Source organism: Carcharodon carcharias, chromosome 17 (genome assembly GCF_017639515.1).
Source record: "Carcharodon carcharias isolate sCarCar2 chromosome 17, sCarCar2.pri, whole genome shotgun sequence".
In the NCBI taxonomy this organism is placed as follows: domain Eukaryota; kingdom Metazoa; phylum Chordata; class Chondrichthyes; order Lamniformes; family Lamnidae; genus Carcharodon; species Carcharodon carcharias.
In genome coordinates, this window is record NC_054483.1 from 104930871 (window position 1) to 105219228 (window position 288358).

Below are 288358 nucleotides of genomic sequence, written 5' to 3' on the forward strand. Positions count from 1 at the left end.
TTTCTCCAGCTCCGACTGTGTGCTTAAATCGTGGGTGTGGCAGGATCACTTGGAAACCAGTTTCTGAGAAATTACAGTAAACGGACTCGCGTGAACTGGCGACTTTTGACTGATGGCACCGAAGCAGGGACGGACACAATTGTAAATGATTTACTGAATGGAAATCGGGCTAAGGGGCAGCACATTCCGATTACAAACTCAGGCTGCTTCAGGTCCAAGCCAGGGGCGTGACAAACAATACAACCAAAATAATGGACATAGATCCATTACCAGTCGGAGACAACTCGCGCATTGCTTCAGAACTGGCTAACAAGCAGTCTTTAAATTATTGATGAGATACTAAAACAAATATAATCAGGACAGCTGGAGCGCTGTGTCTAGCATGGAAAGGAGATCAAAGGGTGGTGAACTTGGAATTCACTACCTCAGAGTGCAGTGGATGCCGGGACGCTGAATAAATTTGAGGAGGAGATAGACAGGTTTTTAATTAGTAACGGGTTTAAGAGTTATGGGGAGATGGTGAGAAATTGGAGTTGAGGCCGAAATGCGATCAGCTATGATCGTAATGAATGGCGGGGCAGGCTCCAGGGGCTGAATTGCCTGCTCCTAGTTCTTATGAGATCGATCATCTGTGACAGCAAAGGAAAATCAGAAAAGCTTGGGGTTCTTCGCTAAAAGGCGCAGTTTGAAAACAGAAGTACATCTATGTATCTGCTGGTCTAAGTAGAAAAGGCAAGCCTCTCCAACCTGTAGAAATCTATTCAGCAACAAGCTGTCACTAGTACGGTCTCCAGTCTTTCTGACATTCTGTATGCCTGACGACATAAACAACTGACTGCAGTTCAAAGCGCAAGTATGCGATGCAGTGTTCTCTGAATGTAAGTCTTTTAGAATGGATATTTTAATTGGGGCGGGAGGTGACATTAATGTGATTATGGAGGTGAAAGATCTGTCGGCTCACTTGATATTTTCTGGACTGACAGTTCACCAAGAGGTGCGTTACGAAGTCACTTTATTTCGCCACAGTCAGAAATCCCTCAGAGTTCTGTAATACCTCTGGCCACATTTCTTCGGCCGGCGCCAACAAATTCTGTGGCTTAGCAGATCCACCCTCAATAGATACGGTATAAGGACGGTTCATGTCTCTCTGTCCCTGGAAAATAGTCTGGGCCTGTTTGCTGGGGTGGGGGGGCTAAACTCTGAATGTCCACGTCCTGCACAAAATAATCAGCTGTCACTTAGCAACCAGCTGCCTCACGTGAAGTTTCAACTTTTAAGTTATTTTGGGAGATAGGCGGTTCTGGTGAAACCCTACTTGTCCTGAGTGTGTTGAGAGCAAACTACGCAGTCCGGGACTAGAGACACATGGAGAGGCCTGACAGGGTAAGGACTGCAGGCTCCTTACCTGGAAGAATATTAGGAACATTTTAGGCGCCAGTAGTATAGTGATTATGTTACTGTACTATTAATCCAGAGGTTTGGAGAGATTACTTCAAGTCCCACCACAGTAGCTGGGAAATTTAAATTCAATGTTTTTAAATCTGGAAATAAATTGCTAGTCTCATTAATAATGATCACAAAACTACTGATTGCCATAAAACCCCAACTGATTCACTAACATCCTTTAGGGAAAGAAATCTGCCATCCTTACCTGGTCTGGTCAACATGTAACTCCAGAGCCACAGCAATGTGGTTGGCTCAAACTGTTCTCTGAAATGACCTAGCAAGCCACTCAGTTGTATAAAATCCCTCCAGAAACATCATGGGTGTATGTACACCACATGGACTGCAGCAGTTCAAGAAGGCCGCTCACCAGTACCTTCTCAAGGGCAATTAGGATTGGGCAATAAATGCTGACCTTGCCTGCGATGCTCACATCTCAAGAATGAATAAAAACATAGGAACAGGAGGAGGCCATACAATCCCTCAAGCTTGAACTGCCTTCCAAGGAGATCAAAGCTGATCTATATCCTAACTCGATCTACCTACCTTTGCTCTATACCTCTCGATACCCTTGTCTAATAAAAAGTTATCAATCTTAGGTTTCAAATTATTAATTCCTTTCCAGTATCTACTGTTTTTTGCGGGGGAGTGTACCACACTTCTACCAACCTTTGCCTTAAGAAATGTTTCCTAATTTTCTCCTGAATGACCTGGCTTTACTTTTAAGATTTTTCTTCTTTATATTTGTTCTTGGGACGTGGGTGTCGCTGGCAAGGCCAGCATTTGCTGTCCATTCTGAATTGCCCTTGAACTGAGTGGCTTGCTAGGCCATTCCAGAGGGCAGTTAAGAGTCAAACACATTGCTGTGGGTCTGGAGTCACATATAGGGCTTGTCACATATAGGATCTGTTGAAGGGTCATGAGGACTCGAAACATCAACTCTTTTCTTCTCCGCCGATGCTGCCAGACCTGCTGAGTTTTTCCAGGTAATTCTATTTTTGTTTTGGATTTCCAGCATCCGCAGTTTTTTTTTATCTCTATTATTATTATTATAGGGCTTGTCCCCTTGTCCTAGACTCCCCAAGCAATGGTCTCTATCTACCCTATCAATTCCTTTTAAAACCTCAATCAAATCATCCCTTAACCTTCTATAGTGCAGGGAATACAGGCCTTGTTTATGTAATCTCTCCTCATAGTGAATCAGATGAGTATTTCCAAACATATGACAACTTTGCTGGTGCCGACCAACAAATTATAGATTTATTAAATGCAATTTTATAACTTTTATTGGCGAAGCTCAGAAACAATAAGCAATTAGAAAGGCAAATCGGATCTTAGCCTTTATTTAAACAGAATGGGAGTATAAGAATAAAGAAGTCTTACTTCTTGATTTGGGCCTTAGACCAAACCTGGAGTAGTGTGTATAGTTTTAGTGTCCTTACCTAAGGAACAATATATATTTGCAATGAAGGTCCACTAGACTGGTTCCTGAGATGAAAGGATTGTCCTCTGAGGAGAGAATTAGGTTAAATCTAATCTAAATTTGGGGAAGGTGGGACCAATACAAACAGGATGGGTTGCATCTGGGCAGGATCGGGACCAATGTCCTAGGGGGGAGGTGTATGCTGGTAAGGTTGGGGAGGGTTTAAACTAGAATGGAAGGGGGATGAGAACCTGAGCAGGGAAACAGAGGAGGGGGAAACAAGGATAGAAATAAAGGACAGACAAGTAAGAAGCAAAAGTGGAAGGCAGAAGAAACAAGGGCAAAAAACAAATGGGGTCATAGTGCAAAATAAAGCTAAGATGACTAACAAGGTTAAAAAGACAAGTCTAAAGGCATTGTATCTTAATGCGTGGAGCATTTGCAATAAGGTAGATGAATTAACAGCGCAAATAGATATAAACAGTTATGATATAGTTGCAATTATGGAGACATGGCTGCAGGGTGACCAAGGATGGGACCTGAACATCCAGGGGTATTCAATATTTAGGAAGGACAGACAATAGGAAAAGGAGGTGGGGTAGCACTGTTAGTAGGGGTAGCACTGTTAGTAAAGGAGGAAATCAATGCAATAGTGAGGAAGGATATTGGCTCGTAAGATCATGATGTGGAATCTGTTTGGGTGGAGGTAAGAAACACCAAAGGGCAGATAATGTTGGTGGGGGTTGTCTATAGGCCCCCAAACAGTAAATGAGATGTAAGGGAAGGCATTATGCAGGAAATTAGAGATGCATGCAATAAGGGTACAACTGTAATCATGGGTGGCTTTAATCTCTATATAGATTGGACAAACCAAACTAGCAATAATACTGTGGATGAGGATTTCCTAGAATGTGTACATGATGGGTTTTTAGACCAATATGTTGAGGAACCAACTAGCAAGCAGGCTATCCTAGTCTGGGTATTGTGCAATGAAAAAGGATTAATTAACAATCTCTTCCCCCTAGGGGAAGAGCAATCATAAAATGATAGAATTGTTCATTAGGATGGAGAGTGAAGAAGTTAAATCTGAAACTAGGGTCCTGAATCTAAATAAAGGGAACTATGTGGGTATGAGGCGCGACTTGGCAATGTTTGACTGGGGAGCCTTACTAAAAGGGTTAATAGTGAATTGGAAATGGCTAATATTTAAGGAACGTATGCATGATTTACAACAATTATTCATTCCTGTCTGGCACAAAAATAAAACAGGAAAGGCGGTTCAACCTTGGCTTACAAAATAAACTAGGGATAGTATTAGATCCAAAGAGGAGACATATAAAATTGCCAGAAAAAGCAGCAAGTCTGAGGATTAGGAGCAGTTTAGAATTCAGCAAAAGTGGACAAAAAGGTTGATCAAGAAGGGAAAAATGGAGTATGAGAGTAAACTTTCAAGGAACATAAAAACTGACTGTAAAAACTTCTATAAATATGTGAAGAGAGAAAGATTGGCGATGACAAATGTAGGTCCCTTAAAGTCAGAAACAGGGGAATGGGGAACAAAGAAATGGCAGAAGAATTGAATACATATTTTGGTTCTGTCTTCACAAAAGAGGACACAAATAATTTCCAAGAAATGTTAGGGCACCAAGGATCTAGTGAGAGGGAGGAATTGAAGAAAATCGGTATTAGTAAAAAAAAATGATGCTAGATAAATTAATGGGGTTAAAGGCTGAAAAATCCCCAGGGCCTGATAATCTACATCCCAGAGTACTAAAGGAAGTGGCCCTGGAAATATTGGATGCATTGGTGGTCATCTTCCAAAATTCTATAGACTCTGGACCAGTTCCTACAGATTGGAGGGTGACAAATGTAACTCCAGTATTTAAAAAGGAGGGAGAGAAAAAACAGAGAATTGCAGTCCAGTTAGCCTAACATCAGTAGTGGAGAAAATGCTAGAGTCTATTATAAAAGACATGGTAACTTGGAAAGCATTACGGAATTAGACAAAGTCAGCATGGGTTTATGAAAGGGAAATCATACTTAACTAATCTATTGGAGTTTTCTGAGGATGTAATTAGTAGAATAGATAAGGGAGAACCAGTAGAAGTGTATTTGGCGGCTTTTGATAAGGTTCCACATAAGAGGTTGGTGGGCAAAATTAAAGCACATGGGATTGGGGGTAATATACTGGCATAGATTGAGGATTGGTTGACAGACCAGAAACAGAGAGTGGGAATAAGTGGGACTTTTTCTGGGTAGCAGGCAGTGACCAGTGGTGTACTGCCTGGGCCCCAGCTATTCACAATATATATAAATGACTTGGATGAGAGAATCAAATGCAATATTTCCAAGTTTGCTGACAACACAAAACTGGCCGTGTTTGTGAGTAGGATGCAAGGAGGCTTCAGGGCGATTTAGACAAGTTGTGCTTGTGGGCAAACACATGGCAAATGCAGTATAACGTGGATAAATGTGAAGTTATACACTGTGGTATGAAAAGCAGAAAGGCAGAGTATTATTTAAATGGTGACATATTGGGAAATGTGGATGTACAAAGGGATCTGGGTGTCCTTGTTCACCCAGTCAATGAAAATAAATAGGTAGGTGCAGCAAGCAATTAGAAAGGCAAATGGTATGTTGGCCTCCATTGCAAGAGAATTTGAGTTCAGAAGTAGGGATGTCTTACTGCAGTTATACAAGGCCTTGGTGAGACCACACCTGGAGTATTACACGCAGTTTTGGTCTCCCTACCTAAGAAAAGATACGCTTTCCATAGAGGGAGTGCAGCAAAGGTTCACTAGGCTGATACCAAGGATGGAAGGACTGTCGTATGAGGAGAGATTGGTTCGACAGGGCCTGTATTCACTAGAGTTTAGAAGGATAAGGGGGATCTGATTGAAACATGTAAAATTCTAACAGGGCTAAACAGACTGGATGCAGGGAGGATGTTTCCCCTGGTTGGGGAGTCTAGAACCAGGGGCCACAGTCTCAGGATATTGGGCAGGCCATTTAGGACTGAGATGAGGAAACATTTCTTCACTCAGAGGGTGGTCAACCTATGGAATTCTCTACCACAGAAGGCTGTGGAGGAGGGGTCACTGAGTATATTCAAGAAATTGATAAATTTTTGGATATTAGGGTCATCAAAGGGTATGGAGTGAAAGCAGGAATATGGCGTTGAGATAGAGGATCAGTCATAATCATATTGAATGGCAGAGCAGGTGCGAAGGGCCGATTGCCTACTCCTGCTCCTAGTTTCTAAGTTTCTACATTCCCTAGAGATTGAAACATATAAAAGGTGATTAACAGAGTGGATGCTGTGGAGAATGTCTAAAACTCGGGGTTGTAATCTCAGGATAAGGGTTCATTTGGGATTAAGAGGATGAGAAATTTCTTTCCTCAAAGGATTGCAAATCTTTGGAAATCTCAATCCCAAAGAACCACAGATGCTCAGTTGTTAAGTATATTTAGGAGCAATACATTTTTAGATAGCAGGGGGATTAAGAGATATGGGGTCAGTGCTGGAAGGTGGAGATGAGGTTGAAGTTCAACCATTTTCTTACTGAATGGCAGAGCAGACATGAAGGGTTGAATGGTCTACTCCAGCTCTTATGTTTTATGCTCTCTAGGTTAGTCTGGATCACACTGTAGCCTAGTCAGGTGAGCTAGCTGGAAATGAGGTGTTAATGGTAAGCAACAGCTGATGTACCAATAGAAAAGGTACAGAGCTGCCAGCAGAGGTTAATATTTCTAATTTCCTGTCAGAAGTCCCCTGTTATGTGTCCAGCTCTGTCATGAATCTGAAGGGTGTGAGTTGAATATAATCCCATAATCCCCATTGATTTCCTTCTCATCAATCCCCATCCACTTGGGCTATTTTGACTGACCTCCTCTGCAAACCCAGCAAGCTGATTTTGAATTAATGGGGTTGCAAAGACTCCTGTGTATTTTACACCTTGCTCAGTGATAAACCGCTACTAATCTCTGAGACTTGGCTCACACTCTATATAACTTAGAACATCTCAAAAATATACCTATTATTGCATCACCTGGGTATGGCATGTGCCACTATGATAATCAGTGATTATAACAGTTTGGCAACAGGTGCCAAAACCAAAAACAATAATCCACAATGACAACCAATACTCACTTCATATGTGGCAGAACCTACTCCTCAGAAATTGGTCTCTTCAGCCGTCAGCAAAAATGCACCATATGAAACTATTTCATCCCCAACAGATTTGCTGCATATCCATTATCCTATGTAGATGAATGGATACTGATGTGATATCTATTATACTCTATCATACATATTGGGTGTAAAATTCTTTGGAACACCTTAAGCTGATAAAAGGTGCACATAAGAAGTAGTTCACTGAATCATAGCAACTTACAATGCAGGCAGATGCCAATCAGCCCATTGTGCCTTTGCTGGATATTTGAAAGAAGTCATGCTGGTTCCACACCCCTGCTGTTTGTTTGTAACTCTGTAAAGTCCTCATCATCAAGTACTGTCCAACTCCGTAATATTCATAATATCTGCTTTCACCACCAGTTCAGATAACAAGTTCCAGAATAATTCTGAATGGAAAAATGTCTCATCTCACGTCTAGGAAATGAAAACATCACCTCAGTTTGTCTAATAAAGAAAGTTCTTTTCTTTCTTTGCAAAGGCTGGCCTACTTGGGAAGGAGTTCAGGATAGGCTAGTGAAGGGAGAAAACAAATGGGATCATTTAACAGGCAAAGTGGATACAGTGAGGCGAGGGACTTTACGGTCTTCCTGGGTGGAATCCCAATTATGTGATACAATCAGAGGTTCCCAGACTTGGGAGAGGAGGTTAGCAGGATGAGGTTAGGAGTGCACAAAGGACAGGCTGGTTCACAGAGAAAGTGTGCTGGGGTCACAGTGGCGGATACGGGGGCCTATGTTCTTATCGTAGAGGAAAATACTGAAGAAACAGCAGAAATGTAAGTGGAGAATGCAGCAGCGATGATCAGAGTACAAAGAATGTCGGACTATGTTTAAAGGGCCTGGGCTGCAAGGTTTGTTCGATCGATGAGTGCTCATCGCTCATGCCCACACCCAATATCACTGGAGGTAATTCCACCCTGAAGGCCGAAAACACCCAATGACAGACTCTGAAAATTATCTCTCCATGCAATACTTTATCATTCATTATCTCCTGTAAACCAAAGAATGCAAATGTTTGTTTTTCTCTTAGGAAGCGCTCAAAGAGTACCAATAATACTGTACTTTTACACTTGACACCATAGGCTGCAATGTTAATGTCCTTTGTGAATGATTATCAATGAGCGAGGTCTGCTCCTTGTGTTGACGTTCCCGAATCAGCAGTATCAAGACTAATTGGATTCTCGCTGTAAGAAAAACAAAGAATTCTGGAAACAATCAGCAAGGCTGGCAGCATCTATGGAGAGGGATATAAGAACTCTGATCACCAGGAGGTGTCGGATAGAATTCTGAAGTCTTTATTCACTGATTAGCTTCTATTTACAGAGATATACATTGCATTCCATACACCTCCAACGGCCCTGCCATCTTTCAGTTCACTCCCAAGCCACAGGTCAGTCCCTAATACACCCACCTCAACACAATTAAACACCCAATTAATATGCAGAGTTAACTTTTGATGTCACCCATGTCCCACCCTGTCCATTGGACTTGAGAAGGACCAACATTCCTGAAACCAAGAGGATACGGTTAGAGGAAACAATAGACAATTTTCATTTATGATGATACCATGTATGTGGGATCTTGATGTGCGCAATCTGGCTGTTGTGTTTCCTACGGTACAAGAATGACTACACTTTAAAAGTGCTTGATTTTCTGTTAAGTGCTTTGGGCCATCCTGAGGTTGTGAAAGACGCTATATAAATGGAAGTCTTTCCTTTTATATGTTGGATAAGATGATCACTGCTCGAATTTTGGCTGCTGCAATTTCCCTCCCCGCCCCTTCCCCTTCCCACCAGACCTGCTGGGCTAGAGAGGGGAAGATACAGCAGCCAGGGTTTAATCAGTGACACCCCCACCCCTGCTACAAATGGTCATGAGTGCGCATCAGGTGAGGGAAGGACTGAACCTAATCATGACTCCCTGTGCTCCTTCCACCCCCCATGGAGGAACAGCCTCTGGCAGCACTCACTCTCACAGCCTCAAACAAACTAATGGCCAGTTGGATAGATTCTTAATGGGAGCTGGTCCTAACTGGTCCATGGCCAGCATGATCCAGAAGGAGGGCAGAGAATTAGAGGCAGGAATTGGTTTCCTTCACCAACAGAGAGAAAAAAAAACATTTGTTCAAGTTCTTCACTCTTTCTAAATATATCCTCTAGTTTTCAGCCTCCATTGACAGGATGAGGATGGCTCAGTCTACCATCTGCTTCAGAAACAGGTAAAGACAATTCCATTCCACAAAGAACACAAGCAGCTCCTTGCATACCTTAGAAAATAAGAAACTGAATGGGGTAGAATAGCAAAGGGATCTTGAGAGACAGGTGAACTAATCATTAAAGACAGCATCATTGATCAACAAAGCAGATCAAATGCTAACAACTCTCTGGAATTTATTTCCAGGAGTATAGAATTCAAAAGTAGTGAAGCTAAACTTGTATAGGACTCTGATTAGACCACAATTACAGTACAGATTCTGTGTACACCCCCATAATATAAAAAGAAATACAGGACTTAGGAGCAGGAGTAGGCCATTCAGCCCTTCGAGCCTGCTCTGCCATTTGATAGGAACATGGCTGATCTGATTGTGGTCCCAACTCCACTTTCCTGCCTGCGCCCCCATAACCCTCGATTCCCTTGTCATCAAAAATCTGTCTAACTCTACCTTGAATAAATTCAATGACCCAGCCTCCACTGCTCTCTGGGGAAGAGAATTCAACATATTAGCAACCCTCAGAGAGAAAACAAATCTCTCCATCTCCATCTTAAATGGGACACCATTTATTCTTAAACTGTGTCCCCTAATTCTAGTCTCCCCACAATTGAAAACATCCTCCCAATAACTGTCAAGTTCCCTCAGGATCTTATGTTTCAATAAGATCACTTCTCATTCTTCTAAACTCCAATGGATACAGACCAAACCTGTCCAACCTTTCTTCATAAGATAACCCCCCTCATCCCAGGAATGAGTCGAGTGAACCTCCTCTGACACAATTATATCCTTTTTTTCAAATAAGGAGACCAAAACCGTACACAGTACTCCGGTTGTGGTTGTGATCTGACCAAGGCCCTGTACAGTTGCAGTAAAAGGACAGAAGATGCAAAAAGTGCAATGATAGTACCAGAACTGAGAGACTTTTACTATTTAAGAGTCTTCTATAGACGTATAAATAGTAAAAGGGTATTAAGAGGAGGGGTGAGATCAATTAGAGGCCTAAAAGGGAATTTATGCATGAAGGCAGAGGGCATGACCTAGCTAAATTAATTCTTTGCATCTGTCTTTACTGTGGAAGAAGATGCTGCCAAAGTTATGGTGAAAGAGGAGGAGCTAGGATAAAAAAGATAATGAAGAGAAGGAACTAGGAAGGCTGGCTGTACTCAAAGTTGATAAGTCATCAGGATCAGATGAGATGTATCTGAGGATACTGAAGGAAATCAGGGTGGAAGTTACAGAGGCGTGGCCACAGTCTTCCAATCCTCAATCGATATGGAAGTGTTACCAGAGCACCAGAGAATTGAAAATTTTTAACCCTTGTTCAAAAAAGGCTGTATAAGTAAACCAGCAACTACAGGCAAATCAGCTAACCTTGCTGATAGGGAAGCTTTTAGAAATGATAATCTGAAACAAAATTAAGTCACCTGGACAAGTGTGGATTAATTAAGGAAAACCAGCTTGGATTTATTAAAGGAAATCACCGTTTCCCTAACCTTATTGAATTTTTTGATGAGGTAACAGAGGGTTGATGAGGATAATGTGGTTGACATGGACTTCCAAAAGGCATTTAAAAAGTGCCACACAATAGGCTTTCCAGCAAAGTTGAAGCCCATGAAATAAAAAGGACATTGACAACATGGATATGAAATTGGCTGAGTGACAGGAAACAGGGAGTAGTAGTGAATGTTTGTTTCTCAGGCTGGAGGGAGGTAGGTATACAGTGAGGTTCCCCAGGAATAAATACTAGGACCAGTGCTTTTCTTGATATATATTAATGTACTAGACTCGGGGGTTTAGGGCATAATTTTAAACTTTTCAAATGTGTGTTATTTGGCATCACAGATCATGTGTTGGTAAACTGGGTGGGAAATATTGTACAGATCCATCAGTATTTTGTAGTTCTTATTTTTCAGTAGGTTTGATTCTATTTGTTGCCTTTCTGGGTGGGTCCTGGGTCGCACCGAGCCTCTCCATCATGCCTGCTTCATTCTAACTCTTTTCTCCACAGCAGGCAGCAGTCTCTGTTCACGTCACTGATGCTTCTGTCGCTCTGTTACCTGGTGCTGCTCTACCCATCCTACCACAAACAGCAGGACATCTGGAGATATTACAGCATGTCACAGGATTGCATTGTGGTATGCTTCAGACTCAGACTAGCCCAATGAGGGCCAGGACGAGGGTGAGGGAAGGGGAAATGATGTGGGTTAGGATGAAGCGAGGACGTTTGAAGGTGAAAGGGGAAGATCGGGGAGGTGAGGGTGCAAGCAAGGGTGAATATGTTTATAGTGAAGGTATTGGGGGATGAGGGAGTGAGTGAGGGTGGAAAAGATGGGGCAGCATACAGGACAACGCTGATGGGCATGCACACTGAGATGCTGGGTATATTGGCTGGCCTGTCAGGCAGCCTCCTGTCACTGTCAAGGAGCATGGAGGAGTCTGGCTCCAACATGGCAGAGGGCATTGTGCAGAGCTTCCCCACTCCACACCTCAGCTCCATCTCCCCATCGTCCTGCAGACTCCGAGACACCACAGCTGCAGCCACCATACCTGTCGAGCCTTTGCTGTGGGCAGGTTGCCAAGTCCTCTGCCCTCCCTATGAGGATGCAGCAACACTCCCTGCCAAATGCACTCACCTCAGCACCTCCAGAAACACTCCTGAGTTCTTTCAGAAACTTTCCAATAGCAGGATGCCCACAAGTACCCTTCTCAAGCTGGTGTGGCACGTGGACCATGCTGGAGCTGGGTAGTGGTGCAACACATACCCTCAGAGGGATGATAGGCTTCCAATGGCATTACCAATCTGAATTCTGTGCCTTCCTCTGTTCAGTCTAATCATAAACTAGACTAGTGGATCCTGGGGAGGAAATCTCCAAATTTAGGACTGATGTCACCATCGTGGTCTGAAACAGTGTTCCCTTTAACTATTCTTTGCTGTGTGGCTTGTTTGTTGCACCCTATGGAACATTCTGGATTTTGCAGCTGCGTACCTATGCAGCTTAGAGGTAACATCAATCTAAGCCCATCTTTTTGTATGAGATATGGGAAGGGGCAGCAAAGTGAATTTGAGGTAGATGATCAGCCATGATTTTATTAAATGACAGGACAGGTTCGAGGGGCCGAATGGCCTACTCCAACTCCTATTTCTAATATTGGGAACTTGAGAAAGACAACATTGTGACTGAGCTAAAATGTCCTCTATCTTTCTTTAGCGACTCCACAATCAAAGCGAGAAGATAGTTTCTAGTCCTTGCAAAGCAAACTCCAGCCAATCCAAATTCTCTGTGCTGTATCCTGGGAAACAGCTCCATGGGATTCCTGTGTTTGTGCAGAAAGGGAAGATCCCACATCTGGGCACCGCACTTTATAAACCACCTTTGGGGTTCAGAGGTTGTGAGAAGCAGCTTCAGGAAGTCATGGAGATGTTGCCACAAGCAGGGCTTCCAGACGAGGTGGCATCGGCCAGTTGCACGAGGTGTATTGTGGTGGGGAATGGTGGCATTCTGCGAGGCAGCAGACTTGGGGCCTTCATTGACCAACATAACATCATTATCAGGTGACCAAAATTTCAGTTTGTTAAGGTTCCGTCCAAACATAGAAGTGGAGCCCAAATATCACTTAATACAATAATCTTGCCATTACAGTTTAGAACCATAGAATCATACATTGACATTACAATTTCCAATGCAATCCACTTTACCACCTTCTAGACTCAACATTGAGTTCAATAATTTCTAAGCTTAATCATTTCTAAGTACAATAACCACTGCTCCTATGTATTGGATTTGTCTGTTTCTTTACTTGTCCTATTCCGTTTTGTTCTTTCCTCCTTCTCCTCACTTCCCCTCTCTCCATACTTAAAACCTGTTCCATCTCAAACGTTTTCCCTTTCTGACAAGAGGTCACAGATCTGAAATATTAAAAAGAGGGAGCAGTTGGCCATTCAGCCCCTCGAGCCTGCTTTGCCATTCAATAAAATCATGATGGATCTTCTACTTCAACTCTGCTTTCCCGCCCTATTCCCCATATCCCATTAACTCTGTTTCTCTCTCCACAGATGCTGCCAGAGCTGTTGAGTATTCCCAGCATTTTCTGTTTTTATTTCAGATTCCCAACATCCTCAGCATTTTGCCTTTTGTATCATTTCAACAAACTGATTTCCTTTCTCATTCCAAAAATGTTTCTATTTCAGTAACTCTTAGCCCCAGAAAGCTTGAATCTCTCCATAGCTTGAATACTGTTACCACATCTGGGGACGTTCAGACTTTCACTCCTGAACATCATACATCATTTGTTGTCTGACAGACGATCTTCACACTTCCATCATCTCTCTGGTTTTATCAATGCAACAATGGCCAGAGCTTTCCTGAACTTGCCTCTCCTCTCCCTCCTGAACTGCCCCTGCTCCACCCTACATTGCCTTCCTCCCCACTGCTTTAGTCAAGAGTGTCAGCCATGACTCAGTTGGTAGCACTCTTCCCTCTGAGTCACAAGGTTCTGGGTTCAAACCTCACTCCAGGGCTTGAGCATAAAAATCAAGGCTGACACTCCACTGCAGTTCTGAGGGAGGGCTGCACTGTCAGAGGCACTGTACTTTGGATGAGGTGTCTGCCTGTTCAGGTGGATATAAAATATCCTATGCATTCTCCCTGGTACCCTGGCCAATAGTTATCCCTCAATCAACATTGCTAAAACAGGTTATCTAGTCATTATTATATTGCTTTTATGGGAGCTTGCTGTGCACAAATTGGCTGCCACATTTCCTACATCACAACAGTGACTACATTTCAAAAAGTACCACATTGGTTGTAAAGTGTTTTGAAATGTCAGTTGGTCATTCAAATTGCTATATAAATGCAAGTTTTCTTTCTAAGATTCATTTTTCTTAAAGTACCAGGACCGGATGAGATGATCCAAGGGTACTGAAGGAAGTGAGAGTGGGAATTGCAGAGGCATTAGTGATAATCTTCCAGTCTTCCTTAGACATAGGGGAGGTGCCAGAGGATTGGAGAACTACGAATGTTACACAGAGATAAAAACAAAAAAACTGCGGCTGCTGGAAATCCAAAACAAAAACAGAATTACCTGGAAAAACTCAGCAGGTCTGGCAGCATCGGCGGAGAAGAAGAGTTGACGTTTCGAGTCCTCATGACCCTTCGACAGAACTTGAGTGAATCCAAGAAAGGGGTGAAATATAAGCAGGTTTAAGGTGTGTGGGGGGGTTGGTTTGGGTGGGGGGAGAGAAGTGGAGGGGGTTGGTGTGGTTGTAGGGACAAACAAGCAGTGATAGAAGCAGATCATCAAAAGATGTCACAGACAACAGAACAAAAGAACACATAGGTGTTAAAGTTGGTGATATTATCTAAACGAATGTGCTAATTAAGAATGGATAATAGGGCACTCAAGGGGTAGGGCACCCAAACCACCCCACCCCCCCCCACCCCCCCCAACCAACACACACACACACACACACACACACACACCTTAAACCAGCTTATATTTCACCCTTTTCTTGGATTCACGAATGTTACACCCTTGTTCAAAAAGGGGTGCAAGGATAAAGCTGGCAACTACAGACCAGGCAGTATGACCTTAGTGGTAAGCTTCTGGAATCTATAATACGGGGTAAAATCAATAATCACTTAGACAAGTGCAGGATAATTAAGGAAAGCCAGCATAAATTCATTAAGGGAAAATGATGTTTAACTAACTTGCTGGAGTTTTTTGAGGAGATAACAGAGAAGGTTGATAAGGGCAATACTGTTGATGTGGTGTATATGGATTTTCAAAAGGCTTTTGATACAGTGCCACACAACAGACTGGTGAGCAAAATTCTAACTCATGGAATAAGAGGGAAAGTAGGCACTTGGATAAGAAATTGTCAGAGTGACAGTAAACAGAGAGTAGTGATAAATGATTGTTTTTCAGATTGGAGGAAAGTTGTAGCAGAGTTCCTCAGGGGTCAGTGTTGGGGCCCTTGCTCTTCTTGATATACATTAATGAGCTAGGCTGTGGTGTTCAGGGCATGATTTCAAAATTTGTAGATGATACAAAGATTGGAAATGGTGTCAACTGTGATGGGAATAGTTTTGAACTTCAAAAGGACATAGATATGTTGGTTGACTGGGCAGACAAGTGGCAGATGAAGTTCAATGCAGAGAAGTGTGAGGTGATTCGTTTTTAGCAGGAAAGACATGGTGAGACAGTATTAAATAAAGGGGGAGCCTCTAAAGGAGGTGCAGGAACAGAGGGACCTCGCTGTATACATACATAAGTCATTAAAGATGGCAGGGCATGTTGAGAGATCAATTAATAAAGCATACAGTATCTTTATTAATAGGGGCATTGAGTACAAGAGTAAGGAGGTCATGTTGAACTTGTATAACACACTTTTTAGGCCTCATCTGGAGTACTGCCTCCAGTTCTGGGTGCCATACTTGAGGAAGGAGGTGAAGACATTGTAGAGAGTACAGAGAAGATTCACAACAATGATTCTGGGATGAAGAACTGTAGCTATGAGGCTAGATTAGAGAGATTGGGACTCTTTTCCTTGGAGAAAAGAAGGCTGTGAGGAGACTTAATAAAGGTATTCAAGATCCTGAGGGGTATGGATAGGGTAAATAGGGAGAAACTGCTCCCATTAAAGAGAAGATCAAGAACTAGAGGGCACAGATTCAAAATAATTGGCAAAAGTACTAAATGTGATGTGAGGAAAATTTTTTTCACCCAGAAGGTGGTTGGAGTCTAGAACAAACTTCCCAAAAGGATGGTGGAGGCAGGTTCGATCAAGGTATTCAAAAGGAATTGGATTGCTACCTGAAAAGAGAGAATGTACAAGGTTACGGGGATAAGGCAGGGGAGTGGGACGAGGTGGAAAGCCCTTTCAGAGAGCTAGTGCAGACTCAAAGGGCTGAATGGCCTCCTTATGCACTGTAAAGATACTGTGAAATTCAGGGGTGTGTGGGGTTGGTGGGTGCAGACGTTGGGTGAGACCCCATGTTGTAATGGAGACACTGGAGGTGCCCCCATTATGGTGCTTCAGGCCTGATTAACATCTGACCGGAAACTGTAGAGAGTGACAGGCAGCTCACTGACAAAGCAAGATTAAGAATCAGATTGCTGCAAAACACCAGCAGCAACCCTCATGTAAGTGAGGAGGGGAGGCTGGGTTTGGGAGGCAGTGATTGGGTCAGGAAGTAGTGGAGGGGGAGCGGCAATGATCAGGGGGAGTGTGCACTTTAAATGTGAGGTCAGGCGGGTCACTGCTGCTCCTCCCCACTCTATGTTCAGTTAAGTACATTTTAATAACTCACCTCGTTGGTTGTAATCCCTAGAAGAACCGCTCCTAATGGGCATGTGGTTACTACTTGCGATATTGTTGGTTCAGGAAGCTGCATTGAGTCTGCGGGTGACTGAATTTCTAAGCCAATGCAACCATCTTCTGCTCTAAATCATTCTTTTCCAGCTGCTGCCCTGGTACATGAATCAGGTACAACAAGTGATTAGGAAGGCAAATGGAATGTTGGTTTATTGCAAGGGGAATGGAATATAAAAGTAGGGATTTTTTCTGCAGTTGTACAGGTTGTTGGTGAGACCACATCTAGAGTACTGTGTATTGTTTTGGTCTCCTTATTTAAGAAAGGATATAAATGCAATATAGAATCATTTTAGAGTTCAGAGAAGGTTCACTCGACTGATACTTAGGACTTGCGGGGGGTTATCTTACAAGCTGGGCCTGTACCCATTGGAGTTTTGAAGATTGAGAGGTGATCTTATTGAAACATATCCAATCCTGAGGAGACTTGACAGGGTAGGTGCAGAAAGGATGTTTTTTGTGGGAGAGACTAGAACTAGGGGGTACATTTTAAAAATGAGAGGTCTCCCATTTTCCCATTTAAGACTGAAATGAGAAGTTTTTTCCTCAAAGGCCATGAATAATTGAAACTCTCTTCCCCAGAGAGTGGTTGAAGTAGGGTCAGTGAATGTTTTTAAGGCAGAGGTAGATAGATTCTTGACTAACAAGGGAGTCAAAGGTTTTCAAGGGTAGATGGAATGTGGAGTTGAAGCCGTAATCAGATCAGCCATGATCTTATTAAATAGCAGGCAGGCTCAAGGGACCGAATGGCCTATTCCTACTCCTAATTTGCATGTTCGTATGCTTCAAAACTCTGAATTTCATTCCTTCTTTCTGACTTCCCTCCCTCCTAAAATCTCTAGTTCAGTTGAGCTGCTAATGTGGGCTGCACTGCTCTGACAATCTCATGGAAATTTGTCTAAATTTGTCTTGGGGGCTTGTTTGAGGCTAATTATTGTTGTTGACAGATGTTTCTCTAGATTAGCAGCTGCTCCCCCCAAGACAGGCCAACTTATCTTAAGGTCAGAAATATCTCTGCATAATTCCTATTTAATTTATTCAGTTGTGAATAAAACAACTCACATAAAACTTTTAATCAAGTTATTGAAATATTTTTTATATTGTTTCAAATCTCAAATTGGACTTTAGAAATATCAATTACTGAGAAATAATGGACAGAACTTTTTCAAAAAGCATTTTCAGTTGACTTGTTTAATCAACAAACCATGACTACAGAAGTCATGTACATTATTATGTTCATTGTTTGTATATTATTTCCCCATTAGAAAATGTTTACATAAGGTCTTTCCACTGTGATATTTTAATATAAAAGTTTTCCATTTTAAGTGCAAAACACAGAGTAAAATTAGTGCATGCAGAAAGTTTGCTGACAGGAAAGATTTTTCGCCATGTTTAGATGTGTTTAATATATACACATATATATAAAATATACATTCCAAGCAGGATACTGTTTCTTTGAAATGATTTCTTTCTACCACATCAGGATGAATAGTGGGCCTGTGGTAGGTCACGAAATCGATGTTGGATGGAAGACCACGCTGAGGATTACATACCCAGAAGGTGCTCCTCAGTCTCCTTGGGACTATGATCCGAGCTCATTGTTTGTTTTGGTAACATACAAAAGCACGGACCTTGCTTGGCTAAACGCAATGGTCAGAAAGAAGCCAATGGTGAATAATGATTTCCTTTCCCATTCCAAAATGTATCTTTTTAACAAAATCTTGCATTACCACTGCCATTTCTGAAGAGCTCTGTTGCAGCCTCTGACAGAAGGAAATTAAGAGTCTGTTGAATGATCTCTTTTCTCACTTCCAATCCTTTTTGTCTTCCTTTAGCTGAAAGATAGTATGGGTCATTGCTCCTCTGAATCTTCCTCTTTTGTTTCACCCCACAAATACACCATCCTCACTTTGCCTCTCCTCACACATCTTTATCAAGAACTATAACCAAGTCACCCCTTCTAACTCAATCGTTTTGCAGGAACTCAAACTTGTACAAGTTCTACAGTCCAGAATCATCCTACAATCTGAAGGGATTTACAACTCAAGCTTGGCAATGCCTGGCCACTGCATCGCATTTCACTTGATCTTCTCTCTCACATTTTTCAACGCAGGCTGGATGGACCAGGGGGTCCATGCTGTCTGTCTTTGAAGTTTTGTTAAGCCTTTGTTGTTGTTTTGAACCCTCAGCTTTAACTAGGATCCTAGCCAACTTTTGTTCCATCACCTTAGCCAAACTTGAGCAGTACTACTGAGTTGAAAGAGCACAGATAAGTTCATATTGCAGTTCACACTGATAATTATTTACTACACCCCACAGAGCTGCTAGGCAATTGGTGTGCCCCATTAGCTACATTGAGATGCATCACTCCTTTGGTAAATGCAGGAACTGCCAAGGGACATTTTAAACATTTCTGGCATTTTCTATGGGATAGTTTTCAGTCCTAATTCTTGTGTGAATTATAGTTATTATGAAATAAGTTCTGCATTTCAGCACCAGTAGCCAGTTTATAGCATGCAGGAGTTGTCACGAGGCAAACATAAGTACACTACCAGTTGTGGTTAAATCATATACAGCAGTGTTCTTCACTGCAAGGCCCTCGAGCGATTGGCGGCTCCCATTGATGCTAAGTGCGGCTCCCCGACTCCATCCATCCATTTTCAGTAACCACTTTATCCTCAGAGGGTCACAGCAAGCCAGAGCCCAACCCAGCATTATGTTTCTATTTTTATCAGTAAAAAATGTGTACTGAGCTGTCAGGAAGATATAATAATTTTCATAATGTTATTTGGAATATATTGTCGAATAATATTGGGGTCTGTGTCTATGTATGTGCGTGTGTCTGTGTGTGTAGGACTTAATTGCATTAGAGACAGCTGGTCTGAAGGCTTTGATGTAAGAAGAGAAGCTACGTTTGAAATGTGAATAGATAAACATGGGTGAAGTTTTAGAATGTGAGGTGTAAAGGGAACATTTGCATTTTTAAATAAACCAGACTAGCTTGAATTCAAAAGAGAGAGGTGGGAGGGGTGACACATTTTACCCAGCCAGGAGAAGTTAAGAAAGAGTTAGTTTATTTTTCCCAAAGATGACTGGTAAAATTGGCTCTATGATAGATTTTTATTATTAGAGAGGTAAAATCCAAAGACATAGTGAAACAATGGGAATTTGCATTCAAATGGGGATATATATATATAAGGAGAGAAGGCTGTGTGCAAGGGAAGGCATTTTTAGGATCTAACACAAGTGTGAAAAGCCTCAAGTTGCTGTCAACAAGGAACTGGAGCTGAGTAAAAACTCACTTTGAATTCGACTGTCCAGGTTGTGAGCTTTGCCTGGGTCTGTTTAAATCAATGTGTTTTACTGTTGCCTTAACAGAGGTGTAACTGGGAGTTAGTTTAATTAGGGGACTTAGACGTTATTATAGCAGTAATTTGTAGACATTTACATGGGCTTACAATCTTTTCTTTTATTAACAAATGTTTAATTTAGTTTTGTGAAAAACCTTTAAGCCTCAGTGGCTTTCTTTCTATTGAATACAAAACCCGCACTCAAAATAAATACAAATTGCAAATAGTCGTGGCAGTTGCTTCAAGTTTCCCTCTAGGATTTGAGCATCTTGGCATTTACCATTCCCCTGCCATAACATGAGCTTATCAAAAGTCAGCCTTCTTTACATGTCACATTGACCACATGGTACAGTGTGCACAATAAGTATATCTAAGTATGTGTGTTGTATAGAAACAGTTATAATACCATAGCAACTGCAATAGAACCAGCAGGGTATTCAACCATTGGAGTTGTGCATTTTTTTGGCCCAAGTGAGTTACTGGAGTAGTAAGCAATGATAATTTAGTAGTTGATGTGGCTCTCACACTGCAGCTTTTTTGCTAAAGTTGCCCCTGCTTGAAAAATTGTGAAGACAACTGATATACAGAGTTGTCACACTGAAATACACAGCAGGTAGCAAGAAATTCTCATTTGTCTGGCGCAAGCTGCATGTCTATAGGAGACCAACCAGGGTTTCAGTAGCAAATGGGCCAAGGCGCTGTTCACTGGAGTGAACAGAGATACACTCCCGCCATACTGTATCAGAGAGGAGCAAATTGTTCATGTTAACCTTGCTAACAGCTGATTTGTAGGAAAACTTCACAATCTTCAGAATTTAATTTCATTTTCTTTCCTTTATAGAATCTTTGGCAAAAGATGTGGTTTTGGCAATCCGTGGTTGAGTCCATCCCCATAGAACCAAAAAACTATCGAATATTAAACTTAGATATAGTCAGAGAAACAGCGTTGAACTTCCTGGGCTTCTCTGAGCCACACGACAATCATTGGAGGTGGAAGCAGGTATGACCTTTAAACCCCACATACTTGCTACTGAAGTTCCACATATCCAAACAGTGAAACTACTATACAATCAAAGACCCATACAGCATAGACAGCCATTCAACCCATCATACCTGTGCTGGCTTTTTGGAAAACTATCCAATAAAATCTACTCCCCTGATCTTTTCCCATAGCCTATTAAATCTTTCCATTTCAAGTATTTATCCAGTACCCTTTGAAAGTTCTCACTGAATCAGCTTCCACCACCCTTTCAAGCATCACATTCCAGATCCTAACAACTCGCTGTGTAAAAAAAATTCTCCTAATCTCTAGCTGATTCTTTAACTTTAACCTTAAGTCTGTGTCCTCTGATTTACCGATCCTCGTGCCAGTGGCAGCCATTTCTCCTTATTCGTTCTCATCAAAACACCTTGTGTTCATTAAGCTAGGGAATAAAAACAGAAAGTACTGCAAATATACTTAGTTAAGCCAGTGTTTGTAAATACAAGAGACAACTTACAGGGTTTTGGGAGTGTACACTTCATCAGACCTACTGTTTAAAAACAAACATGTTCAACAGACAGGGGATCATGGCAGCAGCTGGGCTTCTGATCAAGAATAGAGGAGATAGCCTGCATATAATTCTGGTGAAGGATGGAGGTGTAGATGAACATGACATCCTGGATGAATGGATGATAGAGATAATTAGAGAATCTGCATTGTTAAAGCAGCAGAAAGCATTGAAAAAGTCACAAATATGGATGGGTAGGGATGGGCTTTTATGACAGCACCTGTATTATTGTCCCCATTATTTTCATTCAATCAGGAACCTGGGTGAAGGCACAAAGGGCATTAATTTCATCTTAGATTCCAGAGCAATAGGAGCAAGAGCCAGTTGACAGCCCTGTTTATACTCCACCTGATGTTCTTTCTCATTGCCATAAATGGAAGGTGAATTTCACCCCAATGGCGCATGGCATCAGCAAGGTTGAAAGGAATATGAGAAATGACAAGCTATTCCAATAACCTGCTCACTGCTGCTCAGTTTGGGTTCCACCAGGATCACTTGACTCCAGACTGCAATACAACCTACATCCAAACATGGACGAAAGTTCTGAGGTGAGGTTACATCTTGACATCAAGGCATCCAATTGTGGCATCAAGAAGGTCTAGTAAAATTGAAGTCAAAGGGAACCAGAGGGAAAACTCTCAGCTGGTTGGAGTCATACCTAGCACAAAGGAAGATGGTTGCAGTCGTTGGAAGTCAGTCATCTCAGTCCCAGGGCATCACTGCAGGAGTTCCTCAGGGTCATGTCCTAGACCCAACCATCTTCAGCTGCTTCATCAATGACCTTCTGTCCAACTTAAGATCAGAATTGGGGGGTGTTCACAGATGACTACACAATGTTCAGCACCATTCACGACTCAGATACCGAACCAGCCCATGTCCATGTGCAGCAAGATTTCAACAATATTCAAGCTTGGGCTAATTGGCAAATAACATTCATGCCACACAAGTGCCAGACAATGACCATCTCCAACAAGAGAGAGTTTAACCATTTCCCCTTGACATTCAATGGCATTACTATTGCGGAATACCCCACTAACAACATCCTGGAGATTACCATGGACCAGAAACTGAACTGGGTCAGCTATGTAAATACTGTGGCTACAAGAGCTGGTCAGATTGCACAGTGTTCAGTTCCATTTGCAACAACTCAGATAATGAAGCAGTTCTGCATATGCATGCAGCAAGACCTGGACTGGGCAACACTTACCTTTGCCCTTCACCCAGTTTCTTGATTAAATGGAGACAAAATACAGATGCTGCCATAAAAGCTCATCCTTACCCATCCTTTTTTTCTGACTCTTGATGCTGTCTGTTTCTTTATTAATGTGGATTCTCCAACTCCAATCATTGATTCACCCTGGATGAGTGCAACTGCATCAATAATCAAAAAGCTCAACACCAGTTGGCACCACATCAACCACTTTTAACATTCACTCCTTCCACCACCAATGCATAGTGGCAGCAGTGTGTAGCATCTACAAGACGCATTGCATCAACTCCCCAGGGCTCCTGCGACAGTACCTTCCAAACTGCCACTTGCCACCTTTGCCACCTAGAAGGACAAGAGCAACAGGTGCATGGAAACACCACCACCTGCAAGTTCCCCCCAAGTCGCTCACCATCCTGACTTGGAAATATATCGCCGTTCCTTCATTGTTGCAGTGTCAAAATCCAGGAACTCCCTCCCTAACGGCACCTACTCCACATGTCTGTAGCAACAAGTTCGCTCACCCCTACCTTCTCAAGGGGAGTTAGGGGTGAGCAATACTTCTTTCACCCCATAACCCTAACCCTAGCATAAACACACAATAATTGATCTATGAAATAGAACCCATAAACAAAAGGAGTCAATTAATCATTCTGAAAGAAGCTGGATAATTATGGTGTTGGAAGAATATAGAAATATTGGAATGTAGAAATTTAGACCTCTTGGCAGATGGGAACCTTGCCCACCATCAGCTGCAAGTTCCCCCCAAGTCGCTCACCATCCTGACTTGGAAATATCTGAGTGTGAGGGATTTAGAGTTGGGCAGAAGACCCAGGCTGCATAGTGGCAAAGTTAAAGAATACTCTGCACTTTTGCTTCACTGCAATTGCAGATCGTGGAATATTTGCACAGAGTTAAGGAGATTAAGTTCAGCAAAATCAATGATAAGTTAGATGAGCCACGGTCTGTGGACTAGGTGAGCTTCTCCAAACGGCTAAATGAATATCTTACATTCCACTTTTTCATAGAATTGTACAGCACAGGAGGCCACCATTCAGTTCATTGTTCCTGTGCCAGCTCTTTGAAAGAGCTACCTGATTTAGTCTCACTCCACCCCTTGCTCTCTCCCCATGTCCTTGACGTTTTTTTTCTCTTTTTCATGTATTTATCCAATTGCCTTTTGAAAGTTACTATTGAATCTGCTTCCACCGCTCTTTCAGGCAGCGCATTCCACATCATAACTCACTGTGCAGTTGTTTTTCCCCCTCGTCACCCCTTTTATGGTTTTTTTTCAGGTGCTTCCAACCCTGGGAGTGATTTCCATCATCACTGCCTTGCACTTGTGTGATGAGGTCAATCTGGCTGGTTTTGGCTATGATATGACTCGCCCTGACCTGCCTTTACACTACTATGAAACCATCCGGATGAATGCGATGAATGCTCAGGCTGTGCACAATGTGAATAGAGAAAAGCTCTTCCTGGCTTCCTTGGTGAAAGCAAAAGTTGTCAATGACCTTACAGGTGGGGTCAGCTGGTAGAAGGACATTGAAGATGTGCAGCCTTCAGCTGAAATCACTTTCTTTATTAACATTTAAAACAAAAGAATTGAACATTTCATCAGCATCTCCCTGTTGTGTCAAACACGTTCAAGCAAAGAAAAAAAAATTCCTGGCAAACTATACATTTAACAAATATGTTCTTCCCAAATGAAAGTAGATTTAAGCAGAAGATGGGTGCACAGTCATCATGGGTGGGTGAGTTAACCAGAGTTAGTACATTGCAGACAGTTAATTAGTCCAACTAACTTTTGTGGACATTACAGACAGGAGACAGTTTGAAAATGGAAGTTAAAATGAGTAAGAAAACAGAAACTAAACCACGTTCGCCAGTTAATAGTTAGCCACAAATCCAACTGAAATCATGAGTGAATAATAGGTCAGAGGATATGACCTATGGTTTTGATACACAGGAAATAACCTAGGATGAGCTAGTTTTTGAGATAATGGGGAAGCTCAGAAGGATTGCGTCCTGCTGGACAGTGTAAAGAACCTGTCCTTGAGTAACACAGATAAGAATGGGGCCCAAGGGCAGCTTTAGTTTTGCACTGAAAGTTATGAAAGCAGGAACCTGTCAGTTGACAGAGATTGTTTCTTGGAGGGTTTAAAAGTTGAAGCATCTGAGTGGCCTGCAGGCAGCTTGGACTGGAGACCCAATGTAAAACTCCAGGCATCTTAGATTTATTCAAAGGACTGTCTGCCTGTAAGGATATGGACATAAACCAGTTGCTTGTTTACTATGATTATGGGTTGAATAGCCCCTTTCGGTGCTATAATTTCTACAAATTATTAATAAATTATTAAAGTTGCTGAGTGTAGACCCTCAAACCGATTAATTATAAGATTTTGACAGAGACCAAATCTTTTATTTTCCAGAGATCTCGCGCCCAATGCTGCAAGGTGTGATATAGTATTACACGTCCATTCTAGGTGTGATTTCTAATAAGTCTACTAAATAATTTACAGCCAGTATTTAGGAAGGTTTAGATCTAGAGCATGACAGCATAACTGCAGAAGACTGTGCAAATGAACAGCACATAAACATTTAAGCAGTCTTAAGCAAAGACATGTAATTAGGTTTTAGTTCAAGGCTACCCCTTTCAACAGCAAACATGTGATTGACCTACATGTTGCATTTATTGAATCTTAGAATCCAGCCACACAGAAGGCCTTTCAGCCCAGTATGCCTGTGCCAGCTCTTTAAGAACAACTGTCCAATTAAGTCTCATTCCCCATAACCCTGCAAATTAGTTTCTCTTCCAGTTGCCCTTTGAAAGTTCAAATGGGATCTGATTCCAGCCACTTTCAGGTAGTGCACTCCAGATCTAAACAACCTACCGTGAGGAACCGTCTTTGGAAAATTTGAAGGACTTTGAATTTTGGACATTCTTCCTCCTGAGTTATTTTTAAAGGTTTGCAATATTAATTCGAGGCTGTGACTATGCCATTCAAGAAACCACGGGTCAAGATAAATGCCCAGCAAGGAATACCTGGAGAGGGAAGAGATATTTTGTATATCTAAGTTAACAAAGAACTTGCTGATTGGTCAAAATCACTGGGCCAAAGAGAAATATTCTTTGAACATCTTAGTCTTTAAAACTCTCAGTGTGTGTGGGCATGTCTTAGAAACAGGCTGCAAGAAAAGACTCTCTCTTTCCCTCTCTCTCTGCCCCACCTTTGTGTTACATGAAGCCTAGAGTGAGTCAAACTTTCCTCAGAAATGTCTCATCAGGATATCTCGCCCATTTTATTTTGAAAGTCTGCAAAGTTATGATAAGTCAGTCATCGAGGACAGTTTCACCAACAGATCCATCTGAAAGAACTTCCAGACCTATTCTGACCAGAATTCTGTCAGATCAACTGCATCAAGATCTCTTTAAATTTTATCCTTTTAAAAGAAACTTTCCCATACTCCAGCCTCTGCAGAGAACTCTGCTTGTTTTGTCCTGTTTTGTGTGTGTGTGAGTGTATGAGAGTTCAAATATCTGCATTTTTAAAAGGGAAAAATCATAACACTTATAAACTGCAACTTGTATGTTAACCAATTTATTAACTTGTTTTCAAAAAGTAGTTTGTTTTATAATAAATCAATTATTTCTTTGTGTTTACTAAAAGAAGCCTGGTTAGAGTCTTTTTATGCTGAGAATAACGGTATCAAAAAGGTAAACAATGGGCCAGTTTTGTGGTGAATTAAACATTTAAACTATTGTCACAACTTGTGGAGAAGTGGGGTTAGAATTAACTGCGCGGTCCTCCCAACTTAGTCCATAACATAAGATCGGGATTTAAAGTGCGGACAACGAACGATTGGATTCAGATCAATAATAATTGTTAAAGGATAAAAAGACAGATACCAAGTTTCCGATTCATTGGTAACTGACATGGCTTTGGAAGTTGCTATGACTTTTTTAAAGATGGAAGATTTATCCCTGACTGGTTTACAAAATGTAACCAAGGCTAAGCTAAGAGAATTGGCAGACAAATTGAAGTTAGAATTAATCAAAGAGGCAAGGAAAGCAGATATAGTTGAGGAAATAGCGCAGCATTTGAATTTGGAAGTAATACAGGAGAAACCACATTCTCCAGGGGATGAATCGATTGAGTTAGCTAGGATTCAGTTGCAAGTGAAGCAGCTTGAACACAAAAAAGAAATGGAGAAATTTAAACCTGAACAGGAAAGAGCAGAAAGAGAAAGAGCATTTAAGCAGCTACAACTGGAAAAGGAACAAGAGAAAGCTGAAATTTAAAACAGAGGCACTAAATGTTGGGAAACGTTTTGCGGATGGAAGAACTTATCCCAACTCGGAGTCCAGTGGGGAGATGCTTAAATATGTCCATGGCCTTCCAAAGTTTGAGGAAAGGGATGTAGAGGCATTCTTCATTTTGCTTGAAAGGGTAGCTAAGCAAATGAAGTGGCCAAAAGGAAACTGGACATTGCTCCTGCAAAGTAGGTTGGCGGACAGAGCTCATGAAATTTATGCATCACATTCAGAAGAGATGTCTATGGATTATGATATAGGAGACTATTCTGAGTGCTTATGAGTTGGTCCCTGAGGCGTACAGGCAAAAGTTTCAAAACATAAGGAAACAACAAACCTACATTGAACTTGAGACGGTAAAGCAAACTAACTTTGATCGCTGGATAGGGCACTAAAGGTAGAGGCCACGTATTAGACTCTTAAGGAAATAATTCTCCTGGAGGAATTTAAAAATACACTCCCTCCGGCAGTAAGAACTCATGTAGTGAACCAGAAGGTTTCAACAGCTAGACAGGCAATGGCGATAGCTGATGATTATGAACTTGTCCATAGATCCAATCCCTTCCCATCATCCCCACAAACCCGAGAAGGGGAGGAGGTGGCATGGTGGTATTGTCATTGGACTAGTAATTTAATGACGCAGGATAATGCTCTGAGTTTGAATTCCACCATAGCAGATGGTGAAATTTGAATTTAAAAGAAATATGGAATTAAAAAAAAGTCCAATGATGACCATGAAACCATTGTCAATTGTTGTAAAAACCTTCTGGTTCACTAATGTCCATTAGGGAAGTGAACCTGCCATCCTTACCTGGTCTGGCCTACATGTGACTCCAGATCCCCAGCAACATGGTTGACTCTTAAATGCCTTCTGAAATGGCCTAGCAAGCCACTCACCACCACCTTCTCAAGGGCAATAAATGCTGGCCTTGCCAGCGATGCCCGCATCCCATGAATGAATGAAAAAAAGACACTAAGTGAGAGGGTGAAAGAAAGGCAAATAGCCAGGGAAGGGACAACTGGGAATGTGCTGAAATCTCCTCAGAACAGAAAGGAAAGTTCTGAGGGTGGGAGTGACATCCGAAGGTCTAAGCGTTTCCATTGTAACAAGATGGGACACATTCGGGAAAATTGTTGTAAGTTGCGTGGGAAATCACAAGTGATGATTAATATTTCCTGACGATATTTGGGACGCTACCTGATGAACCACCGTCCATTCCTTGTCCACAAGTCTGTGAGAAGGTCTCCACTTCCTCATTAGAATCCCACCTTTAACATTGTAGCATTCTGGAACTCCTGCTTCGGTTTGAGCCAATTGTGCCACTTTGCTTAACCCATGTATTGGTGTACATAAAGAAAAAGAGCCCCAGCTGAAAATACAACTGATCAAGTTATAATGCTAACTGTAACTGAGAGTCCAAGTGTGAACACTGCTGAGTGTACTGTGGGAAGGTGGGTGGGTGGTGGAAGTGAACAAGATACATGAAAGCTACAAAGAATTCTTGTCAAAAGGAAAAGTAACTCCCTATTCCTCAAATGAAGCAGGTAAACCTATTGTTATACTTAGGGATACAGGGGCTATGCAAACTCTTTTGCTGGGGAAAGGTCTGACTTTTCCACCAGAAAGTTCACTAAATGCCAAGGTTTCAGTGAACGGTATCAGTGGGAAGCATATACCCATACCTTTGGATCAGGTGCACCTGGAGCATGACCTAATGTCTGGAATGGTAATGGCAGGAGTTGTTCATAGTTTGCCTGCAGGCTGAGTTGACTTACTCCTTGGAAATAATTTGGCCAGAGTGAAAGTAGTACCTTCTCCAGTAGTTCAAAGACCAAGTGAAGGCAAGGAAACAGAGCAGCTGCGGGCAAAGTTTCCAGGAATTTTTCCTTCTTGTGTAGTAATCTGAGCAATGGTTAAACAAGCTCCATCGTTAGAGGTAAAATTGACAACACAAACAGATATTTGTCTATCTGAATATTTCTTCGTGGATTTGGACAATCCAAAGGAAATATTCAGTAATTCATCTCTAATTGAGGCACAGCAAGCTGGTCCAGAGTTAAGCAAAGTGGCACAATCAGCTCAAACCAGAGCAGAAGGGGTTCCAGAATTCTACAATCTTAAAAAAAGGATTCTGATGAATTGGAGACCTCCTCACAGACTTGTGGACAGGACAGTGGTTCATCAGGTACCGGTACCGTCCAAATATCATCAGGAAATATTAAGGATAACTCATGAGATTCCAATGGCAGGACATTTAGGGATCCAAAAGACCCAAGCACATATAAATCAACATTTTACTGGCCAGATCTTCACAAAGGCTTAAAAACAAAAAACTGCGGATGCTGGAAATCCAAAACAAAAACAGAATTACCTGGAAAAACTCAGCAGGTCTGGCAGCATCGGCGGAGAAGAAAAGAGTTGATGTTTCGAGTCCTCATGACCCTTCAACAGAACTGATCTTTCTTTACAAGGAGAGGGAAATATAAGCTGGTTTAAGGTGTTTGCTTGGGGTGGGTGGGGGAAAGAAGTGGAGGGGGGGTGGTGTGGTTGTAGGGACAAACAAGCAGTGATAGAAGCAGATCATCAAAAGATGTCACAGACAAAAGAATAAAAGAACACAGAGGTGTTGAAGTTGGTGATATTATCCAAACGAATGTGCTAATTAAGAATGGATGGTAGGGCACTCAAAGTATAGCTCTAGTGGGAGTGGGGGAGCATAAAAGATTTAAAAATAATGGAAATAGGTGGGAAAAGAAAAATCTATATAAATTATTGGGAAAAAAAACAAAAGGAAGGGGGAAGAAACAGAAAGGGGGTGGGGATGGAGGAGGGAGCTCAAGACCTAAAGTTGTTGAATTCAATATTCAGTCCGGAAGGTTGTAAAGTGCCTAGTCGGAAGATGAGGTGCTGTTCCTGCAGTTTGCGTTGGGCTTCACTGGAACAATGCAGCAGGCCAAGGACAGACATGTGGGCAAGAGAGCAGGGTGGAGTGTTAAAATGGAAAGCGACAGGGAGGTTTGGGTCATTCTTGCGGACAGAGCGCAGGTGTTCTGCAAAGCGGTCGCCCAGTTTATGTTTGGTCTCTCCAATGTAGAGGAGACCGCATTGGGAGTAACGAATACAGTAGACTAAGTTGGGGGAAATGCAAGTGAAATGCTGCTTCATTTGAAAGGAGTGTTTGGGCCCTTGGACGGTGAGGAGAGAGGAAGTGAAGGGGCAGGTGTTACATCTTTTGCGTGGGCGTGGGGTGGTGCCATAGATGGGGGTTGAGGAGTAGGGGGTGATGGATGAGTGGACCAGAGTGTCCCGGAGGGAACAATTCCTACAGAATGCCGACGGGGGGGTGAAGGGAAGATGTGTTTGGTGGTGGCATCATGCTGGAGTTGGCGGAAATGGCGGAGGATGATCCTTTGAATGCAGAGGCTGGTGGGGTGATAAGTGAGGACAAGGGGGACCCTATCATGTTTCTGGGAGGGAGGAGAAGGCGTGAGGGCGGATGCGCGGGAGATGGGCCGGACACGGTTGAGGGCCCTGTCAACCACCGTGGGTGGAAAACCTCGGTTAAGGAAGAAGGAGGACATGTCAGAGGAACTGTTTTTGAAGGTAGCATCATCGGAACAGATGCGACGGAAGCGAAGGAACTGAGGGAATGGGATGGAATCCTTACAGGAAGTGGGGTGTGAGGAGCTGTAGTCGAGGTAGCTGTGGGAGTCGGTGGGCTTGTAATGGATATTGGTGGACAGTCTATCACCAGAGATTGAGACAGAGAGGTCAAGGAAGGGAAGGGAAGTGTCAGAGATGGACCACGTGAAAATGATGGAGAGGTGGAGATTGGAAGCAAAATTAATAAATTTTTCCAAGTCCCGACGAGAGCATGAAGCAGCACCGAAGTAATCATCGATGTACCAGAGAAAGAATTGTGGAAAGGGGCCGGAGTAGGACTGGAACAAGGAATGTTCCACATACCCCATAAAGAGACAGGCATAGCTGGGGCCCATGCGGGTACCCATAGCCACACCTTTTATTTGGAGGAAGTGAGAGGAGTTGAAGGAGAAATTGTTCAGTGTGAGAACAAGTTCAGCCAGATGGAGGAGAGTAGTGGTGGATGGGGATTGTTCGGGCCTCTGTTCGAGGAAGAAGCTAAGGGCCCTCAGACCATCCTGGTGGGGGATGGAGGTGTAGGGGGATTGGACATCCATGGTGAAGAGGAAGCGGTTGGGGCCAGGGAACTGGAAATTGTTGATGTGACGTAAGGTGTCAGAGGAATTACGGATGTAGGTGGGAAGGGACTGGACAAGGGGAGAGAGAAGGGAGTCAAGATAACGAGAAATGAGTTCCATGGGGCAGGAGCAAGCTGACATGATCGGTCTACCGGGACAGTTCTGTTTGTGGATTTTGGGTAGGAGGTAGAAGCGGGCCATCCGAGGTTGGGCGACTATCAGGTTGGAAGCTGTGGGAGGAAGATCCCCAGAGGAGATGAGGTCAGTGACAGTCCTGGAAACAATGGCTTGATGTTCAGTGGTGGGGTCATGGTCCAGGGAGAGGTAGGAGGAAGTGTCTGCGAGTTGACGCTCAGCCTCTGCGAGGTAGAGGTCAGTGCGCCAGACAACAACAGCACCACCCTTGTCAGCGGGTTTGATGACAACGTCAGGGTTGGACCTAAGAGAACGGAGTGCAGTAAGTTCAGAGAGAGAGATTAGAATGGGTGAGAGGAGCAGAGAAATTGAGACGACTAATGTCGCGCCAACAGTGAAGCAGCATTTCACTTGCATTTCCCCCAACTTAGTCTGCTGTATTCGTTGCTCCCAATGCGGTCTCCTCTACACTGGAGAGACCAAACATAAACTGGGTGACCACTTTGCAGAACATCTGCGGTCTGTCCGCAAGAATTACCCAAACCTCCCTGTCGCTTGACATTTCAACACTCCACCCTACTTTCTTGCCCACATGTCTGTCCTTGGCTTGCTGCATTGTTCCAGTGAAGCTCAACACAAACTGGAGGAACAGCACCTCATCTTCCGACTAGGCAGTTTACAGCCTTCCGGACTGAATATTGAATTCAACAACTTTAGGTCTTGAGCTCCCTCCTCCATCCCCACCCCCTTTCTGTTTCTTCCCCCTTCCTTTTGTTTTTTTTCCCAATAATTTATATAGATTTTTCTTTTCCCACCTATTTCCATTATTTTTAAATCTTTTATGCTCCCCCACCCCTACTAGAGCTATACCTTGAGTGCCCTACTATCCATTCTTAATTAGCACATTCGTTTAGATAATATCACCAACTTCAACACCTCTGTGTTCTTTTATTCTTTTGTCTGTGGCATCTTTTGATGATCTGCTCCTATCCTAACACCGCCCCCCCCCCAATTCTCTCTCTCTCTCTCTCTCCCCTCCGACCTTAAACCAGCTTATATTTCCCTCTCCTTGTAAAGAAAGATCAGTTCTGTTGAAGGGTCATGAGGACTCGAAACGTCAACTCTTTTCTTCTCCGCCGATGCTGCCAGACCTGCTGAGTTTTTCCAGGTAATTCTGTTTTTGCTTCACAAAGGCTTGGTGCAGTTTTGTAAAACATGCCATACATACCAGATGGTGGGAAAAAGATGCAATCAAACCAGCACCCTTAATTCCCATACCAGTTTTTGGAGAACCATTTAGTAGGGTATTAATAGACTGTGTGGGGCTGTTACTAAAAACAAAAGCGGGATACCAGTGTGTCCTTACTACTATGGATATGACAACTTGATTTCCAGAGGCCATCCATTTGAGAACGATTTTAGCTAAAGTCATGATAGAGAAGTTAACCCAACTTTTTATTAGCTATGGATTTCTGGATGTGGAGACAGAAGAGTGAGGCAGAAGGAGATTTAGACAGTTCACCAATTGAACCTCCTATTAGATTAGCTAGTTCTGAAATATTAGGACATTTAGACACCATGTTCTCATACTTAGAGGTAGGACAATGAGAAGATCTACTGAGGTTACTTACGAAATTCAAAGGACTCTGCAGGGATGAACCAGGGTGTACAACTTTAGCTACGCTTGATGTGGATATAGGGAGGTCTTCTCCTATAAAACACATCCTTATCGTTTAAGCCCAGAGAAGCAGGCTCAGGTGGAAGTAAAAATCCAACATGTTGACAAATCAATTAATTGAACCAGTGTTGGCGGCTCCTAACTTCACTGCCAAGATGGCAATTGATGCCAGTGACAGGGGGATAGACGCGGTCTTTATACAAGATGAGGAATCAGGCATAGAAAAGCCAGTGGGATACTTTTATCAAAAGTTAAATCAGCACCAAAGAAGATAGTCTACCAAGAAAAGGAAATCCTGGGATTATTACTAGCTCTAAATCATTTTGAGATATATGTCCTTCATGGCTGCAAAGAAACTCTAATATATCCTGGCCATAATCCCCGAGCCTTTATAGAAATGTTTAAGACTCAAAATGCTGGATTGTTTTGATGGAGTTTGTTGCTAAGGCCTTATTAGTTGTCCATTTTGCTGTAAAAGACAATGTAATTGGTGATGTATTATCCAGAATGTAGTTTTTGTTAGTATGATATAGAAATTTGTTACAATTACTAATTACTATTTGAAAAGGGAGGTAGAGAGAAAACAGGGAATTATAGATCAGTCAGCCTGACGTCGGTAGTGGGGAAAATTCTAGAGTCCATTATAAAAGATTTAAGAGCTGAGCACTTGGAAAACACTGGCAGAATCAGACAGAGTCAGCATGGATTTACGAAAGGGAAATCATGCTTGACAAATCTACTGGAATTTTTTGAGAATGTAACTAGTAGAGTTGATGAGAGGGAGCCAGTGGATGTGGTTTATTTGGACTTTCAGAAGGCTTTTGACAAAGTCCCACATAAGAGATTAGCGTGTAAAATTAAAGTGCATGAGATTGGGGGTAGTGTATTGAGGTGGACAGAAAACTGGTTGGTAGACAGGAAACAAAGAGTAGGAATAAACGGGTCTTTTTCCAAATGGCAGGCAGTGACTGGTGGGGTACCGCAGGGATCGGTGCTGGAGCCCCAGCTATTCACAATATATATTAATGATTTAGATGAGGGAGCTAAATGTAATATCTCCAAATTTGCAGGTGACACAAAGCTGGGTGGGAGGGTGAGCTGTGAGTAGGATGCAGAGATGCTTCAGTGTAATTTGGACAAGTTGAGTGAGTGGGCAAATACATGACAGTTGCAGTATAATGTGGATAAATGTGAGGTTATCAACTTTGGTAGCAAAAACAGGAAGGCAGATTATCTGAATGGCTATAAATTGAGAGAGGGGAATGTGCAACGAGACCTGGGTGTCCTCATACACCAGTCGCTGAAGGTAAGCATGCAGGTGCAGCAAGCGGTAAAGTAGGTAAATGGTTTGTTAGCCTTCATAGCGAGAGGATTCGAGTACAGGAACAGGGATGTCTTGCTGCAATTATACAGGGCCTTGGTGAGACCACACCTGGAATATTGTGTGCAGTGTTGGTCTCCTTATCTGAGGAAGGATGTTCTTGCTATAGAGGGAGTGCAGCAAAGGTTTACCAGACTGATTCCTGGGAAGGCAGGACTGACACACGAGGAGAGATTAAGTCAGTTAGGATTATATTCGCTGGAGTTAAGTAGAATGAGGGGGGATCTCATAGAACCTTATAAAATTCTAACAAGACTAAGCAGGGTAGATGCAGGAAGGATGTTCCCGATGGTGGGGGAGTCCAGAACCAGGGGTCATAGTCTGAGGATATGGGGTAGACCATTTAGGACTGAGATGAGGAGAAATTTCTTCCCCCAAAGAGTGGTGAGCTTGTGGAGTTCACTACCACAGAAAGTAACTCTTTCAAGTACAAACATGTTTCCATCTGTTTCAGATGAAGTTACATTGTTTCATAGTTTGCCATTGTGAGATTTGAACTCTTGATCTTGGGGTTACAAACCCAGTACCATAACCACTTGGCTATTTAGGTAGTAGTTGAGGCCGCAACATTGTATGTTTTCAGAGAAGGAGTTAGATATAGCACTTGGGGCGAAAGGGATCAAAGGATATGGGGAGAAAGCAGGACCAGGCTATTGAGTTGGATGATCAGCCATGATCATAATGAATGGCGGAGCAGGCTCAAAGGGCCGAATGGCCTACAGCTGCTCCTCGTTTCTATGTGTCTAAATCAAAAGATCAGAACCTATATAGACGTTCTGTATTAGGAGTGAGTGAGAATGTGAGTGCATATTTAAAATTTTTATATACATGTTGTATATGTTTTTTAAATATTTTGTAATGAAATGCATTTGAAAATGGTGTTTCATTCCTTATGGGTGGAGGCATGTGAGGAACCGTCTTTGTAAAATTTGAAGGACATTGAATTTTGGACATTCTTCCTCCTGAATTATTTTTAAAGGTTTTCAATATTAATTCGGGGCTATAACTATGCCATTCTTCAAGAAACCACATGTCAAGGAACACCTGGAGAGGGAAGAGATACTTTGTACATCTAGGTTAACAAAGAACTGCTGTTGCCAGGTTAAAGACTCTTGCTGATTGGTTAAAAACACCTGGCCCAAGAGAAGTATTCTTTGAACATCTTAGTCTTTAAAACTATGAGTCAGTGTGTGGGCATGCCTTAGAAGCAGGTTGAAAGAAAAAGCTTTCTTTCCCTTTCTCTCTGCCCCACCTTTGTGTTACATGCAGTCTAGAGTGAGTTCAACTTTCCTCAGAAGCATCTCATCAGGGTAACTCATCTGTTTTATTTTGAATTTCTGCAAAGTTGTGATAAGTAAGAGTCATCAAAGACAGTTTCACCAAAAATCCGTCTGAAAGAACTTCCAGACCCATTCTGACCAGAATTCTGTCAGGTCAACCACATCGAAATCTCTTCAAATTTTATCCTTTTAAAAGAAACTTTCCATTAATCCAGCATCTGCAGAGAACTATATTTGTTTTGTCCTGATTTTTGTTTGTGTGTAAGTGTATGGGAGTTCAAGTATCTTTATTTTTAAAAGGGGAATATTGTTACACTTATAAACTACAACTTGTATGTTAACCAGTTTATTAACTTGTTTTTAAAAAGTAGTTTGTTTTTCAATTATTTCTTTGTATTTACTAAAAGAAGCCTGGTTATAGTCTCTTTATGCTGGGAATAACAGTATCAAAGGTAAACAATTGGCCAGTTTTGTGGCTGAATTAAACATTTAAACTATTGTTATGACCTGTGGAGAAGTGGGGCTAGAATTAACTGAACTCCTCCCATCTTTGTCCATAACACTACTGTGTGAAGAAATTTCTCAAGTTCTTTCTTATTTTAAAATCGATCACCTCTGGTTGCCAACTAGAATGCTTATACTGTACAGGACTGAGATCACATTTTGGGGATATGGTAGCATAGTGTGTGCTTGCACATGAGCAGGAGAGAGACCTCATCCTGAATGAGACACAGCCAGAGTGACTGTGGGTATTGGCAATTTGGTGCACAGTCGGAATTCAGTGCAGAGAGGAAGAGGTGCTCTTTGCATTTTTTCTTTGCTATCCAACTTCTTAAATCTTCAGAAAGTGGTCTTGCCCTGCTGCAGCAGTAGAGGCTACAAGGGAGAGGAATGACAGGTAAGTAGTGAGTAAGGTTGGGTAAGTATTTATTACTTTTATCGCTTATAGTTTAAGGTCTTTTTGTGGTTTATAGTTTGTATATTCTGTAGTAACGAGGATCAGGAAAGAAGGGCCCCAGAGTAATTAATTTAAAAGGTTTAATTTAAAGGGATAAGTCATGGCAGGAGAGCTCAAAGCCATGGTGTGCTCCTCATGCTCCATGTGGGAAGCTGGGGACATTTCCAATGCCTGGGACCAGCATATGTGCAGGAAGTGTGTCCAGCTGCAGTTCCTGGAAGCTTGGGTTTCAGAGCTGGAACAGCGGCTGGAGACACTGTGGACCATCTGTGAGTCTGAGAGCATCGTGGATAGCACATGTAGAGAGGTGGTCAAACTACAGCTGAAGGGACTTGAGGAAGGAAGGAAATGGGTGACCACCAGGCAGTCCAAGAGAAACAGGAAGGCAGTTCAGGAGTTCGCTGGGGTCCCGCTCGCAAATTGGTATTCCATTTTGGAGGCTGATGAGGGCGCTGGTTCCTCCAAGGATTGTAGACAGAGCCAAGGTTCTAGCGCCACAAGCAGCCTGTCTGTACAGGAAGGGAAGAAGAGCAATAGTAATAGGGGATGCTATAGTCAGGGGAATAGATAGGTGCTACTGTGGCCATCAACGTGACTCCAGGATGGTGTGTTGCCTCCCTGGTGCCAGGCTCCAGAATGTCACTGAACGGCTGCAGGGCATCTTGAAGTGGGGGGGTGATAATGCAGAGGTCATGGCACATGCTGGTACCAATGACATAGGTAGAAAGAGGGATGAGGTCTTGCATCAAGAATTCAGGGAGTTAGGCAGTACACTAAAAAAGCAGGACCTCTCTGGTTGTAATCTCTGGATTACTCCCAGTGCCACGTGCTAGCGAGCACAGAAATAGGAGAATAGCGCAGATGAATATGTGGCTAAAGAGTTGGTGCAGGAGGGAGGGTTTTAGATTCCTGGATCACTGGGACCGTTTCTGGGGAAGGTGGGACCTGTGCAAGCGGGACGGTCTACATCTGAATCAGAGTGGGATTAACATCCTTGCGGGCGGGTTTGCTAGTGCTGTTGGGAGGAGTTTAAACTAATTCAGTAGGGGGAGGGGACGCACAATGTTAGCAGAATAGGGACACATCTTAATATAGCAAAACAATCAAGTTAGAGGGAGTACAACTGCAATAAACTTCAAGGGAGTAAGGCAAGGCTGGATGGCCTCTACTTTAATGCCAGGAATATTACAGGTAAAATGGATGAGTTAAGGGTGAGGATTGACATGTGGAATTGTGATATAGTAGTCATCACTGAGACGTGGTTGAGGGAGTGGCGGGATTGGCAGCTCAACATTCCGGGATATAGAATCTTCAGGCAAGACAGGAGAAGGGGTAAAAGAGGAGGAGGCATTGCATTATTAGTTAAGGAGTCAGTTACTGCAGTAAGGAGAGATGATATCTTGGAGGGGGCATCAAATGAAGCTTTGTGGGTAGGGTTTATGAATAAAAAAAGGAGCAGCCACATTGTTAAGTGTTTATTATAGACCCCCAGATAGTCAGCGGGAAATTGAGGAGCAAATGCGTGCACAATTCACAGAGGTGTGTAAAAACAATAACAGTAGGGTAATTATAAAAGGTGATTTCAACTTTCCCAACATTAGTTGGGATAGACATAGTGTTAAGGGCTTGGATGGAGTGGATTTCTTGAAATGTGTACAGGTGAACTTTTTAGGTCAATATGTAGAGGGTCCAATAGGGACAGCACAGTGCTGGACCTAATTCTGGGGTGGCTGAAGTGGTGGTGGGAGAGCATTTTAGTGATAGCAATCACAACATGGTACAATTTAAGAAATAAACAAGTTGCAAAAAAATGTTTTGGATTGGTGGGGGCGGGGAGTGTGGATTTTAGTAAAATAAGGCATGATCTGGCCAAGGTAGACTGGGAACAGCTACTTGTGGGGAAATCTACAGAAGAGCATGGGTGGGGGGGTGTTTAAAAAGGAAATGGGGAGAGTACAGGCTCAACATGTTCCCTCTAGGGTGATAGGAAGAAGTAACAAGCCCAGAGAACCATGGATATCCAACAGATGGCGCTGGTGAGAAGTGACTGAAGCATTCTGGGAGAAATCACCGCAGCCACCACGACTCAGGAGGGAATCGAGGAGGACCCACTGTCAAAGAACGGAATAGCCCCAAACATTACGTTGCTGTGGTGTTTCCATCCCTCCCTCCTCCTCAAACCTAAAAAAAGAGGAAGAGGCAGTGTCTTCAGGAGTGCACCAGACCTGTGAGGGACACTCTTCTGAAAGTGGATTTTAAAGAAAAAGCAACTGATTGGTGAGTAAATCCTGGGAGAAGACCCGGAGGGAGGAGCACCGGAGCGGTGAGTATAAATCTAGCTTACCTCAGGGATTCGCATCCTTGTCCGCAGGGAGCAGACTCGGAGGGAGGAGCACCAGAGCGAAGAGTATAAATCTAGCTTACCTCGGGGATTTGCGGCCTTGTCTCCAGGGAGCAGACTCGGAGGGAGGAACACTGGAGTGGTGACATCGGGGCAGAGTAACTGAAGCCAAAACTGAAAAAGTGACATCACAGGAAAGCTGTGACCTATTTGGTTGGTAGGAAATCTGCACCAAATTTGAAAAGAACACTGCAAAGCTAATTACTAAATTAATTAAGTCGAGATGGCTGGGCAAGTGATGTGCTGTAGCTGCATGATGTAGGAGCTGGCAAATCCCATTGCGATCCGCAGTGACCACATCTGCAGCAAGTGTTGGTTGCTGGAGGAACTCTGGCTCAGAATTGATGAGCTGGTGTCCAAGCTCTGGATGCTGCGGCACATCCAGGAGGGGGAGAGTTACGTGGACGCTTTGTTTCAGGAGGCGGTTGCACCCGGTAGATTAAGTACCTCAAGTTCGGTCAGTGGTCAGGGTCAGCAGTGTGTGACTACAAGTGAGGCAGGTAGAGGGATCCTGTGTTCAGGAACAGAGGAGCCTCAGCTCTTGTCCAACCGGTTCGAGGTATTTGCTCCCTGTGTGGATGAGGAACAGGGCTGTAGGGAGGATGAGTCAGCTGACTACGGAACCGTGGCACAGGAGGCCATTCAAGAGGGGAGAGCAAAAAGACGAGTGGTAGTTGTAGGGGATTCTATAATTAGGGGAATTGATAGCTTCCTTTGTAAGCAGGATCGAGAGTCCCGCATGGTATGTTGCCTGCCTGGTGCCAGGGTGAGTGACATCTCTGATCGGCTTGAAAGGATATTGGAGAGGGAGCGGGAGGGGGAAGATCCAGTTGTTGTGGTACACGTCAGGATAAATAACATAGGTAAGACTAGGAAAGAGGACCTGTTTGTGGATTCTCAGGAACTAGGAACTAAAGAACAGGTCCTCAAGGGTTATAATCTCCGGATTACTACCCAAGCCACGTGCAAATTGGCATAGGGATGCGAGAATAAGGGAAGTAAACACGTGGCTAAGGGAGCGGTGTGGGAAAGAGGGGTTCCATTTCGTGGGGCACTGGCATCAGTATTGGAACAGGAGGGATCTGTACCGTTGGGATGGTCTCCCCCTGAACCGATCTGGGACCAACGTTCGAGCCAAAAGGGTAAATAGGGTGGTCAACAAGACTTTAAACTTGAATTTGGTGGGGGGGGGGGGGGGGGTGCTGCGGGGGCTGCGGAAGGAAGGGTAAAACTCCAAGAAGTATGACTAATGGGAAACAAAGCAGCAGGTTAGCGTGTGGGGGGGTGGATTCAACTTCATGGAAAATTATGAAAAAACTGAAAAGAAAGGAGAGCCCAGGAGAGGCTATTAAAGGCTCCAGAACACAAAATAGGACAGAGTATTTGGAAAGGGCTAACTTCAAGCACATCAGATAAAGGGATGACAATGAGAAAGGGGACGGGAAATACAGGACTGAAGGTGTTGTAACTGAATGCACGCAGTATATGAAATAAGGGAAATGAGTTTGTGGCGCAGATTGAAATTGGCAGGTATGATGTGGTGGGCATCACGGAGACATGGCTGCAAGGGGATCAGGACTGGGAGCTAAATATCCAAGGATATACATCCTATCGAAAAGATAGGCAGGTTGGCAGAGGGGGTGGGGTTGCTTTGTTAGTAAGAAATGAAATTAAATCGATAGCAAGAAACGACATAGGGTCAGATGATGTAGAATCTGTCTGGGTAGAGTTGAGGAACCGCAAAGGTAAAAAAAAACAGAATAGGAGTTATGTACGGGCCTCGAACGATAGTCAGGATGTGGGGCACAAGATACACCAAGAGATGGAAAAGGCGTGTAAGAAAGGCAAGGTTACAGTGATCATGGGGGATTTCAATACTGCAGGTAGACTGGGAAAATCAGATTGGTAGTGGATCCCAAGAAAAGGAATTTGTGGAATGTCTAAGCGATGGCTTTTTGGAGCAGCTTGTGGTGGAGCCCACTAGGGAACAAGCAATTCTAGATTTAGTGATGTGTAATGAGGCAGATTTGATAAGGGAGCTTAAGGTGAAGGAACCCTTAGGAGGAAGTGACCATAATACGATAGAATTTACCCTGCAATTTGAGAGGAAAAAGCTGGAATCAGATGTAATGGTATTACAGTTGAATAGCAGGAGTTTCTGGGAGTAATTTGAGAGACACAGCAAAAATTCATCCCTAGGAAGAAGGGAGGACGAGGCAACCATGGCTGACAAGGGAAGTCAGGGAAAGCATAAAAGCTAAAGGGAAAGCATACAATGCGGCGAAGAGCAGTGGGAAGCCAAGGGATTGGAAAGCCTACAAAGACCAACAGAGGACAACTAAAAAAGAAATAAGGAGGGAGAAGATTAAATATGGGGGTAAACTAGCCAGTAATATAAAAGAAGATTCCAAGAGTTTTTTTTAGATATATAAAGGGTAAAAGAGAGGCAAAAGTGGACATTGGACCACTGGAAAATGACACTGGAGAAGTAGTAGTGGGGAACAAAGAAATGGCAGAGGAACTGAATAGGTACTTTGCATCAGTCTTCACAGTGGAAGACATGAGTAACATCCCCAAAGTTCAAGAGAGTCAGGGGGCAGAGGTGAGTATGGTGGCCATTACCAAGGAGAAGGTGCTAGGAAAACTGAAAGGTCTGAAGGTGGATAAATCACCTGGACCAGATGGATTACACCCCAGAGTTCTGAAGGAGATAGCTGAAGAGAAAGTGGAGGCGTTAGTGGTGATCTTTCAGGAATCACTCGAGTCAGGGAGGGTCCCAGAGGACTGGAAAATCGCTAATGTAACCCCCCATGTTTAAGAAGGGAATGAGGCAAAAGACAGGAAATTACAGGCCGATTAGCCTGACCTCGGTCGTTGGTAAGATTTTAGAGTCCATTATTAAGGATGAGATTTCAGAATACTTGGAAGTGCATGATAAAATAGGGCAAAGTCAGCATCGTTTCATCAAAGGGAGGTCATGCCTGACAAATCTGTTAGAATTCTTTGAGGAGTTAACAAGTAGGTTAGACAAAGGAGAGCCAATAGATGTTATCTACTTGGACTTCCAGAAGGCCTTTGACAAGGTGCCGCATAGGAGGCTGCTCAGTAAGATAAGAGCCCATGGTGTTAGAGGCAAGGTACTAGCATGGATAGATTGACTGTCTGGCAGGAAGCAGAAAGTAGGGATAAGGGGGTCCTTCTCAGGATGGCGGCCAGTGACTAGTGGAGTCCCGCAGGGGTCAGTGTTGGGACCACAACTTTTCACTTTATACATTAATGATCTAGATGAAGGAACTGAGGGCATCCTGGCTAAGTTTGCAGATGATACAAAGATAGGTGGAGGGACAGGTAGTATTGAGGAGGCGGGGAGGCTGCAGAAGGATTTGGACAGGTTAGGAGAATGGGCAAAGAAGTGCAGATGGAATACAATGTGGGGAAGTGTGAGGTCATGCACTTTGGTAGGAAGAATAGAGGCATAGACTATTTTCTAAATGGGGAAAGAATTCAGAAATCTGGAGTGCAAAGGGACTTGGGAGTCCTAGTCCAGGATTCTTTTAAGGTTAACTTGCAGGTTGAGTCGGTAGTTAGGAAGGCAAATGCAATGTTGGCATTTATTTCAAGAGGACTAGAATATAAAAGCAGGGATGTACTGCTGAGGCTTTATAAGGCTCTAGTCAGACCACATTTAGAATATTCTGAGCAATTTTGGGCCCCGTATCTCAGGAAGGATGTCCTGGCCCTGGAGGCGGTCCAGAGGAGGTTCACAAGAATGATTCCAGGAATGAAAGGCTTAACATATGAGAAACGTTTGAGGACTCTGGGTCTATACTCGATGGAGTTTAGAAGGATGAGGGGGAAATGTTTGAAACTAACAGAATACTGAAAGGCCTGGGGAAGATGTTTCCATTAGTAGGAGAGACTAGGACCCGAGGGCACAGCCTCAGAGTAAAGGGAAGACCTTTTAGAACAGAGTTGAGGAGAAACTTCTTTAGCCAGAGAGTGGTGAATCTATGGAATTCATTGCCACAGAAGGCTGTGGAGGCCAGGCCATTGAGTGTATTTAAGACCGAGATAGATAGGTTCTTGATTGGTAAGGGGATCAAAGGTCACGGGGAGAAGGTGGAAGAATGGGGTTGAGAAACTTATCAGCCATGATTGAATAGCAGAGCAGACTCAATGGGCCGAATGGCCTAATTTATGCTCCTATGTCTTATAACCAGAGATATTCAGGATACGATGAGAAGGAAAAGAAGGATTTTTAGCAGGTACAAGGGGAGCAAATCAGCAGAGGCATTAGTGGAGTACAGAAAGTGCAGGGTGGAGCTTAAGAAAACAATTCGGAGAGCAAAGAGGGGATTTGAGAAAGTTCTGGCTGGTAAAAGTAGGGAAGATCCCAAGATATTCTATAAGTATATCAATGGGAAGAGCATAACCAGGGCCCATTAGAGACCAAGGGGACAATCTATGGGTGGAGGCAGAGGACATCGGTAGAGTGTTGAACAAATAATTTCACAACTGTCTTCACCCAAGAGAATGAGGGTGAAGGTATCAAACTCGGGGAGAGAGACTGCGAGGCTCTTGAGCAAATTGATATAGGGAGTGACAAGGTATTGGAGGTGTTGGCAGGCGTGAAAGTGGACAAATCTCCAGGTCCAGACTGCTGAGGGAGGCAAGGGAGGAGATTGCAGGGGCTCTTGACCCAAATTATTATTCCTCTCTGGCCACGGGGGAGGCGCCAGAGGACTGGAGAACAGCTAACATGATTCCGCTATTTAAGAAGGGTTGTAGAGAAAAGCTGGGGAAATACAGACCAGTGAGTCTCACGTCAGTGATAGGAAAACTACTGGAGAAAATTCTGAAGGAGAGTATCTATCCCCACTTGGAGAGGCAAGGTTTGATCAGGGATAGTCAGCATGGCTTTGTCAGAAGGAGGTCATGCCTAACAAATTTGATTGAATTTTTTGAGGAGATGACCAGGTGTGTAGATGAGGGTAGTGCAGTTGATGTAGTTTATATGGATTTCGGCCATGCCTTTGACAAGGTCCCACATGGGAGACTTATAAAGAAGGCAAATGCACATGGGATACAGGGTAATTTAATAAGGTGGATTCAAAATTGGCTTAGTTGTAGGAGACAGAAGGTGATGACAGAAGGCTGCTTTAGTGACTGGAAGCCAGTGTCCAGTGGCGTATCACAGGGATCTGTGCTTGGTCCCCTATTATTCGTCAATTATATAAATGACATAGATGACTACGTGGGGGGTAGGATTAGCAAGTTTGCGGATGACACAAAGTTGTCAGGTGGCTAACAGTGAGGTTGAGTGTCTTGGGCTACAGGAAGATATAGACGGGATGGTCAAATGGGCAGATAAGTGGCGGATGGAATTTAACCCTGAAAAGTGAGAGGTGATACACTTTAGAAGGAGTAATCTGACAAGGAAGTATTCAATGAACGGCATGACACTAGGAAGTTCTGAGGAACAAAGGGACCTTGGCAATGTGTGTCCATAGATCTCTGAAGGTGGAGGGGCATGTTAGTGTGGTGGTGAAAAAGGCATATGGGACACTTGCCTTTATCAATCGAGGCATAGATTATAAAAGTAGGGAGGTCATGTTAGAGTTGTATAGCACCTTGGTGAGGCCATAGCTGGAGTACTGTGTGCATTTCTGGTCGCCACATTATTGGAAGGATATGATTGCACTAGAGAGTGTGCAGAGAAGATTCACCAGGATGTTGCCTGGGATGAAACATTTAAGTTATGAAGAGAGGTTGGATGGACTTGGGTTGTTTTTGTTGGAGCAGAAAGACTTAGGGGTGACCTGATCGAGGTGTACAAGATTATGAGGGGCATGGACAGGGTGGATAGGGACCAGCTGTTCCCCTTAGTTGAAGGGTCAGTCACGAGGGGACACAAGTTCAAGGTGAGGGCCAAGTGCTGGTAAATGGGATTAGGTATGTAGGTCAGGTGTTTCTCACGTGTCGGTGCAGACTCGATGGGCCTCTTCTGCACCAAGAGATTCTATGATTCTGAGTGGTAATGTCACTGAACTTGTAATCCACAGGACGTGGTTCAAATCCCACCATGGCAGCTGGTGGAATTTAAACAAAGGCTAAAATTGAAAGTAGTCCCAGCAATGGTGACCATGAAACTATCATTGATTGTTGCAAACCCACCTGGTTCGCTAATGCCATTTAAGGAAGGAAATCTGCCATCTTTACCTGGTCTGGCCTTCATGTGACTCCAGATGCATAGTAAAGTGGTTGACTCTTAACTGCCCTCTGAAATGGCCTAGCAAGCCACTCATTTCAAGGGTAATTAGGGATGGGCCAGCAATGCCCACATCCCATAAAAGATTTTTTAAAAATCTGAATTTCAAGGCAACTCATGACAAGTAAAATGAGAGGAAAAAATAACAGGGCAGTATAGCATCCCAATAAACTTTTGAATTACCTTCAGGCCAGTGATGACGAATATCAGCTTGACACATGAACATCACACATTCTCCACTCCTCCTCACAGACACTTCAATTTTTTCAAAGGCAGACCGAGCAATCAGATGGTCAGATGAGACCAGAAATGAGAATCATTACGCTGCTTTATTTTACAGCAAGTGAACATAACAGCAACAGTTATGACTGGATTCACTTTGTTCAATCAGTCCATCTCCCTGTATTCATAGTCAGAGGGGTAGGCTAGCCAGCTGAACAATTAGGACCAGAGTCTTACCAACGTGATGGGTGAGAGTTGTTTCCCACAGGGAAATTGGGTGTGCCGTCTACAGAGGTGCAGCAGGCACTAACACCTTGCCCAAATAAGTAAGGCCAAGGCTAAATATTTGGTGAACTTCAGGTCTTGTGATTGGTGCATGTTTTTTCTGTACTGAAAACAGGCAATAATTGATTAATGACTACACCTCACTAAATTAGTAACAAATCAATCAGCCAAACTATCAACAGAAAGCAGACGTGATTGGCTGGAAAACAGTGACTAGTGGTTTTCTGCAGAATGCCTCCATGTCCCCTGCTGTTCAAATTTCATAAACATTATGGAACAAAGTCCTTCTCCAACACTGAAAATTTGCTGAAGAAAGCATGCTGTACAGTCAATTAACCAATGCTCAGAGTCAAGATAAAACAGGTAGCCTTCAGCCAAGTTTAGTGATTTCCTTGAAAACTGTTAAAGTTTAATTTTGGCATACAGCCTGGCTTGAAAACCAAGGTCATAAAAAGCTGAACCATTTTTGCATGATTAGTTGTTGCTGCAGATTACTTTTTCAATTATATTTCTGCTTCTTTTTGATTTAATTTCATTTAATCATTCGATTGCCAACTTAAAAAAAGTGTTTTTTAAGACACTCACAATTGTCTGACAAATGTGATTCTTTGGAGGACAACCACAAACTAGCCACTAGACTTCTAATTATTTAATAGAGTTGGCATTTTTTTCCCCTCGTGTACTGGAGATGGACAAGGACACTGCATGATTAGTATCTTGCCCAGACACACTGCAGAGGTTCAGGGAGAAGGCCCATCAACAACACCTTCTCAGGGCAACAAGGAATGGGCAATAAATGCCAGCCTTGCCAGTGTCACCCATATAAAAAGTAAACAAAAAAAGCTAGCCTATGTACTGGAGTCGAGTTGTGATGCCCGCTATCTACTTGTACATGGGGTAGCTTAAGGGGCATAATGAAGTGTACCCACTGATGCAAAAACAGAATTACCTGGAAAAACTCAGAAGGTCTGGCAGCATCGGCGGAGAAGAAAAGAGTTGACGTTTCGAGTCCTCATGACCCTTCGACAGAACTTGAGTTCGAGTCCAAGAAAGAGTTGAAATATAAGCTTATATTTCAATTCTTTCTTGGACTCGAACTCAAGTTCTGTCGAAGGGTCATGAGGACTCGAAACGTCAACTCTTTTCTTCTCCGCCGATGCTGCCAGACCTTCTGAGTTTTTCCAGGTAATTCTGTTTTTGTTTTGGATTTCCAGCATCCGCAGTTTTTTTATTTTTATGTTTGTACCCACTGATGGATGAACATCACTCGTCCTCACAGACACTTTTTCAATCTGTTCAGATTGGAAAGATGGCCAATTCCAAGTGGAAGCAAAAGAGCCTATGAAGTTAATCAAACTAGGGGAGTTTTCCTGGCAGTTGCCAACATTTATCCCTCAATCACTATGTAACAGGTTATCTGGTTATCTCAGTACCTATGAAACAGTGACTACACTTTACAGCCACTGAACTGCATTTTGATTTCCTCATATAATATATAAACACAAGTTCACTCTTTCTGCAAAAAAAATCCAATGCACACAATGTGACAAAGAGAGAATTGATTTCAGAGATCAAGGTACTGAGTAATATACCATTGAAACAAGATTGAATTCCGTAAAGTTAAAATAGCTTAAATAACTTTGGTGTAAACTAAAATGATATGGATGTAGCACATCTGAAATGTTTTCATCCTATAGGCTGTAGGCTGGCAAATCCTTTTCTCAAAACACAACTTTTAACAGTAAGAAAGATCAAAAGAGATGGCAAAGATAAAATTTATTCAGCATGAAGACTAGAAGATAGGTAAAAATCATTGGTTACATCTGAAACAAAGTCCAACTTAGATTCCTCTGTTCAATTTTCAGAAGTTACTATGCACAAAAGGCACGAAAACAAAAAATGCTGGAAAAACTCAGCAGGTCTGACAGCATCTGTGGAGAGAGAGAGAGAGACAGATAATTTTTTGAGTCCGTATGACTCTTCTTCAGATCTGAAGAAGAGTCATATAGACTCGAAACGTTATCTCTGTCTCTCTCTCTACAGATGCTGTCAGACCTGCTGAGTTTTTCAACATATTTTGTTTTCAGATTTCCAGCATCTGCAGTATTTTGCCTTTACTTTATGCACAAAAGGCAGTTCTGTTGGGCCACTTTCAAGCCTGATTTGCAAGGAAGAAAATACAATTTAGTGTATTATTTACCAGACATAGAAGTAATATCTGAGCAGAAACTTCAGTTTTAATCAAACTTCACAAACAAAACGTTAAATCATCAGGTCTCCACATTTGTTACCTGACCTGCTGAATGCTTCCAGCATTTTTAGTTTTTTGTTTTAGAAATTTCTCATTTTATTTTATAGATTGGCTAATGCTTTCAGGTAAAAATTTATTTTCAAAGGATTAACATGTTAGTTGAAAGCATCACACAGAGGAATCTCTACTTGGTGACAAGTTAGTATGCAGAATTAACGGCACTGAAAGAGGCCTTTTGGTCCAATTGGTCCATGCTGGTGTGTATGCTTCACACGAGCCTCCTCCTACACTACTTCATCAAACCCTATCAGCCTATCCTTCTATTACTTTACCCTCAAGTTCTTTCCCCTCAAAAGTATCTATGCCATTCACTTCAATTACCCAACATGGTAGCAAGTTCCATATTGTAGTTAATCTGTAGTTAGAGGTGCCACCCTAATCTTCACCATCCTCTCCTTGTACCACCTCCAACCCCCTACCCTTCCTGACAGCACAGCATCTTGCTAGGATACAGTTCAAAGGGTGCCTGGTCCAAATGGCCAATATTCATAAATCAAGGTGGCTTTTGGACCATGAAGGCAGGAGGCATTTACACACAATCAAAATCCTGTTCCCCCAAAACATACACATGCTTCCCAAGTGTCATGTGATAGCAATCAGGTGACATAAGCTTGGCCAATTCCACTTTTCCAAGCCCAGGGCCCAATTCAACATCACTACTGCTGCTCCATTAAGGTGAGCTACTCAAGCAGAATCAAAAAAAGGATCCTGCTGATTGGATGTTTTAGTGTGAAGCAAGATGGCATCCCCACCTTGTAGGGCATATGGTTAATTAGAATGGCAACAATGTGTTGGGCACCTGAACGTAAGACCAAATAGTACTGGAAATATGTATTGGTAGCCATTCAGGCTACCATGAAACTGAGATTCTCGTAGCATTAAATTCAATCCCTCCCCCTTCTCACTAATACCATGCTTCTAAAGAAGCACTAGCCGCAGGGTAAAGATTTGAAACACTGTTGGCAGGTGGAGCTTGCAGCAATGAGGATGTCATAATACAGAGGAGCCAACTGAGATTCCAAAGCTTGAAGTTTACTCACCCAGGGCTACAGGGTCACGTAGATTTGGATTCTTGTCACAGTCCCTGACTCGCCCCCAGTTTGGTATAAAAATTGAACTATGAAGCCTTATGTCACATGAGTAGCCGTTTTTCCAAGGACTTGCCCTCTCCATTAATATCTGACCTCCCAAACAAAGAGCATCTCTTCCAAACATCCAGTGATCCTTCTCCTGTCATTTTAGAGGAGAGGGATACGTGAGGGTTCCCACAACTTGCGAACCAGATCACTGCATTGCTGAATGACAAACTCTGTAGGAACGACACCCAGGTGGATAGTTAGCAGCTCAAAGCACTTTATCACCTCCAAGCTGTGGTTCTTGGCATAATATCGCAGCAGCTTCCTGAGAAAGAGGCAAACCAGAAGTTGAATGACTCATGTTGTAAAATCTAAATTCAGTGTATATCACACCCCAACTCTTACTATCACCATTTCACATGAAAACTAAAGATTACACCAGCACACAAGCCAACATACATAAAGAGTATAGAAACAAGCTGAGTATTACTTACCAGGGTAATAATTTGTTACCAAACTTAGATTTGGGAAGGTGGTGGCATAGTGGTATTGTCACTGGACGAGTAATTTAGAGGCCCAGCATAATACTCTAGGGACCCAGGTTTGAATCCCACTGCAGCAGATGGGAAATTTGAATTTAATAAAAATCTGGAATTAATAATCTAATGATAACCACGAAACCCATCTGGTTCACTAATTAATGCCCTTTAAGGAGGAAATCTGCTGCCCTGGTCTGGCCTACATGTGACTCCAGACCCTTAAATGCCCTAGAAACAAGAAGCTGAGTATTACTAACCAGGGTAATAATTTGTTTCAATTATGGATGGCTAGACTCTGCAGAGATATAACCGCAGAAGTACAGGTAAAAAACCTGCAGAATGTTAATGTTCCAGCACATTGCAGCACTCCTACATATTACCAAATTCATTAAGGCATTTATAATATAAAAATTCTTCAAACTTCCCACAAACCTCCCCACCAATAGGCTCCCTCCATCACAGCCACAAACTATACCTCTTATCAAGGAGTTTATCAAGATTTTGCAAAAATGTTGTACCTGTAATAATCTCCAGTCAACATCCCAATAGGAGCAGAGTCATCAGATAGTACTGGCAGCTCTATAACTGGTAACTTGTATCCCTAGTGTGTAAGATTGAAAGAAAACTATAGTTAGGGCACTCACAAAAATGACCACACAATAGCACAAATTGGAGAAGGAATACACAAAATTTAATCCAAAGGTAAATAAGATCATTCTGGAGCCTTTTGCAATGAGACATTACTTAAGTGGTATATATGATCAGCCTATAGCATGCTTTTAAGATGTTTCTCTACCCCTCCTAAAGGTACCATTGCACAGATCTATGAAGGAGCTGTAAGCTCACACAAGCTCTCTGTGTATTATGACTGCATGGAGTACTCCACATTTTACTAAAACACTAATTAGAAAATATACTCACACTTTCATTCTCAAACCAAAGGAAATAGCAGCAGTAGTAGTCTCCATCACGGAATGTGAGTGTGGTGTAGCCCTTCTGCAAATAACGGCGTCCCATACCAACCAGAGACCACACCTAGAGAATAGGAAAACTTTAGTTGAAAACATTCCCATATAAACATATAATGCAATGAAATATTTAACAAACCACAACTACTATCATTGTTGCCCAGTGAGTGAACAGATCAGAGGGATGTGTCCATCCAGGCTATAGTAACATAAAGGACAGCCTGTTTATATATGACCACATTTGAGTAGCAATCTGAAAATGGGTTGAAAGTGCATAAGACTATTGCTCAGCAAGTCATTTCACAAACAAGGGGTGGCCGTTTCTACTGTTATTTATTAGAAGTCCCAAAATAATCCCACTGACAGTGATCACTGAAAGTTCCAAGGTGAACACTAAGGACAGAGTAAACAAGAAAGCCTCCAAGTAGGTAGCATAGGAGCGTGGAGTGGGAGGGGGGGAGCGGGGAGAAGGCGAGCACGCTGTCATCTTGCAGATACATCAGGTGGGTGATGAGCAGCAAGATTGCACCACACAACGATGCCCCTAGTGTTGTGCCCAATTATTGAGCTGCCAACGTTAAACACTTGCCAGTAGGCAGCATTTCAATCGGGGAAAAGGAAAATCCAAAAGCTCCTGTGGAGCCAAGCTGGTCAGGACAGTGGCCATATGGTGGGGTGGGTTGGGAAGGGTGGGGAGTGCGGTGTAGAAACAGCAGCAAAAAAATTAACTTGTCTTTAATGTTTTCAGAGGAATCTTTAGTGGTCCTGTTAAGGATCGCCAGCATGGCTGCTGTACATTCAGTTCCACTCAACAAGGTTTGCACAGAGCACACTGTGCCCAGTAGAAACTCAAAATTATTGCAGGATCCAGCATAAGATTTAAATATTTACCTGATTTCTCCCACATTCATAAAGACAATTAAATTATGGACCATTAATCTAACCCAAACTTGAGCAGTCACATTTCAGATAATAGCTCCCTATTCCCAGCAGCAGTGACCCCCTCCCCCCACCTCTCACCTTCTTTCAGGTGGTAAATGAATGGGAGAACACTTATACACATTGTTTAATGACAACCATCTTGGGGTACAATGGGTTAAGACACTGGCCTTTCAACTCTGAAGGCCTAGGGTGAAATTTAGCCCAGAAAAATGGGAAGAGTTTCCATTACCTTGTACCTTGAGATGGGCAAACTCAATTCAGTTCCCCATCAATAAAATAAAGTTACTACATTGTCCCTGGGAATGAGATCGTCAATGAGATAGCAGGCATGGAAAATAGAAAAATGATGTAGTTTTGGGTGTTCATCTCAGCTAAAGTACATTGTAGAGGAGAATTTACCCTTCATTTAATCATATGATTTGACACAGAAAATATTTCACTTCCCACCAATGACCCTCATGTTGCCCAATACAAAGGTACAGCAACTCCCTAAGCAATCTGCTCTCCTCAAAGACACGTACCTTGCTTTTGATAAATGAAGCCAATGGTCCTTTCCCCAGCTCTGTGGATTTTTCTGATACGTTTAAAGAAGGTGCAATCATTTGACCAACTGTCCTATCCACATAGATGAAATGAATGAGTCCAGGGAAATCTCGCAGATAGGTATAATCCCAAGTTAAGGGCAAAACAAAGGAATCATTGTACAGGGTTCACAACGGTAGTAGTAGTGACAGACTATCAGATTCAAACTTTACCAATAGTGCTAAGGATAATTAGACCTGGGTCAGCTTTAATTTTGTGAAGCTATGACTCAATTTAACATGGCTCAGTAAGAAGTATGAGAGAAAGAAATAATTGCATTCATATGGGGCTTTTCACAACCCAAGATGTTCCAAAGGGCCTTCAATCAATGAGGTGTTTTTGAAGTGTAGTTACTGTTGTAATGTAGAAAACAAGGCAGCCAGTTAACACATGGCAAGCTCCCACAAGCAACAATGAAGTAATGATTAGATAATCTGCTTTAGTGATGTTGGTTGAGGGATAGGTATTGGCTAGGACACTGGTGGAAACTCCGCTGCTCTTCATCCAATAGAACCTTGGAATGTTTTAACCTGACCCGAGAGACCAGATAGGGCCTCAGCCCAAACTGAGCATCTCAGAGTGCAGCACTCACACAGTTACTGCACTGAAGTGTCAGCCTGGATTATGAACTAAAGTGTCAGGAGTGGGTCTTCAACCTACAACCTTCTGTCTCACTAAGCACAGTTGACAACTGCTCCACTTGCACCTGGAGGCATTTCTTCAGGGTGAGAATAAGAATTAGTTTCTCTGCTTTGTGCTTCTATCCTGAAGACACTGAAATACAGTTCCACAGGTACAGGCCACCCTCCAATACCACACCTATGACCCAATTCTTCCCCTAAGACCACAGTGATAAACAGCCATCTGTAGGCATCACAATGGTGTCAGACTGTCCTCACCAAACAAATATTTCAGCACAAGTAAGCGGACAGCAAACAAGAACAAAAATGAAGCCAGTTTTATTCTGCTCCTATTCCATAGGTGATAGTGGCCCTGAGTTTCCAGTGTAGCTCAGCTAATTTATTTTGAACCCAGGATGTGTGGTTCAGGGAGAGGAAAAGAAAGAAATGAAGGTAAGGAGGTGAAAAAATAATTTTTAAAAAGAGCCAAGGGATTGCTGGAAGGACATTTCTAAAATATGATCACTGGGCAAATCACCCAAGATCAGACATTTTATAGCCAGCAATTCAAGAATGCCATTGGCAGAAGCTAAGGAACAGATTTTCCAATTGCAGCCAGACTGGAATATGGTAACTTTAGAAAGACAGAAATAAAAACATACAGAAATTAATAGAATCTGGATCGAGGACACATGAGGAAACTTAAGACAGGACTGATACATTAAAATCAGTGTCTTCTTGCTAAAGCACCTCAATAACAATCTTGAGGCTTTGAGAAGGCAGCTTTGTGATCAGATGGCTTCTAAAAGCAAGAAGAAATAAAATTGCAAAGTATAGAATCTAGGTTAATTTTTCACTATTGGTTATCTTCTCCCATTAATAGTCCTTTGTGGGTCATGTGGCTCCTATAGTGGAGAAACCAAGATGAGGAGGCAGTATAAAGCAATGCTTGAATAGATAAATTATGAACAGTGTTGGGAAAATGAAGGGGTACTGTCACTCCCTGGCACACATAAGCTTCCAAGCTGCAGTCATTGCTGTAACTATAAAGGATTATAAAGCACAAATTCATGTTGTATCCATTACTACAGTTGGGCTTAAATAGTGAACATCTACTTAACATTGGAGAAACATTCAAGATCGTAGGCTAAGATAACATAGTTAATAGATCTAGCCTTATCTTTGATGCCAAAAGAACGATCTGCTCACCTGACTATTTGCCATTTGCAGTTCTAGAGAATGAATAGCATAGGGGTAGTTGGCTATGTGCGGCATCACATTTTTGTCCATGCAGAATATTTTCAGCAAGGGATCCCCAGGTAGTCACTCAAGAGCAGGATCACTACCCACCCCACACCACTCCCAAACTTCATCCCCACACTATCACCCCCACCCCCCAGAATCACAGAGCCCATCGAGTCTGCACTGACACGTGAGAAACACCTGACCTACCTACCTAACCCCATTTACCAGCACTTGGCCCATAGCCTTGAATGTTATGACATGCCAAGCGCTCATCCAGGTACTTTTTAAAGGATGTGAGGCAACCCGCCTCCACCACCCTCTCAGGCAGTGCATTCCAGACTGTCACCACCCTCTGGGTAAAAAAAATTTTCCTCACATCCCCTCTAAACCTCCTGCCCCTCACCTTGAACTTGTGTCCCCTCGTGTCTGACCCTTCAACTAAGGGGAACAGCTGCTCCCTATCCACCCTGTTCATGCCCCTCATAATCTTGTACACCTCGATCAGGTCACCCCTCAGTCTTTCTGCTCCAACAAAAACAACCCAAGTCCATCCAACCTCTCTTCATAACTTAAATGTTTCATCCCAGGTAACATCCTGGTGAATCTCCTCTGCACCCCCTCCAGTGCAATCACATCCTTCCTATAATGCGGCGACCAGAACTGCACACAGTACTCCAGCTGTGGCCTCACCAAGGTTCTATACAACTCCAACATGACCTCCCTACTTTTGTAATCTATACCTCAATTGATAAAGGCAAGTGTCCCGTATGCCTTTTTCACCATCCCACTAACATGCCCCTCCACCTTAAGAGATCTATGGACACAAATGCCAAGGTCCCTTTGTTCCTCAGAACTTTCTAGTGTCATGCCGTTCATTGAATACCTCCTTGTCAAATTACCACCACCCCCCCCCACATCTATCAAACTTAGCTTTAGGGACACCAAGAAAAACTATAGAAGTTCAAATAGGTACCCAAATGGAAACCAGCTAAGCAGAGACCAGGAGCTAAATCTCGGTTATGGAAGAGGTTCTGCTTGTAATCAAATTGAAAACAGAGATAAGAGTTCATCTTTAACTGGTAACTGGTACTAAAAAAGGATATGAGATCATGGTGGTGTTCCTCTTGCTCTTTACCAAGAGAAAATCCTTCCAGTCCATCAGCTTCTCCCTGCAGTGGCAAAATAGATTTCACTGCAATGTGTAAACATAGGTGACTCAGAATATTGATCCATGCACAGTCTCATTTTACTGTATTGAACTACATCACGCCCATTAATTATGCTTTAGAAGGGTCTCTCCCAAAATGTAACCCTACTCATCTTCATCAGATGCCAATTTTATGCATTTCCAGCATTTTCTGGATTATTCTGTTAATCACAGCCATCTTTCAGTTAATAAATGCAATGATTATAATAATCTTTCATTGAACATCACAACCAACACTCATCATACACCCACTCATCTTAAAGTAAAATAAAACTATCCCATGAATATGACATACATAGCATATAAGAAAGCCACATGAAATTATTTGATCAACAGATGACTGTTCCAATTCTAGCCTCTGCCTTACAGTCTGAAATCATCTCTGTCTTCAGTGTTAAACATGCAAAATAAAGTCAATCTATTGTACACATCCTTCCACCTAGTCACAATAATACGTACTGAACAATTTTTAGTGTCTTGGTCTGTAGGTTCACTGATAAGTGCTGAGAATCCCCTGCAGGTTTCATCAGAAAATACTGCTGATACACTAAGCACAGCTGGCTCTTCACATTCCGACAGGCCTGTAAGAGTCTGCAATACAACAAATCCTCATCAAGATAAAACTAAATCACTTCAGATATACCAGTTGAAGGGTACTCTAGGACATGAAAAGAAAAATCCATACATTTGAGAACCAGTAACTGCTAGCTTTATTTGCAAAACAAAAGTTGAAACTGAACTGTACAGGTCACAAAATCTCAGTTTCAACACTCAGCCTGCTCAGTTGCATTTACAGAAACAGGCCACCCATGCCAGTATTGATTTGAGCTAGGGTATGCAATAAGGACACTATCATTATCCTCAGTAGACCACATTAGGGAGAGAAGTGTGTCAAAGCTGTCAATATTTGTCACTAGTTAGTGACCTTGGTAGAAAAAAGGGGACAGGATTGGGCTCGGCTTTATGCTTCTGTGGAAGGCCATATGACTGATGGCACCCAATATGACAGTACTGTTGGGTTTATTTTTACATTCAAAGTATTCAGCAATAGAATTTTCATCACCATTAGGGTTTGAATACACAGGGGATGAATTATGTTTAAAAAGACACAGAAAAGATAGTTTCCTTGCTTTCATACTCACTCTTGAGATTTTCCAATGTCAGGTTTGGAAAATGCTTTGTTCTTGAAGTCCACCCAGGCAGACTGCAACTAGTAAACATTGAAGAACACGGATCATCTTTCACAATTTATAGGTATATCAACAAATAGCACAAAACAGTTGAAAAGTTACCTACAGCATGAGCAGATTGAAGGAGGTCCAACACAATTTACAGTGCCATCAGTGAACACCAAAGTATTAATACAATATACAGTATTGAATGCCAGAGTATTAACACAACATACAATGCCGTCAGCAAGCTGAGTGGTAACACAACATACAGTGCCATCAGTGAACAGAATATTAACACAACATACAGTGCCATCAGCGAGTAGAGTATTAACACAATATGACTCAGTATTTTGAAGAAGCTCAAAATTGTAGAACTTCTTACCTCACTTTTGTCAACCTTTTCTGCTACATTTTACAAGTCACTAAAGTTCTAGTTTGGAGTTGCCCAGCTACTAATCCTTGCTTTGTTTGAATTGCTCTTTTACCCTTTCATAAAATAAACACAGAAAACACTGAAGATACTCAGCAGGTTTAAATGAAAGGTTATTGAACTGAAATGCTAACTTACTTTCTTTCTCCACTGATGCTGCCAGACGTGCTCAATATTTCTAGCATTTTCTGTGTTTATTTCAGATTTCCAGCATTTGCTGGAGCCTTCACAATGTCCTGCACTAGGGGTCATAATCCAACACCAACTCTCAATAACAAATCATTACTCCCCACCTTTACCTGTCGCTTCAGGACTCCGACAGCTTTTATGAATTTATCCATCCTCTGCCGTAGATCAGGCATGTTAGGGTAAATGCGAGAAGTGTGCCCAAGCTCCTGTCCATCACTTAGTTTGGCCTCTAGAACTGTGAATGCATCCAACAGCTGATACAAAGACACCGCAATGTGACTGGAGGGAACCTGCCAAAATGTGCATAGAAGCAATCAGGATAAATAATCCAACTATCATAGCAAGAGTTATGTAAGGGTCCAGCAGATTCTGCACAAATCAAATAGAAGCATTCTTTGCAGTTGTGTTTTCAGCTCTGTCATTTTTACCTTATCTCCTTTCCTAACAAATTCAAAACAAGGACCCATAAAATAAAAGGCACTGGGACCAAGGAGGATTGCTTTAATTTTGTAATAAAGACCATCATCTCCATACAACAGTCCAAAACATCGAAATATAATTTTGAAATTATTAATTAAATGAACTATGCGCCTCAATAATGAGAGTGAACAATGTGAATAATGAACAGTCATAATTAAAGCCTCTTAGAGCCCTGCTTCTCTCAACTGGAAGAAAAGGATTACAACAAAATATGAAACAATTTACACAACAATTAACTTGTATTCATTGTTCTCCACATAAAAGATTTACCCATTCTCATGCTTCGAGGGAGCCTCAATAACCAGAAAGATGAAGCACTTCCTCAGACTGGTAGAAAAGTTACTGCGCTCTGTGAGGCGAGTTCATGAATGGTAGTGTTTCTGGAACAGATCACCTAACCAGCCTAAGAGTCAAGAAAGGTTTGTGGTGCAAGGCAGAAGATAATTGTTTATTTTTTTAAAATGTGGAGAGATAAACGGAGTACCAGAAAAACTGAAAATGCTGGGAAACTCACAACAGGTCAATCGGTACCTGAAAACAAATGACGATTCCATTTTCAGGTACAGCCCTTCAGAGCCAATACTTTGCTTCAGGTCCTTCAGGAGTGGCGTTTTGTGTTTTTTTCCATAAAAACTGGTGATTCTTATTGGATATTGCATTAATGAAGTTGTAAGGACCAATGTGAAGATCTGCAGTTCCTGGAGCAGGAGCCTCATCTAGTGGCACAAATACGTGGCTACAGATCTGAACTACAGTACTGGGCTACAGGATGCTGTCTAGCATGAAGAAATACAAAGACCTATTTGAAAAATTAGGGCTGCTTAGGGTAGGTTAGAGAAGGTTATGGGGTGATTCATAGGCATTTTGGATGGGACATAGTAGATAAATACCATTCCCAGTAGTTAAGGAGACGACAATGAGGGGACACTGATGCAAGATCAAGCACAAGATATTTAGAACAGAGAGAAAGAGAAACGTTGTTTAAAAAGCACAAGGTTAGGAGCCTGGAATATATTACCAGAGTAAGTGATTGAAGCAGTGATAGAAATTAATAGCTGGAGTGATAGTTTCTTAGTAGCGATGTCCAAGTAAGGAGTGCACAACATACATAGTAAATTAATATATCCCAGATGTTATTCTCACCTTTGTAAGCAGAACCAGTGAGATCCCAGGCCAGAGTGACATGCAGTACATGTTGTGAGGCATCATGGGGCAGTAATTATCCTTTAAGTTGGCATCGAGGAAAACTCTTTTGGGGACAGAACTCCCTGAAGGAAACGATTCAAATGCCTGCAGGCTGTCTTCTGCAACCTGAACATCAGGAAACAGGACATTATCTTGTTAAGGCTGCATTCTACCCAACAAACAAATGATCACTCAAAGGAAAGAGAAAAAGAAACAGGATCTGGGGGACATAAGTTGCAACTTACAGATGTAGCAGCATCAGATAGTAATGGCCCCAGGCATTAAGGTATATCTGTTTTACACACCTTCTATTAGGAGTCACTGGATAACAATCAGCAGCAGGAACCTTGACTGTCTTTGTTTCCCTAGCCATAAGGCATAAGGCATAAGGGCAATTGCAAAAGCTCTTTTACTAACCTACCTAGTCAGACCAACAACCTTCTCCTCTGTGCTTAGAGCTACAACAGGGCAGCTGTGGAAGTTGAGATAGCTTTTAAACATGGGCTTATTGGAAGATGAAGGGAGGCTGCGTTATAGCTTTTGGCTTTACTGCAAGCTAGCTGAGTCGCTCTTTCAAAGAAGTGGCAAGAACACCACCATTTTATGATTTTTAAGCAATGCTGGTAACGTACTAACCCACATGCAAATTATTAGAAAAGAGTTTTAAGCTCTTTTATAACTCACCCATTTTCCCAAACTTGAAACATTTTTGTTGTCTCGCTGCATCGTTTCGAACCACCCTGATTAACTACCTTCAGTCCTGTAAAAAGCTATTCCCACAGTGTTGCTCAATTCAGCTAGTGTTAGAATCTAGCCCTGTGACCTTACCAGAGAAGCACTATGATGGGCTCAAAATTAGACTCAAAGTAAATTACTATCGCCTACCTGCACCACTGAGCCGGTGAATTGGGACCTGTACAAACTGCTCTCCACTGACTCTCCTGAAGCAGGGGGAAAGAAATCGCATCAATCTGAATAGTTATGTAATTGTAATCAGAACAAAACAGCTGAGGAGAAGGAAGAGAACATAAATATGAAAAAAAAACTGTAGATGAAGTATGACAAAATAAAAATCAATAGTATATAAACTTGGCATAGGCAATTTATCACAGAAAGCAGCATTTTCACTGCATGCAGCACTTGATACACAGAATTTCAAGACTCAGGCAGCAAATGGCACTGCACACAAGACTGGTAATTTACAGGATATTGCACCACATCGAATCACTTTCCCTGGATAAAAATGCACAGCTCACAAAAAAATGTCACATAGGTTGTCTTCCCAGGTCATCAGGATAATTATCAAAACCAAGGTGTACAGCTACATTGTCAGAGATATGACAGTATACAGCAGCCAACCCGCATTACTGGACACAATGTGCAATGCAGCAGAGAGGAGCAAAAACACACTTTGGCGCCACTTGTTATAGTTCCACAGTTAATAGCACTCACCAAAATGGCCATCTTTCAGGCAGGTCAGCTAACTCACCATCATAGGCATCACGACCAAATTCAATCTCATCTTCACCCTACATACACACTCTCCAATTCAGGAGCAAGAACCCAGGCAGATCTCATTCCTCACTAATTGGGGAATGCGCAGAACTACTGTAGCACCATGACCACTGTCATGTCTGTGATCAGCTAGTCCTCCACATACCCGCAATCCAACCTGGGATCAGCATGGTGGTTATGACTCAGTTATGATACACTTCGAGGAACATTTTGCATATGTTCTTTGTAGAAGCCTGATTTTTTAAAAAGCAGTGTTAGGGTTCCCTCTTGATAAGGTGTAAAACACAGAAGACAGAGAAAGGGCCCTGATGGGAAGATTTCCTTTTTGGGCTGGTCCATACATACCTCCTCCTTGTGCACCAGATGACAGCTCAGGGGCATAAACTTCTTCAGTTACTGGGGTATTCTCCAAATCCTATCAGCAAACAATGCATTAGACTAACGGATTAAATTATCATCATTTAGAGTGTAAGACTTCTTTAAAATAATTATTTTTGGATTATTGTACTCATAAAAGGTGGGGAAATTTTAGTTCTGGGAGACAGGACTCTTTCATTCCAGAATCTGGCATCAGCATTGAACACTGCCAGGCCCTCCCGAACCACAAGAGTTCTCCAGCTATCCCCCTCCACCAAAGCAGCATTTCCCACACCAATCATCCTGTGGTCTTTTGCAGAGATTACCAATTTATTACCAAGCCACAAGTGGGGTTGTGGGCCCATTCCCAGTAAAACTGGGCAGCGATATCAAAAATATTGGACGGCCTTTACTGCAACAGCCAGTGTGAACTTTCATCAGTCAGGACTAAATTTGAACTCCATGTCTCACAGGTGAAAGAGTTCGCACTCAACTCACCACATTACCCATTTCCACAAGGGTTAAAACCTTTGGGAATTAAATTCAAATGTTACATTCCATTAGCTTCTAGAATGTAAGCGTCATCCTGAAGTAAGCATTTACCGGGAACAAACAATGCAGATTCACAGGGCAGGCTGCAGAATAGTCTGTTTATTGAATTTTCTGCTTTTACCCTACTATCAAACTCAAAGAGACTTAGCCAACTACAGATTGAAGCCCTACCTTGACAATTAGTGCTTCCAAGTTGCTGTCACTTGGGTACATATCTTGAGCAATCAGAATGAGTGACAGCAAGTCTGAAGGTCTCAGGGAGCTGGCGTTACGACTGTGGGGTAAAAGGACAGAATTGACAGTAAGCAGACAATCAATTTGGTGATAAGATGTTAAGTATTTGGTTTGACTTTGACACATTAATTATCATTCACTGCCAGGTATTTTATATATACAAAACGCAACTAGCATGAAGCATTTAAGTTACATCTTCATGCAGGCTGTCATGAATCTCAAACTTGGAGATGCAATGTAGGCTGCATTGGTAAAGACAGAAGGGAAAGAAAAAACAGCTGGTGCTCATTATTCAGCAATGCATACTGGAATCTGCACACATGGACTCCTGATGAGGGCACAATTAGGCTATTGGATTGTGGGAGGGCATCACAGTGGCCTGGTTGAGGTATGCCAGATAAACTCTGGATGAAGGGTGACCACATGGGTGAGGTACCAAAGCTTGTGGAATCACCCCCAGAGTCAACATCTTCAAGCATGGGGCAATAAAAATCTCAAAGGGGTGGGCCAAAATATATTCAAATGTTGGTAATCTCAGAAGGTGAATCTAAAGATAATTTCAAAAGTCAACACTTTTACAGCACTTGCTTCTCCATTCAGTTATCATCACATTTAATACATGATACATGTTGTCAAACTGACTAATTTGCTTTATAATAAAGTGTAAGGCAACACCTTATGGGTTAGGCCTGAAGGTTGAAAGAGTAGAGAGAAAACAGGAACAAGTTGTCACTGACAAATCTTTCGAGAAACAAACTACTGGGTACAATCTCAAAAACCAACATGTTGTACTCAATGCAGATACTTCTGAAGTCATCAGCAGGTCCTCACAATACACTAATATCTCTTGATAATTTGATGCATATTTTCTTCTCTTTCTTTCCCCTTTCCGACCTCAGGACAATTGGAGTGAAGTTCAATAGATGACCATCAGGACCTCCTTAAGTGACTGCCTTTCATGAATTTTTTTTATTCGTTCATATGCGAGAGCCACGTGCAACACCAGCATTTATTGCCATATAAGCACATAAACTGAGAGTCTTCCAGCTATTTTCACTTTTGGAGAGCATCATAGAAGGGTCCAATCCTTTGTCTTGCCTGACAATTATATATTTTGAGCAGGAGCCACTGAGCGGCAATGAGCAAGAGAAACAGTTGCCCACTATCCCCTTCCTAATCCAGGCTCGATGAGCCCAATTGGTAATGCCTCTACCTGCACCATAGCTGAAATTAGTCAACTCAGAAAAGGGTAGAGACATAACTAAGGAGACTTCAGCTATGTATGGTTCAGCTACTCACTACAATAAACAGCTGAGCCATTGAGGGAACAAACATTCTTACTTTAAAACCAGAGAGAATATAAATTTGTCACAAAATATATCACCTTGAAAAAAACGCCAGGAGCTTGGTGTGTACTAGAATGAAGGTGTGTACCACTTCTTCGTTAGCCCGCTCCATGCTGCTGTTTACCTGCTGTACCACCTGTCGGTCCAGAAACTCAATGCACTGCTCGCACAACTGGGGATGGATCAGGCGTTCCACAGCCTAACAACAAAAATACTGAGTCAGTGTTGATGCACAGCTCCCCTTATTCTCCCACTCCTTTTCCTCCAATTATCATCCCTCACCGCTAAAGACTATCACTCAGTCTGTATACAGGTAGCTGCACTTTCAGCACTTTAACTAGAAGTCGATATTTCTTGTGTTTTCCTGGGTAGTAAGCTACTTGTCCACGTAGAGGTGACAGTAGGGAGAAGAATGGTAGAAAGATATAGTCAGATCAGATTATGATCTTGTACTAATGCGTAAACAACAGGGTTCCTGGATAGGAAATTGGAATGTGACGGGGATCACCATATAGTGCCCAGGAATGGGATAGTGAATAATTTCTCCCATCCCTGAGGGAGTGGTGCACTTTTGGAAATGCTGTTCTTCAGATGAGACATTAAACCTGCCCTCCCAGGTGTATGTAAAAGATTCAATGGCATGATCTCAAAGAAGAGCTGGGGGGTTCTCCCCAGTGTCCTGGTCAATATTTGTCTTTCAATCAACATCACTAAAAATAAAAATTATCTAATGATTATCATATTTCACTTTGTGTGGGATTGCTGAGCACAAGGCAGCTGCCGTGTGTCCTATGTTACAACAGTGACTACACTTCAGAAGTATTTCAAAGTGCTTTGGGAAATCCTGAGATGGTGACATGGGGTACTTTCTTTTCCAGCAAGCCAACAGGTCACCACAGTTAAGTCACCATTCAAGTCAAGAACTGCAATGGTACAAGGAAATCATCACTATTGCAGGGCAACCAGGGGATGGGCAGTAAATCAGCTTCACCCACATCCTAGTGGCCATTTCTCAATGGATTTCTGACACTTTTGAGTGTTAGCAGGCTATGCAACTGTTGATCACAGACAAGCTTCACCGTTTCCAACTTTGTTACGGGCACCATATTATGCCTCCCTATATCACAAATGGTCTGGTCAATGTCAGCTGATTCAGTCAAAGCTCTGGCCTTCTAGCTGTGTAGCCTTGCCTTCCTCAGTGCAATACACTTAACCACTAGGCCAGCAGGGGAGCTCCTTTGTAATAAGTCTTGTTCAAACTGCCCCAAATAACAGCAATGTTGCATCACCTCCACAAGGAAACTCTGGTCTTCCTCCCTCAGGTGGCTGTACGTGATTAGCATGTTTTGTAACATCTTCCAAACTTTGCACCGTTGTTCTGTATCTTGAGGCCGCAATCTGAGAAGCAGAAAAAGGCCTTAGTAAAGAGAGCACTTGTAGAAGTGCAGCAAACCCCTTTGAAGGAATTAAGCAAAAGTTTCAATGAGCAAGACTGAAAGGAAATCTACCTTCTTGGCAGGCTATGGCAGCTAATCACACAGAGCAGCGCTGGTAAGACAGAAGCAGCTAACTTCCACTCCCTGCCCCCAAAATAAAACTAAAAACTGGAGTAAAACAAAAACCCAATTCAGCAGGCACAATCCTCACCACACAGAGAACTCTGCACATTATACAACACATTCCTACTCTCCTGAGGGGGTGGGAGAGGAATTTTCCAGAGTATCTCTTTCCTTATTAGCCTTGAGGTTTTCCCTGTTTCTCTCTTAGGAGATCACACAGCTGTGAAGTATCTAGTCCATGCTCCAACCATGAGTGTGCAGGTCAAGCTTGATGAATCAGCTAATCTTTTCCTAGCCATATGTTCATACAGAGAACTACTTTCATTAGAGTAGTGAAGGTTAAGAGGAGATTTAATAGAGGTTTTTAAAGTTGAGGATTTTTGTGTGGAATGAATAGAGAAAGACTAATTCTGGCTGGAGAGTCACCGATGAAGGGGTCGGGGGGGCGGGGGTCACCAGTTTTGTCATAAGAGTTTTTCAGAAAGAGCTCACTGCACCTTCCAATGGAAAATTGGATAAACATTTGTAGCAGAGGAAGTTACAGGACTTTGGGGAGAGAAGAGGGTGGTAGGATTAGCTTTGGATTTTTCTAGTATAGAGCAGGGACAAGTTGAACAGGCTGATTAGACAGATTCCGTGCTGTAAGTGTTTGTTGTTCTAAGGATATTTATTTTTACGTACAACTAATACAAAAACCTAATTTGCTACATTCAGGTCACAAAAAAATAATGATTTTTTTTCTTGAGGCTATATCAGCATCATGGTTAGGGTACTGGGTAGGCAATACAAAGGTCAGGAGACATAACCCCATTTTGGCAAGTTGTGAAAGTGCATTGAATAAATGTGGTAATGTGTGGGTTGACACTGGGTGAGTCAGCATGAACTCTAGCAAACTGTAGTGAAAACCCAACTGATCCACTAATCCTTCAGGAACGGGAACCTGCTATCCATATCTGCTCTGGCCTCTAAGAATATCTTATATTTACAGGGCAACCAAGTATAGGGCAATAAATACCACCTCCTCAGTGTTGCCCACATCCCAAAAAAAGCTTAAAAAAATTGTAACTGTAAGCAATGTTTCCCTTTTTTAAAAAGCTATAGCTAACTAACACTTCTTCTTTTCAAAGTATATCCACTTCCTAATCTTTGATTTCCCATGTTATATATGCGAAAGAACTTGTTGCATGTATATAGCATCTTATGTCAAAATGTCTGCTATATATTTCACACAGTAATTTATTTTGCTGTGCAGAGGCTGTTAAATAGAGAAAAGCAACGGCTGGCTGACTTCCTGTGCCCTTCCATTCTGCAGTCAGTTGTTAAGAAATTCATAAGCTTCCTAGTTTCACTCTCTGTTTACTGGCAGCACCTGCCCTTCCCTTCAGCAGTAAAAGAGGGGTCAGGGACTAAACTCATAATTAAGGCATACCACGCAATCACCTACTGCCCCCCTCTTCTTCAGAAAGCACCAATTCTTTCTGGCATATGGCTCCACGTGCAGAAGTTCCCTCCTGTCATTCACCCAAGTGGCTTTTCTTACAGTCTGAGTTTATTTAATACTGGGAAACAAATTGCCAAGGTCAATTATGCGGCCCATTAGAAAAAATGGAACTGATCAAGGAGCAAGGGTCAATGCTAGCACATCAAACTTAGGGCATGAGCTTGGCAATTTTCTGCTTTTGCATCTGCTAATTCTAACTACCTTACTCACATTTAAAAATCTGATTATATATTTTAAATCATTTAACTGATGGCTTACGTTGAAAAGGTACACAGTCACATTGAGTGTTACAGCACAGAAACAGGTCTTTCAGCCTAACTGATCCACGCTGATGGTTATGCTCCAATCCTCCTCCCATCTTACTTCACATCACCCTATCAGTATATCCTTCTATTTCTTTCTCCATCATGTGTCTATTCAGCTTCCCCTTAAAAGTATCTATTCTATTCACTTCAACTACTCCATGTGGTAGATAGTTTCACAATCTCATCACTCTCCAAGTAAAAATGTTTCTCCTCAATTCCCTTTTGGATTTATTAGTGACTATCTGATAGTTATGACCTCTATTTTCCCCATAGTTCTCTACACAGCTGGTTAAGGCATAAGTTACTCAACCACGCAGACTAGGAAATTCCAAGCTCTCACACTAATCTATGCAAACTTAGCTGAATGCAGAGAGGAACTTACATGGGACCTGATCATCCACCATCCCACTGAATGATAGAACAGGCTCAAGGGGTTAGATGACCTACTCCTGTTCTTATGACTTCCCTGCACTTTGGGTAGAGGATAAACTAACTAAGTTTCCAATCCCAATGGCTATCTAGCAACCCTTGTTGGAAGTGCATACTTAATATGACAGGTTCAGTGGCCCCATGATTAAAGAGTCCACTGAAACTCTCCACCTGGCACCAGACCATTCCAGAGAAAATGCCTGCAAGAGGAAGAGAGAAAATTGTATCAAGAAGCCAGAAACAAATGAATTTTACATACTTTTTCTTTAGGATGTTGGTATCCAGCGTTACCAGGCCAAAACATACATCAATAATCTTCTTCAGCACAAAAATTTTCCGTCTCAGATCATCTTCGTTCTCTGAACCGTCTCCATTCACTGCGACATATGTGCACTCCCCAAACTGAAGAAATCACAAAACAACCAAAACTCAGATTAGTGAAGGTAGTTCACTCTCAGGTACCCTTTGAATCTGTGAAAATGAACAACAGTTCATCTTAGAGCAACACTCTGACTTAGTTGACAGCGGAATCACTAACATTGCAATTTTACCATCAGGAAGCTGCTAATTGCTGGACACGTTTTGAGCCCCTAAAGCATTGTACATCAGGAGTCATGGCCAAGTGCAGCCTTCCAGTCAAATAGGGTTAGAAGGTGAGGGGTAATTTGAACAGAGCCAAGGAATTGCGTGCATAGAGGGAGAGCAGTATGGTAACATGGGGTAGAGAAGCTGGTAAAGGAGAGTTACAAGGCGCAAGGGATAAAGTGAAGCACAATTGGAAACAAGAGGGAAAAAGTTTGGGGGGGTAAGGAGGAAGGCAGAGTACAGTTAGATACTGTGGGGAGTGAGAGCAGAGTTGGGGTGGGGAAAGGGGAGAGTTGGATCACAGTAATATACCTAGAGAGAGAGCGCGCCTGGGGTAGAGTGGGGTGGTGAAAGAGAAATGAAGTCTACTAGTGTAGGTGATTTAAAAGGAGTTTGCAGATAATAACAGAATAGGAGGCATAGTAAATAATTCCAAGGATTGAAAACCTCACTAAATCATCTTGGAATCTCCTCTCTTCTATATGAAATATTCCTAATTTTTCCATGTCTTTCCTCATATCAAGCGGCAATGTAGTGAAAACTAATGGATCATTGCTTCAGATTCCCATGACCCCCTTCCCCTTTAAGATGTTGAGTTCCTGAGCACAGCTGCATTCAGGCAGGAGAAGTGCTCAGCAATGGGAAGATATAGAAATAGTAGAGATAAGTCACTGATGAGCCCACTGTCAAACATTCTGAAGCAGAAAATTTAATGAGGTATTAATGAAGGGATTGAAACATCACCCACTTGCTCTCCTGTCAGAGTGCAAAGATGGTGGGGAAAATATGAAAAATTAAATTAAACAGCCTAGATGATTGTCAACACTGAACTGTCAACATCTATCAGGTATTTTCATGCAGGAAGTGTTTTAAAAACATATTAGACAAAAGAGCAGCCTTTTAAAAAGCCATCAGAGCTTGAATGTATGGCATACAAGCCAAGCAAAATAGATAGCTACCCACAGCTCTGAACTGCCTACCTGATGCACTATGAAGAGGTAGTTATTTTCACTGACAACAGAGGTGTACGTGTCCGAGATCTTCTCATTCAGAGTTATGCAGGAAATGAGAAATGGTGCAAATAAAGTGTTTATGCTGTCCTCAAAGGCTGGGGATCTCTGTGAACACAGGAAACAATTTATCCATATTATAAGAACAAAAGAAATATAAGCAATAGACTATTCACTCCTTCGACCCTGCTCCACCATTTAATTTTTTTATTCATTCATGGGATATGGATGTCGCTGGCTAGGCCAGCATTTATTACCCATCCCTAGTTGCCCTTGAGAAGGTGGTGGTGAGCTCTCTTCTTGAACTGCTGCAGTCCACGTGGTGTAAGTACATCCACAGTGCTGTTAGGGAGGGAGTTCCAGGATTTTGACCCAATGGCAGTGAAGGAACGGCAATATAGTTCCAAGTCAGGATGGTGAGTGGCTTATGGGGGTACTTCCAGGTGGTGGTGTTCCCATGCGTCAGCTGCCCTTGTCCTTCTAGGTGGTTGTGGGTTTGCTGTCTAAGGAGTCTTGGTGATAAGATCATGGCTGATCTTCTATCTCAAACCCACCTATTCCCATATCCCTTAATGTTCAAATTAGATAAGATGCAGCTTAATTTTCCTATTTCTCTCCAGCTGACGAGTCAGAAGACTGTGGGTTCAAAGCCACAAAACCAAGGCTGAAACTTCAGTACTGTGTAGAGGGAATGGTTAAACTGAAGCCTGTTCTATCTACCTGTTCAGATAGCTGAAAAACGCATATAGGATGAACAGGAAAGCATCCATCCAACTGTCCCAGACAACTGCAATTCCTGCTGCTCACCCTACTCAAAAGCAAAGTAATTGCCCTGAGAGGTGAAAAACCAGATTAAAAATCCAGGCCAATTGTGGGGAACATCTACGAAATTCCTTTCTTAGGCAATCAAAACTAGTGGAGAGCTCTCTGGCCCTGTTTAATATCATACTATAACTACTTTGTCTCCACCCCAGCCAGTAAAGGTCCAACTCTTGCTTGATATATGCACTTTGGCAGGAAGAATAGAGGAGCTGATTATTTAAATGTCGAAAGACTGCAGAAAGCTGCAGCACAGGGAGATTTGGGAGTCCTCGTGCATGAATCCCAAAAGGCTAACATACACGTTCAGCTGGTAATAAGGAAGGCAAATGGAATGTTGGCCTTTATTTCAAAGTGAAATGAGTATAAAACAGGGAATTCTTGCCAAAGATATACATGGCACTAGTTAGACCACACCTAGAATACTGTGAGCAGTTTTGGTCCCCTTATCTAAGGAAGATATACTGGCATTGGAGGCAGTCCAGAGAATGTTCACTAGGTTGATCCCAGGTATGGAAGGGTTTTATTATGAGGAAAGGTTGAGTAGGTTGGGCCTGTACTCACTGGAGTTTAGAAGATTGAGAGGCAACCTTATTGAAACATATAAGATTCTTAGGGGGGCTTGACGGGGTAGATACTGAAAGTTTGTTTCCCCATGTGGGAGAGTCTAGGGCCAGAGGCATAATCTCAGAGTGAGGGGTCACCCATTTAGGGCAGAGATGAACAGGAATTTCTTCTCTCAGAGGGTAGTTAATCTGTGGAATTCTTTACTGCAGAGGGCTGTAGAGGCTGGATCATTAAGTATGTTCAAGGTTGAGACAGCCAGATTTTTAATCAGTAAGGGAACAATTGGTTATGGGGAAAAGGCAGGAAAGTGGAATTGAGGATTTTCAAATCAGCCATGATCTCATTGAATGGCGAAGCTGACCCAAGGCTGAATAGCCTACTTCTGCTCCTACGTCTTATGGTCTTATCCCATTATCCTATACAAGGAGTTCTCCTGATTTTGATCTGGCGACAGTGAAGGAATGGTGATAAAGGCCAAAGTCAGGATGGTCTGTGGCTTGAAGGTAACAGTTTCCCTGATATCATGGTTAACATTTATCTTAGTTATCTTAGTTTACTCGGCTGTGCTCAAGTTGGTGAACTTAAGTTACCTTACCAAGTTTGATTCTCCAAGCTTCCACCGACAGCACCTTCTAAACCTCTACCACCTAAGAGAACAAGCAAACGCATGAGAACACCACCATCTGCAAGTTCCCCTTCGGGTCACACACCATCTTGACTTGGAACCACATCACCGTTCCTTCACTGTCACTGGGTCAAAATCATGGAATCCCCTCCCTAAAGCAATGTGGGTGTACCTAAATAGCCAAGTGGTTATGGTACTGGGCTTGTAACCCCAAGATCAAGAGTTCAAATCTCACAATGGCAAACTATGAAACAATGTAACTTCATCTGAACAAACAGATGGAAACGTGTTTGTACTCGAAAGAGTTACAGCACATGGACTGCAGCAGTTCAAGGCAGTGGCTCACCACCACCTTCTCAAGGAATAATTAGGGATGGGCAATAAACTCTGGCCTCGCCGGTGACGCTCACATTCCAGGACTGAATTAAAAAATGATTTTCCTATTAAACAGTAACTGCACTTGAAAAGTAGTTCATTGGTTCTGGCCAGAAAGCAGTATTATATTTAATTTGCTCCTTGCCACATACAATCCAACCAGATAAAGAAAGATCTTGCATTGATGTAGCGTCTTTCATGACCTCCAGATATCCCAAAGTGCTTTACAGCCAATGAAGTACTTATTAAAGTGTAGTTACTGTTGTAATATAGGAAACTTGGCAGCTAATTTGGACAGAGTAAGCTCCCACAAACAGCAGTGCGATAATGACCAGATTTCCAATTTTGTGAAGTTGATTGAGGGATAAATATTGGTTGGGACATCAGGGAGAACTCACCTGTTCATCTTCGATACATAGTGTTGTGGGAGCTTTAACATCCGTTTGTGAAGGCAGACTCAGCTTAATCTCAACCAAAAGACAGCACCTCCAACAGTGGAGGTATTGCACTAGGAACGTCAGCCTGCCTTATGGTCTTAAGTCTCTCGAAAACACAACCTTCTGACTCAGAGGTGAGAGTGCTCTAATCACTAATTCACAGCTGACGCCTAGGCACCATGTTCCTAAAGTCAACTTCTACAGGAGGTTCATAAACATGCCCTAGCCTACTTGCCCTCTAGCTTTCCCTACCCAGCCTTTCATGGACGGTCTTGTCTTCTTGGCAGTCTATCGGGATTGAGAATGACTTGTTTGTACTCCGGCTCGATGGGTTCTGAAATGGTTAATAAGTCCAATGTGTGATCTGCAGACTCTGCCCATGTGGGGAAGGTTGTGCTTGAAGGGTTGGGTAGATAGGTTGTTTGGAGAGTTGTGTCCTCTCGATGCCTCGACTTCACCTCTGCACGTTCCCAACAAAGTCTCTTGATGTGTTCGGTGCCTTCCCGAATGAACCTTCTCCATTTTGGTTGGTCACAAGCCAAGGTCTCCCGTGGAATCAGTTGATCTCTTCAGGGATTCTTTGAGGACGTCCCTAAAGCGTTTCCGCTGTCCTCCCGGGAGTCTCCTGCTGTGACTGAGTTCCGAGTAGAGCAGTTGCTTCAGGAGTCTGGTGTTAGCACACGAACATCATGCCTCACCCAGCAGAGCTAGTTTTGAGTGATTAGCGCCTCGATGCTGGGCATGTTGGCTTCGGAGAGGACACTGTCTTTTTTACCACCAGATTTGGAGGATCTTGCAGAGGCGTCACCTGCGCTACTTCTCCAGTGCTTTGGCCTACCTGTAGGTTGTCCAAGTCTCCAAGGCATATTGGAGTGTGGGGATCACTGCTGCCCAGTAAACCATGACCTTCGTCTCAGGTTTGAAATCCTAGTTCTCAAATACTTGTTTCTTCAGTTGACTGAAGCACATAAGAGGTGATGATGAATGGTCATCGTCTTGTTTGCCTTCGTCGAAAGCATTCTCTCAAGATATGGAAAATGGCTCAAATTTTCCAGATCGTGCTGTTGATCCATGCAAGGTAGTGTCTTGGTGATCCCATTCCCAAGAAGTCCCCATACCCCAAAGAAAAAGGTACAGGTTGGGAAAATCATTCCATGAATCTCCTCTATCAATCTATAGTGGAGAAATAGCAACAACAAATAATTTCTGGAGCAAGGGTTAAGCTGGGAAAATCACTGTTGTGTGAAACTGAGCCATACTGGCTGTGACAATCCCTAGTCTTTGCCAAGTTTACTGATTTCAGCAAGGGCAGTTAGTTAGTCTCATCGTCAACTAAGTCCTGCTTGTAAAGGGATGTTACCACATGTAACACTAATTGAGGAAGAGATCAGGCTAACACAGTTGTGCCACAGCCAGTGGAACATAAGTTCAGGAGGAAGTCATTCGACCCTCTGAACCCCAACTCAATTCAATCTTGGCTGATTTTAAAATTTATTGACTTGGCTTGGTTTTGTAACCCTTACTATCCAAATACCTGTCAGTCAAGCTGAAGGCAGTGTGGTGACAACTCTCCCCAATTATTGAGTTAGGCTAGCCGAGCATAGATTTTTCCATTGCTCAACAGTAATACAGTCAAATATATTGTCTGCATTCTTGGTTCTCACATGAAGAATAACCACTAGTGTGCAGTGCAGTATAACTACACACCACTCTAAGAGTCAGAAGTCTGATCACCATGCACTCTCTATTTTACCTCTCTGTGTTGCTCCACCAAATTCTCGAATCGCTGCCTCAGGTTTGCCTCAAATTCCTGGTCGGTCCAGTAAAAGAGGACCTGGGCACTCTCACTGGCAATCAGGAGGCACTTCATCTCCGCAGCTCCCAGTACCCGTCAATAAAATCCATACAGGGCAACCCCTGGCCCAAAACCTGCCATTACCCACTACAGCAGCAAAGTATAATTACCTCCAGCACAAAGGACCCCAATTACCCCGCTGGAACTCAGGACCCCAATTACCCCACTGGAACTCAGGACCCCAATTACCCCACTGGAACTCAGGACCCCAATTACCCCCTGAGATCAGGACCCCAATTACCCCCTGAGATCAGGACCCCAATTACCCCACTGGAACTCAGGGCCCCAATTACCCGCAGAGCTCAGGACCCCAATTACCCGCAGAGCTCAGGACCCCAATTACCCCACTGGAACTCAGGACCCCAATTACCCGCAGAGCTCAGGACCCCAATTACCCCACTGGAACTCAGGACCCCAATTACCCCACTGGAACTCAGGTCCCCAATTACCCCACTGGAACTCAGGACCCCAATTACCCGCAGAGCTCAGGACCCCAATTACCCCACTGGAACTCAGGACCCCAATTACCCCACTGGAACTCAGGTCCCCAATTACCCCACTGGAACTCAGGACCCCAATTACCCCACTGGAACTCAGGTCCCCAATTACCCCACTGGAACTCAGGACCCCAATTACCCCACTGGAACTCAGGTCCCCAATTACCCCACTGGACCTGAGGGCCCCAATACCCCACTGGAACTCAGGACCCGAATCACAACCTGGTCTCAAGGCCCTAATCCCCGACCTCCCGGCGCCCCGCGTCCGTCTCTCAGATCCGATTTGAAAAATAAACGAACTCCGCTTGAGCCGGCCGACCAGCTGCTCCTGACCCTCCCGCCTCCTCCAATCAACTGCTCCTGACCCTCCCGCCTCCTCCAATCAGCTGCTCCTGACCCTCTCGCCTCCTCCAATCAGCTGCTCCTGACCCTCCCGCCTCCTCCCATCAGCTGCTCCGGATCCTCCCGCCTCCTCCAATCAGCTGCTCCTGAAGCTCCCGCCTCCTCCAATCAGTTCAGCCTGACCCTCCCGACTCTTCCAATCCGTTGCGCCTGACTCATTTTCTCCTCCAAACATCTGCGTGGTCGCCCCTACACAGCCATATCCAATAAAATCTGAGAGAACCGACTTGTCCAATCAGATATGCGAAACTCTCCTGAGGAACTGGCGATTGGCGAGTCACTGAGTGACGCTGCGTTACGGGCGCCACCTCAGTGCGCAGGCGCGATGTCTGCTGGATGGTTTGACCTTTTCATTATTATTTTAGAATTTCACAGTTTCATCACAAAAGCAGAAATGAAATAAGAGGCATAAACAGAAAATGCTGGAAAAGCTCAGCAGGCCTAACAGTATCTGTGGAGAGAAAGACAAGAATTAACGTTTCGAGTCTTCAGAGCCCATGAAATAAGAATGTTGGGACAGCACAAAAGGCCATTCTGACCATTTAGTCAGTCTGGTCACCTGGCAGGCCAAAGTATGGGATCAGATTTGGAGTTAAATCCAGATTGCTGGTGGCAAACAAATCTCCAGAAACTTCACACCCTAGTGAAGTGGAAATTATTTTCATTTATTCATGAAAAGTGGACACTGCTGGGCTAGGCCAACACTTGTTGCCCCTCCCTAGTTGCCCTTGAGAAGGTGGTGGTGAGCTGCCATCTTGAACCGCTGCAGTCCATGTAGGTACACCCATGGTGCTGTTAGGGAGGGAGTTCCAGGATTTTGACCCAGTGACAGTGAAGGAACGGCGATATATTTCCAAGTCAGGATGGTGAGTGACTTGGAGGGGAACTTCCAAGTGGTGGAGCTACCAACTACTTGCTGCCCTTGTCCTTCTAGATGGTAGTGGTTGTGGGTTTGGGAGATGCTGTCTAAGGAGCCTAGTTGAATTCCTACAGTGCATTTTGTAGATGGTACACACTGCTGCTACTATGCGTCGGTGGTGGAGGGAGTGAACGTTTGAGGATGGGGTGCCAATCAAGCGGGCTGCTTTGTTCTGGATGGTGTCAAGCTTCTTGACTGTAGTAGGAGCTGCATTCAGCCAGGCAAGTGGGCAGTATTCCATCATGCTCCTGACTTGTGCCTTGGCGATGGTGGGCAGGCTTTGGGGAGTCAAGAGATGGGTTACTTGTTGCAGGATTCCTAGCCTATGACCTGCTATTGGAACCATAGTATTTATATGGCTAGTCCAGTTCAATTTCTGGTCAATGGTAACCCATAGAATGTTGATAGTGGAGGATTCAGTGATGGTAATGCCATTGAGCATCAAGAGGAGATGGTTGGATTCTCTCGTTGGAGATGGTCATTGCCTCGCACTTGTGGGGTATAAATGTTACTTGCCACTTGTCAGCCCAAGCTTGGATATTGTCCAGGCCTTGCTGCATTTGGGCATGGACAGCTTCAGAATCTGAGGAGTCGCAAATGGTGCTGAACATTGTGCAATCATCAGCGAGCATCCCCACTTCTGAACTTATGATGGAGGGAAGGCCATTGATGAAGCAGCTGAAGATGGTTGGACCAAGGACACTACCCTGAGGAACTCCTGCAGTGATGTCCTGGAGCTGAGATGATTGACCTCCTACAACCACAGCCATCTGTGCTAGGAATGACTCCAACCAGCAGAGAGTTTTCCCCCTGATTCCCATTGACTCCAATTTTGCTAGGGCTCCTTGATGCCACACTCAGTCAAATGCGTCCTTGATGTCAAGGACAATCACTCTCGCCTCACCTTTGTCCATGTTTGAACCAAGGCTGTAATGAGGTCAGGAGCTGAGTGGCCCTGGTGGAACCCAAATTGGGCGTCAGTGAACAGGATATTGCCAAGCAAGTGCCGCTTGATAGCACTGTTAATGACCCTTTCCATTACTTTACTGATGATCGAGAGTAAACTGATGGGGTGGTAATTGGCTGTGTTGGATTTGTCCTGCTTTTTGTGTACGTGACATACCTGGGCAATTTTCCACATAGCCGGGTAGATGCCAGTGTTGTAGCTGTACTGCACCACATCCACAAACATTTATCCCTCCACCACCGACGCACAGTAGCAGCAGTGTGTACCATCTACAAGATGCACTGCAAGGGTCCTGAGACAGCACCTTCCAAACCCAAGACCACTACCATCTAGAAGGACAAGGGCAGCTGATAGGTGGGAACACCACCACCTGGAATTTCCCCTCCAAGTCACTCACCATCCTGACTTGGAAATATATCACCAATCCTTCACTGTCGCTGGGTCAAAATCCTGGAACTCCCTCCCTAACAGCACTGTGAGTGTACCTACACCATATGGACTGTAGCAGTTGAAGAAGGCGGCTCACCACCACCTTCTCAAGGGCAACTAGGGATGGGCAATATATGTTGCCCCAGCCAGCGAAACCCACATCCCATGAATGAATTTTTAAAAATCTGAGGTTGTGAAAGGTGTAATGCAAGTGCTTTCTTTCTTTAACAGTTAACAATATTTTAATTTTTAAAAAATTAATGTTAATAATTTTAATATGAAATAGGTTGGGACTCTCCCCAAGGCTCAGTTTCAATTATATAAAAGTAAACATAGAAAATAGGAGCAGGAGTAGGCCATTCGGCCCTTCAAGCCTGCTCCACCATTCATCATGATCATGACTGATCATCCAACTCAATAGCCTACTCCTGCTTTCTCCCCATATCCTTTGATCCTTTTCGGCCCAAGAGCTTTATCTAACTCCTTCTTGAAAATGTACAATGTTTTGGCCACAACTACTTTCTGTGGTAGTGAATTCCACAGGCTCACCGCTCTCTGGGTGAAGAAATTTCTTTTCATCTCTGTCCTAAATGGTCTACCACATAACCTCAGACTATGACCCCTGGTTCTGGACTCCCCCACCATCGGGAACATCCTTCCTGCATCTACCCTGTCTAGTCCTGTTAGAATTTTATAGGTTTCTATGAGGTCCCCCCTCATTCTTCTGAACTCCAGCGAATATAATCCTAACCGACTCAATCTCTCCTCATATGTCAGTCCCACCTTCCCAGGAATCAGTCTGGTAAACCTTTGCTGCACTCCCTCTATAGCAAGAACATCCTTCCTCAGATAAGGAGACCAAAACTGCACACACTATTCCAGGTGTGGTCTCACCAAGGCCCTGTATAATTGCAGCAAGTCATCCCTGCTCCTGTACTTGAATGCTCTCGCTATGAAGGCCAACATACCATTTGCCTTCTTTACCGCCTGCTGCACCTGCATGGTTACCTTCAGCGGCTGGTGTATGAGGACACCCAGGTTTCGTTGCACATTCACCTTTCTCAATTTATAGCCATTCAGATAATAATCTGCCTTCCTGTTTTTGCCACCAAAGTAGATCTCACATTTATCCACATTATACTACATCTGCCATGCATTTGCCCACTCACTCAGCTTGTCCAAATCACACTGAAGCATCTCTGCATCCTCCTCTTAGCTTACCCTCCCACCCAGCTTTGTGTCATCTGCAAATTTTGAGATATTACATCTAGCTCCCTCATCTAAATCATTAATATATATTGTGAATAACTGGGGTCCCAGCACCAAATCCTGAGGTACCCCACAAGTCACTGCCTGCCATTTGGAGAAAGACCCGTTTATTCCTACTCTTTGTTTCTTGTCTGCCAACCAGTTTCCTATCCATCTCAATACACTACCCGCAATCCCATGCACTTTAATTTTACACACTAATCTCTTATGTGGGACTTTGTCGAAAGCCTTCTGAAAGTCCAAATAAACCACATCCACTGGCTCCCCCTCATCAACACTACTAGTTACATCCTCGAAAAATTCCAGTAGATTTGTCAAGCATGATTTCCCTTTCGTAAATCCATGCTGACTCTGTCCAATTCTGCCACTGTTTTCCAAGTGCTCAGCTATTAAATCTTTTATAATGGACTCTAGAATTCTCCCCACTACCGACGTCAGGCTGACTGGTAAAATACTGCAGATGCTGGAGATCTGAAATAAAAACAGAAAGTGCTGGAAAAACTCAGCAGGTCTGGCAACACCTGTGGAGAGGGAAACGGAATTATTGTTTCAAGTTCACTATGACTCTTCTTCGTAACCCTTCAGAACCCCAGTTCCAAAGAAAAGTCATATTGGACTCAAAACGTTAACTCAGTTTCTCTCTCCACAGATGCTGCTGGACCTGCTGAATTTTCCTAGCATTTTCTGTTTTTATCCCAGTTTCAATTACTAGGTCTGAGCTTGACAGATTAAAATCAGGGTAAAAGTTTCCTGTTCCTGATCCGTATTCAAGGGACCCTGGCCAGAGGGGCAAGCATGGACCTTGGGAGGGAATAAGACTGTGATGCCCTAAAGTGATTGTCTCGCTTCTGACAATGATGCCAAGAAACACAGATGAAGACTGACCCATACTCTAGTGAGACACTGGGTGATGACCTTCCAATAAAGTCATATCCTAATATAAACTTCACCTTTTGGAGAGAAGCAGAATTATAAATGTTCCCAGCACAAGACAAGGCCATTTAGCCTATCTGACTGTGCTGGCACTTTGAGCTCTCCAGTTAGTCCCACTCCCCCAGCTCTTTCCACATAGCCCTGCAACTACTTCCTTTATGAGTATTTATCCAATTCCCTTTTGAAAGTTTTGACTGAATCTGTTCCACTGTCCTTTCAGTCAGCACATTCCAGATCAGAACAGCTCACTGCATAAAACAATTTCTCCTCATCACCCCCTCCGCTTCTGGGAATGGTAGAAGTGGTGAAGGGAGAGGAGATGGGGTTAGGTGGGATAGGAGGGAGAGAAGGCGAGGGAGAGAAAGGGAGGGAGGAAGGGAAGGGGAGAGATTGGGAAGGACGGCAAGAAGGGGGAGAGCAAAGGTCAAAAGACAATGGAAAAGAAATACCACCTGGCAACTTGAGATAAGAAATGAACAGACCACCAAAACTGATATCACAGCTACATTTATTCACAGTTTATTTGTTACAGGAAGGTTTGGAATGCAAATATGGGCATACATTGAGCTCCAGGCCATGGTGAGCCACTGTCAGTTCCTTATTGTGACAGTCAGCAACCACATCCAAGCAGCAACGCAGAAACAAAAATGGTGGGTGGGGAAAAGAGTGAGAAATCAGTGATGACAAAGGACAACCCTTCTCAGTTGTTGGAAGCACTGTTGTGGATGTGGTGGAGCTGGGGGGGGTGCAGGGGACGGGGAAGCACAACATAGCCACAAACTAACACCACTCTTAGCTCCTTGTCTAATAAAAAAATTCAACAAGACAGCCTCTGAATTTAGGGGTAGCACATTGTGTTCTGAGCTTCCTCACCTGAGCAATGCGGTCAGGGATTGTTTTATCAAGATGAGTACAATAGATAAAAACAAAAACAGAATTACCTGGAAAAACTCAGCAGGTCTGGCAGCATCGGTGGAGAAGAAAAGAGTTGACGTTTCGAGTCCTCATGACCCTTCGACAGAACTTGAGTTCGAATCCAAGAAAGAGTTGAAATATAAGCTGGTTTAAGGTGTGTGGGGGGAGGGGGAGAGAGAGAGAGAGAAGTGGAGGGGGTTGGTGTGGTTGTAGGGACAAACAAGCAGTGATAGAAGCAGATCATCAAAAGATGTCACAAACAACAAAACAAAAGAACACATAGGCATTAAAGTTGGTGATATTATCTAAACGAATGTGTTAATTAAGAATGGATGGTAGGGCACTCAAGGTATAGCTCTAGTGGGGGTGGGGAGAGCATAAAAGATTTAAAAATATTTAAAAATAATGGAAATAGGTGGGAAAAGAAAAATCTATATAATTTATTTTGGTTTTTTCCAATAAATTATATAGATTTTTCTTTTCCCACCTATTTCCATTATTTTTAAATCTTTTATGCTCTCCCCACCCCCACTAGAGCTATACCCTGAGTGCCCTACCATCCATTCTTAATTAGCACATTCGTTTAGATAATATCACCAACTTTAACACCTATGTGTTCTTTTGTTTTGTTGTTTGTGACATCTTTTGATGATCTGCTTCTATCACTGCTTGTTTGTCCCTAAAACGACACCAACCCCCTCCACTTCTCTCTCTCTCTCTCCCCCCGACCCCCCTCCACACACCTTAAACCAGCTTACATTTCAACTCTTTCTTGGACTCGAACTCAAGTTCTGTCATAGGGTCATGAGGACTCGAAACGTCAACTCTTTTCTTCTACGCCGATGCTGCCAGACCTGCTGAGTTTTTCCAGGTAATTCTGTTTTTGTTTTGAATTTCCAGCATCCGCAGTTTTCTTGTTTTTATCTCTGAGTACAATAGATCTTTGGTTGTGATTTAGAGATTACAGAGGCACTCAGCCCATTGTGTGAGGTGCCAATGCTATTTTTAATACTGATTTACAACAATACAGTGAACTGCCTGTGTAACCTTTCTCACTCATTCCCTAAAAAACTCCACCCCATTAGTGATCTACTGTTCAAGCTGCTAGATAACTCCAATCACAACTTCAAACATACAAATTAGGAGCAGGAGTAGGCCATTCGACCCTTTGAGCCTGCTCCGCCATTCCATAAGATAATGGTTGATCTGATTGTGGCCTCAACTCCACATTCCCACCTACCCCCTTATACACTTTGACTCCCTTGTCAATCAAAAATCTAACTTATTTTTAAAAATATTCAATGACCCTGCTTCCACAGCTCTAAGGGGAAAGAGAATTCCATAGGTGAACAACCCTCTGAGAGAAAAAAAATCTCCGCATCCCCATCTAAAATGGGAGACCCCTTATTTTTAAACTGTGTCCCCTATCTCTAGTCTCCACTATAAGGGGAAATATCCTCTCAGCATCCACCCTGTTAAGACCCCTCAGGATCTTATATGTTTCAATAAGCTCACTATAAGATTCATTTAGTTGTTAGTGCGTGACATTTCAGACTTCTTCCTTCATGTTAATTTATTCACTCAGTATCTCGTTAATGTTCCCCATTGAGTGTTGGTGTGGTGAGCTCACTTCAAATAATCTGAATGGTCAGAGACACACACTCCACAACCTAAACCGCATGGTGTAACTTCAGGTGGTTCTTTAGTGTGGAGTTCAGTGAGAGGGCTAAGGGTTCACCTGCAATTGTTTGTCGGGCTTTCTAAACCCCAGTGTTTTTACAGCCTAAGAAGCTCGGGAGTAAATGACTGATCTGGCATGTCCTGGACAGTTGGCCAGTGCTTCATTGATACAGAAGTCAAACCAACTGCAGTGTGTAGGTGATTGATACCAGAAGGCCTGAACACTCGACTGGTCAATAGAATTCAGTGGGTTTCAGTATAAATTGAGAATATATAAGATGGCTTTTTTGTCAATAAAGTCTCAATCTTTAGTTTAGCTCTAGATCTTGCATTAGCAGTAGTAAGAGTTCCAGTATACATGAAAGGGTGAATTTGTAAATTGGAAGCTTGCATCTTCAAGAGAGAGAGAAAGAGAAGGTTGACAGAAGCCAATATCACATAGCTATATCAGCCAAATACAGGCAGATAAAAGTCTGTCACTTTGATCAAGGCAGGCAATAGTTAAGCCAGTTAGTCCAGATCCAGGCAGCAGTGTGGGACCTGGATTTATCCAGGAGCAGAGGATCCAGGAACAATGGATAGCTCAAGAGACAGAGGTTCATCACTTTGAGATCTTAGAAGATCAACACTGTCCTTTCTGAATTATTATGACCCAGCTGAATGGCCTTATCAGCTCCATGAGCTTTTTCCTTAATGAACCCAAACTATTGGTTTCTTGTATACACAATGTTGAAGTGCAACTAACTATGATTCTAAGGTTACTAAACAATTGTTAGTGCATGACTTGACTGCCTGACTTCATTGGTAATTGAAAAGGGTTAACTTATTCCCTCAGTAGTGTGTGTGGATACTGATGGGGTTTGGCAGTTTAAGTGTCAACATAATCCAAAGTGGTTGATGTAATTGGCAACTTTAGCCATCATTAACTTCCAGCAACATAGACTGTTACGTAGAATTAAGCAGGACTCCAAGGGATGAATGGCCTTCTCCTGCTCCTAAATCCTATGTTCCTACATAGAACTTACAGCACAGAAACAGGCCATTCGGGCCAACTGGTCCATGCTGGTGTTTATGTTCCACATTCCTTTTTTCTTCTTGTGTTTATCTAGCTTCCTCTTAAATACATCTGCACTATCCCTCTTAACCACTCCCTGTGGTAATGAATTTCACATTCTCACCACTCTCTGGGTAAAGAGGTTTCTTCTGAATTCCCAACTGGATTCACTAGTGATTATTTTATCCTTGATGAGGAGTTAAGTGAAGAGGCTAAGGGTTCGTCTGGTGCCCTTGATGAGCAATTTTATCAGGTTATCGCCAGTGTTCTTACATCCCAAAGCTTAACTTTGCTATGCCTATAAAAATTGAATCCTAAATTGAAGACAGCTAAAACTCTTTCCACTGCTAGTCTGCAACAAAGGTACAGTGTGTGATGTTGAACCCAGGCAATACTGCCTTATTGTAATTTTGAAATAGAGTTTAATGCCCAGTCAGTGATAATTCTACAGCCTGTCGGATAACAGTGAAAGCGTTTAATTGGTAAGGATATTGTGCCATTTCCGGGTCTGTCTTTGATATCCCTTGAAGTGACCGAAGAGTTAATTAAGAAAATTGATGGTTGAGCTGTGTTTGCTGGGTCCTGTTCAATCTGAGCCGATATAAGAAGGACTCCAACACCAATTAAATGAAATGCACGGAGGAGCGGCATCACACTTTACTGCTCACACTCACAATGAAAATTGGCTCCAAGTGTACAAATCCAACACAAGTCACTAGAAGTAAGAGATGGGGAGGAGGAGGGAGGACCCAGATGGGGGAGAGTGAAATAGGGTTGCAGGAGATGAAAAGGACCCACTGAGCATGCTCAATAAGCACAGTGAGTGATGGGAAATACAATTCTTCACTAGTGATAACTGAGAGTTATATGCTGCCATGTTTCCCCAAGCACATATATATACTTTTTTTCTTTTAAGAAGCTATATCGTGGAATTCTTCTGATCTTCATACTTGCATCTGCCCTCTTTCTGTGTCACTCTTCATTTCTTGGCTTTGCCCTGAGCTGCCACAGCGGCCATTGCTGCCTTCACAGTCTCCTCGTCTCCCAGGAACTGCATGGGCTTCACCGGCTTCAGGTTCTTGTCCAGCTCGTACATGATGGGGATTCCCGTTGGGAGGTTCAGTTCCATGATGGCTTCCTCGGACATGCCTACCAATCAAAGAACAGACCAAATCATTAGGAATATAGGAATTGGAAGGTGCCCCTCGAGTCTCTTCCACCATTCAATTCGAACATGGCTGATATTTACCTGCTATAGGAACATAGGAAATAAGAGCAGGAGTAGGCCTTTCAGCCTTTTGAGCATGCTTTGTCATTCAAACAGATCATGACTGATCATCTACCTCTATGTCATTTTCCCCACTAACCCCATAACCCTTGGTGTCATTAGTATCCAGAAATCTATTGGTTTCTGTCTTGAACAGGCTCAATGACTGAGCTTCCACAATACTCTGGGATAAAGAATTCCAAAGATTAACCACCCTCTGAGTGAAGAAATTCCTCTGCATCTTAGTCCTAAATGGTTTGTTTCTTATTCTGAGACTGTGTCCTCTGGTTCTAGACTCACCAGCCAGGGGAAACAACTCATCCACATCTACCTTGTCACGCCCTGTAAGAATTTTGTATGTTTCAAATGAGGTCACCCCTCATTCTTCAAAACGCTAGAGAATACAGGCCCAGTCTCCTCAATCTCCCCTCATAAAATAATCCTGCCATCCTAGGGATTAGTATGATAACCTCCGTTGCACTCCCTCTATGACAAGTACGTCCTTCCTTAGATAAACATAGAAACTAGGAGCAGGAGTAGGTCATTTGGCTCTTCGAGCCTCCTCTGCCATTCAATATGATCATGACTGATCCTCTATCTTAACGCCATATTCCTGCTTTCTCTCCATACCCCTTGATGCCCCTAATATTCAAAACATTATTCATTTCTTTCTTGAATATACTCAGTGACCCGGCTTCCACAGTCTTCTGTGGTAGAGAATTCCATAGGTTGACCACCCTCTAAGAGAAGAAATTTTTCCTCATCTCAGTCCTAAATAGCCTGCCCCATATCCTGGGACTGTGGCCCCTGGTTCTAGACTCACCAACCAGGGGAAACATCCTTCCTGCATCCAATCTATCTAGCCCTGTTATAATTTTACATGTTTCAATCTGATTCCCCTCTTCATTCTTCTAAACTCTAGTGAATATAGGCCCAGTCAAACCAATCTCTCCTCATACATCAATCCTGTCATCTCTGGTAGCAGCCTAGTGAACCTTTGCTGCACTCCCTCTATGGCAAGTATATCCTTTCTTAGGTAAGGAGACCAAAACTCTACCCAATATTCCAGAATTGGTCTCACCAAGGCAAGGCCGTGGTTCTGCAAGACTTAATACTTTATCCAACAAAAATCTATCAAACTAAGTTTTGATTCTTTTTTATTCATTCATGGCATGTGGGCATCACTGGCTAGGCCAGCTTTTATTGCCCATCCCTAACTGCCCTTGTTCAGAGGGCATTTAAGAGTCAACCACATTGCTTTGGATCTGGAGTCACATGTAGGCCAGACCAGGTAAGGACAGCAGATTTCCTTCCCTAAAGGGCATTAGTGAAATGGTGGGTTTTTAACAACAATCCGCAATGGTTTCATAGTTGTCATCATCAGACTTTTAATTCCAGATTTTTACTCAATTCAAATTCCATCATCTGTAGTGGTGGGATTCAAACCCAGGTCCCCAGAGCATTACCCTGGTTCTCTGGATTACTAGTACAGAGACAATACCACTATGCCACCACCTGCCCCTTTCAACTGACCCTCAGCCTCAATAAGCTTTATGAGAGAAAGAGTTCCAGATTTTCACTACCCTTTGTGTGGCGAAGTCACCCCCTGAACAGCCTGGCTTTAACTTTAAGGTTATGCCCTCTTGTTCTGGGAATAGTTTGTCCCTAAGATTTAATCATCTCAAACACCTCAGTTAAATCATCCCTTAATCTCCTATACTTAAATGAATACAAGCGTAGTCTAGGAAACCTGTCCTCATAGCCCCGGTATAAGTCTGGTAAATCTACGCTGCAACCTCTCTAAGACCAATACCACTGCATCCTTTCTGAGGTGCAGTGCCCATAGCTGAATGTAGTTACTCCAAATATATTCTAGCCAGAGCTTTATACAGTGGAAACATAATGTTCTCCCCTTTGTGTTCCAACCACCAACTACCATCCCCCCAACTGCTGTCCCATGCGAACAGCTAGCTGGAGCCAAAGGTGAGAGCTTTGTACAGAATGAGCCACTTCAAGGAGTGCAGCGAGCCAGTCTTTCAGAGGTGCTAGCCCTCCCTTACACCTCTTATACGAAGCTTGCCAAAAACTGGCCTTATCCAAGGAGTTCAAGTAAGTATTTCAAAGAGGTGATCTCATCTACACTGGTACGTCATGCATGAGATAAAGGCTAACATTCCATTAGCCTTAGAAGTTCTTTATTTTTTACCTACCTACATACTGCCAATTCTGTATGAATTAACAAATGAAAGTGAAATTCTTCCTGGCTTTCTGACAAGTCCATGCTAGACCTGTGGCATAGTTGCCACAGCAACACACTGACACATATGGTAACCGTAACATCAAAGCAAAATTCTGCAGATGCTGGAAATCCAAAATAAAAAAAGAAAATGCCGGAAACACCCAGCTGATCAGACAGTTCTGATGAAAGGTCATCGACCTGAAAGGCTGACTCTGTTTGCCTTTCCACAGGCGCTGCCTGACTTGATGGCAAACCATAATTCCACACACACACATATGCACCAAAACCTGAGTTATCATTTAACTGCTATAATATTAAAAGTTGTTTTTTTTTAAACTAAAAGTTCAACCAAACTGAGTTCACTGTATAAGTATTTAAGAATTCAAGTTCTAACTGAAATTGTCACTTAGTGAAGTAATGGCCTAATCAGCTTCTAGCCATGCAAAGCCCGGGACTCAAGTATTGAACAGGCCAAGTTAGAGCAACACAATGGCAGATCACTATCCAGCACTCTGCTTTAGGATGCTATGATAGAGCCTTGGAGGCCGACTGGATATACAAGCCCACAAATACCCTCTCCCATAACTTTAGGAGCCAGAGAAATGGTACAAAGAGCTGGGAGCAACCCCCACGTGATTTAAGGTCCATATAGGTATAGATTTTCTGAATTGGGACTTTCGTTATAGAATCTTTCATGATCGGATGACTGAAAGCTCTTTCCAGCCAATCAAGTACTTTCTAGTGTAGGGGAAAGCAGAAACTAATTTATGCACAGCAAGCTCCCACAAAAAGAAGTTTGCTAATGACCAGATAATCTGTTTTAGTGATGCTGGTTGAGGGATGAATATAATCCAGGACACCAGGGAGAACCACCACCGCCCCCTTGCTCTTTTTTGAAATAACGGTATTGGGTCTTTTATGTCCACCTGGGAGGGCAGACAGGGCCTCGGTTTTAAGGTCTCATCTGAAAGAGAGCATGCCCAACAGTGCAGCACTCCCTCAGTAATTCAATGGGAGTGTTCTGTACTCAGGTCTCTGGAGTGGATTTTGAACCTATTAAAGATATCAAGGGATATGGGGATAGTGCGGGAAAATGGCTTGAGGCAGAAATCAGCCATGACCTACTTGAATGACGGAGCAGGCTTGAGGGGCCGAATGGCCCTACTCTTGTTCCCATGAACCTACAGCCTTCTGATTTAAAGGTGAATTCCCACCGAACTAAGCCATGGACACAGGCTCCAAGCACCAATGAAGCAAGAGCAACAGCATGGTACCCCAAAGTTTTATGACCACATGGAGCTAGTTTGTCAGTTTAGTCTCAGTCAGGCCCGGGTGGGGGGAGCTTTATGTTGTTGGTGCATGCCCACTGGAGGAAGAGGGGACAATCTCGCTTCCATCAGCATCTAAGGAGATTTTTACTCCATCGGTTTCGAGAGCCAGCACAGTCAGGCAGTGGTTTAGAACATAATTTTTTTTTAAAAATTGCACTGAAAATTATTCCTTGTTATATTGTGCTTAAAATCATGAGAAGTCTGGACAGAGTAGATAGGGAGAAACCATTCCCATTAGTGGAACAATCAGGAACCAGAGGCCACTGATTTAAGGTGATTGGCAAAAGAAGCAACGGCTTCAAGGAAACTTTTTTTTAACGCAGGATCTGGAATGTACTGCCTAAGAGTGTGGTGGAGGCAGACTGAATTGACGCCTTCAAAGAAGATTAGATAAGTATCTGAAGAGAATTAATTCATAGGACTATGGGGAAAAGGTGGGAAGTGGAATGAGGCGAGTTGCTTTTACAGAGAGCCAGCACAGACATGACAGGCCGAATGGCCACCTTTTGTGGTATTGAAGAGCAGTTACCTGGTACAGTTTGATTAATATGAGTGAAATTTAGCACAAATAAAGCTTCTTTTAATGACTGTCAGTCCGCTACCTGTGAGGAACCCAATTTTAAATAATTAAAAATGACTTTGATAACCTGACAGAATCATATGTTTGCGATAATCTGGTACAGTGGTCAAATTACACAGAAAATTTTTGAAGACATTGCCATTTGGGTCCTGGTTCAATCAGCTTCTGAAGTGATATTTTTAAATTATCACAATATCTTGGGGAAACTCAATTTGCTCTGGATCTAATTTACACTTGAAATTCCTCAATCTTTGCCAGTGGTTTGGACGATAGCACGTGGATTTTGCTGAAAAACACAGCGCGACTTAGCCCTTGAGGGGCTTATGTACACTTATGTACAATCACAGCAGCTCAGGCCTTTATTGAAATACCCACGACAATTTATTGGCTGTAGAATGTCCCAAAGTGTTTCACAGGGCCATTGTCAGACAAACGTTTGACACCGAGACACATAATCAGATACCTGGACAAGTGACCAAAAACTTGGCCAAAGAGGTAGGTTTAATCTAGTGTCTTAAAAGAGGAGAAATATGGAAGTGAAAGGTTTAGGGAGGAAATTCCAGAGCTTAAAGGGCCTGAGCAGCTGAAGGCATGCCTGCCAATGTGGAGTGATAAAAATCAGGGATGCTCAAGAGGCCAGAATAAGAAAAGAACAGAGATCTTTTTTAAAATGTATTCTTTCATGGGATGTGGGCGTTGTTAGGCCAGCATTATTGCCCATCCCTAACTGCCCTTGAGAAGGTGGTGGTGAGCTGCCTTTTTGAACTGCTGCAGTCCATGTGGTGTAAGTACACCCACAGTGCTGTTAGGGAGGGAGTTCCAGGATTTTGACCCAGCAACAGTGAAGGAACGGCGATATATTTCCAAGGCAGGATGGTGAGTGACTTGGAGGGGAGCTCCCATGTATCTGCTGCCATTATCCTCCGAGGTGGTGGAGGTTGTGGGTTTGGAAGGTGCTGTTGAAGCAGCCTTGGTGAGTTGCTGCAGTGCATCTTGTAGATGGTGCTCACTGCTGCTATTGTGCGTCGGTGGTGGAGGGAGTGAGTATTTAAGGTGGTGGATGGGATGCCAATCAAGTGGGCTGCATTGTCCTGGATGATGTCCAGCTTCTTGAGTGTTTTTGGAGCTGCGCTCATCTCAGAAGGTTGTGAGGCTGGAGGAGTTTACAGAGTTAGGGAGGGCTGAGGCAATGGAGGGATTTGAAAGCAAGGATGAGAGTTTTAAAATTATGGAGTTATGGGACCAGGAGCCAGTGTAAGTCAGGAAGTACACAGATAATGGGTGAACAGAATTTGGTACGAATTAGGAAATGGAGCAGCCGAGTTTTGGATGAGTTTTATGGGGAGTGGAAGATGGGAAGCTGGGCAGAAAAGTTTGGGAATTTTTTTGGTTTTTCATGGGATTTGGGTGTAGCTGGCAAGGCTAGCATTTGTTGCCCATCCCTAATTGCCCTTGAACTGAGTGGCTTGCTGGCCATATCAGAGGGTAGTTGTTCAATTACATTACTGAAGATCTGGAGTCACATGTAGCCAGACCGGGTAAGGACAGCAGATTTCCTTCCGTAAAGGACATTGGTGAACCATATGGGCTTTTACAACAATCAGTGATAGTTGTCATGGTCACCATAACTGAGATGAGCTTTATATTCCAGATTTACTTAATTGAATTTAAATTCCACCAGCTGCCATGGTTGGATTTGAACCCGTGTCCCCAAAGCATTAGCCTGGATTACTAGTCCAGTAACATTACTGCTACATCACCATCGAATCCAGAGGTAACAAAGACCTGGATGAGGGTTTCAGCAGAACATGCGAACATACGAATTAGGAGCAAGAGTAAGCCATTCATGCCCTTGAGCCTGCTCCACCATTCAATAAGACCATGGCTGATCTGAAGATATCTCAGAAGACAAGCTGAGATGGGCAGAGACGGGAGATGTTGTGAAGGTGAAAGTAGGTTACCTCCGTGATGTTGACAATATGGAGGCAGGAATTTCAGTTCAGGGTCAAATTGGAGATGAAACACAAAGCTATGGCCGTGTTCAGGTCCGCTCATTGTAAATACAGGAAATAAAAATCAACACATGACACGAAGCCAGGAACTGATACCTTCCAGATGTTTGACAATCCCCCTCAGGCTATTGCCATGAGCTGCAATGAGCACCCGTTTTCCAGCTTTAATCTGCGGCACAATCTCCTCGTCCCAGAAGGGCAGGGCTCGGGCGATCGTATCCTTCAGGCTCTCGCAGGAGGGAAGCTCGTCCTCAGACAGGTCGGCATAGCGACGATCCTAGGGGAGCAATCATACCTTTAGCTACCAAGAACTGTACAAAGTACGGGCATGTTACTTGTAAAGGGGGAGCTGTGCACCAACTCATTTTAATGGCTTTTTTGATCAAAGTCATATGGGCGTTTGTTTAATGTCACATTTAAAAGGTAGCATCTCTGACAGTGCCGCACTCCCTCAGTGCTGCACTGTTTGTCAGTGGGGATTATGTGCTCAAGCCTCTGGAGTGGGGCTCAAACCCACATGATTCAGTGGCAAGTACGCTCCCCACTGAGCCACAGCGAGAAAAAGGCTGCACAGCATGTCAGAGATAAATAGCTGGTCACTCTGAATGGAGAAAGTGGATGCAGAGAATTGAACCTCTGTGAGACAAAGGGAGAGAGAGAGACAGAGACAGAGACATACTGCAAGAATGATGTGTGAGGCTAACTGAGCCTCCTGCTGCTCCAATCCCAGGTTGTGGTTTTATTCTGACTGAGAGGTTCACATTGGTAGAAATAGGTTTGTTTTAAATGTGCAACACAGAAAAAGGCGGAGGATGGGAGACTTTAAAATGCAGCTGAAGGAGGCAGAAGACTGACTTGGTTCTAAAAGGTCAGGAATTACTTCAGTTATTCTGTTGTGGTGGAACCACAAATACATTTTGTCCATCTTTGTTTCTGTCTCCTTTTGTCTGTCTCTGTCTCTCTTTGCCTCTCTCTTCTCTGTTTTTCTCTCTGCTTGTTCTTCCCTCCATCTGTCTGTCTTGTCTGTCTCCCTCAGCTTGTCTCCTCTCCCTCTGCCAACTTGTCTGCCTCTTTCTCTTCCTACACCAACTTATATCTTTCTGTTTTTTTGTCTCTTTCCCCGTCACAGTCTGTCTCTTTTTCTGTCTTTCCCTTTGCCTCTATCTGTCTCTCTCTGATTTGCTATCTGATTCCTTTGATCCCCATCAATCTGTTCATTTGTCGATCTCTGTCCCCCTCTCTATCTCTCTCTGTCTTTCTCTCTCTCTGAGCATCTCTATCCCCCTTTGTCTCTTTAGCTGTCTTTATTTCTCCAGCTGCCCCAATCAACCCAATATCTAAGGGGTGTCACCTGGGGTTGGGGGGGGGTGGGTGGCGATATGGGAAAGGGGCTCCCTGATTACTTGACCATGACCTAATAAATCAGAGTGGCAGGTATGGCTGTTGAAAGGAGGTTTAACTGTGTGTGTGTTTGTGAGTGCATGTCTAAGTGACATACACACAATATGAGTATAAGCACTCCTGCATTCTCTTACAGAATTTATGCAAAATATATAGAAATTTGTGTTACATATTACTTTAGGAATTATTTTAAAATAGAGCAAAAATGCAATGTTAAATCACATTAGCAATTTTAAATATTGTTAATTAATGCACGTATTTACTCTGTATTGCGTGTACACACAACGTCATGCAGAAAATCATCAATATACATTCACTGTGCAATGCATAGATACATCATTTTTAATGCTAATGCGGTGTGCTTGTTTCCTGATTGTATTTATGGTGAGCAGAATTGAATTTCAGAACAGATTGAAAGAAATTCATTTTTCATTATAGGAAACTGCACCAAATAGGAACACATTTAACACAGATTTAATACATATATTTAGTATGTGTGTATATATTATTTAATACATGCATTATTTAAAGTATATATTAATTAAGGTATATAAAATGTTTACATGCAGTATTTAATATATCAATTAACATACTGTATAATATACTAATATATCAACATATTACTTTACATATAAACACATACATATATTACTTTTTCTATTCATTTACAGGGTTTGGAAATCATCGAGAAGACTTGCTAATTATTGCCCCAACCCTAACTACCCTCGAGAGCTGCCTTCTTGAACCGCCGCAGTCCATGTGGATTACAGGTTTTCATAGCAGTTTGGTACAATTTCACTGTCGCTGGGCCAAAATCCTGGAACTCCCGCCCTAACAGCACTGTGGGTGCACCTACACCACATGGACTGCAGCGGTTCAAGAAGGCAGCTCACCACCTTTCTCAAGGGCATTTAGGGATGGGCGATAAAAGCTGGCCCAGCCAGCGAAGCCCACATCCCATGAATGAACAAATAAAAACTAAGTTGGCTTGCTAGGCCATTTCAGAGGGCAGCTTAGAGTCAACCACATTGCTGTGGGGCTTAAGACACGTGTAGGCCGGACCAGGTAAGGCCGGTAGATTTCCTTCCCTAAAGGGCATTAGTGAACCAGATAGGATTTTTAAAAAAATACTACCCTGTAATTCCATAGTCACCATCACTGGTGCAAATTATTTTTATTCCAGATTTATCGAATTGAATTTAAATACCCCCAGCTGGAATGGTAGGAATTTGAAGCCATGTATCCAAATTATTAGTGCTAATTCAGTAACATACCATGCTAGTCTATTCCCATTACATAGATGTTAACTGTATATATTATTTAATGTGTGTGTGTACGTGTTGATTTGACCTTGCTGATGATGGAGTAGAAGTCATGGTCCGATTCCATAGGAGGCGGGGGGACATCGAAGGATCTCCTCCAGATCTTCACTTGCTGCTCTCCGTGCTTGGCCGCCGTCTCTGCCTTGTTGAGGCCGGTCAGACCCCCGTAGTGCCTCTCGTTGAGCCGCCAGGACCTGACCACAGGGAGCCACATCTGATCGATGCCCTCCAGCACCGCCCAGAGGGTTCGGATGGCCCGCTTCAGCACCGAGGTGTAGCAGATGTCGAACTGGTAACCGGCTTCACTCAGAGCCCGAGCCCCTCTGGCCGCCTCCTGGATGCCGGTGTCGGACAGATCGGCATCGAACCAGCCGCAGAAGCGGTTCTCCTGGTTCCAGGTACTCTCGCCATGCCGGATCAGAACCAACCTGTGAGCAGCCATCACTTCGGGGAAGCTGCGATCGGCAGAATATTAAAGCAGATGATCCCTGCGTCTCTCTTAGTCCTTTTCTCCTTCCCTTTTATTTCCTCCCTCTGTTTATTCCTCTTTCTTTCCCTCTGCTGCTTTCTCTAGTTGCTCTCTATCTCTCTCTCGCTCTCTCTCTTGCTCTCAAGCTCTCCTGATGACCGCGATGATCCGCATCCGCTGCCGAGTAGAGTGGAAGCAGACAAAGTGCACGTAATGAGGGCACAGCGACCTTCAGCAGCAGAATAGAAGGATGTACCCAATTTACCGGCGAAAAGCTGGATCCAAATGTATAAGCCACCATTCCCCTTTAGTAAAACCCGAGGAAAAAATTTGATTGTTTTCAAATGTTTAATAATGTATTTGAAAAAAAAAGTCCTTTGTTCTTCTGAAGCTGCTGACTGCTTACCAGGGGGGGCACCAGAGTAGAGCAAGCACGGGATGGACTAGCCCTGCAGGATAGGGGAGACTTTCTGGAGCATTATAGTATTTTTAATTTATTACTTTTTTCATGTTCCTGGCTAGGCCAGTGTTTATTGCCCATCCCTAATTGCCCTGGAGAAGGTGAGTTTCTGCAGTGCATCTTGTAGATGGCACACATTGCTGCTACTGTGTGTTGGTGGTGAATGGGGTGCCAATCAAGCGGCCTGCTTTGTCCTGGATGGTGTTAATCTTCCTTCTTCTACCTACCTTCTTCTCAGCCTGAATGCTGTCTTGTTTATTATTAGCCACCATCCTTTTCAGTCGCAATCTCTTTCAGTTGAGTTGTTCTGCCCCTGGCATTGCATGGTCTTGGGTACCTTTCCCACATGACCAGGACAGACAATGGATGCTCACTGTAAGGGAAATTAATGATATATCCAGCCTGGTCCTATTGCACCAGTTGTCCACTCACACACACTGGACCTTTACCAGGTCTCCATGCATTGCCTTCAGGAAAAACACCGCACTGCCAATGAAGTACTTTTTGAAGTGTTATCACCGTTTTAATATAGGAAACATGGCAGCCAATTTGTGCAAAACGAATTCCACAAACAGCAATGAGATAATATCCAAATAACCTGCCTTCGCGATACCCGTCAAAGGATAAATATTGGCCAGGGAATCGAGGAGAGCTCCCCTGCTCATCTTCAAGTAGAGCCATGTGATGTTTAACAGCCAGGGCCAGGGAGAGAAATCATAGGCTCTGGTGCTTTTCCTGTTTCTGGGCCCTTTATTCACCAAAACCACACCACCCCCACTGCCCAAGCCCACTTTAACCCTCCCCCTCAATCATACATGATATTTTTTCCTCTTTCCAGATTCACCAAACAATTACAGAAAGGTCCTAGTAAAAAGATAACACCATAGTTGGCACCTGGTTACAGATATCATCTGATACATATGCAGCATGGGTCATTAATATTAAGAGCAGCAACGACATAATGTAGTGTCAGTTTGTGTGCACCCTATAGGTGATCCCACCATGACTATTAAAAAACCAGAGAATACAAATTTTACTTTAACAGCATTGTGAAATATTATTAATTTGACAGGAAAACATCCCATTCGTTATTTATAACACTGTGCAGATGATAACAAGGATTTTGGTGACTGCCTCAGCCCTCATTAGCATGTTCTGCACATTGCAACATATGAACACAGTGACAGCAAAGTCTTATATGGGGAAAGATTCAATATTTCCAACCCAGCTAAACTACACAAGATCTTTTCCATGCTGTAGAAAAACTCGAACACTGTCCCCTGCCAGGGTGCATGGTATTATTCAATATAATTATTTCATACAAGGGGTGTAATTGGATTCTATTTTATCAGCAATCCCACAGGGTAGAAAGATCAAATGACTCCTGAGCAACAAAGTGGAATGATTGAACAACATAGGTCTTCAAACACAGAGTCTTCAGTTTACTGTCTCAGTCGAAAGACGGCACCTCCGACTCTCCATACTTCACTGGAAGTGTCAGCCCCAAGTCTGGGGAGTGGCCCTCATGCCCACTTCCTTCTGGCTCAGAGGTGAGTGCTACCCAGCCCAGCCAACTCAGTCAATAATGTATCTTAATAATACCCAAAATATAACACATAAACTCAATAATCCTTCATAGGATTATATTAATATTTGTTATCAAGGTCCATTTTTGTTTAAAGAGATGAAAAAGGCGTTGAATTAATTGTTAATTAAGTCTAGATATTGTCCAGGTATATTGATATTAATGCAACACTTTCATAAATAAATATTTGGTTTATAGTAATTACACATTTTTCTATTTAAAACATAGATATTATTATTAATATACCATATAATGTGTCTATTAATGTAGATAGAAAATAATATATTAATGCATAATTTAATTTCTGTATAGTATTTAAGGTATAAAGTAATTTATGTGTAATTAGTACAGATATGTGTTTAATTTTATATGTACATATATAAAGACTCTACATTAAATGTTGCGCCTGCATTTTCTGGATCAGATAAGACGTGGGGACATTGCAATATTTTGCATCTAAATTTAGTACTTCGCATAAAAAATTTAGATAGCATCTTTATGAAAGCTTTCTCTCCTGGTCTCTACTAAAAACCCGGGCGCTCTTTCTGCATTGCAGTCAAACACCGAGTCAGGCACGTCTTTGGGATTTACAGCTAGTCTGATAGATAGCAGCTGACAGTGCAAGCCAGTATTGAACCAGCATAACAAAAGAAAGTCTAAATTGCCTAAGCAAACCTTGGCAAAAAATTCCTGATTCCGTTCTTTTAATAAAACAAATTGGCAAAAGATAAACATTGCATCGCCTTGGGATAATTGCTCCATGATAAAATATGACAATTTTAGCATATTTGCAACATTGGTGCAAATAATTATTCATATATAATTTAACTTTCAACCGGAGTCTGAATTATTTCAATCTGACGCTGAGATTACTGAAGCCTAAAGCAGTAGCGTGAGCAGACACCGTAATTGCGTGCATACAATACGCGCCCCATGCTGTATATTAGCCACCAGCTTGTTCCATTACTTAACACTGTGCTGTGATCCTAGATGTATCATTGTTGTATAAACTATATCAGCTTAGTTTTGTGAAACTAGGAGGCTTAGTATTACAGGGCTCAAATTCCAGGGGACTGCACTGCTTGGTAATCACTGACCTTTACAGTGCAGAATGAGGCCATTCGGCCCATCGACTCTGCACTAGCTTTCTGAAAGAGCATTTTACAGAATCCCACTCCCCTGCTTTATCCTCATAACCTTACACATTCCCTCTTTTCAGATAGTAATCCAATTATTTTTTGAATACCTCAATCGAACCTGCCTCCACCACCCTTTCAGGAAGTTTGTTCCAGACTCCAACCACCCTCTGGGTAAAAAAATTTTCCCCACATCACTTCTCCTTTTGGCCATTATTTTGAATCTGTGCCCTCTAGTTCTTGATGATCTCTTCAGTGGGAGCAATTTCTCACTATTTACTCTGTCCATGCCCCTTTTGAATACCTCTATCATATCTCCTCTCAGCCTTCTTTTCTCCAAGGAAAACAGTCCCAACCTCTCCAATCCATCCTCATAGTTTCAGTTGTTTATCCCTGGAATCATACTTCTGAATCTCTTCTGTGTCCTCTCCAATGCACCCAGAACTGGATGGTGTACTCCAGATGAGGCTTAACTAGTGTCTTATACAAATTCAACATGAGCTCCTTACTCTTGTACTCAATGCTCCTAATAATAAAGCCCAGGATACCATATGCTTTACTAACTACTCTCTCAACATGCCCTGCCACCTTCAATGACTTATGTACATTTACACCAAGGTCCCTCAGTTGCTGCACCTCCTTTAGAGTTTTTCCCTTTATTTTATACTGTGTCTCCATATTCTTCCTGCCAAAATGAATCACCTCACACTTCTCTGCATTGAACTTCATCTGTCATTTGTCTGCCTGATCCACCAACATGTCTATGTCCTTTTGAAGTTCAGGGCTATTCTAACCACAGTTGACAATGTTTTCAATCTTTGTATCATCCACAAATTTTGAAATCATGCCCATGCACACCACAGCCTGTGCCATTAATTTATATCAAAAAGAGCAAGGGTCCCAAAACTGACCTTTGGGGAACTCCACTACAAACTTTCCTCCAATCTGAAAAACAACTATTTATCACTACTTTCTGTTTCCTGTCACTCAGCCAATTTCTTATCCAAATGCCTACATTCCTTTTTATTCCATGAGCTGGAATTTTGCTCAGAAGTCTATGGTGTGGCACTGTGTCAAAAGCCTTTTGAAAATCCATATACACCACATAAACAGCAATGCCCTTATCAACCTTCTCTGTTACCTCTTCAAAAAAACTTCAGCGAGTTAGTTAAACATGATTTTCCCTTAATGAATCCATGATGGCTTTCCTTAATTATTCCGCACCTGTCTAAGTGACTATTGATTTTGTCCCGAACTATAGCTTCCAGAAGTTTCCCTAGCCACTGAAGTCAAACTGACTGGTCTGTGTTGCTGGCATTATCCTTGCACCCTTTGAGCAGGGGTGTAAGATTATCACTGGTGCCTCTGAAATGTCCATCCTCACTTCCCTCAGTATCCTTGGATGCATCTCATCCAGTCCGAGTACCCTATCAATTTTAAGTTAATATAGCCTTTCTAATACCTCCTCCTTCTCAATTTTAAATTCCTTGAGAATACCAGTTACCTCCTCTCTCATCTCAGCCTGGGTAGCATCCTTTTCCTTTTTAAATACAGATGCAAAGTACTCATTTAAAACCTCCACTACTTTTCCTGCCTCCACATACAAGTCTCCTCTTTTATCCCTAATTGGCCCTACTTTTTCTTTTAACACCCTTTTATTGTTTACACACTTATAGAAGACCTTGGGATTCCCTTTTATGTTAGCTGCCAGTCTCTTTTCATGCTCCCTTCTTGCTTTTCTGATTAGTTTTTTTCACTTCCCCTCTGGTCCTTCTATATTCAGTTTGATTCTTCATTGTATTTTCTACCTGACATCTGTCGTATGCACACTTCTTCCTTTTCATCTTCATTTCTCTCTCTCGTCATCCAGGGCGTTCTAGATTTATTTGTCCTACCTTTCCTCTTCAAGGAAATTTACCTTGACAGTTCCTGCAATACTTTTTCTTTGAAAGTGGCCCATTGTTCAGCCACCATCTTTTCTGCCAATATTTGATTCCAACTCACTTGACTCAGATGCATTTTCATCCCATCGAAGTTGGCTTTCCACCAATTAATTATCCTTGCTCGGGATTGTTCCTTGCCCTTCTCCATGGCCAACCTAAACCTGATGATAAAATGATCACTGTCCCCTAAATGATCTCCCACTGATATTTGATCCACTTGAGCCAACTTATTCCCCGGAACCAGGTCCAACAATGCCTCATTGGACCGGAACCATACTGCTGCAGAAAATTATCTTGAACATGCTCCAGGAACACTCGCCCCTTTGCACTATTCGTATCCCAGTCTATATTTGGATAATTGAAGTCCTCCATTATAATTGTTCTATAATTTTTGCGCCCCTCTGTAATTTCTTTGCAAATTTGTTTCTCTACATCCCTTCCACTAGTTGGAGGACTATATACTACACCAATCAATGTTATTGCACTTTCTTCACTCCTTACCTCTAGCCAGAGAGATTCTGTCCTTGATCCGTCTGGAACATCCTGTCTCTCCAGAACTGTAATACTATCTTTAATCAATACTTCTACTCCCCCCACCACCTTGTCTCTCCTAAATACCTTGTACCCAGGAATATTTAATGCCCAGTCCTGCCCTTCTTTGAGCCAGCTCTCTGTTATAGCAATATAGCCAACCTGTGCCTGTAGTTCACCAATCTTATTGACCACACTCCATGCATTCACATATTAATAGCATTAAAATGTTCACATTAATCCTGATGTATGCTTTTTAACATTCCCTCTTGATCTGACCCCATCTAATGGCTTACTATTGCCTACTCTAGTTCTATCAAACTCTCCAAATATTCTATTTACCTTGATACTACTCTCTGATTTATCCTCCTTATCAGTTAATACATCTCTACTTCCCACTGTCAGTTTTTCTCCTCCTCTCTGAATTTTCCATCAGGTTCCCATCCCCCTATTGATCTCATTTAAACCCTCCCCACGAGGGCATTAATCCCAGTTCTGTTAAGGTGTAACCCATCCTTCTTGGACAGGTCCCACCTGCCCCAGAACCGGTCCCAATGCCTCAGAAATCTAAAGCCCTCCCTCCTACTCCGTTTTTACAGCCACATATTGAACTGCTCAATGTTCCTTTTCTTATGCTCACTAGCTTATGGCACTGAGAGTAATCCTGAGATTACTACACTTGAGGTCCTACTTTTCAATTTCCTTCCTAACTCCCTAAAATCTGCTTTCTGTACCTTGTCCCTTTTCCTGCCTATGTCATTAATCCCAATATAGACCATGACCTCTGGCTACTTGTCGTCTCCAAAAAGAATGTCCTGCAGCCGCTCTGTGACATCCTTGACCCTGGCACCAGGGAGGCAACATACCATCCTGGAATCACATCTACAGACACAGAAATGCCTGTATGCTCCTCTTACTATGGAATCCCCTACCACTAAAGCTCTTCCACTTTTCCTCCTCCCCTCCTGTGCAGCTGAGCTACCCATGGTGCCAAGAACTTGGCCCTTGCTACAGTCCTCTGAGGAACCATCTCGCTCACCAGTATCCAAAATGGAAAAGTGGGTAGAGAGCAAGATAGCCTCGGGGGATTCCTGCACTACCTGCCTGTTTCTCTTAGATACTCCGGTGGTCACCCATTCCCACTCTGCCTGTGTGCTTCTTAGCTGCAGTGCAACCACCTCTCTGAACATTCTTTCCACATAATTCTCAGACTTATGGATGCACCACAGTGACTCCAGTCACTGCTCAAGTTCTGCAGCACGAGCTCAAGTTTTTGCAGTTGGTGACACTTCCTGTAGATGTAGTCATCGAGGGCACTTTGTGCCTGCGTGACTTCCCACATCCTGCAGGATGCACATTCCACATGGCCGAGCTGCACTGACATACCTTAGAATTTATATAAAGTGTTTACTCACCTGTCACTCACCAAACATCTCCTCCTCTCCCTCTTGCACTCCTTATGAAGTCTCGCTGTTCTCACCTTCTCACAAACTGGTTCATTGAGCTTTAATACACATTTTAAGTTCATGTAATTTTAATGTTTACTTAAAAATCTTCACAGAGCCCTGAAACATCAATGATTCCCAGATGTTTTCCAAAATGTTACAGAAAATGATCAGAAATTGGATTGCAACTTGACATTTTCATTTTTAGTTTGTTTGTTGACAAAGTATTGATCTCGGTATCTGTATCTAACCCCGTGCTGTACCTGCCCCAGGAGTGTTTGATGGAGACAGTGTAGAAGGAGCTTTACTCTGTATCTAACCCCGTGCTGTACCTGCCCCAGGAGTGTTTGCTGGAGACAGTGTAGAAGGAGCTTTACTCTGTATCTAACCCCTTGTTGTACCTGTCCTGGGAGTGTTTGATGGGCACAGACTAGAGGGAGATTTACTCTACATCTAACCCCGTGCTGTACCTGTCCTGGGAGTGTTTGATGGGGACAGTGTAGAGGGTGTAAGCCAATGCGTCATTTAAATTGTATTAATCACATTTAATCATGTAGCAATGCTTTCATTTCTTTTGTATTAACAAATTTAAGTTGGTTGTGGTGGAGTCCTGTGGACAGAGTTTGTCTCATGGTGGGAAGAAGATGGAGCTGTGGAGAAGAGTTTTGACTGAAGGCATCACTGAAGCTCATATTAAACTTTGTAAAAATAAAGACACTTTCAACTAAACAGACACACACACAGGTCTCTGAGGTGGTGGATGGTCATGGACATTTTGGGCAGAATGGTCCCAGATTTGCACTAAGTGAAGTTGGGGATGAGAAAAAATGTTTTACCTGCCGACTGCTATGGTGGTTTTTCAGACCGAATCGTCCCATTCCCACCTCATTAATAATACACCCACAGGAAACATACCATCTCGCTGGCGGACAGCTCCGATTTGCCTGTCACGCTGTTACCTCGCCGCTTCCTCATGCAGGGCGCCATATTTAAAAAGCCTGTTTGCACGCAAACTTCTCAATGCTTGCAGCCCAGGAAGGTATTGGTGAAGAGATGGCTCCAAAAGCCAAGAAAAGTGCAGTCCCCCCTGATTCAGTAACACATCCCTGGGACGCCTTTGGGGCTCTGCAGATGGCCGCCATGATGTCCTCTAACCCCAGTCTGGCTGCAGGAGGCCAAAAAGTCTCACCACTCCGGCTTGGAAGGCGGTGGCAGAGGTGGTCAGTGTCAATGCTGCACTCAAGAGATCGGTCATCCAGTGCAGAAAACAGATCAGTGATCTCTTGCCAGGGTAAGGCAATCATCTCGTCACGCTAAACTCACACCCTCACAAGCCCATCACACATTCACTGGCATCTCACTGCCAGCTCAAGGGACATCATCACTCACTCTCTCACACAAACCCTCACATCTCCATCTGGCCTCATCTCCTTTGGAGACTGCCTCCTCATCCCTCACCATCTTGAGGCCACTTGCATGGATCAAATTGTGCCTCCACACACATCCTGTGATACCCTCCTTCCCCAGTACAGCCCTCGTCCTGCAGCCTCTTCCCTTGCCTGAGGCCATCTCTGCCTTCCCCAAGCGAGCCCTGGCCCTGCAGACATTGAAAAGCCACCCCCGCCTTATGGCTGGTCTGGTAGGTAGAGACCTGCCCATGAGCCTCCCTAAAAGTGATGTGGTATTGCCTGCGAAGCCTGGTGCTGATGACAGGGCGAGGGCTGTACTGGGGAAGGAGGGTATCACAGGATGTGTGTGGGGACACATTTTGACCCATGCAAGTGGCCTCAAGATGGTGAGGGATGAGGAGGCAGTCTCCAAAGGAGATGAGGCCAGATGGAGATGTGAGGGTTTGTGTGAGAGAGTGAATGATGATGTCCCTTGAGCTGTGAGTGCTGCCCAAAGCAAGATAGGCAAACAAGCCTCAAAGTCCCGAGCAAAGTGCACCTCGCCTTGGTACACATCGCTAATGTACAGTTGTGAAACACATCATGGTGCAATCACGCCGACGTCCCGAGATGATCTAGATGATTCCGGCAAGCAGGGCTTATAATTATATGCGGATGTATTAAACATGATGTTCCTGACTTCTGGCGGTGGGAAAAACCATTGACAGGTGGAGCGGAAGATTTCAAACTGGTTTTACGATGGCTTGAAACTGATTTTTGGCCCTCTAACCATATTGTCTGCTCAAGCCTGCCATGACACTTGATGCCCATGGGGATGTAAAATTCCGGCCAAACCTTAACGAGACAATAGCCATCCAGAAATGTGTGAATGACCTTCTTCCTGCCACTAGATACAGTAATCACACCCATTGTTGGCATGCATCTGGAGACACAACCCCCACTGCCCCATTTCCCCCCCCCCAACCCTCCCGCTCCCCACCCCACCCTCCCCACCCGAGGGCAGATATGACCACATAGAGTGGTTCTGGATGGCAAGGGTGGGATTAATAAGCCAATCGGATGATCCGATTCAAGTTATTATCTTATATGCCAAAGGCCAGGTTCAGGAAGGTGCTTAAAGACACAGCCCTCAAGGACATTGTTAATGTAGGCGGTAGCCTGGTCAGCCATTCTGAAGGTGTGGTGGGAGATCTGTTGAAGGACTGACCACCTCAGACGGACCCTAATTCACGGGATTCCTAAGCAACCAGAGTCACTGTGAGTATGTACTATTGCTTAGAGATTTAATAAAGGTGTTTCACATTTAGTGAAACAGTATCCCAGGTTGTTGTGTGCCATTAATGTCAAGAACTTGTGGACCAGAGAAGGGGAGGTCTTACAAGGGATCTTTATTCTGTATCTAACCTCATGCTGAACCTACCCTGGGAGTGTTTGATGAGGACAGAGTAGAGGGAGCTTTACTCTGTATCTAACCCCTTGCTGTACCTGTCCTGGGAGTGTTTGATGGGGACAGTTGGCACAGTGGTAAGACTCCCCCTGGGTCACTTGGAATACAGACATTACTTAAGCTTCTGCTTTTTGAATATGAATTTGCTTGGCCTCCAAGCAAAGGCTCTGAATAGTCTGTGAGTGAGCTCCTGTCAGGGATTGTGACCAATAAAGGGTATGGAAAGTGAGCAGGACTTTAACCCAGAAAAGTTATTTAAGGTTAGTTCTGAAGCCAAAATCTCGGCCATCCTTTCAGTGTCCATTTGCTGTTTTGAATAGTTCCTTTCGCCTGCGATATGCAGCCACCGAACGCACTTTCCTACGGATTGTGCGAAGTTCCTCTCTGTAGTCCTTGTGGTGCATCTGGATGTATCCCTGAGGTTCACAGAATGTCTACACGACACAGAAATGGGTTAAAAGATGACAGCATACAAGGGAAAGCACACAATCGTTTCCCCAGAGCTCATCACCTTCCTTGGTGCAAACTATCTCTCTCTTTGGCTTCTCTCTTTCTTTCTCTTCATCATCTTAGTCTGTCAATTTCTCTCAGTGTAACTTTCTCTTGTCCTTTGGTTCCTTCCTTTCTCAATTATCGTCTCTTCCTTTACCTGTCTATCTGCCTTTCCATTTCTCTCTTTCTCTCTGTGCCCATGTCTCTGCCAAGGCCTTGTGTGTCTCTTTTCTATCTCTCACTCATACTCTATGTACCATCCATCTCGCCTGTTTTCTCGTCTATCTATCTATCTCTTTCACTGCCTCTCCAACTTGCTGTCTCTCACTCTTCTTCTTCACTCGCTACCTCTCTCACACACTCTTCTTGCTCTCTCTTACCACCAAATTTCCTCACGTAATGCTCCTGATTGGTCCATGCAACTTGGCATAGGATTGGTGTAAACTCCAGATATGCTGGGTAATCACAGCTTCTGCCAATCTTCTGATGTTACCACAGATGATCAAGGGAAACTCCAAGGAATTTTTTGGCATTTCTCTCTTTATCATTATCTCATACTCTCTCTTTCTGTCTCCCTCTGCTCCTTACTTCTCCTTTCCATTTATCACATTATCTCTTGTTCTCCCTCTCTTCTCTGTCTTACCCTGTCTATCTCTTTTTCCAGCTCCTCTCTCCTTCTGTTTCTGTCTTTCTCATACACACTCCAGACACAATTTTAACTCACACAATGCCCACTCACTTACACATAGTTAAAATTAGGCCCTCTATTTCTGTCACTCTCTCTAGCTCTCCTGCATACTCTCTCTTATAGTTTCTGTCTGTTTAAACTCCCCATCAGCTGCTCCTGAATTTGCCCTTTTGGCCATGTTAACTGGTGACAATCCCAGTTGAGTTACCTCAAACTCCTGGAAGAATTCCTTGTATCCATCCTTTAATATGTAAAGTTCCGGAAAACAGAGTCTGGGATACACATTTGCATTCCGGTCCATTCTCCTGAGATTCCGGCAACTAGGGAGAGAAAGAGAATAAAATTTGTGTGGGGAGCAGGTCAATTGGTTTCATCAGGTGTTGATTACACCAAGATCATTGGTTCAAACCTTGTATGGGTCACCTGATATTTATTTGATTAATTTTCAGCTATTTGCCATTTTTAAAATCGAATCATACAACATATGTCATCTGACTCTGAGCTGCTCACGTTCATGTCACATATTAGCTATTTTAGTGCTGTGTGCAGTGGGATGTTAAGTTTAGTGTGACCAACTCTCGGGGAAATATGTTAGGGACACTTTAGCGTGGAGAATGGGACAGTTGGTCATCCTGTTGGCCATTGGGGTTTATGCCTGCGATTTCTTACTGGACTCTATTTGGATCTCAATGTAAAGCAGAGACTCAGCAGTTTATCAGCCCAAAGGAAACAAGGTCACATGAAAGTCAAGGCATTCTCATGCACCTGACTCAGGACTATTACTGGCAAAGGGACTGGGGCACCTCTCATCAGCTACATAATGTGTGCCACCAGAGAGAAAGTGTGCTACTAGAGAGAAAGTGTGCTACTGGAGGAAACAAGGCAACAGGAGAAGAAAGGAAAGAAAGAAATTACATTGATATAGCACCTTTCACAACCCTCAGGATGCTCCAAAGAGCTTCCCAGGCAGTGAAGTACTTTTGAAGTGTAGTCACTGTTTTAATGTCAGAAACCTGACAGCTAATTTGCTCATGGCAAGATAGCACAAATAGCAAAGACCAGATAATCTTTTTTTGTGATGTTGATAGGGGAGGTGTTGGACTGGTAACCCACAGACCCAGGGTAATGCTCTGGGGACCTGGCTTCAAATCCCACCATGGCAGGTGGTGAAATTTGAATTCAATAAATATCTCGAATTTAAAAAGTCTAATGAGTTATTCCCAGGAACCTGGGTGATGTTTATTTTGTATGATGCTGATTGTCATAAAAACCCATCTGAAAATTTAGCCTACATGTAACTTCAGATCCACAGCAATGTGGTTGACTCTTAAGTGCCCTCTGAACAATGTCAATTAGGTATGGGCAATAAATGCTGTCCTAGCCAGTGATGTCCATATTCCATGAATGGATTAAAAAAAATATTGAGAAATAAATATCATCCAGGTTCCTGGGAATAACTCACCTGCTCTTCTTTCAAATACTGCATTTTACCTCCACCTGAGATGGCAGACTGGATCTTGGTTTAATTTCTGCATTTGACAGACACCACCTCTAACAGTGCTGCACTCCCTCAGTACTGCATGTTAATGTTGCAAACGCTGTGGCAATTGAGTGCATACTCTAGTTATGATTAAAAGCAACTGATACTAACTGGGGAAAGGTTAGGGCATGGATACAAGGACCTGTGGTGGGGGGAAGCTGTGTGATAGGGAAAAGTAGTCTGCACTCATGTCAAACAGGGTTTTGTGAATAAACCCATGTTGAAAACAGACTGTCTCCAGCTTCTTTCTTTGCCAGATGGATTTTCACTGAATTAACATTACACAGGGTGAGTCAGCCTGGATTATGTGATTAAGTCTCTGGAGTGGGACTTGAATCCACAATCTACCCACTGAGTCACAGCTGGTACATAAGGAGGGGTGGTGTGGGAGCAAAGTCAACCATTCCTAGTCACTGTTCAGTAACTGCTCTGCACCCACCCCCCACCAAGCACACCACTAGAGGTGCGAGTGCACACATGTGTGAGTGTGATTGTATATGTTGAGTCAAGATGAAATCAGAGTTGGCTTCAGCCTGGATGTCTCCCATGATCAGTAACTTTGTAATGCTCATCTCTCAGGTATACACATGGAGAATGGGCCCTTGGAAGAAGATAACCACATGTGTGGGACTGGCTGCAGCTAGGGAAGGGCAATGGTGAGGGGAGGGGAGAGAATGGAAACAGCAGAGCGTTAGTGACACTTACAATTTGGGACCTCGCTCCGAGGAGAACTCGCAGTGAAAGATGATGACCCTCCAATGCTTCCTGGGATATGGCAATGCCTGACTTGGAAAGAACGTGTTGATCAGCTGCTCCTCTGTGTACAGGTTCAGAGCTCCCTGCAAAACACACGGGGAAAAGTCCTCAGAATGAATAGGATGGACAGAGTGGAAAATGTTCCATTTCCCTCACCATGATTAGGGAAAAAAAGACTTGCATTTCAATAGCACTGTTCACAACCTCAGGACAGCCCATTACTATGGTTTTGATGTGTCATAGGAAACATGACAACCAAGTTGCGCACAGCAAGCTCTCACAAACAGGAATGTGATAATGATCAGAAAATCTGTTTTAGTGATTTTTATTGAGAGATTAACAGTTGCCAGGATACCAGGGAGAACTGCCCTGGTCTTCTTCAAAAAATGCTGTTGGATCTCTCTACATCCACCTGAGTGGGTAGACAGGGGCTTCAGTTTAACATCTCATCCAAAAAACTGTACCTCTGACACTGCAGCATTCACTGTGCTGCAGTGTCAACCTAGATTTTTATGCTCACATCTCTGGAAGGGGTTTGAACCTCAATCTTCTGACTCAGAAGCCTGAGTGCTGCCTCCTGAACAATAGCTGACAAGACGAGGAGTCACATCACAATGAAGTAATTCCACTGGGTCTGGCTCACCTTTCAATCTATTTGCCTACGTGGCCAACACTTAAGTTAGGCAGTGAGAAACTGGGAGGCCATTCGACCATGCTAGGCATCACTCATAGAGAAACACAATCCTGTCCTCTTGGATAGCTGGATCAGGAGTGGAAACGGGAATGGGGAACCTAACACTGTGCAGTGAGTCCAGTTTGTAGGAGGCAGTTTTCTCGACAATGCATTTCAGGCAACTGTGAGGGGAAGGGAGTCAAATGGAAAGAGTAAAATAACACAGACAGAAAGAGCAACCTCCAGTATCGCCCCCCCTCCCCCCAACCACCCCCCCCCCCCCACCCCCACAACCCCCACCCACCCCACCCCCACCCTCCTCCGCCAATACTAAGTCATAATATCAGAACTATCTTCCCCTTGTTCACCTGCTTAGGGGGGAGGGGAGGGGATAAGATGGAGGAAAAGGGACAACCAACTAGAATTTGAAATGTGAAGCAGAAGAAACACAGTCACAACCCCGCAGGCCATAAACAGCGAGTAAGAAACAAACCTTTATGTGCCCTCCATTGTATTCATATGGGTAGCGACAATCCACTATCACATACTCATCAATAACATGTTCAAACTCTCCACCCAGCAGAGCTGCTACCTGTAAAACATCACAAATCCTCAGCGAGATCATTGCCTCATGACAGAGAGAAAAAAGAAAGAACTTGCCTTTCACTACCGTGAGACATCCCAAAGCGCTTTCCAGCCAATTATTTAATTTTCTGAAGTGTCGTCACTATTGTAATGTAGGAAACACAGCAGCCAATTTGCACACAGCAAGCTCCCACAAACAGCAATGTGAAAATGATGAGATAATCTGTTTTCTTAGATAAAAGCAAAATGCTGGAAAAACTCAGCAGGTCTGGCAGCATCTATAGAGAGAGAAAAGAGTTAACGTTTCGAGTCCGTGAAGAGTCATACGGACCTGAAACATTAACTCTGTTTCTCCCTCCACAGATGCTGCCAGACCTGCTGAGTTTTTCCAGCACTTTCTGTTTTAATTTCCAGCATCTGCACTATTTCGCTTTCATCTTAGTGTTTTTTTGGGATGTTAGTTGAGGGATAAATATTGGCAAAGACACTGGGGACAACTCCCCTGCTCTTCTTCGAAATAGTGCCACAGGATCCGTTACATCCACCTGAGAGGGCAAACAGGATCCCAAATGTCTCACCTGAAGGGTAGCACCTCTGACAGTTCAGCACTCACTCAGTATTGCACTGGGAGTGTAAACCTGCATTATATCGGGGTCCCAAATTAAAGGCAAGGTGCTAGAGAAGATAAGGTTGGAAAAGAGAAGGAAAGGAATATTGTTGCAGTGGTGAGGTCGAGTTGTGGGAGGGGTCATGGCAGAGAGAGGCGGAGCTTGGCACAACCCTAAAAGCCAATGCCTGGTCAAGGAAGAGTTGAATTTTCACCTCTCCCCCTCGCACTGAGATCTTGCCAGGACACAGACTCCAAGGAGCCCAGCTGCTCTTGCCCCAAACACCACGATTTTGCACCGGGGCCCACATGGAGAGCATGTGCAGGCTATAGCATTGTAAGGAGCATCACAGCTGAACTGCATTCAGGAAGGATACAAATGGCCTTGAGGGGGTGCAGTGGCGATTCACCAATGCGGTCATTACTGGATCCAAGAAAGGTAAATTGGAACAATTTCCTAAGAGTGAGAGACTAGAAGCTGTGAAGGAACATTGGAATTTTGGTGTCCATGTAAGGGCATTCTTACAAAAAGTACAGCATGGGTACAAAAAGTAATCAAAAAGGCCAATGGAGAGTCAGCTTTTATCCCAGTGTACTGGAATATAAAGGATATGAAGTTATGCTTCAGTTGTACAGAGCTTTGGTCTGACCCCATCTGGGGTAACTTGGTTCAGATCTGGGCACCTCAGGAAGGATAGACTGACCTGGGAGAAGGTGCAGCACAGATTTGCCAGAATCCTACAGAGGGTTTACAGAGTTAAAATGTGAGGAATGTTTGCATAGACTCAGCTAGTATTCCCTTTGAGTATAGAAGTGCTATAATAATGGCATTTAGGGTGACTAAAGGATTTAATTGGATATATAGGTGGTGGGGGGAGTCCAGGATAGAATCCGGAAAAAAACTTAAAATGAGAGCCAGGCTGTTCCGTGGTGATGTCACGAAGTTTCTTTACACAAAGGCCACAACTGGAGTATTGGTGCAGTTCTGGTCACATTACGGGAAGGACGTAATAGCTCTGGAGAGAGTGCAGAGGAGGTTTACAAGAATGTTGCCAGAGTTAGAAAAGTGTAGCTATGAGGAGAGATTGGATAGGTTGAGGTTATTTTCCTTAGACCAAAGAAGGCTGAGAGGTGACTTGATTGAGATGTACAAAATTATGAGGGGAATAGATAGAGTGGACAGGATAAAATTGTTTCCCTTGGTGGAGAATTCTAGAACCAGGGGACATAGATTCAAGATAAGTGGCAGAAGGTGTAGGGGGGACATGAGGAAGAACTTTTTTATGCAGAGGGTATGGGTGTCTGGAATTCGCTGCCCAAGTTGATGGTAGAGGCGGAAACTCTAAACTCTTTTAAAAAGCACCTTAAGTGCTGTAAGCTGCAGGACTATGGGCCGCGTGCAGGAAGGTGGGATTAGAAAGGGCACCTGGGTGTCCTCGGGCTGGCATGGACAAGACGGGCCAAATGGCCTCCTTCTGTGTTGTAATGTTTCAATGGTTCTAATGTGTAGTGGAAATCTGGAACTCTACCACCCCCCCCGCAAATTCAAAATTGAGATTGATAGATTTTTATTGGGGAAGGGTACTGAGGGTTGCTCAACCAGAACCAGTCAATGGAGTTAAGATGCACATCAGCCACAATCTCATTGAATAGTGGAACAGGCCCAAGGGGCTGAATGGCCTCCTCCTGTTCCAATGGATCTTGTCCCTAACCTCCTTCCACATCAACCCTGCCCCTGACTAAAATTCCATCATCAGAGCCATGACACTAGGGTGGATGCAACTACACCTACAGGCTTCCAAGGCCGAGATCAGAAGCAGGGAGTTTGCTGGAGTGTCCGGCTCAGTTCCACACATACTTTTTGCTGATAGATCAGTCTGAGTGCCAGTGAGCTGTGAATTGTCCCCAATGCCATAGCAGTACTCACTGTACGAGCTGAAATATATTTCAGATCCTGATGTTTCCCCTCTTCGACTGGCAAAACACAGGCCTAGAGCAAGGAGCAAGAGTAGAACAGTCATCATCTGTCTCAATCTTTCCTGAACTTTCCACTCAAGTAATATTAGGAATGTCACAGCTGGGCATGCAGCAATCTCCAGTCACAGATACTCACTATTTGACTCCCAGGACAGGTACAGCACGGGGTTAAGTACAGAGTAAAGCTCCTTCTACACTGTCCCCATCAAACACTCCCAGGACAGGTACAGCACGGGGTTAGATACAGAGTAAAGCTCCCTCTACACTGTCCCCATCAAACACTCTCAGGACAGGTACAGCACGGGGTTAGATACAGAGTAAAGCTCCCTCTACACTGTCCCCATCAAACACTCTCAGGACAGGTACAGCACGGGGTTAGATACAGAGTAAAGCTCCCTCTACACTGTCCCCATCAAACACTCCCAGGACAGGTACAGCACGGGGTTAGATACAGAGTAAAGCTCCCTCTACACCGTCCCCATCAAACACTCCCAGGACAGGTACAGCACGGGGTTAGATAGAGAGTAAAGCTCCCTCTACACTGTCCCCATCAAACACTCCCAGGACAGGTACAGCACGGGGTTAGATACAGAGTAAAGCTCCCTCTACACTGTCCCTGTCAAACACTCCCAGGACAGGTACTGCACGGGGTTAGATACAGAGTAAAGCTCCCTCTACAATGTCCCCATCAAACACTCCCAGGACAGGTACAGCGTGGGGTTAGATACAGAGTAAAGCTCCCTCTACAATGTCCCCATCAAGAACTCCCAGGACAGGTACAGCACAGGGTTAGATACAGAGTAAAGCTCCCTCTACACTGTCCCCATCAAACACTCCCAGGACAGGTACAGCACGGGGTTAGATACAGAGTAAAGCTCCCTCTAAATTGTCACCATCAAACACTCCCAGGACAGGGACAGCACGGGGTTAGATACAGAGTAAAGCTCCCTCTACACTGTCCCCATCAAACACTCTCAGGACAGGTACAGCACGGGGTTAGATACAGAGTAAAGCTCCCTCTACACTGTCCCCATCAAACACTCTCAGGACAGGTACAGCACGGGGTTAGATACAGAGTAAAGCTCCCTCTACACTGTCCCCATCAAACACTCTCAGGACAGGTACAGCATGGGGTTAGATACAGAGTAAAGCTCCCTCTACACAGGGTGCAGGAGGGAGATGGGGTAGGTGTAATGGGGGAGGGAGAGGGGGTGTGAATAACGGAGTGGGAGACAGGAGAGCAGGGAGTGTGTAAGAAGGAGCAGGAAAGAGAAAGAGAATGGAGTCTGAGATGGTTCTTACTTTAGAGAAATCTCCGATGAGGCTGCACTCTTCTGAGTCTGGGATTTGTTTAACATCCACTTCCTGGGGGTAGGATAATCGGCGAAGATTATAAACCTGGAAAAAGAATCAGAGACAGAAATCAGAGGAGGAATCGTGGAACTGCCTGCGGTCCTCTCTCTTAGTCCCCAGATTCATGGTGCAGACTCATCACTCAGGATGGCTTCAACAGCCACCAGTATTCAACAGTTCCTGTGAGTCTAGGCAGTGAGCCTAGGCAGGCTATTCTGCTGTGAGGGCATCGCAATCATATGCTTTCCTCGTACGAACAAACACTTACACTTTCCATTGGATACTGGCCTGTAGATGGAATATGAGCTGCTTTTGTTAGACTCTGAGACTAAATATTGATCTTCCACTGTATCCTGAGATCACAGACCCACGTCCCATCACCGTGTGGGGGAATCAAAGACACAGGCCTATGTTCCCTCATCATGTGGGGAATCACAGACGCAGACACGCGTCCCATCACCATGTGGGGGAATCACAGACACAGACACACGTTCCATCACCGTGTGGGGGAATCACAGACACAGAATGTCATTGTTGGCGAGAGAGACCAGTTAGCCCCTTCAGTGAAATTGTGTCAAAAAAGAACCAAAGCCTTAGTAACAGGTTTTCTATGAATCACAACTTTACCCGTCTCTGATTGGTTTCCCAGTTACCATGGAAACTGCTTTTCCTTTTTCTCTGAGCCGGTGTTTGTTGTCTGTCAACCTGTTCAGTGCCTTTGCCATCGAGTTGGTTCAGAGGTGAGGAATCACCTCCCCCTGACTGCATATGCCCACTGTCCTGTCCACAGCAGAAAGAAGCAAAACAGCAATTTACTCACTACAAAAGAAACTCGGCAGGCGTGGGACAGAACTTAGACAAAGAGAATTACTGAAAATTTATGGTGGCATTGTGCTCAGCAAAAGAGGGACTGAAGAGCCAATGAATAGATTACTCTGCCCCTTCAGTCAGACTGCCAGGGCAGGAACAGCATGGGCCTAGATACAGAGTAAAGCTTCCTCTACAGTGTCCCCATCAAACACACCCAGTACAGGTACAGCACGGGGTTAGATACAGAGTAAAGCTTCCTCTACGGTGTCCCCATCAAACACACCCAGGACAGGTACAGCATGGGCTTAGATACAGAGTAAAGCTTCCTCTACAGTGTCCCCATCAAACACTCCCAGGACAGGTACAGCACAGGGTTAGATACAGAGTAAAGCTCCCTCTACACTGTCCCCATCAAACACTCCTAGGTCAGGTACAGCACGGGGTTAGTTACAGAGTAAAGCTCCCCCTACACTGTCCAATCGAATACATGAATGGGGATCAGCAATGGTTCAGTGAGGAGGTGAACAATTCAATGTGATACTGACCCATCCATGTTCTGTGCCGGGTTCAGTGATCTGTGATGGAACAGACTGTCGGAGTTGTATAATTGACCTTGGCCCCTCTAGGATACAGACGGAAAATCCATGAACCATGATTCCTGCTCCTGATCATTACCCAGTGAGCTATGCTGGAAAGCTGGAAAGGGTAACTCAAACACAGAGAGGGTCTGACAATTCTCTGATGTCAAAATTAACAGATGAAGGCTTACATGAAGAATGAACACGTGAGAGAGGTATTAGAATGTAGAACTAGACCCCAATGACAACTGAGACTGAAAAGACCAGAAGGGATAAAACAATCGCATGCAAAAGAAAGATAAAAAGATGGAGAGTTCAATCTCACGTATTGCTTGCCCAGTTGATGAAAATTTCCTTCCGTCTTCATTCTCATCTTCTCTAGAAGCCGGATCTATGCAAATGGACCAGTGAATGTTTTAGAGTATAGTATTTTTAACTGAAGAAGATTGAAATCTACAAAATTAAACACCTGTATTCTTTATAAAACTTCTCACATCTGCAGGCACTTCTTGTTTTTGCCACTTGACTTCCTGTCATCACTTTTTGTCAAATGTTTCTGTCAAATTTATCCATTATGAGTTATGTGCACATTTGTTGTGGGCCTTGTCTGTGTAAATTCTCAACTTTGATTGCACAATCTTGATAGCTTGTTCCCTCAACCCTCTGACAATATTTTCTAAAATGATTTTTAATTGCCAATTTTCTCACTAACTGAAATTTCTAATGTCCCAAAATAAGATTTTGTGCAAAATTGAAAATTGCAAATTTGTTAATAATGCTATTACATTGATTTAATTGTCAAGTTCAATTCACTCATCACCCTTATGCTCACTGACCGACATTGACTCTAGCTTGAGCAATGTCTCAAGTTTTAAAATGACCATCCTTTTTTCTAAATCCTGCATGGCCTTGCCCCTCCCTATCTCTGCAACCGCCTCCAGACCCACAACCCTCTGAGATCTCTGTGCTCCTCTAATTCTGGCCTCTTGAGCATTGCTGATTTTAATCACTTCACCATCGGTAATCATGTCTTCAGCTCCTGAAGCCCTAAGCACAGAACAGAGGACTTTCTAAATGGTGAAAAGTTCGAAACAGTGGAGGTCCAAAGACTTGTGGGTCTGAATATGGAGACCATTACAATGTTGCGAGCAAGTACAAAAAATAACCAAAAAAGGCTAATGGAATGCTGGGTTGTATATCTAGAGGACGAGAATACAAAGGGGTAGAAGTCCTGCTTCAGATATACAAAGTCCTAATTAGATTACAGCTGCAGTTACTGTGAGCAGTTCTGGGCACCAAACCTTAGGAAAGATACATTGATCTTGGAGGGAGTACAACGTACATTTACCAAAATGATACCTGACTCCAAGGATTAAGCTACAAGGAGAGATTAAACAAACTCTGGTTGTATTCCCTTGAACATTATGTCTAACTCAGAATGTGATGTCCAAATTTAGATGTGATTCTGCGATTGGGTTGCACTTGCTGAACAACCCCAAGTGTGCTAAGGATTACATTAACAGCCAATTTAAGATTATCAGTTGGGCTTGCAATGTAACTCACTTATACTTGCTGGAAGCTACATATATTTACGTGCAGGGACCTGTCCTCTGCAGGCAAAAGGAACATGTCCAAACATGGTACCTTTTTTTTAATAAACAAAAGCATGGGGGACAATAGCTCCCTAGTGAATTTGCCATGGCAACATCTCAACCATTCAGAGCCAACTTGCCAACCTATCAGTACCCCTCTTCTCAGGTGGTATAAATTGTTGTTCCCTTTGAAATTTGGCATTCTTGTGTCTGTCCTCATGAGTGCAAGATGAAGAGCTTCAACAGCATTTCTCTTTTTTCAGCAATATTTCCTTGAATTTAGAAAGTTAAGGTATGATTCAATTGAAGTTTCAAGATATTAAGGGGAACTGATAAAGTAGATAGAGAGAAAATCCATGGTTGGGGAGTCTAGGACTAGGGGCACAGTTTAAAAATGAGAGCCAGACCTTTCAGGGGTGAAATTAGGAAACACTTCTGCACACAAAGGGTGGTAGAAGTTTGGAACTCTTCTGCAAAAAGCAATTGATGCTAGATCAATTGTTAAATTTCAAACTGCAAATAAACGATATACCATAAAGCCAGAGCATTGTAAAAAATAAGGAGCAAGCGTGTGACTTTAAAATGGGAATTGAATTAGCCTGTGTGCCCTGGTCTAATTATTCCCCAGCTTCTAACTTCACTGTATCAGAAAAATATATGTGGTTTTGACTCTTCGGTGATAGACTTTTGCCTCCAGTGCCTGACCCATGATCTGGATTGATATTCAGGTGGATTATATACAAGGTGCACATCTTGTGTTTGCATGTATTTTCTTTTCAACATCCCATTCTCACACTTTTAAGTCAAGAATTTGAAATAGAAATCTGATATGTAAACAGTTGCCTGTAACAATGTAGCTATAGGGTCTGGCCACTAGGTGACTCTGTGGAGTGAGTTTCAAAAGGCTCCCTCTTGATCTTTGTACAATAAAACAAAAACTTATAATTATTAACTAATAGCAGAAAGTGACTCAGGTCATTTACTAGTGTCTTATTAAATAAACATAAGTCTTTTCCTCACTTACCGGCTTGGGGACTGTGGGCCGCACTGGAGTGTGGCTGCAAGGAGAAAGCAACGGTATCATAGGCACATCTCTAATGTGATTAATTCCTTTACTTTTTCATGATTCCCAGCCTCTGAAGATGCTGACTCATGCTGGGGCACAAGTCTATTCACACTTGCTGCAACCCCCCTGCCCTCCCAGAGGCCTCATTTGGCCTCTGAAAAGAGGGTGAGTAATGGAGGCACCCCTCCCCACCCAATGCCCAAGCAGGGTGATCTCTGAGCAACCCCCCACCCCCCCCAATCCCTGAACTGCTCCCGGAAAATTGCAGCCAGGTAGGAAGCGGCCTGTTGGCCAATAATTGGAGCACCGGGGGTATATGTCCATAAATCATTGATGATGGCAGGGTAGGTTGAAGGCATTCAGGATCCTGAGCTTTATAAACAGAAGCATCAAGTACAAAAGCAAGGAGGCTATGGTGAACCTTTATTTAACACTGGCTGAGCCTCAATTGGAATATTGAGTCCAGTTCTGGGCTATAGCTCTTTAGGAAGGATGTAAAGGCATTAGAAAGGGTTCAGAAAAGATTTACGAGAATGGTTCCATGAATGATGGACTTTAGTTACATGGATAGATTGGAGAAGCTGGGACAGTTCTCCTTAGAAAGGAGAAGCTTGAGAAGAAGTTTATTAGAGATGTTCAAAATCATGATGGGTCTGGACAGAGTCAGGAGGGCAAAACTATTCTGGAACTGGAGGGGTCAGGTTTAAGAGGCAACGGCGACATGAGGAGAAACCTTATACATAGTGAGTGGTTAGGATCTGGATGCACTGCTTGAGAGTGTGTTGGAGGCAGGTTTAATTGCGGCTTTCAAAAGGGAATTGGATAAGCACCTGAAGAGAAACTTTCAGGGCTACAGGGTAAAGGTGGGAGAATGGGGCTGGCTGAGCGGCTCTTGTAGAAAGCCAGCACAGGCACAATGAGCTGAATGGCCTCCTCTGTGCTGTAGCCATTCTATGGTTCTGTGAAACTCATTGGTCTATTGCAGGAGTCCTAGCACATCATTTAATAGCCTCCCAGTGTAGACATCCTCAACAGCTGTGACTTGATACTGCATTGCAATGTTATGGTGTTGTTACTAGGCCGATAATAAAGTGAATTCAAATCCCACCATGACTGAGAATTCAGTTTTTTAAAAAATATGAAAATATAAGTCAGGAAAAGTGACAATGAACCTGTCGAATTGTGGTTCAAAACTCAGTTGGTTCACTAATGTCCTTTAATAAAGTACCTGCCATCCTTACCTGCTCTGGGCTTATAAGTGACTCCAGTCCCACCAAGGTGGCTGACTCCTTATTGCCCTCTGAAGTTTAGAGCAATACCAACTAGTGCATTCTCTGGGCCATAAATGTCGGTGACAAATACAGGGAAGAATAAAAACAAAACTAAAAACCCTTCCTTCACAGATATGCACACACAGAGACAATATAAAAAAGCTCACCATATAATAAACAGATGCCAGGATAAGATGCCCTGTGATTCATTCCTGTAGACTTACCTTTTGCTCGTGTTCGTCGTCTCCAGTCTACATGGTGAGCTGGGGGACTGACCTGTAGTGAGTATTGCAAAACATACAATTAACTAATCTGTGCAGTGTCCCTGTTTCCTGATCTACCTTTCTTTGTCATGAAGCTCTCCCTCACCTTTAACATAGCTACAAGGGGGGCTGTAACTGTCAGTCATTGCTCAATGGATAGCCCTCTTGTCTCTTGACTCAGAAGGCTGTGAGATCAAACCCCACTCCAGAAACATAATCAAGGCTGACGCACCCACTGCAGTACTGAAGACATTCTGCCCTATCTTTTGGATGAGACATTAAAACCAGGCCCTATTTAGAGTAAAATATTGCATGTTTGAACAAGAGTGCAGAGTTTTGCTGGCAAACATTCCTCCCTTAATAAAACAGATTAGTTGACTGTTTATTTGTTTGTGACATCTTGCTTTGCACCTGACTACATGTTACAATATTTTTAGTCATTGCACAGGAATTGCTAAATGATGTGATATGGCATTATATAACTCTTTTGTACTGATCTGATTTCGCAATATTTTTGACTAATATTCTTAGTACTGTACTTCCTCCCTCCACACCAACCCCTCCCCCTCCCCTTCCCCCAGAGAAGCCAATGTTACTGGCAGCCTGGACAATAAAGGCCAGCAGGCTTTTCAACCTAGGTGTCGGGGTAGCGGTAACTGGAAAGCCAGATCATGTACATATATCCCAGCACAGAACAGGGATGAGTGTATGCAACAGACTTCCATGTGGGATAGTGAATTCAAAATCATTTAAAATGAGGGAGAACATTAGAGGAAGAATGAAAATATTTTAAGAAAGGCTGTACAAAAGAAAACTTTCATGTCTAGAAGATTGAAAAGTAGAGAAAATATGTTAAACTTGTATAGAACTTTGGTTGGACCACACTTGGAGCACCATGAACAGTTCTGGTTCCCATATTACAAAAATGATATAGGGTGGAATTTTACGCCAGCAGGATTTTACGCTCCCACCGACATCAATGCGCTTCTGAACAGCCCCAGAAAATTCTGCCCATAAAGGCACTAGAGGAGGCACATAAAAGATGTCCAACGATGATGCGAGAACTAAGAGGCTGGGCCCAATTTTAACTAACTCAAAATCCATTCACTTAGGCCGGGATTTTCCGGTTCCATTAGCGATAGGCATCGTCGCACGTGGGGCGGGAAAATTTGGAAAGCATTGTCTTGGATTTGGAGTCAGTTGACTTTTGGTCGCTCTCCAAATGTTCCCGTCCCACCTGCAATGACGCCTGTCATTGGGGGTCCGGGAACTCCCACCCTGAGTGTTAAAATCAGGCCTGTTACTCTTGTCAGAGAAGACTGAACAGACTGGACATGTTTTCTCTTGAAAAGAGAAGACTGAGGAGTGGCTTGTTACAGGTCTTTAAGATTATAAAGAGGTTCGATAGGGTAGATGTAGAGATGATGGCTCCACTTGTCAGGGAGACCAAAACTACAGGCCATAAATATAAGAAGCTATCACCAATAAATCCAATAAGGAATTTAAGGGGAATAGAGTTGATGGGGTTAACTGAGGAAGTGTGGGAGGAGGCTGATATGGACCATAAATTCTAGCATGGACCTACTGGACCAAATCTGCTTTTGTGCTGTGAATAATATGTTATCATATGAGAAAGATATATAGAGACAGATGCAACAAACAGTCAGACTTACCCATCAATATAGAAACAGTTCTTATAGGAGGTCTGCAAATCTGCCTCTAGATGCAAAGATGTATTTTGAGGCTTTTTTGGTACACGCTGGGCCTGCAGCTTCTAAACACAGAAAGCAGAACCCCTCAGCTGCCCTCCTTCCAGATTTTCCTATTGTGCAAAATATTCTGTTCCCCCCTAACCACACACCCAACCCCCTGCGTTGACCCCTGACAGAATGTTGAAACCATGGCAACAGACCCAATTTACCAGCTGAACACAACCTGTACAGACCTGTAGGAGTTTTGGTATCCGTGGCAACAGGCAAGGCCTCAGGACTCGGGTTTCCACTCTCGGGAGAAAGCTTGAGTCTGCGCTTGGGGGTGTCACTGAGTTCAGGGAACAAAGGCAAAAATAAACAAGCTGGAGCAGAGGGAGCATATAAAGAGATCAAGTATTTGAACTATTTCCTTTTATAGTTGTCAAGGAGGAGCTTTGTGTTTAAATCTCCATGCCTGAAACTTCCTCAACTGCATTTAAAACATTTTTTGTAGAACATTGAAAAAAGAAATTACACTTTTCTATGCCCTGTCAGTCTATCTCTAATTGATAAGTTTATTTTAAGAATTTCTGTGTTATCCTTCAGATGGGTACTCCCATCTTTGACTCAGGAGGTTCTGGGTTCAAGTCCCACTCCAGGGACTTGGGGTGGAATTTTATGGCCCATCCTGATGGCAGAACTTTCCAGTCCCGCCGAAGTCAATGGACGTTTGAAGGGCTCGCCACGTTTTATGGCTCCCCCCACCTCCACCACAATGGGGCCGTAAAATTCCGCCGTTGAGTGCAAAATGCAAGTTGATACCTCCACTGTATTACTGGGAGAGTGCTGCACTGTCATGGGTACTGTCCTTCAAATGAGATAATGCATTTCTACAACACCATCAGGATGACACAAAATACCAAATTATGCATTTTTGAAGTTATTGTTGTAGGAAATTGTAATGCAGGAAAAATGGCAGCCAATTCGCACACAGTAAGCTCCCATAAACAGCAATGTGATCACAGCTGGATAATCTGTTTTATTGATATTGGTTGAGGGATAAATATCGGCCGGGACACAGGGGAGAACTCCTGACAAAATAGTGTCAGGGAATCTTTTACATCCACCTGGGAAAGCAGATGGAGCCTTTGTTTAATGTCTCATAGCACCGCTGAGTGTGCAGCCCGCCCTCAGTAATGAGACCAGGAGTTTGGTTTATGTGCTGGAGTTGGGCCTGAATCCACACCTTCTAACTCAAGAGAGTAGCTACCAACTGAGATTGTTTCCAGTAAACTAAAATGATACAGACTAGAATGTCACAAGTTCACTTCCTGAGGTGTGCTGAGTTGGAACCTGTAAAGTGTGTGTAAATGTCAGCTGGGGATATGAACGTGCTGTGCTGTGATACCCCTCATGGTTGAACTGCCTGGTGGTCCCACACGACGAAAGTTACCAGGGAGCCCATGGCATTGGCTGCTGATGAATCCCAGCCCAGCAGGCAACTGAAGCCTTCAGGAAAGGAGTTGGGAAATCAGGATTAATGAAAAATTCCTACTCGTAAAGGTGTGGAATGCAGACACTTTGGAAATGGGAGACAAACCACGACAGTGTCTATTTCTAAAGGAGGATGTTGGTGAAGTGAGATGAAGCAAAGTGGAAGGAGGCTTATGTGGAACATAAGAAGCAGCAAAGACCTGGTGGGTCAAATGGCCCGTTTCTCTGCTGTAATTGCTATGTTATCAAAAAACAAATGAACCGGTGGGGGGGAAAGATGAGGAGATTTTTTTTTTTACACAGTGCGTTGTTGTGATCTGGAATGCACTGCCTGAAAGGGTGGCAGAAGAAATCTCAATAGTAACCTTTGAAAAAGACTTGGAAACGTTTGTGGGGCTACAGAGAACAAGCAGAGAATTTGGGACTAATTGGATAGCTCTTTCAGAGAGTTAGCATAGGCATGATGGGCAAAATGGCCTCCTTCTAAACTGAATCATTCTATGGTCACATAATCAAGAATGAGATTTGCCAACAGAATTTATCCTTTCATATATCAAACACACCTCGCTGGGTGTTCCAAAATTCTACATATTCAATTTTCATTTAATAAGATTATAACAGTGATAACACTTCAAAAGTATTTCATTGGCTGTGAAACACTTTGAGACATCTGTTGGCTGTGAAAGGCACTGTATAAATAAATGCAAGTCCCTCTCTTAATAACTATCCAGGATAAAGCAGCCCACTCGATCAGCACCCCATTCACCACTTAAACATTCACGCCCTCCACCACCAATGCACAGTAGCAGCACTGTGTACCATCTACAAGATGCACTGCAGCAAATCACCAAGCCTCCTTAGACAGCATCTTCCAAACCCACGATTTCTACCACCTAGAAGGACAAGGGCAGCAGACACATGGGAACACCACCACCTGGAAGTTCCCCTCCAAGTCACTCATCATCGTGACTTGGAAATATATCGCCATTCCTTCACTGTCGCTGGGTCACAATCCTGGAACTGACTTCCTAACAGCACTGTGGGTGTACCTACACCACATGGACTGCAGCGGTTCAAGAAGACAGCTCACCTTCTCAAGGGCAACTAGGGATGGGCAATAAATGCTGGCAGAGCCCACATCCCATGAACAATAAAAAAAAATGAGATTACTAAATATAAACAGAGTATTCCAATCAATTAAACATTTAAAATTAATATATCTTTTTCAAATTGAACTCGATTGCTTATCATTTGGCATTAATGCTGCCTAATTCTGCGCTAGTATCATTTTTGATTACCTCTCCTGGCAGGTCAGACCGTTGAGATTGAAGGACAGGCTGGAAACGGGAGAGAAGTGTAGGTGTGGGTAGAAGGGTGGATCTGGGGAGAAAGACATGGACTCCCTCCTCTTCAGCTTCTCGTTCACTTTTGAGTCTTCAGTCTGCACAATTCGGGACTGATCTTCTTTAGAAACCCATTCAAATCAGCTGGTTCGATACGAGAAAAAAATGCAATTAAACTATTAAATAATGAACGTTTTTTTTTTAAAAAAGTCGCAATTGTAGTTATCACTTTCAAGGTTTATGTGTTGTGTTCTGTTGGAAGGTGCTATGCCGTCTCTGCAGCATCACTTGCAGTTGCTCCGAACTTGTTACTGGTACAAGTGGTTGCCACGGACGCTTTGGTCCAAACTCTCCCGGGCACTCGGGGCGGGGACGCTGAACGTTTCCCTGGGGAAATGTAATCTAAACCGGGTAATACAGCCTTAGAGGAGGGTGCAATTATCCGGCAAATCAATAGCGTCAGCTCCCCCAAGTGCAAATATCTCAATACAATGCGCCAAGTGGTATAAATATCGACCGGATGAAAACTTGTGCCAATTTGGCGTGTATGCACCGTCCAGATACAATAGAACCGTCTCCGGTAGCGCCAAATTCTAGCAATTTAGTCAACACTCGGTTTAAAACAGTTTATTTATCCTGCACAGTGCAAAGATATGCAAATATTACACACGACAATGCAAATAACAGACATTGGAATGATGAGCAATTGTAGTACAAATCAAGGTGTCAAAGTCTAGATAGCACCGAGTGGCGTCAGCGAAGAAATCTGTGCGAACCGTGGAATTTTATGGGATGTGGGCGTCAATGGCAAGGCCAGTATTTGTTGCCCATCCCTAGTTGCCCTTGAACTGAGTTGGCTTGCCAGGCCATTTCAGAGGGCAGTTAAGAGTCAACCACATTGCTGTGGGTCTGGAGTCACATGTAGGTCAGACCAGGTAAAGACAGCAAATTTCCTTCCCTAAAGGGCATCAGTGAGCCAGATGGGTTTTTACAACAGTTGATGATAGTTTCATGGTCACCATTACTGGGACTAGCTTTATATATGATATATTTATTAATTAAATTTAAATGCCACCAGCTGCTGTGTTAGGATTTGGACCCGTGTCCCAGAGTCTCTGGATTAGCAGTCCAGTGACAATACCACTATGCCATCATCTCCCCATGACACAGGATTTGGGCAAATATCATTCAGACATTACAAAACAAGGCAAATATTGTGCAGACACTAAGGATGAATGCAATCTAATAGTTGCAATAACCCCTTTCTAGGTGTCCTGGCCCATTATTTTCCCCACAAACAAATGCCTAAAACAGAGTATTTTCCCATTTATCTCACTGTTGGTTGTGGGGTCTTGCTGTGTGCAAATCAGTTGCTGCGTTTCATACATTGCCACAGTGTCTACACTTTTTTTATTCATTCCTGGGATCTTGGCTTTGCTGGCTGGGCCAGCATTCCTTGCCCATCCCTAGTTGCCCTTGAGAAGGTGGTGGTGAGCTGCCTTCTTCAACCGCTGCAGACCATGTGGTGTAGGTACACCCACAGTGCTGTTAGGGAGGAAGTTCCAGGATTTTGACCCAGTGACAGTGAAGGAACAGTGATATATTTCCAAGTCAGGATGGTGTATGACTTGGAGGGGAGCTTCCAGATGGAGCTTCTGCAGCCCTTGTCCTTCTAGATGGTAGCAGTTGTGGGTTTGGAGGGTGCTGTCTAACGAGCCTTGGTGAGTTCCTGAAGTACATCTTATAGATGGTGCACGCTGCTGCTACTGTGTGTCGGTGGTGGGGGAGTGGATGTTTATGGATGGGGTGCCAATCAAGCGGGCTGCTTTGTCCTGGATGGTGTCAAGCTCCTTGAGTGTTGTGGGAGCTGCACTCATCCAGGCAAGGGGGGAGTATTCCATCACACTCCTGACTTGTGCCTTGGGCAGGCTTTGGGGAGTCAGGAGGTAGGTTACTCATCGCAAGATTCCTCACCTCTGCCCTGCTCTTGTAGCCACAGCATTTATATGGCTGGTCCAGTTCAGTTTCTGGTCAATGATAACCCCCAGAATGTTAATAGTGGGGGATTCAGTGATGGTAATGCCATTGAACATCAAGGGGCAATGGTTGGATTCTCTCCTGTTGGAGATGGTTATTACCTGACACTTGTGTGGCACGAATGTTACTTGCTGTGAGCCCAAGCCTGGATATTGTCCAGCTTTTACCACATTTGGGCATGGACTGCTTCAGTATCTGAGGAGTCACGAATGGTGCTGAGCATTGTGCAAACATCAGCGAACATCCCCACTTCTGACCTTATGATGGAAGGAAGATCATTGATGGAGCAGCTGAAGATGATTGGGCCAGGGCACTACCCTCAGCATCTCCTGCGGTGATGTCCTGGAGCTGAGATGACTGACCTCCAATAAACACAAACATCTTCCTTTGCAGTAGGTATGACTCCAACCAGCAGAGAGTTTTCCCCCTGATTCCCATTGACTCTAGTTTTGCTAGGGCTCCTTGATATCACACTCAGTCAAATGCAGCCTTGCTGTCAAGGGCAGTCATTCTCACCTTGCCTTGGGAGTTCAGCCCTTTGTCCATGTTTGAACCAAGTCTGTAATGAGGTCAAAAGCTGAGTGGCCCTGGCAGAACCCAAACTGAGCATCAGTGAGCAGGTTATTGCTAAGTAAGTTCTGCTTGTTAGCACTGTTGATGACCCCTTCCATTACTTTACTGATGTTGGAGAGTAGACTGATGGGGCGGTAATGGCCGGGTTGGATTTGTCCTGCTTTTTGTGTACATGACATATCTGGACAATTTTTAACATAGCCGGCTAGATGCCCTTGTTGTAGCTGTCCTGAAACAGTGACTGCACTTCAAAAAGCTGTAAAACACTTTGCTACATTCCTAATTTGTGAAAGGTGCTATAGAAATGCAAAAAATGTAGGAAACACAAGACAAGTTGCAGACAGCAAGATCCCACAAACAGCAATGTGATAATCTGCTTTTGTGCTGTTGGTTGAGTAATAAATATTGGCTCAGGACACTGGGGAGAACATCGCTTTTCTTTTTTCAAAATAGTGCCACAGGATCTTTTTCATTCACCCTGAGAAATCAGGGATCTCAATTTAACTTCTCATCTAAAAGCCAGCACCTCTGATAATTCATTGGTCTTTCAGCACTGCACTTGAGAGTGTCAACATCAATCATGTGTTGAAATGTCTAGAGTGTAACTTGAACCAAAGCTTCTAACTGTGTGGTAATAGGGCAACCAACTGAGCGACAAGATCTGGAGAGTGGCAGATGATGATTACTCTTGTAAGCCGGGAACTTCACATAGCCTACTAAGGACCAAGTCTAACCCAATCCCTATTCTGCTTCAACTTGGCTAAGTTTGGTAGTATATTCACCTCTGAGCTACAAGATCATGGGTTCCCGAAGCCCCACTCCAGGCACATTATCCAGACTGACATTTTAGTGCAGTACCGAGCAAATGCTTCATTGCCAAATGTGCTGTCTTTTGGATGAGACGTTAAATTGAAGCTTCCTTTTTGCTACTGTGGCACTATTCGAAGAGCTGTGGAGTTTTCCCTGGTGTCCTGGCCAATATTTATCTATAAACCAGCACAAACAAAACAGACTGTCAAGTCATTTAGCTCACTTGTTCTATTTTTGGGACCATATGCATAAATTGGCTGCATGTTTATCTGTAAAGCAACAGCTATTGCATTTCAAATTAGCTGTACAATTCTTTGAGACCTCCTGATGATGGCAAAGATGCCACATGAATGCAAGTTCCTTCTACGTTAGTTTAGTAAGACACAGAAAAGAAATGCTGAATAGGGAGGAAGGCGAAGGACTTACATTTATCTAGTGCCTCATTAGAACTTGCAGAAATATTCCATAGTGCTTAATATATGATTAATTACTTTGCAGTGCAATGACTGTTGTTCAGTCAGCATACATGGCTGCCACGATTGGTACTCGAAATTTCACAAGCAACTATGAAATGGGTGAAAGGCAAGAAGAATGAATTTGCATTTATAGAGCTGAAAGTGAGGTCTTGTGGTGCAGTGAGTAGTGTCCCTGCCTCTGAGCCAGAAGCTTCAAGTTCATGTTCCACTCCAGGACTTGATGGCCAAGGAAGGTGCATTCATAACACGGCCAAACAGGTTGAATATTCCAGAAATAAATGAGAAGATAATCTGTTCTTTTCAATGACGTTGGTTGAGGATAAATATTGAAGGTCAGGTGACATTTGGCTGATTGTGCAATCAACCTAAGCCAAGGAGGTTATGTTAAACTTGTAAAGAACACTGGAGCAGGCTCAACTGGAGCATTGCATCCAGTTTGGTGGACCAGATACTAGGAAGGGTATGAAGGCATTAGAGAGAGTGCAGAAAGTTTCCAGAGACGAGGGACTTCCATTACATGGATAGATTGAAGAAGTTGGGACTGTTCTCCTTGGAGAAGAGAAGGTTGAGAGGAGCTTTGATAGAGGCGTTCAAAATCATGAAGGATCTAGACAGAGTAGGTAAAAAGATACTGCCCTCATTGGTGAAAGGATATGGTGATCAGATGTTGCGGTTTTGCTGAACAGTCCTGGATTTTCATTAAAGGTCCCAGTGTCCTGACAACTTGCTCGATATAGCTCAAATGTCCTAGTTTGCAGCTTCTTCCTCTTTACCTAAACCACATCAGAGATTTTCCTCAGCACTTCACCGTTTTGCACAACATCAGTATCTCTTCTCCGCTTCCTGTCCCTCCTCTTTACTCCACATCCCATTTACTGTCAGCAAACCCTAAAAAGCCCTCTTGGCTGCGCCCTGCCAATTGGAATGCCACCCACTCACCGACCATTAAGCAGCTGCCCACATATGCGGAAATCCTTCTCACTGGCATCCAGACCTGGCGAAGGGGGCAAATTGTTTCCCCCCAGAATGGACTAGTTTTCAATGGGATGGCTTTTGGCTGCCCCTAGTTGGGGGCTGCCTCTCAGTATCCCCATTGGTCATTCTATCACAATGCTTCAGTTGGCCAGTCAGGGATTTCATCGAGGGGGCATGTGGGGGAGAGCATGGGAGAGCCTTCGTTCAGTGTTTTTTTAAGAAAATGAGGCAGAAATGTCATTGAAACAAAAGTGAGTGGTTCCTAACTGCTATCTTCAGCAAGTGGATCTCTTTAAGGTTGCCAACTCTGGGCTAGACATGTTCTGGAGATGTCATCACATGACCTCCTACCTTCAACTGCTCCTACCCTAGACTCCTGCCATTCATCGCCCAACATGTGAATCATCACGGAGCCCCACATTCCAAAGGCTTTTCAATGTGTCCCCGTTTTAGATTTAAGGTAAAAGCAAAATATTGCGGAAGCCGGAAATCTGAAATAAAAACAGAAAATGCTGGAAAAACTCAGCAGGTTTAACAGCATCTGTGGAGAGAAAGACAGAGTTAATGTTTTGAGTCTGTATGATTCTTCTTCAGGGCTAAAGAGAAGTAAAAATGTGATGAAATTTATACTGTTGAAGGGGAGTGGAGCAGGTGAAGCTGGGTAGAAGGCCAGTGATAGGTGGAGGCAAAGGAGAGATGTCATGAATAAAAGGACAAAGGGGTGTTAATAGTGGTGGTACTGGCTAAAGGAGGTGCTGATGGTGGCATTGAAGATAGGAAGCAGAATGTGATAGCCGGGCAAGGGTAAGCACTCTGGAAAGAATAACACGAACTAGTGACAGATGGCCCAAGTGGGAGTGGGGTGGAGGGAGGGGATGGTGGTGGGAAAAAAGATCAAAAATAGGATAAAAGGTGGGGATAAAACAATGAATAACAAAGAAAATAAATAAAATTAAAAATAAGTGGATAAAAAATAAAACTTAAAAATTAATTTTGAAAGAAGAACATTAAAAAGGGGTGAGGATGGAGGAGAGAGTTCATGGTCTGAAGTTGTTGAACTCAATGTTAAGTCCGGAAGGCTGTAAAGTGCCTAATCGGAAGATTAGTTTGTGTTGGGCTTCACTGGAACATTACAGCAGGTCAAGGATGGACATGTGGGCATGAGAGCAGGATGGTGTGTTGAAATGGCAAGCGACAGAAAGGTCTGGGTCATGCTTGCGAACAGACTAAAGGTGTTCTGCAAAGCAGTCACCCAGTCTGCGTTTGGTGTCTCCAATATAGAGAAGATTACATTGGGAGCAGTGAATCCTCCTTCAATTTGGTCTACGGCATTCGCTGTTCTCAATGCGGTTTCCTCCACATTGAAGAAAACAAATGCAAGTGGAACGTTGTCATTTATTGCAAGGGGGATGGAATATAAAAGTAGGGACATTTTGCTACGGTTGTGCAGGGCATTGGTGAGACCACATCTGGAGAACTGTGTACAGTTCTAGTCTCCTTATTTAAGAAAGGATATAAATGTGTTAGAAAGAGGTTAGAGAAGATTCACTCGACTGACATCTGGGATTTTGTGGAGTGGTATCCGCAAGCATGACCCAGACCTTCCTGTTGCTTGCCATTTCAACACACCATCCTGCTCTCATGCCCACATGTCCGTCCTTGGCCTGCTGCATTGTTCCAGTGAAAACCAACGCACTTTACAACTTTCTGGGCTTATCATTGAGTTCGACAACTTCAGACCATGAACTCTCTCCTCCATCCTTGCCCCTTTTTTAAATATTAACTTATATTTTTAAATTTTTATCCACTTTTTATTTATTTTCATTTTTATTCGTGGTTTTATCCCCACATTTTATTCTATTTTCGATCTTTTTTCCCACCACTGTCCCGTCCCCACCACCCGCCACCCCCATTAGGGCCATCTGTCACTTCTTCACGTTGTTCTTTCCAGAGTGGTTACTCTTGCCCGGCTATTATCACATTCTGATTTCTATCCTTAAATGCCACCATCAGCACCTCCTTTAGCCAGTACCACCATTATTAACACCCCTTTGTCCTTTTGTTCATGGTATCTTTGTCAGTCTCTCCTTTGCCTCCACCTATCGCTGACCTTCTTTCAAGAGGGAATTGGATAATCATCTGAAAAGGAAGAATGTTAAGGGTTGTGGGGAGAAGGAATTGGAGTGGCAGTAGGTAAATTTCTCCTATTGAAAGCCAGCACTGATCCAACTTCACCTGCTCCATTCCACCTTAAACAGTATAAATTTCATCAGATTTTTACTTCTCATTAGCTCTGAAGAAGAGTCATATGGACTCAAAACGTTAACTCTGTCTTTCTCTCCACAGATGCTGTCAGACCTGCCGAGTTTTTCCAGCATTTTCTAGATTTAAGGTAATTGGCTAAATAAGTTATGGAGACATGAGGGAAAATTTTTTAACACAGCGAGTGGTTACGACCTGGAATGCGCTGCCTGAGAGTGTGGTGGAGGCAGCTTCAATTGAGGCTTTCAAGAGGGAATTGGATAATCATCTGAAAAGGCAGAATGTTAAGGGTTGTGGGGAGAAGGAATTGGAGTGGCAGTAGGTAAGATGCTCCTATTGAAAGCCAGCACTGAAACGTCGGGTTAAATGGCCTCCTGCGTTGCACATAGGACTGAGGAACCAGGAGGAGGCCATGCGGCCCATTAAGCCTGCTCTCCCATTCTATGATCAATACCGGAAATCGAATGTGTGCTGCCGGGGAACAGAGGGGGGGGGGGGGGGGGAAGGAAAACCGGAAGTCGGACGGGACAGGAAGTCGACCAGAACCGGAAGTGCCGGGTCAGCTGACAGCCCCGGTTGCGCGCGCCGCTTCCTGTTAGTCCGGCCGTCGCCTGGAGCCGCCGCGTCGCTTGGTCCCCGTTAGGCTGCAGCTCAGCCCCGGCCATGGACGAAACCAGCCCTCTCCGCTCGCCGCTCCAGCCGCCTCCCGACACCTACTTCTCCACAGCCGCCGTGCTGCCTCCGTCCCCGGCCACCGCCTCAGGCTCCGGCTTTGGGGCTCGTTGCCCGCCGGGCCCGGCTCCGGGAGCCGGGGTGAGGGTGCTGGGCCCGGCCTCCGCCTCGGCCTCTCCCCCCGGCTCCCCCGGCTCCGGCCGCGAGCGGCAGCCCCTCCTGGGCCCGCGGTCCCTCAATGACTTCCCGGAGGAGCCCGAGTTCGCCGAGGTGATGCGGCGGGCCGAGCAGGCTCAGGAGCAGGGCATCCAACCGCAGAGAATCAGCCAGGGCTCGAGTGGCAGCTACTTCATCCCGGACCCGGCAGGGGTGAGTACCCGGGGAGGGGGCAGGTTACGGTGACGTGAGGGGAGGGAGTGATGAGGGGGCTAACGAGAGAAGAGGGAGTACCTGTGTTGTTGGAGGGGGGGGGGAGAAATATCACCTGAGGTGGGTGGAAGGTACAATGGGGAATGGGGCAGGCACCATTGAGCCGAGGAGCAGAGGGGTAATAAGGACTGAGGTTACAGGCAGGTGGGGCAGGGTAATGGGTAAAAGCAACAGAGAATAAGGAGAGGATCCATGATGGGAAGAGGGACCGACATGAGATATTAAACCCCAGTGTGTGTGAATCCAAAGGGAATCTATCATTGGTGATAAGTGTTAACACGGGACTCAGGATTAATGGAGACTGCATTGTGGGGGTTGTATAACAGGCAAGCGTTACTACATAAAGCTGGACCAGTGGCATTAGAAAAAGAGTAAGCTGGGCTTCAGAGGCAGAAAGCTGCACACAAGGTGTACACAGGATGATTGTGCCTGAACTCCACTGGTGGGAGCGCAGCTAATCTATGTCAGTATTGTGATTAGGCTGCCCTGAGCCCATCAGCAATTCTATCATTTCACCTTTGGTGCGTTTATTTCCCCCATGGTGTGAGTACCTGCCCTGAACTGTTGTGATTCCATGTGCTGCAAATCGGTGGAAAAATGTAGTGCAGATGGATGTTGAAGTAGACAGTCCAAGTGCTTCAAGACATAAGCTTTTGGGCAGAGTTGGTTATTTACATGTCTATGTATAGCAGAAAACCCTGGGGAGTGTGTGTGTGAGCGCTTAACCTCGGACCTGTGCATGTCAAATCCTCCATTTTTGATGTACATAACTGAGTTTGGGGAGTGCTCATCTGCATCCAAATAACACATTTCCATGGGTCTTGCAATGTGTATGTGTGCTGTCCAAATGGGAGTTGTGTTTACAACTGCACGTAGCATTAGAAATAAATGAATTAAAGAGAAAAGTCACACTTAATAATTAAAAACTCAATTACAGCAATAGCAGCAGGAAAAGATTTCAGTGAAAGCGAACAGGCAAGGAAAGTACTGGGCAGAGGGTGGGAGTGCCTACAGCTTAGTCATATTGTGGGTGGATGTATAAAGATATACAGGGGTATCAGGGAAATGTGGCAGAAACTAGGGTTACATCCATAATCAGAATGTTAATGAGGAATGAGCTGGAATTAGTTAACAATCTGTGAAGGAGCAGATTGTAAATAGTTTTATGATTTTTAATGTTTATTCTGAATTCCCCCAGAGGAAGTAATGTTTCAAAAGAGAGAAGCTAATATTTTAAACACATAATCGATGTGTTTTAGCCCTGAACTTTAAAACCTTGAGGAAATACAAACTAAGTTTACACAGTCTGCCCTTAAGAGGGAGAAGATAGTCACAAACCAATATTTTTAATTTGAATTACACAAGTATCAAAAGGTTTAAAATAAATTGCCTGCAGTAAACTGGATTCAGCAATTGGGTGAACAAATGAACCAAGTTGCATTTATATAAATTCTTCTGCACCCTCAGGGTATCCCAAAGTGCAGTGCTTTTACAGTGTAATCACGGATATAACCCCAGGAAAACAATGGGAAGTATTCAAAGTATTTGGTTCGATACAAAAACTTTGTTTCATTAAAAGACAAAAGCTTTACTTGTGCAGTTAAGCAACTATGGTCATGGTTACTGGACATGCTATAAAAAGCAACAGAGGAATACAAAAAATATTAATAAAAATTAATAGCAGTCTTGTTAAAAGCAAAGCATGTCAAAACTCAGAGTCAGAAGTAGTCAAAGGGACATGGACAGACTGGACAAAACTGCCATTGTTGGGAAAGTGCGAGGCCATGACTGTGGACCTAAGGCAAACAAATTGGAATACCTTAGTGGTGAGTGACTAGGAGATGTGAAGGAACAAAGGGTTCGGAGTGTCCACGGACTGCGCTAAAAGCTAGTGAACGTGTACAAAAAGTAATCAAAAAGGCCAATGGAATGTTGGCTTTTATCCCAAATGTATTGGAATATAAAGGAAATGAAATTGTACTTTAATAGTATAGAGTTTTAGTCTGACCCCATCTGGAGTAACTATTCAGTTCTGAGTACCACACCTCAGGAAGGATTTGTCAGCTACGGCAGGGTAGAGCCCAGATTCACCAGAATGATTCTGGGGCTTACAGTGTTAAATTGAGGGCAGGTTGCATAAATTTGGCTTGAATTCCCTCAAGGTTAGAAGGCTGAGGGCTGATTTGATCGACGTATTTAAAAATAATAGCTTCTCTCTATCTGTTCCTTCAACACACTTGCATCTGAATGAATACAGAATAAGGGGAAGCTAGACTGTTGGAGGAAATCAGGAAGAAGTACTTCCCACAGAAGGTAATGGAACTCCCTCAAGGCTATAGGGTGGGGGTGAATTAAAATTTTCAAGACTGAAGTTGAAAGATTTTTATTAAGGATATCAAGGGATATGATCAAAGTTAGATAAATAGATCAACCATGAGTTAATTGAATGGTAGAAAGGGCTCAAGTGGTTAGTGGACCGCTCCGTGTTCCTGTCGAAACCGAAATGTTTCTAAGTGAATTGCCAGATGCAGCAACCATTGCAAGCTTCCCCATTTGTGACGACTCAACCTAAAACACCGGAATTGCTTACATTTAAAGTGGGAAAGAAACATTGGTTAAAATGTATCTAAGCTTGACTGTGATGAAGTGGGCTAAGGTTTAACAATTTTGTGTGAATCTCATTGTGCAATAATCTTTTCCCAGAGCAGTAGGCATTCCACTGAAGGCTCAGTGAGTGCTGAGGCCCACACATAATGGAGATTCCAGGTTTATTCATGGGCAGTTGTGTGTCAGCTGAGCCTCAGCAGTGGTAGGAGCTCTACAGATGGCAGTAATGCTTGAATCAGGGAAATTAATTTGGCTTCCTGCTCAAGATCACTACTCAGCCAACTCGGGCTGGAAGTGCGTGTGTGTGTGGGGCCTTTAGGTGAGACTTTGGGTAGCTGAGCTAAAGCAAGAACAACTTGCATTTCTGCAGCATCTTTCACAGCCTTGAGACATTTCAAAGCGCCTCACAACCAACAAAGTACCTTGAAGTGTAATCACTGTTATAATGTAAGAAACATGGCAATTTGCACATAGCAAGCTCCAGCAAACAGCTGTTTTGCTGAGAAACTATTCAAAAGCTTTGCTTTTGCACTTTGATTTTAGGAGCTCATGGAATAGATTACAGTCCTGTTATCACTATTTATTACCCGTCTTTCTGTTACATTGTTTATCAGGATTTTCAGCATTTATACATGCTGGGAAGTTTGGGTAATCTGAAGTACGGTTGAGCTCTTGCTCAAGTGTCGTAGCTGCATTCCCCATGTGGTTTTGGTGAAATTTCTGTCCCAAGGCGCATAGAAACTCAGTGATACTTTTCATTCTTCATGTGCAAACTGAGTGCCTTTGACAGTTGAAGGCGCCTCAGTCGACCCTGCACTTGCCTGCTGTCCATGCGAGCACACTTGGAACAGGGTCATTGTCATGATCTGCTGTCTTTCATTCCTCCCCTGGCCCCAGTTTTCTGGCCCAGTTACTAGGCTGATTGGATTAACCATACTGTTGAGATCTGTTAAGTAGCACACAGCAAGTATTGTGGATGGGAAGAATCTTTAGCTCAGCACCAACCTATACAGTACACCATAGATACTGTTTTTTAATGAGTGTCTCATGTCTCATTAAATTAAAGTGGTGCAGTATCTATTTTAGACTTCGGGATGGATTAAATCAGTCACAGCCATGAGCTGTGTTATATAACTATGGCTGTACAATGTTGATCTGTCATTCCAATTTTTACATCGTGATCTTCATTTTTTGATTTTTTTTTTGTACGTTATAATGATACTGACTATTTTTTCCCCAATATGTTGACCAATAATCATTGAGTATTGTGGTGCAGATTAATCGTACCTGCAATTTAAGCAGGGTTAATAGGGCAGTGATTGGTAGTGTGAACACTAGCTCATCATCTCCTACATTTCCTCCTTAGCGTAATGGCAGTGAAATTGGCTAATACAGCACTGAACCGTTGCATCTTCTCATTTAGCTCCTTTAAGTTGGTTTTAGGCATATCCAGAAGGAGGCTAAAGAGATATTTTCATGCAAAATGTCTTTTAAGTAGAGACTGTTTGCTGCAAGTTGACATTGAAGTGAAGTCGGTGTCCACGCCTAGAGAATTAGGAAAACATGGAGGGGTCATTTGATAATGATCAAAAGGCTTATTTCAAATTAAATTGTGTCATGGCCAAGGGCTGAATTGAGGTTGTTTTCCAGTCAGCCATTTCAGATACAATATAAAAATACAAAAAAATGACAAAAGAGTAAAATAATGTCCTGATCATTAAATTAGGTCTTTACGTTATCAGGGTTCAAAGTCTAACAGTCATTAGACTTTATTCATTGTGCGGATGAGATATGGCATTGGACTAAAGCTAATTCATTTAGTAGTTTTGAATTCTGTAGTTAATAACCACTATAAATGAAAAGTGGAAGAAAAATATGAAAGGATATGGAGATGAGAAAGGAAATGGGATTAGATTAAAGAGTTCCAATATGTAGCTAGTTCCAGCAGAAATTTGATGGGCTGAATGGCTTCCTTCTGTGTTGAAGAAGGAGGCACAAGCAGTTTGTAATCATGGCCCACAGCTAGTTGAGATTGCAGTTCTGGTATCTGGTTTAATGTTTTCCCTGCTCACTCTTTGATCGCATGAGAATCAGTCAGATACAACAATGTCGACTCTCTGGACAGTTCACGGTGCCCTCGCTCAAAGACTTATACTTGAAACAATTTTATTGATCAACTTGGACACTATTGACCATGAAGGGATGTTATTGCTGTCAAGTATAAAAGGCAATGGACAAGTCCAGAAATGTCTCAGGTTACATAACTTGTGGACTGAGTGTTATCTGGGTCTGTTGTTAATCACAACATGGGGGGTGGGGGGGGTGTTGCGGGGAAAGAACGATTCAGCAAGTTGATGTATTCTTAAGTTTTTTGTCTCTGTCCCTTCCTGCTATTCTCTGACCCTTGTTTTCTCTTATTACTGTTTTGCTCTCCTGTCTTGACTCTACAGCTTGAATTGCTACCCCTACCCAAGCTCGCTCCTTCACCTCTCTCATTTAGTTTAAAGCCCCCTCTACTCCCCTAGTTATGTAATTTGCGAGGACACTCGTCCCAGCATGGTTCAGGTGTAAACCATCCCAGCGGTACAGCCCCCACTTTCCCCAGTACTGATGCCAGTGCCCCACAAACCGGAACCCACTTCTCTCACACCAGTCTTTGAGCCACGCATTTGGTGTCTCTAATCTTGTTTGCCCTATTCCAATCTGCACATGGTTCAGGTAATAATCCAGAGATTACCCTTCAGGTTCTGCTTAATCTAGCTCCTCATACTGACTTTGCAGAGCCCCTTTCCTAGTTCTACCTATATCATTGGTACCTACATGGACCACGAGAACTGGATCCTCCCCTTCCCACTGCAAGTCCCTCTCCAGCCCTGAGCAGATATCTTGAACCTCGGCACCGGGCAGGCAACCTAGCCGCTTGGGCACTCGCTCTTTGCTGCAGAAAACAATGTCAATCCCCCTCAATATACTATCCTCTACTACCACTACATTCCTTTTTGCTCCCCTCACTTGAACGGCTTCCTGTACCACAGTGCCATGGCCAGCCAGCTCATCCACCTTGCAGATAAAGGCAAAATACTGCGGATGCTAGAAATCTGAAACAAAAAAGTGCTGAAAAAACTCAGCAGGTCTGACAGCATCTGTGGAGAGAAAGACAGAGTTAACATTTTGAGTCCATATGACTCTACAGAACTAAAGAGAAGTAAAAATATAGTGAAATATATACTGTTTAAGGGGGGTGGGACAGGTGAAGCTGGATAGAAGGCCAGTGATAGGTGGGGGCTAAAGAGAGATTGCAAAAGATGTCATAAACAAAGGGTCGAAGGGGTGTTGATGGTGGTGATACTGGCTAAAAGAGGTGCTAATGGTGACATTAAGAGTAGAAAGCAGAAAGAGCAAGTGACAGATGACCCTAGTGGGGATGGGGTGGGAGGAGGGGGCAGTGTGGGGAAGAAAGATTGAAATAGGCTAAAAGGTGTGGATAAAACAATGGCTAAAAATTGAAATAAATATAAAAATAATGAAAATAGGTGGGGAAAAAGTATATATGTATAAAAATTAATAAGTAAATATTTGAAAAAAGGGGTGAGGGTGGAGGAGAGTGTTCATGGTCTGAAGTTGTTGAATTCACTGTTAAGTCCAGGAGGCTGTGAAGTGCCTAATGATGAGGCACTGTTCTTCCAGTTTGTGTTGAGCTTCACTGGAACATTGCAGCAGGCCAAGGACAGCCATGGGAGCAGGGTGGTGTGTTGAAATGGCAAGCGACAGGAAGGTCTGGGTCATACTTGCAGACAGATCGAAGGTCACTTGCTCATTCTGCTTTCTACTCTTAATATCACCATTAGCACCTTCCTTTAGCCAGTATCACCACCATCGCTTTCATCCACACAGGTTGTGAGCACTTCAAACCTGTTTGACTATTGCAAAGCCTGAGGGTTCTCCCCTACTGTTTGCTCAGTCCCATTACCTGCCTCACTGACAGTCACATCCTTCTGTCCCTCACTGAACAAAACAGATGACCCTCTTCTAAGAGGTGTGACTGTCTTCTGGAACAAAGTATCCAGGTATTTCTCCCCCTCCCTCATGCTGCGCTGTGCCTGTATTTGGCTTCCAAATCCTGATCCGAATTCCTCAAGCTGCTTACATTCCCTGCAGACGTGTTTGTCACGTGTCGCCTTGATGTCCAAAAGCTCCCACAGCTGCAACATAACACCTGTCCATCATTCTAGCCTGTTATTTAGCTAATTTTAATTACTTTCTTCCTGTGTATGCTACAATTTACTGTTTATTGAATGATAGTACCGCTGACAACTAAAGGATATATGCTTCTTAACTACAAGGTATGTGTTTTCGATGTTTGTTTAAATTGCTTTATTTTTATTGCTTTTTTGAAACTTTATTGTTTGATTTTAATTTTAAATTTATCAAATTTTTGTTTATTTTAAAGTTTTAGTTCTTTTTATTTATAGATCTACCTTAACTCTGTCCTAAGCTGGTTTCTCTCACACTGTCCCTTAGACTGAGCACTCACTGGCCAATCAACTTACTAGCTTCCTGTGGTGTCACAGTTGCTTTTTTGCCTTTTACCCTGACTGCGCCCTCACAGCAGCTGAAACAGTGCACTCCTCAGCTTCACTGCTCACTCAACTCCCCGGTCTGTATTTATAGGCTCTCCTCAGCTTCTGACTGTCTCCCGCAGGTCTGCTTCGCTCCGACTCCTAGTGAGGTAGGCCACTCTGCAATCCCCGATCTGTATTTATAGGCGCTCCCGACCGTCTCCTGCAGCTCTGCTGTGACTCCCAGCTATATAAATGAAAGATGTCACAATCTTCCAGTATCCTTGCAAGGTGGCAACTGAGTACTTGCATACATGTGGTAGTGCCAAGGGAATATCTGGTGGGAATCCTAAATCTCATTGCAGCCCAACGGCACCTCATAGCCTGCGTCTAACAAACTAGGAGGTTGTAATGTGAAATGTCTGTGGAAGATGTTTCACTGGAAATAAACCAAAGGTCTTGCCCTCTGTACATGTGACTTGTTTTCACATCGCTTCCCGATGGGGAGGCAGTTGCGTAGTGGTATTGTCACCGGACAATAATCCAGAGAAATTTACCGAGGGTAGAGCTTTGGGGACCTGGGTTCAAATCTCACCGCAGAAGGTGATGGAATTTTAATTCAGTAAAAAAAATCTGGAATTAAAAGTCTACTGATGACCATGTTGATTGTTGTAAAAACCCATCTGGTTCACTAATACCCTGGCCTGCATGTGACTCCAGGCCCACAGCAAAGTGGTTGACTCTTAAAATGCCCCCTGAAGAAGGGCAATTAGGGACGGGCAGTAGTGCTAGCCAGTGACGTCCACATCCTGTGATCAAATTTAAAAAAAAACTTATGAAACTGGTTTAAACTTTGCAAGGACAAAGAACCAGAGAGGTAAATTAAGAGCAAGTTGTAAAGTTGGGCAGATGTAGGGTAACAGAACTGTGAAATAAAGCACCAGAGGAGGGCTGTGAAATACTTTGTTTAAATCCTGTCGCGATTTCCTTCTGGAGTGAGCAGGCATGTGATATGGAGGGGTCAGTATCTATCAGAATGATCTTGTGCCCCTAATGAGCTTTTCCTGTTCCCAAAATAAAAATCTCATGGGAATTAAAGGACTTTGTAAGGTGAAATACCTTGGTGGAAGGTGGTCATTGGTGTTTTACTGGAAATAAACTCAAGGCCTTGCCCTCTGTTCCTCTTAGTTGAAGGGTCAGTCACGAGGGGACATAAGTTCAAGGTGAGGGGCAGGAAGTTTAGGGGGGATGTGAGGAAAAACTTTTTTACCCAGAGAGTGGTGACGGTCTGGAATGCAATGCCTGGGAGGGTGGTGGAGGCGGGTTGCCTCACATCCTTTTAAAAAGTACCTGGATGAGCACTTGGCACGTCATAACATTCAAGGTGACGGGCCAAGTGTTGGTAAATGGGATTAGGTAGGTCAGGTGTTTCTCACGTGTTGGTACAGATTCGATGGGCCAAAGGGCCTCTTCTGCACTGAGATTCTGTGATTCTCATATTGTTTAATTAAATAAAGGAATTGAAATGATCATCAGTTGATAAATGCACTGTCAAGTTGGCGGTGCACAAGCACAAATTAGGTTAATCCATTTGACCATTGTACTACTTGAGGCAAGAGACAATATCTGATTGCACATCAAGCCCCTGCACCCTTCTATCGCCCTTGTCTTTACTGGTCTACATTGAATTCTGGTCAGTCAATACTTTCAATTTAAAATTCTTGTCCTTGTATTTAAATCTCTTGTGATATTGCTGCTCCCTATCTCTAATAACCTCCAATTCCCTTTCTCCCATGCCAGAATTCTGACTCTGACTCTGTCCCCTTTCATAGGCTTACAACTGGTGTTCATGTCTTCAGATAACCAGGCTCTGGAAGTCTTCCTCTAAACCCTTCCCCCTATCCTCCTTAAGACCCTCATATTTGGCCAAGCTTTTGGTGAGCCGTCCTGATATCTCCTTTGGCTTGACCGTCATTATTTGGGTATTTTTTTCTATGTTAAAGGTGCTATATAAATGCATGTTGTTTACAGGCAGATGTCGGTTTACGTTGTGTAATGCGCTGCCTGTAAGGGCAGTGAAAGCAGATCCATAGTAACTTTCAAAAGGGAATTGCATATTCTGGCTGTTATATTGAAGCTGTGGAGTTCCCCATCTTTTTGTTTCACTACTAACGTACACATATCCAACCTTTAAAGGCATGTTTCTTCTAACATGCTACAGGTTTAAATAGAAAGCAATGATAACATTTTCAGCTTCATTGACCTAACATGTCACCCTTGTTTAACTTGTTTAGTCATGGTGTTGTTCTGCACTGAGGGGGCCTGGTCTTTCTCCAGTTGTTTTGATAAAAAAACAATTTGGCTTGAAGTTGCGGAGCTGTGAGCCAAGGTGCTTTACCAAAGGTTGGAAGAGGTTCCTGGCGCTATTGCTGGCTTCCTTTTCATAGTGTGTGGTGGTTTCTGCTGTGCATTGGGAAATTTTCATGTGGCCGTTTTTGTGTAATGGCAAGAAAAACACTTCTGGGCTCAAAACCTCAAGATGTCCCAAAGCACGCTGCAGTACATTTTTTAAAGTGCAGTCACTGTTTTACTGTGGGAAGTGCAGCAGCCAGTTTGTGTGCACAAAGCTTCCACAAACACCAAGATACTAATAAGCTGATCATCTATGTCAGTGATGTTACTTGGGTGATTAATACTGGCCAAGACCCAGGGAAGAACTCCTGTGCCCTTCAAAATAATGCCCTTGCAATCTTTTGTGTCCATGAGAAGGCAGACATGGCCTTGGTCTAACCTGAGAGACTGTGTGCAGAGCCATAGCCCATCAAGAGTTGTCCTTGAGAAGAGATTTTGACAGAAAAGTGAGCCCAACTAAGAGGTTCTGGACAACGGGTGGGATTTCAGCTTCATTCCCTGGGGATATTTGAGCTGGCCCTATTGAGGATTTACTTAGCATGTGCTAGCTTGTGTACACAGCTGCTGCCCAATGACCTCTTGCGTTAGTCAGAATATTTGTAGCAAGGGTGAGAGAGTTATTTTGAGCTTCTGTTTAACAAAATTTAATTAGTCACTGATTGTGAAAGTCTCCTTTAAATGATATGGATGTACACCATCTTCCCTTCAGTGGGTGCTCTTGTATGAACCAAGACAGCAAGTCCTCAGCAGGATGTTTGACTAACTGAGGCATCAAAGCCAAGTCTGATTCTACCCTTGGGCTTAAATTAACTTAAATTATTTTGTACTGTCCATGTTTATGCATCTCAGTTAAACAGACCAGGAAAGTCTATCTTTAAGGTCAGCTGTAGCCCTGGGTCTCCATCTTGCCATGGTCAGAATCAAGTCCCACTCTTCACAGAGATAAAAACAAAAAAACTGCGGATGCTGGAAATCCAAAACAAAAACAGAATTACCTGGAAAAACTCAGCAGGTCTGGCAGCATCGGCGGAGAAGAAAAGAGTTGACGTTTCGAGTCCTCATGACACTTCGACAGAACTTGAGTTCGAGTCCAAGAAAGAGTTGAAATATAAGCTGGTTTAAGGTGTGTGTGTGGGGGGCGGAGAGATAGAGAGACAGAGAGGTGGAGGGGGGGGGGGTTGTGGTTGTAAGGACAAACAAGCAGTGATAGAAGCAGATCATCAAAAGATGTCAATGACAATAGTACAATAGAACACATAGGTGTTAGAGTTAAAGTTGGTGATATTATCTAAACGAATGTGCTAATTAAGAATGGATGGTAGGGCACTCAAGGTATAGCTCTAGTGGGGTTTTTTTTATTTTTTATAATGGAAATAGGTGGGAAAAGGAAAATCTTTATAATTTATTGGAAAAAAAAGGGAAGGGGGAAACAGAAAGGGGGTGGGGATGGGGGAGGGAGCTCACGACCTAAAGTTGTTGAATTCAATATTCAGTCCGGATGGCTGTAAAGTGCCTAGTCGGAAGATGAGGTGTTGTTCCTCCAGTTTGCGTTGGGCTTCACTGGAACAATGCAGCAAGCCAAGGACAGACATGTGGGCAAGAGAGCAGGGTGGAGTGTTAAAATGGCAAGCGACAGGGAGGTTTGGGTCATTCTTGCGGACAGACCGCAGGTGTTCTGCAAAGCGGTCGCCCAGTTTACGTTTGGTCTCTCCAATGTAGAGGAGACCACATTGGGAGCAACGAATGCAGTAGACTAAGTTGGGGGAAATGCAAGTGAAATGCTGCTTCACTTGAAAGGAGTGTTTGGGTCCTTGGACGGTGAGGAGAGAGGAAGTGAAGGGGCAGGTGTTGCATCTTTTGCGTGGGCATGGGGTGGTGCCATAGGAGGGGGTTGAGGAGTAGGGGGTGATGGAGGAGTGGACCAGGGTGTCCCGGAGGGAGCGATCCCTACAGAATGCCGATAAGGGGGGTGAAGGGAAGATGTGTTTGGTGGTGGCATCATGCTGGAGTTGGCGGAAATGGCGGAGGATGATCCTTTGAATGCAGAGGCTGGTGGAGTGATAAGTGAGGACAAGGGGGACCCTATCATGTTTCTGGGAGGGAGGGAGAAGGCGTGAGGGCGGATGCACGGGAGATGGGCCGGACACGGTTGAGGGCCCTGTCAACGACCGTGGGTGGAAAACCTCGGTTAAGGAAGAAGGAGGACATGTCAGAGGAACTGTTTTTGAATCTAGCATCATCGGAACAGATGCGACGGAGGCGAAGGAACTGAGAGAATGGGATTGAGTCCTTACAGGAAGCAGGGTGTGAGGAACTGTAGTCGAGATAGCTGTGAGAGTCGGTGGGTTTGTAATGAATATTGGTGGACAGTCTATCACCAGAGATTGAGACAGAGAGGTCAAGGAAGGGAAGGGAAGTGTCAGAGATGGACCACGTGAAAATGATGGAGGGGTGGGGTGGAGCTATTTCGACTACAGTTCCTCACACCCTGCTTCCTGTAAGGACTCCATCCCATTCTCTCAGTTCCTTCGCCTCCGTCGCATCTGTTCCGATGATGCTACATTCAAAAACAGTTCCTCTGACATGTCCTCCTTCTTCCTTAACCGAGGTTTTCCACCCACGGTCGTTGACAGGGCCCTCAACCGTGTCCGGCCCATCTCCCGTGCATCCGCCCTCACGCCTTCTCCCTCCCTCCCAGAAACATGATAGGGTCCCCCTTGTCCTCACTTATCACTCCACCAGCCTCTGCATTCAAAGGATCATCCTCCGCCATTTCCGCCAACTCCAGCAGGATGCCACCACCAAACACATCTTCCCTTCACCCCCCTTATCGGCATTCCGTAGGGATCGCTCCCTCCGGGACACCCTGGTCCACTCCTCCATCACCCCCTACTCCTCAACCCCCTCCTATGGCACCACCCCATGCCCACGCAAAAGATGCAACACCTGCCCCTTCACTTCCTCTCTCCTCACTGTCCAAGGACCCAAACACTCCTTTCAAGTGAAGCAGCATTTCACTTGCATTTCCCCCAACTTAGTCTACTGCATTCGTTGCTCCCAATGTGGTCTCCTCTACATTGGAGAGACCAAACGTAAACTGGGCGACCGCTTTGCAGAACACCTGCGGTCTGTCCGCAAGAATGACCCAAACCTCCCTGTCGCTTGCCATTTTAACACTCCACCCTGCTCTCTTGCCCACATGTCAGTCCTTGGCTTGCTGCATTGTTCCAGTGAGGCCCAACGCAAACTGGAGGAACGACACCTCATCTTCCGACTAGGCACTTTACAGCCATCCGGACTGAATATTGAATTCAACAACTTTAGGTCGTGAGCTCCCTCCCCCATCCCCACCCCCTTTCTGTTTCCCCCTTCCCTTTTTTTTCCCAATAAATTATAAAGATTTTCCTTTTCCCACCTATTTCCATTATTAAAAAAATTAAAAAAAAAAACCCCACTAGAGCTATACCTTGAGTGCCCTACCATCCATTCTTAATTAGCACATTCGTTTAGATAATATCACCAACTTTAACTTTAACACCTATGTGTTCTATTGTACTATTGTCGTTGACATCTTTTGATGATCTGCTTCTATCACTGCTTGTTTGTCCCTACAACCACACCACCCCCCCCTCCACCTCTCTGTCTCTCTATCTCTCCGCCCCCCACACACACACCTTAAACCAGCTTATATTTCAACTCTTTCTTGGACTCGAACTCAAGTTCTGTCGAAGGGTCATGAGGACTCGAAACATCAACTCTTTTCTTCTCTGCCGATGCTGCCCGACCTGCTGAGTTTTTCCAGGTAATTCTGTTTTTGTTTTCCCACCCTTCACACTTCACTGGAGCACAGCACTGTCAGAGGTGCTGTCTCTTGGATGAGGTGTTTAACCTGCCTTGTCAGGTAGATAGAAAAATCACATGGGACTATTTCATAGAATGGCAGAGGAGTTTTCCCTAGTGTTTGGGCTGATATATATTCCTTAGCCAGCATCACTTTTACCAGTGGGATCTGGGTGTGTGCAAATTAGCTGCTACATTTCCTACATTGCAACATTAATTGTTCCTCAAAAAGCATTTAACTGGCTTTGAAGGACTTTGGGGCATCCTAAGATTGTCAAATTTAAGATTGCCATTACATCAATGTAATGATTGATGTCTTTGCTCAGTTCCTGGAGATTGGATCAGTACCCAGGGGTGAAGGAAGAGAAAAGTCATTTTGCTATCCAGAGATTTCTGGAATGTCTGGGCATTGGTTGTGGGTAGGATTGGTTTTGAGAGAGATATCCCACATGCTGAATTGCTCAAATATTCACTGTACACAGGTAAACATTGGTCAGTAGGGAGTTGTGCCCTAGCAAGTACAGTTTGGAACTTGGGCAGACTCTTTAACAAGGTAAGTTAGAGTAATCTGAAGTGACAAATTAAAGGCTATTCCACAAAGAGCGTATCACATGACATTAAAGGCTATCAACTTGTGTCTGATTGTCCTGAATTGTATTGTTATCATGCAGTAAATTAGTTCAGTGATAGATTCACTGTAACCAAACAGTGGGACTTGTAATCAGTTTATATATTGGCCTTACCAACTGAAGCAGGTACAGATGTGACGATAGAACTGGCAGTGAGATACGATAATCAAATGGACCCGAGTGAATGTGAGAGGAGATAGAGGACAAAGTTTTTTGTTTGAAACTTTTGGGTGAAATTTTAAACCAAGACCCTATCTGTCCCCTCGAGGGGAAAAGAGCAGGGGTGTTCTCCCTGGTATCCTGGAAATATCTATCCCTCACCAACATGACAGAAACAGCTTATGTGGTCATGATCACATTGCTGATTGTGGGAGTTGGCTGTGTGCAAATTGGCTGAAGTGTTTCCTACATTACAACAGTGACTACGCTTCAGCAAGAAGTACTTCACTGGCTGCAAAGTGCTTTGAGAGGTGTACGTTGATTGTGAAAAGCACTCCCTGAGATGAGAGAACAAAAATTGCTACTGTTATGATTCCGGCTGAAACTACTGGACAAGTCAGAATCCAGACTGAAACCTGGCTTGATGGATCCTAACTTTGTTTTTTATTTGATACCGTGGAGGAAAGTTACTGAACAAATTCACAGACGTCTCTGATTAGTTTTTAACACGTGGAATAAAATATTTATTTAAATAAGAAAAATGAACTTTATTACCAGACAAAAAGATTGTAAAGATCTCAATAAAAACACAAGAAAATGATTCAAATAATCACTATTCCTTCACTCCAGCTGTATCTTTACAGACACACATTCAGAAAGATAAAACAATTTACCATATCTATCTAATACTCTAATATTCAGGGTATATAAGCGCTACATGTGAGTGAATTGTGGACAGACACACCACACTCCGAAGTAAATGACAGATGCGACCAAAGCAGACTCGATAGATTTCTCAGCAATTTGCCCAGATGCTTGTCACATTGTGAGCCAACCAGTCTCGCTGAAACTCTGTCTTTCTCACGAGGGTTTCCAATCTCCACGTTTGAAGAACCCTGCTTGGAATTCTCTCCAAAAGCCACTCTCACTTGGAGGGGCATCAACCCGCCTTCAGGGTTTCAATCTTACCTTCCAAGATTCCTTTCACCTGGATCTCCGTGTACCCTCAAGTTCACCTTCCAAGCACGTTTTCAGATCTTTGGCTATGCCAAGCAGAACACCACTGCTCCAAAAGGCTACCTTTGCCCTTGCAACCCGCAGCACTGAGTCACCAACCTTCGCCTGTCCTCTTGGATCTTCAGGGCTTCATTCAAACCCCTTTGCTTCAAGTCAGCTCCCCGCAGTGGTCTCTTTAATACAGAGCCTATTGCTCTGCTTCTTTCTCAACTTCATTTAACAAGATCTGTTTCTGTTCTCTGTCTTTGTCCCTTACCTGGGACTATATCCTGGGACCTGTCTTTGACCCTGCCCGAGACCTTATGGGAGCTCTCTCTGTGTCCTGCTCCCTGGGACGATACCTGTCTCATGGCGCTCAGGTCCCAAGTCACCTGACTTGCCATTTCCCTACGTTTCACTTATTTACTTCCTTTTCTTCCGCACATGTTCAGGGCTGGTCCCCAGCCTAAAGACGTGAAAATGGACTAACTGTGCAAGTGCGACCCTTTCCCAGCTAGCGCATGTGCAGAAACCCCGAGGCTCGCCAGGAACTGTAGTTCCGATTGTGCCTTTGATTTAAACTTAAGGTAAGTACCGGAGTTCGTTACACCACCTGGACTTGAACCCAACTGAGGGCTTTTATGGTGCACTAAGTGTAAATCCATTGTACCATTTCTAGTCGAACTGTGACAGGACAAAGGACATTGGTTCAAACTGCTAAATGGTGTATTTTGCTCTGACAGTGGTTATCTGCTCCTGAAATTAAGGTGGGGGAATTGGAGGAACCACTGGAATCATTTTATTATTTGATCATTTCAGAAATGGCTGAACTAATTTGAACAGATGAGCCTGGAATGGGCTGTCTCATCTGTGTATCTTGTGATCTTTACATATTTGGAATAATGAATGGAAACTGGGTTTGGTTTAACACTAGATTGCTGGACTGAGATTGTGCGTTCAGCACATCAGGGATGAGAACACTGCTCATCTGTGTATGAGTGGATTCCAAAATGTGATGGTTGCCAAGCTCGTTTGCAAAGCTCGTGATGCTTTTTGCAAGACCAATTTTTACAGGAGAAATGGGTGGTGCAGTGGGTGAGGCCCTGACACAACCGTGTAAATATAGCCCTGGCTGGGACCAAAGTCTTGTACTTACTTTATCTTGTGATTGTTGTCCCCACTCCACGTAGGAGTGGGTCCACAGTGAACCTGGTGGGGAGGTGATGGCATAGCGATATTGTCACTGGACTGTTGTTTTCAGAGACCAAGGTTAATGCTCTGGGGACCCGGGTTCTGGTGAAATTTGAATTCAATAAAAATCTGGAATTAAAAGTCTGATGATGACCACAAAGCCATTGCCAATTGTCGTAAAAAACCCATCCGGTTCACTAATGTCCTTTAGGGAAGGAAATCTGCTGTCCTCACCTGGTCTGGCCTGAATGTGATTCCAGAACCATGTGGTTGACTCTTAATTGCCCTTGTTCAGAGGGCATTTAGGGATGGGCAAAAAGTGCTGGCATAGCCAGCGATGCCCACATCCCATGAACAAAGAAAAAAAATAGCAGTCTTGAGGCCAGAAGGGTGACTAGTTCAGAATGTTAGCTCACTCGATGTTATCTCACTTTCTGATGGGACCATAGCATACTGGGCAATGTAGGAGGAGGTTTAATTTGGTAATCTTGCTGTTGTTAAGAATACAAAGTTTGTAAAATTGTTTTGGGACTGTCTTTAATTTCAGGTTAAAAGGAGTAATGAAGTGGGTCATGTGTTCAAGTTATGCCTGATGACAAGCCTGCGTAGTTTGGCTGTTATGGTGGGGTTGGGATGTTGTGGGGGTGCTGCTTGACTTAATGGAAAGAAGGTGCAAGATGTTCACACCTGTAGACAATGTTAAGAGCAGTTGTGCTGCCTATGGACAGAATTAGCCTCCAAATCTTGTAAGGAGATATTAGGAATGTTAGGTTTTATAAAAGGCTCTACTTTAAACTATTTAATTTCAAGATAGAATGGAATTAGGAGTCAAGAGGATAGTTAATTAGGCTTTCTACCTGGGTACAAGGCCCATGGTGATGTGGGGAAAAGTCAATAAAAATAACTATAGTTGTGTGTTTCCTAAGATATCACAGAACTTCACAGACAAAAGTCAGTTTGCTGCCATCTGAAGTGAAGAGAAGGAGATTGAGGCAGTCAGTCCTGCGCCCAAAGCAGAAAAAATTCTGACTGTTGATCACCACACAGAACACAATGGGAGCTTGTGCTCAAATTGAAGAGACTCAATTTGTGAGGATTTAAAGCAGTCTGGATGATTGATCTAGCTTGGGCTAGATGGAATCTCCAGTGAAACCCTCAGTGAGAGTCAGTTCTAGAATTAAAGTTACCCAGGTGGGAAAGGAAAAAGGAAGCAAGCCAGCAAACTGAGAATAACTGGCCTGCTTCTGGGAGAATAATATGCCCACTTAAGGGACAGGGTAAGTATTACCATGGTGTGGGATTTTTGATCATGGTAAAAGTTAAATAGGGAATTTCTCTCCTCTAGTTTAGAGTATAAGTTGTCTACTGAATAGTGTTTAGTTGTTGCTTTTGGTTTGTTATACTAATAGTCTTAAAACTTGAAATCTATTCCTGTGATCCTTTCAGCCAGTCATTGGAAGTTGAGAAACCAAAACAAAAAAAAGCTGGAAAAACTCAGCAGGCCTAACAGCATCTGAGCAAGTCTAACAGCATTCAAAGGATCATCTTCCGCCAACTCCAGCATGATGTCACCACCAAACACATTTTCTCTTCACAGCCCCTCCAACGGCACCCTCTATGCAATTGCAGAAGGTGCAACACCTGCCCCTTTCCCTCCTCATTATCCAAGGGCCCAAACACTCCTTTCAGGTGAAGCAGTGCTTCACTTGCACCTCCTTCAATTTAGTCTACTGCATTCACTGCTCCCAATGCGGTCTCCTCTACACTGGAGTGTAGAGAGACCAAACGCAGACTGGATGACCACTTTGTGGAACACCTTCAGTCTGTCTGCAGTCATGATCCAGACCTTCCTGTCGCTTGCCATTTCAACACACCATCCTGCTCTCATGCCCATATGTCTGTCCTTAGCCTGCTGCGATGTTCCAGTGAAGCTCAAAGCAAACTGAAGGAACAGCACCTCATCTTCCGATCAGGCACTTTACAGCCTTCCAGACTTACTGTTGAATTCAACAACTTCAGAGCGTGAACTCTCTCCATCCTCACCCCTTTCTTACCCCCTTTTATTCAATATTCATTTTTATTTTTTATCCACTTATTTTTATTTATATTTTTTATTTATTTTCATTTTTATTCATTGTTTTATTCCCACCCTTTATTCTATTTTATATTTTTTTCTGACCACTGTCCCCTTTTCCCCCCCGCCCCACCGCAACCCCCACTAGGGCCATCTGTCATTTGTTCACGTTGTTCTTTCCAGAGTGCTTACCCTTGCCCGGCTATTAACACATTCTACTTTCTGACCTTAATGCCACCATCAGCACCTCCCTTAGCCAGCACCACTACCATTAACACCCCTTTGTCCTTTTGCTCATGACACCTTTGTCAACCTCTCCTTTGCCTCCACCTATCGCTGGCCTTCAATCCAGCTTCACCTGCTCCACCGCCCCCCTTAAGCAAAATAAATTTCTTCACATTTTTACTTCTCTTTAGCTCTGAAGAAGTAACGGACTTGAAACGTTAACTATCTCTTTCCCTCCACAGATGCTGTTAGACCAGCTGAGTTTTTCCAGCATTTTCTGTTTTTTGTTTCAGATTTCCAGAATACGCAGTATTTTGCTTTTATCCTACTGGAAGTTTAGGTATCCTCTTAGAAGTTATCGGTCTCTATGGGGATCGCAACACTAGTTAACATGTGTATGCTGTCATCAACATCAGCTCCTTCGAAACCACTTTGATCTAAAGGATTGCTTTTGCCTTGAGTAAAGCTGTTTAAATATTGATGACACTAATGGGACTAATTCTATTTCTTCATCCGCCCAGAAATTTATAGGTGTTTTTAAACCTAAAAATGAGGAACCTTATGGTCACCTGAACCCGAAATGGACTAAGTGGCTGCAGAAGTTATGTTGTCCGTGCTGCTTTGGCAGAGACTGTCTCGTCCTCAATCAGGGCTATCTCTCGGAGGCTGGGGCCAGCCTAGTGGACCAGAAATTGGGGCTTAACATAGTACCGAGGACTAAGGTAGGACAGTGAACTCTACTTTTTCTCTCTTTGCCCTCTTCCTCAAAGCTTAGACCTGTGCCTGAAGTACAGTTCCATAGCTGGTGACAGCAGTCTTGTGGCAATGTCTACAGGGTCTTTGACTTCACAGTTCAGTCTGGTCCTACTCTTGCACAAGATGCCATATGCGATCATTTGAGGAAATCAACCCTAATGATTTACATCCCACGTGATCAGTTGTGGAACCTTGAGCATTGTTGGCCTCTACAGCTAGACACCACACCAGAGGGGGCTTTTATCCACTGAATGATCAGGATGAGCTACAGAATAGATCAAGCAGGTGGACTGGGTGCTACTTTATAGGGGACCTGTGTCTTGGGACTGAGTTTGGTTGTCTTTATGTAGAGTGTTACTGAGTGTTTGTCAAATCACCTAGCTCTATCAGTTGGTAAGTGGCTGTGACCAGCAGTGCTGTTGGTTATATGGGTTTGTGTCCATCAACCCCATGTGGTGACCCAGAATCAGTCTTGTTACTGTTGTCAAGTAGAGCCTCGACATTTCCAATGGGAAGCGAAACAGCTGAACAGATACTTGAGTTTCAGTAGGGTACTTTGACTTGATCCTATATGGCCACACCCCTGACCGATAGTGTGAACTTTCCACCCGTACAAAGCCTCTGATTCTGGCCTTGTGTTTTCCCATTTACCTCACCACCATCAGGTATATCTTCAGTCACATAGGTCCCGTCCTCTGGAACTGGTTCCTCAAATTCCTTTCCCTTTCCTTCCCTCCTTCAAAACACTCTTAAATGCTATCTCTTAATCAAAACCTTTGATTCTGCTCCTCCTTTGGTTTTCTGTCTGTTTTGTCTGCATGCGTTGGGGCATTTTCTGCCATAAAGATTTGATTGGAAGTTCTTGTGTGGGAATTTTGTTTCTGCTTAAGAAGAAAAGGAAGTTGAATGATGTACAATCCCAACATGGTCAGTGTGGTAGCTGAGCAAAGGCCCGGGGGGTGTTTGAAGCTGCAACTTTGCTCAGGAGTGCAAATGTGCTCTTGCTTTACATGGTAACAATCATCAGGTAATTTACTTTCAACTCTCCCATCTCTCAAACTCTGCAAAGATGCAACTTTCTGTCCTTGCCACAGATGGTATGAGACTTGATGTTCAGCAAAAAAAAGTGGCATCAGCATATTCTGATCACTCAAAGTTTGTACCCTTCATAGGGCATTCCCAAAACTGGACTAAGAACTGTGTTAAAACCCCTTGAGCTATACTGTATGAGTCCAGACCACCTATTTGTCTTTATTAACTCTGATTCTCCCTCTCCAGGTAGTGCATTTAGCAAGTGAGACTTTTAACTACAGTGCAATCGATCGAGTGAAATCACGGGGGAAGAAACTGGCTCTTGAGAAAGTGCCAAAAGTTGGACAGCGGTTTCACCGGATTGGTCTACCTCCCAAGGTACCAGCTTCTACTGGGTGTCGTCATCTTGTATCCTGACTTTTGACATTTTTTTTCCCTCCACTGAGTGAGGGGGTGAATTTTTTTCAATGTTTTTCTCCCTGTCTCTCCTTTAGGCATGACTTCTCCTAGGAGGGCAGTGGAATGGTACTAGGTGTCCTTCAGCACATTGTCTTGTTCCAATCCACCCCAGTGCTCACTGACCTACATTGGCATCAGGGTCCAACAATGCCTCAATTTTTAATTTCATGTTTTCAAATCCCTCCATGGCCACGCTCCCTCATCTCAGGTTTTTGGCCACCTATCCTGATGTCTCTATCTGTGCCTCGGCCAATATCTTTGTTATGCACCTTGGGACATTTTTCTATGTTAAGGATATGATATATATGCACATTGTTGTGTTTTCAACTACCTGGGCCCCAAGCTCTGGAATTCTATCCCTAAAATTCTCCACCCTTCTACATTCCTTCCCTCCTTAAAGAAGCTCCTTAAAACCTTTCTTTGTCCAAGCTTTCCCCAAATAAGATCATATTTGACTTGATGCCAAGTTTTGTTTGGTAACGCTCCTGTGAAGTGGCTTGGGACAATTTACTCCATTAAAGGCGTAGCCGATTAGACATTTATTGTTGTATTGCCCAAGTTATTTTTGGTGTGAGCCCAGTGACCTTTGACCAGCCGTCCCATTGTGTGTATCCTCACTTGATGTTCATGTACACAGATTTCAGCAGGGGTTGTGGGAAACCTGACTTACTCTCTTTCTTAAACCACCACCCCCCTGCCCCCAACATCCATTTATCCACCCATCTATTCAGCATTTCCAAATGGCAGGGCACAGTAACAGTTCTTCTGCTGTTCCAGCTGCCATAACCTAACATAGACCAGGGTTGGAAACTGCAGCTTTCCTGATCTATACATGCTTGGCTAATTGCTGTGACTTTTCATCATCCGCTCCTTGATATTAAAGAGGTACTGAATTGTTACACATCCCTAAAGTTCTAAATCTCTATACTTGTCTGTGTGAATGTGATACTTCGATGCCTCTGCCCTTCACAGCTGCTTAGAAATTACATGATGATGGGTGGGTTGGCAGCCAGTTGGTCTAGAAGTTCCACAACATTTCCAGGGCCCACAGTTCATCTGTGGGGGACGTCTCTGGCTGTCTGCCTCTTTCCTGCAGTTTTCTCCATTCCCAGGATGGCCTTGGAGAGGGAGCATGCAGTTTTCAGCAGTATACTTGGGGTGATTGCTGCAGCGCATAGTGTCTGATGAACACTGGTGCTGACATTCCAATTTAATGATTAATGGCTACTTCTGGCCTTTTGCTTTATTTTAACTGCACTAGTTTAATCAAACTACTCATTCATTTATCATATCAGTTATTATCTTAGTGGTCTCCTTAAAGGACATTTCTGTGACTCTAACAGGTGTTACTGGGGTGTTTGAACCCCCCAGCACCTGCTCATGATGTTATGTAGGCTTGCTACTGTGTTGTTAATATTTCCAGGTTAACAGGTCCATGCCTACATTTATGTTCTCCACAAATCTAATCCCACCACTCTTTCTCACCTCATCAACATATCCTTCAATTCCACATGCGTTTATCTAGCTTTGCCTTAAATGCATCTATGTTCTACATTTCAACCAGTCCCTGTGGCAGCGAGTTCCACATTCCAACTGCTCTCTGGGTAAAAATGTTTCTCCCAAATTCCCTATTGGATTTGTTAGTTAAAATATTTGTGGCCTCTAGTTGTGGTCTCGCTTGCAGATGGAAACATCTTTCCTATAAAATAAAAGCGTGATATTGCAGACGCTGGGAAGTCTGAAATAAAAACAGAATATGCTGGGAAAACTCCGCAAGTCTGGCAGCATCTGTGAAGACCCACATTTCCACAGATGCTGCCAGACTTTCTGAGCTTTTCCAGAATTTTCTGTTTATGCATCTTTTCTAAATCTATTGCTATGACCACATGAGGAGGGGTGAAATGACATCCCTATTCTGCCACTCTAGGCCTGACCATAACTGGTTCTTTTTTTGTGAATTTGGAGATGTGTTTTGCCAATACTGCTGGAGTCCCATTATTTATGCTTTCAGATTATAAAAAATTAAACAGGTTTTCTGTGTTTAAAGAGCAAGATAAGTTTATCGAAGCTATTTCCCATATGAAAAATGTATTTTATCTAGCGAAGCTAGATAAACGCATGTGGAATTGAAGGATATGTTGATGAGGTGAGAAAGAGTGGTGGGATTAGATTTGTGGAGAACATAAATGTAGGCATGGACCTGTTAACCTGGAAATATTCACAACTATCATCCATTCATGTGTCTCACATTCCTTGGGCCCCCACACATGCACTAGTACAGATGGTAGGATAAGAGGATAGTTTAAGATTTTTTTTTTTACATTTCTTGAATGAAGATAAAACAAACAAGTATATGATTAGCTGTCCTTTGGGCTGTCGCAATGCAGTGTTTCCACGTTGTGGCCATTTTGTTCAGTTGTCTTCCTGAGTATAGTTGTATGGAGCATATTTCCATCTTTTATTCCTACAAGATCCCTGTTTGCAGTAGATTTCTCTTAAGATGTTTACTTTGCAAATCTGGGCATAATACTTTGGAGACCGAGAGTGCAAAACAGCTTCAACTTGTTTTCAGTATAGCATTCTGATCTCTCTGGCTTGGTAAGCATTTTTTAAAGTATCCTATTAGCTGTATATTCCATAGGAATTGAATTAACCCCTGTCTGCTGCAGTCATTGTTTTTTTGGACTGGTAATTTCATCTTGATAGCTCACCTCAGGAACCTTTGAAAAGTTTTTGGAAAGTGGAAAGCCACAGAAGATGGCGACTTTCATGCTCCCCAGTGTTCCTTTGCATCCCACTTGATGGAATGCAAGTTTGTATATTGTAGCTGGCTGGCAGTCCTCCATTCAGTTTTACTTTTTTTTCCAAATCTGGCCAGGAACAAGAATTAGAAGTTTTCTTTAACAAAAAAAGGCACATTCTTGTAATGCTATCCTATCAAACTCTTTCATTTTATCCATCTTTTTCCGCTAGATAAGACCTTGAAGTTGTGTGGTCTTTCCTTTGAGTATAAACTCTGTTTTGTTGTCATTCCAATAAATATTTTTTTTGCATCTTCTCCAAAACTGGTGTAGGATGGAATTATTTTCTAATAGATAACTACAACAAGTTGCTGGTGTGATCACTGAAAGAAATTGTCCAGCTTATAAATGGGATAAAAAAAAACTTCTGCTTTTCCCTCTCCTTTTCTAGGTTGGTTCCTTCCAGTTGTTTGTAGAAGGTTATAAAGATGCAGATTATTGGTTGCGGAGGTTTGAAGCAGAGCCTTTACCTGACAAGACCAAATTGCAGCTGCAATTGCAGTTCGAGCGGCTTGTGGTTCTGGATTACATCATCAGGAACACAGGCCAGTATTGCGTGACTTTTGCCAATTTCCTCTCTTCTGATGGCATTAACACCTTGCTAGACGTGTCGAGGGTGTGTGTGTTTGTGCATGTGCACATATGTCTAGGCAGCACTTAGCCTGTCTGAGTGTGTTTGGCAGTTTTGTTCTTTTCTCACCCATTAGACCTTTGAGGCTGCCTCTCCTATGCAGCCATAGACACAGGGAACATTCTCCTGCTACGCTGGGCTGCATTGGACTCACTGTATTTGATTAATATCCCCCCACACAAATCATGCTGAATTTTTTTTTTAAGAGGCCTTGGAAATACTTGTAGATCGGACGGGAGGGTTAGTGGCATTACCATTGCTGAATCCCCCACTATCAACACCCTGGGTGTTGCCATTGACCAGAAATTGAACTGGACTAGCCATATAAACACTGGCTACAAGGGCAGGTCAAGACTAGGAATCCTGCAGCGACTAACTCACCACCTGACTCCCCAAAGCCTGTCCATCATCTAAAGGCACAAATTAGGAATGTGATGGAATATCCTCCACTTGCCTGGATGAGTGCAGCTCCAACAACACTCGAAGTTTGACACCATCCAGGACAAAGTAACCTGCTTGGTTGGCACCCCATCCACAAATATTCACCCTCCCCCCCCATCGCCAATACACATAGCAGCAGTGTGTACCATCTATAAGTTGCACTGAAGAAACTCACCAAGGCTCCTGAGACAGCACCTTCCAAACCCACAACTGCTGCCATGTAGAAGGTCAAGAGCAGCAGACACATGGGAACACCACCACCTGCAAGTTCCCCTCCAAGCCACTCACCAGACTGACTTGGAAATATATCAGCGTTCCTTCACTGTTGCTGGGTCAAAACATACACCACATGGACTGCAGCAGTTCAAGAAGGCAGCTCACCACCTCCCCATCAAGGGCAAATAGGGATGGGCAATAAATGCTGGCCTAGCTAGTGATGGCCACATCACATAAATGAATTTTTAAAAAAATTCAGCCTGAATCGGAAAATGCGAAGTGCTAGCAGGTTGGCCAGCATCTGAGAGATCTCAACGTTTTCCAGATAGCAATTTGGGGAAGCCGAGGGGCGCGATTGACCATTTCCACAGAGCTGTTCCCTGTGCCCCAAGGATGCCCACCATACTGACCTCGAGACATATATGGTGGCTGCTTAACAAATGCTTTGCCCCTTTCAGTGAAGGGTCTGATATCTGTCCTAGGGTTCCCCTGAGAAATTGGGCTCCTCTGCAGCCATTGGACCCACTCTGCTGAGGCTTGGGATGCAGTCCTGACAAGCTGCCATCTTATCTTTAATAAGGCTTTCCATATCTTTACCCATAGTGAACATTAAATGCAAAACAAAAACAGAATTACCTGGAAAAACTCAGCAGGTTTGGTAGCATCAGTGGAGAAGAAAAGAGTTGACGTTTCGAGACCTCATGACCGTTCAACAGAACTGAGTTGTGTTGAATGAGTTCTGTTGAAGGGTCATGAGGACTCGAAACGTCAACTCTTTTCTTCTCCACCGATGCTGCCAGACCTGCTGAGTTTTTCCAGGTAATTCTGTTTTTGTTTTGGATTTCCAGCATCTGCAGTTTTTTGTTTTTATCTCTGTGAACATTAAATGGTTTCTAAGGACCTTTTGTGCCCTTTTTAAAAATAAGAATAACACTTGCCTTTCTCCATCCCCAAGGCACCTCTTCAGTATTCAATGATTTGTGTCAGAGCTCCTGCAATTCCTTTCCTCGTTTCCTTAAAAATTCTCGAATGTATCTCATCCGGTCCTTAAGATTTATTCACTTTAAGGCTGCAGAGCTGGGCTGGTAGTAATGTGAACCTTACCTCTGCAGCTTCCTCTAGCTCCCTTTCCAGATCAAGTAAGCTATCTGTTTCCTTCTTGGTAAAGACTTGGGCAAATGGTGTTGACCAATATGTTTCAATGAGCAGAGAGATGATTAGGAGACAGAAAGGTGATTAGGAGTAAATTGGTACATGTCAATAGATTGCACTATTGTGGATAGTAGTGTTCACCCCCAGGGACCTGTACTGAGACCCTGTATGTAAATGCGTCGGACTCTGGCATGAGAAAGTATGATATCGACAATGAAGAAAGCACCTAGAAGCTTTCTCCTCGGCCCAAAAAAGAAAAATCTTTCTCCAAATAGCTCAGCGGGTAAATTTCAGAGCGCAGTATAATACTGGGTCAGACAAACCATGGAAGCCCTCGATTTGGTGTGTTTTGTGCTGAGCTGATTGACCTCTGTTTGGGTGAGTCAGTTCAATTGGCCTCTGTGTCTGTGATGGAGTTTAGGAGGGGAAGGGAATAAAGTGAAAATTGTGGTGGTGGTGGGACCCTTGGGGATGGGTGGGGGGGGCTGATAAGCAAATATTTCATCACAAATTCATTCTTTTCATAGATCGAGGTAATGATAATTGGTTGATCAAATACGACTGTCCTATGGATAGTGCTGGTTCAAAGGTGAGTAGAATTGATTTTTGTCTGAAACATTTGGAACCAGTTTTTTTTTTGTTTCTCATATCAAAGCATAATATTGCGGATGTTGGAAATCTGAAATAAAAACAGAAAATGCTGGAAAAACTCAGCAGGACTACGGGCTGGAAAATTTGGTTAGAATAGATAGGTGCTTGATGGCTGGCAAGGACACAATAGGCCCAAGGGCCTGTTTCTGTGCTATATAACTCTGACTGAGGTCTGGCAGCATCTGTGGAGAGAGAAACAGTTAATGCTTCAAGTCCATATGACTTCTTTAGAGCTAAAGGAAAGTTGAACTGTGATGGATTTTATACTGTTTATGAGCGGGCGGAGCAGGTGGAACGAGATAGAAGATGAGGGATAGGTTACAGCTAAGGAGGGATTGTCAAAGATGTCATGGACACAAGACAAAGGGAGTGTTAATGATAGTGGTAAAGAGCAAAGAAGTTGCTGATAGTGGCATAAAGGTAAGATAGCAGAAGGTATTAATAGCAGGACAAGGGTCAGTGCTGTGTGAAAGCAAAACGTGTCTGTCCTTGGCCTGCTGCAATGTTCCAGTGAAACTCAATGTAAACTGGAAGAACAGCGCCTCATCTTCCAATTAGGCACCTTACAGCCTTCCGGGTTTAACATTAAGTTCAACAACTTCAGACCATGAACTTTCTCCTCCATCTTGACCCCTTTTTAAATCTAATTTTTATTTACTCTTTTAATTTGTTCATTTCTTATCCTTCTCCCCCAAACCCCCCTCCCCCCACTGAGCCACCTGTCACTTTTTATGTTTTACTTTTGCAGAGTGCTGACGCCTTCTGCTATCTTACCTTTATGCTACTATTGGCACCTTCTTTACTCTTTACCACTACTGTCAGCACTCCCTTTCTCTTGTGTCCATGACATCTTTGTCATTCTCTCCTGAGCTGTTACCTATCCCTGACCACCTATCTTGTTCCACCTGCTCCTCCCACTCTTAAACAGAATAAAATCCATCACGTTTCTGCTTCTCTGTAGTTCTGAAGAAGTCGTACAGACTCGAAACGTTAACTCTGTATCTCTCCCCACAGATGCTGCCAGACCTGAGTTTTCCAGCATTTTCTGTTTTTATTTTTTGCCTCCTGTTGACCATATAAGTCCATAATATGGAAAAATGCTTGATGCATACCTTTCAATCCACGTTCCCTTTAACGAGTGGATATTGTTAGGAAATAGTGATAGTTTAGGTAAGTTATATGTGTATTTGTATATTAGGAATTTATTATATCTTTAAGTTTAAGTTTATATTTTGTTCTATTTGTGGGTTAAAAGGTAAAACCTGGGATCTAGTTCCATTTTTGAGTAGAGAAAGCAGGTCTACGGCTCTTTGTATACCTGCATTTCTAATGAGTCTTATGACTGTGGAAGAGAAGTTAAGGCAAACGAGTAGAAAAAAACTGCTGTTGCCTAGCAACGGGGGTCCAGAGAGGGAGACCCACACAAACACACTAAAGCGAAAACATTTTGAGTTCAATTGAAAACAACTGCCAGGGTGAAACTGGAGCAGAAGGGCAGATAGCAAGTCCCAACTAAAGCTGAAGCCAGGATTCCAGGGAGACTAGATACTGGGAGAGGGAACTGCGGAGTGAGAGCAGACTTCCCAAAAGAACTGAAAGGTCCCAAGGCCAAGGTGTGAAGCAGAAAGAGGAGAAAGTACCAAGAAAACCACCTAACCAAAGGAAGGACAAGAACCTGGAAAAGGTCCTGTTAAGTGAAGAGTGAGGAGCAGAGGAAGGCTTCAAGCTTAAAGAGACGAAAGCTGCAGGAAGCAGATTCAAAGCGATATAGGCTTGTGAGAAGTCTGAAGATCCAAAGAGACAGCTGAAGGCCTGTAACTCTTCGCTATGGGCATGTGAAGAAGTGGTGTACTGTTGACAGCTGAGTCAGTGCGAGTGTGTGTGTGTGTGTGGAAGACAGCTTGAATGCATGTGGTGACCAAGGGGAGAGGACCATCAGAAGGAGAGTTTTGAAACCCTGGAGGTGAACCCTTGCAGAAGGCGTGTGAGAAAAAGTGTTGGTTTGGGGCACAATTCCAAAGCGAGGTCTTGGAGAGTGGAGATTGGGGACCCTCGTGTGAAAGATGGAATTCAGTGAGTCCGGTTGGCTCATGGTGTAACAAGCGCCTGGGGGGACTTGAGAGATCTATAGCATCTGTCTGGGGTGGCACCTGACACTTGGTTTCAGAGCGTGGTGTGTCTGACAGGTTGCCTGTTGGTTTACATGAATTGTATACATGAATTGTGAACATGAGAGTATAAGATAGCTTTTGTAACTTGTTATCTTTGCAAATCTGTATGTATCTGTAAAGGTATGGTTGTGGGTGAAGGAGTATTGTAATATAGTTCATCTTTTCCTGTTCAATAAATATTTTATCCTTTTGTTAAAAGTTCATTAACTGACTCCTGTGACTCTGTTCAGTAGCAACTCTTCGCGTATCTAAACAAAATATAAAAGTTAGGATCTGTCAAGCTGGGTTCCACCCTGGGATCAGGTTTGTCCAGCAGTAACATCAGCTGGGATCATAACCTTACTGTTGTTGATGCCAGTGTTGATTTGGGGATTTTTTTATTCATTCATGGGGGTGTAGGCTTCGCTGGCTGGCCAGCATTTATTGCCCATCCCTAGTTGCCCTTGAGAAGGATTATTCACTAATAAAGCAGCAGTGCCAGGGGAACCTTTCTGAACCTTGATCCTTGTGAAATTCAGACAGGACAAACCAGTGAATATCAAGTAGAAGGGGAGGTGGGATGCATTAGATGGTAATGGAAAAATACTGTGGCTTTTTTTTAAAAAAAAAATGAACTCCTCAGCAAATATGGGCAGGCTAAAAGCTATGAAACGAGGGGGTCTGTCCTCCCTTCAGGGAGATTCTGTTTAGGAACTGGGGACCCTCATTCTTTCCTTTGTGGAGGTACCTGTATGCTGATTTGTGTGTTCTGTTTTTGGAGAATATTTCGTTGTGTGTCAGCCTCCTTCTTTGAGCTTTCAGTTCATTAATCTCTCAATCTCTCCTCAGCTACTTCCTTCATTATAATACTTACAGATATTGTCGGCAGGTGGAAAGGCATTGTGGCTGCAGTATTGCATCTGAGTACCAATAAGTTTGAAACACCAGTCAAAAACTTTTGAATGTTTGAGGGTTAAATACTCAGCCAACAATGAGATTGCATAAAATGTGGTCACAGAAGAATGCCATCTTACAGTCAGTTAATTTCAACTGTCTCTTTTCCTGTTTCCAATTTCTTCAAACCTCGCTTTTAAGCTTGGCTAACAGGCCTTTACATCATTGCCATGGGTAACCTTCTCTCTTGCTTTTACATTTGGTATTATTAGCTCAACTTACCAAAGACTTTCAAAGGCCCCACAGCACAATCTTGGGGCATACCATTTACCTATTTGCATGTGTAGAAAAGAAAAATATAGTTGGGTTCATAAGATTAGAACTATCCAAGGATATTTGAAATGGCTACAGTTATAGCCTTACAGATTTCCTCCTCTCCACCACAGTGCAGAATTGACCATACTTGAATGGGTCTAGGTGATGTGTCGGTGAGCTATTGAGGTGGGAGGTGTGACCATTGTATACCTCCTTTCTGCCCAATGTCCTAATAGTTGTGCTTTGTGTGGCTGGGGGTGTGGCCACCAGACAGTGATCAGGTGTGGGAACCCAAGTAGATTTTTCTTTGCTCTCCATAACCAGGAGACTGATGCATATTGTACTGCTCTCCAACATTGTTTAGTCTGAGAGCAGCCAGTTTAACATACACCTGGAGTCCAACTTGGGAACATCTTGCTGTTCTGTCTATCACTGAAGCACATGGCCTATTTATGGTCAAACCTTTGTCTTAAAAAGTGATCAGAATGGATTTAACTAGTTTTGTATTTAAAATACTGCATCATGTAACATACTTTGAAGGGGACTGGTGAAGATAGAGGCATGTGGAATTTATAAAGTCTGTGTATTTTATTGCAGGATGCTGACTGGGTTGTAGTGAAAGAGCCTGTAATAAAGATTGCAGCGATAGACAATGGTTTGGCGTTCCCTCTGAAACACCCAGACTCATGGCGGGCATGTGAGTATTGAAATTCAGTCATATTACAAAGCAAAATTTCCTTAATGCTTTGATTTTAAGAGCTCATGTTTAATTTTTGATTTGGGGTTTTGAAGTCAATGTTGCAAATGGCAACTGATCAAACAGGCATGTGAGAGGTTGAAAAATGTCAGCTGTGGCCTTGAGACTGCAATGGAGAGCATTTGACCAAAGTTGAGATGTTGAAAGTTTTCATGTAGTAGATTATTGGAATATGAATGCATTGCCAAAGACAGCTATTGAGGGCAAGTAATCATGTTATATGTTGTTTCGACTTGGCTCAGTGGTATCACTCTGACCTTTTGAGTTAGTGATATAGAATTCAAGGAGCACTCCAGGTCTCGAGCTCATACATTGACTCATTTCAGACAGTGTTGAGGGAGCCTAATAGAATCTGACAGCACAGAAGGGGGCCATTCAGCCTGCCTTGCCTGTGCCAGCTCTTTGAAAGAGCTATCCAATTAGCCCCGCTCCTCAGCATTTTCCCTGTAACACTGCAGATTAGCTCTCTTCAAGGTCAGAGTCATTGCCCCCAGAGTTCCTCTCGGCGCACACTGCAAATCTTAATCCTCTAGGTCCTTCGGGTGAGATAATAAACTGAGACCATGTTTGTCTGTCCAGGTGGATGTTTGCAATCTCATTTTGTGCTTTCAAAGTTTTCAGTGTCCTGGCCAACATTCCTCCCTCAACCAAGTATGTTTTAACTTGCCATTCATCTCGTTGCCGTTTGCAATTTTGCTGTGCTCAGAGTTCATCTTTGTCAAGTACAGCATCATGCAATAATTTGTGACGTGTTTTGCTATGTTTGAGATGCGATAAATGGTCCCCCTTTTGTTTCATTATAAGGCAATGAAGTAAACTATTGGAGAGGGTCAATGTTAAAGGGTGTGTGGAAGATTGGGAAAAATGGATTAGAATAGCTGGTCCTGGTATGGAGCTAGCTCCAGATGGACACACTGGGCTGAACAGCTTCCTCCTGGAGTTGGTAGACTTCATCCCAAAGCCTTTCTGTAATTTTGATAATAGAATTTTTGAGCATGGGATGGAAATGTTTTCTGAAAGGATAAATTCGGCACAGATTTAAATGTAAGTGAGATATAAAGGGCGTGAATGTATCATACGCAATAAACATAAAGGGAGAATAGCGAGGGGGTTTTTAAGTTAATAATGGCGAGGCTGCCTGCAGATCTGCTGAAGTATTTGTCTCAGTTTTTCCCCATGGCAGAGAGTGAAAGTAGCCTGTGGGAGTAACTGAGGAAGGTTTAAAAGAGCTGCCCTTGAAGATGAATATTCAAAAGGAGGCTGTATTAAGCAACAGCTTGCATGAGGTACAATAACATAGTTATGTTACTGGACTAGAAATCCTGAGACCTGGGCTAACGAACCAGGGACTTGAGTTCAAATTCCACCATGGTAGCTGGGGAATTTAAATTCAGTTGATTAAACTTGGAATAAAAAGCTAATATCAGTAATGATGACCGTGAAACTACTGGAGTCAGTTAAAACCCATCCGGTTCACTGATATCCTTTAGGGAAGGAAATCAATCATCTTTGCCCAGTCTACCCTATTTGTGACTCCAGTCCCACAACGATGTGGTTAAGACCCTTAACTGCCCACTGAAATGGCTGAGCAAACCACTCAAGGTGGGTCATCATCACTACCTCAAGGGTAGGTAAGGATGGGCAATAAATGTTTGGCAGCGATACCCACATCCTGTGAATAAGTTCTTTAAAAATGGTGCTTTTAAAACTTTCCAAAGGAGCATAATCAGTCAAAGGAGGTGGCACTGGATGCAGTGTGACTGCAAGTTTGGTAGCTTTTAAGTAGTTTTGAAGGAGGACCAAGAGGGTTAGTTAACAGGATAAAAGTATGTTTCTCAAAATATTGACAGTGGTAAATGAGGAAATAGCTGAGAGAGTCACCATAATTTGCTAAAGTTTTTGGCCTAGGTTAAGGAAGGGGCAGATGACCACAGATCCTGCTGTCACTAACAATATCACTAATAAGTGGGCATCTGCTGAGAATTGGACTGTTTGGATATTGGTGCTCTCCCATGGTCACTTGAACTCCTGATCATTAAATGCAAGGGAACACTTGCAGGAAATGGGAAGTTGTTGCTTTTATAGATAATGTTTTTATTTTTTACAGATCCTTTTTACTGGGCATGGCTGCCTCAAGCGAAGATACCATTTTCCCAGGAAATTAAGGATCTAGTTCTTCCCAAGATTTCTGACCCAAACTTTGTAAAAGATTTAGAAGAGGACCTTTATGAGCTCTTCAGGGTCAGTCAGCAGACTATGAACTTGTGTTTCATTATTTACAGTTGCCGTGATTGGAGGTGGAGGGGACCATTCATTGGGGAGTGGGGCTGTTGAGGAATAACCGGTTATTGTGTATTGTGGCTGAGTAAGGTGCAGGAGCTCAGCAGCACTCACTTTCTTGGGAAGATGTAGAGCAAAAGAGAGAGTAAAGATAGGTCTAGCTAACAGCAATGTGGATGTACCTACACCACACTGACTGCAGCTGTACAAGAGGGTGGCTCAGTTACCTTAAGGGGACTTGGAGATAGGTGATAAATGCTGGCCTTGCCAGCAACACTCATCCCATGAATGAATCTTTAAAAAGTGCTGATTTTGGTATCCAGTGTGATACTGAAATTTTCAGTGCCCATTTGCAGAATGGGCGGCGGGGGGGAAACCCTGTAATGTAATCAATTCTGCACAAAGTGAGATAACTGAAGGGTGCGTTTTGAACTGCATAATACCAGAATGAGGCATGTTGGTAAGTCTGCCCTTGTAATAAGGGAAGTTTATGATGAATTAAAAAGGTGTCTCAATTTTGACAACATCGCATTGGCTTACGTGACTCCTCCCTCACAAGCCTCCCAGTGTTTTGGCATTATGTCGATGACCTTTTGAGTGCAACTTTGTCACCTACAAGATAATATCCCATTTCCTTGTTTTGGAACCATAGAAAAGTTACAGTGCAGAAAAAGGCCATTCAGCCCATCATGTCTGTGCTGGACAAAAAAAAACTAGCCGCCCATTTTAATCCCACTTTCCAGCGCCTGGTCCATAGCTTTGCAGGTTACAGCACTTCCGATGCAGATTCAGGTACCTTTTAAATGAGTCAAGCATTTCAGCCTCAACCACCAACTTAGGCAGTGAATTCTAGGCACCCACCATCTGGGTGAAAAAGTTTTTCCTCATATTCCCTCTAATCCTTCCACCAATCACCTTAACTCTGCCCCCTCAACTAGGGGAAACAAGTCTTTCCTGTCTACCCTATCTAGGCCCCTCATAATTTTGTACACCTCAATTAGGTTACCCCTTAGCCGCCTCTGTCTCCCAGCAGCTGCAATTTTCAAGCCCTGGTAACATTCTTGTAAATCTCCTTCGTATACCATGCAGAGCAATTATGTCCTTCCTGCAAGGTGACCAGAACTGTGTACAGAATTCTAGCTGTGGCCTAACTAGTGTTTATACAGTTCCATCATTACGTCCTTGCTTTTGTATTCAATATCTTGCCCAATAAAGGAAAGTATTCCATTGGCTTTCTTGACTACCTTGTCCACCTGTCTTGCCACTTTCAAGGACCTATGGGGACACACTCCAAGGTCTCCCACTTCCTCAACCCCTCTTAATAGCTCATTTATTGAATATTCCCTTGCTTTGTTTGCCCTCCCCAAATTCATTGCTTCTCACTTCCGGATTGAATTCCATTTGCCATTTCTCTGCCCAATCACCAAACCATCGATTACTATTCTGGAGTCAACAGTTATCCTCTTCATTATCAACTACACGGCCAATTTTTGTCATCTGCAAATTTCCCAATCACGCCTCCCACATTTGAGTTTAAATCATTAATATATATAACAACAGGAAGGGCCCCAACACTGAGCCTGTGGGACACCTTTGGAAACCATTTACCATTCGCAAAAACATCCATCGACCATTACCTTTGTTTCCCGTCGCTGAGCCAATTTTGGATCCAGCCTACAACCTTCCCCGTATCCCATGAGATCTCAACTTTCCTGAACAATCTGCCATGTGGGACCTTGTCAGATGCCGTACTGAAATCCATGTAGACAATATCCACTGCACTATTCTCATTAATCCTCTTTGTTACTTCCTCAAAAAATTCTATTTAAACATAGTAACTTGGAGCAGGAGTCGGCCATTTGGCCCCGTGAGCCTGCTCCGCCATTCAACACAATCATGGCTGATCCTCTATCTCTATGCCATATTCCTGCTTTCTCTCCATACCCCTTGATGCCCCTAATATCCAAAAAATTATCAATTTCTTTCTTGAATATACGCAGTGACTCGGCTTTTACAGCCTTCTGTGTTGGAGAATTACACAGGTTGACCGCTCTCTGAGTGAAGAAATTTTTCCAAATCTCAGTCCTAAATGGCATGCACTGTATCCTGAGACTGTGGCCCTGGTTGTGGACCCCCTCCCAGTCAGGTGAAACATTGCATTCTAGTCTATCTAGCCCTGTTAAAATTTTACATGTTTCAATCTGATTCCCCTCTTATTCTTCTAAACTCTAGTGAATATAGGCCCAGTTGAGCCAATCTCTCCTCATATGACAGTCTTGCCATCCCCGGTATCAGCATAGGGAACCTTTGCTGCGCCCCCTCTGTGGTGAGTATATCATTTCTTAGGTAGGGAGACCAAAACTGCAGGCAGTACTCCAGTTGTGGTCTCACCAAGGCCTTTATATAACTGCAGTAAGACATCCCTACTTCTGAACTCAAATCCTGTTGCACTGAAGGCCAACATACCATTTGCCTTCCTAATTGCTTACTGCGCCTGCCTGTTTATTTTCATTGACTGGTGTACAAGGACACCCAGATTCCTTTGTATATCCACATTTCCCAACATATCACCATTTAAATAGTACTCTGCTTTTATGTTTTTCACACCGAAGTGTATAACTTCACATTTATCCACGTTATACTGCATCTGCCATGTGTTTGCCGACACACACGACTTGTCTAAATTGCTCTGAAGCCTCCTTGCATCCTGCACAGCTTACAACTCTGCCCAGTTTTGTGTGGTCAGCAAACTTGGAAATATTGCATTTGGTTTCCTCAGGCAAGTCACTTATATATATTGTGAATAACTGGGGCTCAAGCACTGATCCCTGCGGTACACCACTAGTCACCTCCTGCCATCCAGAAAAAGACCCATTTATCCCCACTGTCTGTTTCCAGTCTGTCAACCAATTCTCAATCCATGCCAGCATATTACCCCTGATCCCATCTGTTTTAATTTTGCCCACTAGCCTGTTTTGTGGGACCTTATCAAAAACCTTCTTGAAATCCAAATACACCACATCCACTGGCTCTCCCTTATCTATTCTACTAGTTACATCCTCAAACTCCAGTAGATTAGTTAAGCGTGATTTCCCTTTCATAAACCCATGCTGACTTTGATCCCGTTAATGCTTTCCAAGTGTTCTGTTACCACGTCTTTTGTAATAGACTCTAGCATTTTCCCCACTGCTGCTGTTAGGCTAACTGGTCTGTAATTTTGTTTTTTCTCTCCTTTTTTAAATAGTGGGGTTACATTTGCCATCCTCCAGTCCATCGGAACTGCTCCAGAGTCTATAGAATTTTGGAAGATGGCCACCAATGTATCCAATATTTTCAGGGCCACTTCCTCTAATGCTCTGGGATGTAAATTATCAGGCCCTGGGGATTTTTCAGCCTTTAACCCCATTAATTTTTCTAGCACCCTTTATTTTTTTTTTAAGTAATACTGATTTTCTTTAGCTCCTCCCTCCCAGTAGACTCTTGGTTCCCTAACATTTCTTGGAAACTATTTGTGTACTTTCTTCTGAAGGCAGAACCAAAATATGTATTCAATTCTTCTGCCATTTCTTTGTTCATCATAATTTGCCCTGTTTCTGACTTTACGTTTGCCTTTGCTAATCTTTTTCTCTTCACACATTTATAAAAGGTTTTACAGTCAGTTTTGATGTTACTTGCAAGTTTACTCTCATACTCCATTTTTCCCTTCTTGATCAACCTTTTTGTCCACTTTTGCTGAATTCTAAACTGCTCCCAATCCTCAGGCTTGCTGCTTTTTCTGGTAATTTTATATGTCTCCTCTTGGGATTTAATACTATCCCTAATTTCTTTTGTAATCCATGGTTGAGCCACCTTTGCTGTTTTGCTAGTAAGACACGATCTTCCCCTAACATAACCATGCTGGCTAACCCTTTCTAAGTGGCAGTTTATCCTATGTCTCAGAATTGTTTACAATAATTTGCCCACCACTGAAGTCAGACTGACCGACCTATAATTTTCTGGCCGATTTCTCACACCTTTTTTAAGTAATGGTACGATGTACGACGTTCATAGACCTCGAATCGTCTGGGGAGTGAGAAGAGAGCACTGTATTGCCTAAACCCACAGGTGGAGATTAGCCCATTTCATTGTGTACCCCTTGCCCCTTGTATCCTTGGGCAGTCTGGCGGTGCACATTGAATAGCAAAGGTAGTCCTTCCCTGTCTGCACTGACATAACTTCAATTATGTGTAGCTTCAGTGATGTAGTTGGCCACAATCCAATGCCCCCTATTCGTGAGTGGAATCTGGTATCACAGCAGCAAGGTGGGAGAGGGGCTGCGTTAACTACACCCTGCTTGCCTATTGCCAGCAGTCCCAAAGTGTGAAAGATGTTAATTGGGGCAGCTGAGCTTTATTTGCCATCAAGTCTGTGCTGTATTAATTTGTTTTTCCTATAGCCTTTGCTGTGGTTCCCTGGTTGCTGGTTTCTGTTTGCAACCTTTTCCTACATGGTTTATTGACAGCTAATGAACTGTGGAGGCTTCACAGCAGAGTTCAATCCTCTCATCCATTGTGCACTGGATCATTTTAATTGCTGCTGTTCAGTGACTTGCTTGTAGGCTTTGAATTCCAGCTGGGGGGTATTTCTTTGGCAGTAAACTTGTGTTTGGGTTTGAGATATCAGGATTAAAATATTATCCATTTCCTTTGCAGAAAGACCCAGGATTTGATCGGGGGCAGTTCTCCAAACAGATTTCCGTCATGAGAGGGCAGGTGAGCTACTGGGAGCTGCTTGTATCCTCTAGGATTGCATGTGGCTGGTTCATGAAGAAAATCTGCCATAACAGCCTTGCCAAAGAAAGCCAGTGTAGAGGGAGCTCCCAATGTGTTACAGGAGCAAGGGAGTTTGGGGAGACTAGTGAGAGGATGGGGTTTGGCTACCTTTTCCTATTGCTGAAAAGAGAGACATGTTGGCAAATCTTTCCATCTTGCACTCATCAGGACAAATGCAAAAATGACAGTGTAGCTAATAACTACACTAACAATCAATTTAAGATAAATCAGTCAAGCTCATAACATGGCTCATTTACGCTTGCCAGAAGCAGCATATGTTCGTATGCAGGGACCGGTCCTGTATAAATAAAGGAATATATTCAAGCCTTGCAGCTTTTTTGAATTACCCAGGAGCTTGAAGAGCTTATGGTTCCCCTTTGCTTTCTCCATGGCAATGCCTCAGCCAATCAGCATTGATTTGCCAACTGATCACCCTTTTCTCCTGTAGTATAAATTGTTGTGATTGTTTGAAATTTGGTGTTCTTGTGTTTGTCCTGATAACTACAAGATGAAAAGCTTTGATAACATGTCTCTTCAGCAATATTCAAGCTCTGTACTGCCAAGCGATTGTTTCTAATCTGGTCAGATTTTGGTCGTGCAGATTGACTTTTTTAAAACCCCTCCAAGGTATTTAAAATCTGAAATTTCCATATAGCTGCAGCAGATCTTGTCCCAGTTAGTGTATCCCTCTGGATTGGTGAATTTAAGGATTCAATCCCTCTTTGACCTTGTCACTTCTCTTTCCTCCAACATGGGTCCTCTGCTCTGCTCCCCTGAACCATGAAGACAGTCAGCTTAGGATGATATTTCAACCCGTGTGCTGCCCTCTGGTCATGTATTGATGGGGGATGGCTCACACTTGTCCCTTCCTTTCAGCCCCTTGCTAGGATGGATTGCATTAGTGGGACCTTCAGGAACCTTTCTCATGTTTGCAATAATGAAAACATGGCTTTCTGTGGGTGAGGCATTGGGACTGAATCCAGGTGATGCCCATTGTCACATGCTCTCATATGTTCCAGCTATAAGGGGTAAGGTGGAGTGGTAGTTGTTACTGCATTACTAATCAAGAGGCCTGCACTAATCCAGAGAAGATGAATTCAGATCTCACCATGGCACATTGAGAATCTGACCTCAGTTTGTTTAAAAAGATTCTGGAAATAAAAATAAATGATTAGCGTTGCATGTGGGGACATGATTAAAAAGTTTGCAGATGATTCAAAAATTGCCCTTTTGGTTGATAATGAGGAAAACATTGTACACTGCAGGAAAATATCAATGGATTGGTCTGATGGGCAGAAAAATGGCAAATGGAATTCAGTCTGAAGAAGTGTGGGTAGTGCGTTTGGGGAGGGCAAACAAGGCAAGTGATATACAAACGACAGGATACTGAGAAGATGGAGGAACCAATGGGACCATGGATTGCATGTCCATAAATCCCTCAAAGTAGCATCATAAGGTGGTTAAACGGGCATACAGAATACTCTCCTTTATTAGCCAAGGCACAGTGTATAAGAGCAGGGAGGTTATGCTAGAACTGTATAAAACACTAGCTCATAGCTAGAGTAATGTGTGCAGTTCTAATGTCCACGTTACAGGAAAGATGTGATTGCACTGGAGAGGGTGCAGAGGAGATTTACAAGAATATTGCCAGGAATGGAGAATTTAAGCATGAGGAAAAATTGGGTAGGCTGGGGTTGTTTTCTTTGTGATAGAGGAGGCTGAGATGTAGGGGGAAGACGGAGGTGGCAATGTCATTGGACCAGTCATCCAGAGGCCTAGGCTAATGGTCAGGGTCCATGGGTTCATGGCCATGGCAGCTGGTGAATTTAAATTCAATTAATAAATCTGGAATTAAAAAATTAAATCTAGTCTGTTTAATAGTGGCCATAAAACCATTTTTGATTATTGTAAAATTCTACCTCGTTCATTAATGTCCCTCAGGGAAGGAAATTTGCCATCCTTACCTGGTCTGGCCTACATGTGACTTCAGACACAGATGTGGTTGACTCTTAGCCCTCAGAAATGACCTAACAAGCCACTCAATTGTAACACCCCGCTACGAAATCTAAAAGGAATCTGTCAGACCGACCACCCATCATCGATCTAGGCACCAGAAATGACAATGGAAACCGAGCCGTGTCCATCCTGCAAAGTCGTTCTTACTAACACCTGTGCCAAAATTGGGAGAGCTGTCCCACAGATTTCTCAAGCAACAGCCTGATATAGTCATACTCTCAAAATCAGATAATGCAGATACTGTCCCAGACACCACCATCACCATCTGGGGTATGTCTTGTCCCACCGCTGGACAGACCCACTAGAGGTGATGGCACAATCTGCAGTTGGGAGAGGATTATCCTGTGAGTCCTCAATATTGACTCTGGACCCCAAGAAGCCTCATGGCATTGTCAAACCTGGGCAAGGAACTCTCCTACTGCTGAAATGAGGAGTGCAGGAGGGCACGCCAGGAGCAGCACCAGGCATACCTAAAAATGAGGTGTCAACCTGGTGAAGCAACAACATAGGACTACTTGCATGCTAACACCGTAAGTAGCATGGGATGGCCAGAACTAAGCGATCACACAACCAAAGGATCAGATGAAAGCTCTGTCATCCTGCCATGTCGAGTTGTGAATGTTGGTGGACATTTAAACAACCAACTGGAGGAGGAAGCTCTACAAATATCCCATCCTCAATGATGGGGGAGCCCGACACATCAGTGCAAAAGACAAGGCTGACACCATTTGCAGCCATCTCCAGTCAGAAGTACTGGGTGGATGATTAATGTCTGCTGCTTCCCGATGTCCCCAACATCACAGATGTCAGTCTTCAGTCAATTCGATTCACTCCATGTGTTATCAAAATAGCTGAAGACATTGGACACTGCAAAGGCTATGGGCCCTGACAACATTCTGGCAATAGTACTGAAGACTTGTGTTCAAGAACTAGCCATATCCCTAGTCAAGCTATTCCAGTACAGCTACAGCACGAAATCTACCCAACAATGTGGAAAATTCGCCAGGTATGTCCTGGGACAAATCCAACCTGGCCAATTACTGTCCCATCAGTCTATTCTCAATCATCAGCAAAGTGATGGAAAGTGTTGTGGGGAGTGCTTTAAATCAGCATTTACTCAGCAATGACCTGCTCACTGATGCCCAGTTTGGGTTCTGCCAGGGTCATCTAATTCCTGATCTCCTTACAGATTTGGTTCAAATATGGACAAAAGAGCTAAACTTGGTGAGAATGACTGCTCTTGACATCGAGGCAGCATTTGACTGAGTGGCATCAAGGAGCCCTAGCTAAACTGGAGTCAGTGGGAATTGGGGAAAACGCTCCAATGGTTGGAGTGATACCTAGTACAAAAGAAGATGGCTGTGGTTGTTGGAGGTCAATCATCTCCATCCCAGAACATCGCTGCAGGTAGTGTCCTAGGCCCAACCATCTCCAGCTGCTTCAATAATGACCTGCCCTCTGTCAAAAGTGGGATGTTTGCTGATGTTTGCACAATGTTCACCATTTGCGACAACATACATACTGAAGCAATGTGTCCGTATGCAGCAGGACCTGGACAACATTAAGATTTGGACTGATAAGTGGCAAGTAGCATTTACACCATGAAAGTGCCATGACCACCTTCAACAAGAGAGAACCTAACCATCCCCCTTTGCCACTCAATGGCATTACCATCACTGAATCCCCCACAATCGAAATCCTGACCATTGACCAGAAACTGAACTGGACTAGCCATATAAATACTGTGGCTACAAGAACAGGTCAGAGGCTGGGAATTCTGTAGTCAGTAATTCATCACCTGATTCCGCACAGCCTGTTCACTATCTACCACGCACAAGCTAGGAGTGTGATGGAATGCTCTCTGCTTGCCTGGATGAGTGCAGCTCCAATAACACTTAAGCTCGACTCCAACCAGGACAAAGTAGCCCACATAAGTGGCACGCCATGCACCATCTTAAACATGAGCTCCCTCCACAGCCGACACAGTGGCAGTAGTGTGTACCATCTGCAAGATGCCCTGCAGCAACTCTCAAAATCTCCTTTGACAGCACCTTCCAAAGCCATGACCTCTACCACCTAGAAGGACAAGGGCAGCAGATGTGTGGGAACAGCACAAACTGCAACCTTCCCTCCAAGCCCCACACCATCCTGACTTGGAAATATCGCTGCTGCTTCACTGTAACTGGGCCAAAATCCTGGCTCCCTAACAGCTCTGTGGGTGTACCTACACCACATGGTCTGCAATGGTTCAAGAAGGCAGCTCACCATCACCTTCTCAAGGGCAATTAGGGATGGGCAATAAATGTTGTCCTAGCCAGTGATGTCCACATCCTGTGAACAAGTGAAAAATAGCATAGAAATATGAGGGCCTTAGAGTGGAAAGGAACCATCTATTTGCTTTAGCATGTAAGTCAATAACCAGGGGTATAGATTTAAAGTAATTGGTTAGAAGAACGGGGGTATTGAGTACTTTCACACAATCTCTGCTTGAAAGGTGACAGTGGCAGAAGCCCTCATCGCATTTAAAAATAGTGGGATGTGCACTTGAAGTGCTATTACCTACTGGGCTACAGACTGTTGGAAGCGGGTATTTTTGGCCAGCATGAATGTGATGGGCCAAATGGCTTCCTGTGTCATAACCTTTCTTGGAATCATAGAAATTTCAGTAAAATGGCCATGAAACTGGCGGATTGTCATGAAAGACCCAACTGATCCACTGATTTTGCTTAGGGAAGGAAACCTGTCATCCCTAACCAGGGAGGATCTACATGTGATTTCCATCCCACTCCAGTGGAATTGATTTAACTGTCCTCCAGAGAGGTCCTAACCTGTATTAAAGCACCTTCTCTGGGTGACTAAGGATGGGTAATAATGTTGGCTTCGTCAGTGATGCCCACATCCCAAGAGCGATTTTTGTTTAAATAGCCTTCAGTGGACAGTGGGTCAAGAGCTGATTGTGTCTGTTAACTCCACAGTGATAGCTTTCCCCTCTTTCTAGGCCAGAGGAGCTGAGCTCCCATGTTGCATGGGCTGAGCTGTTTTTTTTTGGCCCAGAACAGGCGTCAAACATGGGACATCCCTGGTGTGTACAATCCAAGCCATTCTGTACTCACCACGTGGAGATGCTCCCCATGAACCTTGTCTGGCCATCCTTTTCTTTAATGTGACCGTCACTTTTTCATGAATGAAACTTGGTCCTTCTTGCTGAACTTCACTCTTCAGACTGTTTTTGTAGGAAGATGAATCAAATGTTTGCTAACTGATTAAACTAGCAGGCACTGGAATTGTAGTAATTCTTTTTGGATTCAGAATGTTGCCATTGCCACACTGGCCATCAGCAGCCGAGTGTGTCTCTGATTTGTGCAGTGATCTGTCCCTGCTTGAGTTGCAGTAGGGGTTTGACTTAAGTGCCTCTGAGCTAGGGAGTATGAAAGTCACAGCCACCTTTCCAACCTTGATACCACTGATGCTGGTGGAAAATTGTAGGGGTCGGCTGTGGGTCAGGCTTAGTTCATGTACTTTGTAGTCAAGTAGCATGGATAACACTTGTACGGTCTGGACTCACTATGCATAGATTTGCTTCAAGTGGGTACTGGATGAAGTTTGGCTCTGATTCCTGTTTCCTCTGAACAGTTGAATAGCCTTTCACGAATCTGCCTAGTAAGACACTACACAGGATAAATAGCCACATGGTCTATTAGGTATGAAGGTCTGCTAGTGAACTAGCTGGGACAGGGAAGAAAATTCCCTGCTTCCCTTGAGTTGTTGCTGTGGAACCAACAGACATTGAACCAGCCCTGTGATTTATCTCCTGTCTTATGTCCGATTTTGATGTTAATGTAAAACGTTTGTTTTCTCCTTTTGTTCCTTATCTCTCTCCTCTCTGCTCCTCATGCCATCCTCCATATTCCTCTTCTCTGCCACCTACCCCCCGCCCCTTTCAACCCCAAGATCCTAAATCTCACACAGGCCTTGAAGGATGGGAAGTCACCTCTGATGCTCATTCAGATCACACCCGTCATCGTGGAGACGACTCGCAGCCAGCATCGCAGCAGTGACTTGTCCACACAGAGCTTCCAGAGCAGAAAACCATTTTTTACATGGTGGTAGTGTAACTGGACGGAGAGAGAGAGAATGCCACCCCCATGAACAGCTTGCTGGCTGACTAGTCTGGTGATCCTGGGCCGCCTCTACTTCTCAGTGATGAGAACACAGTGGACTGTCCTAGCTGGAGAGAGAAGCCTGCTTCATGTTTTATCCCACGTGTATAATTATTGCACAAGACTTCCACTACATCATTAAGAAACAGTGTGCGAGGGGGATTCTACTGGATGATTTGCACTTAATTCCTGCACACCCCCAACATTTATTTTTCTTTCCTCAGATTCTCCAACAGTTGTCTCCACGCACTAGCTCTGTCAGATGCTTGGCTGCCCTCCTGTCACTGGACTGTAATGGCTGCTGTGGCGGAGCTGACATGTGGTACAAGCTGGCTTCATCTGTATTAACCCTTTCCTAACCACCTCGTCCCCTGAAACTGATATTTGATTTATTTTTTTTGCACTAAAAATGGTTTTGGTTCAAATTGCAACCAGGTGCACTTCAGTGAACCATGGTTATGGTGGTCCTGAAATAATCCAAACCCGATCATGTTTCTTTCAAGTACGCTTTGCAGTCTGTGTTTTTAAGAGGAGAAAATATAGATATGGAGGACTGCGACTGCAAACATGGTTATACTGTATTCGAGGAGAAAATCTCTGGAAAAATGTATCACTAGCCTCGAGTTTCAGCTGTGGAAGGGGGGAATGGAAAAGAGGAAAAGATCATATAACCGTCCCTCTCCCATCCCCCCCACACACACTCAGCACCGCCAGTGTTAGTGTGAACGCTAGCTGGACCAAAATATTTCTCAAATCACTGACTTGGAGCCTTTTGCCTTGAATCTGCGGCATGAATTTAGAGTATATATAAAACGCAGTTGTGGCTGGTACTGAAACACTTCTCTTTTCCCCCTTCCCCAGCCTTCCATACTTTTTACATGGCCCATGTTTTTGAGAGGGCAGGGGAAAGGGTATGCATGTGAAATGACTGTAAAGCTACATAGCCCTGCTAATTGTGAAATAATCTGTAACTGTGATCAGAAGCCAATACAGCATGTTTATATAAAAAAACCAAAATAATGATTACGTAAAAACTTTGCACAAGGGTCTCAGTAGCTGCCCTCTGTACTCAGTATACCATTCACCTGGCATTAACCATGGCACCTTGCTAAGACCCCTGGGTCTGCTGAGTAGATTCAGATTCGGCCTGCTCCTGCATTCCTCTTCCCCGCTCTTCAGGCTAACTGGGTTTCTTTTCACTTTCTCAATCCCACCCAGTTGTAAATCTGTTGGAGAAGCACGACAAGTGGATTTTAACGGGGGAAGAGCCAGCCGTTTCTACTTTAGCCGTCTGCTTTCTGCGTTCCCAATCGTCAGACTGAACTGACCAATAACTTTGCTGCAGTTTCCCTGCCCTTGCTGCTTTCAGACAGGCCCCTGTGGGGAAAGCCTGACATCTGGGAGGGAAACTGGGCATGTTGGGAGAAGGGGAAAAGAGCAGCTCATGTCCCACTATACCGTGTATTCAAAACCCACCATACCCCTCCAAGCCCTGCGTCTCTGGAACAACTGCCTGACTGTTAATGCCTATTCCACACTGCGAGGTTTAATTTAGTTTAAAGCTGTTGTGTAAAACTGCATTGCTCATAGTAGTTGACCAGGAATTATAGTCCTTTCAGTGACCCATGAGCTATGAGGGGGGATAAAAACTTGTAAGTTTTTTTTAAACCTATGGTTAATGTAAGAGCTAACCTGTCTTAGCGTGTGTCAACAAAACTAAACTTTTGACTAGTTTCGTTCCTGGCTAGATTGAACAGTTGTGACTAAACTTCATTTGAGAGAACAAGATATCAATGGTGGTCACCTTTTATGGTGCCTATTCTCTATTCCTTCCCTCCTTACCATAATCATGGCACTTTGTGAATCCGAAGACCCAGGTGGGCCTACCCTTTCTGCAAAGTACCTGTGGGCCTCGGCCTCACTCAGTTCTTGGCTGAAATTGCGGTTTTGCAAATGGTAGAGGGGGAGGATTAAAGACGCTGCTTGACAGGTGCCCTTGCTAGTCGTCGTTCAAGATTGAGGCTCTTGAGTATTGAAATGATCTTTGCACTAAACTCGGTTGTTTCAGTAGATGCATCGTACCCCAAACTGATTTGCAATCCCTCCCTTACAACATGGCGGTCCCTGCATCACTGCACACTTCCAATTATCCTGAAACTCTATGGAACCTTCCTAATTATCTTGAGTGGGTTGTGGGGGTTGGGGCTGTGTGTGGGGATGGTCCTGTAAACATGCTCTGGGGGAATCTGCTTTAGGGGCTGACTTGGGTTGCTGACAGAGGGCAGGCTATCAATGCTGAGAAATTGGGACACAGTCTCTTCATTTTTAAGTGGCAATTGAGCCATTGTTAACAGCATATTCTATTGTATTGTGTTGTAGGAGATATGGGCAGTTACTGGCTTCTGTCACTGATTCTTTAAAGTGTAAAGCACAGTGAGACTGCAATGATCTACAGTACTGTAGGGTAGCAGCGGAGTATGTTCAAGTCCCTGCTCAGCCCCGAGTCACAGATGCAAGGACCAGAGTGTTGCGTAGTCACAGCCACATGGTGTAGGGTTATTGCTCAGTCACTGGGCAGTGGGCAGGGTTATTGCCCAGTCACTGGGCAGTGGGCAGGGTTATTGCCCTTTGTTCAGCTAAAGCTCATTAACTGGGAGCACTTTTAACATACAGCCTGTGAGGAAAAAGCAAAATGATTCACTTGCAGGTGTATGGATGGAAAGTGAGCAGTTGGAACCAGAGCTGGTCAGCCTCCATTTTGAGCACCTATGGTCACTTTAAGAACATAAATTACAGCATTGACAAATGTAACTTTTCCTGGGTTTGGTTTTTGTTGTGGACAATATTAATTAACCCTTTCCAAAGAGGGAGACTTTAGTGAGAGTATAGTGGGTGGAGAAGTGTGTCTGAGCTGATGGCTCCAAGGGAAATATTGTTAGTGGCAGTGGCCAATTCTACCTGCTCCTCTTTCACAACTGAATGCATTTGAGTGGAGCAGTAGGACACTGACCACTCTGGGGAGGCAATTCAGCTCTGTAAGCTGGGCAGCAGCTTTCCCTTGAATGTCGAGGTCCATTCTCTGTCTATTTTTAAATATAATTTAAAAGGCAGAGAATGTTTTGCACCTGGATCAGTTGTGCTTGGCTTAGGTTCCCTCACCAGTTTACTTGTGTGCTGACCTTTGCATTGCTTGTTCACTTGTTTAGCTCTTTGTTGAGTTATCAACGCTAGATCATAAGCCTCTAATGTCTTCCCCCTGCATTCAACTTGATGTGTGCAGTGTCCCCAGTGGTACTATTATAGATTTCATCTACCCAAATTCTGGGTCAGGTCTGGGGAGAGTGTTTTTGAGCTCTGTACCAATAGCAGAGAGTTGTGGATGTGGGATACAAGGCCTGTTGCTGGTGATAGAGATGATGTACTGATGTATACTAACCAAAGTTCAAGTGTCAGCCATTTGCTGACATTGTTTTCAGTTCTGTTCAGTGTAAGCTGGAGCTAGTTAGCCAATGCAAAAAGAAAACTCAAGTCCTCTTCTCTCCCCCCACCACCCTACATAAAATATTTGTCATCTAGGACGAGTTGGGTGACAATTATGAAAGGAAAGGTGGAATGCAAAGTCCTACGTTTGTTCCTGGTGTTGGAAGTTTGACATTTGCATAAACCAAACCCCCATGCAAACAAGTGCCCCATTTTTAATGCTATTTTGAATTTGTAGTCACAGCTGCAGTAATTAGCTGAAGGTTTGAATGGAGCACCATTGCTGGTTGTTTGAACTTAAAAGTTACTCAGCACTTTTTTGTGAATTGTACTGCAGCTGATTTTTTCCCTAGAAAACAGAATATACAGAATTTTTTTTTAAATCCAATGCCCTCTGCTCTCTGGTGTGCATGCAGTGGAAGGCTAGGTGCTCTGAATTATATGTTGCACTGGACGACCAAGATTGGCACGTGCAACCATCCTGTTGTGAACATGACAGGAAATCGATCCCCTTTCCCACCCACCCCTAAGTAGCTGCTACTTGTGTATGAAAGGGGTTCTGGCATCAGGCAGGCTTCCCAGAGGCTGCATCTGCTCTGCTGGGCTTGACTGCATTCAGTGAAATACTTGAACTATTCTGCATTCTGGTCCATTTGGGACCGATTTTTAAAATGATTACCCCATGGGTTTTTTTCTTGCAATAGCTGAAGTCACAGCATTATTTAATCATTTTGAGGTGGGGGGGGGGGGGGGGGCGGTGGGGGGTAAAAAGTAATAAAGTTAGGCAAACTTTAAACGAGTTGTGTGATTTTTAAAGTTAATTTTGTAATGCATCATTTACATAGTTTTAGTACGGTTGAGGCTGGGGTAATTGGTGGAGGTGCGCTTAAAATCCACCCAGGTTGGAAAGGGCAAAACCTGTGAATTCCGGCTCACCATTCAGCAATCATTGCTAGAAAGTATGTGTATGGACATTGAAATTGGCTGTGATGCCTTCTGTAGTCAGCCTGCCAACACTTGACTATACTGCATCTACAAGCACCTTTTGGATAAGGCACTTGAGGCTAGGATTGATGGAATTGTACCTTCTGGGGAGAGTGAGCAAAGGGCAATAATTTAAACTAGGTTTTGATGAAGCCATATTGATATTGCTCCTGTTTTGTGCGATTTTTTTTTTTTCTCTTGCAATGGGCCCTTTGCTGCTTGCTCCACCCCTATTTTTGTCAACATTGGGACACAGTGTTCTACAGTCCAAGGAGTCTGCCCCAGCAGACCCCGCTAGAATCGATCGTTATCAGTGTAGTTTGGTGAGTTGAGTGGCCCTATCATTCTGTGGGTTTTCTTCCACTTCCCCAGGTATCCCTCACCTCCCCGAGCAAAATGTTTAAAAAATGCAAGCCTGTGAATTTGACAAGCAGTTCACATCGGTTTCACAGGAAGAAAAGTTGATTTAAAAGTGGCAGATTATACATGTAGCACACCAAACTGTTCTTGTACAGCATTTTCAAGAATCTGGCAGATCTGAGTGTAACTCACTTGTGAGCATTGCATGTGAATTATCCTGCCTCATTACAACCTAAAAGATAGGGAGGAACTCTTTTTTTTTTTCCTCTTTAGTCTGTTTAAAGATTATACCCATATAGCTTTAGTCTGAATATGTAGCTTGTTTCTTTTCAGTAGAAATCTCTTTCTGCCTCCATCCCTTTCACGCTCATGTTTCTCCCTCCCTCCTAACTGAGTAGCAAATGTTAACGGTTATGGTGCAATGGTAGAGAGCAAGAAAATGATGGATAATTGTTTAATGTCACAAGTATGTGTGCAAGGCTGGAACATAGGGGTTTTCCTCTGAAGTAACATGTAGATTATGGGCTTTCTCTGCTGAAATCCCATTGCAGTTGGGATAATTATGTAGTGTACAGGGTGATATTCTGTAAAGATCCCCCACACTTCTGCACTCGCACATGTAAAGCGACTTGCTGCCTGAGTGTTGCAATTTCTTTTTGCATGAAAAGATAGAGGTATGCAGAATGTAGGGATCTCTAAGTCACTTGCCCCATTTCATTTGTTCTGTTTCCTTTGAGGTGAAAGGAGCACTTTGCATGCTCCTAGCTAACTGTTAACCCACGAGCATTGCAATAGTGTGTACTCTTGTTCATAGCCTGTGACTGGTTTACAGGAAGAGTTTGCAGAGCAATATATTTGAGCCATTTTTAAAAAAGACCATTCAATGCAGCGTGAGCTGCTGGCAAAAGATTTTGTCTGCAATAGTAACATTGTGTTTTGGGATCTGGCAAAGTAAAGTTTAGTTTTCTCTGGATGCAGTGAAAACGTCACAAGGTAAATTTGATCACTTGTGCTGTTAGTTAATTAAAATTCACATCACTATCAGTCCATCATTAACCAGTGGTGGTCTTTTCTCTCTTGTCTTGCCTTTTCTAGAACTTTGTCGTCTCCACCAAGCAAAGGTCTTGCTAAGATGGAAGGTTCCAAGTTGCATCTAATTATTTTTAAATGCTAAATAACTAAAATGGAAATTGTTGGAAATAATAGGAGGTCTGTTACATCTTGGGGGGGTAGAGGGGAAAGAATAGTTTTGGATGGAGACCTATCTTGTCTTAATGAGGGCTGCTCTTGAAATATTAACCAGTTTTCTTAAAAGTAACTCTTGAGGGACCTGCACCGTACTGTCAGGATATTGTTTTTATACCAAGGATATGATTTGGTGTTTCATGATTGATCAAAAGGCCACAGTCACAATGTTTTAAGACCCACTCCCTACACTTCCTGTCCCACTTTTACCTCTGCATGTGGGAAGCTGCTAGTCTTGGATCTCCCCTTTCCTAACTGCCACACGACTCTGTGCTCCATTGTGATTACTTCTGGCATTATGTTCTTGCCTCCTGATGTGCGTCTGCAGCTTCAAACCTTATCATAGGATAAGGGAGCAAGCGGAAGTGTGTGCAATCCTGTCATGAATTTCTGCCCTCATAGAAATCTCATCCACATGCAAAGCTAATTTTCCTCAACTAATAACCCTAATGTTATCAAAAACTGCTTATTGAAGGATAGATTCTAGCTGTATTGTGCTTGCAGGTTTTTAATAACTTTTTTCATCCTATCTCCTCCCTACTATCTCCCACACCCAGAGCAGATTTATCTGTATTCACCCAGTGTCCACACATGTCCTTTCCACTGCAGATGCTTTCGTGGAACTCTGGACAGCTTTTCTCCTGCCTTGAAGGAGGTAAGATTTGATTCTTGTGCCTTACCAACATGGGGCCCTGGGTCAGCAAGGTTTTGGCTGGTAGCTGACACTGGGGCGGGTTACAGGGAACCAAATACAATTTTATTTCATCTGCTTTGTGAACACTCTAGGTATGCATTACTCTTGGCAGGATTGAGATTTTCTCTTCCATCCTGACTAATCGTACAAGTGATGGTCATAACACCAATCCAGACATGTTGGCCAGTGGGAGATTTGCTTCAAGGTGCCTGTGCTGTCAGATCTTCAGTGACTGAACAAAAAACTCGCAACCCAATTAATTTGTCAACTTTTTTGGTCATTGAACTTGTGAGCTTTGTGGTGGTTGTAAAATGGTCTAGTCTCACAAGCAACTGAGCATTAGACAGATTAATGACTTAATGTGGGGAATCATGGTATAGGTTATTGTTTTAGCATTGGTTTTTGCCTTGAGGTATGGAGTTGCATTTTTTCCGACTGACTGAACATGTTTCCCAATAAGCTGCAAAGTAGAAAATGGAAGGTACTGGCCTTGTGACTCCTTTCTGAGGATGGCTTTGTGTGATCACAACTCACCCAATGGACCATGAGCTTTCTTCCCCACTTCCCTGGGAAATCCTGAGTCCAGGAGAGAGGCTCACTCTCAGCTCAATTCTTCATTGTTTTACATCGCAAATTGCTCCTCCTTCATCCACTGTTCATGGGTTCAACTCCATTGCACGTGCATATTTTGGCTCCTCCTTCCAGTCAATCTTGCTCTTATCTCCTGCTACTGAACTTGACTTGCTTATGACCAACATCATAGCAGTATAAAAACCCTTTAATAGTACCAAGGAAATGGAAGGACAACATTTTATTTAAGCCCCGAATTGCTGCCTTCAGTACAAGTAAATACTAATAAATATTCTGCAGGGATATGCCAAGCATGGGCCCTCAGTGTAACAGTGCTAGGCTTTATTGGACCATCTACATAACTCATCAGAGGAACTATTAACGAGTAATGTTTCTGCCAGTTTAAACTGCTTTTCTTTGCTTGGATACTGAATATGTAATGTACTGTTCTGATAAAGCACTGTATACTCTAATGTATTTAAATATTATATATATATATAAAATGAGAATCAAATGATCAATATTTCTGCAAATATAAATCTGCCAAACTACTGTTTAGCATTTGATAAATTTTCTAACATGACTGTTTCAAACCTCTGTTTACATTATTTCCCACTTAAAGTGGACAAGGGGTTTGATATTGCTGACTGGGTGGTGAAAGCCCACTCCATGGTACTGACTGCTGTACTGATAGTGTTGGTGCTGATTGGTGATATGCCATGTTGCAATTGATTATTTGCGGGGAGACATTATCCAGAGTTTCGAGTGTACTCTTTATCATCTGGAAGATTTGCAATCATGGTCAAAAATCCAGAGTGTGGTAGAGTTTGTTTTCATGTTGAGCCCTTGAGTTAATCTTACTATTTTGTGCTACACTGATCAACAGTGAATCCAGGAAAACAACTTCATGTGAAGGAGACTGGCATCTGGGGTACGCATAGGTACGCATAATAGTGCACATTCAATTAAGTGTTTAATGGGATAATGGATAGTTGGCAAATGAGCCTTGCGGGATGTGGACAAATGGCAAGGAATTGTGATTAGTGAGAGCTGACCGCTCCCCCACCCCCAGGAAGATGGTGCAGCAGGCTCAATGGGATGAATAGCTAGCATTCTGTCCCTCAACAAATGTCACCAGAAATCAGTTTACCTAGTTGAGGAAGACTGGTTTCTCCTGCTGCTGTCATGTCATGCTCATCTGTCTTGTGCCATCCTCACATGTCCACTGTAGCTCGACTGCAGTAACTGTGATGTCTGCCATCCGGCCATGTCTAGGTTGACCCCTCTTCATGTTACCCTCTATCAGAGATGGCTGTAGCTTTTCAGCCCTAATCAAATGGCTGAAATACTTTTGTTTCTGGATGTCATTCTTTAGAGTTCTTTCTGCTCATGCAATATCAAGCACCTCTTCATTGACCTTGTCTGTGCATGGAATTTGAAACATTTGTCCTATCGTTCAAATTTCAATTAAATCTGATCACAGCCTGGAATAAACCATGCAGCTTGAAAGCTGCAGAACGTAATGTTAAGACAGTCCAGTTTCTGATATTTTGAAGACAGTAGCAACTTCCTTGAAAACAATTGTGATATTAGGCAGGTAACGCAGTGGTATTGTCCCTGGACTCCTAATCCAGAGACCCAGGGTAATGCTGTGGGGACCTGGGTTCAAATCCCACCATGGCAGCTGGTTCCGATTGTTGGTTAACTAATGTCCTTTTAGGGAAGAAATCTGCTGTCCTTACCTGGTCTGGCTTGTGCGTGACTCCAGACCCACAGCAATGTGGTTGACTCTTAAATACCCTCTGAAATGGCCTAGCAAGCCACTCAGTTATAACAAAAGCGCTAAAAAGCCTCAAAGGAATATAACTGGACAAACCACCCGGCATCGACCAAGACACCAGAAATGACAATGGCAAACTTAGCCCTGTTGATCCTGAAGGGTCCTCCTTGCTAACACCTGGGGACTTGTGCCACAGACTTGTTTCTCAGGCTCATCAATCAACAGCCTGACACAGTCATTACTCATGGCATCATACCTTACAAACAATGTCACAGACCTACCATCCCCGTGTATGTCCTGTCTCTCCAGCAGTAAAACCCAGCAGAGTTGGTGGCACAGTGGTATGCAATTGCCCTGGGAATCCGCAACATTGACTCCAGACCCCATGGCATCAGGCCAAACATGGGCAAGGAAACATCCTGCTGAATACCACATACTGCACACCCAGCCCCCAGCTGATGAATCAGTGCTTCTCCATGGTGAACAACATATGCAGCAAGCAATGAGGGTGGCAAGGGTGCAGAACGTAAGCTGGGACTTCAATGTCCATCACCAAGAGTGACTCGGTAGCACCACTACTGATCAGGTTGGTTGAATTCTAAAGGGCATAGCTGCTAGACTGGGCCTGCGACAGGTGGTGAGGGAACCAACAAGAGAGAAAAACATACTTGACTTCATCCTCCCCAACCTGCCTGCCACAGATGCATCTATCCATGACTGTCAGTAGCAGTAACCACTGCATGGTCCTTGTGAAGATGAAGCCCTGCCTTCATGTTGAGGATACCCTCCATCGTGTTGTGTGGCAATACCACCGATTTTAATGGGATAGATTTCGAGCAGATCTAGCACTCAAGACTGGGCAACCGTGAAGTGCTGTGGACCATCAACAGCAGCAGAATTGTACTTGACCACAATCTGTAACCTCATGGCCCGGCATATCCCCACTCTACCATCACCACCAGGCCAGGGGATCAACCCTGGTTCAATGAAGTGTGCAGGAGGGCATGCCAGGAGCAGCACCAGGCATACCTAAAAATGAGGTGTCAACTGGTGAAGCTACAACACAGGACTGCTTGCCTGCCAAACAGCATATGTAGCAAGTGATAGAGCTAAGCAATCCCTCAACCAACAGATCAACTCTAAGCTCTGCAGTCCTGCCATATAAGCTGTGAATTGTGGGCAATGGAACAACTCTCTGGAGGAGGAGGCTCCACAAATATCCCCATCCTCAATGATGAGGGAGCCCAGCACAACAGTACAAAAGATAAGGCTGAAGCATTTGCTACAATCTTCAGTCAGAAACGCTGAGTGGATGATCCATCTCGGTCTCCTCCAGAGATCCCCAGCATCACAGACGCCAGTCTCGGCCAATTCATTTCACTCCACGTGATATCAAGAAATGGTTGAAGGCACTGGGTACTGCAAAGGCTATGGGCCCTGACAATGTTCTGGCAACAGTACAGAAGACTTGTGCTCCAGAACTTGCTACATCTCTAGCCAAGCTGTTCCAGTACAGCTACAACACTGGCATATACAACAATGTGGAAAATTGCCCAGGTATGTCCTGTGCACAAAAAGCAGTACAAATCCAACCTGGCCAATTACCGCCCCATCAGCTTACTCTCAATCATCAGTAAACTGATGGAAGGGGTCATCAACAGTGCTATCAAGCGGCACTTGCTTAGTAATAACCTGCTCACTGATGCTCAGTTTGAGTTCTGCTAGGGCCACCTAGTTTCTGACCTCATTACAGCCTTAGTTCAAACATGGACAAAAGAGCTGAACTGCAGAGAGAGTGACTGCCCTTGACATCAAGGCCGCATTTGACCGAGTGTGGCATCAAGGAGCCCTAGAAAAACTGGAGCCAATGGGAATCGGCGGAAAGAAAACACACTAGTTGAAGTCATACCAGCACAAAGGAAGACGGTTGTGGCTGTAGGAGGTCAGTCATCTCAGCTCCAGGACTTCACTGCAGGAGTTCCTCAGGGTAGTGTCCTCGGCCCAACCATCTTCAGCTACTTCATCAATGACCTTCCCACCATCATAAGATCGGAAGTGGGGATATTCACAGAATTGCACAATGTTCAATGCCATTCACAACTCCTCAGATACTGAAGCAGTCCATGTTCAAATGCAGCAAGATCTGGACAACATCTAGGTTTGGGGTGACAAGTGGCAAGTAATATTTGTACCATACAAGTGCCAGGCAATGACCATCTCCAACAAGACAGAAAATCCAACCATCGCCCCTTGACATTCAATGGCATTACCATTGCTGAATCCTCCACTATCAACATCGTGGGGGTTACCATTGACTAGAAATCGAACTGGACTAGCCATATTAATACTGTGACTACAAGAGCAGGCCAGATGCTAGGAATCCTGTAGTGCGTAACCCGCTCCTAACTCCTGAAAGCATGTCCACAATCTACAAGGCACAAGTTAGGAGTGTGATGGAATACTCTCCACTTGCCTGGATGAGTGCAGCTCCAACCACACTCAAAGCTTGATACCATCCAGGACAAAGCAATCTGCTTGATTGGCACCCCATCCACAAACATTTACTCCCCCACCACTGCACAGCGATAGCTGTGTGTACCATCTACACGGCGCAATGCAGAAACTCACCAAGGCTCCTGAGACAGCACCTTCTAAGCCCATGACCTCTACCACCTAGAAAGACAAGGACAGCAGACATATGGGAACACACCCGCAAGTTCCCCTTCAAGCCCCACACCATCCTGACTTGGAAATATATTGCCGTTCCTTCACAGTTGCTGGGTCAAAATCCTGGAACTCCCTCCCTAACAGCACTGTGGGTATACTTACACCGCATGGATTGCAGCAGTTCAAGAAGGCCAGTATTTGTAAATGCAAGGGAGGTTTACTAGATTGACACCTGGAATGAGTGTGTTGTCTTATGAGGTAAGGTTGGGCAGACTGGGCTTGTTTCCACTGGAGTTTAGAAGAGTGAGGGGTGACTTGATTGAAGTGTCTAAGACCCTGAATGGCCTTGAAAGGTGGGTGTCAAAAGGATATTTCCTCTTGTGAGTGGGTCCAGGACTAGGGGGCACTGTTTTAAAATTAGGGGTCGCCCTTTTAGGATAGAGATGAGAAGAAATTTTTTCTGAGGGTTGTGCGACTTTGGGACACTGCCTCAGAAGGTGATGGAGGCGGGGTCATTGAATATTTTTAAGGCAGAGGTAGATAGATTCTTGTTAGGCAAAGGGATCAAAGGTTATCGGGGTTAGATAGAAATGCGGAAATCGAAACACAAGAAGATCAACCATGATCAATAAGATCGGCGGAGAAGTCTCGAGGGGCCGAATGGTCTGCTCCTGTTCCTATTTCTTATGTTCTTCTGTTCTAAGGCTGCTTACCACCACCAGCACCTCAAAGGCAATTAAGGATGGGCAATAACTGCCAGCCTAGCCAGCAACACCCACATCCCATAAATGAAACAAAAAAGTCAGACGGAGATTAGATTTCCCAGGTTCCAATTCCTGGCCTCAGTGGTGTAAGGGTGCTAAGGTGACGAATGAGTCCCTGCTTGGTATTGTAGATGTTCTGATGAAGAGTTATACGGACTCGAAACGTCAACTGTGTTCCTCTCCGCAGATGCTGTCAGACCTGCTGAGTTTTTCCAGATATTTTTGATTTTGTTTTTGTTTCAGATTTCCAGCATCCGCAGTATTTTGCTTTTATCTTGGCATTGTAGATGTTGAGCAATGGCAGACTTGGACTTGTCACAGCAAACATAAAGAATGGAAGGACCATTCTCTCTGCAACACACTGGCCACTTCTCGATCACCCATTCCTTTCCATTCAAGCTCAGGAAATGCAACACCTATTAGTCTCCTCCATTGTCGCTGACCAGGGCCCCAAACACTATTTCCATATGAAATAGACTTGTACTTTCAGATTAGCATTCTGCATTCACTGCTCACAAAGCGATGTGCTCTACATTGGGGAAAACAAATGCGGATTTGGCAGCTCGTGATTCTGGTTCCTTGTCATTTAATTCGCTGCTCTACTTGACATTCAATTCTCTGTCCTTGACCTACACTGCTGCAAGGAAGCTCAATGTCAGCTTCAGGAACAGTGTCTGTTGGTGAAATCTCTCTGCCTCTCCCTTGGGGTCTCTTGCCCCCTCGCTTGGTCCATCGATCCCAAGGGGTCTCTCTCTCTCTCTCTCTCCCTAGATGTCTCTCCCCCCTCCCTGAAGGTGTGTGTCTCTCTTTCTCTCTCCTCCCCCGCACCTCTCTTCTTTGGACCCTCCCCCTCAGACTATAAGATGTAGGAGCAGAAGTAGGCCATTCGTCCCATCGAGTCTGCTCTGCCATTCAATGAGATCATGGCTGATCTGATAATCCTCAACTCCATTTTCTTGCCTTTTCCCCATAACCCTTGATTTCCTTACTGATTAAAAGTCTGTCTATCTCAGCCTTGAATATACTTAATGACCCAGCTTCTACAGCTCTCTGCGGTAAAGAATTCCACAGATTCACTACCCTCTGAGAGAAGAAATTCCTTCTCATCTCTGTCTTCAATAGGGGGCCCCTCACTCTGAGATTATGCCCTCTGGTCCTGGACTCCCCACAAGGGGAAACAACCTCTCAGCATCTACCCTGTCAAGCCCCCGAAGAATCTTATACGTTTCAATAAGGTCACCTGCCAATCTTCTAAACTCCAATGGTTACAGGCCCAACCTACTCAACCTCTACTCATAAAATCTCTCCATATCTGGGATCAACGTAGTGCACCATCTCTGGACTGCCTCCAATGCCAGTATATCTTTTCTTACATAAGGGGACCAAAACTGTTCACAGTATTCAGGTTCTCTTCTCTCCCCTTCCACTCCCCTGCCCTCCCCCTCTTCTGCCCCATCAATCTCCTCCCTCCAAATCCTCCCCCGCTTTCATCTCCTCCTCTTCTCCCCACTAACATTTCCTCTTCTTCCTCCCTTCCATCTCTTCTGCCTCTCTTCCATCTCCTCTTCTGCCTCTCTTCCATCTCCTCTTCTCCCCCCACTTCCATCTCCTCCTCCTCCCCCCATTTCCATCTACTCCTCCTTTTCCCCCCCGCTTTCATCTCCTTCTTCCCCCCACTTTCATCTCCTTCTTCCCCCCACTTTCATCTCCTTCTTCCCCCCACTTCCATCTCCTCTTCTCCCCTCCACTTCCATCTCCTCTTCTCCTCCCCACTTCCATCACCCCCCTTCCATCTCCTCAACTCTCCTCACTTCCATCTCCTCTTCTCCCCCCCGACTTCCGTCTCTCCCCACTTCCATCTCCTCTTTTCCCCACCGACTTCCGTCTCTCCCCACTTCCATCTCCTCTTCTCCCCCAACTTCCGTCTGTCCCCACTAACTCAGTAAGATAAGACCCCATGGTGTTAGAGGCAAGGTACTAGCATGGATAGAAGATTGGCTGTCTGGCAGGAGGCAGAGAGTGGGGATAAGTGGGTCCTTCTCAGGATGGCGGCTGGTGACTAGTGGAGTTCCGCAGGGGTCAGTGTTGGGACCACAGCTTTTCACTTTATACATTAATGATCTAGATGAAGGAACTGAGGGCATCCTGGCTAAGTTTGCAGATGATGCAAAGATAGGTGGAGGATCAGGTAGTAATTGAGGAGGTGGGGAGGCTGCTGAAGGATTTGGACAGGTTAGGAGAATGGGCAAAGAAGTGGCAGATGGAATACAACATGGGGAAGTGTGAGGTCATGCACTTTGGTAGGAAGAATAGAGGCATAGACTATTTTCTAAATGGGGAGAGAATTCAGAAATCTGGAGTGCAAAGGGACTTGGGAGTCCTAGTCCAGGATTCTCTTAAGGTTAACTTGCAGGTTGAGTCGGTAGTTAGGAAGGCAAATGCAATGTTGGCATTTATTTCGAGAGGACTAGAATATAAAAGCAGGAATGTGCTGCTGAGGCTTTATAAGGCTCTGGTCAGACCACATTTAGAATATTGTGAGCAATTTTGGGCCCCATATCTCAGGAAGGATGTGCTGGCCCTGGAGAGGGTCAGAGGAGATTCACGAGAATGATCCCAGGAATGAAAGGCTTAACATATGAGGAACGTTTGAGGACTCTGGGTCTTTACTCGATGGAGTTTTCAAGGATGGCGGGGATCTGATTGAAACTTACAGAATACTGAAAGGCCTGGATAGAGTGGATGTGGGGAAGATGTTTCCATTAGTAGGAGAGACTAGGACCCGAGGGCACAGCCTCAGAGTAAAAGGAAGACCTTTTAGAACATAGATGAGGAGAAACATCTTTAGCCAGAGAGTGATGAATCTATGGAATTCATTGCCACAGAAGGCTGTGGAGGCCAGGTCATTGAGTATATTTAAGACCAAGATAGATCGGTTCTTAATTGGTAAGGGGATCAAAGGTTACAGGGAGAAGGCGGGAGAATGGGGCTGAGAAACTTATCAGCCATGACTGAATGGTGGAGCAGACTCAATGGGCCGAATGGCCTAATTTCTGCTCCTATGTCTTATGGTCTCCCCACTTCCATCTCTCCCCGACTTCCGTCTCTCCTCACTTCCACCTCCTCTTCTCCCCCCCGACTTCCGTCTCTCCCCACTTCCACCTCCTCTTCTCCCCCCGACTTCCATCTCGCCCCCACTTCCTCCCCTCTTCTCCCCCCACTTCCAACTCCTCTTATTCCCCCCTCCATCTCTTTCTCTTCATTCCCTCCTTCCATCTCCTCCTCTTCTTTCCCCCCCTTCCATCTCCTCCTCTTCTTTCCCCCCCTTCCATCTCCTCCTCTTCTTTCCCCCCCTTCCATCTCCTCCTCTTCTTCGCCCCCTTCCATCTCCTCCTCTTCTTCGCCCCCTTCCATCTCCTCCTCTTCTTCGCCCCCTTCCATCTCCTCCTCTTCTTCGCCCCCTTCCATCTCCTCCTCTTCTTCGCCCCCTTCCATCTCCTCCTCTTCTTCGCCCCCTTCCATCTCCTCCTCTTCTTCGCCCCCTTCCATCTCCTCCTCTTCTTTGCCCCCTTCCATCTCCTCCTCTTCTTCGCCCCCTTCCATCTCCTCCTCTTCTTCGCCCCCTTCCATCTCCTCCGCCCCCTTCCATCTCCTCCTCTTCTTCGCCCCCTTCCATCTCCTCCTCTTCTTCGCCCCCTTCCATCTCCTCCTCTTCTTAGCCCCCTTCCATCTCCTCCTCTTCTTAGCCCCCTTCCATCTCCTCCTCTTCTTAGCCCCCTTCCATCTCCTCCTCCTTTTCCGCCCCCTTCCATCTCCTCCTCTTCTTCCCCCCCGCCCTCCGCTCTTGTCGATACTGTAGAAAACCTGAATGTTTATAGACTAAAACCATCTCACAAATGGATGAATGAGATCACAAATAAGACATCCACCCTGTCTGTCTGTTTTTGCACTTGCCTCTCTCCATTCCTCAACCACTAGATGGTGCAGTACTCCTTTCTATTGCTCCAACATAGCATGAGCCTGTACTTCATTTCCAATTCAGATGACAGAGTTCTTGTACATCAGCTCAGTTCCCAGCCCCCCTCCCTTTCCATGCTGAATTTATAAACCCCTTTACCGATAACTGCAACTGAGGTGGCCACCAAGCCATTCAAGCCAGCCCCTCAGATGGATCTAAAAGATTGTATGGATGCTATTTCAAACAAAAGCAGGGGAATTTTCCTCAACATTTTTCTTTGCAGATGATTAAACTGAGATGATCTTTCTATCAGATTGTTGTTTGTACAATCTTGCTGTGCACAAATTAGCTCCTGTGATTCCTAAATTACAACAATGACAACACTTCAAAAAGCGCTTCATTGCCTATGATGCACCTTGAGGCGTCCTGTGGTCATGAGTGGGCCTATAAAAAAAGCAAGTTTTTCCTGATCAGTATCTGCACTCCATGTCCCCTTCCCCAACCAAAATCCACCCATGGTGAAAGCAAAATACTGCAGATGCTGGAAATCTGAAATAAAAACAGAAAATGCTAGAAAAACTCAGGAGGTCTGGCGCATCTGTGGAGAGAGAAACAAAATTAATGTTTCTGGTCCATTTGACTCTTCAGAGCTAAAGAGAAGTTTTATACTGTTTAAGAGTAGGTGGAGCAGTTGGAGCAAAATAGAAGGTCAGCGACAGGTGGGAGCTAAGGAGAGATTGACAAAGATGTAATGAACACAATACAAAGGGAGTATTAATGGTAGTGTTAAAGACTAAAGAAGGTGCTGATTGTGGCATAAAGGTAAGATAGAAGAATGTGTTAATAGCAGAACAAGGGTCAGCGCTCTGTGAAAGAATAACATGGAACTAGTGACAGATGGCCCATGTAGGAGTGGGGGAAAAAAGATAAAAAGAATAAAAATTAAATAACAGAAGTAAAAATTTAAAATAATAAAATGAACAAATTGAACTAAAAAAGGGGTGAGGATGGAAGAGAAAGTTCATGGTCTGAAGTTGTTGAACTCAATGTTAAGTCCGGAAGGCTGTAAAGTGCCTGATCAGAAGATGAGGTGCTGTTCCTCCAGTTTGCGTTGAGCTTCACTGGGACATTGCAGCAGGCTAAGGACACACATGTGGGCATGAGACCATGATGGTATGTTGAAATGGCAAGCGACAGGAAGGTTTGGGTCGCGCTTGTGGACTGAGTGAAGGTGTTCTGCCAAGCGGTCTCTCCAGTGTAGAGGAGACTGCATTGGGAGCAGTAAAATGCAGGAGACCAAATTGCAGGAGGTGCAAGTGAAGCACTGCATCAGCTGAAAGGAGTGTTTGGGGCTTTGGGCGGTGAGGAGGTAAAGGGACAGGTATTGCATCTTCTCTAATTGCATGGGAAGGTGCTGTGGGAAGGGGATGTGGAGTTGGGGGTGATGGAGGAGTGGTCCAGTATGCCATGGAGGGAGCGGTTCCTACAGAATGCTGATAGGGTTGTGGGGGGGGGGTGAAGGGAAGATGTGTTTGGTGGTGGCATCTTGTTGGAGTTAGTGGAAATGGCAGAGGGTAATCCTTTGAATGTGGAGGCTGATGGGCTGAAATGTGAGGACCAGGGGGATCCTATCGGTGTTCTGGGAGGGAGGGGAAGAAGGTGTGAAAGGCAGAGGTGTGGCAGGTGGGTTGGACACGGTTGAGGGCCCTGTCAGCCACAGTGGGTGGGAACCCATGGTTAAGGAAGAAGGAAGACATATCAGAAATGCTGTTTTGGAAGGTGGCATCATTGGAACAGATGTGATGAAGGCAGAAGAATTGCAAGAAAGGGATGGAGTCCTTACAGGAAGCAGAGTGTGAGGAGCTGCAGTCGTCCATCCATCCATCTCAACCTTCAAACATCCAATCAGTCTCAACAGCTTTTTGTGGGGGACCGTGTTCCCCTTTTCCACTCCCCTTTGTGTGAAGCAGGGATTCCTGACATCACTCCTGGATGGCCTGACTCAAATTTTAAGATTCTTCTGACTCCCCCACCCAACCTCCTCCCGCCATCAGAGGGAATAGTTTACCTTTATCTATCCTATTGAATCCTATAGTTCCTCACATTCCCTCACCACCCACCCCCACCCCTGCCATTCCTTCCAGGTTAACTGATTATTTATCGTTTGCTTTTAGTGGATTATTTCCAGAGTACAATGACTGCTGTATTCACCTAGATAACAATTGCCCTGCAACTCCCCCCACTACCCCTCCCCCCTCCATTGGAGAAGCTCACCGTTCCCGGGAGCTATAAGATCTGTCTGACTGTGGCTTTTAGCATTTGGGTGATATAGCCATTTATTGCTTCCTGTCAGTTGACACACATATTCAACGCTGTTTATCATTGTTTCGAATGTTGAAATGAAGGGAATAACACAGCACGCACTGGAAATAGCAGCAGCGATAATCCAGAGATTCAGAGCAGGTCAGTCTGCGTCTGAACAGATGTACAGGAAGAGCCTGACCCTCAAATGTCGGCCTGTCTTCTCTGCTTACAAATGTTGCCTGACCTGTTTATTTCCGACATTTTCTGTGTTTTCCCCTCTCCCCGGGGCTTTTGGGGGCTGAGGTACCTGGGTCGTTCCACCTGCCCCCTGGCTCCTGCCACCCACCTCTCCTCTCATGCAGCACACGCTCACATATACATGCCTAAATCTTCAAAAAGACTCGTTATGAAAGAGTTAATGGAAAATGAAAGGGCTGTGTTCTGTGAAGCGAGTGTTAGTTTCACAGTCCAATGGAGAGAGAATTCACAGGAGGTGGAAAAGGAAAATAAAATTGAAATAAAACTGAATAATGATTTTCTGATTTAATGGTTGGCAGAGGCCCTGGTCCAGAATGGAAATTACCCATCGAGATTAGAGCTATCTGACTAAACTACCCCTAGGATCTGAGGTCTCAGTCCCTGCTAATGTTTCACTTCCTTTCATTATGTCTCTTTGCTTTTTCTTGCTGATTATCTGAATATCTCACCTTCTCTGTCTCTCCATATCTGCTATCTTTCTCTTCCTCTTAATCTTTTTCTCTGTTCCAGTCTATCTTCTTCTCATATTTGATGTACCTTTCTCTGTCACCTGTCTGCATCTCTCTCTGTCTTTTTCTATCTCCCTATCTCTTTCTCTCTCTCTCTGTCTCTCTTTGTCTCCCTCCCTGGTGGTTACACTCGCTGCTGTTATCTGGATGTTTTAATATTCGTGCTTCTGTCACAGAGCTAATTTATATCAATAAGCAGAAGGTTACAGAGCACAGTCAGACTGCAGTTAAAATCTGACCTCCGATCTGCTCCCCTTTTTGGTGGGTGCATTAGTTGAACTGCTTCTCATCTGAGGGAGGGTATACAGAGAGTGCCATAGGAAGTAAGACAGAGGGAGAGTCAGGCAGAATGGAAGACAGGAGTAAGGGAGGAAGGCACAGAAACAGGGATAGGAACACAGAGTCTGAAGGGGAGAGAGAGAGAAAGATAGACAGGGACCCAGATAGTTAGAGAAAAAAATCCAGAAAGGATTAGGGTCAAAGACAGAGAGTGGTTAATTTTGATATGAAATTAGCCACCATTTTGTATCTCACCTGGGTTTTTGTTTCTATTAAAGTCATGGAGGAACTGAGGCAGCTAATTTGTGCATAGCAAGATTCCACAAACAGCAATGAGATACATATCGGATAATCTCTTTAACTTGGTGATGTTGTTGGATGGGTAAATTGGCTCGGAGACTAGGGAGAGCTCCTTTCCTCATCTTTGAATTTTGCATGTGCACCTGAGGGAGCATGTCTCATTGCAAAGATTGAGGGGAACAGAGAACAGGACAAAGAGGAAAAAGAGAAAAGCTGCTGCCTATGAGGGGATACTCACTGGGGGGAGAAGGCTGTTAGATAACCAATGAAAGACACTGTGAAGGCGTGGGGAAGGTATAGGCTATCCACTCACTTTTCTGGTTACATTCCATCTGAATTGGCTTTTGTTGTGACTGACTTAAATCCCGTTCCAGTGCCTCGAGTTCTTAATCCAGCCCAACAGGCTAATGCCAGCACTGAGCGAGTGCTGCGCTGCCTTTCAGGTGAGACATTAAACCAAGGCCCCGACTCCTCTCTCGGATGGTCATAAAAGATTTCATGTCACTATTTCGAAGAAGAGCAGGGGAGTTCGTCATGGGCGTTCGTTCCTCAGACAGCGTCACTAAAAAACAGGTTATCTGGTCATTATCACATTGCTGCTTGTGGGATCTTGTTGTGCGCAGGTCAATGCCACGTGTCCCATGTTACAACAGTGACTCAAAAAAGTGCTCTTTGGGATACCCTGATGTCATAAAAGGCACTATATAAATGCAATTTCTTGATGTTGGATCAAATGTTAAATTTAAATCCGAGATTAAGGGAGTTTTGTTAACCAAGGGCATTAATGGATATGAGCAAAGACAGGTGGATGGAGTTAGGTTGCAGATCAGCCATGGTCTCACTGAATGGTGGCAGAACTGGCTCAGGGGGCTGAATGACCTCCTCCTGCTCCTATGTTCATTTCGCACCTACAAGTAGAAAGTTCTGCTTTAAAGTAACAGGGACCTAGAGATTCCCACACTAGTGTGCAGCCTTTAATTGTGCTCAGGGTTAAAAAATCTGGCAGGGTCTGAATATCGGAAGCTCGTCCACTGAGTTCAGTGCGACTCAGGGAATAAGCCAGATTCACATGAGGCTGGAGGGTTTCAGTCAGCGGGGAGAAAATGCAGCCACACAACAGGAGAGAATTGCGAGGTTACCTCACCTGGGGGGCGTTGTTGTCAATGTTACCCGGCCTTGTGTTCTTGGTTGAGGGATGTTGCCTGTCAAAGAGGCATCACAGGAGATTCGGACGCATTGTGCCCACAATCATCTAGGTCGGACAGTTGAAAAATCAACTTTGGGCTGGTGCTCGCTGCTGCCTGCCAAGAAATATGGATTTGGGAAGTTACCCCGAGTGTGTCAGCATGGGCGAGCTGAGCTTGTCAAGCCAGGAGGAGCCCCTGGCTTCGAGCCCTGCTCAACAAACCTGAGCTCTTCACATAGGCTGACACTCCCAGTGCAGTGCCGAGGGAGTGCTGCACTGCCAGGGCTGTGCTCTACAGCTGAGGAGTTAAACTGAGGCTCCACAGTGCCTGTGCGGTGGACAAGTAAATCATAGAACCATACAGAACAGGGGGAGGCAATTCATCCCATCAGGTTTGTGCTGGCATTTTGAAAGAGCTAAACCAATTAGTCCCATTTCTCCCGGGTCTCCAATTCTTTTCAAATATTTATCCAATTCCTCTCTTGAAAGTTATTATTGAATCTGCTTCCACTGCTTTATCAGGCAGCCCGTTCCAGATCATAATAACTTGCTGCTTAAAAATATTGTTCCTCAATGCCACTCTGGTTCTTTTGCCGATTATCTTAAATCTATATTCTCAGCTTAACAAACCTTCCGTCAGTGAAAACAATTTCTCTTATTTAATCAATCAAAATCCTTCATGAGTTTAAATACATCTGTTAAATCCCCCTTAAATCCCTGCTCTAAGAAGAACATTTTTAAAAAATTCTTTCACAGGACGTGGACATCACTGGGGTGAATGTTTGTGAATGGGGTGCCAGTCAAGTGGGGCTGCTTTGTCCTAGATGGTGTTGAGCTTCTTGAGTGTTGTGGGAGCTGCACTCATTCAGGCAAGTGGAGAATATTCCATCACACTCCTGACTTGTGCCTTGGAGATGGTGGACAGGCTTTGGGGAGTCAGGATGTGGGTTACTTGTCGCAGGATTCCCAGACTCTGACCTGCTCTTCTGGCCACAGTATTTACATGGCTAGTCCAGTACAGTTTCTGGTTAATGGTAACCCCCAGGATGTTGTTAGTGGAAGATTCAGTGATGGTAATGCCGTTGAATGTCAAGGAGCGATGGTTAGACTCTCTCTCGTGGGAGATGGCCATTGTCTGGCACTTGTGTGGCACGAATGTTACTTGCCACTTGTCAGCCCAAGCCTGGATATTGTCCAGGTCTTGCTGCATATGAACATGGACTGCTTCAGTATCTGAGGAGTTGTGAATGGTGCTGAACATTGTGCAAACATCCCCACTTCTGACCTACAGCACAGAAGAAGGCCATTCGGCCCATTATGACTGTGTTGGCTCTTTGAAAGAGCTACCTAATTAGTCGCACTCACCCTGGTCTTCCCCAGAGCCCTGCAAATGTTTTCTTTTCAAGAATTTATCCAACTTTCTTTTGAAAGTCACTATTAAATTTGCTTCCAGTGGCCTTTCAGGCAGTGCATTCCGGATCACAACTTGTTGAATAAAAAAAAATCTCCTGATCCCCCCCTTTGTTGTTTTACCAAATATTGTAAATCTGTGAGCCCTGGTCAGTGACCCTCCAATTATTATAAATCTGCAAGCTCTGGTTACTGACCTTCCATCTAATGGAAACATGTTTTGCCTTTGCCCCAATTTGAAGGTGGGAATATGGTATTTTTACCCAGAGTCCTGGGACAACATTCCTCCCTCGATAGATTGCTGTCACTGAGATCTTGCTGCACACAAAATGGCTGCCAGATTCACCTTGGTTACCACGACATAGCTCTTCAATAAACCTTTTATTCTTGGAGAGATGGGATGGCCCGATTCTGGATTTGCTCCTGTTTCATAACACAGTGCATCCAGTTTCCGATTTAACAGTCCGTACTCGGGATTGTTAAGGAATAACAGCCTGGAAAGGAGGGAAACCTGGAGATGGAATGCAGAGGAGGTTCACCAGACTAATTCTTGGGATGGCAGGACTGTCCTATGAGGAGAGATTGAGGACCTGTATTCTCTAGAGTTTAGAGAATGAGAGGAGATCTCATTGAAACTTACAAAATTCGTACAGGGCTCGACAGGGTAGATGCAGGGAGGATATTTCCCCTGGCGGGGGATCTAGAACCAGGGGACGCAGGCTCAGCGTAAGACGCAGGCCATTTAGGAGGCAGACGAGTTTCTTCACTCAGAGGGTGGTGAATCTTTGGAAGCCTCTACCCAGAGGGCTGTGGAAGCTCCATCACTGAGTGTGTTCAAGACAGAAATCGATAAATTTCTAGTTAATAAAGACATCAAGAGATACGGAGATAGCGTGGGAAAACGGTGTTGAAGTAGATCAGCCATGATCTAGTTGAATGGCGGGGCAGGCTTGAGGGGCTGAATGGCCTACTGCTGTTCCTATTTCTAATGTCCCTTTGAACGTCTTTGAAGAGGGAGAAACAAAAGGGGTTGTGAATGAAGCAGGTTTGACAACCCATCCTCGTGTGCCACAACCTTTTTTATTAATGAGGTGCCCAGTGCCCATTATGTTTGACACCCCCCTGTGAGTGGGAACATGCCTAATCTCACATGTTGGCTTCCAGGATCCTTGAGTGCACAGAGACTAATGGGTATATTTTACTCATTCTCCGGATGTGGGCATCACTGGCAAGGGCAACGTTCATTGCCCATCCCTAGTTGCCCTTGAGAAGGTGGTGGTGAGCTGCCTTCTTGAACCGCTGCAGTTCATGTGGTGTAGGTACACCCACAGTGCTGTTAGGAAGGGAGTTCCAGGATTTTGACCCGGCGACAGTGCTGGTATGGTGACACACCACACAGGAGCGTCCCTCTTGCTCTCTCTCCTGCTCTGTGCTTTGCCAGGCTGTGCTACCTCTCTTTTAGTTGGTATGAGCACTGCACTCAACCACTGGTTGAACTGCAAACTTGCTTTTCCACTGTATGTCTCCACCCACTTCTGAAAGCACTGGGGTGCTTTCCTGGCACAGCCTACTCTGGCTCACCCCAATGGGCCATTCATCCCAACTGAGCCCAGACAGCTGGCACAGCTGGCTCTTTGAACAAGGGGGAGCATCGCATTCAAACCTCATTCCTCCTGGGTAACCAGGTCACCTCTCCCTTCCGTGGCATGGGTACACACGCTCGACATTTTAGCAGCTGTTGGATAAGCTCAGGAACCTTGGCTGCTTTCTCCTGCCCACCTTGCCCTCCCTCCTTCACAGGTACTGAGGCCAACTTGATTGTCATGTCTTGACTCAACATATTCTCAGGGTATAAAGCCTATGATGTTCAGGTCTATACATCGAGTCCCGGTTTCCCAGTACAGATGAAATGTAAACAATAATTAGCTGCGCAACATTCTTTACATTAATCCATGAATTAAAGTGTTGCCAGACTTTCTGAGGGTTGTATTTAGTTTGTTTTTTTTCCTCTCTCTTTCAACAAGGCAACGGATGATTAACAAGGGCCGTGGAAACTGGATAAACAATTGAATCGGACTCTTTTCACATCTGTGCAGTTTTTGGTTCCAACAAAGCCTGCCAGTTCAATCTGAAACACACACACACACACGCACACACACCGATACACACACACACACAGAGACACACACACACAGACACAGATATACACACACAGACGCACACAGACACACACACAGACGCACACAGACACACACACACAGACACAGACGCACACAGACACACGCACACAGACACACACACAGACACACACACAAACAGACACACACACACACACAGACACAGATACACACACATAGACGCACACAGACACACACACACACACACACACCCCCACACACACATAATTCATGCACCATAGCAGTGAATGAGTATATTATATCCTTCTGTCTCTCCTTGCCCGTAACCTGCTGTTAGTCTTTTGGGGGAGAGGAGGGAGGGAGGGAGGGGGTGTGATTGTCAATCTCCTCTCCAGCCTGTGCTGCAACAGCAGGGACTGTGCGATCAGGGGGCGGGGTCATCCTCTGTTATTTGTGGTCTCATTGATGGATGTGTGTGACGGTTTTATTCTATAGGCAGTCAGATGCAGCTTGTAACAGAGGGTTTTTTTGGAATATCAACGAGAGAGAAAGGCAGAGAGATTCTCCAGTGGTGGGGGGGTTAACATAACAGATATCACTCCTGAAGATCAGTGACTGGATTACTGTGTCGACTAGCACAAGGATCCCTCCCTTCCATTGTGCTATTGAGGGTTTGTGACCCAGAATAGATCCTTTGGGGGGGGAAAGAGCGAAAGACTGGATTGAGAGGGCTCCGGTGTTTTGTCATGCTCTGAAGGTTTTACTGGGGACCCGAAGGATTTCCTCACCTTTCATCTCTCTCTTCCCACCCCTCCCCTCCCCTCCCGTGCCTCCCAAACACCATGGACAGAAGCTGGAAGCTGCCTGGGATCGTAAGGACTGGGATTCTCCTGCTGGCTGCTTGTCGGATCTGTACAACTGCCTGCCCGGCTCTATGTAGCTGTGCAGGGACCACTGTAGATTGTCACGGGCTCGGGCTGAGAGCCATCCCCAAGAACATCCCAAGGAACGCGGAGAGACTGTGAGTATTAACCCGTCCTTTTCCTGTTTGTCTGTTCGTTTGCCTTGTTTGATGGAGAGGGGTGCAGGGGGAATGGTCCAGACTTTATCTGGTGTCCCTTAATGAGTACCAATACCAAACTTTGAAATTCTCTGTCACCCTATGAGGCGACTGCACTGAATGCACATCCTGTGACCATGGGATGATGCAGAATCCGCCATCATTAACCTGCTCTTCCTTCTCCCGTGCAGGGCTGGAACTCTCAAAGCATTTTGCATTGTGACCAGCAGCAGTTACTTTTATTTCCTTGCTGCGTTATCTGTCCCCTCTAATGCATGGCAGTGTCAGCTGGACCTCACCTCGGAGCACCCTCACCTCGGAGTCAGAAGGTTCAAGCCCCACTCCAGAGAGCCCAGCGCCAAATCAAGGTTCACACTCCAGTGAAGTACTGGGGGAGTGCAGCACGGTCAAGAGGCTGTCTTTCAAACGAAACATTAAATTGAAACCCCCTCTCTGGCCTCAGGTAGATGTCAAAGATCCCATGGTGCTATCTTGGAGAATATTTAACCACTAAGCAACATCAAATAAACAAGTGATCTGACCATTATCGTATTACTGATTGCAAGATCTTGCTGTGTCCTAACTAGCTGTTGAGTTGCCTACATTACAACAGTAAATATGCTTTAAAAAGGTACGTATTTGGGTGTGAAGTGCTTTGGGACGCTCTGAGATTGCCAAAAGACTTGATAGAAATGCAGGTCCTAGCTTTCATTGAAAAAAAGTTGTTTTAAAAAAATTAATTTCTTACCACATCCAACAGTGGCATTCGGGATATTGAGTTCAAAGACAGGAACATTTTTTGGAATACAGCCCTGTCCACATCGTGTGTGTGTGTGTGTGTGTGTGTGTGTGTGTGTGTGTGTGTGTGTGTGTGTGTGTGTGTGTGTGTGTGTGTGTGTGTGTGTGTGTGTGTGTGTGTGTGTGTGTGTGTACATGTGAGAGAGCATATATGCGTGTGTGTGTGTCTATGTGCATGCGTGTTTGTGCGAATGAGTTTGATTGTGTGTGTGAGTGCACAAGAATGAGTGTGTGTGTGTGTCTATGTGTGAGCATGTATATGTGTGTGTTTGAGTGAGTGTGTCTATGTGTGTGTGTGTGTGTGTTTGTGCGAGCGAGGATGACTCTGTGTGTGTGTGTGTGTGTCTTTGTGTGTGTTTGTGAATGGCCAGGATTCTGTCGGGTCGATGGGGGTCTGGCTCATTGGTTGGTGAACCGGCAGGGACCCTCCGTCACTTCCGTTGGGGGGGCCCAATGGAATCAAGTGCCCTTCAGGCACTCAGTTGGCCGCTGTCGGGCCTTATCCACGATTGAGGTCACTGGTGGCGGAAGCCACGCTCACTGAGAGCTGCTGACCAATCAGAGGCCTCCAGTGCCAGTGGGAGCAATGGCAGCTGGCAGCATTGCAGTGGATGCTGAAAGGATGTTTCCCCTTGTGGGAGAGACCAGAACTGGGTGGGGGGGGGGGGGGGGGGGTTGGTGGGGGGGGGGGACACAGTTTAAAAATAAGGGGTCTCCCATGTAGGACGGAAATGAGGAGAAATTGTTTTCACTCTGAGGGCCTGAGGGTGTGGAATTCTCTTCCCCAGAGAGCGGTAGAGGCTGGGTCATTGAATATTTTTAAGGCTGAGTTCGATAGATTGTTGATTGCCAACAGGGGGTGTCAAAGGGTGTTGGCGGGAGGAAGAAAAGTGGAGTTGGGGCCACAATCAGATCAGCCATGATCTTTTTGAATGGTGGAGCAGGCTCGAGGGGCCGAATGGCCTCGTCCTGCTCCTAATTTGTATGTTCCTGCGTCATCGTGTGAACCCAAACCAAAGGTGGGACGGGGATTGTTGGGGGAGGGGGGGGGGGGTAGATTGCAGGTGAGGGGGGGAAGGGGGTTTGGAAGCAAGGGCATGGGGGTGGCTGTCAGTGGCCTCCCCCCCATCTGACACCAGGCCCCTCAATTGGGCACAGAGTGCCTGATGGCGAGGGACTACCCCAAAGGTCGCTGGCAAAACCGACAGGTTTTATTGGAAGACCCTCCCAGGGTGTGGGTGATCTGTGAGACCTCCAATTAACCCTGAGCGACTGCTAAATTGCTGTGGGCTCAGGGAAAATGGAGGCCAAAGTGACATCCTGCCCCACCAGCCAGAATCCCACTTCTGTCCCTTCCGCACTCCCGACTTAATCGAGGGCAGCTTTGCTGCCACTGGGAGACTGACGTGGGGCCTGTCCTGTGATGAAGTGGCTCTGTCCCCCATGGCTCCTGCCGCGAGGAACTGGATGAAATCCAGCCCAGTGTGTGTGAGCTGAGGTCCAGTTGGCGGAAGGTTAGATGGCGGAGGGTCAGCAGTAGAGGTGTCTGGGTTCAGACTGGCCTCACCACCAGCCAGTGGGAAAGCTGCTGTTCTGCGCTTGGATTCCCCAAGTTAAAAATGCTGTTTGTCAGACTTAGTCGTATCGGCATGGAATCAGCCCCTCCCACACCAATAACCTATCAGTAAGCCAGGAGAGACACTGTTAGAATCCATTGATCCTGTGTCCCGATTTCCATTGCACATCACAGACGCAGTGAGAGATGAAGGTGCTGTAGGAACACTCAGAGAACATGGATTGGATCGTAGACTCTTACTGTACAGAAGGAGGCCAATCGGCCCATTATGCCTGTTCTGGCTCATTGAAAGAGCTATCCAATTAGTCCTCACTCTACTCCAGCTCTTTCCCTGTAGCTCTGCAAATTTATCCTTTCAAGTATGAATCCAATTCTCTTTTGAAAGTTCCTATTGAATCAGCTTCCACTGTCCTGTCAGGCTGTGCATTCCATCATAACTATTTGCATCTCAGCATAAATGGTCCTAACCTCACTTATTTTCTCACTTACACACTTTCTCACATGCTCGCTCTCACACACGTCGGTGCCCACACATTCATTCACACATTCACATGCACACACTCACAAACTCACTCTCACTCTAACACACTCTCACACACATTCACTCACATAGCCGTTCACTCTCAATCTCACACACACGTACACAATCTCATACTGACTCTCACACTTTCTCAAACACATACTCACACTCTCTCATACTCATTAATACCCCCGTTCACTGACACAAATGCTCACACAATTTCTCACACACACATTCAACTTCACTCTCACACACACTCATACAGTCACTCACACGCACACATCCACAATCTAATACTCATTCTCACACATGCTCGCATACTTTCTCTCACACTCACTAGCATCCTCTCTCACTCACACACACTTTCTCACACGCACACACTTTCTCTCACACACACGTACTCTCACATTCTCTCTCACATATCTGCCAAGGGATGAAGCCACACTCCCAGCAGGGGGCAGCGTCCACTGGGAGAGCTGAGGTGATCAGCACCTCGCCCGTGTCTCTCCCACTGGGATCACCATATCCTGGGATTACTGCAAAATCTGTCCCTTTCAACTTGCAAATGTTCCCAATTTCCCACCCTGAACCCCTTGATTATATTCCAGTATGTAATTCACTCCCGGGTATCTGTTATTCTATATATAAACCACCCCAAACCCCTCGATTAGATTCCAGTCTGTAACTCAGCATGTTGCCCCTGTTCTGTGCGGAATGTGCATGTGACGTAAGTGGTCTGGTTTTATCTTTGGTGCTACATGTTTTATTTTAAAGGATGATCAGATATGTTGTTGACAGGTTGGAAAACAAGTTAGCTGCCCACTCACACCCCTGGTACAGTAAGGTAGTTTCCTCCCTTTCCAAAACTTGAAATCTGTTGAGTATGTGGAGGAGATATGTGACTGTTTATATCTATATATGTGTGTGTGTTTGTGTACATGTGTGTATGTGACAGTGTTTATATGTGTGTGCGTCAATCTGTGTATATATGTATGTCTATTTGTATGTGTGACTGAGTGCAGTTCTTTAACTGTGTGTGTGTGTGCGTGTGTGTATGAGTGAGTGTGTGTATGTCCGTGTGAACATGTGTCAGTGTGTGTGTGTGTGTGTGTGTGTGTGTGTGTGTGAGTATATATGTGTTTGTGTGAGTATATCTGTTTGTGTGTCTGTCTGTGTGTGTGTTTGTGTCTTAATCCCCTTACCCAACAAAAATCGATCAATCTCAGTTTTGAACTTTTCAGTTGACCCCCCCCCAGCCTCGATAGCTTTTTGGGGGAGAGAGTTCCACATTTCCACTCCCCTTTGTGTGAAGCAATGTTTGCTGACATCACCCGTGAACAGTCTGGCTCTAAGTTTAAAGTTATGTCCCCTTGCTCCAGACTCCCCCCACCAGAGGAAATAGCTTCTCTCTATCTATCCGATCAAATCCTTTTAATCATTTTAAACACCTCAATTAGATTGCTACTTAATCTGCTACACTCTGGGGAATACAAGCTTATATACAAGCCTAATCTACACAACCTATCCTCATAATTTAACCCTCTTAGCCCCAGTAACACTTTGGTGTGTCATAGAATGAATTATACTACATAGTTACAAGAGCAAACATGGCAGCTATTTTGCACACAGCAAGATCCCATAGACAGTGATCAGATCAGTTTGTCTGATTTTTATTTTTCTTCAGTGCTGTTGGCTGAGAGACTGATGTTAATCAGGATAGATGGAGAACTTGTGTCCTTGACATCTTTGTCAATCTCTCCTTAGCTCCTACCTATCCCTGACCTTCTATCTTGCTCCACCTACTCCATCCCCTCTTAAACAGTATAAAATCCATCACATTTCTGCTTCTCTTTAGCTCTGGAGAAACCTTAACTCAGTTTCTCTCTCTGTCGATGCTGTCTGATCTGCTGAGTTTTTCCAGCATTTTGTGTTTTTATTTCAGAGAGAGAGCTTGTCTACTGTATAACCAATTGTTCCGTGAGATCTATAACATCCGCCTGAACAGGCAGACCAGGGCTTCAGTTTAACTCATCTGTATGACTTGGTACAGCTGAAGCATCAATTCCTCACTTTTGTATTCCAGCCTCCCTTTGAGATATAGGCCAGCGTTACTTTATGTAGCCATGCATGGGCTCCCAGTGACTCTTAGAGCTTCTCTACTGCTCCTAGCCTCAGGCTATTGAGAAACTCATGGCGAGGCAAGAATGGGCGACTGTTCTGGAGTTTTGCTTGACAACACTTTGAGGGGGTTGGGTGTATTTATTTGTAGCTTACCCTCAAAGGGGTAAGTACTGGAATATTGGGTACAATTTTGGTCTCCTTACTTCATAAAGGATATAATTGCATTAGGTGCAGTTCAGAGAAGGTTCACTTGGTTGATTCCAGTTACCTTATGCGAGAAGGTTGGACAGATTGTGCCTGTACCCATTGGAGTTTAGAAGAGTGAGAGGTGATCTCATCGAAACATGCAAGATCTTGACAGGACTTGACAGGTTGGATGCTGAGAGGTTTCCCCTTATGGGAGAGACCAGAACTTGTTTGAAAAGTAGGGGTTTCCCACTGAGATTAGGAGAACTTTTTTCTCTTAGAGGGTCATTAGTCTGTGGAACTCTCTTCCCCAGAAAGCAGTGGAGGCTTGGGTCATTGAATATATTCAAAGCTGAGTTAGATCGGTTTCTGATCAACAAGGGAGTCAAGGGTTATAGGGGATGAACAGGAAAGTGGAGTTAAGACCACGACCAGATCAGCCATGATCTTATTGAATGGCAGAGCAGGTCCGAGGGCCCTCTTAGTTCTCCTTCTAGTTCCTGTGGGTAGCTCTTCCTACTTGCCCCCTGGTTGATGACTGACAAGCCCAGTGTGTCTGAGGTGCACTGAGGAGGGGTGTGAGAGAGCTTGGTTTTCTCAAATGGCTTTTGGTACCTACCTAGAGCCCACTCTTCCCTTAAATGGGCCCTGCACTCAGGGGCAGAAAGTGAAGAAGAACTGCAGGCCTCTCGAGAATGAAGGCTGCCTGCAAGGGGATGGGGGGGGGGTGCACCTTCGAGCATTCCCCCACCACAGGTTCTTCCCTCCCCAGCCCAATGCCTGGTTTGTTCAGCTCTTGAAGAACACTCACTTCTGCTGCACAAAGCTGTTAGGCTTGCTCAAGGTGTAAGTGAAGTAAAGAACTAATGGGGAGACAGAAATCCCAAGTGTAGTAGGGGCATGAGACCTGTGACAATAAGTCTCAGTCCCATTTTCTCCTTCACTGAACATTCCCCAGGGATGTAGGGACAAGCAGAATCTTCCCCAAAGTCAATTGGAGTAGAGTCCATGGTGGCACAGAAAGAGGCCTTTGGTCTAACTGACTGCACAGCAGTCTGCTCCTGCTACACATAGTTTGAGCAAGGAATGGCCTTGATAGGCCAGATGGCTGTTTCTGTCCTAGCTATCCTTGCCTTGTTCCATATATTCTACACAAGAATGCTGTTAGGAGCTGGAATGCAAGTTGAGGAAGGTTCATATGTGTTCATTTTCCAACAGGCCTGCAGTGGTCTTCAAACCTGTTATTATGCGGTGAGAAAGCAGATGTGTTTTTACTCGATGTTTATAAACCTATTAAGATCATTATCGTAGCCAGCTCCTGCTGCAAGCTGGAGAATTCACTGCCATTGTGGTTGCACATTGATATACTTAAAAGGCTGAGGGATTGAAACCCTAACTAAATCCAAAGAATTTTCCCTTTCAACATCTCAGGTGAGGGGCTAATTCCTCCTGCAATTAAGCTGAGTGTCAACTATTCACTACCTCCTACTCTATCTTTGCTTATAGCCTCACAGAAGAAAAAAATAATTTGCATTTCTTTCACAACCTCAGGATGTCCCTGAGCACTTTACAATGAATAAAATACATTTGAAGTTTAGTTACTCTTGTAGTGCAAGTATAGCAGCAACTAAACTGTGCGCAGTAAGCTCCCACAAATGGCAATCAGATAATAACCAGTGACTTATAAGATACATACTGGCTAGAATACCAGGGAGAGCTCTCCTGCTGTTCTTCAAAATAGTGCCCAAGGATTGTTTATATCCACCTGAGAGGATATATCCCTATAAGGAAACGTCGCTGGGAAATTTGCACCGAACAATCGCAATATAATAACCCAATCGTTTGTTTTAGTGATATTAGTTGAGCGATAAATATTAGTCAAGACACTGGGGAGAACTCCCCTTCCATTTTTTGAAATATTGCTCTGGGATCTTTTACAGCCTGCTGAGGCTGCAGGAGGACCCTGATTTAATGTTTCATCTGAAAATCGGCACCTCCAACAGTGTAGCACTCCCTCAGCACTGCTTCGGGAGTGTCAGCCTGAGTTATGTGCTCAAGTCTCTGGAGTTGGGCAGTGGTTGTGGCTTCAAGTGAAAGGTCCCACGGCCTCTATTCAAAGATGAGCATGGGGAGGTCTCCCCGGTGTCCTGGCTAATATTTATCCCTCGAGCAACCTCATTATCACATTACTGCTCTTGCTGCGTGCTGATTGGCCGCCATACATTCTGCATTACAAATAACTGCATTACACTACATGTCCTAGGGTCATGAAAGGTACTACATAAATGCAAGTCCTTCTTTTCTTTTAACCCTAACCCTGCTGAATAAAGAGAACTCTGAACTGTAACCCTTCCCCTGTTGAAGGTATAGCAATTCAGAACACTGTTTTCAGGTGAGGAAAATATAGCTTCTGCTGTGGTGCCCCACTAGGTCACAGAGCCTGCCAGTGTTCACGCCCTAGGGGGTTGCATCAAGTATTGAAACTGAGACAGAGCAACAAAAGGTAGCTGGCAGCCATGGGACTGTTGTCCCAGTTTAAGTCGCGGTTCAGACAGGGAGCTGGTTTATTATTGATGTTTTGCCTGGTTTCCTTCACAGGGAGCTTAATGGAAACAACATCTCACGGATCAGCAAAAGTGACTTCTTGGGACTCAGGCACATTAGGGTTCTGTGAGTATCGCCAATGACGGCATTGAGAGAAAATAAAAGAGCATTAACTCTGCTGTATATCAACACTGTTTACACATGGGCACTGTTAAAGCCCCTACTGTTTGCATTAAACTTTTGAGAGATTGTGTAGGCACAATGGGGTCTAACAGTTCCAGAAAGCATCACAGTCAACTTCCTTTTGCAGGATATTTTCGGACAGTTACTAACCCGCTTAAACCCCTACGAGGCTGGTAGAGTTCTACGTCCTAGTGTACCTGTGTGGAATGGTTTGCTCAGGGTATCTTGGTAGCAGTGGGCATGGGTAACAGCGTGGGTGATGTTAGGTTGGGAAGAACAGAAACTGTCTTGTCTTTTCTATCAGAATCGAAGGGTCAGTGCTGGTGTGGGAAGCAGACAAACGGTAGAGTGGAGCATCTAACCCCGTGCTGTACCTGTCCTGGAAGTGTTTGATGGGGACAGTGTAGAGGGAGCTTTACTCTGTATCTAACCCTGTGCTGTACCTGCCCTGGGAGTGTTTGAGGGAGGCAGTGTAGAGGGAGCTTTACTCTGTAACTAACCCCGTGCTGTACCTGCCTGGGAGTGTTTGATGGGGATGGTGTAGAGGGATCCTTACTCTGTATCTAACCCCGTGCTGTACCTGCCTGGGAGTGTTTGATGGGGCAGTGTAGAGGGAGCTTCACTCTGTATCTAACCCTGTGCTGTACCTGCCCTGGGAGTGTTTGATGGGGACAGTGTAGAGGGAGATTTACTCTATATCTAACTCCAGGCTGTGCCTGCCTTGAGGGCGTTTGATTGGACAGTGTAACTGTCTGAGGAGTGTTCACTCTTGCATTAAAATAACACTTGTTCATGTTTGCTGAAAGACTAAAGTGTTAATTGTAAATGTTAATTTTTAAGAGAGAACTTCACTCTGTATTTAACCCTGTGCTGTAAAATGCACCTTATTAACATTTTTGTCATAAAAATAAGGTGCAGAAGTGCCTGGACTTAAAAGACTGGAGGGTAAGAGATAGTATGGGCTTTCTTGTGGATTGCTCAGAGTGGGTCTGCTCATTTATGGACTTGTTAAAGACAGTGTTGTCCTTTGGGCCATACCTGTTGGGACTGGATTGACTGCCTGCTTTGAGCCTGCTTTGTATTGAGAGTCTGTGTTAAATGACTTGCTTGCCTCAGCCATAATGTTAATGCTTTCTCTCCCTTTTCTCTCTCTCTTCCCAGACAACTTATGGAGAATCACATCAGTTCAATTGAACGTGGTGCTTTTGACGACATGAAGGAGTTGGAAAGATTGTAAGTTGGAAGTTTGACTTCACTGTCTCTCCATTCCCACGTATAGAATTTAGGGTTTTAGCACAAAGAATTACATGGAGTTTACAGTGCAGAAACAGGCCATTCAGCCCATCTGATCAATGTTAATGCTGCACACCAGCTTCCTCAGACTGCTCTTCAGCTTATCTGATCAGCATCTTAAAAAACACTGTGCTTTGTGATACTGGGCCCCACCAGAGTGTGTGTGGTGCTCCCCCCAACACGCAGGTTCGATCCCTGATCTCAACAGAGGGAAGCTGCCGGCACAACGATCCTGAGCTCGGGAAGGGGGATAAAAAATCGACTGGCGTTCCTGTTCCCGATCAGTATCCAGAGAACTGCTGAAAAACAGCTATGCAAGGATGTTGTGTAAGTGGAACAAAAACAGAAAATGCTGGAAAAACTCAGCAGGTCTAACAGTGTCCGTGGAGAGAAAAAAAGAGTTAACGTTTCGAGTCCGCATGATTCTTCTTTAGAGCACAGGCTCGAAATGTTAACTTTGTTTCTCTCTCCACAGATGCTGTCAGACCTGCTAAGTTTTTCCAGCATTTTCTGTCTTTTTTTTCCCCGATTTCCAGCATCCGCGGTATTTTGCTTTTATGTTGTTTAAGTGGGTTCGGGTTCCTCACAGCCCACTGATGCTGGCTATCTAGCCTCACAGATTCGTCATGTACTAAAAGGGAATATATCTGGGCACTCACTGTACCAAAGGACTCTCAATATCAAAGAGTACTCAGTATTAGAGAGCATCAGGGGGCATTCAGTATTAGAGAATATCAGAGGGCACTCAGTATCAGAGAGTATTAGAGGGCACTGGGTATCAGAATAAAATAGAGGGCACTGGGTAGCAGAGAGTATTAGAGGGCACTGGGTATCAGAATATAATAGAGGGCACTGGGTATCAGAGAGTATTAGCAGGCACTCAGTATCTGAGACCACTCAGTATCAGAGAGTATCAGAGAGCACTCAGTATTAGAGAGTATGAGAGGGCACTGGGTCTCAGAAAGTATTAGAGAGCACTAAGTAGTGGAGAGTATCAGAGGGCATTCAGCATCAGAGAGTACTGGAGGGTACTCACTATCAGAGGGCACTCAATATAAGAGAGTATTAGGGGGCACAGCCAGGAAGCATTCAACATCAGAGAGATCAGATGACATCCAGTATCAGAGGGTATGCAGTATCAGAGGGCATTCAGTATCAGAGAGTATTGGAGGGCACTCAGTATCAGAGAGTATCAGATGGCACTCAGTATCAGAGAGCATCAGGGGGCATTGGATATCAGAGAGTATTAGAGGCGATCAGTATCAGATGGCACTCAGCATCAGAGTATCAGAGGGCACTCAGTATCAGAGAGTATCAGAGAGCACTGGGTATCAGAATATTAGAGAACACTCAATATCAGAGAGAATTAGAGGCCCTCAGTATCAGAGAGCACTCAGTATCGGAGAGTATTAGAGGGCACTCAGTATCAGAGGGCACTCAGCATTAGAGAGTATCAGATGGTACTCAGTATCAGAGAGTATCAGAGAGCACTGGGTATTAGAATATTAGAGAACACTCAGTATCAGAGAGAATTAGAGGGCACTCAGTATCAGAGGGCACTCAGTATTGGAGAGTATTAGAGGGCACTCAGTATCAGAAGGCACTCAGCATTAGAGAGTATCAGATGGTACTCAGTATCAGAGAGTATCAGGTGGCACTCAGTTTCAGAGAGAATCAGAGGACATTTAGTATCAGAGAGTATTAGAGGGCACTCAATATCAGAGGGCACTCAGCATCAGGGAGTATCAGAGGGCATTCAGTATTAGAAAGTATCGATGGCACTCAGTATTAAAGAGTATCAGAGGGCACTGGGAATCAGAGAGCATTAGAGAGCACTCAGCATCAGAGAATATCAGAGGGCACTCAGTATCAGAGAGCACTCAGTATTGGAGAGAATTAGAGGGCAGTCAGTATCAGAGGGCACTAAGAATCAGAGAGTGTTAGAGGGCACTCAGCATCAGATGGCATTCAGTATCAGAAAGTATCAGAGAGCACTCAGTATCGGAGAGTATTAGAGGGCAGTCAGTAGCAGAAAGTATCTGAGAGCACTTAGTATTGGGGAATATTAGAGGACACTCAGTATCAGAGGGCACTCGGTATCAGAAAGTATTAGAGGGCACAACATCAGAGAGCACTCAGAATCAGAGAGTATCAGATGGCATTCAGTATCAGAGAGCATCAGAGGGTACTCTGTATCAGAGAGCATTCAGTATCAGAGAGTATTGGAGGGTACTCAGCATCAGAGAATATCAATTGGCACTCAGTATCAGACAGTATCAGATGGCACTCTATCAGAGGGCACTCAATATCAGAGAGTATCAGTTGGCACTCAGTATCAGAGAGTATCAGATGGTGCTCAGCATCAGAGAGTATCAGGTGGCACTCAGTATCAGACTATCAGAGGGCACTGGGTATCAGAGAGTATCGGATGGCACTCAGTATTAGAGGGCACTCAGTATCAGACAGCACTCAGCATCAGAGAGTATCAGAGAGTATCTTAACCCACATTATATACAATTAGATACAGTTCATGCCATTATAAATTTAGTCTTTGAGGAGGTTTTTGGATTCAGGTAGAGCGACGCAAATCTACAACTGGAGGTTTTTCCACTGGAACAACTTGCACAGTAACTGCAGCTTCAGGGACATCCCCAGACAAAGGCAGTTCAGAATTATTTACTTCAATAGAGACATCTGTTATGTCTATTCCTTGTTGATCTAGCACCTCAGGGGTCGAAGTTTCGACTTTGATTTCAGGTGGATTAACTGGTTGTTGGAGGATTCTCGACTTCTGAGATGACCTACGTGTTTCCTAACAATCCTGTTTTCCACTTTGACCCGATATGATAAAGATCCTGGTTCAGAGACGATTGTACCAGGGACTCATCTTGGTCCAGTTACAAAATTTCGTTACAAAAACTGTCTCCCCCACAGGAAACTCTCGATCTTTACTGTGCACATTATGGTTCACTTCCTGACTACCCTGGTTTCTCTCCTCCTTCCCGTCTAAATTAGGGAATACTAGACTCAATCTTGTATGAAGCCGATGCTTCATTAACAATTCTGAAGGTGTTAAACCAGTGGTCACATGAGGAGTTGTGTGATAGCTGAACAGGAATCTTGAAATTTGTGTTTCCAACCTTCCCTCTGTTAGTTTCTTCATATCTGTTTTAAACGTTTGTAATGCTCTTTCTGCTAACCCATTGGTGAGGGGTGATAAGGTGCTGTTCTGATGTGTTTAATGCCATTTAGGTTCATGAATCTTTGGAATTCAGTGCTTGTGAAAGCTGTACCATTGTCTGACATAATAACTTCAGGTAAACCGTGAACACTGAAACTCTGGCGCAGTTTTTCAATGGTTGCAGATGAAGTAGGTGATCTTACTTCAAACACATCAATCCATTTAGAATGTGTGTCGATAATCACAAGAAATATGGTACCTAGAAATGGACCTATATAGTCTATATGTAGTCTCATCCAGGGTTGACCAGGCCGCTCCCACGGATGCAGTGGAGCTGAAATGGGCAACTTTTGCTGCTGCTGGCACTGGAGACAGTGTTTCAACATTTTTTCTATATCGCTCTCTATACCTGGCCACCAGATATAACTTCGTGTGAGCGTCTTCATTTTTGCAATACCAGGATGCGCACTATGAAGTTCTTCTAGTAATAGTTCTCTTCCTTGCACAGGGATAACGACTCTCGCTGCCTATAACACAACACCATCTTAACAATTCAGTTCAGATCTACATGCAAAGAATGGTTTTAATTCTTCTGGAAGTTGTGCATTTGACCATCCTTTAGTACATATTCATGGAATCTTGCTAAAATTGGATCACGATTTGTCCAATTCTTTATCTGTCTCGCACAGAAATCCAGGAAATTCAATGCAAGTATTACCTCTTGAGGTACTGGAAAGTGTAATACCATCTGGCAAAGGGAGATGAACAGGGTGTCTGCATTTGCTATATGCACACCTCGGCAGAGCATAAAAGTGTACTCAATGTCGACAAAATTAAAGCCCATCTTTGAATTCTAGCAGAGGCTATCGGTGGGAATGCCTTATCTTCATTAAACAATCCTAACAGTGGTCTCTGATCTGACACTATGGTGAAATGTTGACCATGTAAATATCACAGTATCTTTACAGTGCAAAAGGAGGCCATTTGGTCCATCGAGTCTGCACTGGCTCTCTGAAAGAGCATTCCACCTAGTCCCACTCTGCTGCCTTATCCCCATAACCTTGCACATTCTCTCTTTTCAGGTAGCAATCCAATTCCCTTTTGAACACCTTGATCGAACCTGCCTCCACCACCCTTTCAGGAAGTTTGTTCCAGGCTCCAACCACCCTCTGGGTGATAACATTTTTCCTCACGTCACATTTACTCCTTTTGCCAATTATTTTGATTCTGTGCCCTCTAGTTCTTGATGTCCTCTTGAGTGGGAACAGTTTCTCACTATTTACCCTTTCCATACCCCTCAGGATCTTGAATACCTCTATCAAGTTTCCTCTCAGCCTTCTTTTCCCCAAGAAAAGCATTCTCAACCTCTCCAATTTATCCTCATAGCTACAGTTCTTTATCCCTGGAATAATTCTTGTGAATCTCCTCTGCACTCTCTCCAATGCCTTCACATCCTCCCTCAAGTATGGCGCCCAGAACTGGACGCAGTACTCCAGATGAGGCCTATACAAGTTCAACATGACCTCCTTACTCTTGTACTCAATGTCCCTGTTAATTTAGCCTAAGATACTCTGCGCTTTATTAACTGCTCTCTCAATATGCTCTGCTATCTTCAATGACCTAAGAATGTATGCACCGATGTCCTTCTGTTCCTGCACCTCCTTTAGAGGCTCTCCCTTTATTTTATACTATCTCTCCATATCTTTCCTGCCAAAACGAATCACCTCACACTTCTCTGCATTGAACTTCATCTGCCACTTGTCTGCCCAGTCAACCAACATGTCTATGTCCTTTTGAAGTTCAAGACTATCCCAATCACAGTTGACACCATTTCCAATCTTCATATCATCTGCAAATTTTGAAAGCATGCCCTGAACTTGCCTTGGCTATTAATTTATGTCAGGAAGGGCAAGGGTCCCAACACTAACCCTCGAGGAACTCCACTTCAAACCTTCCTCCAATCTGAAAAACAACCATTTATCACTTGTCTCTGTTTCCTGTCACTCAGCCAATTTCTCATCCATCTGATACTTTCCCTTTCATTCCATGAGCTAGAATTTTGCTCACAAGTCTGTTATATGGCACTATATCAAAAGCCTTTTGAACATCCATATACATCACATCAATAGCGTTTCCTTTATCAACCTTCTCTGTTACAATAATATTGATGGAACTTCTTTACTCCAAATACAATAGAAAAGCCCGCTTTTTCAGTTTGTGAGTAACCTTTCTCGCTGCAGACAGGGTTCTAGATATATAGCCTATCGGTCTTTCAGATCCATCCTTCAGCTTGTGTGACAATACTGTTCCCACTCTGTCGGGAGATGCGTCACAAGTGAATATCAATTCCTTAGACGGGTCATAGTGCACTAGCAGTCACAACGAGTGTAAAAGCTTCTTAACTCTAGTGAAGGCTTCCTCTTGCTGTGCCTTCCAAGATCACCTGTAGTTCTTCTTCAATATAAGTGTAAAGGGGCTAACACTGTAGATAAATTAGGCAAGAATCGACCGTAATAATTTACCAAAAGACTTGAGCCCCGTGATGTTGGTAGGAGAGGACGCTTCTTTGATTGCCCTGACTTTCTCCTCTAATGGATGCAACCCTTAGGCATCCACTCGGTGACCCCGATACATAACTTCCTTTTTTGGAAGGTGCACTTTTCTTTGTTAAATGAACGCCAGCCTCTAAAAATCTCTTCAGAACCTCTTCCAGGTTTGCCACATGTTCTGCTTCTGTGGATCCTATGATTAGGACATCATCCAGGTACATTATAACTCAGGGGAGTCCTTGTAGTAAGCTTTCCATAGTCCTTAGGAAAATCACACAAGCAGATGACACACTGTATTTATGATGATGTAGCTTCTTGATGTGTTATCCAGCTCAAGCTGTTGATACAGATGACTCATGTCCAGTTTAGTGTAGGATCTTTCTCCTACAAGTTTAGCAAACAGATCCTCAATCATTGGGATTGGGTACTTGTCTAATTTCATAGCCCTGTTTACCGTTAATTTATAATCCCCACAGGTGCGAATGCTTTGGTCTGGTTTTAGCACAGGGACTATGGATGCTGTCCATTCTGAAAATTGGACTGGCTGGATTATTCCTAACTTCTCCAAATGACATAATTCCACATCTATCTTCTCTGTCAGAGCATAAGGCACAGGCCTTTCCTTAAAAAACCAGGATGTTGCTTAAGGGTCCACGTATATTTTAGCTTGAAGATCTTTGAGTTTTCCCAACTCGTCTGGGAATACTCTGGCAAACTTTTTCAGCAACTCTGTAATTCCTCCCGTCCAGACCTGAAAAATATCTGAACAATTTAATTTGATTTCTTTCAACCAATCACAGCCCAGAAGGCTAGGTCCTTCTTCTGTTACAACAATTGTTGACAGCTGAGCTGTCTTTGCCTGTAGGATACAGGGACAGAGGTGATGCCTTTTAGCTGTATGGCTTCTCCTGTATACGTTTTTAACTGAGCAGCGGTTTCCTCCAAACTCATTGGCTGGGTACCTTCTCCGAGATATTTAAAGATGTGTTCTCCCACTACTGGGGTCGATGCTCCTGTGTCAACCTCCATGAGCAGAGGCTTTCCATTTACTTGAAGTGTAGCAGCGAATGGTTCAGTTTTCCTGGCCTTCAGATTGTGTAGGGAATAAACATCAGCCTCAGTACCTTCTGGCTCTTCTATATTGTGCACTTCATTTAACTTGACCTGATGTCTGTTTGGCTGTCTTGATTGAGTTCTGCACTGTTAAACAATGTGCCATTTTTTGTGGCAGTAGTGGCATCCTGTCTCCTTAAATCTATAGACTTCAAGTGCATGATTTCCCCCACAGCGGTAATACTTTCATTTCTGTGTTGCTGGTGAGCTGCTTCTGGTATTTCTTTTTGCTTTTCTAGTGGTAGGGACCCGTGTCCCGCATTGCATTTGCCTCCCTGGTCTTCGCCCCACGCCCGTTGCAATTTTCTGCCCTAACTGCGTTATCTCCACAGTGCGCTTCAGGTCTATCTCAACTTCTGCAAGTAAACGGCGCTGAATGGCGTCGTCAGTTATGCCGCAAACCAAACGATCTTGCAACATGTCGTTTGGAGTATCACCGAAGTCACAGTGCTCTGTTACCTGTTTTATCTTCGTGACGTATGTTATAATCGACTCCCCAGGGGCCCTTACTCGAGAGTTAAACTTGAATCTTTGCATGATCCCTGAGGGTTTAGACTGAAAATGTCCTTTCACAAGGTCAATTAGCTTTGTGAAGGACCTGGAATTTGGAGTGTTTGGAGCCATCAAGCTACAGATCAGGTTATACATTTTGCTCCCGCAGACACTTAGCAGAATTGCCTTCTGTTTCTCCTCCACTGTCATTTAGTTAGCTACAAAGTAGAAACCCAATCACTCAATGTATTGACCCCAGTCTTGGACAGATGAGTTGTACGGGTCAATTCTACCAAAGAGAAGCATTGGAGGTGAGCATACTTGTTTCCTTCTCTTCCCTTAAAGTATCAGAATACTCACAGTTGCTAGGTGAGGTGCTGCAGCAGTGCTATTTATTCTCGTCGCCAATTGCAATAAACTTGGAGTGCAGGATGAGTTTCCTGTAAGAAACAGTGAATTTTATTTTCAGACTCCAGATGAGAGTACCTGCTTGTTCCAAGACCAAGGCTAGAAAGCTTCGCCCCTATGATTCCCCGTGCTTAGGGTTGATTGGTCTATATAGTCACATGATCCCCTTAACAGTAAGAAATGGTTTAACTTACAATCATTACAGAGAGTATCTGTAATTGGCACTCAGTATCAGAGAGTATTAGTGGGCAATCAGTATCAGAGAGTATTAGAGGGCACTTTGGATCATAGGGTATTCAGTATCAGAGTGCAAGACAGGGCACTCAGTATCAGAGAGTATTAGTGGGCAATCAGTATCAGAGAATATTAGAGGGCACTCAGTATCAGAGTGCACTCAGCATCAGAGAGTATCAGAGAACATTCAGTATCAGAATATTAGAACGTACTCAGTACTGGAGAGCATCAGAGGGCACTCAGTATCAGAGAATATTAGAGGGCACTCAGTATTAGAGATCACTCAGCATCAGACAGTGTCAGAGAGCACTCAGTATCAGTGGGCAGTCAGTATCAGTGGGCGGTCAGTATCAGAGGGCAGTCAGTATCAGTGGGCAGTCAGTATCAGTGGGCAGTCAGTATCAGTGGGCAGTCAGTATCAGTGGGCAGTCAGTATCAGAGGGCAGTCAGTAGCCCAGCTAGAGCCAGCACCATTTGTTGAAGTTGCAGGCCTGGTCTTTTTGCTGACCATTCCTTTTATCTTGCAGGCGGCTGAATCGCAATCAGCTACAGATTCTGCCAGAATTACTCTTTCAGAAGAACCCTACTCTCTACAGACTGTGAGTAATAGCCTTGGCAATTACCCTTGTGACTCATGATAATATGTACAGAGATAAAACCAGGTACCAATCAGTACAGATGTGAAATTGTTAAGTTACAGTCAAATATTCACTGCACATTCATTATGTTTTCTAGACATAACACTCCCATTCACTCAATATACATCTCTCAGTTATAACACTCTCTTTGCAATAAAATTATAAACTTTTCTATGTTTTGTTTCTTTGTTGAATTATCAATCTATTGTGTTCCTTATTATAACCCATAGAATTGCCTGAATCAGTGGGAACTCTTTTATATTGTGTGGAGAGCGCGTACTATAATTAGACAGCAGCCTTGATACCTGGTAACGTCTCTTTCCCCGCAGCACACATTCCCTGAGGCTATAGCATACACAGGGCCTGTCACAAAGGATTCTTTGGAATAATATATACCTATTTACAGCTGTCTGAATACTTGGAATGTTACTCAGGGAACAGATGGCTGTGGGCGAGTTATAGGAGTGTAAAACACGCTGGGAGCTGGAATGCAGGGAACTGGGCCGTAATGTGGGCTAGTGCAGGCATAATGGGCAGAATGGCTTCCTACTGTGTTGAAATTTCATTGATCTGCATACATTCATTTAACATCTTTAACTTAGCCGCAGATGTACAAAACAGATGGGAATATCATTGGATGAAGATTTAGGGGAGGTTACAGTAACTATGGTCATAGAGTAGGGTTTGAGGAGGCAATCTCATCCTCCTGACCCCTGGAATGTCAGATGTCTCTCAACAACCACTGCACTGTATACAGCTGGGACAAATCCACAGAGTGCAATGACCCATTTTATTTTAAAGGGCCATATGATCCAATTTTCTAAATTGAGAAACCCAAAATGAAGGACATTGACCAACGATGCAAGAATCATCCGCTACAGAAGGAGACTGCTGGGCCCATCGTGGCTGTGCTGGCTCTCTGAAAGAGCTATCCAATCTCCACTCTCCCACTCTCCACCTATAATCCTCATAGCCCTGGAAAATTTTCCTATTGAAATATTTGTTCAATTCCTTTTTGAATTTTTTTAAAATTGGACCTGCTTCCACCACCCTGTCAGACAATTCATTCCAAATCTAATTAACTCACTGATTAAAAAGATCTTTCCCCACCTCCCCCGCACTTTTTTTGGTCAATTATTTTAAATTTGTGTCTTCTGGTTATTTACCCCCCACCACCCCCAACACCCACCTTGCCAGTGGAAATATTTCCTTCCTCTCAATTATGAAAATCTTTCATACTTTTCAACATATCTATTAAATCACCTCTTAACCTTCTTTGCTCGCTGTGGAGAATGATCCCAGCTTCTTCAGCCCCTCCAGAGATCTGGAACCCCTCATCCCTGGTACCATTGTAGTAAGATTGGAAAGACGAGGTGAGAAGATGAGGAAGGGGAGACTTTATCTTATTTGACATTGGCAGTCTGGTTGTACTTGAGATTTGGAATATCGCAAATATTCCTGTGCATTCTGTAAAGGTTTGATTTGTGTATGAATTCTGCTTTAGAAGGAATCAATGAGATCTTAAGGGGTGTCTTTTGAAGTTTATTATTGAAATCATTCCCTTAGTGAATGCCTTTCCGAATGTCTCCAAGATCTTAGCTCCAATTCTGACCTCATGTGCATCCCTGGTTTCTATTATTCCACCAATGGCGGTGCTTTTGGCTCTGGACTGACTGGCGGTCACTCAATCATGATTGGTGACCACTCTGTAGATTTGGTCTGTAGATGGTGAGGGATTCACTATTGGTTAGTAGCCTCTGTGATGTGGCTGCTTTAGTCTTGTGCCACCTTCTCAGTAAGCCTGTGGTTCCCAAATGTTTTCCCACTCTGACCCTATTTTAATGCCTCTGACTTCTTTGAGGGGTATGAGAGCTGTTGACTGGAGCAGGGGAGAAGCTTCAGTTGCTCAGATGTTGAGTGGGTGGGAGGCGTCAGTTGTTGAGGGGCAGGCGGGGGGGCGGGGGGGGTTGGGGGGTGGTGGCAACGGGGCTATTGTTCCAGGCCAGGGGCCTGGGGAAAAGGAGTTGAGCATTGGGGGAATTGATGAAAAGGCCCATGAAACAAAAGGAAAACGAAGACCTGCCTTTTCATTGTCTTTTTTTGGCAGCAGCAATTGGGCCTCAGAGAGCAGTCCATTAAGCCATGCCCACCAATTGAAAAGCACATGAGGCTTTAAAGGGGCCTCACAGCTGTCAACAATCAGTCTGGGCTCCACAGCAACCATTGGTGCCTTCGACTCGCGACCCCAAAATCTCCTCTCGCGACCTTTGGGAAGCCCTGCTGTAAGCTGGCTAGGCGAGTGGCCATGCATTAACCAAGAAGGTACCCGGAGGAACCACTCACAAGTTGTTCCCTTTAAGAGACCACACGCATGCAGCCACGCAAAATAATTTGTAGATGCCATGAATTCAAATGAACGGGCTATGCACAACAGAAAGGTTCAGATGGGATGTTGGCCCTGGCAGTCACTGTTGATTCAGTGGTCACAATCGATTCAGCAGTCACTATAGATCAGGGCTCGTATTTAAGAATCAGCAAGTCAGTGCTGGGGAATTGTGGCTGATGACTATCTCGCCGATCCATGACACATGGGTCACCTGATGCCTTTCCCCGAGTGAAAGGTCACCCTCCAAACTGAAACCCACAATATTTTCAGAGAAAGCACCAAAAGAAAGTGTTACAGGATTCCTCCTATGTGTGGGACAAAGAAAGATTGAAAAGTGCCAATTTCTACATTGCTTTCCACCAGCTCAGGACAGCCCAAGGTTTTTTACAGCCAGTGATTCATTTTGGAAGTGTACTCACTGGTGTAATGTAGGGGGTGCAGTAGCCAATTTATTCTGTTTTAATGATGTTGGTTGAAGGATAAATATTGGCCAGGACGTTGGGGAGAATTTTTAAAAAAATATTCGTTCATAGGATGGGGGCATGGCTGGATAGGCCAGCATTTATTGCCCATCCCTAAGTGCCCATATTCAGAGGGCATTTCAGAGGGCAAATCCCTTGCTCTTCTCCAAAATAGTGCTGAGGGAACTTTTATATACACCTGAGAAGGCAGATATGGTTTTGGTTTGACATCTCATTTGAAGGACTGCACCTCTGACAGTGCAGCACTCCCTCAGTACTGCACTGGCAATGTCAGCCTGGATTTTATGCTCAAGTCTCCAGAGTGAGCCTTGAACCCACGACCCCCTGACTCAGACATGAGAGGGCTGCCCAATGAGCCGTGGTTGAAGCTATTAACAAGCTCACAGCAAGGGCAAGCGGTGCTGAGACAGTGAACCTTTGTTCCCATTCACTATATTACTGCAGCAAAATGTCATGATATTGTACAGGAGGAAGCTCTGTATTAAATGCCTGCATCCAGATCCCCGTGAATATTGCTGGAACAAGGGTTAAACGACCATCAGGTTGGTTTCTTCCCCTCCCTGACCCAAGTTGGTTGCTGTTGGCCATTGCAACGTCCTTAACCAAGAGCATCAAACTCAGCCCTGACCGTGAATTGACCCCATGTACCTTCCCGAACTGTGCGCTGTCAGCATCTAGTACGCTTGCTTCCCAAGTCATTGAGGGAATGCCTCTTTAATATTTTAACAAAGCATTTCATTATTGAAGCTGGGAAAAATGTGGTCTTATTATTTAACTAGGAAAGTGCCTCAGGGTGAGGGTGACTCTGTGTTTCACAGACATCAGCCTTTCCAGTGTCATGTTTTCACAAGACAGATTCAGTGCCTTTTAATTAGAAATGATTTAAAGTACCTTGAAGTTATGGGAAGCAAGGCATTAGTGCGTTCGATCCCCGAACGGATGTGATTACGAATGCTTCCGAGCCTCTAGGACTTCGCAATCCTTGTATGCCTTTATTTTATTTTCATGCTCATTTAATATGAACGATGTTAGTGCAGGAGAGAAGAACATGTTTATCTTTCAGGCATCAACAGTCCCCAAGGTCGACACAGCCCGGGGTTAGATACAGAGTAAAGCTTCCTCTACACTGTCCCCGTCAAACACTCCCAGGACACGTACAGCACGGGGTTAGATACAGAGTAAAGCTCCCTCTACACTGTCCCCATCAAACACTCCCAGGACAGGTACAGCACAGGGTTAGATACAGAGTAAAGCTCCCTCTACACTGTCCCCGTCAAACACTCCCAGGACACGTACAGCACGGGGTTAGATACAGAGTAAAGCTCCCTCTACACTGTCCCCATCAAACACTCCCAGGACAGGTACAGCCCGGGGTTAGATACAGAGTAAAGCTCCCTCTACACTGCCCCCATCAAACACTCCCAGGACAGGTACAGCACAGGGTTAGATACAGAGTAAACCTCCCTCTACACTGTCCCCATCAAACACTCCCAGGACAGGTACAGCACGGGGTTAGATACAGAGTAAAGCACCCGCTACACTGTCCCCATCAAACACTCCCAGGACAGGTACAGCACGGGGTTAGATACAGAGTAAAGCTTCCTCTACACTGTCACCATCAAACACTCCCAGGACAGGTACAGCACGGGGTCAGATACAGAGTAAAGCTTCCACTACACTGTCACCATCAAACACTCCCAGGGCAGGTACAGCACGGGGTTAGATACAGAGTAAAGCTCCCTCTACACTGTCCCCATCAAACACTCCCAGGACAGGTACAGCCCGGGGTTAGATACAGAGTAAAGCTCCCTCTACACTGCCCCCATCAAACACTCCCAGGACAGGTACAGCACAGGGTTAGATACAGAGTAAACCTCCCTCTACACTGTCCCCATCAAACACTCCCAGGACAGGTACAGCACGGGGTTAGATACAGAGTAAAGCACCCGCTACACTGTCCCCATCAAACACTCCCAGGACAGGTACAGCACGGGGTTAGATACAGAGTAAAGCTTCCTCTACACTGTCACCATCAAACACTCCCAGGACAGGTACAGCACGGGGTCAGATACAGAGTAAAGCTTCCACTACACTGTCACCATCAAACACTCCCAGGGCAGGTACAGCACGGGGTTAGATACAGAGTAAAGCTCCCTCTACACTGTCCCCATCAAACACTCCCAGGACAGGTACAGCACAGGATTAGATACAGAGTAAAGCTCCCTCTACATTGACCCCATCAAACACTCCCAGGGCATGTGCAACAGCGGTTAGATACAGAGTAAAGCTCCCTGTACAATGTCCCCATCAAACACTCCCAGGACAGGTACAGCACAGGGTTAGATACAGAGTAAAGCTCCCTCTACAATGTCCCTATCAGACACTCCCAGGGCAGGTACAGCACGGGTTTAGATACAGAGTAAAGCTCCCTCTACACTGTCCCCATCAAACACTCCCAGGACAGGTACACACGGAGTTAGAAACAGAGTAAAGCTTCCTCTACACTGCCCCAACAAGCACTCCCAGGACAGGTACAGCATGGGGTTAGATACAGAGTAAAGCTCCCTCTACAATGTCCCCATCAAATACTCCCAGGGCAGGTACAGCACAGGTTTAGATACAGAGTAAAGCTCCCTCTACACCGTCCCCATCAAACACTCCCAGGGCAGGTGCAACATCAGTTAGATGCAGAGTTCTAACCTTAGCATTCCCTTCTATGCCTTGAATCATTTTCTCACTCTCCACACCAGCCATTCCTCTATCTTCTCTGGGTCAGACTGCCTATCTTTAGCTGAATAATTACATTTCATTTTTTAAATAGCATACAGTGCTCTGGTCACTGCACAGTCTGAATACTGTGTCCCATTCTTAGACACAAAGGACTTGTTCTGGCCTAGGACGAAGTGTGGCAGAGAAGCAAACCCCTGTGCCTGGTGAGTTGCCGTGAGAGAGAAGCTTGTGGAGCTGAGGCGTTAGCCAATTTCCCATGGTTAAGGCCCCAACACAGGGTTGTTAGTTCAGCAACAATGACCCCTGCGTGATTCAGATCAGAGTGGTTTTAAACAACAAGCTTTAATATGCTTTTACTATTAACAGTATCGTTTTTAATTCAGCTACGTTATTACATTTAGTGGGGAGCAATTACCGTAACTGGTTTCCCTTTGGAAAGTCGTGTTCAAACTCATCAGACCTGTTATGTTTTCTGGGTCACTGTTATAGCCCCACCGCCCTAATTCTGGGGGGGGGGGAAACGGGTTGCATCTTTATTAATGTTCACCGGCTTCGCAAGGACACGCTCATGGTGGTAGCTCGGCAAGCTGCTTCCAGGCTGAGCTGATTTTGCAACTTTCTAGTTGTTCCTTTTCCCTCTCCTGAGCTTTATACGCTTTTTAAAAAATCCAAAAAAATAAATAAATTAACTAGTAAACAAATTAACAACCCCTTAAAGGGGCACTGTGACAAAAAGACAAAACTTTAAAGGAGACTTATCACATTAAATTAAAATATTGTCCCCGGGAACTGATGATGCACTCCAGCCACTGCAGCACAACTGGTCACGGAAGCCCTCTAATGTACTAGTGGACATTGCATGCTCCCTCTCCAGGGGCACCCAGCATGAAGGTAATCGTGGAATAGGGGCAGACAGCCGAGTCTAACGACCTCCTCCACGGCCCGCTGCCTGGACCTGTTAATGGCCATCTTGGCCAGGCCCAGGAACAGACTTACAAGGAGGTCCACCAATCTGCCCAACAAACCCAGCCCCCCCTCAACCCCTCTTTGCACCGTGTGGCCAAAGATCAGGAGCGGGCAGCTGAAGTGTAACCAAAATTTGAGGCGAACCATAGAAAAGTTACATTGCAGAAAGAGGCCATTCAGCCCATCGTGTCTGTGCCAGCCAAAAAAAGAGAAAACAAGAAACTAGCCGCTCATTTTTAATCCCAATTTCCAGCACCTGGCCCATGGCCTTTCAGGTTACAGCACTTCATATGCAGATTCAGGTACCTTTTAAATGAGTTGAGTGTTTCAGCCTCAACCACCACCTTAAGTAGTGAATTCCAGATACCCACCATCTGAGTGAAAAAGTTTTTCCTCATGTCCCCTCTAATCCTTCTACCAATCAACTTAACTCTATGCCCCCTGGTAATTGACCCCTCAGCTGGGGGAAACAGGTCTTTCCTGTCTACACTATCTGGGCTGCTCATAATTTTGTACACCTCAATTAGGTCACACCTCAGCCTCCTCTGTCCTAAGGAATACAACCCTAGTCTATCTATTTTTCTCATAGCTGCAATTTTCCAGCCCTGGCAATGTTCTTGTAAATCTCCTCTGTACTCTCTCCAGAGCAATTATGTCCTTCCTGTAACGTGGTGACAAGAGCTGTACACAAAATTCCAGCTGTGGCCTAACCATCATTACATCCCTGCTTTCGTATTCTATACCTCATCCAATAAAGGAAAGCATTCCATATGCTTTCATAATCATCCTATCCACCTGTCCTGCCACCTTCAGGAATGTGTAAACATGCACTCCAAGGTCTCTCACTTCCTCAACCCCTCTCAATATCCTCCTGTTTATTGAGTATTCCCTTGCATTGTTTGCCCTCCCCAAACGCATTACCTCACACTTTTCCAGATTGAATTCTATTTGCCACTTTTCTGCCCATTCAAACAAGCCATTGATATCTTTCTGGAGACAACAGCTGTCCTCTTCATTATCAACTACATGGCCAAATTTTTGTGTCGCCTGCAAATTTCCCAATCTTGCCTCCCACATTTTAAGTTCAATCATTAACATATAAAGCAAACAGCAAGGACCCAACACTGAGCCCTGTGGAACGCCACTGGAAACCATTTTCTATTTGCAAAAGCACCCATTGAGCATTACCCTTTGTTTCCTGTCGCTGAGCCAATCTTGGATCCAACTTGCCACCTTCCCCTGTATCCCATGAGATCTCATTTTTCTGACAGTCTGCCATATGGGACCTTGTAAAATGCCTTACTGAAATCCATGTAGACAATATCCACTGCACTACCCTCATCAATCCTCCTTGTTACTTCCTCAAAAAACTCTGTTAAGTTAGTAAGACATGATCTTCCCCTAACAAAACCATGCTGACTATCCCTGATTTCTAAGTGAAAGTCTATCCTGTCTCTCAGAACTGATTCCAATAATTTGCCCACCACTGAAGTCAGACTGACCGGCCTATAATTTTCTGGCCTATCCCTCGAACCCTTCTTAAATAATGGTACAAAGTTTGCAGACCTCCAATCCTATGGTGCCTGGCCTGTATCTAGTGAGGATTGAGAAATGATCCTTGGGACATCTGTTAATTCCTCCCTTGGACCCTTTAACAACCTGAGCTACAATTCATCCAGCCCTGGTGATTTATCCACCTTCAAGAATGCCAGTCCCTCCAGTACTTTCTCTCATTATGCTTATTATATCTAATATTTCACACTCCTCCTCCTTAACTAGAATGTCTGCTTCATCCCTCTCACTGAAAGTACTCATCGAGAACCCTGCCCACATCTTCAGCATCAACCCAGAAGTTACGATGTGCATCCCTGATAGGCCCTACCCCTTCCTTAATTATTGTCTTCCTCTTAATGTACCAGTAAAACATCTTTGGGCTTTCTTTGATTTTACCTGCCAATATTTCTTCGTATCCTCTCTTTGCTTTCCCAATTTCCTTTTTTACTTTACCCCTGTACTTTCTATACTCCTTAGGCTAATCAAAAAGGGGCGGCAACCACTGGCAACCTATATACACATGGAACACAACTCCTCAAGATGAGCCATCTTAGCTTTGTGTGTTCGGCTCTTTACATATTATCTTGACACGAGCCAGTGACATGGTCTTTTACGTTAGGTTGTGGGTCCACTGGCAACCACTCCCTTATCCAGGAATAGTTTGAAACTTCAGCATTTTCACAGAATGATGGAATGGTACAGCACCGAAGGAGGACATTTGGCCCAATGAGTCTGTGCTGGCTCTTTCAAAGAATAATCTAGTTATTCCAACTCTCCCACTCTTTCCGAACATCCCTGCAACTTATCTCCTTCAAATGTTTATCCAATTTCCTTTCCTCCATATTCACACTCTGGCCAAAAGGCTTATGCATAGCCCGCTGGGATACTTTGGCCATTTAAACCATTTTGAGATATTCTAACAACGGGCAAATTGACACTAGGATTGCCAATCCTCCAGTGTGAATCCAGGCAGGTGAGTCTTGGCAGACTATTCGAATGTCAGAAAGGGTCACCAGCTGATGTCAATCCCAGTTGTCACCCTACATTCAGGCGTGTGTACTGCCAAGAGAAGTCACAGTACTGTGGTCAGAAGCAGGGAACTTTGTTCTCTTTTCTCCACACACGCAAACTCATAAAATGTATGGAATGTACAGCACAGAACCAGGCCATTCTTCCCATCTCATCTTCAAATGAGCTTCCATCCACCAACTTCATCTCATCCTATCAACATATCCTTCTATTCCTTTTCTCCCTCATGCGCTTATCCAGCTATCTCTCAAACGTACCTTCGTTATTCATCTCAATTGCTACAATTGACAGTGAGTTCCACATGCCCACCACTCTTTGGGTAAAGAAATTTCTCCTGAATTCCTGATTGGATTCATTACTGACTGCCTAATTTTGATGACCCCGAGTTCTGATCACAACTTTGGAAACATCTTCCCTGTATTTAGCCTAAAATGGAACATAGCAGGAGTAAGCCATTCAGCCCTTCAAGCCTGCTCTGCCATTCAATAAGATCATGGCTGATCTGGTTGTGGTCTCAACCCCACTTTCCTGTCTGCCCTCCTTAACTCCCTTATCTTTCAAAAATCTGTCTAACTCTGCCTTGAATAAATTCAGCCTCCACTGCTTTCTGGGGGAAGAGAATTCCACACACCAGTGACCCTTTGAGAGAAAACATTTCTCCTCATCTCCATCTTAGCGGTAAACTCTCTTATTCTTAAACTGTGTCCCCTGATTCTAGTCTCTCCCACAAGTTGAAACATCCTCCCGGTATCTACCCTATCAAATCCCCCTCAGGATCTTATATGCTTCAATAAGATCACCTCTCATTCTTCTAAACTGCAATGGGTATAGGGCCAACCTGTTCAACTTTTCCTCATAAGAGAAGCCCTTCATCCCAGGAATGAGTCCTCGCTGAACTGCATCTAATGCAATTATATCTTTTTTCAAATAAGGAGACCAAAACTGTACACAGTACTCCAGGTGTGGTCGCACCTCAGCCCTGTACAACCTCCCTACTTTTATATTCTATTCCCCTTGCAATAAACATCAACATTATATTTGTGATCCTGATTGCTTGCTGATCAAACCCTTTCATCTTTTAAAGATCTACTAGGTCACCTCTCAGCATTCTCTTTTCTAGAGAAGCGAGCCCCAGCCCGTTTGATTTTTCTTGATGGGTGGAACCTCTGAGTTCTGGTATCATCCTTGTGAATTAACACTGAGGACAATTTCCTGCCCCTAACTACTGTTGTAGCTGAAATTGACAGACGGAGCACAGATCAGGGAATCAAACTGGGATTTTTAATTTGGTCTTTTGCTTGTGCTGGTGAAACACATCAAGCACCAGAGTCTGTGTGAAAGAGAGAGAGAGAGAGAGAGCGAGAGACACGAGAGAATAAACTGCTTTATACTTTTAGCCTTACCTCATTGTATCCTGACAAAAAGGATTCTGTCTCATTCAGGCGCGGGCACTGTGTAAACTTTGGATCTCACTGACTGCCCACATGGTTAGCAGATCTGCAAGTCTCTTTACTATTTGGCTGTTTGCCAACAGACCAGCCTGAATTCACTTTCCATCTTCTCGCCTTTCCCTTTCTGACAGGGACCCCCAAAAGGCTGTGGAGAGCTTCCACCTCGGAATGAGCTGTTGCCTGGGAGACAGATGGCTTTCTAGCTTTTCCTAGCTCAGGGTGATTGTTTGTTTCCAAAGAAAGAGAGACCCTTGTCTTAATCTCCTTAGGTTCCCTGAATGGGTATGGGGAAGGGATGAGGGTGGGTGGGGGGAGAGTCGAGTGTGGGTATGACAAAGGGGCGAGGGTGGGTATGGGGAAGGGGCGAGAGTGGGTATGGAGAAGGGACAAGGGTAGGTATGAGGAAGGGACAAGGGTGGGTATGATGAAGGGCAAAGGTGGGTGGGGAAAAGAGGTGAGGGTGAGTATGGGGAAGGGGCAAGGGTGGCTTCGCAAAGGTGTGAGGGCAGGTATGGGGTAGGTATGAGGGTGGGTAGTGGGAAGGAGCGAGGGTGGGTAAGGGGAAGGAGTGAGGGTGGGTAAAGGGAAGGAGCGAGGGTGGGTAGGGGAAGGAGTGAGGGTGGGTAAGGGAAAGGAGCGAGGGTGGGTATGGTTAAGGGGTGAAAGTGGGTATGGAGAAGGGGGTGAGGGTGGGTAAAGGGAAGGGTTGAGAGTGGGTATGGAGAAGCAGGTGAGGGTGGGTATGGGGAAGGGTGAGGGTGGGTGGGGCACGAGAGGCAAGAGAGGGTGAGGGAAGAGTGTTGAGTATTTGATAAACAGTAACCGTCAGCAGTTGGTTCTCAGAAGCACTTTAACTTCTCTTCTGATATGGGGGTGGGTGGTCTCTCTGATCTGGGGGTGGGGTGGGGGAGGTGGTCTCTCTGATCTGGGGTTGGGACGGGGGAGGTGGTCTCTTTGATCTGGGGGTGGAGCAGGGGAGGAGGTCTCTCTGATCTGAGGGTGGGGAGGGGGAGGTGGTCTCTCTGATCTGGAGGTAGGGCGTGGGAGGTGGTCTTTCTGATCTGGGGGTGGGGCGGGGGAGGTGGTCTCTTTGATCTGGGGGTGGGGCGGGGGAGGTGGTCTCTCTGATCTGGGGGTGGGGCAGGGGAGGAGGTCTCTCTGATCTGGGGGTGGGATGGGGGAGGTGGTCTCTCTGATCTGGAGGTAGGGCGGGGGAGGTGGTCTCTCTGATCTGGGGGTGGGATGGGGAGGTGGTCTCTCTGATCTGGGGGTGGGGCAGGGGAGGAGGTCTCTCTGATCTGGGGGTGGTATGGGGCAGATGGTCTCTCTGATCTGGGGGTGGGGCGGGAGAGGTGGTCTTTCTGATCTGGGGGTGGGGTGGGGGAGGTGGTTTCTCTGATCTGGGGGTAGGTGGTCTCTCCAAACTGGGGGTGGGGCGGGGGAGGTGGTCTCTCTGATCTGGGGGTGGGGTGGGGGAGATGGTCTCTCTCATTTGGGAGTGGGGAGAGGGAGCTGGTCTCTCTGGTCTGGGGGTAGGTGGTCTCTCCAATCTGGGGGTGGGGCAGGGGAGTTGGTCTCTCTGATCTGGGGGTGAGGCGGGGTAGGTGGTCTCTCTGATCTGGGTTTGTGGGAGATGGTCTCTCTGATCTGGATGTGGGGTGGGGGAGGTGGTCTCTCTGATCTGGGGTTGGGGTGGGGGAGGTGGTCTCTCTGCAATCCCACATTGTTTAGATTTGTACATGGCCCTGGGTCTCTGCAGCTCTGCTACATTTTGTAAGACAGACACAAACCTGTGGAGGTGTAGAGGAGTGTTTTTTTTAATGCATTCTGGGGATCTAGGTGTCACTGGCTAGGTCAGTACTTATTGCCTATCCCTAATTGCCCTTGAGAAGGTGGTGGTGAGCTGTCTTCTTGAATCACTGCAGTTTATGTAGTGTAGGTACACCCACAGTGCTGTTAGGGAGGGAGTTCCAGGATTTTGACCCAGCAACAGTGAAGGAACGGTGATATATTTCCAAGTCAGGCTGGTGAGTGGCATGAGGGAAACTTCCAGGTGGTGGTGTTCCCACCTACCTGCTGCCCTTGTCCTTCTAGATGCTAGAGCTTGTGGCTTTGTAAGATGCTGTCTCAGGAGCCTTGGTGACTTGCTGCAGTGCATCTTGTAAATGGTACACACTGCTGGTGTTGCATCAAACCTCACCTCCAGTCTGTACCATTTCTCAAGCCATGAGGTTGCCACTTCTTGCACATTAGGTAATATAAGACCCTCCAAGGTGAGTTGTCAATATATCCACTCACCCTACTTTGTACACACACTTCACCCATAGAAGGTACTCAATATAACCATCTCCCTGTGACTTCATCTCATATATCAACTCCCCTATTGTTGTGTCAAGTATGCAATTAACACCCAGTTTGTACCACTCATGTATAGGAGTTTATATCGGCTGTACAGTACCAGATAGGAGTGAATTGTTCTCTTTTCCCCACTGCATACTGTACTTGTACAGGAGCTGATACTGAGGCACAGATAGACAGGACAGTACCAGGCAGGAGTGAATTCCCTTTTACCTTCCATGTACTGTATATGAACAGATCAACTGCTCCCAGTCACAAATGAAGTTTAGAGATTAAGCCATGATGCTGATTTTTTAATTTTTTAATTTTAAATTAAACTTTGGGTCTTTCATAAACATGGAGTCACAATGGCTCTGTGGTTGACCTATCCTTTATAGAGTTTTGTCCTATTACAGTCTTCTCTGCACTCTCCTCAAGGTGCAGTTGCTCCTAAGGATGATGTTGTTATATGTGTGAGTTTAATCAGCAACTAAGCTTGGCTGGTTTTTCTCCTCCCTGGATCTCAGTCGAGGCAATTTCTCAAGCTGCCTCAATTCAGCACAAAGCTGAAATTGAACCTGGCACATTCCCAATCAAACTGTCTAAGTATTTTATACATTTCAATGAGATCACTTCTCATTCTCCTAAACTTCAGAGAATATTGCCCATTCTACTACAATGAGTATGTTTAAGAATGAGATTGATAGGTTTTCGGACACTAAGGGAAACAAGGGTTTTTTAAAAATTAATTTACAGGGTGTGAGCATCGCTGGCTAGGCCAGCATTTATTGCCTATCCCCAATTGCCCTTGAGAAGGCGGCGGTGAACTGCCTTCTTGAACCGCTGCAGTCCATGTGGTGTACACCCACAGTGCTGTTAGGGATGGAGTTCCAAGATTTTGATCCAGTGACAGTGAAGGAACGGTGATATATTTCCAAGTCAGGATGGTGAGTGGCTTGGAAGGAAACTTGCAGGTTGTGGTGTTCCCATGTATCTGCTGTCCTTGTCCTTCTAGATGGTAGTGGTCATGGGTTTGGAAGGAGCTGCCTAAGGAGCCTTGGTGAGTTTCTTCAGTGTAGATGGTACACACTGCTGCTACTGTGCTTCGGTGGTGGAGGGAGTGAATGTTTGTGGAAGCAGTGCCAATAAAGCGGGCTGCTTTGTCCTGGATGTTGTTGAGCTTCATGAGTGTTGTGGGAGCTGCACTCATCCAGGCAAGTGGAGAGTAATCCATCACACTCCTGGCTTGTGCCTTGTAGATGGTGGACAGGCTTTGGGGAGTCAGGAGGTGAGTTACTCATCACACATTTCCTAACCTCTGACCTGCTCTTGTAGCCACAGTATTTATATGGCTAGTCCAGATCAGTTTCTGGTCAATGGTAACCCCCAGAATGTTGATAGTGGGGGATTCAGTGATGGTAATGCCATAATGGCATGGATATGGGGATAGGGTGAGAAAGTGGTCTTGAGGCAGGAAGTCAGTCATTCTTGTTGAATAGCGGAGCAGGCTCGATGGGCCAAATGGCCTTTTTCAGCTCTTAATTCATAATGTTCTTACTATCCTTCTGAGTTAGAGGCTAGAGTGCTACCAATTGAGCCAAGATAGCATAATCTCTGGATCTAGTTTCATCAACATTTGCATTGAGAGGCAAAGGGGGAACTGGTTTCATTTTCTAATTGTAAGCAGCTCTTTTGTCAACCTCAGCTGCAAGAGTTTAATCAGACGGATCAATCAAGCTCGATTTGAAAAGGTCCATTTGAAATGAACTTCTGTAACAAACAAGAGACTGTCAATACCTCCCACAAGTTGAGAGAATGCAGCTTTTCTTTCCTTCACTTGCCGGAGTTCTTTACCTAGACTGATGCTCCAGTGCAGTGCCAAGGGAACACCATCTTTCAGATCGAGATGCAGAACCGAGGTCCCCATCCGCCCTCCCTTGTGGATGAATGATCGCTGGTCAACTTTCAAAGATGAGCAGGGGAGTTCTTCCCGTGTGCTGGCCAACATTCATACCTGAATCACTAATCCCCCCCAAAAAATCGAGGAATAAAAACAGAAACTGCTGGAAATACTCAGTATGTGGGGTGAAATTTAAATCGAGATCCAGTCCAAGCAAAAACATGGGGTAGAGAATCATAGAACGGTTACAGTACAGAAGGAGGCCATTCGGCCCATTGTGCCTGTGCTGGCTCTCTGAAGGAACAATCCACCTAGTGCCATTCCCAGGCCTTTTCCCAATGTGACTGTAGAAGTGAGTTTTAGTGAGCACACCATCAAATGGAAGTACTTGAACAGAAAGCAATGAAAGTGAACTGGGCAAAACTGGGTTCCTGCAAATGGTCCCATATGTCCCCATCCTGTGTGCACATGGCCCTGTGGTGATCCAAACCTTTCACAACCCTCATTTCTCTGTCAGGCGAATCTCTCTTTTTAATTTGTTTTCTTTTTTAAACTCTCTATCTCCTATACCTGTTTTAATTTTCTAACGTTGCTGATTGCAGCTTAGAAAGGAAATGATGGTTGTCTGCTTTTGTTCATCTGACCTTTTCCTCCTGAAGTCACTTCATTTTGCTGCAGCCATTCTCCCTTTTGTTTTTTGTTCATCACCGGTTTTGTTTTTACAATATTCCTCGCTCATTGAAACTTAAAAGCAGAGGTAGAAACAATCACTATTTTTGTATTCATGCTCCAGGCGCCTGCAACCCACACAGCGTACCTCACCTCTGCCTCTACCCCCAGGAGGACCAACCTTTTCAGACACTTTCATATCTGATTGTGGGACAAAGAGGCTTTCATTTATTTTTTGCAAGCTTGCCACATTGTTTATGTCACTTCCCAACTTCCCAGTGATTTTACTTCAGCTCATTCTGCATTACATGGTGCTATTAGTATAAATATTGCAATAGAGTTTCCACTTTAAGCGCAATTGGGAAATTGTGCTTAAAATTGCACTGGTTAGGTTACAGTTCAGGTTTCTGCTAAAGTTCAAGTTTCTGATAAAGTTCATCGGCATCATTACAAATGTAAACTCTTCCGTGAAGCAGCCCAATCAGGCAGCGTAACGGGATTTAATACTTTTCTTTAATTACGTTCAAAGATGTTCCTCAATGTGCTTAAGAGTAGGAAGCTGGCGCAGTTTTAGATTCATGGAATAATAAATTAGTTACAGCACAAAAGGAAGCCATTCGGCCCATTGTGTCCATGCCAGCTCCCTGCAAGTGAAACTCAGCTAATCCCACTCCCCTGCCCTTTTCCCGTAGCCCTGCAATTATTTTCCCTTCATGTACTTATCCAATTCCCTCATGAATGCCTCGACTGCACCTGCCTCCACCACACTCCCAGGTAGTGAGTTCCGGATCCAAACCACTCGCTGTGTTAAAACGTTTTTCCTCATGTCGCTGCTGTCAATCACTTTAAATCGATGTAATCTGATTCTTGATCTTTCTGCCAATGGGAACACTTTCTCCCTATCTGCCCTCTCTAGATCACCATGGTTTTGAACATCTCTATCAAGGTAATCTCCTCACAATGTTCTCTTCTCTAAGGAGATCAGCTGTAGCTTCTCCGACCTAGCCACGCATCTGAAGTTTCTCATCCCCTGAAACATTCTCATGAATCTTTTCTGCATTCTCTCTAAAGCCTTCACACCTTTCCTGAAGTACCGTGCCCAGAATTGATCATTATTTTCTTTATTTATTCATTCATGAGGCTGTGGCTATTGCTGGCTGGGCCAGCATTTATTGCTCATCCCTAATTGCTCTTGAGATGATGGTGGTGAGCTGTGTTCTTGAATGGCTGTAGTCCACATGGTGTAAGTACATCCACAGTGCTGTTAGGGAAAGAGTTCATTTCTTTAAGACTGTGATACAACTGAGTGGCTTGCCAGGCCATTTCAGAGGGTAGTTAAGAGTCAACCACATTGCTGTGGCACTGGAATCACTTGTAGGCCAGACCAGGCAGATTTCCTTCCCTAAAAGGGGCATAACCTGAAGGGTTTTAATGACAGTAGTTTCATGGTCACCATTACTGATATGAGTTTTTAAGTTCCAGATTTTTATTAATTGAGTTTGTTTTTAAATTCCACCCGCTGCCGTGGTGGGATTTGAACCCATGTCCCTGGTGCATTAGCCTGGGCCACTGGATTACTAGCCCAGAGACATTACCATTACGCCACCAACACTCACTCTTCCCCCATTATACTCCACTCATTGCTGAACCAGCAATTTCAATACAAGCCATCACCACAAAAAAAAACAAGCATTTTCAATAAAAGCAGCCAGTTCGCCACCTGTTAGTAACCCAGTTTTAAATCACTGAAAATGACTTAAACCAAATTGAACTATTCACTAGTTTCACTGGTGGAAAGTCGGCAGTTTCTGAGTAAATTAACTATTTTCTGGATATGTAAAAATGTATAAAACGTGCCAACTAGTGCCTGTGTATCTAAGAAAACTAGTGTCTCCTCAAATGGCCACAATTGGTAGAAACACTGCCATCATCACTATTTCGGTCTGGGGCATGGCCAGTTTTGAGGGCGTGGCTGACTTCGGGCAAAATTATCTTTAAACTAGCATTAAAGATGGCGGAAACTTGATTCGTACTGGATACAGCTCGAGCTTCTGTGATCTTTTGGGGTTTGCGCGGCCAACTCCACCTGTATTGCATTGCTGTAAGAACTGGAATCATGGCAGAAGCTCTACCCCATTATGTAGCCCCAGATGCATGGCGGGCATCATCATGGGAGAACCCTCTCGCTAGTTTGAAGAGAACTTTCAAAATATATATTGTATAGATGCTCTGGATGGGGAAAGAAGAGGTTAAATGCCTAGGTGAACTCAAGCTGTGTGTTGACCATGGCACCTGAGCGAGCAGCATTCTCACCTCTGCACCAGAAGATTATGGGTTCAAGCCCCATTCCAGACAATCTATACTGAAACTTCCAGTGCAGCACTGAGGGAGTGCTACACTGCAGGAGGTGCTATCTTTTAGGTGACCTGTTAAACAGAGGCACTGTTTCCCTTCTCAGGTGTTGTAAAAGATCCCCATAGCACCATTTTGAAGAAGAGCAGGGGAGTTCTCCCTGGTCTCCTGGCCAATATTTATCCCTCACTCAAACAAATTATCTGATCATTATCACTTTGCTGCAAATTGGCTGTTGTGTTTCACACATTGCAAAAATGTGTTTCATTGGCTGTTAAGTGCTTTGGGACATCGTGAGGTCATGATAGCTGCTGTATAAATATAAATCTTTTTTAATTGAATATTTATGCAAATAATTATATATATTTGGGTGTATTATAATTATTATATTGTCATTGTTACAGACAAGAGGGGAATTAATTTAAACAGCCCTGATTTCTCCCCTCGCCACCCATCCATAAACAGAAAGGTGTTTTGATTTGCTTCCCCCTTTATAAGGGGTAGCATATTTCCCAACTCCTCAGTTTTGGTGTGATCCAATTTCTATTAATAACCCTGCAGCAAACTTGTGATAGGATGAACTCAGAGGGTTAATTTATCTGCACACATTCAAACAAGGGAGGAGGGCTGCAATGTTGCCTCCTTTTCACTCATAGACTAAAAGAGGGGGAGAGAAAGGAAAGATTTACAGGACAAAGATCACTGAGAAAGGAATCATTGTTTACATAAGTCCAGAATCAAAGTCCAATGATGTATTCCTTCACAGAGGTCAGCAGGCTGAACTGATGCTGGATAATTCACTTTTCCAGTAGAGTTGACTTCCACAATGAGATAGGCATGCAGAGATGAATTAGTCTTGTAAGCAGTGGTACAGAAGTTTCAGTCGAAACAGTGTAGATGGGGCCAGGCATTCAAACCTGGACAGAGCCCTTTTTCTGTGCTGCTGCTTGGTAGATGGCAAAATGGCAGACTGAGCTTTGCAGCTCCACAAGGCTGTATCACTGGTTCATAATCTAGATGATTCCATGTCACATGACTTCCACCTCTCCACTCTGGCTTTGACAAAGGGTGTGCATCCCTTTGTCTGGGTCCCTGAGACTGTTAATGTTTCAATATTAAGTCTTAAAGGGGGGTTCCGGGGTCCTTTGTCCTAGCAGGTGAATCAGCTCCAGTTGGCCAGGGCTGGCTTATGAAATGTAGACGGCCTTTGTACAGTTCTCTTTGAATTTGGTCTCTGCAGCTCACAGGGGGTTATTAGGGTCTCCTCAGAGATAACGAGATGTCAATTTCTGCAAAATTACCATATTAGCTCTTATTGCTCAAGGGTGGCAGATGGACATAGCTTCAGCCATTTTAAGTTCTTTGACCAGTTTTAAAAATTTTAGAAATTAGCCATGAGGATATATATATATAATAAAAATATAGAATGTGAGGTCTTACAGAGTGTGACCCCTGACATCATGAATATATATTATTCTAATATGGGAATTGAACCTAAACCTTCTCAGAACTCTGATGTAAATCAAGCTGCACAATCTTTTTTTAAATTACTGAGGATTTTGGGTGAAGGGCTGAGACTAACTGTGAAGGACACAACCAAGGTTGACAGAGTAGGAGAGTATAGGAGGTAAATCAGGAAGCAGCCATCAGTTGACGCCAAGTTTCAGCTTCTGTTTTTTTGCCAGGAGTACTGCCTGACATGCCTTTTCTGTTTTCTACATCCTAACTCGCACCAAACCCCATTTACCCATCACACTCTGTCCGCACTGATATTGATTCCTGGTCTGGCAAGGCCTTCAATTTAACTTCTCACCCTTGTTTTCCAATCCCTCCATGGCCTCACCCCTCCCTGTCTCTGTAATACCCTCCAGCTTCCACAGCCCCCTGAGGTCTCTGCACTCCTCCAATTTTGGTCTCTTAAGCATCTTCAATTTCAGCCTTTAGCTGCGTGGGCCATCAGCTCTGGAATTCCCTCCCTAAACCTCTACCTGCACCCCCCTCTCTACTTCTCCATCCTCCTTTAAAATCCGCCCTGATATCTCTTTATGTGATTCAGTGTCAGTTTTTGCCTGATTTTGCTCCTGTGAAGTGCCTCAAGACATGTTTAATTCCATTGATGGTGCTAAGTCCAAGCTGTTGCCCCTTTCTTTATTGAAAGCACATGTGTGTGATTATTGGTTTGGGAAAACATGAAATCTGTCTGGGAAACAGCATAGTACCAACACAGTTCAAACACACACCATGTAAGTTCATGGCAGGGCGAATTGCATGGAATTCCTCCAATCTCAGCCTCTGAACAGCCTCTCGGTTTCTTTGAAAAAGGGACAATGAGGAGGGGAGGAGAAAATAAACAAGTGTCAAAAGAAAGGAAAGGTGATGTGATCCTGATTTAAACATGGTGAGGTAACAAGGGGTGATGGTTTTGAAATGCTTCAGGATGAATGTGAAGAACATCTTAGGAGTCTTAGTAAACTCATCACTCACCCACCATGTGTAACCAATACATGGCACTGATCAACAAAACTTATAGAAAACTGAACCACAGTCAGAACAGCAGAGGAGTCAGAGGACATTGTGTTTAAACTGTACATAGCTCTGATAAGACCCACAATGAACAGTGCATCCAGTGCTGGTCAGACCCACCTTGAACACTTTGTCTAGTGCTGGTCAGACCCACCTTGAACAGAGTCCAGTGCTGGTCAGATCCACCTTGAACAGTGTCCAGTGCTGGTCAGATCCACCTTGAACAGTGTCCAGTGCTGGTCAGATCCACCTTGAACAGTGTCCAGTGCTGGTCAGACCCACCTTGAGCACTGTGTCTAGTGCTGGTCAGATCCACCTTGAACAGTGTCCAGTGCTGGTCAGATCCACCTTGAACAGTGTCCAGAGCTGGTCAGATCCACCTTGAACAGTATCTAGTGCTGGTCAGACCCACCTTGAACAGTGTCTAGTGTTGGTCAGATCCACCTTGAGCACTGTGTCTGGTGCTGGTTAATGAGAAATACTGGAGACCATGCAGTCACTGGAGTTGGCACAGGTTGGGCCAATACTCAATGGAGTTTAGAAGAATGAAAGATGATCTTATTGAAAAATATCAGGTTCTGAGAGGACTTGACAGGGTACATGCTGGGAGGATGTTTCCTCTCATGGGGGAATCTAGAACTGTGGGTGCAGTTTAAAAGTAAGGAGTCTCCCACTTAAGATGGAGAAAGGGAGGAATTTCAAAGGGTTATTAGTGTTTGGAATTCTCTCCCCTAGAAAGTAGTGGAGGCTGGGTCATTGAATATATTAAAGGCTGAGTTAGACAGATTTTTGATTGACAAAGGAATCAAGTGTTATGGCGGACAGGCAGGAAAGTGGAGTTCAGGCACAATCAGAACAGCCATGATTGTACTGAATGGAGGAGATGGTTTGATGGGCCGAATGGCCTAATCCTGCTTCTATTACTTGTGATGTTAGAAGAGTCATGACATTAACCCTTAGAATCAAGGGTCTGAATTATGAGGACAGACTAGAGAGGCCTGGGCTTTTTAATTATGAAAGGAGGGATATGGCAGGTGATCTTATAGATGGACGTGAGATAACAAATGGCGTGGAAAAGGTTAATCCGGAATATTGCTTTACATTAAACAGTAGAAGTAGCAGCAGAACACCTGGGTTCAAAGGGTTCTATATCATGTAAAGGTTGAGTGATGGAATAGGTAGAACAAACACCCTGAAATCATCTAAAAACATTTTTTGCATGAATAGGAGGAGTATTGGGCTGTTTGGGATGGATAGATTGAACAGCCTTCACCATCCATATGAATTTTGTAAGGAGGAAGACTGTGCAGGACAAGGCACTTTCAACTCAGGAGCGATATGAGATGCAAGCAACAAAAAAAAAGAGACTGAAGCTTAAGGTGACCTCCCTTCAGAGAGGAGCTGGGTTCGATCTAACAATAACAGTTGGAGATAGTCCGAGTGAATAAATTCCTGGTCCTCCTTCTCTCCATGTCCTGACCTTCTCCCCTACAGGAGCTGCACTCAATCACAGAAGCAGTTTCTTAGTTGGTTCCCCTCATTACATTCCCTGCCAGAGTGTGTGTGTGTGTGTGTGTGTGTGTGTGTGTGTGTGTGTGTGTGTGTGTGTGTGTGTGTGTGTGTGTGTGTGTGTGTGTGTGTGTGTGTGTGTGTGTGTGTGTGTGTGTGTGTGTGTGTGTGTGTGTGTGTGTGTGCGCGCGCGCTAGGCCTCTGCGCTTGCAAAAATTCACAGTACGTGTGAACTCAATTAATTTGTAAATTGAGCCCAAGTCCCACGACAGTTTCACCTGCAACTCTATATCCTTTCTCTCCGACCTGATTTTTGATAAGACCCTGGTGATCTCCTGTTCTGAGCAGTTTATTAGGGCTTTCCCTATTCCCCATGAGGATCAGTTCAACACAATAGCAGCAATGTGCAGTTAGGTAGAATCTTGCAACAGAGAAAGAGGTTATTTAGCCTGCTGAACCTCTGCTATCCCTTCAGAAGAACTGCCCAATTTAGTCCCTCAGCTTTTCCCCCATTACTCAGCAAATTAGACCTCTTCAAGTACATGCCCAATTGCCGTTTAAAAGTTTCTATGGAATTTGATTACTCCACACTTTCAGATAGCGCATTCTAGATCTTAATAACTACTGTGTGAAGAAACGTTTGATTTCCAATTATTCTAAATCTACAATCTCTGTTGACCAACACACTCACCGGAGTTACCAGGAGCTCTAAACCCCTCATAGTTTTGAACACCTCTATTAAATCTGTCTTAAGGAGAACAATCCCAGCTTCTCCAATCTCATCACGTTACTGGAGTCCGGCATCCCCCGTATCATCCTGGTAAACTTCCTCTGCGCCCTCTCCAAGTTCTTGACATCCTTCCTAAAGTGTGGTTCTGAGGATGATTGACAGGATTCCAGGTGGGGCCTAACCAGAGATTTGTGAAGGTTTGGCACAGTTTCCTCATTTTTGAATTCAGTAGCCCTATTTACAGGGCCCACTATCCTACATGCTTCCTCAACCTCCTTATCAACTTGGCCTGCCACGGGAGGAGGGTTTGAGGAAACTGGTCCTGAATTCTCTAGAGTTTAGAAGAAGAGGTGACCTCATTGAAATATACAAAAAGGCCTCAATAAGGTAGATGCAGGAAGGATGTTTCCCCTGGCTGGGGGGATCTAGAGCCAGGGGACACAGTCTCAGAATAAGGGGCAGGCCATTTAGGACTGAGATGAGGAGGAATTTCTTCACTCAAAGGGTGGCGAATCTTTGGAATTCTCTACCCCAGACGGCTGCCATTGAGCATGTTCAAGATAGAGTTCAATAGATTTTTAGATATTAACGATATCAAGGGATATGGGGATAGTGGGAGAAAATGATGTTAAAGTAGAAGATCACCCATGATCAAGTTGAGTGGCGGAGCAGGTTCAAGGGGCCGAATGGCCTACTCCTGTTCATATTTCCTATGTTCCTTTGTCTTTTCAAAGATTAGGGCCTTTAGCATAGCAAAATGTCCCAAGGCACTTCACTGTAGTGTTATCGGACAAAATCTTACACCAAGACACACAAGAAGATACTAGTAAAGATTACCAACAGATTAGCTAATGAGATAGGTATTAAGTAACATCTTAAAGGAGGAGACATAGAGAGAGAGAGAGGCGAAGAGGATTTAGGGAGGGAATTCTGGAGCTTAGGGCCAAGGCAGCTGGAAGTATGGCTGCCGATGATGGAGCAAAACGAATTGGGGATGTGCAAGAGGCCAGGATTGGAGGAGCGTAGAGGTCTCAGGGGCTGGATGCGATTACAGAGTTAGGGAGGGGTTAAGCCATTGGAGTGAGTTGCAAACAAGGATGCGAATTTTCAAATCGCTGCTCTGCCAGATTGGGAGCCAACATAGTTCTGCGAGCGCAGGGGATCTTGGGTGAACAGATGTCGATATGAGTTAAGGCCCCAGCAGCAGAGTTTTGGATGAGCTGAAGTTTATAGAGAGTGGGAGTTGGAAACGCTACCAGGAGACCATTGGAATAGTTGAGATCTGAAGCTAATAAAGTCATGGATGAGAATTTCAGCTACAGGTGTGAAAAAGCCCTCAGTTTCTCTCTCTCCTCCTTTAAATCATCCTTAAAACCTACGTCTTTGTTCTAATATCTCCTTAATGTGACTCAGTGTCAAACTTTGTTTGATAATGCTCCAGTGAAGCACCTTAATCTCTTCCTTATATGCTTAAAGGCATCATGTTCATTTGAATATAGTAAAGAGGAGCATTTTCAAATGAAACGTGACACTGAGCCACAGAAAGAGATATTATGATATGTGACCAAAACTTTGGTAGATTTTAAGGAAAGTCTTAAAGGAGAAGAGAGAGAGAGAGAGCGAGAGAGTTGGAGAGGTTTAGGGAGGGAATTCCAGATCTAATGAGCCCAAGTTTAGTACATCCCATATCCAGCTCCTTGAAGGTTTGTTGGTATTATCCCCACGTGAGAAACATGCGGGAAAGGAAATAGGAATGAAAGGCCAGGTCAAAGGAAAGAAAAACGAGACTATCAACTGAGGACAAGTTTTAGCATTGGCTCATGGCAGGGATATCAATGTCTCTTTGTATGCGCGTCTCCAACCGTTATATTTAGCTGGTAATGAATTCTCTTGTGATGGATGGGAACTCATAGGGGCCTACATAGAAACATACTTCAACAGCTTTATTTGACCATAGAAGGAAAGGTCACAGGGGTCCATTGTGTGTTATTAGTTTATTTGCCAAGAGTCAGTGTAGACTATGTGTGTCCTCTGGCACTGACTTTCCCATTGTAGCCAAGCAGCCTTGTAAAAAATCCTCACTAGAGAATTGGAGTGCGTCTCTCCGACTCCCACAGGCAGGCCAGTGCAACAAATGTTCCCCCCAAAGACAAGACTAATTTCTCTACAAAGAGACATTCTGCAGCCCGAGACATAGAAAGGGACAAATGAGTGAGGAGCACACAGCATACCAATTAAGGAGCACAGTTCCTGTGGTGTAGTCGCAGGGCTCAATCTCAGAGCAGCGCAGCTGTGGCTCAGTGGGTAGTACTCTTGCCTTGGAGTCAGAAGGTTGTGGGATGGATCCCTGCTCCAGGCGCATGAACATGAAATCTAGGTTGACACTCCCTGTCCAGTACTGAGGGAGCGCTGCACTGTCGGAGGTGCCGTCATTCAGATGAGACCTTAAGCCATGGGCCTGTCTGTCCGCTCAAGTGGGTAGAAAAAGATCCCATGACTCTGTTTGGAAGAAGAACAGGGGAGTTCTTTCTGGTGTCCTGGCCAATTATCCCCCAACGTCAGTAAAAAACAGATGATCTGCTTGTGGGATCTTGCTGTGCACAAATTGGCTGCTGCACTTCCTAGATTATAGCAGTGACCACTCTTCATGAAATGTTTCCTGGGCTATAGAGTGCTTTGGAACGTGCTGAGGATGTGAAAGGTGCTATAGAAATGCAAAGTATTTACTTTTTTCGAGTCAAGATCTAACACTGACAAGGTTTCCCATCTCCCATTTGCATCTGTTCCTGTCCCTACAAGAAATGACTGGAGTTCTGGGTGGCACAGACCAACCTGAAGTTGTGCTGGCTGGTATTCCTTGGAGTGAATTATCCTGCAGGGGTTTCCATTGAGTAGTCTTGTGGAACGCAGCCAGTGAAATTGCACTGACTGATACCTCTGTGCCAAAAGCAATAATTGCGGGTGCTGACTGGAATGTGAGAGCTTTGATCTTTCAACATTTTAATACTTTGGCAAGATCATCGTTCAGGTCTCATGTGAGGTGCGGCAGAAATTCCTTTCCCTCCCCTGGTCGCTTTGAAAGGAGGGAGATAATCTCTGAGCTATGGCCTGCTGTCCCTCTCTGCCTGAGCCTGGAGGCAGAGTGGGTGGGGGGGGGGTGGTGGGGTGGTGTGGTGTGGAGGCGAGGTGGGGGTGTGGTAGGAGGACATGAAGTGGCTCCCTGTTCCTGGTGCTAGCCAGAAACAGGCCCTCCCCACCCCCAACCACTTCCCTCACTGGCCCTCTGAATGTGAAAACGAGATCTGGACTCAGCTGTGATGCACTCTGCAGTTGAATAGCCTAGTGACATGCTGGGGTGAACAGTGCTCACTTGGGCAGCTCGTTACCTTGTGGAACCCTAGAGAGACTCTGAGCGGGCAGGTGAATGAGAGGGCGATGAGGAGATGATGGAATGGGGTCGAGCAATCATTAAACTCTCCTTAGCCTTACAGCATCTTGGAGCAGAGAAAGCTAAGCACAGATTTAATAGAAGTGTTTAAAATCATGAAGAGTTTAGACAGACTAAATAGAGAGAAACTGTATCCAATTGCTGAACGTTCAATAACCAGAAGGCACAGATTTGTGATTATTGGCAAAAGAACTATTGGTGACATATTTACACAACGAGTGTTTAGGATTTAGAATGTGCCACCTGAAAGGGTGGTGGATACAGGTTCCCTTCGAAAGGGAATTGAATAAATACTTGATGGGATATTGGGAAAGAATTGGGTAAGTGGGGCCAATTGGATTGCTTTTCAAAGTGGCCAGTACAGACTCAAGGAGCTGAATAGTCTCCTTCTGTGATGTACTTTTTTTTTAATGTTTGGATGTGGGCTTCGATGGCTGGGCCAGCATTTTCTGCCCATCCCTAATTGCCCTTGAGAAGGTGGTGGTGAGCTGCCTTCTTGAACTGCTGCAGTCCCTGTGGTGTAGATACACCCACAGTGCTGTTAGGGAGGGAGTTCCAGGATTTTGACCCAGCGACAGTGAAGGAACGGCAATATATTTCCAAGTCAGGATGGTGAGTGGCTTGGAGGGGAACTTCCAGGTGGTGATGTTCCCATGTATCTGCTGCCCTTGTCCTTCTAGGTGGTAGAGGTTGTGGGTTTGGAAGATGCTGTCTAAGGAACTGTTGCCGGAGGTTACCAGTAACCGTTGTTGACTTAGTACAAAGAGGAGAAGAGTTAATTCTCTCTTAACTCTGAACTTGCTTTATTCATATCGTTAGATCATCTACATATAGCTTATATGTCTGGTCAAATATAGACATGCAGTTTACAGCAGGTTATACAGTTTTATACCCAAAACGAGGATCTAAACGCACACCCACTAGGTTTCTCTGACACTCCCTGAATGGTTACAGAATATAAAAGCTAATACCTGAAAAGGAGAGCTGACGCTGGCCAGGCGTTCCGTTCTCTCTCTCTCTTGCGTCTCTACGTTGCTGCCGTAGGTTCTTCCACTTCTGCAATGGTTGGTCTCTGGAGTTCTCGCTGGCTCTCTCTCTCCCGTTGGTTTAGGCCTGCTTGCCTTGTCGGTGGCATCTTCTCATTGGCTTTGTCCCAAGGACTTAGGTAGCATTACCTCGTTACTTCTTTCCTAAATAAGGACTTGTGTCTTATCTCATTCCCTTTGTTTTTCAAGAAACTCAGCTACTTCAAACCGGTTCCAGCCAGCTCAGGCCAGTGACTGGAATCAGGTTACTTCAGGTCAAAAGTTGCTTTTGCCTGTGTCAGCAGTTTGGCTGCAGCCCCTGGCCAACAGAACCTTGGTGAGTTTCTGCTGTTCATCTGGTAGATGGTACACATTACTGCCACTGTGCATCGGTGGTGGAGGGAGGGAATATTTGTGGATGGGGTGCCAATCAAGTGGGCTGCTTTCTCCTGGACCGTGTCAAGCTTCTTGAGTGTTGTGGGAGCTGAACTCATGAAGGCAAGTGGACAGTATTCCTCAATGCCACTCTGGTTCTTTTGCCAATTATCTTAAATCTATATTCTCAGCTTAACAAACTTTCTGTCAGTGAAAACAATTTCTCTTATTTAATCAATCAAAATCCTTCATGAGTTTAAATACATCTGTTAAATCCCCCTTAAATCCCTGCTCTAAGAAGAACATTTTTAAAAAAAATCTTTCATAGGATGTGGACATCACTGGAGTGAATGTTTGTGGATGGGGTGCCAATCAAGTGGGGCTGCTTTGCCCTAGATGGCGTTGAGCTTCTTGAGTGTTGTGGGAGCTGCACTCATTCAGGCAAGTGGAGAGTATTCCATCACAATCCTGACTTGTGCCTTGGAGATGGTGGACAGGCTTTGGGGAGTGAGGAGGTGCAGGATTCCTAGCCTCTGACCTGCTCTTGTAGCCACAGTACTTGTATGGCTAGTCCAGTTCAGTTTCTGGTCAATGGTAACCCCCCAGGATGTTGATATTGGGGGATTTAGTGATGGTAATGCCATTGAACGTCAAAGGGCGATGGTTGGGCTCTCTCTTGTTGGAGATGGTCATTGCCTAACACTTGTGTGGGCACCAATGTTCCTTGCCATTTGTCAGTCCAAGCCTAGATGTTGTCCAGGTCTTGCTGCATTTGGACATGGACTGCTTCAGTATCTGAGGAGTTGCGAATGGCGCTGAACATTGTGCAATCATCAGCAAACATCCCCATTTCTGACCTTATGATGGAAAGAAGGTCATTGATGAAGCAGCTGAAGATGATTAGGCCTAGGACACTACCCTGAGGAACTCCTGCAGTGACGACCTGGAACTGAGATGTTTGACCTCCAACAACCACAACCATCTTCCTTTGTGTTAGGTATGACTCCAACCAGAGGAGAGTTTTCCCCATGATTCCCATTGACTCCAGTTTTGCTAGGGCTTCTTGATGTCACACTCGGTCAAATGCTGCTTTGATGTCAAGGGCAGTCACTTTCACCTCACCTCGGGAGTTCAGCTCTTTTGTCCATGTTTGAACCAAGGCTGTCATGAGGTCAGGAGCTGAGTGACCCTGGCAGAACCCAAACTGAGCATCAGTGAGCAGGTTATTGCTAAGTAAATGCTGCTTAATAGCACTGTTGATAACCCCTTTCATCACTTGATGATGGAATGGTAATTGGCCAGGTTGGATTTGTCCTGCTTTTTGTGTACAGGACATACCTGGGCAATTTTCCACATTGCCAGGTAGATGTCAGTGTTGTAGCTGTACTGGAACAGCTTGGCTAGGGGCATGGCAAGTTCTGGAACACAAATGTTCAGTACTATTGCCGGAATATTGTCAGGGCCCACAGCCTTTGCAGTATCCAGTGCCTTCAGCCATTTCTTGATATCACATGAAGTGAATCAAATTGACTGAAGACTGGCATCTTTGATGCTGGGGAGCTCCGAAGGAGGCCAAGATAGACGATCCACTGAAGATTGTAGCAAATGCTTCAGCCTTATCTTTTGCATTAATGTGCTGGCCTCCTATTTGAGGATGGGGATATTTGTGGAGCCTCCTCCTCCAGTAAGTTGTTTAATTGTCCACCATCATTCATGATTGAATATGGCAGGACTGCGGAACTAAAATCTGACCTGTTGTTTGTGAAATCACTTAGCTCTGTCTATCACTTGGTGCTTATGCTGTTTGGCACACAAGTAGTCCTGTGCTATAGCTTCACCAGGTTGACACCTCATTTTAGGTATGCCTGGTGCTGCTCCTGGCATGCCCTCCTGCACTCTTCATTGAACCAGGGTCGATCCCCTGGCTTGATGGTAATGGTAGAGTGGGGGATATGCTGGGCCATGAGGTTACAGATTGTGTTCGAGTACAATTCTGCTGCTGTTGATGGCCCACAGTGCCTCATGGTTGCCCAGTCTTGAGTTGCAAGATCTGCTCAAAATCCATCCCATTTAGAATGGTGGTAGTGCCAAACAACACAATGGAGAGTATCCTCAATGTGAAGGCAGGACCTCGTCTCCTTAGTGACTGTGCGGTGGTCACTCCTACTAATACTGCCATGGGCAGGTGCATCTGCGGCAGGCAGGTTGGTGAGGATGAGGTCAGGTATGTTTTTCCCTCTTGTTGGTTCCCTCACCGCCTGCCGCAGACCTGGTCTAGCAGCTATGTCCTTTAGGACTCGGCCAGCTCGGTCAGTAGTGGCGCTACCAAACCACTATTGGTGATGGATATTGAAACCCCCACCCAGAGTACATTCTGCATGCTTGTCACCCTCAGTGCTTCCTCTAAGTGGTGTTCAACATGGAGGAGCACTGATTCATCAGCTGAGGGAGAGCGGTACGTGGTAATCAGCAGGAGGTTTCCTTGCCCATGTTTGACCTGATGCTATGAGACTTCATGGGGTCCAGAGTTGATGTTAAGGACTCCCAGGGCAGCTCCCCCTCGACTGTATACCACTGTGCCACCACCCACTGCTTGGCCTGTCTTGTCGGTGGGACAGGACATACCCAAGGATGGTGATAATGGTGTCTGGGATATTTTCTGTAAGGTATGATTCCGTGAGGATGGCTATGTCAGGCTGTTGCTTGACTAGTCTGTGAGACAACTCTCCCAATTTTGGCACTAGTCCCTAGATTTTAGTAAGGAGGACTTTGCATCGCTGGGTTTGTAATTGTCATTTCCAGTGCCAAGGCTGGTGCCGGGTGGTCAATCCGGTTTCATTCCTTTTTGATTTTCTAATGGTATGATACAACTGAGTGGCTTGATAGCCATTTCCGAGGACATTTAAGAGTCAACCACATTGCTGTGGGTCTGCGTCACATGTAGGCCAGGTAAGGATGAAAGATTTCCTTCCCTCAAGGGAACTAGTGAACCACTAGTGACAACATCACTATGCCACCAACTCTCCCAGGGGAGGGATCTCCAAGGAGTGTGTCAGTATTTACAGGGGGTCCCCGGGGAGTGTGTCAGTATTAACAGGGGGTCCGTGATGTGATTCATACTGATACATACACACGCACGTACATATTCTTTTTCACTCAGGTTTTTGTTCTCTCAGCTTCTCTCTTTTTCCTCCCTGTCTTTCTGTTTCACTCTCTCTCAGACCTTCTCTCAGTCTCTCTCTCTATTTTACACTCCTACAGTTACCTGTAGCCCTGTTGAATTTCTCTCTCATGCCCCCTCCAGATTTACGAATGCCCTATCTGAGCATCCATTCCTCAGTTGTGACCCCAGACAGTGATTGTCACCAGGTTGATAGACTACAAAGGAAGAAGAACATCATGGCTAATAGACACCAACATATACACGCACACATGCACACACACATTTTATGGCACCTTTGACATAATAAAACCTCCTAAGGCGTTTCACAGGAGTGGTTCATCAAACATAATTTGAAACTGAACCACATAAGGACAGGTAACAAACGCTGGTCAAAGAAGTACATTTTAAGAAGTGTCTTAAAGAAGGAGAGAAGTAGAGAGGTGAAGAGGTTTAGGGGGGAGGAAATTCCTGAGCTCAGAGCCAAGGCAACTGAGGGTTGGCAGCGAGGGTGGAGCGATTAAAATTGGGGATGCACAAGAAACCAAAATTGGAGGAGCTCAGAGATCTCGGAGGGTTGATAGGGCTGGAGGAAATTGCAGAGAGAGGGAGTAACGAGGCCTTGGAAGGATTCGAAAACAAGGAAGAGAATTTTTAAATCAATTATTGCTGGACCGTGAGCTAGTCTCAGTCAATGAGCACAGACAGGGGCTTTAAACATGAGGCCTTCTTAGTCGCTATGTTTTAATCACACATTCATTAACCAATTTAGAAGCACCAAATCCAGTTTCTGTTCCAGAGTTTAAAACTGAGACTCAGTTAAAATGGGAACATTAGAAAGCAGGAAAAGGCAGTTTACGTTTAAGATTTGATATTGAGCCACGTTAGGAGATATTAGGCCAGTTGACCATAAGTTTGGTCATAGTAATAGCGAAGCAGGAGGATACCATTCGGCCCCTCAAGCCTGGTCTGCCATTCAATTCGACCATGGTCGACCTGTAACTCAACTCCATTGACCTACATCCCTTGAAATGCTTACCCATAAAATATCAATCACAGTCTCGTTAACCTCCAGCATCAGCAGCTTTCTGGGGGAGAAAGTTCCAGATTCCCAATCCCCTTTGTGTGAAAAAGTGCTTCCTGACATCACTCATAAATGGCCCAGCTCTTAAGTTTAAGCTTGTTCTCCTTGTTCTGGACTACCCCCACCACCCCCCCACCCCGCCCCTCCCTCCGCCACCAGAGGAAATGCAAGTACAGTGTCTCAAAAACAGCAACCTCAGGACCAAGGCTGTGTCAGGTTTCAGACTGTGCCAGATTTCAGGCCATGGGCTGTTCTGGCCATGGTTGGATTAAGTCAAGCAAATTCGAGTGGGGTCAAAGGTCGCTCGGAGCGTGGGAATACACCAGCACGCAAGTGGCAAAGAGTTAATGAGTCCGGCACCACACCGCACCAATGCAGCACCGAGCAGAATTGTCCATGTTTTTAAAAAAGAATTTTACTTAATTAAAATTAATGCATTGCACATTCTAAAGCTGTCTGATTTTTGGATGACGCAGGTTTTTAGACAGCTGGATTTGAGACACTGTGCCACAATTTCCACCTGCTCTACTAAATCCTTTTTAACGTTTTAAGCATCTCTATCAGATCAACCCTCAGCCATCTAAACTCAAGGGAATACAAGAAAAGTTTATATAAACAGTCCCTACAATTTTAACCCCTTTACCCCAGTATCATCCTGGTGAATCTCCCTCCAAGGCCAGTATATCCCTCCTGAAGTATGGTGCCCAGAACTGAACACTGTATGCCAGAAAGGACCTGAATGTTCAATGGAAGCATAATTTCTTCCCCTTCATTCATAAACCTTTGAATGATAAATATTTAGGTGGAAATTATGACACTAGGCCCCAGTGCCTTCTTGTAGGAGTCCATATCAACTGCCAACATCCAAGGACCATGCTTGGAGTACTGTGTAAAGCTCTGCTTCTCATGTTGTGGTAAGGATACAGGGACACTGAAGAAAGATTTACATGGACTGAACCAGGACTGAGAGATTGTAACTATCAGAAAAGACTGACTGGGCTGGGATGCTTTAATCTCACAAACTTCAAGACTAAGAGATGACCTGATGAGGATCTTCAGAATCATGACGGGGATGGATGGAGTGGACATAGAGAAGATGTTTCCACTTGTGGGGCAAATCAAAATTTAGGGGTCAGAAATATAAATTAATCATGAATAAATCCAACTCAGGAGAATGTTCTTTAGTCAGTGGGATGGTTAGAATGTGGAACTTGCTACCTGAAGGAGAGGTTTCAGGAAGCTAGATAAACACATGAGGGTGAAGGGAATAGAAGGATATGTTGACAGGGTGAGATGATGTAGAGCAGCAGGAGGCTCGTGTAGTATGGACCGAGTTGGGATGAATGGACTGGTTTTATATTGTAAATTTGATATGCTTTTTTTTTGTATTGTGAAAGCCAAGAGGAAAGCTTATCTTCCTGCACAACCTGTGAAACCAGGGGTTAATGTGGATGGAAGATCTGTTGCTGAGAGACACAGAATGAGATTTTCCGCATTGTGCTAATCAAGAGACAGAGCAAACATAGATTTTTAATTGCAAAGGTTTTCTCATTTCCTCTGTAGCCTTTTCATCAAACAGCAGACCCGACTCCTTCCCCCTACCACCTCCACCACCCCCCCACCCCACCATCACCCCACCCTCCCCCACCCCCCCAGCCCCCCTGACTTTGGCTACAGAGTACTGAGGAGATTTGCACGAGTAGGGCAACCAAATCACTAGGCCACATGTGGTTTCCCAGGCCCCATTGTCGCTGGTTGCCAGGAGACTAGGACCGTGAAGTGTCACCTGGGAGACGGTGCCCTGGGGATTTGGTCGCGGGTTGGGACCAATAAACACGGCACAATGGAGTGGGTGGAAGAGGAACTGCCTCAATCATTTGCCAACCTGTTTGTCTCCTCAAAGGGATTAATGAAGAGGAGGTTCTAGGATGAACCGTCTGTTATGTAATCATTAGACAGAAGAAGAGATGGCATAGGTGAATCACTTCATTAGAATCAGGATCATTCAATGGTAAAGCAAAGGAAGAGGCCATTTGGCCCATCACGCCTGTGCTGGCACTTTGAAAGAGATGCCCAATTAGTCCACTCCCCTGCTCTTTCCCCATAGCTCTGCACTTTTTTCCTCAAGTATTTAACAAATTCCCTTTTGGAAGTTACTATTGAAGCTGCCCTTTCAGGCAGCGTACTCCAGATCATAAGACTTGCTGTGTAAAAAAACTCCCCTCATCTCCCTCTCTGGTTCCTTTGCCAAATATCTCAATTCTATGACCCTCTGGTTACTGACCCTGCTGTCACTGGAAACAGGTTTTACTCTCTCAAGAAGCTTCATTTTGTAATTGAGGTAACAGCACTTAACCCATCTTGCCTTGGTGCCTTTGGGCCCCTCCCATCTTGCCTTGGTGCCTTTGGGACCCACTAGTCTACTCTCAGTCATCAGCAAAGTGATGGAAGGTGTCATCGACAGTGCTATCAAGCAACACTTACTCAGCAATAACCTGCTCACTGATGCTCAGTTTGGATTCTGCCAGGGCCACTCAGTTCCTGGCCTCGATGCAGCCTTGGTCCAAACATGGACATAAGAGCTGAACTCAAGACGTGAGGTGAGAGTGACTGCCCTTGACATCAAGGTTGCATTTGACCGAGTGTGGAATTAAGGAGACCTAGTAAGGCTGGAGTCAATGGGAATCAGGGGGAAAACTCTCTGCTGGTTGGAGTCATACCTAGCACAAAGGAAGATGGTTGTGGTTGTTGGAGGTCAGTCATCTCAGCTCCAGGCTATCACTGCTGCATTCCCTCAGGGTAGTGCCCTAGGCCCAACCATCTTCAGCTGCTTCATCAATGACCTTCTCTTATCATAAGGTCAGAAGTGGGGATGTTCGCTGATGATTACACAATGTTCAGCACCATTCATGACTCCTCAGGTACTGAAGCAGCCCATGTCCAAATGCAGCAAGACCTGGACAAAATCCAGGCTTGGGCTAATAAGTAACAAGTAACATTCGTGCCACACAAGTGTCAGTCAATGATCATGTCCAACAAGAGAGAATCTAACCATCACCCATTGACATGCAATGGCATCACCATCACTGAATCCCCCACTGTTGTAGTGTGGCCGTGTCGTCTATTTGTGATAGAGTTGATCTGCTGCCAACTTCCTAAGTGGAAACATTAGGTTTATTTACAATACAGCCAGCAGCAACTACACATATGCTTTCAACTCCATCTCTATCTCTACAGTGCCTGTGGAGGTAGCCCACGCTGCTAACACATTGGTTTACACAGATCACATGATCTTACATCACAGGACTATTCTTAATGGTACAGTCCAACATTAAACAAAACATTAATTACTACACCCACTATCAATTTCCTGGGTTGACCAGAAACTGAACTCGACAAGCCATATAAATACTGTGACTACAAAAGCGGGTCAGAGGCTGTAAATTCTGCAGACAGTAACTCACCTCCTCACTCCCCAAAGCCTGTCCACTATTGGCAAGGCACAAGTCAGGATTGTGATGGAACTTGTTAGAGTCTATTATAAAGGATGTATTGGCAGAGCATTTAGAAATGCATAATATAATGAAGCAGAGTCAGCGTAGCTTCATAAAGGGGGAAGCATGCCTGACAAATAGATTAGAATTCTTTCAGGAGGTAACAAGCAGTATAAATAAAGGGCAACCAGTAGATGTAATATATTTAGATTTCCAAAAGGTGTTCAATAAGGTAGCGGACATAAGGCTACTTAATAAGATAAGAGCCCATGGTGTTGGAGGTAGTATATTAGCATGGATAGAAGATTGGCTAACTAAAAGAAGATAGAGAGTTAGGATAAGTGGGGCATTTTCAGGATGGCAACCTGTAATTAATGGAGTGCCACAGGGATCACTGCTGTGGTCACAGTTATTTACAATATCTATTAATGACTTAGATGAGGGAAGTGAATGTACTATCGCCAAGTTTGCGGATGACATAAAAATAGGTGTTAAGGCAAGTGGTGAAGATGACACAAAGAATCTACAGAGGGATATAGACAGGTTAAGTGAGTGGGCAAAAACTTGGCAAATGGAATATAATGTGGGAAAATGTGAGGTAATGCATTTTGGCAGGAAGAATAGAGTTGAATATTTAAATGGAGAAAGACTGCAGAGAGCTGCAGCACAGAGGGATTTGGGAGTCCTCGTGCATGAATCCCAAAAGGCTAGCATATAAGTTCAGCAGGTAATAGGGAAGGCAAATGGAATGTTGGCCTTTATTTCAAAGGGAATGGAGTATAAAATAAGGAAGTCTTGCTAAAACTATACAAGACACTAGTTAGACCACACCTAGAATACTTTGAACAATTTTGGTCCCCTTATCTAAGGAAAGATTTACGTGCATTGGAGGCAGTCCAGAAAAGGCTCACTAGGTTGATCCTGGGTATGGGGGTATTTTCTTATGGGGATAGGTTGAGTAGATTGGGCCTGTACTCATTAGAGATAGAAGAACAAAGGGCGACCTTATTGAAACATATAAGATTCTTAGTCGGCTTGACAGGGTAGATGCTGAGAGGTTGTTCCCCCTTGGGGGAGTCTAGGACCAAGAGGACACAATCTCAGAGTAAGGGGTCACCCACTTAAAACAGAGATGAGGAGGAATTTCTTCTCTCAAGGGTAGTCAATCTGTGGAATTCTTTACTGCAGAGGGCTGTAGAAGCTGGGTCAATAAGTATATTCAAGGCTCAGATAGACAGATTTTTAATCAGTAAGGGAATCAAGGGTTGTGGGGAAAAGGCAAGAAAGTGGAGTTGAGGACTATCAGATCAGTCATAATCTTATAGAATGGTGGAGCAGACTTGATGGGCGAATGGTCTACTTCTGATCCAACGTCTTGTGGTCTTACTCTCCACTTGCCTGGATGAGTGTTTTCTACAACATTCAAGAAGCTTAATGCCATCCAGAACAAAGCAGCCTGTTTGATTGGCACCACATCCACAAAACATCCATTCCCTCCACCACCGATGCACAGTAGCAGCAGTGTGTACCATCAACAAGATGCACTGCAGGAACTCACCAAGGCTCCATTGACAGCACCTGACAAACCCTTGACTTCTACCACCTAGAAGGACAAGAACAGCAGACACATGCGAACACCACCTGCAAGTTCCCCTCCAAGTCACTCATCATCCAGACTTGGACATATATCGCTGTTCCTTCACTATCACTGGGTCAAAATCCTGGAACTCCCTCACTAACAGCACTGTGGGTGTACCTACAGCACATGGACTGCAGCAGTTCAAGAAGGCAGCTCACCACCACCTTCTCAAGGGCAACTAGGGATTGGTAATAAATGCTGGCCCAGCCAGCGATCCCCACATCCCATGAATGAATAAATAAAAATGAAGTACAATGTTCCATATCAGCCTCCTTTTTCAATATTTCTTTCCCCTCAAAACAACTGATCTGTCAATGACAGTTCCCTCCAATAAATCTTTCCAAATCTGATATATTTTCCCATTTAAGTTCCAGCTCTTCCAACTGTGTTTCATTGCAAGATTATTTGAGTGTGATGTGGACAGTATAGAGGGAGCTTTACTCTGTATCTAACCCCGTGCTGTACCTGTCCTGGGAGTGTTTGATGGGGACAGTGTAGAGGGAGTTTTACTCTGTATCTAACCCTGTGCTGTACCTGTCCTGGGAGTGTTTGTTGGGGACGGTGCAGAGGGAGCTTTACTCTGTATCTAACCCTGTGCTGTACCTGTCCTGGGAGTGTTTGATGGGGACAGTGTAGAGGGAGCTTTATTCTGTATCTAACCCCGTGCTGTATCTGCCCTGGGAGTGTTTGATGGGGACAATGTTGAGGGAGCTTTATTCTGTATCTAACCCAGTACTGTACCTGTCCTGGGAGTGTTTGATGGGGACAGTGTAGAGGGAGCTTTACTCTGTATCTAACCCCGTGCTGTCCCTGTGCTGGGAGTGTTTGATGGGGACAATGTAGAGGGAGCTTTATTCTGTATCTAACCCTGTGCTGTATCTGATCTGGGAGCGATGTTGACAGTGATGCTGGATTGAGCTCTGTAAAAATTAATCCTCATGAGGAGAAGGTTATTTAAGTCAGGCCTGGGTTCAGGTATGAAAGTACAAAACAGAACGCATGAGGTAAATTTAAAGCCGGAATTTGTGTCAGAGCAGAACAGAAGCAAAGATGAAGCTTAGGGGAAAATGAGACAGAAATTTAAGGGACTAGCAGAAATTAAGTACAGAAAAGAGGCCATGCAGTTTCTTCGCTAAATATGGAGAGAAAGAAGGAGAGAGGAGAGACGAGAATGAGAGGGGTGGAGGGAAGAGAAGGGAAGGAGAGAGGAGAGGAGAGAAGAAAAAAGGGGATATGGGAGGAGAAGAAAGGAGAGAGGGGTGGAGACAAGGGGAGGGAGGAGAGAGAAAAGGGGCGGAGTTGGGAGGAGAGGAGAGGAGGAAAAAGGAGAGGAGGGAAGGAGAGAAGTGGAGAGGGGAGGAGAGGGGAGGGAGAGGCTAAGAGCTGAAAATGGAGTGTTTGAATGGTGGAGAGCTGAGATATTAATCAGAAGCTTCCACAGGGGACGGCAATGTTGGAAAGTCCTTGTTGTATAAAATGAGCTGAGTGAATCTGTCAGTCCTTCATTTCCTCTCCTCTGACCTTCATGCTGCAGCTCTCTGAATAAATGAAGCAGCCAGTCAAAAGATAAGGGATGACACATTTCCAATCAGAGCCACAGGTATCCCAGCAACTCTCAAAGCAGCTGCACGCCTTTCCCCAACTTCAGCAAACAGGAGGGTGGACAGGCAAATATTGGGAAAGAACTAATCCCCCCCACTCCCCTCTCCCGCTCCACACAGTTCCAATTCAGACTTTTGTTAAAGGGGAGAGGGTGGTGGGGGGAGGTGGGTGGTGGGGGGGTGGCGGGGGTGGGGTGGGGGGGGGGTGGTGGTGGTGAGGGCTAGCGTTGGGTGCGAGGCGGATGCCCTTTGACCTATCGTTGAGAATCAGGCAGAAACCATTGAGCCGCCTGTGAAAACAAATAGCAGATCCGGAGCCACATTCTAAAGGGACAAGAGTGTGTGTGTTTGCTTTTTAAATGAAATCAGGCAACGGGGCAAATCAGAGCCTTGGTGGTGGGAGCGAGTCATTGCGCCTGCGATTGGACCCGACCTGTCATGAATTTCCAACGTCCCTCACTTTAATAAAGGGGAGTGGGGATGCTTAGCCAATAACCGCCCAGAGATGAGTGGGAGCAGGGAACTGCTTCATCACCTAATGGGCTTATCACCAAGGTCAAAGTAGGAAAGATTCAAGATTTAATGTTGACCCTCCAAACCACTCAGCATCCTGACTTGGAAATATATCACCGTTCCTTCACTGTCGCTGGGTCAAAATCCTGGAACTCCCTCCCTAATGGCACTGTGGGTGTACCTACACCACATGGACTACAGCGGTTCAAGAAGGCAGCTCACCACCACCTTCTCAAGGGTAACTAGGGATGGGCAATAAACGCTGGCCCAGCTAGTGATGCACATATCCCGTAAATTAATTTTTAAAAAAAATCTATAAATTAGTTTAGTATTTTCTTCATTGGATCACACAGCAATGTAGGAGGCCACTCAGCACATCATATCCATGCAGTCTTTTGAAAGAGCTATCTAATTAGTCCCAATCCCCCGCTCTTTTCCCCATAGTCCCGCAAATTTCTCCCTTTCAAGTGTTTACATAGTTTCCTTTTGACGATAGGGCGTAACTTTATTAGTATGTCAGGAAAACCTCACTTGTGCAAAGCAATTAATAGAAAATCATACTGGCAAGTGTCAGTCATGGCGCTCATGCCTCCAAGCTAGAAGTTTGTGGGTTCAAGTCCCTACTGAGATACTTGAGTAGCTAATCCAGGCCTACGCTCCAGTGCAGTACTGAGGGATCACTGAACCGTCAGAGGTACAGTCTGTCAGATGAGACATTAAACTGAGGCCCTGTCTGTTCTCTCAGGTGTGAAAGATCCAATAAAGAGCAGGGAGTTCTCCCTGGTGTCATGAAATGCACCGTGCTATTTTTGAGGAAGTTCCTGGATTTTGACACAACGACAGTGAAGGAATGGTGAAATAATTCCTAGGACTGTGTGTGGCTTGGAAGGGACCATGTGGTGTATCTTGCTGCTGTTGTCCTTCCAGGTTGTAGAGAACGTGGGGCAGCTTTCCCAACTTTGGCAAAGTCCTCAGACTTTTGTGAAGAGGCAGTTGCTGGGTTGGTTGCGGTTCAGTGGGAAGCACTCTTGTCTCTGAGTTAGACGATTGCGGATTCAAGTTGCACTCTGGAGACAGGAGCTCAAAGTCTAGTGCATTCCTGTGCAGTACTGTGGGAGTTTTCCCTGGTCTCCTGACCAATATTTATCCCTCAATCAACATCATAAAAACAGATTATCTGATCATTATCACATTGCTGTTTGTGGGAGTTTGCTGAGTGCAAATTAGCTGCTGAGTTTTCTACATTACAACAGAGACTACACTTTAAAAGCACTTCATTAGCTGTGAAGTACTTTGGAACATTTGGTGGTTATGAAAGGCGCTATAGAAATGTAACAACTGGAAGGACAAGGGCAGCAGTCGCATGGGAACACTGCCACCTGTTCCCTTCCAAGCCGCACACTATCCTGACTTGGAACTATATCATTAGGCACTGCACATCCAATGAATTATTTTTGAAGTGCTGTCACTGTTGTAATATGGGAAATGAGGAAGCCCATTTGTGCACAGCAAGCTCCCACAAGCAGCAATACAATAAATGTCCAATTAATGTATTTGAGTGATGCTGGCTGGGCTGGCCTGTGTCTCTGGGCTGAAAAGTGGATTGGGACATTGTGAATGGTGCGTTACCAACAGGTGTTTTTATCTAACTCTGATAGCCAGGCTGAACTGAGTGGGGTGTTCTTTCCTTGACCAGGAACAGGTACCCTGGCTGGGTGAGAAGAGCATGTCAGGTGCCCAGGGTTACTAGAGGACCAACAGTCAGGGCTGCACCCGGCAACCCCACAGCTGTTCTGGGCTGCTGGCCATAACTACATTGAGTTGTAGCCTAGCCAGCATTCCAAGCCCTGACGGAGCTTGTCCGATTAATCTGTTACAAGGTGGTTGCAGAGCTCTGGCCCTTCCTATCTCATCCATCTAGGTGATTGAAACAGATTCCTCCATTCTCCATCACAGCATCCAAACTGTCCCCTACAGTCCATGTGTGGATTATTCTTTGCCTTCAGGAAGAACTCATGTTGGTAACGCACCATTCACAATATCCCAAACCACTTTACAGCCCATGTTTGAAGGTTATCGTAGGGAAATGTGCCAACCCAACTTGCACACAGCAAACAGCAATGAGTTAAGCGATGGAATAATCTGTTTTTCAGTGATGCTGGTTGAAATGTAAACATTAGCCCAGGATACCAGGGAGAACTGCCCTGCCCTGCTTTGAAGTAATGCAATGGGATCTTCTACCCCCCACTTGAGAGGGCAGATGGAATCTTGCTGTGCACAAATTGGCATGCTTTTTTTCCTACATTACAACAGTGACTACACTTTAAAAGTGCTTCATTGGCTGTAAAGTGTGTTGGGAGGTTATAAAGGCCACTGTATAAATGATAGTCATTCCCTCCTTTCTCTCTTACCTTCCCCTTCCCAGGAACAGAATCTAAAGCTACCCACTTTGTCATGTAGGCTTATCAAAGGGGGAGGCGTAGGGATAAGGGTTTTCCAATCACTAGAGGTCGAAAGGGCCTGTTTGCGAGGCTGGAGCCTGGGCATTTAGTCTTTAGAGACCGCGTTGGTAAATATTGACACCGCACTCCCTAATATTGATGGTGTTTTATTGCTTTCCGTCAACACCCAGTGCATGTGTGCACAAGCTGTGCCAGTCACACCCGCGCTCCCATTGTCTGCCTCCACAGACACCTCGTTCACAGGCCGACATCCCAAGGGGCCCTGCTGCCAGTTGAAACACACGGGCATCTGTCTGGATACCTCCTGTCTCTCGGCAACCGTGGACAGACGGGACACAGAGGCAGCGAACTTCGGTCCCCTGTGAGCACGTCTGTGTCGAACGCATGAGGCCTTGTCCCAGCAAAACACCAATTTACTTCAGCTGTCTTCCCGGAGCAGTGTTCCAAGGGAGGAGAGCAAAAATCAAAGCTTCTCCCTTCACAATGTAGAATTTTGCAAGACTGCAGCTGGCCATTCAGCCCCAGTCCCTGTACCAGCTCTCTTAAGAGCCATCCCCCTGCCCTTTACGCATACCCTTAAAGAAAAACAAATATCAAGTATTCCTTTTAAAAATCTCAGCTTCCACATGTGTCTACTTTAAAAAAATTCTCCTAACCTCTCCCATCACTCTTTTAGTAATTTTCCTTAATCTCCTGCCCTCTTGTTAATGACAATTGGAAATAGATTTTCCTGATTCATCTTATCCTTCATAATTTAGATAAATATTTGAAGGGGAGAAAATTGCAGAGTGACGGGGAAAGAGCATGAGGGAGTGGAACCAATTGACTGGTTTAAAAAAAGAGCCAGCCCAGGCATGATGGGCTGCATGGCCTCCTTCCCTGTGATAATTTTAAACACCTCATCAGATCTTCTCTTCCTTGCTCCAATGAAAAGAACCCTAGTTTCCCTGCCCTTCTAACTAAAGCCTCTCATTCCTAGTGGCTTCCTTGGGAATATTTTCTCCGTCATGTATAGTTGCTTAAAGTGGGATTTTCCAGCCCCGCCCACCGTTGGGATTGTCCGGTCCCACCAAAAGTCAATGGACTTTTGGCTAGACCGCCAAATCTCCCACGGTGAGTCCAGAAAATCCCGGCCTTAATGTTTAACCACACAAACAGGCCCTTCAGTCCAGCTCCATGTTGGTGTTAATGCTTCACCAAAGCTTCCTTCCATCCTTCTTTATCTCTCTCAGCCTATCCTCCATTCCTTTCTCCATTGTGTTTATCTCACTTCTCCTTATATGTATCCAAGCTACTTACCTCAACTACTTCTTGTAGTAGCAAGTTCCATTCTTTTTGGGTAAAGAAGTTTCTTCTGAATTCCCTATTGGATTTATTAGCGACTTGCCTTATATTGATGATTCCTAGTTCTAGACAAGGTTACCGTAACTTCTCTGCTCTTCAATTCCATCTTTTCATAAAGTCAGGTTCTCAAACCTGCACCCACTAATCTAACCATGGCTGAACCAATGAACATCTCCAAATTTTTATGTTAAAGATTTCTGTTTATCCCTCGATCCAATTATCTCTCGCTCACCCCCTCAAGATGCTGACATACCCTCGTCTATGGTTCTATAGATGCCAATTGCCTTGCAGTCCCATACTCAACTATTCAATACGTTTGAAGTTAGAATGAGTTCAGCAGCTCATTGGACGTACCCCAACTATTTATTCTCCTGAAGGAAAGTTAGAAGAAGGGCTTGCATTTATATAGCACCTTTCACAACCTCCCCACGTCCCAAGCTGCTTCACAACCAGTGAAGGGCTTTCTCAAGTGTAGAGAAATCCAATAGTCAATTTGCACACAGCAAGATCACTCAAATAGCAATGTGATAATCTGTTTCTCGTCATGTTAGTTGAGGTATAAGTTATGGACACCAAGCACAACACCTTTTCTTCATTTCTTCAAATAGTGTCATGGGATCCTCACATCCATCTGAGAGGGCAGGCAGGGTCCATCTCATCTCATCTCAAAGACAGCCCCTCCAATGGTGCAGCACTCACTCAATTGCACTAGGTGTGTCAACCTAGATTGTGTACTCAGATATCTGGAGTGAAACACAGATCCTCAATCTGACTCAGAGGTAACAGTGCTTCCCACTGAGCCACAGCTGATAGCCTTTTCTCTAATTCTCAATGCTCAGAGATTATCAAGCAAAGCTCCAGAGAAGTCCCAGGTCCTCATAATCCCCCTTTGCCATCAGACAGGAGACAACACTCCCACCAACACCCATATCCCAGCAGGGGAGGAATCATGGGGGCCCATGGAGTATTTAACTGCATTCAGTTGATTATTATCCCAATAATCTTCATTACAAGCAAAAATATATCTAGCTCTTTTTTGAAAGAATTTATTGAGTTCAGCCTCAACCGCTATTTTTGGCATTCTGATCCACATCCATTGCTCTGTGTGTTGTCCACAGCCTGATTTCCAGAGTCTTCTCAGTTTCAATCTTGTGAGCTCTGATTCATTACCTAAGTGAGGGAGGCATCAGGGTGTGCCCTTGACACCTGTCATCTTGGGCTTTCCAGAGACGAAGGCCTTCAGGACAATGGTTACAGGTCAGTCAGTGTGAAGGTCAGACCTCCCAGCTATCTGAGCAAGCCACGGATTGACTCATTGTGAATGTCAACCACTCACTGCAGAATTCCAGGAGTGGATTCCTGGGAATCCATTGACGTTCTTTGGTGGCAGGGTAGGCTGTGTTGTAGAGACGGTCCGACCTGATGATCTTTGGCTGTATTTTGGAAGCTGAGAAAGCTTCTCTCACAGCCACTCTCAGTCCACAGTTCATTGGGTTCTTGAACCTAGCAGGGCTCTGTTGCACGTTTTATTGTAGCCCCTTCCTATTGAACTTTTTCTTTTGAACTTAGTCAATCTCCTATTGCTTTACATATAGGGGATAAAGAGCAAGTATCATTTTCAGGTGAGAGGGATTTCGATGAGGGATAAGGTTCTCAAAATGAAATGAATTGCCATTTTAAAATCATAGATTACCTCTTTATTTTTACGTAATATTGAGAGAAGGAAAGAAAGATTTGACATTAATATAGCGCCCTTCATAACCGCAGGACATTTCATATGCAATGAAGTACTTTTGAAATATAGTCTGTGTTATAATGTAGGAAGTATCACAGTCAATTTATGCATAGAAAGCTCCCCCAAACAGCAATGTGATAAGCATCAGATCTTCATTCTCCTTGAAATGTTGTCCTTTTTCTCTCTATCTCTATCCCTATCTGTTCTTTTTCAATGTTCCTTCCTCGCCTCTGTGTCTCCTTCCCTCTTTCTCAATCTCTCTTCATTACTTCTCTCTGTCTCCTATTCCTACACAACTAACAGACATGACAAAATACAGCACGGCAACCTCTCTATCAGCTCTCTCTCCTCCTTTCTCTATGTCCATCTCCTTCATGTCTCTCTCTCTCTTTTGTTCCTTTATCCCATTCTTTCTCTCTTTTCCTTCCTTTCCCTCCCTGTCATGCTGTCTTTCTCTCTCTTCCCTTTCGCTGTCCTCTAAACCTTCCCTCTCTCCCAGTCTCTCCCCACTGCTCTCTACTGTCCCCTCTTCCTACACAAACAGCACAGAGTCGAGACCTTTATGGCCCCTTGCCTGCTCGGCACGCAAACACTTGGAGAGGCTGAGAGTGTTTGCCAGAATCGCTGCCATTAGGAATCTATTCAAGATTTATGGACATTTAAGTCACAAACATTCCCTCTGACACGCAGGATGAATTATTGATGGGCCCTACCTCATCCTCCTCTCCCAGTGTGGGAGCCTTCACTTCACAACATGCTCAGTTCACTGATCTATTATTCATCCTTGGAATCAGCTCTTCTTTCAGTGCCGGTCACAGGACACAATATTTTTTGCTTCTGACCAAAATTTTCTTTCCGTTCGAGCAAGTAAGAGAGATAGAGGACTTGCATTTCTGTAGCGCCTCTCACGATCTCAGGGCATCCCAAAGCACTTAACAGGGAATGATGTGCTTTTATGAAGTATAGTTGCTGTTGTGATGTAGGAAACGCAGCAGCTAATTTGTGCACAGCAAGATCCCACAGGCAGCAATGCGATAATGACCAGATAATCTGTTTACTTGATGTTGGTTGAGGGATCAATTTTGACCAGGACACCAGGGAGAACTCCCCTTCTGTTCTTCAAATTAGTGCCATGGGATCTTGAACATCCACCTGAAGGGGCAACCCTGGTTTTAAAGGCTGAAAGCTATTTCAGCATTTTGGGAGGTTTATATATAGAATAGCAAATACCCAGGAGTGAGTTACAGACATGAATCTAAACGAGGGGTTCAAGGAAATTATATATAGAATAACAGATACCAGGGAGGGAGTTACAGGCTGTTCTAATCGAAGGGTTCGGGCGGTTTATACATGTAGAATAACAGATACCCAGGAGTGAGTTAGGGATTGGAATCTGATCGAAGGGTTTGGATCGTTTATATATAGAATAACAGATACCCGGGAGTGAGTTACAGACTGGAATCTGATTATAAACAGATTTAAAATGTGTGTTTTGTCATATCTGTATGTCTATTTGGGAGATATAATTATCTAACTACCTATCTATCTACGTACCTACCTACCTATCAATCTGTCTCTCTATCTATTCAGTTTTTGAAAGTGTTGTTAAATCAAAGCCCCATTTGCCCTCTCAGGTGGGTGTAAAAGATTCCACAGCCACTATTTTGAAGAAGAGCTGGGGAGTATGCCCAGTGACCTGGTCAAGGTTTATCCCTTAACCAACATCACTAAAACATATTAATTGTTTGCTATTGCCTTGCTTCGGTGGAATCTTGCTGTGCACCAACTGGCTGCCACATTTCCTATGGCAGTGACCACACTTCACTGGCTCTAAGGCACTTTGGGACATCCTGACGTCATGAAAGACGCTAAAGTCCTTTCTTAAATCTATCTATCTGCCTCTCTATCTCTCTCTATCCATTTCTCTCTATCTATCCATAGCAGTCTATCTCTATCAGTCTATCTCTATCATAGAGTATTCGGTCAGTATTGCCTGTAATTACTCTGTTGACAGCATACGGCTGCCCCTCTCTTTGATGGATTACTATATCCTTGTGTTGACCTTCGTGGAGCTGCAGGAGGGAGCACCAGGTAGTGGTCCATTGGAATTTCAAAGATGCTGCTGGCTGGGACCCTCTTGTAGTGAATATTAATTCTCTGGGCTCAGCTCCCAGCAACGAGTCTCACTGAATAATGTATCGTTTGTAGGGCTCTTTAGTCATTCACAAAGGCTTGACACACTGCACAAAAGGTGAGTGGAACAGTTACAGAAAAGGAAAGAAAGGAAGACTTGCATTTCTGTAGCACCTTTCACAACCTCAGATTGACCTAAAGCCCTCCACTGCCACTCATGAAATGATACAGCACAGATGGTGACCATTCAGCCCATCCTGCCTCTGCTGGCAATTTGGAAGTGTATCTAATTAGTCCCACTCCCTCTGCTCTTTCCCCACAGACCTGCATTTTTTTTTCTCCTTCAAGTATTTATCCAATTCCCCTTTTGAAAGTTACAATTGAATCTGCTTCCACCGCCCTTTCAGGCAGCACATTCCAGATTGCAATCGCTGTGTAAAAAAAGATTCTCCCCATCTCCCCATCCATTTTTTGACAGTTACTTTAAACCCGATTACTGCCCTTTTCATCATTGGAAGTGTGGTCACGTCTGTATGTAGTATGAAGCAGTCCATTTCCAAATGCATCAAGGCCTGGACAATATCCAGGCTTGGGCTGACAAGTGTCAGGCAATGACCATCTCCAACAAGAGAGAAACCAACCATCGTCCCTTGATGTTCAATGTCATTACCATCACTAAATTCCCCCACTATCAACATCCTGGGGGTTACCATTGACCAGAAACTGAACTGGACTAGCCATATCAATACTGTGGCTACAAGAGCAGGTCAGAGACTAGGAATCGTGCTACAAGTAACTCACCTCTTGACTCCCTAAAGCCTGTCCATCATCTACAAAGCACAAGTCGGGAGTGTAATGGAATATTCTCCTGGATGAGTGCAGCTCCAACAATACTCAAGAAGCTTGACACCATCCAGGACAAAGCAGTCTGCTTGATTGGCACCACATCCACAAACATTCATTCCCTCCACCACTGACGCACAGTAGCAGCAGTGTGTACCATCTACAAGATGCACTGCAGGAAGTCACCAAGACTCCTTAGACAGCATCTTCTAAACCCACAACCACTACCATCTAGAAGGACAAGGGCAGCAGATAGATGGGAACACCACCACCTGGAAGTTCCCCTCCAAGCCACTCACCATTCTGACTTGGAAATATATTGCTGTTCCTTCACTGTCACTGGGTCAAAATCCTGGAACTCCCTCCCTAACAGCACTGTGGATGTACCTACACCACGGGACTGCAGTTGTTTAAGAAGGCAGCTCACTACACCTTCTCAAGGGCAATTAGGGATGGGCAATAAATGCTGGTTTAGTCAGCAATGTCCACATCCCATGAATGACTAAAAAAAGAAATGATGCAGCCAATTTCTGCACAACAAGCTCCCACAAAGAACAATTTAATAACGACCAAAATTTCAGTGATGTATGTTGAGGGATAAATATAACCCTGCACACTGGGGAGAACTTCCCTGCTCTTCTTTGAAATAATGCCATGGGATCTTTTATGTTCACTTGAGAGGGCAGAAGGGGCCTTAGTTTAATGTCTTATCTGAAAGAAGGCATCTCTGACAGTGCAGCACTCCCTCAGTACACCAAGCAGTATTGTCAGATGGCTGGGAGTTTACGGGGGGATGGGGGTGGGGTGTGCGGGAAAGCCCAGTGTGTGGCAGGATGAGAAACAGCAAAACAAGTCGGAAATATTAATTTTATGCCAACACAGTTCCGAGACAAATCCTGAAAATTCCCAATTTCTTGGATTGAAATTTGAGACCCAAATAGTTTCTTCCTGGAGCTGTCATGATGGGAACAAGATGTTTGGTGATACAGGTGATCCTGTCAGGTCCACTAATGTCTCAGTCAGTTTACCCAAGTGTAAATGTGCCACACGAGACCAGGAGTGTCTCAGGTGATTCACTGCATCTGTTGCGGGTTGGCAAACAAGGGCCCTACACTGGCAGCCCAACAAAGTGGACAGTACGCTTGATGCTGAGTTAGAAAGCCATGGCTTGAGTGTCACTCCAGAGACTTGAGCACAAGATGTGAGGCTGGCACTCACAGTGCAGTACTGAGGGAGTGCAACATTGTCTGAGGTACTGTCCTTCAGATGACACATTAAAGCAATGACCTGACTGCCCTCGCAGGTGGATGTAAAAGATCCTTTGGCGCTAGTTCAAAAAGCAAGGGAGTTCTCCTTGGTGTCCTGGCCAATATTGATCCCTCACCCAGCAACAATTATCTGCTTGTTATCTCATTGCTGCTTATGGGTGTTTGCTGTATGCAAATTGTGTTTCTGCCATTACAGCAGGAATACTTCAAAAAAGACTTCATTGGCTGTGAAGCGCGTTGGGACATCCGAGGTTGTGAAAGGCACCTTAGAAGTGCAAGTTCTTTCTTTCCTGTGCCTTGCAGAATAAACAGCTGTTTTTTTTTTAAAGTGCATTATTGACAATAATGAACAAAAATAAAAATACCTGGGAAATCTTAGTGTTTAATTGACAATAATGAACCTCGCTTGTTGGGTCTGCTGAAATAGGCCAGACATGTCTCTGTGCCACTGTCACTTGATACTGTTAAAAACATTTTAAATCTGGTCCTGTGGAATCAAAAGCACCAAAATGACTCTTTTGAAGCAAAACCACAAGCTGTGTTCCGTAACAATCACTGGCATGTAAAGAAAATCATTTTCGCACAATGAGAAAAAGGAAAATCCTTCAGATTCAATGTGACAGGCAGATTTGTAATAGTGGGCGATTTGGTTGCTGAATATTTGAGGCCCAGCCAAGAAGCTAGCAGGAAACCAGTATGAGTTTACAATGCAGGCATGAATGTAGCTCTGCCCCTCCATCCCCACCTCACCCTCCACCCTCTTGCCACCACCACCCTACACATCTGATGCACCAGTAACTAGGCCACACATGAATATAATAAACAGCGAGCCTCCTGTTGTGTTGTTTGCATAGGTCAGACATTCCACGAATGTAAGGCCATTCGGCCCCTTGAACTAGCTCTGCTATTCAATAAGAACATGGCTGATCTTCTACCTCAACTCCACTTTCCTGCCCAATCTCCAAATCCTTTGACTCCCTAGGTGTCTAAAATTCCAACGACATGAAAAAGCTTTGCAACTGTGAGTGGTTCAGTTACTGAGTCATCTTAAACATTCACTCCCTTCACCACCAACGCATAGTGGTAGCAGTGTGTATCATCTACAAGAAACACTGCAGAAACTCACCAAGGCTCCTTCAGCAGCACCTTCCAGACCTGCAACCTCTACCATCTAGAAAGACAAGGGCAGCAGATATATGCTAAGACCACCACCTGCAAGTTCCTCTTCGAGTCACCATCCTGACTTTTTTTTAAATTAATTTTATTCATGCTGTTAAAGGAACCTCAGTAAATTCCCGCAGTGCATCTTGTAGATGGTACACACTGCTGCTACTGTGCATCGGTGGTGGAGAGAGTGAATGTTTGTGGATGTGGTGCCAATCTAGCAGGCTGCTTTGTCCTGGATGGTGTCAAGCTTCTTGAGTGTTGTTGGAGCTGCACTCTTCCAGGCAAGTGGAGAGTATTCCATCACACTCCTGACTTGTGCCTTGTAGATGGTGGACAGGCTTTGGGGAGTCAGGAGGTAAGTTAGATTCCTAGTCTCTGACCTGCTCTGGTAGCCACAGTATTGATATGGCTAGTTCAGTTCAGTTTCTGGTCAATGGTAACCCCCAGGATGTTGATAGTGGGGGAATTTAGTGATGATAATGACATTGAACATCAAGGGACGATGGTTGAATTCTCTCTTGTTGGAGATGGTCATTGTCTGACACTTGTCAGCCCAAGCCTGGATATTGTCCAGTACTTGCTGCATTTGGACATGGCCTGCTTCAGTATCTGAGGAGTCACGAATGGTGCTGAATATTGTGCAATTGTCAGTGAACAACCCAACTTCTGACCTTATGATGGAAGGAAGGTCATTGATGAAGCAGCTGAAGATGGTTGGGCTGCAGACAGTACTTTAAGGAATGCCTGCATTGATGTCCTAGAGCTGAGATGACTGACCTCCAACAATCACAACCATCTTCCTTTGTTTAGGTATGACACCAACCAGTGGAGAGTTTCCCTCCGATTCCCATTGACTCCAGTTTTGCTAGGGCTCCTTGATGCCACACTTGGTAAAATGTGACCTTGACGTTATATAGTATTAGAGGTCTACAACACAGAAGGAGGCCCTTCGGTCCATTGAGTCTGCGCCAGTCAAACAAGTACCTAACTATTCTAATCCCATTTTCCAGCACTTGGCCCATAGCCCTGTGTGCCATGGCATCGCAAGTGCACATCCAAATACTTCTTAAATGTTATGAGGGTTTCTGCCTCTACCACCCTTTCAGGCAGTGAATTCCAGATTCTCACCACCCTTTGGGTGAAAAAATTCTTCCTCACATCCCCTATGAACCTCCTGCCCCTTACCTTAAATCTATGGCCCCTGATTATTGATCCCTCCACCAAGGGGAAAAGTTCCTTCCTGTCTACCCTACCTATGCCTCTCATAATTTTATGCACCTCAGTCATGTCCCCCCTCAATCTCCTCTGCTCCAGGGAAAATAACTCCAGTCTATCCAATCTCTCCTCATAACTAAAACTCTCCAGCCCAGGCAACATCCTGGTAAATCTCCTCTGCATTCTCTCTAATGCAATCACATCTTTCCTATAATGTGGATTCCAGAACTGCACGCAATACTCCAGTTGTGGCCTAACCAGCGTTTTATACAATTCCAGCATAACCTCCCTGCTCTTATATTCTATGCTTTGGCTAATAAAGGCAGGTATCCCATATGCCTTCTTAAGAACTTTATCTACCTGTCCCGCTACCTTAAGGTGGACATGCACACTAAGGTCCTTCTGATCCTCAGTACTTCCCAGGGTCCTACTATTCATTGTGTATTCCCGTGCCTTGTTTGTCCTGCTCCAATGCATCACCTCACACTTATCTGGATTAAATTCCATTTGCCACTGATCAGCCCATCTGACCAGTCTGTCTATATCCTCCTGTAATCTAAGGCTATCCTCTTCACTATTTACCACCCTACCAATTTTCATGTCATCCACGAACTTACTGATCAACCCTCCTACATTCAAGTCTAAATTATTTATATATACCACAAACAGCTAGGGACCCAACACCGATCCCTGTGGAACCCCACTGGACACAGGCATCCAGTCACAAAAACAACCCTCAACCATCACCCTCTGCTTCCTGCCACTCAGCCAATTCTGGATCCAATTTGCCAAATTGCCTTGGATCCCATTGGCTCTTACCTTCGTTAAGGGCAGTTGTCAAGGGCAGTTACTCTCACCTCACCTCAGGAGTTCAGCTCTTTTGTCCAGGTTTGAGCCAAGGCCGTAATGAGGTCAGGAGCTGAGTGGCCCTGGCAGAACCCAAACTGGGAGTCACTGAGCAGGTTATTGCTAAGCAAGTGCTGCTTGTTAGCACTGTTGATAACTCCTTCCATCACTTTATTGATGATCGAGAGTAGACTGATGGGCTGGTAATTGGTTGGGTTAGATTTATTCTGCTTTTTGTGTACATGACACACCTGAGCAATTTTCCACGTTGCTGGGAAGATGCCAGTGTTGTAGCTGCACTGGAATAGCTTGGCTAAGGGCACAGCAAGTTCTGGAGCACAAGTCTTCAGTACTATTGCCGGAATATTATCAGGGCCCATGGCCTTTACAGTATCCAGTGCCTTCAGTCGTTTCTTGATATCACATGGAGTGAATCGAATTGGCTGAAGACTGGCATCTGTGATGCGGTCTGCCGGAGGAGGCCGAGATGGATCATCCACTTGGCACTTCTGGCTGAAGATTGCAGCAAATGCTTCAGCTTTATCTTTTGCACTGATATGCCGGGCTACTCCATCGTTGAGGATGGGGATATTGTGGAGTCTCCTCCTCCAGTGAGTTGTTTAATCGTCCGCCATCATTCATGACTGGATGTGGCAGAAATGCAGAGCTTAGATCTGATCCGTCGGTTGTGGGATCGCTTAGCTCTGTCTATCACTTGCTTCTGACGCTGTTTGGCACGTAAGTAGTCCTGTGTTGTAGCTTCACTAGGTTGACAGCTCATTTTTAGGAAATATATCGCCGTTCCTTCACTGTCGCTGGGTCAAAATCCTGGAACTCCCTCCCTAACAGCACTGTGGGTGTACCTACACCACATGGACTGCAGTGGTTCAAGAAGGCAGCTCACCACCACCTTCTCAAGGGCAATTAGGGATGGGCAATAAATGTTGGCCCAGCCAGCGAAGCCCACATCCTGTGAAGGAATTTTTAAAAGTTATTTTGTGAAGCCAGGAGCATTGCAGTTGATGGCTATGCTGATAGGGTGAGAAAATGAGGGATAGGAGGAGGAACATAAACACCAGCATTGTGCAGTGAAGCTGAGCAGCCTGCCTTTGGGTTATAAATTCAATGTCATTCATCATGTGGTGTCTATGGCATATGTTGCCAGGCTGCAAGGGAAGTGGCCTGTCTCTTTAAGATCACAACAGCAACTTGCATTTATATAGTGCCGCTACCATAGTTAAATGTCCCAAGGTGCTTCACAGCAATATTACCAAACAAACTTTGACACTGAGCCACATAAGGAACAGGTAACCAGAAGCTTGGTCAGAGTCTTAAAGGAGAAGAGTGAGGTGGGGAGGTTTGGGGAGGGAATTTCAGAGCTTAGGGCCCCAGACAGCCACAGACAGGCACAGCCACCAATGGTAATGGAAGAGAACCAGGGATTCTAATTATAGGACCTGAGGTCAATTAGAGTGCAGCCTTGGGTAGAGAGGAAATAACTGGTTCCCTTTCTTTAATTACGCATGGCTGAAGTGTGCTGAACTCTCCCATTGGTGACCGTGCCTTCAGCTCCCATAAGCTCTGAAATTCCCTCCCTAAATCTCTGTGCCACTCCCCCACTCTGCCTTGGTCTCTCTCCTCCTTTGAGACACTTCTTAAAACCCACCTCTTTGACCAGGCTTTTGGTCACCTGCCCTAGTATTTCCCTAAAGCTTGGTATCCCCTTTCCCAGGGAGTTCTTGCATGTAGGCTGTGACCGGGACAGATTATATACACCCCTGGTATTTATGATGGTTGTGCCAAGGGTTCTGCTTCCTCAGACTCAGAACGGACACACAGCTATACTGCAGGATGGGAGGCTTGTGTGTTCAAGTATGTCTCACCGGGCATCCAGGGAAGGCAATTGTGTCTGGACAAGCCCTGCCATCAAGAACAATGTGCTTGATTTTGGTTAAAAAGAATTGGATTGGCCACTTATTAGGGGACCAGTGAGGGTTTGAGGAGCTGAATGGGGTCTCATTGTGTGAGAGGAGTATCTGGACACCCCACGTGTTAGACAACTCAAAATACTCGTTGTAGGCACAAGAATTGAAAGGAAAAGCAATCGAGAGTTGTAATGCTGGATGTTCTGCACAGTGAGGCAGGAATTGCTGATTTGCAATTTGATAGTTGTCACCTGTCGCTCAGTGTGCAGCCTCTCTCACCTCTGAACAGGGAATTTCTGAGTTCAAGCACCACTACACAGGCTTGAGGAGAAAAATCTTGGCTGTTACTCCAGCGCAATTCTGAGGGAGTGCTACAATGTCAAAGGCGCTATCTTGGATGAGATGGCAAACCAAGGCCACGTCCGTCCTCTCAGGTGGATGTAAAAGTGCCTTTGATGTGCCTTTTCCTGTCTGTCTGTCTCTACAAAACTTGCAAGTGTTGTAAATTCACTGTTACCTTCCTTCCAGTGGGAAGATGCCCTCAGAGAAAGGGTGACAACTCCTTTTTGTCAATTCTCCAACCCTTCTTCCTTCTTGTTAGGCAGTTAGGATGCTGGAAATCCGAAATAAAAGCAAAAAAATTCTGGGAAGCTCAACAGGTCAGGCAGCATTTGTAGAGAGAAACAGAGTTAACATTTCAGGTCGATGACCTTTCATCAGATCCATCACTTCCCAACTTTCAACAGTGCTGATGAGAGGTCATCAAACCGAAACATTCATTCCGTTTCTCTCCATAGATGCAGCCTGACCCTGCTGAGCTTTTCCAGCATTTTTTGTTTTTATGACTTGCTTCCACTCCAGTTTGATAGCTTCTGAGGTGGCTGATAAATAAAAATGTGTGATCTGCAGACTCTGCCACATGTGGGGAAGGTGGCGCTTGAAGGGTTGGGTAGATAGGCTGTTTGGAGGTTTGTGCCCTCCCGATGCCTCGACTTCACCTCTGCACGTTCCCAACAAAGTCCCTTGATGTGTTCGGTGCCTTCCCGAATGAACCTTCTCCATTTTGGTTGGTCACAAGCCAGGGTCTCCCATGGAATCAGTTGATCTCTTCAGGGATTCTTTGTGGACGTCCCTAAAGCGTTTCCTCCTGGGACTCTCCTGATGTGACTGAGTTCCGAGTAGAGCAGTTGCTTCAGGAGTCTGGTGTTAGCACAGGAACATCATGCCTCACCCAGCAGAGCTAGTTTTGAGTGACTAGCGCCTCGATGCTGGGCATTTGGCTCTGGCGAGGATGCTGAGGTTGAATCGCCTTCCTTGCCACCAGATTTGGGGGATCTTGTGAAGACACCACACGTGATACTTCTCCAGTGCTTTCAGGTGCCTGCTTCACCTTTCCTGAGTGAGGTTGGAAACTTGATGATTGTCTTTCTTCCTGTTGCCATCTCACAATCCTTCTGTCTCCCTTCGTGTTCTGGCTTCGTCTGTGTCTCTACTCTGTCTCTTATGTTTTGCTCTCACTCCATGACCTTTTCCCCTTGTCCCTTCCTTTCTTTCTCTCTATACCTTTCTACCTTTCACTGCTCCTTCAAGCTTCTGGTCACCTGTCCTGACATTCCCTTATGTGACTCGGTATCAAATTTTGTCTCATTTGCAGAATCACAGAGTGGTTACAGCACAGAAGGAGGCCATTCAGCCCATTGTGACTGTTCCAGCTCTCTGTAAGAGCAACTCAGCAAGTCCCACTTCCCCATCTTTTCCCCCATAGTGCTACAAATGCTTTTCTTTAGATAACTATCCAATTTCCTTTTAAAGCCATGATTGAATCTACCTCCACCATGCTCTTTCCAGGTCCTAACCACTCACTGCGGACAAGTACGCTTTTCACCATGTCGCAGTTGCTCTTTTTGCCAACTTCCTGAAATAAGTGTCCACTGGTTCTTGACCCTTCTGCCAATGGGAAGAGTTTCTCCAATCTACTCTGTCCAAACCCCTAAGGCTCTATCAAATCTCCTTTTAATATTCTCCTCGCGAGGGAGAGCAGCTCCAGTTTCATCAATCTATCCTCGTGATTGATGTCCCTCATCCCTGGAACCATTCTCATAAATCTTTTCTGCATCCTCTCACATCCTTCTTAAAGTGTGGTGCCAGAATTGAACACAATACTCCAGTTGAGGCTGAACCAGTGTTTCATAAAGATTCATCATATCTTCCTAGATTTTGTACTCTATGCCCGTATTCAAAAGCCCTGAATCCCATATCCCACATTAATCACTCTCTCAACCTGCCCTGCCACTTTCAATAATTGATGCATATTTATTCCCAGGTCTCTCTGCTCCTGCACACTTTGAGAATTGTATCCTAAGAATGTGTTATTATCATGATATGAGACTTACTTACTGTACCAGACACAATACACCAATTACTCATAAGGGATTGGGTAACCATGTTGTGGGTTTATTTAAGACTAGCACTTCCAATGAAGTATAACTATTTACAATACATGTTCATGTTTAGTTACCTTTATGGACTGATGAATCTATGAATCTCTAAAGCATTGAGGTAATCTGCTGGTACGCCCAGATCTTGTAACAGTAACCTTGTCAGGAGGTTTCTTTAATTATTCATAGTGATCTGTGGGATTGTCATTCTTGGATGTTGTTCCTGGTTGTATTTGGATCTTGTCCTCGATGCAATGGGTCTGCACAGTGGCTGAAGAGCTGGAATGGATCTAATTTGTCCTCAGTTACACCTCACCATTGCCTCTTTGTGTGCAATGACTTATAGGACCTTGGTTCTGAATAAATTCTCGTCACATATCTGATTGTTACATACCTCCTGTGGGATCCTGGAAGTGAACTTGCTGTACCAACTGTAACATCGCATTCTGTACCCACATTTTTATCATGCACATTGGTTAAAAGTTGCTATCTAGTTTCTGAGAGAGTAGAATGGGTAAGAGGAGGTGAATTGGTACACACTGGTCTGCTAAACATGAGCTCTGCCAGTGATGGAATAGTTGCACTTAAAGGTGTCGCTCACAGATGTAGCACTGCAATGTGTAAATCTTGTTTGGTATGTCTGCATTTGAGAATTAGGGATTTCACTGCAAATCATTCATTCAGCTAGGCTGTTAGATCCAGGGTAATGAGGAGAAGAAGTAGTCTGATCGATATTCCACTTCTCATACATATACTGAAATGGCTTACCAATAAATTGCAGACTGTTATCTGTAATAATTTCTCTAGGCACACCAAATAAACTGAAAATAGCACTTAGAGTGCGGGTGACAGTTATGCTTGACTTATTGTGCAATTGTTGAATGAGTACTTGGTAAAGTAGTTGACGATGACAAAGAAGTCAGTGCAATGGACATGAAAGAAGTTAGATGCAAGGGTAGGAACTTCATGTGGAATCATGGGTGCACTGGTCAATGCTTTTTGCCAAATCATCCCCAGTGGCTTGTGGTCGGTCTCTACCACAAATCTTTTGCTGAGAAGATAGGTATGAAAACACATGATTCCAAAGACTAAAGTTGATGGGCTATAACTTCCTTGGAGTGACAATCAGTGTTGGAATGCCACTCCATGCCCACTTACCTATGCCAAATTCTTTCCGTGCCTCTCTCGCCCGACCTTACAACTAAGGCCAGGTGGGATCCAGGCAGCGCAGCTGTCTCTGAAGCCCAAGGTTAAATTTCACCATCGTTGAATGGAAGGAGGACATGCCCCCTTTTTACGGCATTAGCTGCCATAAAGCAGGTCTGTTTAAAAGTCCCAATGAAATTGACAGGCCAGGGAGAAGGTAAGTGCCTAAGGTAAGTGAGAAGGATTTGGGGGGGGTGGGGATGTTTGGAGGTCGGGTGGGGATGGGAGGAGGGATGTCGGACATTGGGGCTGCTGGGATAAGGGTCGGACATCGGGAGGGGGTGCAGCTGGCCAGACGTTCATGGGGATTGGGTGTTCGGACATTCGGGGGGGGGGGGTCAGACTTTTGGCGGGGTTGGACATCTGGAAGGGGTGGGGTCGTCGGACTTCGGTAGTGGGGGGTTGGTGGGTTAGATAACAGGAGGGGGTGGGGGGTGTCGAACAATCGGAGGGAATGGGGGTTTTGGATATTGGGAGGGAGTTGGAGGGGGAGGTCGGACATCAGGAGGGGGTGCGGTGGTTGGGGGTTCCAAGATCTGGGGTGGCTGGGGGTTCCAAGGTTGGGAGGGGGTGGCAGGGGTTCTGAGGTCGGGTGGAGGGCTCCAAGGTTGGGGGTTGGGGGAGATTGTGGGTTCCGTGGTCATTGGGTTCAAAGTTGGCAGGGGGTGTCCGAAGTCTGGGGGGGTCGGGGTAGTGTGGGGGAGCTCCCATGGGGGGGTGTGGGGGAGTCCCATGGGGTTGGTCTGGGCCCTTACAATAGTTACCCAGAAGTTAGAAGTGGTTTTAATTCTTCTAACTTTTTCTAGGTAACTATTGGTATAACCCCTGCGGAACCATCTGAAGTTTGTGATTTAACTCACATTTTTGGATGGTTCCCAGCACAGCGCAATTGTCCAGAGGAAGTTAGCACTTCTGGGCAATTACCATGCAAACCCTTACCTGCGAACCTGCCAGAGGGATTCGCCAGTGCATCTTTGGGGTACCCCTCAAATCTGACGCTGGAAAGCGTGGAAGTTACGGGACTATGTTTCCCACTCGATGCTGGAGCAGTCGGATTGCATTACAGACAACGATCTTGAAGCAAACGCAATTGGTTTGCCTTTTTGTAGTATACGTGCTCCCAGACCTTCCTGTGAGGCATCTATCTCCAGGGCGGTTGTCTCCCTAGGATTATAAAATTGCAATGTTAGTGCTTCTGATAATGACTGTTTCAGAGCTTCGAAGAGGGATTGGTGGCCTTCGTGCCACAGGAATGGCTCATCCTTTCTCAACAATTCCCTCAGCGATGAAGATTTTTCAGCAAAATTGGGAATCTGTGGAGACTAGAAATTGAAGACACCTAGACATCTTCAAAGATGGCCCTTATCTTGAGGAGCTGGCATGGCTTTAACATCCTCTATTTTACTTCGATCGAGACATATGCCGGCACTGGAATAAATAGAACCAAAGAAATTGATCGGCTGCACATCGATGTTGCATTTCAGACTCTTGAACACGAATCCTTCTTTATGTGCCACTTGCATTAATAATTGCAGATTATGGTTATGTTCTTGCTTTATTCTTCCCACAATGGCTATATCTGCGATACAGATGCATCCTGGTACAACGCATGTAGCGCAGTCCATGTGAGTTTGAAAGAGATTCTGGCTAACAAATAGCCCGCAAGGAAGTTATTGAAAACACTAATGGGCTATAAAATGTATTAAGCTCTTGTAACTTCTCTGTGAGATGTAATGACCAGTAAACATGCCTGGCATCAAGCTTTGAGAAGAACTTTACACCTGAAAATCTTGCATTTAACTCTTCTAATAGGGGTATTTTGTAAGGACAACATTTCAAAGCTGTGTCTAAATGTCGTGGATTGAGACATACTATCAATGATCCAGCCTCCTTAATGACACATGTGATTGAACTGCACCAACCTTGTGTGCTCTTTTAGTCTTCTAGTGATTCTGTCTTACTCCATTTTGTCTAGTTCAACCTTCAGTTTGTCTTGTTTGTGGATGCTGCAGTTATGTGGTGGATCAATTAATAGACTTGCATTCTCCTGCAATTGTAATGTTGCAGCTCCCTTCAAACTGCCAATTTTGTCAAAATATTCTGGATATTTCAATGTTAGGTCATGAACTGAGGTGGTAGTTGCAATTTATGGGGTTAATCTGCCTTGTGATGTCCGACTGATTCCATGCATTGTGACCAGTGTGAGATCATGACATGCCGGTATACTTGCAATCACTGGACCATTAGTTTCCATGATGTAGAACCTCTGTGACATCCAGGAGGATTGGTTGTACTTGCACTCCAGTACTATGGATCCTGCACATGGAATAAGTAAACTGTTAATTGCTGAAAATATCACAGCAGTAGATTTCGCCACGGCCTCCCATGTCTGTGGATACGTGTCTTTTAGAATTTGCAGAGGTAGTATGTTAGCACTTGGCTCTGTGTCATTTTGGCCTGTTGACCTGTGAGGATCTATTCATATTTGTGTCCGTCCTTGAGTAGCTCTTCAATGCTATACGTTTTGAGCTTGTCTAAGCAGATTTTTCTGAATTGTTTCCATGGGAATGGATGCAATCACCAACTCAACAATTCTGTTCCAGCTCTGCATGTGAAAAATCACAGAAAAATCCCTTTTCTCTGTCTCTGCTGAGTCGAAATGACATGAACTTCAGTTGATGAATATGGACATTTAATGTGATTCTGAACTGGTTTTCCAATGTAGTCCATATATTTTGGGGATCCTTTAGCTCTTCTGCTATTAATCCTGATGTGTTCAGCCTGTGTAGATCTTCATTCCCAATTTCTAGGCAAATTTTAATGGCTTGATTGTCTGGCTCAGATACATCTGAATCAAGAAACCATAGCTGTGTACGCTGTTTAATTATTTTGAATTCGGATAGTAAGTCAACTGCATCCCAATTCAAACTGGGGAATTTTGTGGACATTCAGACATTATCCCTTTGACCTTCCTTCTCCTATAGTACCTGGGATGAGTGTCACTGTAGCCACTTTTGCGTGCTTTTCTGAAACTCCACCCATGGGGATAGTTGCAGCAGGAACGCACCTTGGAGTAATGGCGTCTTTGCTTATTATTCAATTTATTGTTCAGCAACTCCCGAAGCCACCTGTTGTAATTGCAACCTTCTCTGGCCTGATTTTTGAGAGAATCTTTTTGGGTTTTTTTTTTGGTTTGACTTTCCATTGCTCGCTATCAATCTGGCCCACACCCTGGTCATTCACCTTTCCTGACTGAACTAATCCGCTGCTAGTCCTCTCAACATGCTGTCCTACTCACGTAACTATGTGCTACAATCTCACCACGAGGATCCGTCTGCTTACCAGCTCTCTACTTGAGCACTAGCTCGGCACTGTGTCTCCAAAGCTTTTCTTCACAGACACCACGTTGCGTCTTTAACACTCTCTGACCCTGTGACTTTGTTGTGGTCTGACCAAAACATTGAGGGTTGTCTCATGCCATATAGCATGATCTAAGGCTTTTCACCATGTCGTATCTGTACTTAATCTTTCTGCCATCTATCTTACCACCGCTGATCACCATGTCCTGTTATTATAATGATACAATACCTTGGGCCTATTTACAAACAAGACACAAGGCATCAATCACCCATAAGGGATTGTCAAAACACATTCTGAGTTCATTTATTAAGGCTAGGCACATGTGAACAGTATACATGAATAGAAAGCTCGAAGACATCAGAGCTGTGTGTGTGCTCTGCTCACAGCAAAAGTGAAAGTAAGACTGGATCACATGATGCACTTCCCTTCTAGTGATGTCATGCCAATCTCCATTAAAGGCATATTACAATACACACTTCCCTGCATTAAATGTCATCTGCCACTTCCACCAGCCTATCTGTGTCTTCTTGTAGTCTATCACTATCCTCCTCACAGTTCACAATAGTTGCAAGTTTTATGTCATCTGCAAATTTTGAAATTGTGGCCTGTAGACCTAAGTTTCAGTCGTTAACATACGTAAAAAATTCAGTGGTCATGGCACCAACCCCTTGAAGGTGCCTTGTGATGGAATAGGTATTATAGAAATGTAAGTTCTTGTTGTCTTATTCCCTTCTTTTCTCTGCTTCTCCATTTTTTTCTCTCTGTTTATGTCTCTCTTTATTTTACAGTATTTCCCAGGTTCCCCTCTTTCCTGACCTGTGTGTCTCAAGTGTTTTTCTCTCTCTGAGGTCAGCTCCATCGATTTTATCATATGTCTCGCCCGCACTAATGATGTACTTACCCCTAATTAGAATCAATTCACTCCTTTATTCTCTGACCTGTTCTCCACTGGCTCCAATTAATTCTGAACCCTCATTAATCCCCCTCTTGGATAGTTTACGACTCTATAATGAAGCCTTTGATGAATGTGTATTAATATCGCAGAGCAACTGGCAATGTAAGAGAGTACGCCTTATTGTAAAATAACTATTTAATTCAACTTATCTTCATGACTCGAGGCCAAATGGCAATACTTTTACTCAGAAAGTGATGAGAAAATGGAATTCTCCACCACATGGAGCTGTTGATGCATTTAAGGGGAAGCTGATTAATCCTGTGTCTCCTGTCAATGCAATATGGCCACACAAGATGGCCACCAATATCCATCTGCACATGCGCGCTGGTCGCACATGTGCAGAGATCCACTGATTCACTGATGGAGCCTGGAACTCAAAATGGCAGAAGGCGAAGGGGAGGATTTACAGATAGGAGATTAAAATCCTTTCCCAGTGGGTTATCCTACTGCTGTCATGTTGGGCGTCTTTCTAAAGTCTGTCTCACTATCCCAGTAAAGTAAGTGGATGTAGGCTGTTGCGAGAGTTAGATGAAGCAATGTAGTCTAACATTCACTACAACCTGCACACACATACATTACTGGGATAGCGAGACAGATTTTAGAAACACTGACTAACATGACTGTGGCAAGATATCCCACTAGGAAAAGAGTTGAGTTTCCTGTCTACAAATCCTTCCATTCTATCCCTCTGTTAAAGGAGTGACTCCTAGCTACAGGCTTCTAAATGCTGAGCTTTGCAACTAACTATTACATCCTGATTGATAAGGTTGTGGCAATTTAGTACAGGTGTAGTTATATTACTGGACTCGTAGTCCAGAGATCATCAAATTATCTTAACTCTCTTCTTATCCTCTGTTTACCGGCCCTCCAGCCGCTAGGAACAGTTTCTCTCTCTTTACTTTTAAATGCTTCCTGATTTTGAACACCTCTTTTAAATCTCACCTTAACCTTCTCTATTTTAATGGAGAATAATTGCAGCTTCTCCAGTCTCTCCACATTATCTGAGGTCCCTCATCCCTTGTAATATTCTGGTCAGTCAGTTCTTCACCCCTCCAAGACCTTCAGGTCCTGCTTAAAGTGTGGCGCCCAGAATTGGACACAATATTCCAACTGGGGCCTCACCAATGATTTATTAAGGCACAGCATAACTCAGTTATAAAACGTGACAGTGGAAGTCTGGCAAAGTGACCATGGAGCTGTCAGATTGTTGTTAAACCCAAATGGTTCATTAATGCTACTTAGGAAATTAAGCCTGCTGTCCTTACCCAGTTGTACTAAGCCTGCTGTCTTTACCCAGTTGATCCTATATTTGATTCCAGTTCCTACCAATGTCACTGGCTCTGGACTAGCTCCTGAAGTGGTGAGATGGCCATGTAGTGGTAATGTCACTGAGCTGGTAACATAATGTGCCAGGCTAATGCTTTGGGGATAAGGGTTCAGATCCCACCATGGCAGCTGCTGGAATTTAAATTCAATTGATCAACCTTGAAGATAAAACTGGTATCTTGTTATAAAAACCCATGCCTTTTAGGGAAGGAAATCTGCCATCCCTGCCTGATTCCGGACCCACACTAATATTGATGACTCTTAACAGCCCTCTGAAATGGCCCAGCAAGCAACTCAGTTCAAGGGCAATCAGGGATGGGCAACAAATGCTGGCCTTGCCAGTGACACCCACATTTCGTGAAAGAGTTTAAAAAAAAGTGTCCTGCCAAGCCCCTCAGTTGTATCAAACATAGGGTAATGAGGTAATATATATGCTGTCATTTCAGCATTGCCAAAATTTAAATACAAATGTTTGTTTCGTCCTCTCTTCTGTCCTGCCCAACCTTAGTGCAGTCCAGCACTGTAAGCTACAACCTCACCCCATGACTTGTGAATAATAAAAAAGGTAGATTTCATTGGTGCCTTCAAACTAATGAAGTACTTTTCAATTGTAGTCACTGTTATAATGTAAGGAACACAGCAAGATCCCAGAAACAGCAATGTGATAATAAAGCCAGAGAATGTATTTTAGATAACATTGGTTGTAGATTCAGAGAGTGTGTGTGTGTGTGTGTGTGTGTGTGTGTGTGTGTGTGTGTGTGTGTGTGTGTGTGTGTGTGTGTGTGTCAGTGGTGTGTGATTGTATGTGTGTGCATCTATGTGCATGAGTGTCTGTGTGTCTGTGTTTGGGTGTTTGTGAGTATGAGTGTGCCAGAGTGGATGTGCGTGTGCGGGTGTGTGTATCAGAGTGGATGTGTGTGTGGGTGAGTGTGTCAAAGTGGATGTGTGTGTGGGTGAGTGTGTCAAAGCGGATGTGTGTGCGGGTGTGTGTAACAGAGTGGATGTGTGTGTGCAGTTGAGTGTGTCAGAGTGGATGTGCGAGTGTGTGTGTCAGAGTGGATGTGCGTGTGTGGGTGTGTGTAACAGAGTGGATGTGTGTGTGCGGGTGAGTGTGTCAGAGTGGATGTGCGAAAGTGTGTGTCAGAGTGGATGTGCGTGTATGGGTGTGTGTGTCAGAGTGGATGTGTGTGCGGGTGAGTGTGTCAGAATGGATGTGTGTGTGGGTGTGTGTGTCAGAGTGGATGTGCATGTGCGGGTGTCTGTGTCAGTGTGGATGTGTGTGTGCAGGTGAGTGTGTCAGAGTGGATGTGTGTGTGTGGGTGTGAGGCCTGAGCCTTTGGGCTGTTCCTTTCCTGTAGTCTGGGATCAGTGGTCAGGAGCAGCATGTGCTGAGTGCTGAGTGATAACTACTTGCAGTGAGTGGCTCAATCAGAAATTTTAGAGCGTGAGTGGATGTGTGTGTGCAGGTGTGTGTGTCAGAGTGGATGTGTGTGTGCAGGTGTGTGTGTCAGAGTGGATGTGTGTGTGCAGGTCACTGTGTCAGAGCGGATGTGTGTGTGCGGGTGAGTGTGTCAGAGTGGATGTGTGTGTGTGGGTGTGTGAGTCAGAGTGGATGTGTGTGTGCGGGTGAGTGTGTCAGAGTGGATGTGTGTGTGCGGGTGAGTGTGTCAGAGTGGATGTGTGTGTGCGGGTCAGTGTGTGAGTGTATGTGTCAATGCCTTGTGGTTTGGTGGAAGTGGAGACGAGCCCTCATTTTGTCCCTTCATGCCTGAGTTGGTGACATTGGGCATCAGCTGTTCAGGAGATGGCAGCAGCCAGGCCTGAGCCTTTGGGCTGTTCCTTTCCTGTAGTCTGGGATCAGTGGTCAGGAGCAGCATGTGCTGAGTGCTGAGTGATAACTACTTGCAGTGAGTGGCTCAATCAGAAATTTTAGAGCGTGAGCTTAAATGGGACAAGTGAGAAGGGATCACTTTAAACCCCACAAACTAGAATCATTGAATCCTTCGACAGCTGAGGGAGGCTCTGCATTTCCTACAGATGCGTTGACATGTTAGTGGGCATTGTTAGGCATCAGAGACACCCAGCATGACAGCTTCACCCTGATTAACCTCTATTACAGCAGCGAGTCTCATGTCAGAGTTCAGGCACAACCAAACACACCACTTTGTGTCGATCACAGAGCACAGGGGATGAGTAACCCCCCATCCCTCTGGAGCACAAGATTTGGGCGGGTGGGGGTGGGTGGCTGTGGGGTTGCCAACTCTCCAGCATTGCCCTCAACAGGACTCTCCAGGGATGCAGCTCCCAGTCACTGCTACTAGAAAACCAGAGAAAACAGTCATAAACTATGCATGATTTTTTTTACTCCTTTTAAGAAAAAACTTTTGTTTCCTGGTTCTAAAAAGTATTGGTGATGGGAGTAATGCTATTTGACTGGGTGGGGCAGTTTTTACTTTTTTTATTCATTCACAGGTTGTGGGCTTCGCTGGCTGGGTCAGCATTTATTGCCCACCCCTAGCTGCCCTTGAGAAGGTGATGGTGAGCTGCCTTCTTGAACCGCTGCAGTCCATGTGGTATAGTTGCAGCCAAAGTGCTGTTAGGGAGGGAGTTCCAGGATTTTGACCCAGCGATAGTGAAGGAACGGTGATATATTTCCAAGTCAGGATGATGAGTGCCTTGGAGGGGAACTTCCAGGCGGTGGTGTTCCCATGTGTTTGCTGCCCTTGTCCTTCTAGATGGTAGTGGTCGGGCGTTTGGAAGATGCTGTCGAACGAGCCTTGGTGAGTTCCTGCAGGGCATCTTGTAGATGGTTCACACTGCTGCTACTGTGCGTCGGTAGTGGAGGATGTGAATGTTTGTGGATGTGGCACCCATCAAGCAGGTTGCTTTATCCTGGACGGTGTCCAGCTTCTTCAACATTGTGGGAGCTGTACTCATCCAGACAAGTGGGGAGAATTCCATCACACTCCTGACTTGTGACTTGGAGATGGTGGACAGGCTTTGGGGAGCCAGGAGGTGGGTTACTTGTCACACAATTCCTAGCCTCTGACCTGCTCTTGTAGCCACAATATTTATATGGCTAGTATGGTTCAGTTTCTGGTCAATGGTAACCCCCCCGGATGTTGATAAGAGGGGGATTCAGCAATGGTAGTGCCATTGAACAACTAGGGGCGATGGTTTGATTCTCTTGTGTTGGAGATAGTCATTGCCCGGCACTTGTGTGGTGTGAATTTTACTTGCCACTTGTCAGCCTAAGCCTGGATATTGTCCAGGTCTTGCTGTATTTGCACATGGACTGTTTCAGTACCTGAGGAGTCGCAAATGGTGCTGAACATTGTGCAATCATCAGCAAACATCCCCACTTCTGACCTTATGATGGAAGGAAGTTCATTGATGAACCAGCTGAAGATGGTTGGGCCGAGGACACTACCCTGTGGAACTCCTGCAGTGATGTCTTGGAGCTGAGATGACTGACCTCCAGCAACCACAACCATCTTCCTTTGTGCTAGGAATGACTCCAACCAGTGGAGAGTTTTCCTCCTGATTCCCATTGACGCCAGTTTTGCTAGGGCTCCTTGATGCCACAGTTGGTCAAATGCATCCCTGATGTCAAGGGCAGTCATTCTCACCTCACCTCTGGAGTTCAGCTCTTTGTCCATATTTGAACCAGGGCTGTAATGAGGTCAGAAGCTGAGTGACCCTGATGGAACCCAGACTGAGTGTCAGTGAGCAGGTTATTGCTAAGCAAGTGCTGCTTGATAGCACTGTTGATGACCCTTTCCATTACTTCACTGATGATGGAAAGAAGACTGATGGGACGGTAATTGGCCGGGTTAGATTTGTCCTGCATTTTGTGTACAGAACACAATTTTCCATATGGCCGGGTAGATGCCAGTGTTGTAGCTGTACTGGAACAGCTTGGCTAGGGGTGTGGCAAGCTTTGGAGCACAAGTCTTCTGTACTATTGCCGGGATATTGTCAGGGCCCATAGCCTTTGTAGTATAGTGCCTTCAGCCATTTCTTGATATCACATGGAGTGAATCGAATTGGCTGAAGACTGGCATCTGTGATGCTGGGGACCTCCAGAGGAGGCCGAGATGGATCATCTACTTGGCACTTCTGGCTGAAGATTGTAGCAAATGCTTCAGCCTTATCTTTTGCACTGATGTGCTGGGCTCCTCCATCGTTGAGGATGGGGATATTTGTGAGCTGTTTAATTGTCCACCACCATTCATGACTAGATGTGGCAGGACTGCAGGGCTTAGATCTGTTCTGCTGGTTGTGAGATTTAGCTCTGTCTATCACTTGCTGCTTATGCTGTTTGGCACGCAAGTAGTCCTGTGTTATAGCTTCACCAGGTTGACGCCTCATTTTTGGTATGCTTGATGCTGCTCCTGGCATGCCCTCCTACACTCTTCATTGAATGTTGGTTGATCACCTGGCTTGATGGTAATGGTAGAGTGGGGGATATGCTGGGTCATGAGGTTACGGATTGTGTTTGAGTGTAGTTCTGCTGCTGCTGCTGGCCCACAGTGCCTCATGGATGCCCAGCCTTGAGTTGCTAGATCTTTTCATAATCTATCCCATTTAGCATGATGGTCGTGCCAAGTAACACAATGGAGGGTATCCTCAATGTGAAGGCAGGACTTTATCTCCACAATGACTGTGCACTGGTCACTCCATCGACATTGTTATGGACAGATGCATCTGCAGCAGGCAGGTTGATAAGGTTGAGGTCAAGTATTTTTTTCCCTCTTGTTGGTTCCCTCACCACCTGCTGCACACCCAGTCCAGCAGATATGTCCTTTAGGACTCGGCCAGCTTGGTTAGCAGTGGTGCTACTGAACCAGTCTTAGTGATGGACATTGAAGTTCCCCACCCAGAGTACATTCTGCACCCTTGCCACGCTCAGTACTTCCTCCAAGTCGTGTTCAACATGGAGGAGCCCTGATTCATCAGCTGAGAGAGGTTGGTAAAATGGGAAAGTGCTAATCAGCAGGAGCTTTCATTGCCCATGTTTGACCTGATGCCAAGAGACTTCATGGTGTTCAGAGTTGATGTTGAGGACTCCTAGGGCAACTCCCTCCTAGCTGTATACCACCATGTCACCTCCTTTGCTGGGCCTGTCCTGCCAGTGGGACAGGACATACCCAGGGATGGAGTTGGTGGTGTCTGGGACATTATCTGTAAGTTATGATTCCTTGAGTTGCTTGACAAATCTTTGAGACAGCTCTCCCAATTTTGGCACTTGTAAGGAGGACTTTGAAGGGTCGATAGGGTTTAGTTTGTTGCTGTCACTTCTGGTGCCTAGGTCGATGCTGGGTGGTCCATCCGGTTTCATTCCTTTTTTGTGACTCTGCAGCGGTTTGATACAACTGAGTGGCTTGCCAGTTCAGAGGGGATTTAAGAGTCAACCACAGAATGTGGGTTTGAAAACACGTGTAGGCCAGACCTGATAAGAATGACAGAATTCCTTCTCTAAAGGGCATTAGTGAAGCAGATGGGTTTTTACAACAATTGACAATGGTTTCATGGTCAGACTTTTAAATCCAGATTTTTTATTGAATTCAAATTCCACCATCTGCCATGGTGGGATTCAAACCCAGGTCCCCAGAGCATTACCCTGGGTCTCTGGTTTACTAGTCCAGCGACAATACCACTATGCCACCACTCCCCCAGTTGAAGGCAGGAGGTCATGTTATGAAATTTCCAAGGATACATGCAAATAAAGTTGGCAACCCCCAATAAGGTCCCAGGTGTGGCTTTGTGTAGAGTTAGCCAAGGCTGAAAGGATGCTAAATTCACCTCAGGGAAAAAGGTGAAAATCAGCCAGAAGCCTACAGTTCAAATTCCACACCAAACACAATCTAAATCAGGACTGAAGGAATTCCACTGCATTTCTCTAGCACCTTTCACAACCTCAGACAATGAAATATTCTCCTTGATGAGTAGTCACAGTTGTAACGTAGGAATTGCCAATTTGTGCACAGCGAGCTCGAAAAAACAGTAATAAGGTAATGACCAAATCATCTGTGGTTAGTTGAGAAATAAATATTGGCAAGGGAAAGCTCCCCTGCTCTTCTTCATCCACCTGAGAGGGCAGATGGAGCCTTAGTTTAAAGACTCATCTGAAAGAGGCACACCGGAACGTGTAGCACTAATGGTTCAAGTTACAAATTACTTGCCGCCTCACCCATTGTCCTGGCCATCTATCCTCCCTTGCACAACAGCACCATGAGCTCAACTTTCATCTCATTGCATTTTTGGGATCTTGCTGTGCAGAAATCCCTCCCCCTTTCCCCCAGCAACAGTGACCAATATTTAATTCACTCAAAGCAAAGACCCTTTGAGATGGTTCTGAGTGATGTGATGTGGCATGATATAAATGTGAGCCTTTCTATCCATCCTACACTATTACTTAATGGTGTAAAACTACTGTAAGAAATTAAGGAACGTTAGGCAGGCAAAGTGGTCAATACATTCCGCTTGTCCTTTGATGTAGGAAATGAAGTAGAATGGTGAGCTACATTTGATCAATAATTCTTATGGGCAACATTATGGGCAGCTATATGTTTACTTCATGAGGATGTCATTGTCCAATAATCTCTCCGATATATCATCTTCATAGCCTCTGTATTTTGTTTATGACAATAACTAGTGAAAGACTGGATAAGCAGTTAGAAGTAGAAGGCACTCAGCCCAGTCATTAGCACCAAAACACTGACGTATTTCTCATCTCCCTCAAACCACAGCCTCTGAGGAATTGGGGGTTTTAGTCCTGGCTGTCAAGTGCCTCTTGAAATGAGCCAACAGCATTTATCATGTGAGAGACAGACAGAGAAAGAGAGAGAGAGAGAGAGAGAGAGAGAAAGACAGAGAGAGAGAGAGACAGACAGATACAGAGAGAGAGTGACAGAGAGAGAGAATGGGAGAGGGGACGAGAGAAAGAGAGGGAGAGAGAGAGAGACAGATTAGGAAAGAGACAGAGAGGGAGAGAGAGGGAGACAGACAGAGAGAGACACAGAGAGAGAGACAGACAGAGGGAGACAGCGAGAGAAGGGGGAGAAAGACAGAGAGGGAGACAGAGAAGGACAGAAAGAGAGCAAGAAAGAGAGAGGGAGATGGAGAGAGAAATATAGAGAGAGACAGAGAAGGAAAGAGAGAGAAAAAGATAGAGAGTGGGAGACAGGGGCTGGGATTTTCTGGCCCCATTGTGGGTGGGACTTGCCAAGGGCATGGTGGCGCCCTAGCCAGAAGTCCATTGACTTGTGGCAGGACCAGAATGTGGTGGCGGTGAGCGGTGCAGAAAATTCCGCCACAAGGGAGAAAGAGATTGAGAAAGATCTGGGGATAAAGTGAGAGAGTCATGGAGAGATGCAGAGAGAGAGGGACTTAAGGATGGCAGAATAATTAGACAGAAAGGTGGGAATAGAAAGATAGTGAGAGAGAAATATGAATAGAGAGATGGTGATAAAGGTGCAGTGATGGAGAGATAGGAATAGAGATATTCATTTGGTAGTACAGAACTTGAGTATTGCTGAAAAATTAGACATGCTGTTGAAGCTTTTCATCAGGACAGATGCAAGAATGCCAAATCTCAAAACAATAATTTACA

General features: G+C 44.3%; 6 protein-coding genes across 8 annotated transcripts in view; 3 read left to right on the plus strand and 3 right to left on the minus strand.

The window, feature by feature from the left end:
* The first annotated feature begins 603 nt into the window (after nucleotides 1-603).
* Nucleotides 604-26407, plus strand: st3gal7 (ST3 beta-galactoside alpha-2,3-sialyltransferase 7). 2 transcript variants are annotated; one of them, XM_041209076.1, is made up of 7 exons: nucleotides 604-878; nucleotides 9220-9278; nucleotides 11281-11407; nucleotides 12482-12825; nucleotides 18128-18314; nucleotides 20836-20994; nucleotides 24047-26407. In XM_041209076.1, exons 1-7 carry the CDS (start codon nucleotides 861-863, stop codon nucleotides 24287-24289), a joined length of 1137 nt encoding a protein of 378 aa, XP_041065010.1. In that variant the 5' UTR covers nucleotides 604-860; the 3' UTR covers nucleotides 24290-26407. The 2 variants fall into 2 exon arrangements, with proteins under 2 accessions (XP_041065010.1, XP_041065011.1); XM_041209077.1 differs by lacking the exon at nucleotides 9220-9278.
* A 21519-nt stretch (nucleotides 26408-47926) lies between these two features.
* On the minus strand, nucleotides 47927-73745 carry hps1 (HPS1 biogenesis of lysosomal organelles complex 3 subunit 1). 2 transcript variants are annotated; one of them, XM_041210349.1, is made up of 17 exons: nucleotides 72811-73745; nucleotides 68205-68342; nucleotides 66899-67041; nucleotides 64135-64243; nucleotides 62884-63044; nucleotides 61437-61539; nucleotides 60702-60771; nucleotides 59727-59782; nucleotides 58800-58967; nucleotides 57287-57466; nucleotides 56528-56595; nucleotides 55845-55976; nucleotides 55282-55347; nucleotides 52253-52394; nucleotides 50743-50856; nucleotides 50340-50422; nucleotides 47927-49607 (listed from the first exon to the last, which is right to left on the minus strand). In XM_041210349.1, the coding sequence occupies exons 1-17, from the start codon at nucleotides 72925-72927 to the stop codon at nucleotides 49445-49447; spliced, it is 2013 nt and encodes a 670-aa protein (XP_041066283.1). In that variant the 5' UTR covers nucleotides 72928-73745; the 3' UTR covers nucleotides 47927-49444. The 2 variants fall into 2 exon arrangements, with proteins under 2 accessions (XP_041066283.1, XP_041066282.1); XM_041210348.1 differs by having other exon boundaries at nucleotides 57281-57466.
* Nucleotides 73746-82600: 8855 nt separating this feature from the next.
* pgam1b (phosphoglycerate mutase 1b) lies at nucleotides 82601-92822 on the minus strand. The gene is made up of 3 exons (XM_041210168.1): nucleotides 92158-92822; nucleotides 89503-89683; nucleotides 82601-83126 (listed from the first exon to the last, which is right to left on the minus strand). The coding sequence occupies exons 1-3, from the start codon at nucleotides 92569-92571 to the stop codon at nucleotides 82957-82959; spliced, it is 765 nt and encodes a 254-aa protein (XP_041066102.1). The 5' UTR covers nucleotides 92572-92822; the 3' UTR covers nucleotides 82601-82956.
* Nucleotides 92823-102847: 10025 nt separating this feature from the next.
* cdc25d (cell division cycle 25 homolog d) lies at nucleotides 102848-126610 on the minus strand. Its single transcript, XM_041209319.1, has 12 exons — nucleotides 126556-126610; nucleotides 121289-121454; nucleotides 118751-118845; nucleotides 116767-116818; nucleotides 115230-115263; nucleotides 112939-113004; nucleotides 111175-111270; nucleotides 109823-109885; nucleotides 107197-107295; nucleotides 105980-106113; nucleotides 103943-104054; nucleotides 102848-102988 (listed from the first exon to the last, which is right to left on the minus strand). Exons 1-12 carry the CDS (start codon nucleotides 126608-126610, stop codon nucleotides 102848-102850), a joined length of 1113 nt encoding a protein of 370 aa, XP_041065253.1.
* A 2453-nt stretch (nucleotides 126611-129063) lies between these two features.
* On the plus strand, nucleotides 129064-177971 carry pi4k2a (phosphatidylinositol 4-kinase type 2 alpha). Its single transcript, XM_041210278.1, has 9 exons — nucleotides 129064-129507; nucleotides 148781-148981; nucleotides 150294-150425; nucleotides 153699-153852; nucleotides 156275-156336; nucleotides 160355-160454; nucleotides 162622-162755; nucleotides 167486-167545; nucleotides 173573-177971. Exons 1-9 carry the CDS (start codon nucleotides 129130-129132, stop codon nucleotides 173729-173731), a joined length of 1380 nt encoding a protein of 459 aa, XP_041066212.1. The 5' UTR covers nucleotides 129064-129129; the 3' UTR covers nucleotides 173732-177971.
* Nucleotides 177972-199509: 21538 nt separating this feature from the next.
* LOC121289696 (slit homolog 1 protein-like) overlaps nucleotides 199510-288358 on the plus strand; it is an 810815-nt gene continuing 721966 nt past the window's right edge. Inside the window, exons 1-4 of the mRNA XM_041209320.1 lie at nucleotides 199510-199688; nucleotides 207527-207598; nucleotides 208817-208888; nucleotides 217453-217524. Of these exons, the coding sequence (XP_041065254.1) occupies nucleotides 199510-199688; nucleotides 207527-207598; nucleotides 208817-208888; nucleotides 217453-217524 (395 nt within the window). The remainder of the gene's footprint in view (nucleotides 199689-207526; nucleotides 207599-208816; nucleotides 208889-217452; nucleotides 217525-288358) is intronic.

Bases quoted from the DNA above. Each gene is read 5' to 3' on its own strand.
- st3gal7 (XM_041209076.1), top strand. The intron at 9,279-11,280 runs GTAAAGACAATT...TTTTCTCCACAG, and splicing joins ACCATCTGCTTCAGAAACAG to CAGGCAGCAGTCTCTGTTCA. The intron at 12,826-18,127 runs GTGACCAAAATT...CTACCACATCAG, and splicing joins CAACATAACATCATTATCAG to GATGAATAGTGGGCCTGTGG.
- hps1 (XM_041210348.1), bottom strand. From the start codon at position 72,927: ATGAAGTGCCTCCTGATTGCCAGTGAGAGTGCCCAGGTCCTCTTTTAC. The intron at 61,540-62,883 runs GTGATATATTTT...TTTACCCCACAG, and splicing joins CTCCTGGCGTTTTTTTCAAG to TCGTAACGCCAGCTCCCTGA. The intron at 60,772-61,436 runs GTAGGGCTTCAA...GTTTGCTGATAG, and splicing joins TGGAAGCACTAATTGTCAAG to GATTTGGAGAATACCCCAGT.
- pgam1b (XM_041210168.1), bottom strand. From the start codon at position 92,571: ATGGCTGCTCACAGGTTGGTTCTGATCCGGCATGGCGAGAGTACCTGG. The intron at 89,684-92,157 runs GTCAAATCAACA...TTGCTCCCCTAG, and splicing joins TCTACTCCATCATCAGCAAG to GATCGTCGCTATGCCGACCT. The intron at 83,127-89,502 runs GTATCAGTTCCT...TTTGATTGGTAG, and splicing joins GATTGTCAAACATCTGGAAG to GCATGTCCGAGGAAGCCATC.
- cdc25d (XM_041209319.1), bottom strand. From the start codon at position 126,610: ATGATTCACATGTTGGGCGATGAATGGCAGGAGTCTAGGGTAGGAGCA. The intron at 121,455-126,555 runs GTAGGAGGTCAT...GGGTTTCTAAAG, and splicing joins TAGGGTAGGAGCAGTTGAAG to AAGATCAGTCCCGAATTGTG. The intron at 109,886-111,174 runs GTAAGAACCATC...TCCTTGCTCTAG, and splicing joins TCATCGGAGATTTCTCTAAA to GCCTGTGTTTTGCCAGTCGA.
- pi4k2a (XM_041210278.1), top strand. From the start codon at position 129,130: ATGGACGAAACCAGCCCTCTCCGCTCGCCGCTCCAGCCGCCTCCCGAC. The intron at 148,982-150,293 runs GTAGGACAGTGA...CTCCCTCTCCAG, and splicing joins ACATAGTACCGAGGACTAAG to GTAGTGCATTTAGCAAGTGA. The intron at 167,546-173,572 runs GTGAGCTACTGG...TTCAACCCCAAG, and splicing joins TTTCCGTCATGAGAGGGCAG to ATCCTAAATCTCACACAGGC.